Source organism: Rhamphochromis longiceps, linkage group LG7, assembly GCF_057381845.1.
Source record: "Rhamphochromis longiceps isolate RC_006_pf linkage group LG7, R_longiceps_female_GT1.1, whole genome shotgun sequence".
NCBI classification, from domain to species: domain Eukaryota; kingdom Metazoa; phylum Chordata; class Actinopteri; order Cichliformes; family Cichlidae; genus Rhamphochromis; species Rhamphochromis longiceps.
This window is the reverse complement of record NC_140563.1, coordinates 47,489,140-47,715,544: the sequence shown is the minus strand read 5'-3', so window position 1 is coordinate 47,715,544 and position 226,405 is coordinate 47,489,140. Positions and strand designations below refer to the sequence as shown.

At 39.7% G+C, this 226,405-nt stretch overlaps 5 protein-coding genes across 14 annotated transcripts in view; 2 read left to right on the top strand and 3 right to left on the bottom strand.

Annotated features, from left to right (window-relative positions):
• Positions 1–25,485: 25,485 nt before the first annotated feature.
• rgs3a (regulator of G protein signaling 3a) lies at positions 25,486–181,048 on the bottom strand. 5 transcript variants are annotated; one of them, XM_085413984.1, is made up of 23 exons: positions 180,931–181,048; positions 164,352–164,402; positions 161,401–161,459; positions 161,218–161,312; positions 156,740–156,808; positions 152,713–152,773; positions 149,811–149,892; positions 130,982–131,049; positions 117,145–117,226; positions 115,694–115,799; positions 114,603–115,035; positions 112,042–112,081; positions 111,262–111,593; positions 109,705–109,782; positions 106,845–106,956; positions 101,307–101,350; positions 86,223–86,357; positions 59,318–60,310; positions 41,598–41,668; positions 29,981–30,082; positions 28,934–28,995; positions 27,752–27,918; positions 25,486–27,650 (listed from the first exon to the last, which is right to left on the bottom strand). In XM_085413984.1, the coding sequence occupies exons 1-23, from the start codon at positions 181,007–181,009 to the stop codon at positions 27,450–27,452; spliced, it is 3,522 nt and encodes a 1,173-aa protein (XP_085270110.1). In that variant the 5' UTR covers positions 181,010–181,048; the 3' UTR covers positions 25,486–27,449. The 5 variants fall into 5 exon arrangements, with proteins under 5 accessions (XP_085270110.1, XP_085270113.1, XP_085270114.1 ...); XM_085413987.1 differs by lacking the exons at positions 149,811–149,892; positions 152,713–152,773; positions 156,740–156,808; ... (2 more) ...; positions 164,352–164,402; positions 180,931–181,048 and adding an exon at positions 148,668–148,780; XM_085413988.1 differs by lacking the exons at positions 149,811–149,892; positions 152,713–152,773; positions 156,740–156,808; ... (2 more) ...; positions 164,352–164,402; positions 180,931–181,048 and adding an exon at positions 131,459–131,476.
• A 7,581-nt stretch (positions 181,049–188,629) lies between these two features.
• Positions 188,630–193,705, top strand: rabepk (Rab9 effector protein with kelch motifs). 2 transcript variants are annotated; one of them, XM_085413983.1, is made up of 8 exons: positions 188,630–188,992; positions 189,164–189,218; positions 189,314–189,468; positions 189,758–189,913; positions 190,115–190,279; positions 192,914–193,063; positions 193,195–193,344; positions 193,454–193,705. In XM_085413983.1, the coding sequence occupies exons 2-8, from the start codon at positions 189,166–189,168 to the stop codon at positions 193,675–193,677; spliced, it is 1,053 nt and encodes a 350-aa protein (XP_085270109.1). In that variant the 5' UTR covers positions 188,630–188,992; positions 189,164–189,165; the 3' UTR covers positions 193,678–193,705. The 2 variants fall into 2 exon arrangements, with proteins under 2 accessions (XP_085270109.1, XP_085270108.1); XM_085413982.1 differs by having other exon boundaries at positions 188,630–188,996.
• Positions 193,706–193,886: 181 nt separating this feature from the next.
• On the bottom strand, positions 193,887–196,934 carry LOC146666141 (endoplasmic reticulum chaperone BiP). The gene is made up of 8 exons (XM_085413980.1): positions 196,791–196,934; positions 196,467–196,698; positions 196,227–196,364; positions 196,024–196,136; positions 195,543–195,933; positions 195,207–195,444; positions 194,950–195,117; positions 193,887–194,816 (listed from the first exon to the last, which is right to left on the bottom strand). The coding sequence occupies exons 1-8, from the start codon at positions 196,910–196,912 to the stop codon at positions 194,254–194,256; spliced, it is 1,965 nt and encodes a 654-aa protein (XP_085270106.1). The 5' UTR covers positions 196,913–196,934; the 3' UTR covers positions 193,887–194,253.
• Positions 196,935–202,236: 5,302 nt separating this feature from the next.
• Positions 202,237–205,857, bottom strand: LOC146666140 (endoplasmic reticulum chaperone BiP). Its single transcript, XM_085413981.1, has 9 exons — positions 205,697–205,857; positions 205,049–205,201; positions 204,725–204,956; positions 204,485–204,622; positions 204,282–204,394; positions 203,801–204,191; positions 203,465–203,702; positions 203,208–203,375; positions 202,237–203,073 (listed from the first exon to the last, which is right to left on the bottom strand). The coding sequence occupies exons 2-9, from the start codon at positions 205,165–205,167 to the stop codon at positions 202,511–202,513; spliced, it is 1,962 nt and encodes a 653-aa protein (XP_085270107.1). The 5' UTR covers positions 205,168–205,201; positions 205,697–205,857; the 3' UTR covers positions 202,237–202,510.
• Positions 205,858–208,348: 2,491 nt separating this feature from the next.
• golga2 (golgin A2) overlaps positions 208,349–226,405 on the top strand; it is an 18,128-nt gene continuing 71 nt past the window's right edge. Inside the window, exons 1-28 of one of the 5 annotated variants that reach the window (XM_085413975.1) lie at positions 208,349–208,433; positions 209,636–209,770; positions 211,819–211,887; positions 212,747–212,896; positions 213,228–213,274; positions 213,644–213,707; positions 214,232–214,291; positions 214,865–214,945; positions 215,561–215,599; positions 215,717–215,779; positions 216,127–216,220; positions 216,364–216,470; positions 216,652–216,710; positions 216,876–217,017; positions 217,183–217,272; positions 217,436–217,543; positions 217,731–217,818; positions 218,165–218,307; positions 218,495–218,713; positions 219,973–220,086; positions 220,201–220,425; positions 221,027–221,126; positions 221,476–221,567; positions 221,768–221,990; positions 222,145–222,306; positions 222,394–222,500; positions 222,761–222,953; positions 223,600–226,405. The exon at positions 223,600–226,405 is cut by the window's right edge and continues 71 nt beyond it. In XM_085413975.1, coding sequence (XP_085270101.1) covers positions 208,386–208,433; positions 209,636–209,770; positions 211,819–211,887; positions 212,747–212,896; positions 213,228–213,274; positions 213,644–213,707; positions 214,232–214,291; positions 214,865–214,945; positions 215,561–215,599; positions 215,717–215,779; positions 216,127–216,220; positions 216,364–216,470; positions 216,652–216,710; positions 216,876–217,017; positions 217,183–217,272; positions 217,436–217,543; positions 217,731–217,818; positions 218,165–218,307; positions 218,495–218,713; positions 219,973–220,086; positions 220,201–220,425; positions 221,027–221,126; positions 221,476–221,567; positions 221,768–221,990; positions 222,145–222,306; positions 222,394–222,500; positions 222,761–222,953; positions 223,600–223,865 — 3,288 coding nt within the window. In that variant the 5' untranslated portion in view covers positions 208,349–208,385 and the 3' untranslated portion in view covers positions 223,866–226,405. The remainder of the gene's footprint in view (positions 208,434–209,635; positions 209,771–211,818; positions 211,888–212,746; positions 212,897–213,227; positions 213,275–213,643; positions 213,708–214,231; positions 214,292–214,864; positions 214,946–215,560; positions 215,600–215,716; positions 215,780–216,126; positions 216,221–216,363; positions 216,471–216,651; positions 216,711–216,875; positions 217,018–217,182; positions 217,273–217,435; positions 217,544–217,730; positions 217,819–218,164; positions 218,308–218,494; positions 218,714–219,972; positions 220,087–220,200; positions 220,426–221,026; positions 221,127–221,475; positions 221,568–221,767; positions 221,991–222,144; positions 222,307–222,393; positions 222,501–222,760; positions 222,954–223,599) is intronic. The other 4 variants (XM_085413976.1, XM_085413978.1, XM_085413977.1 and 1 more) reach the window with 4 other exon arrangements.

The window sequence follows — 226,405 nt, the reverse complement described above, 5'->3', positions numbered from 1 at the left end:
TTACTCAAAACAATACACTAGTTTATTTAATTATTTATATATAACTTCTATTGCTAAATAATGTATGCTCTTACAAGCACACACGGGTGTGACTGACTGAACAGTCAGGCCGGTGCCTGTGCTGTCATTCAAGAGTGAGTCATGACACTGCCAAATCACACTTAGCATCAGCTAAAGTGTGGATGTCCCACAAAGGGTCTTCCTATGTTAATATATAAAATACAACTTTCATAATAAAGTCATGTTATCCAAGTACTGTAAGGAAAAAAAACTGCATAATGTGGGAAACGCTGCAGTTCCTGTATTTTCAGCATGTGCGTGAGCAGCAACAGGAGTGATATAATGTGGCAAAGCAACAGAACAGGTGCTCGGGCTGAGCATTCACGAGGCAGCCTTTTGTAAAATAAACAAAATCATTCTCCCTGAAAAGGCTCATTGATGGTTTTTATCTATTTGTGAAAGAGAAGTCTTTTTGTCATAAACACAAAGGGGAATTTTAAATGATGCTCATAGAAACATTTGGCATCTGGTGGATAAGAACGTGCAGAGAGCAGAGCAGAGGGAGGAAAAAGTGACACAAGATGGCAGTGGCAGAACTGACTCTAAGACACAGCAGATAAAGCCTTATTTAAATATACTTCACTTTTACTCATAGTGATAGAGTTTCAATAAAAGGCATTTAAGCAACCAGCAACAATTCACTTAACAGAAGCACAGTTTACATCTACATATCCAATCCACAAGTGCAAGGGGCTGGAGAGTGCCAGTCTGTCGGGACTAACACAGAAGGACAGTCGTCCATTAACCAATTTAGAATATCCAGTCAACCTAGCATGCATGTTAGTGTTTCCCACACTAGGCAACATGTGACAGGAAGCCCCAGGCAGGCACAAGGGCAACACATAAACTCCACCCATGCAAACTCCTTCAGGAGGTTTGAACCCCGGACCCTCTTGCTATGAGGTAACAACGCTAAGGTTTCAGTAAGAAAACATAAATTATGTGCAGTTTAGACAATTGGCATTCAACATTTAACAAGAGTTGTTTTATGTCTTGGTTCAGCAGTTGCACTAATTTTCAATATAGGTGCTGATGAAAGAGAGCACAAGATGTGAAACACACCTACAGACTGCAACAAACAAGGCCAGAGATTTTGTGTTTGTGTGGGTGCAGTTGTCTAAATTTATTCCTCTTGAAAGCTATTTCAAAAACATGTGGTGTGCAAATGTTACACAATCCTGGTGGAGAAAATTATATATCCCATGCACCGCCCTTTCTAATGTCCTTCCTTCCTTTTGGGGATTGTATCAGTCCCTTTTCTGTCATTACATCGTTTAGAAACGGAGCCACTCAAGCACATGTTCTAATTGTGCGAAATTACATAACTGACCTACAGGTATAACCGACTTGGAGAGCAGGGGAATAGACTGTTCTTTGCCTTTATTTTGTCATTGTACAGGAGATGGGTTTTCATGCACATTACAGCTCTCATGTATTTCATGTCCTTAAAAGCTCCACACTTTCACTACTAGAACTAGTGGTATAACATAGAGTACAGTGAGAAAATACAGATATTTCTTCTTTTTCCTATTTATTTGCTTCTTTAAATTTCAGCTATCAGAAAGTTTGAAATCAAACATTTAAAAGACCACGCGATGCTCATAATGTCACATCCTAATAACACAGGTGAGTTCCTCGACAGACCTTTCATTTCCTATAATAATAATAACCATCACAACATGAGCCACATGTTTATTACAGTGTACTTGGGAGTATTAACGTGATGTCATCCACCCATGTGTTTTGTTTTGGTGCACGTGGCTAAAAATAGACATCAAATAATCTTAATGGATGAATCCTCTTCATGTGATGTTGAGAGGTACAAATCCAGTTATGTACACACGCTCGTGCAAATGTGAGCTTTCATTTGTGCATCGACCCTTATCATAGCGCTTGCTGATGATGCCAGAGTAGAGGATTTTGTGAAACCAAACGTGATCTCTAATCTGGATGACTTTCCAGCAGCTTCTATCTCTCTGTTTTTTTTAAGGTATGAATGACCTAGATGCTTTATTTCAGCCTACAAGTTGTGGCTTTGCTCATGAATGAATGAGGTCCAATTAGGACTATTTTTAGACAGCTCCCACCTTTTGTTTCATAAGCCAGTGACTTACAGTGCATTCATATGATTTGAACAAAAACAAAGTATTTATCTCCTTAACTACATACATTGGTGTACACAGTATTTCACTGTTTAGTTAAAATGAAATATCCCTTTTTACAGTTTTTAAGGGGATATTAATTATCGCATTCAGAATCGAGATGTGGTGCACCCCTCCTCCTATCCATCCTTCACAGATCCTTGAGATGCTTGGGAGTGCCTAATTGAATTCAGCATTGCTGCAAGAATCAATATTGTCTGGAGACTAGATTGTATCAAGCACGTATCTAGGGAAGGATACAAAAGAACCTGTGGAGTATTCAAAGCACCCAACAGCATCGTAGCTTCAATCATTACCAAGTGAAAAAAAGCTTGTAAACTCCAGCAGTTTACCTTGATCTCTGTAATCAGGATGGAAAGGCCTTGCTCAAACAGGTAACAAAGAGGCAGGGGTTCTCAAATAAATAGAGAAAAGCCAATACTCACTAAAAGCCATATATAAAATACCCCTTTCATAATAATGTCATCCAAGTGCTATGAAAAACAAACTACATAGTGTCAGAAATGCTGCATCAATTTTACAATACTTTCAAGATGTGTTTGAGCAGTGATACAAAGAGCCAAAGCAACAGAACAGATCTTCAGTCACTGATGGTTTCATCTATTTGTCAAAGAGATAGCTTTTTATCATTTAGACAAAGGGGGCTTTTATATCAGTGTTTGCTCAAAAGAAAAAAAAAAGAAATGGAATCTGTTTGGATGAGAAGGGAAGGAGTAAATAAAGAAAAATGGGTAGGAAAGAAAAATTGTTGTGAGTTAAAAGGTTATTTTGGGAGCGGAACTGATTGTTAAACCTTGCAGCTGGAGCCGTATTTCACGCCGGCTGTCACGAGGACGTGGGCCGCCTCCATCTCTCGGTTAATCTACCGACACATTTTTGCATCACTTCAGCGCTTGTACACGATTTGAAAACTAAGCCGGAGAACGTAACGGCACCGAACAACAGGAGGTTAAGATCTGGCACATTTCATTTCACTTGGCACGAAGGAACATTGAAATAAAGAAATGGAGTATTGGGCTGATCATTACTGGGAGTGGTACGACCCTGCTTTTGGTTTTGTGAATGGAAAATTGTTTTGTTTTTTTAATAGAATTTGATCTTTCAGATTTTATTTAAGTATAGGGCTGTTATTTTCTTTTTTCCTACGAGATAAGAGTTGAGACATTTCAGTGACGCCAGGAAGTGGTGTAAAACACGAATTTCACTCTCAGCATGCTTAACCTTTGCAACTGCAACAATAATCTGTTGACATTTAGTTTCAGCGTGTTCTGTGGTGGAAATGAAAATTATATTAGCTGTTATTAGGCAAGAGCAGCATCATGACTTTTACATAAAAGATGATCTGGTCCTTTCTCAAACATGAGACCGAAATGTTGATTTACCATCGGAATAATTGAGACAAGCAATAAATGTTTTGGTAAATCGACTGGTGGTGATATAGTGTCTTCTACTCTACTGAAGTACTCAAAGCACCTATACCAATATACATATACTGATACTTTTAACCTATAAAGGCAGCTTATGCAAGGGAGAGCAGTGTGTCATGATTTATGAGATGAATCGTAATCAATTTACAAATTCCGGATGCATTTTAATGACCACTAAATCCCTGTGATTTTCCATAATAATTAGTTAATAGAACAGCAAAAGACTCATTTGAGCTTTTTTGAAATATTTGCATTTGAAATAATGACTGAAACCAGTCATTATGCAAATGTACTGTTTATAAGATTGGGGAAACCTGCAGTCAGCTGAGACTGAAGAAGTCACTTGGATGAGTGACGAAACGTTTCTCCCACAAAACGCTACGTCCAGATGAACAGAATCAACTTTTGGAGAGCTACAGGAGGCTATTTATGGCCAGCGTCACTGTCCCTTCACCGCAAGTTTGTCAACTTACCTGTGTTGGTAACAGGCTTATTCTTCTCGCTCTGTGACCAAGTTTTATGTGCGATTACCTTGATCTCTTTTTGCTACAGTTTACTCGTCATGCCACAGCTCCACTCTACAGCTGAACTTGACTTTCCGATACTGGTCAAGCTCTCACTGGACTCACGCCACGCTCCAACCCCCTGGAAGGAAACCCTCACCACACTCACCTGCCTGCCCTTCTGCCATTGTTGTTCACAAGGAATTCTGGAATTCAGGTCAGCCCTTCATCTTTGCACCCGACTTGCCACTCGGACCTTCACCTCCCCCTCCAATTCTAAATATTTTACCTGCCAAGTAAGCCACACGGTGTCTCTTCTCCCCAGACAAGTTTCCTGAACTTGCTAACTCCCTTCTGCTGTTCTCAGTGTGCCTCAATAGGTCACCGAACCACCAGCCATGCCCTGAACTCGCCACTCTTAGCCCACGCAACGTTAGGTGTAAAATGTAAAATTTGAGAATTTTACTCTGCTGTCTCCACATCTGGTTCTGCACTTGACTCCAGTTCTGTACGGGCATTTGACACTAACTGCCACCTTGAATGCTGAAATCTCCTCATACCTCATCATATTCCAGCTTACCGTGCTGCCACATTTTTCAGATCTTTAAAAAACCCCAAGCAATAAAAGATTTTTGCAGAAATAGTTCAATAATTTACAATATGAAAATCATATTGTTTTACTGGTTTTTGTTTTATGGGGGTACACTTTTTATTCAGCACATTATGATTTTACTTAAAATTACAAGGGCACTAGAATGCCAAAAAGCACCATACTAGCCTTTTTACAGGGAAATAAGCTTTTTAAATTGGTACTCTTGCCAGTAAATATGCAGAGTTATCTACCATAACAAAAACGATATGTATGTGTGTGCGTGTTCTTTTCCTGTGTCTCATTTCTCTTCCGACCAGCAAGAGTAGCGTCATTCTGATGTTTGGTTACACTCCCTTGAAGCATTTCCCGTAGGGGTAGAGGACGCAATAAACAGTTTAACATTTTACCTTCCCTCCAGAAGCATATCTTTTTTATTCCCAAAGCTTCATGCAAACACTTAAGCCTGTTAGTCACAATGTGATGTAAAGCATGCGTCATTAGTGAGTTGACAGCGTTATGGGCATTCACTTGGTATAAATACTGAAATGTGGTGCCTCTGTTTACGTGAGCACTGAACTCAACAAGACTAACTTCCTATGTTGATTCCATCATTTCCATGCTGACTGAATCTCTGCTTAATTTTATACTCCGGTGAATTATCTGTTTATTTATGCTCTGCTGATCTACTCATCCACACCACCCATCCAGTTGTCCAATGCTTGTAAGTGGGAGTTGATTCAAGTGTCACACTCGAAGTCAACGAGCAACACAGGGGAAAAAAAATCTCCAAAGATATGTGAAGTTTTTCATAGTAGTTTTTCTGTCCTGACAAACCCGTCTGGTATACTGTTTATAAAGAAAAAACAACACAAAGTGTGTGCGTATAAGATGTAAGTAGAATAACTTGGCTGCCTGTGACGTGAGTTTCTGTAGGAAGATTACGCACTTTAAGTCAATACATATTTTGCATTTTGGAAGTAAAAACACGAATGAGTAATGGGTGGATCAAAGTTACTGTGTTAAGAAATTACAGCCTTGTTCGAAGAATAATGGCCTTCCTGGTAAAAGATAAAAAACAAAAAACCTCCACTTTAATTTTGTTTGGTTTATTTTTGGTCTCAGAAAGTTCAGCAAAATGTGTTTTATCATCCAGCCCATCCTGAGGAGGAAAAGGAAGCAAGCCAGTTAAAATATTGTTGTTGTCATGATGAGGGGAGGAATAATAATTTATAGCTCTAACTGGAAAACTGGTTACGTTAAAAATCAGCATGTGGCATGTTACTGAAATGAAACTGATGATATTAGAACCATCCCACGTCCTAGGGTGCAGGCACTGACAAGCAGTGGCTTGTGTTTTTACTGCTTTAAAACTAGGATATTAGAGAAGGTATTTGATTTGAAAGGCATCTTGGATAGCAGATGTTTCTGTTCTTAAACATGTGGTTTCCATTAAAAATCTTTTGCCACTAAGAAGGTTTTGAAATTCCTCAGTCCTTGGATGTTTTTCCTCATTCCAGAAATGTCTCTGAACTTCCAATTATGATAACATCTTTTGCTTTAAGTCTATAAATGATGAATTAGATTCATTTTAAATAACTTGCCCTTTTTCCTCTTTTTAAATAGCATCACCATGTTGTCTCTTCGTTACCATTTGGCAGCTTTTATTTGCACAGTTTTACAATCTGTTGACACATGCTAGCTGTTGAGTCAGTAGGGAAAACAATAAGGGTTTTTTTTTTCCTTTTCTTTCTCCAGGCTCTGGTTCCTGTTTGCTAATTTTACATCAGACAAAAAAAGAGATGAAGAATTTCCTGACTGCTTCCTGAGGGATCAATCCTTGGTTGCTAAGAGACTAATGGAAAGTCTCGGGCTTAAGGAATGGCAGGAGTGAGTCACCGACCAAGGAAACCTGAGGGTATGAGTTAATGAAAGAGCGAATAAAATAGAAGAAAGGATCGTTGGGGTGGAAAAAACAATAGCTGCAATCATTACTCCTTTGGTCTCATATTTTATCCAAACATTTTAGTGTCTCTGTGTGTATGGATGTAACACATTACTCCATTATTCCATTTATTTTGTCTGTTTTTGTTGAGTAACATTTGACATTTGACTGACCGCTATTCTGCCATAAAATAGCAAAATTCCACAAAATTAAAAAAAAATAACTCCAGCTTGTGGACAACCATGAAACAAGGCGTTCCACCTATGAGCACCAGTTAAGGAACCTTTTTTGAATTGCATTACGCAGTTCTTCCACCACATCTGTGCACCATATCTTCAGTCTAAGCACAATAATGTGATGTGGGATACACAGGTTAGCAGTGTTTGGCCCTCCCAGTGCTATTAATGACCTATCAATACCGCAAATTGATAGCATGAAGAAAGATAAAACAAAGATACTGCAGCGCTATGAGGTTTTAGTACTTATTTGGTTTAGTTTATTAGTAATCTCATGTTGGCATGCTAACGATGTCCTGCTGTAGTAGGCGTCATCCTCTGGGGACTGTCAATGTACCTTTATGGTTCAAACATGGTTCTTATCATGGTGCATCAGCTGACACACCGATACTGAAATCTGTGTAGCGAGGTGTCAGAGAAACCCCTGGTTTTACAAGATTTTCTGACGTGTTACCATTACTACTGGTGGAATAGTTTCAAATATACACTCTGCAGCCACTTAATTAGGTACCTTCCTAGGACTGGGTTTGACTCCCTTTTGCCTTCAGAACTGCCGTAATTCTTCATGGCATAGATTAAACAAGGTGCTGGAAACATTCCTCAGAGATTTCGGTCCATGTTGACATGACAGCATCACAGTCACACAATCTCCTGTTCCACCACATGCTAAAGGTGCTCCACTGGCCTGGGATCTGGTAACTATGGAGCTCATTTGAATACAGTGAACTCACTGTCATGTTCATCGACCCAGTTTAAAATGATCTGAGCTTTGTGACATGGTGTGCTATCCATGTTGTGTGGAAGCAGCCATCCAAAGGTGGGTACACTGTGGTTTTGGACATGGTCAGCAACAATACTCAGGTAGTCTCCAAAAGTTGATTCTGTTCATCTGGACGTAGCTTTGGTGGGAGAAACGTTTTGTCACTCATCCAAGTGACTTCTTCAGTCTCAGCTGACTGCAGGTTTCCCAGATCTAAAATACTCAGGTAGGCTTTGGCATTTAAACAACACTGAGCTGGTGTAAAAAAGCCATCAGTGTTCCAAGTTCCAAATATCCAACATACCATTGCACCACCAACAGCCAGAAACACTGATATTCTGACTCTACCTCCCTAACGTCACAGCAGAAAGCAAGAGTCATCACACCAAGCAGCATTTTTCCAATCTTCTATTGTACAATTTTGGTGAGCCTATGCAAATGGTAGCCTTCTGGCTCTCCTCTCTCCTATCTTGTCTCTTTTTGTCTCTATCACCTTTTCTATCCCTTTGAAGAAGTGAGGCTCCTTAAATATTAAAGAGGTAAGTATTAATTCGCAGATCTCTAAACCTAACCAAGCAAGGTAAAAAGAAACTAAAAAATGGTAGAGTAGCTTGTGATAAAAGACCGAAACACCCTGTGAAGTTGAGGCAAACAACGATGTGTCCCACTGGTAACGATTCTAGGCTGCCTTTCCTCATAGCAGCAATTCCTCAAGACTTTCTCCATTTGAAGCAATGCATTACCAGGCATTGTAACATCTAGTCCTTTTACTCTACCATCCTAATGTCACAGCAGAAAGCAAGAGTCATCACACCAAGCAGCATTTTTTCCAATCTTCTATTGTGCAATTTTGGTGAGCTTATGCAAATTGTAGCCTCAGTTTCCTGTTAGCAGCTGACAGGAGTGGACCCAGTGTGGTCTTGCTGGTCTGTTGTTCCTGGCATGACACAAAAGTGTAAAGACTGTTCTTGTTACATGGTTGCTATGTGAAAAAAATAAGATAAATAATCATTTCACTTATTTGTGTCACAAATACTATATGTTACAACTTTATTCTTTACCTTACCTCAGTGCTGATTAACCTTTACTTATTGCTTTTATTTCCTTCCAGAGTTGCTCAGTTTGGGTGACAAATTTAAAACACAGCCAGTACACACTGACATTGTCCACTGTGTTACTGGATAACAAAGGCACGAAGAGGACGCGTTACTGTCACTGAGCGAGGTCTTTCCTTAACATTTTCATTGCAGGAGAATGAGGGAGATATTGTGTTACGGATGAACAGTTTGTGAAATAACAGTTTATGTAGCTGGCGCCTAATATATCAGTGCTGCAGATCAATAAAATATGTCTGTGCAGTGGCACAAAAAAAGACAAAGACAAAAGATGATGATATGATTACATACTGTTGAGGGGATTCAGTCAGCAAACAATGAAATGTATTAACTGCCAAAAGGTTTTGATAGAAGATATTTATAAACCTTTGTACGAGGTGGAGGAGCTGTGGCAGGCCGATTTATGTGTATGCTGTATATACACCAGCTTTTAATGAGGCGTTTCAGCAAACACGCCAGTACTGTGCTAGCTGCAGAACAGTTTCACTGTGCAGCTGCAACAGAAGCAAACCGTCCTTAAACATATGACATGTACGTGAATGGTTCAGCGAAATGTTTACATCATTCAAATTTTAACTCAATTTAAGATGATATTTTTCACACAAAAGCACATAGATACTCGTGCCCCCACCATATGTGGGACACAATGTCTTAGACAGGAATAGATCCAAAAGTAAGTGAAAGCAGTCACACGGTGGAAAATGCTAATTTGTCATCAGCAAGGTTGTTGCTAAGCCTTTGTGGTTACTACGGCAGACCCAAATCCAGTTATTCTATCCTTGTCTAACCGCCAGCCGAATAAACTATTTAAAGTCCTTTTAACAAGACTTACTTTTAAAGACAAGACAACCTCAGTGTGGAAAGAAAAACTGCACCACCATCCAAAATCACAGCACAGCCTCACCCTCCACATGTGTTTGCTTCCAGTAAATAAAATACAGCAAATACAGCATTATAGATTTCACCCCGAAGGAGCCGTAATTCATTCATTTTCATTCATTCATTTATTTATTCATTTTCAGGCACAACAAATACCTATATTGAACATAAAATACACAAAACAAAAAACAAAACTTGCCTGAAAAAGGAGTGGGACGAAGAAAACTTATTAAATCAACCAAGAATACACAAACGGATCAAAAAAATAAACAATCAGAGATTTTCTGTGTATGCGCGAGTGAATAAGTATCAGGTGTGCTCTATAACAGATTAGATAATCCTCACATGAGTATGATAATGACTACCAAATTGAATGTCATTGGATGCAGGTGACTTGCAGGCCTTTGGATGTGCTGAGGGTAGTCCTGGAACCAAGGCATGGAAATACTTCCTTCTGGAAATTACTGCCTCTGACAGTTGTCTTCCTTCTTGCGTTAATTTCCTGTAACGATGATTTGCTTTGTTTACTGAGTTGCATTTTCCAAAACAACATAATAAGGAACTGCAGGGCAGGGATAACCCCACCACCCTCAGTATATTCCTGCACAGGCTAAGGCTTGTCTGCTTGTTTACATATAGCCAAAATGTGACACTTTCTTTGTTATTAGGCATGGAAGTGTTGGTACTAGGAAAAGCTCTTCCTCCTCTTTATTCACTTCCTTGTAAACGCAACATTTGGTTAAAATATCAGCGAATGGCATCTACTGTAACCAGCTGCTCCCACAAGGAAACGAGGCTGTTGTGTAAGTGTTGCGTTGATAGTCACCCACATGATCACACTGAACAGATGCAGAGTAATTGATTTATTAGAGTTTTGGTAGTGACAAGCAGAAAATTAAGATCTTTCACTGAGTTCTGAAATGTTGTCTTCATTGGCAATAAACTCCAGCACCATCACAACCATTTACAGGCATGAGAAAAAGAAGGTTTTCACATGGTTGTATGGAGTACTGAGTACACCTTTAAGCATCCATAGGAATTAGGCGCCAGGTGCTAATAAAATGCACTTGATTATTGATTATTAGTGACTGAGAGCACTTCTATAGCACCAGTTTTGGCACTTTACAGGTATGTGTGTTGCCACAATCTTAAGAGGAGAAAATTCATCCCAAGAAACAAGAGCTACCCGTATACTCTCAGTTAGATTGTGTTAAAGTTAACAACAAATTATAAAAAGACTAAACTACTGTGGCTTTGGAAGGGTTGCTAGGATAAAGTTTTTTAAATCTATGTCATGGCATGTCTCAGGTTTCCAAAGCTGAAAAACCTTGAGATGAGATCAAAATGGAGATGCTTTGACCTAATGCACAGTATCACATTTGGTGGAAACCCAACACAGCATATCAGGACAAAAATCTCATACTGATTGTTAAGCACGGTAGTGGAGGGGTGATGATTTGGGCCCCATTAAGTCATCGAGTCAACCATGAGCTTCTCTGTATACCAAAATATTCTAGAGTCAAATGTGAGGCCATTTGTCCAGGAGTTAAAACTTTGTTCAAACAGATCCCAAGCCGGGCAGCAAATCTACAACAGAATAGCTCAAATAGAAAAGAATTGAGGTGTTTAAGTGATTGAAATCCTGCGACAGGATTAAGAGGGCTGTGCATGAATGAATGTCCACAAACCTCAATGAACTGAATCATGTTATAAAGAAAAATGGGACAAAATTCCTCCACAACAGTCTCAGATGCTGATGAAGTCATACAGGAAATGATTACATCAAGTTACTGCTGCTAAAGGATCTATAAGCTACTGAATCATGGGGTCTACTCGCTTTTTCACAGGAGTCTATTCAGTCTTTTCACATGACTGCAGGGAAAAAGACAAGCAGCAACAGGCATCTCAGTGAGCACAGTAGGCCCAAGTTTAAAGTGTTTTAGCAGATCAGCCATAGGCACAGTGAAGCTCCGTAATACAGAACAGCAGATAATGCTGCTCATTATGTTGCACTAGCAACTTTACTTGCAAATCACCTCATTTTATTCTGATTTTTTTGTATTTAAAATGTTGAGTTTCACTCTTCGATGTGAGCCATTTGCTACTTGTGATGAATGGACTATTGCTACCATCAGGTTATTGCTATACGCATCATTTGGAATGGTAAACTGTAGATTATACAGTCCAACATGAGAGTTTATCATGAGAACAAGCTCATTAATGCAATATCATGTTTATGTTACTTCCTTGCACGCTGAACAGTTACATATGCTACACTGTGATTGTCCGACCCTCGACCTTGAGCTCTTATTTTCTATTTCATAATTTGCACCGTCCCTCCTTTCATGTCCCCAGCCCCTCCTCTGTTATATTTTTACCCCATGTTTACAATCCACTTTTATAGGGGGCTATAAATGTACAGCCATCAAAGAATTAATGGTCTGCAATCACCGAATGCGGCCTGAAGCCAACAGAGAACAGCTGTTGACGTGTCAGCCTGTATGACAGTGCCACTCCCCAAAACTGACACCCCCTTTTACTTCACACTAAGTAATCAGACTTTGACAGACAGGAGAGGAAGCTAGTCACTCTAATGTCAGACAGTAACCTGCCCCAACAAATCCAGGGCTGCTCTAAATGGATGTTATCACTCAGAGGTTTGACTTCTCCCTCTTGTTTTTGGCTCTTGAAGATATGGAGGCGTCTGATGGAAATACTTGCTAATACCTAAGCTGTTGTTGAGGGTTGCACAAACCTAAAACTGTGATCGACTATTTTTACTGTGATGGGTTTTTTTTGATCCAATCTGTAAAAAATTACTTGGAGAGCATTGAGCTGTGGTTAAGCTCATAGTTAATGTTTTCCATTCTGCAGCCATACACACACACACACACACACACACACACACACACACACACACACACACACACACACACACACGGTATAATGACTTTTCAATAGATTTTTGTCCTTCTAGGAAATATGTAAGTGCATTCGACTGTGAGCACAGCATGAAATTTGTAAACAAGCATTTGCATCAATGCATAACAGTTAAATATGTGGATGTAGAAATGCAGAGAAACAGAACATTGTAAAGAGAACTTAATTAGAGGGGAAAGAGTTCATCGTCATTCAGATCCCTAATCCTCTTAATGCCTGTTTGCTTATTTATTCTTATCACCATGCCTTTTCTTACTTTTCTATTAATATAATTTTAAAAATACAATGTAAACTTTTATTCGTTATGTTTTTATTATCATAAATATTCTGATTTGTTCTGAAAACCCGGCAATCATATCTCTGTTCATCTGCCATTATGATTATACTTACTCATTCTGCGCTCTCTTTGTGGCTTTCCTGCATTAACTTGCACAGACTTGGCTGACATAAATCTCAAGGAGATCCAGTTTGCAGATGTATGACTCACAGCCAAGATGGAAACTACTGTAAACCCCCTTTAGCTCATCATTCTTGCTGATGGAGGACAAACTTTATACAACTGAGCTCAGAGTCATACGTGCTGCCAACATATTTCTATTTCTGCAAATGGGGCCTTATAAGTAGGGGAGATCTTTTCCAAATGTATCTTGGATGCTTGTTACTGTATGTTATAGCTGATTGCAATCAGGTATCCTCCATACAGGCAGTGGTCACGATTTTGTTTTGCTTCCCACATGCCCACCCAGGCCATTTTCTGTTATTTCTGAAATCTGTTATTTGTGTTGTTTCTATAAGGAGGAGCAAAAATGCTTCTTGGCTGCAGCTGAGATTTGCCTTAATACTGCATTGTATGAACAAACACAGCAAACTGGAAACATAAAATAAGGTAGGACAGAGAAGATAAGTCAAGAACTGGAAAGCAAGAAAAGCTGAAAGGCTGTCTGGTTAGTGTTAAATTGTTGCATAACCAAGGGTCTGTGACAGAGAAGTGGAAAGTGGATAAATCATTCAGCTGTGGCAACCACCTGCAGATACAGCTCAGTACACTTAATCCATGTGTAAACTTTGTATTGATTGGTACGTGTGGGCCAGGTTTATATGTGTGCCAAGGAGTTTCTAATGTGTGTCTTTGTGTTTTGGTTTGTTAGGCAGGAAATGTAGGGGATCAAATTTGTGTCATCACTAGGGCTGCCACAAACGATTATTTTGATAGTCGACTAGTCACCGATTATTTATGCGATTAGTCGACTAATCAGATCATCATCCACTGGACGTAAAACTACAGCTTATTGCACCAGCAGCATCTGCTCTTATATAACTATCATTAGCTTACAGCTTTAAGCTTTTAAGGTGCTAACTAAAAATAAAGACAAGATGATAGTTTATTAAATTTTAATGAAATTTGCAGATTGTTTTGGTAAAGTTTAATAAACTCCTTGCTATCTAAAATATAACAGGACACCGGAGTATATTCTCCAGCATCTCACACTTCTGATAATCAGCTGTCTGCTTGACGTTTATTCAGCTGTGTAAAAACTATAACTTTAATCTCAGCCAAACCGATTTACTCAGGAACAAATAAAATACTAAAAAAAAAAAGCCAAACAATAACATTTTTAATTTATCTAAGTGACTCATATATATTTAACCTGAGTCGCGAAAGACGGCGGTGGGTTTGAAAACAATTTGCCGGGAGTCCGGTGTTCTCACGGCGCTAGTGACCTAGCCCCCGGCTAGCTATCGAGCTAGTGGGTAACAGACGTCTCCGAAAACGTCAGAGCGCTTTTGAAAATATGCGGTGTCTTGATAAACTGAGCCGATATTTGAGGTTTACACAGCTACATTCTCGCCTGAAAATATGTTAAACGTTTATTTTGTGACCCAGAAAGAATAATAAGAGTAATATTAAAACTAACTAGCTACCGCCATTGTTGGAAACTAAGCTGGGCCGCGCTATGAATTCTGGGACACAGCTGCTTCTTCTTCTTCGGGGTTTAACGGCAGCTGGCATCCTTGTACATGCAGTGCTGCCATCTTCTGTTTCAGTCCGTTATTACACTCTTAAATCCTGCTATTATTCCTGTGTCTTTTGCGATCTTACAAAGCTTCAAACGACGCGTCGACTATTAAATCAGTCGTCGACGATTTTGATAGTCGACGTAATCGTGACTAGTCGACAAATCGTGGCAGCCCTAGTCATCACACACAATCGCCAAGGAAACAAACAAGAAAAAAACCCTGAAAATGAATAAGAAATCAATTTGAATAAAAGAAGGTTAAATGAAGTGCTATGATTGATAATGATATGTTTTCTTTTACTGATTTCATTTCTTTGTTTTTCTTAGGTTGCATTAAGACTTTTTTTCAAAGTTCCATAAAACATTTGAAAAAATAACAACTTTGAAGCTGGATTTAAACCTTTTGTGATCAATCTGAAGGTATAGTAGACACATCTCACTGGAAACCTTTCTTTTTTGGAACATCTTGCCAGTACCAGGTTGGGCATCCATGTGTTACTGCAGAGGCCATTTGAGTACACTGACATCATTGTCATGTCAACAAATTACTCTGAGATGATTTCAGCTTTGTGACATAGTGTGTTATCCTGTGAGAGGCAGTCATGAGAAGATGGGTGCACTGTGGTCATAAAGGGTTGGACAGCAACAATACTTGAGTAGACTGAGATGTTTAAACAACTCTTAGGTGGTACTAAGGGACCTAAAGTGTGCCGAGGAAATATCACCAATGGCATTATACCTGAACTGTCAATACAAGGAAGGATGGCTCCATGATTTCAAGTTGTTTAGACCAAATTCTCTCTCTACCATCCTATCGTATCAGGCTAACGCTTGTCTGCTTGTTTACATATAGCCAAATTATAACACTTTCCTTCTTAGGTGTGGAAGTGTTGATACTAGGAAAAGCTCTTCTTCCTTGTTATACACTACACTGTAAACACAACATTTGGTTAAGAGATTAGTGGAGATGGGTCTTTGCTCAGTAGTCCTAGATGGCACCTACTGAAAGCAGCTGCTCTCATTTTCTCCTATCGTGTCATGGCAGAAGTCGAGACTCATCAGATCAGGCAACATTTTCTGATCTTTTCTGTGTTGCAGTTAGAGTGCAGTCGCTTTACCAGACAGTTTGATAAATACTAATAACCAGTCTAAATCGACATTCTGAAATTCATCAGTTAACTTTGTGAATGTTGTCTGTGATCAAATCAGATTACATGAGTTGTATTATGTGAGTGAATGCAGAATGTTAAATGGTTTGACTTCTGCTCGCTATAAATAGCAGCTACAAATCAAATAATATGATTTCCAAAATACCCCTCTAAAGTGAATCTGTCTATTCAGAGAAGTCAGCTGATGATCAGCTGATACAAGCTGGCTAAATGAATTCACATTATGCCTGAAAATGCACTTTGATCTCCATTTAAGGGGAACTATTTTACAGGGCTACTAAACGGACTTTTGTTACCCATAGTAACAGTGCAGTGTTAGTTTCCATGTCCTCAATTTCCACCTCTGTCGGATCATAAATTAAATCAGCAGTTAAATATACTCCACATTTAGAAAAATTACTGGAAACCTCATTCATTGAGTCTGTGTATTAGTGCACACTGCCACAGCCCCAATCCTTTTGCTTCCAGCTTCCCTCAATTCTGTCCCAGCTTCTCCTTATGTTCCAAGCCGTGGCCTTAAGATAATCCAAAACCACATGGCAGCAGCGGACAGATGAGTAGTTCGACCTTATCTGGCAAGGTCAGGAGGAGTGGAGGATCTGAGTGTACTATACAGTGGTAAACAAAGCTGGGTGAAAAGTACAGCACTAAAAGCGATGACAAGCGATTGAATTGTGTGTCTGGTGAAAAGAGAGGTACAGTTCGGATTGTTGCCCAAGACTGAGTTGTTATGGGTATTTCATCAATGCATGAAACATGTTTTCGGTCATTTTCTGAGCTGAGGTCCTCAAATATGGAAGACAGATAGCAATCAGCTCAAAGAAAGTTTATGATCCCATGCTACCATTTCCCCATTATGGGTCATCATTCAGTTTTCGCTAGTTTTTCAGTTTTTTAAATGCCTGCTAAACTTCAAGTATCACGTTCTTTTCAGATTAAAAGTGAAGCTGTCTCAAAAGCTTTCAGTCCACTTTTTGTTTTTTTATGTATAGTATTTTCTTGTCACATGAATAGCACAAGTTTTGCAGCTACAGCAACTATGTAAATCCCCATTTTTATGAAGACCCGCGATTAAAACCTCGCTCCCTCTAGAAATCTGCTTCTTCTTAGAGTGTAGTCAAGTGGAGTCAATTTCTTTTATACAGCACATTTTAAAAACAACAGAAGTTGACCTACATTGCTTTACAGGTACAATCCAGATCTTCGAGAACCCACAGAACTCACATAAAAGACAGCGTGACAAAGCTAATAACCAAGATCTAATGACGGGGGAAAAATGCATCCCCCATGCAGATTTACTCCAACAGTAATTGGTGATGAAACATTTTAATCTACCCATGAGTCAAACTAGATTTAGGGGCAGTGAGTTCGGCGTGACGCGCCCCCGGTGATTTCACAAGCTTGATGCATTTCCCCTGTATCACATAACGACTTTGGATGACACACACAGACTAATGCCAGCTCCACACAGTAGGCTCATTAATCTGAATTAAGGTGCACAGGGGAAGGAAATAAGTTGTGTAACTGTTGGTGAGGTTGCCACCAGCAGTCTAGTAAGTAGGATATGCAGAGATGGGGGGGAATCAAAGAGGTGACCAGATTTGATAAGAATAAAAGAACACAAAAAAAGAATTTGAGGAGCTCTGATACACTGCTCAACACCAGTTGGCTTATAAAGATGCTTTAAAAGCAACTGTGATTGTGATTAGATTTTTTCTTAAATTTAATCTAGATTGGGCTTTTGTTTTATTTAAACATTAGGGGTGCAACAATACACAAAATTCACGGTTCGGTTCGGTTCGATACTTTGGTGTCACGGTTCGATATTTTTTCGATACAAAAAAATGTTCATGCCTTTTTAATTTGTCATTCATTAAAATTATAAATATATATTTTAACTCAAAAGTACAGTTTTTAAATTTAATGTTGCTGAAACAACAAAGTAATAAAAAAAATAAATCTATCTGATTGAGGAATCACTCATCTTTGGAAAAGAGAGTTTATTACAGAGAAATGGCTCTTTCCAAAATAAAAGCTATACTATACGCTTCTTCTGGGCTATATTCTCAGCAGCATATTAAACATATCAGGTCCCCATAATGAGAATCATGTGCTAACGGCTGTCTAAATGACTCGGGTAAAGTTTGTAGCATGCGTGCTTGTTGTTTTTGACTGCTTCCACTGGTCTTTGCACTAGGATGATGTCCGGGTAAATGTGCAGTCATATTCATTGTGTTCACACTAGTGCTGTCAGCGTTCATCTGAAATGACGTTAACGCCACAACATGGTAAATCTCCGTTAACGAGCTACCGCGGATCACCCCATGCGTGGGGCTGGACGGCCAACACGTTAACGAGCTAACTGCGCTAACGCACTAGTTCCCACCCATGTAATTGAGCATTGCATGGCACATCCAACATAGTGTTTTACTTTTGTCCATGACGCGCTTACCTTCAGGGTCATACGTCACATGAAGACCAAAATAGTTCCAAAGGCCAGATCTGAATGAGGGTGGGGGAGGTTCAATTTGCCATGTTGCAAGGAGAGCTTAACTTCTGTCTGACTAGCTTGCCCTGTGCTCAGTGAATCTGCGTTCGACTACTCCGCCTAGGCTGCACTGTCGAGCGCAGATCCACTGAGCGCTCAACACAGACAGCATCGTCAGAAGGAAAGTTGATAAAATAAATAAAAAAATTTTTATTGTTCGATACATATGCATACCGAACCGAAAGCACTGTATCGAACGGTTCAATATCGATACGAATATCGTTGCACCCCTAATAAACATACACTTTTACTTTTCCTCCAGTGACTCAACATTTTTGCTGGTGAAGGACCTGCGTATGGGATTTTTTGTTGTTGTTGCATTTCCTCGTGATCCACGCACTCACTGTGACCTTTATGAAGAACAGCATGCCCAAATAAGGCAGGCCCTTCTTTCCTTCTAACAGGTATCAGTCCATGGTGTTTGAAATGTGGGGAAACCTCTCTAATCCGTGCTTTGACCGCTGCGCATTCGTGCTATTCAACCACAACCCAAAGGTGTTACGTCAGACTCAGAGCTAGTGATTATGCCGCTCAAAGTATTCCAAGCATCAGCAATTTGAGAAATAGCCTGTTGACGTAATAGCTTATTTTTTTCTGATTTTTGGATGTGAACATTAACTGAAGCATCCACGGTACTTACAGTGCAGAGCTAAAGTCGTAAGCTACTCCTCATTTCTTTATCTTTTGCTTCCAAGGAGCCAGACTTCCTTGTAATTTTTTAAAAGGTGTTCTTGAACAGTGGTTCTCCAGAGTTTTTCTTTGGACCTCGGCTGCTTTTTCACTGATTGTCAGTCCAGTCTTTGTACCTAAACATTTTCAAAGAAATTATTTTTGTTTGTTAGGCCACTTGACACCGACCTATGAATCATTCAAGCATAAAAAAGGCACAAAGCTCAGCAGGGAAACAACTTAGCAAAGAACTAGCTTTAAATTGTATCTCTGGGAACTTTGTTATTAACAGACTGTTTGCAAAAAGTTCAAGAATTTTTGGACTTTGATTCCCAAAGGGTTCTCCAAAAATTTGCATATCCTCAGCAATGGTGTGGAGTTGTTCCTTACAAAGTTAAGGAAACTGGATAACTGGTAAGATGGTAAAGACTTGTTCATGGTTTGGTGTTGGAATTCAGCCAGCACTGTTGGGGATCTGGTCAAAACTGATGGAAATATACCCTCTGAATCTGATTCACTATGCAATACCGTCAGAGAGAATCTAACTGTACCGAGCTTCATTTTTCAGCATGATATTGATCTCACGCTGCCAATGCAGAAATAATCATACCTGGATAGAAGAGCACATAGATCGTGCCGGCATAGTATACAGAAACATCTGTGCCGAATATGGCTTGGAAGTCCCGAGGTCAAAATGGGAGATGCCCCCTAGGGTGGTGGAAAATGACCGAGCTAAGATTCTGAGGGACTTTCAGATACAGATGGACAAAATCGTGGTGGCTAACCAACCGGACATAGTGGTGGTAGACAAACAGAAGAAGACGGCCGTAGTGATCGATGTAGTGGGTTCCCAATGACAGCAACATCAGAAAGAAGGAACATGAGAAGCTCGAGAAATAGCAAGGGCTCAGAGAAGAGCTTGGAGGACAGACCGCCCGCGGGGGCGAGCGGGGAATTTTTTTTAAATATATATGTGTATATATATATCAAAGAAAATTTGTATTTGCATAAATACAAGGTAATGTCACTACAGACTATCGCTACAGTGATGCTAAGCAGGTAGCAACCCTCTGCATGCTTGTAAAAGCCACAAACTTTAAATAGCAGCACACATTAGCTCCACTGCTATAGTTCTTATCTAAGATTCAAATACCCACACTGTTTTCATCCTGCTTCCACCAAACAAATATCGACATTAGAAAGTGCACTGCTAACTTTAGTTTGCCGGCTCTTTTGCCAATGACATAATCCACTGCATCACATTAACCAGATGCTAGTATGGTGTCTTCTCTCGTCAATAGAGCTTGCAAAGAAAAGCGTCTGGACTTCTTTAAGTTGCTTGAAGACGTTTCACCTCTCATCCGAGAAGCTTCTTCAGTTCTAAGGTCAAATGGTGGAGAGTCCCAGATATAAACCTAGTGGGAGTGACCCCCCACAGAGGGACAAAAGGACCCCTGATTATCCTCTAATCGCCTGAGCCAAGGTGTGAAACTGGGCGTGGGCTCCAATCAGCCAGAGTTTCGGGTGTGTTCATTGTGAAACCTGGCCCCACCTTATCATGCGAATTCCTGAGGTCAGATGGCCCAGGATGTGAGTGGGCGTTAAGGCGTCTGGGGAGGGATCTCAAAACTGGATTATAGATGGCAGAGAGTTGGTGTCGTAAACCCCCGCCTCTGTTCAAAGATGGTCGCTCACAGTGGACATAGATGGCTTCTTTCACTCCTCTTTCAAACCATCTGTCCTGTCTGTCCAAAATGTGAACATTGGCATCCTCGAAAGAGTGTCCTTTATCCTTAAGATGCAGATCGACTGCTGAGTCTTGTCCTGTGGAGGTGGCTCTTCTGTGTTGTGCCATGCGCTTGTGAAGTGGCTGTTTGGTCTCTCCAATGTAGAGGTCCCTCTGTCTCAATCTGTGTTTATGTAAAGGTCCCTTTGTGTTTCGTTGTTCTCTCTATTTTGCCAAATGGAAGTATTAAAATTAATTTTAGTTTGACTATCTCTGTTTGTTGCTCCTGTGTTTATTTTTATTTATTTATTTATATATATTTTTTTTTGGAGGGGGGGGGGGGGTTGTGTGTGTTTTTTGTTTTTAATTATTGTTATCTGTAAAGATTAAAGCCCCACCTTACTGAAAACAGCCCACACAGGCAGACACCAGCTGGCAGAATCAAATCTGGGACCAGAAACGTTTTTCTAAACGTAATTTTTTCCTCTTCCATTTATAAAAAAGGGACTTCATCAATATTTTAGTCATGATAATGCTGAGCAGGAAAAGAGGGGAATGGGATTTTTTTCCCTGTTGGTTTAAGCAGTTTTTGGGGAGACAGAAATCCATCCGTGTTTTTCCACTTAGTTCAACTTAGCAGGGGACAAGGAGCCTATCCCAGATGAGCAAATTAATAAAACCAACAGAACAAAGCATTTCATGGCACTGACGTAATTACGGATGTATCTAAATGTAGACATCTTATGTTCTATTCAAGAAGCAGGTTCAGGTAACAACACTGACTGTATGGTTTTCCTGGCTTGTAATCTGATGAAGTCAGTGGGTTTTCAGTTGATTACAATCCTATTAGTGAAGTGTATTTAGGATTAGCGTTACTTCACTCACAGCATTCATCATTTAAAGTGTTTTGTTGTGGAACACCTGCCTTTTCTCCTCTTTACCTCCAGGGGTTACCTTAAATCTTTGTTTTTGTCAGGTTCACTTGTGGACATCGCTGCTCTCCATCTCATTAGCTTTTTTAGGACAATGAATCGGGTTCACGTGAAAACAGCTCGATAAGGATAAAATCTCAGAAGATAATTGTATATCTTTCTGAGGAAATTAAATAAGACACAAGGGAAAATGCACTGACACTTTTTTTTATGTAGTTTAATGATATAAAAGACAAAAAGAAAGTTTATTCTCTTTCTACTCCCATCCACATGTGCAAAGGGGTTCCAGAGTCATTGACTCTCATGAATTTGGTCAGGAAATGCAGTGAATGTAGCAGGATGAATACCTCTTTTGTATCTGCATCATTGTTCTAAAATAACTGCTGGGACTTGGGCTAATAGCGTTAACATAACAGGCTTGTTTATTGAAGTATGCACACATTGGAGTAAGGAACAAATAAACGCATATTAAAGTCCCTCAACAGCATCCAGGATTGAGGGGTTTGCTGAGTCATCGAGTGCAGAAGGGAAGATATGATGTTTCTTTTGCAAACGTGCCAGAGCTGAAAGGATAGGCTGATCTGAGAATTAAGGATTAAGTGAGGCTTAAGCCCCTGTGACTGCTGCACAGATACATGGGATACAAGCAGGGAACCGCCGCTGAATCCAGCAAGACAGTGTGTCATGATTCTGTTTAGTTCACATGCTTTCTCTTCACTATGCAAAATATCCAACATATATTATATATATCACCCAGTGATTGCCCAGTGATGATGTTAAACATATGTTTTAATATTTCTGACATAAATTGTATGAACTTGAAACACTCTTGGAAATGCTGTTATGAATGGTGTATAAAGCTATTTGAAGCGGCATTGGCAATCCAAGTTTAAACCAAGTCACATAAACTTCCTTGAGTGGCTGAAGCAACCAAATTAAACAGAGATTCCCAACTTTTTCCAGCAGCAATATGCAGTACTGTGCAAAACTAGCTAGAATGTGTCATGCTTCTATGGAATAAGCAACAGAAAGCTAGCTGTGTGTCTTATCTGAACTAGCCTCACTCTAGATTAGCTTGACACAAATTTACTTGCTGGATAGCTAGAAAGTCATTTGGGTTGTCATTGCATAGGTAGTTAGAGCTTGCTATAGTCTTTTTCTGTGTGGAGGGTGAATTATACAGAGTGTCCTCCTCTTGCTCGCCTCTCAGTTGGTGTGAGATCCCCCTGTAGCTGCGAGGTCAGCCCCAGAAAAACCAAAAGTAGAACCTGTGAGTACTCAAATCATAAATGGATACGTCTGATGTGCTTCACGTCTTTTGTCACTTACTGTGTGATGCTGTGCTGTGAACAAGTATTGAGTCACCCCTCATTTCTTAGTATTTTGTTTACAAGAATACAGGCTAAAAATTTCATAAAGTAATCTTGAGCAATAATTCTCAAGGTTGTTTTTTTTTTAAGAAAGTCTTTCAAAACTTTTTCTTGGACAGTGGCTGCTTTTTCACTTAGTGTCAGTCTGGTCTTGTACTTGACTATTTTCAGGTTCAAGGGCTGGACTGGTGGAGGCTCTGTCATGGTTTGGGATGTTGCCAAAACAGATGGAACTATGAAGGCAGGAAAGCACCATGTGATTTGGATCCACCATCCCAGCAATTGATTGGGAGTGGCTGCATCCATGGTAGCAATATAGTAAAAGCATATTTAGATAGAAAAACACACAATATAACACTATCAGCCTCCCAGGAGTCCAATCCATCATTCATTATTGACGCAGTGGGGGATCATCTGACAGAGAATGGAACAAATGGCAGCCAGCATCCAAAGAAGAGCTTTAAATAGCCATCAACAAATTCTTTGTTAGTTTTACACCAGATGTAACAAAAAAGTCTAATTGTTGTCTTGTCAGTCCACAGAATATTTTCCCCAAAGTCTTGTGGATCATTAAGATGTTTTTTGTTTATGTGAGACAAGCCTTTTGTGAGTCATGAACACTGACCTTAACTGAGGGAAGTGAGACCTGCAGTTCTTAAAATTAGTTTGATGATCTGAAATATGCAAGTATGACAAATATATGCAAAAAACTAAGAAATCAAGAAGCGGGAAAGTTAAAGTCAGAAACTGGAATTTTATATATCATTCTTTTTCTAGTTTTTTTTATGTGTGCCTGTGAATGCTGGTAAATTGAAAAGCAAAGTACAGTAAAAAATGATATAAAAAAATGAAACTAACTGTACTAGCTGTCATGCAATATCCTGGTAGCAAGTTATCACTTGACGGGAATGGTGCGATAAGAGGCTGTCGCAGAGGAGGAAAGACTGAGAGACATGGTTGCGGGACATGAGGGATCTGGGCAGGAAATGTGAGATGGATGTGTTTTGGAGTTGACAGCTGAATTTAAAAACAGTGACACAAATGACATTAAGGAAGGAAAAAGAATTGGCAAAGTAGCTCATGCGTATGAACTTTGTTTGGTAGAAAGGATGAGCAAAAAAAAAAGAAAATGAACAAAAGTATATGTTTTCAATACATAGAGACGGCCAAGGGGAAGCACTTCAGAGAGGAAGCACTTTTGGAAAAAAGAAGCTGTGTCTGTCAAAACAGATGGCAACTGGTAAAGAGGATTAGGTGCTGTTACTACTGTCTCCAACGCCTCTTCAGACTGATCAACCCCCCTCCAAAAAACACAGACAAACACACACACACGACTCTCATAGACCTCCAACTGTTTCTCTCATCCCAACCCAAAAACCCAGCCAGCCATCGACCCTGTGTCACATTTACACCGTCCTTTATTAAGAAAACAAGACAGCTGGGATCAGGGCAAGTCTCAATGTTCACAATCATTGTTCCAAATTGTTTTCTAAAGCCACACTTTTTGAGCGTTTGCAAGGTTTGAAAACAACTGTCTATTTTAATTGTTTTATATTTGGCAGTTTAAATATTTATTATAAAACTAAAAAATTAATAAAAAGGATCTTTTTTTAAAGGCGTTAAACAAGGTGTGGGTCATTATGGCCACAGTGGCCGAGGAGTGAATTCTTTCCCACCCTGCCGTCATGTGAGTTATTAAGGTCACACGGGTCGAGGGGTGAGTGGGGGTTGAATCGCCTGAGAAGTCTGAGTTGTAGGTAGCTGACAGCTGGTGTCAAAAGCCACCACCTCTGTTCAACAATGGTCGTTCACAATGGACGTAGATGACCTCTTTCACTCCTCTCCAGATAGTTTGATCTTCTCAGTCCATAATGTTCACATCGGAAATTTCCCACCTCTTTTTTCACAGTTCAGTCACGTTTTTAATAGTGACTGAACCCTCAGGACCACCAAGTGGACAGCCCCACTCTGGGTTAAATACTTCCATCAGTAGCATCGCCTCTTGGATGAGCCTTCAGTTCAAACACTCAAGACTTGTTACATATCAAAAACTGAAGTTGCGACTTGATAGGTGTGTGGAAAGAAATTAATGTAACTCAAAAAACTGCCCAAAATTACAACTTCCTTTCAAAAGACGTCTGGTGTGTGCTTGGACTAAGCCAGACTAAATGTCATCCAGTTTTTATGCTCACCTAATATAATTATGTGCCGAGGCTAGCTTCAAAAAGGCAAATGAATGCATTTTCCAAAATGTCAACACTTCCTTCGAGAAACTTCAGGCTTAATGCATGTGTTTTGTTTCTCTGGGAGTGCGCGGGAGCTCACGGACCACCTGAAGAGCACATCACATTACATCTCAGCATGTTTGTGACCAACACAGATAGGCATTAAAAACAAAATAACATAAAAAAGAAAAAGAATGCACAGACAAGAGACATCTTATGTCATCGGTTGGTTGGTTTATTTATCATTAGCAATGACACCACATGTACTCTACTGTTTTCACTTGCTATTACCGGAGATGCATTTTGAATTGTAAACAGTGATAATGATACTCCTTACAAGCAGTGTATGACCAGGGAAAAGAGCAGACTGTACCTGCTCTCGCTCACCTAATGTTTTATTTTTATTTTTTAAACAATACATGTCATCTTATAGTTTTGAGTCTCTCATATTTACATAGATACAGCCGGGTCCCACGTTCATCACCAGCAGGGACTTGTTTGGCTTTTTTGGGGTTTTTTTGTTTCGTTTTTTTTTTTTTAATGTGCTATCACATATTTTTCTTAAAGAATTATATTTACAACCATATTGCCCCCTTCCCCCAGCTGCCTGCTGCCGGGGGGGAGGGGAGAGTTAACACAGTTAGAATCACTTGCTTAAACTACTTATGCTTCTTGAAAGTTTACGCTGTAAGTCAACCTTATAGCTCTAAGTATTTTTTTTTCTCTTAACAAATAAAGTTAATACAGAGCTCAAACTGTTCCGTCTTCCCCATTAAAAAAAACGACCAAAGAAACAAACCAAATATCATATTAAAATAAAATAAAAAATAAAAAGAAACAATAAAATATTGCACTTAAAAGTTCAGGACAGCACTGGACCTGTTTGGTGGTTAAATTGAACAGTGAGAGCTTTCAGCTGAGTGCCTTGGAGGACGTGAGGAAGTCTGCAGAAGCATCCAGCAAGTTAATCTAAATAAATAGCAAACCTTTGTACATGTGAAGCTTTTTTTTTTTCTCTGTGAAACGAGCAACCTCTCGTGTATTGCTCAGTAAGAGCGGGGAGTGCATGTTGGAACCCTAAAGCATGTAAAAAAAACAACTGTGTATAAAAACAGAAACAGAAAAGCACATAAACTAAGCAGTAACCTGTCATAGCAATGTCCTGAGAATGGTTCCTTGATTAGTCCATGAGCTACAATGTTAAAGGAGATGTTTTTAATCTTCTTCCTCTTGGATTTTCCTTCCTTGTCGTAAACAGTCTATGGAGACGGGAAGCAAGTCGTCTTGGTTTTTTTTGTGTGTTTGTAGATTTTAATGTCTTTTAATGTGAGACACATATTTGCGTTTTGTCACAGCTCCAGTCCATCTACTACTTATACGTCTGTGTTCTTTGCCCGTCTTTGTCTTTGTGCTGAACACTCACGTCGTCTTTCCACAGTCTTATGAACAAACTAAGGTGAAAGCCATTTATAGAAGCTTCGAGCGGAAGCAGGGTTTAAACGGATGCGCGTGAAACCAGAGCCACGCCGGTGGCTTTTCATTCAGACATCAGCTTGATTTTTCCTCCTCTGTCACAGAGTCTGATGAGAGAACGTGAAGGAAGAGGACGTCGCGTCGTACCGACAGCTTTGAAGTTGCTTCGCAGAGAGAGACGTGATGGAGCAAAGCAGGGAATTCTCAAAAGAAATAAAGGAAGGGGGCGGAAAAGTGATAAAACAGTACCGGACTGTCTTCGTGTCGCAGGGATTTCTTTTTTTTTTTATGATGCAACTCCTCCTTTACTCCAGTACAACTGGACAAAAACAAAAACAAATTGATATTTTTTTTGCTGACAATATGAATGAAAAAAGGAGAACAAAAATCAGTGATGAGACAAGCGTCCAGCTCCTGCTCCAGCCCTTGCTCATGGGCGTCTGCATCCATCCATCCATCCACTCATCAGTCGAGCCATTCACCCATAACTATGTAAACTACATTCCTTTGCAGTGCCATATGTTTGCCGTGACCTCTCACACCACAACAGAAAATAATGAACAGACTGAAAGACAAAAATAAAAAATAAAGGCAGACAAAGAAGCGCACATCCCACCCACTCTACGTATAACTTTTCAAGTCTGGCCTCTTTTTTACTCTCATCATCTTTCTCTTCTCTTCATCTTCTTTTTTTTCTAGTCTCTTATGACGAAGATGAAGTTGAAGTGGAGCTAGGCTTTTTTTGGTTGATTAAGTCCAAGTAGAGTTCAGAGCGCAGGAATCGGGGGTATGAGTCCTTCTCCATCAGCCCGTATATCCGCCTCTGAGCTAGGTCAAAGCAGGAGCGTGTCACATTCTGCAGGTTGTCCTTAGTGTGATCTCTAGTGTATGAATCCAGATTTACCTGCAGAACCAAAATAAGTGAGAATAAGTCCAGGAATAAATGCATATTTCCTTTACCATTTTCAAGCCCTTTTTTTACAGGCTGCGTTTATTCGCACTCACCTCTTTACAAGACTGGATAGCGATGTATTCTGCAAATATTTTCTTGGCTTTTGAGGCCATCTTGGACTGTGACTTGATCTTCTTGTATTCCTCGCATGCTAGCCAGAATTCCAGATTCTCCTCGCTGAACTCTGTGCGCAGGAAAGCTCTGAATGCTGCCAGACCATCTGAGGGGAAAGCAGAGGGGTGGGAGGGGAAGGAGGAGAATAAACAAGGAGAGAGTTGACTAAAGTGCCATGGCAACCTCAAAGCTGAAGCCCTCCTCAGAGTTTCAGTGTCTAAAAATAACTCGGTGACGGCCTTTTGAGTCATGTGGTTGGAATAAAGTGAATCGTGAAAAAAAAAAAAGAGAACCTGAATACAGCAGCGCACATTCAACTGTTCAACAGCCTTTTAAGTGACATCACCCCTGTGACTCTGTAATTCCTTAATATTTGGGGCATGATGGCAATGCTGCTCCTGTGCACAAGCTGCGAATGAACAAAGAAGTGACTGTTTCAGTGTAAAAGGGGGGGGGGGGGGGGGGGGGGGGGGGCTATGAGGCACTTTGGTCTGATTTTTTTTTAAAGTTTTGGTCCTGTTAATGATTTAAGGAAGAAGGCATCCAGGAGAGAGAATAGCAGGAAACCTTGTCCTCCCACAGCTCCTGTCTGCACCTTTCCGTTCCCATGAATCACCCGCGCTGATAAGCAGAGGCAATGCACGCAGTCATCTCTTACCTCATTCTGGTAAGCAGGAATGAGGTAAGGAAATTAAAAGAGAGCAAATAAAGAGGCCAGCAAAACCGAATGACTAGCAGATGTAGCGCTGGCGTCGTGTCAGCTTTTGTAAAAGAATCGGGAGCAGATTGTGGGTGATGAATTGTGGAAAACCTCAGAATAGCAGCACAAGAGAGAGATGCCTGTGTTGGTCTCACTTTGTCATTCTGTCTCAATTATGAATAGTGTCTTTTAGGTTATGGAAACTTGCTGAAAGCTGCACATTTACATAAACAACGTGTATGTGTGTGCATGTATATGTCAGTAAGTGCATAGTTTCGGTGCTCATCTACTTCCTTCTCTACCTTAAGCATGCACTCTGAGTCTAAAACCATGCTGCACTAAACAGCAATGTAAAACACAAGAATGTAAAACACATGAGGCAAAAGTCGAGAGAAGAAAGGAAAAGAATCCAGCCACTTACATTTGTGAGACAGCAGCTTATCAAGCGAGTCCCCCCATTTGAGCGCTTCCTCTGGGGTGGGCCTGCAGATGAAAGCAGAGCGATTCTTTAACAAGCCCATTTCAGCCAGGTTTCTCATTGTGTGACCCATCCGCAGAACTTTGCTGGGCAGGTGAGAGGAAATGCAGATGCAGACACGTCCTCTATCTCTCTATCTCTCACTGCTTCCTTCCACTCTGTGTCTAGTCTCTCACATTCGGTTCTACCTTATGAATGGTCACAACAGCGAGAGCCATGAGTCTGCTCCACTGTAGTGGTGGGGGGAGGCTTTTATAGTTGCATTCAATGCAACTTGGAAGGCAGTGGAGAGGGGGAGTGGCTTCAGACAGCCAATGAGGATGCGCAGCCTGGTTTAAGACCTCCTACTCATATGGGTATCTGTCTGCCCCCTGCTGCCTCTTTTTTTGTATCCTGCAATGAAGTATGCCTTTTTAACGGCCAATCTTAGCCCGCTGCAATCCACGTGTCAGGCCTTATTTGGGACAATATTTTAGTTTCATAGTATATTCTATTACCTCACCTGACTCGCCAACAAACGTTGTTGCATATTACACTTTTTCCTTGTTCTTACATCTTCTAAGTAATGACATAAAGACAGATTAACTTCCTTTTTAAATCGAGCAGACCAGATAAGATGCACTGCCACAAAAACTATGATTATTATGGTTATATTAGCTATACCTTGAATACATTGGGGATGGATATTTACTCTGCCTACTTGATGCCAAATGATCCACACAAATAAATATGAATCTACTCAACCGATGAATATAGTTCACAGAGAAGTTAAAGGGCTGCATCCAAGCATTATGCCTTCCTTCCTTCTGGCATGCCAGCCTTACTCACACACTCTCCCATTCATTTAATTGATGCCAAACTGCAAGCACACTCCCATCTCTGCCCACATATCTGTCTTCCAAGAGCCAGGTCATCACCAGTTGTGGTGAGATCCAGAAAACCGTCTGACACGCACCCACAAGCACACGCTGTCAGGAAGTGGCCACTTACTTGACTGACTTCATAGATTTGTCTAACTTCCCGGCTGGGTTGCTTCCTGGGGACTCATTCCTCCTCCGCAGGAAAGCCAGCCGATTCTTCATGTCTTTGGCCCTGAGTGAAAGAAAGGTAGAAGAGAGGAGGAAGTGATGTGAAGGAAGGAAGGGTAAGAAAATGAAATAAAGTGGATAGAGAAGGAAGACAAAAAAAAGGAGACATGGGAAGAAAGTTTGTTGAGTTTCCAAGTCCAAAATCCATAACTGAAACAATCCAACGCATGGAATCAGCAATTAAGCTCCACGGTGCTGTAAATCCAATCCATACAAAAGCAAACCAATCAAAAGCCAGAAAAACAAGGAGATAAGCATTATGTACATTCTAGTTGTCAGCCGGATATGTTGGTGTGATGGCACAGAATTCTCCAGCAGCAGATGTCAATTTCCTTTTTTCGCCGCTTCTTGTCAGCGCCTCTCGTGTCAATCTAATTTCTCTAACAGCCTTTCCTGTAGATGTGTCCCTGGCAGGTTCCTCGGCAGGGACTAAACGAATGTGGCAGAGAAGGAGGAGAGAGACTCAGTCCTCACTCCTCTGTTTCATCACGCCATTCTCCGTGTGCCTTGAGGGGTTTCTGAGAGAAAACTGACCTAGGCCAAAGGCGCACGGTGACATCCCCAAGTGCTCTGCTGCTTTCATCCAGAAGCAGCACCCAACACCCTCCTGACCGCCCACCTCACCTGTTTCACCTTTCTCCAACCATCTTACACACAGAGACGCCCTGCTGCGCATGCGCCACATCGAGTCTCAGATAAGGTAGCACACCAGTCCTCTGTACCCATGGGCCCCCCCAGCAGGATTCTGCGTATTCCCATAATCCCATGGTGCGTGTCCTGGCTTTTCCTGACCTGGAGCACGTGCTGCCTCATTGGGATGTGACCTCACTCAACACCCATTTCCTGAGTCCCTGCTTTTGATTTCCACTGTGGATTGACTGGCCTGCTAATAATGCAGCACAACGTTGTGCGCTGGGCTGGCTCTAATCACTGCAAACTGTCCCCCTGCCAACTGACAACCCCCCCCCCAGGAGAGCATGCACACCCCAAATTAAGAAACAGGGCTTCCAGTTATAGACAGCTATCATTCAAACATGCACACACAGGAGGACGGAAGAGCCCGGCACTTGCGGATTAGCACAAATATAGCACGTGAATATTCATGGAGAGTAATAAAAGAACAGACATACAACCATTTCAAAGAACCCCTCTGCACCTGTGCCAGCTCGTGCCCACTTCACTGGAGCTTTCATGCCAGACAGGTGTTGGAAAACTCAAAGTCTCTACCAGTGTGTTTGCGTATATTTTTGCAATTTTTGCAATGCTTAAAAGTAGCGTCGCAGCTACAGAGAACAAAGTTCGCTGCTGATTTGCGTTTTTCCAAAGGCTGCAGGACAGGTGAAGTAGAAACATGCCTGTACACATGTAACCACACAAGTGCACGAACGGTTGGCAAAATGCTAATCGCTCCTTTAAAATCAGGATCGTGTGACCACAAAAAAGGAGTATTTGCACTTTTCAGACTTATGGTTTCACATGGGGTGCTTGTGGGATAGTCCAGAAAGAAGGAAACTGTAAAGAGCTGTAACCTGAAAAAGAAAGTGCTGATGAGATCTTTTATCTATTTATGTTTTTCTTTCTTTCATTATCTTTCTGGAAGATGTTTAGAGATAGTAATATTCCTGTTTTAGATTTTTTTAAATTTTATTTTAGTTTGCAGCTGGGATGGTCTCTAGTCTCCCATGACCCAGGACTGGATCAGCAGAAGGAAATAAATGGATCACAAGCTGCTTCAAATCACACGGCATGCTGATTTCATGCAAACAAGCAGCAGCAGAGAATTTCTTGTGGAAAAACTGGCTTCCTTGTTAGAAAAACTAATAGCATTAGTATACCGGTACCCTATATTTTTTGAAAATATAAGCACCTGCCCTTCTTGTCTAAAATCAGATGCAAATTAAAATTCTGGCTGCTTTGTTACATTCCCTCCCATTAATTTAGAACTACACAATAAGTGCCCTGATGGAGAAATGCAGCCAGTCTTTGGTACAGTGAAATTAACAGGAACTAAAAGGGCCTGTGTTTATCACTCTTGTGCTCCTTTGTACTTCCTTTAATGCTAAAATGGTGAAAAATGCAAATTTTCTATGAAAAAAGCCCTGTAGCTGAGATATAGATCTAGAAAAATCCATGTAAGAGCCTTTTTTTCAGGCCAGGTAACCGGGGAAATGGAAATATCTTTAAGAGAAGATGACTCATCCATTGATTGCTATAGCACAAGCGCTCTGCGTGAAACAGACTCAAATCCAGATGTTTAACTGCTGTACAGGGCTCTTACACGGCATCCTCGTGAACCGCTCGAGTCTGAAGGATATTACTGCTGGGAAAGAAAAAGAAAAACCTTGTGCTGTTAAATAAACTCGTAACATCAGGGCTGGGTTTATTAGACGGTTCTATATTTAGTTTGTACCCGAGGCAATTTACGTTTAAGCTGGGCATGTGTTAACATAAAGGAAAGCTCTGTCTTGCAAGTGCATGTGAGTTTAAAAAAAAAAGAAAGGAGCGTTTTATAAGAGCTGAAAAGTTCACTCTTCCCATCACAAAGCTGCTTTATGTATTTCTGTCTGGTTTTATACAAGCTGAGCCCATGTGTCAATAATGTGACAATGATGTCACAACAGCTAAAGGAAATGTATGTTTCTCTTCTGCCACCAAGTGGATGCCACTGGATACTGCACACCCAAGCAGCTTACATCATCTTCTTAAATCATCTTTCCATCCATTTAAAAACAACAACAAACAAACTCAAACACAATGCCAGCTGTGGAATAAGTGACACATGTTACCATTCTCTATTTAAATCAACACAGCCTGGAGTGCATTAACGCTTTGTTTCTGTGTATGCCTTTCAGTAATTGCAGGAACTCTGCTGCTGCAGCCATGAAATAAATTGCCTGTGTGATTATTTGGTCAACGGAAGTAAACACCACTTCCACCAATTCAAGAAAGGCTTTCATAGTCCTGGTTTTCACTATCTTACAGAGCTAGATTAAGTGATTTGTGCGGACGACTCTTCACAATCACATTAATGTAAATAATCACCCAAACAAAGGAAGAACATCCTGGTTAAAGCCCCTTTGAACCATTAGCACACATATAAAAATAATAAAAGAGCAACATAAAAACATGAAGCAGTTGTAATACTGGCAAAGCCTGCTGCTTCTCACATAAAAAGGCAGAAGAAAGTGCAGTTACATAATTTTACGTATCATTTTGTTCAGTCCTGGAGATGGAAAGTCTTCTTGTACTTGACAAAAGTCACTTAACCATAATACTGTGCTGAACAGTTATCTATCCGGTGCTCTTTGTACCTCTGCTCTTTATGTGTTAATGGTACATACACAGTCGCAGTCCTCACAGCCTCTGACCTTGAGTACCTCTCTATTTAAAGTTCCTCTTTACTGCCTCTCTTGAGCTCTAAATCGGCCCCTAGTCCTTTTCCATATCTATGCTGCTGTTTTTGCTTTATTAAACACAGTGACCACTGCAAAAAGTGAGGCGCAGGTATAATGTGTACGCACGTTATGCGCCTGCTTGCTTCTCTGCGAGAGAGAACACTTTTACGTGCTTGAGTGAAGGAGCAAGAGGTCTTTTGCGCTGCAATTATCTGCAGGTTTCCATGCTCTTTATTCCCTCTTTGCTTGGCTCACATTAGTCGTACTAATAGCACCCCCCTGGCTATTCCTGGTGTTCTTGAAAGTAGGCCGCACTCTCTGGGAAAGGCTCTTGTAGCACATGGGGAGACAGCTGTAGACAGACATATTGCAGAGCACAGTGTACCATATAAGCACAAGACAAATCCAATCCTCCACTTCATTGCAGTATACCGCTCACTACATTTATCATAATAACTGTGCTTAAACTTTTGTTAAGCCCATATTTGCACAGTCTTGTGTCCAGCAGATCTTGTTTACTCAAGGCCGTTTGCCTGTGAACTAGATGCTGGACATGACACACAAATAACGCTGTGCTGGCACATGTGCCTGTTTGTGTATTTGTGTGTGTGTCGCTATAACGGGTCAAGGGTTGTGTCAAAATAACTGTGAGATTTATGTGGGGAAATTGTAAGCACTTGCATTGTAGATTCTTCACTCACGAAACAGTGGTGTCCAGAAACACAAGCCACATTCATCAAGATAATAATCATGGGAATCGTAACCAACAGGAAGTAGCCCTTGAATATTCCTGGAAGAACAATGAAAAAGGGAATTGTCCTAAATTTTGTCTATAAATATAACACCATCACGTCCACCATCTCCCTCAATCAAGGCTAAAAAAAGAGCTCTATTTCAGAGAAACTCACCTTCCTAGCCACAAAGACCACATGAGCAATCCTATTCCTGAAATCCAGGCTGCGTATATTAAGAAAAAGGGACAGCCTCAAGTTAGAAGTAAAAGCTGTTTCCTCCAAAATAGTCTCAGTCCTTCAGCCTCGTGGGGGACTCTTTTCCCTCATTGTGACTGTCAAATGAGATCCATGTAGAGGTCAGATAGCTTCCTACCAGCCTAAGAGCAATAATCCATGTGGGACTCAAACCAGCCCCTGCTCACACTTTTCTCAATTTCCCTGCTGATGTTTCTAATTCTCGTTAACAACATTCAAACCGCAGTTAAATCCACACACGCCCAACACAGTTGCTCTTACCTTTCCAGGTATTTCTCTGAGAAATCAACCATCGTGTGAAGCATGGGTGCCAGCATGAAGGCAGTATGTACTGCATGTGAGTGTGTGTCAAAAGTCCAGGGCTCTGTTTGGCAATCACATTCCTCTAACCCCTGAGAGGCTCTGGTGGAGCTTTATATAGCCCTGAGGGTCTGGAGAAGGCGGACCCTGGGCTCACTCAATCCACATGGACTGTTTAAAGGCAGATTCCCTCAATTGGGGTTTGAGAGGCTTGGACTACAATGGGAGAGGGTCTTCTGTCCAAGGTGACGAGCTGCATCAGAACAATTTGCTTAAAGACCTTTTTTCTCTTAGCATGGAGCTACAGTGGCCTCTGAGACTGTGTCGCTTGGACCTAAAAACCGTGATAGTAGAAAACAGTTGCACACTAGCTGTCCTATGTACTGGCTAATATAGAATAAATGTGGACAAGAAAGAAGAATTTGTGTAATCCCACAATGCTGTATGGAGCGCTATAACAGTAGCAGGACTCATACAGCATAGCACTGACTGATCATGTAGAACTAACAAGTATTCAGCATTGCAGTAGAGCTATCACTGCATGAACCTATAAACTGTAAATAGTTTCAAGGGCAATGGAAAATTGAGGTTTCATCACTTTAATGTACGATGAAAGAGCCCCAGACATCTAAATGCCTTTTTTTGTGGTTTTTAGTGTGATTTATTAAGCTGAAATATATAGTTTAGTGTAATAATATATATCATCTGCATAACTTGGACTTTTCTTCAAAAATAGGAACTTTAAGTAGTTAATCTCAGCAGTAAATTTGCAAGCATTTCAGTGGACACTTGGCCAATTCTCACACCACAAAAAATGACTTAGTTCTTGTACCTTGGCACCAATTACAGGGATACTAATCATTTTGCAGGAAACCGCTTTATCTGTATTATATTTCAATGACGGCCAATCTCTATCCAGCAATACTAATGAGAACACTGCATATATTCAGTGTAAAATCTATACATGAGTCAGACAGAATGGCAGAAATGAACAGATGCTCATTTGCGTTGTGTTTCCAATAACAGTTGTTGAGTATCTTTCTTCATTTTTGTGCCTTTTCCATGTGTGTGCATTTAGCATCTCTTTGAAGTGAAGTTGGATTACCAATTTAACGCTTTAGTATTCTGATCCTGAACCTATCAACATGTATCAGATTTATAGATTTTATTGCTGCTGGTTTGAAAGTGCTGTCACCATGCAGTGATCCATTGTCTGTGGAATAAAGATGCTAGAAAGAATGCTTATTTGAAGAAAGACCATATTTGTGTCTTTTTTGCTATAAATGATGATCAAGATAAAGTTGTATAGATACATAAGCCATATGTAGACATAAGTATTAGGAACACCTTTACCTAATATGCTTTGGTATTGCTGCAAAAACAGCACTGACCAGCCAGGCATGGACTCTGTAAGACCTCTAAAGGTCCCCTGTGGTATCTGGCACCTAGATGTTAGTAGCAGAAGTCCTGTGAATTGCGAGGCAGAGTCGCTGCAAGACCTCTTGCTGCACATCACTCCCAACTGTCTCTCCTCTGGTTCCTTGCCCAAAGAGACCCTTCTTAAAGTTTTAAATGGCTAATTCTTGGCATGATTTGGCCATGTCAGATGTAATTTTTCCGCTTTACACTAATCTACATCTACTCGCTCAAGCGGCTCCCATGTTATTAATCAGTCTCCTACTTTCATTTTTTTTTTTTTTTTTTTTTTTTCTAAATGACATCAGAAACAGCAGTATGCGACATTACGTGATGGCAGAGCTTCAGTTCATCCTTTGTCATTTTTTTTTTTTTTTTTTTTTTTTTTTTTAATAAATAGGACAGGGGGAATGAATGAGAGAAAGAGGGGGAGAGAAAGAAAGAAAACCAAAGGGGAGAAGAGACGGTGAGAAGGGGGGGGAAGAGAGAGAAAAAAAAAAAAAGAACTCCTGGGTCACCTGTATGGAGAAAAAAAAAAAAACAAACAACAAAAAAAACAAACAGAGGAGACAGCAAACAACAAAGAGCAACATAATAATAGAGAAAACAAAGCACCATCACAATAAACTAGCTAGTCATAGATATCAATATTTACTAAATAATAAACGATATTGTGCAGCACGCAAGATAGACAGCGCACAGTGTGCTTTGAGGCAGCAGCCAAGAAAGCTTTAGTCCGCGTCTGTGAATACCCATGTGTGCATACCTGTGTGGATCAGCATGCTTGCATTCCAAAGGTTTCTCCATGTAATGATCTGCTAGGGAGTGTGGGGGGGCCACAGCCCCGTCCTCCAGGGTGTGAAGCGGGTATGGAGGAGATCAAAACTCCAGACATCCAGAGGCCCCCAGAACACAAGAGACCATGGAAGACCAACAGAGGGGCAGCCGCGCCACTGTCCCAGTAAGAGCTGAGGAGAGTCCCAGATGAGGGCTCGCCCAGCAGCCGCGGAGCAGAAGTCAGGGGGAGTTGCAGTGACGCGCCCGTGAGCTCCGCCGGCCCCCAGCTGTGCCTGAGTGACCGAGCCCCAGGCCGAGAGGCCGGGGGCACCCCACCTCCAAAGGGGCCCGAGCGAGCCCCAGGCCCCAGGCCCCGACAAGCGGCCGCCAAGGAGTGAGCCGGTGTGTACCCGGACGCCCACCCCCAGACACAAAGAACCACCAACACACCGACACCTGAGGGAGTCCGCCACCGGCAGGGGAAGTGGTGGTGGGTGGAGATAGGCCTCCAAACCTTGGAGGGCCTGAGGTGTCCCCAGAGAGGTGGCGTCTGATACCCAACCTGACATATAGACACAGACATACAGGCACACACAGACACAAACATCCATTCCCACCCTCATGCTCTCATATGCACTCACTCCACACTCAACCAACGTGGAGACAGACATAAAGAGATGCTGTACACACAATCACACTCCCCAAGCGTACTCTACAAACCGGGTCTAGGTACCCTTGCCCCTGGAGGGGGGAATTGCACCCAGACCCAGGTGGTGTTACCCTTTTCCCTGCGGTGGGGAGAGGCAGACCACCCCGACTCCGCAGCAGCAGGGAGGCCCCACACCCCAGACCGCAGTCGGACGGCCAACTCCTCCTACTAGCCCTCCCGCTCCAGCAGGCCGCAGAGAATGGGGGTGGGAGAAGACTCCAAACCTCCCTCCACCCGCTCATTGTAGTGTTGATGCATATGTGTTCTAAGGTGCAATTAAAACCCAGGAGGGCATGGAGCTACCTGCCAAGGAGCAGCAGGTAAGCGCATAGTCCCTCCTGCTAGCCCTCAATGACTAAGTGTATTTAAAATTGAGAGGTGGGCAACGACGTCAGGGGTGAGGTATACACCCCGATGGTAATTTGGACTCCGTGATTGTGCCCACCCCCAAGATCCTATATGTATGTGTAATGTCTCCTACTTTCAAGCGAAGTAATTTGATATTTAATTTCTTTCGAGCATGCTTGTGCATCATATTTTAATCTATAGCACAGAGAATTTTGGTGAATTCTTCTTAATGAGTAGATATTTCCCTTGCTACTGGTCTGCAGTGTGGCATATTGGTAAATGACTGGAAGTGGGTGAAAACTGTATATTCAAAAAGAGGCTCGCATCACTGAACATTTAGAGTCATCCTTATTTTACTGACTGATGGTGACAGAAGAGAGTTTCATGACTGACTGACATACAGTTTAAGAACAAAAAACTCTTTTGTTTTCATGCAACCTTCAACAGTGTCAGAACCATGTAGTAGAAATGCTACTTGCTTAGCCTCTAACACACACAGCATGAACCCACTTAAGCTGAAGGCCATGGCACCCAAGAAGCACAACATCCTTTTATTAGAGCAAGGACAAAAGCAGAGACTGGTGCAAGATTAATCTCCGCATTTTGACAATTTGACTAATGTTGTTTACTTCATGTGGCCCTAACGTCCCACCTTACAGCTGAGAAAAATCAAGTACAAATCTTATGGTTCAATAGCAGCAGTTTGAGAATTAGTATTTTTTTTACCTGTAATCTTTTTTTCTTTTCTTTTTTTTTAACTTTCCTTATATACTTTCCTTGACGCTCTAATATGTCAGTGTGATTGTTGGCCAGTGTAGAAGAGTTCAAACTTAAGAGAAATGCTGCATGGATGTAGTCCTATGTGTCGTTGCAATATTGCAGTATAATATGAACTGCAAATAAATGAAGAGCGCTGCATTACATATTGATTAAAAAAAATTACAGTACTTTATCACTGGCCTGTAGACCATGCTTCAAGCTTGCACTTGCCTTGGCTGTGCCAGAAGACAGCATGTGTAGTATTAGATGACAAAGGTTTTTTCTACCTACTGCAGTCAATCAAGCTGTCACATTTTTTTCTAACCAATCTATTTAGGTACACATTGCTCAGTATTATCAGTTTGCTCTGTGTTTGGGGTCTTGAATTGTAAAATAGGCACACCCGATATATTCACATTAAAAGTATATTGTATTCCATATTGTATTCTTTTTATGCCTGTTTTATTCAAACATTGAAGACAAGCTGAATAGGTTTGCAACAGCTGACAAACAGGCTACATACTCCAGACCACTGGGAAAAAAATAGCTGAGGAATTTTAATCACTTAATCTGCTCTTTAACTAAACACTGCAAAAAAGTAACAGGCTCAAGGACAGCTACTGTTTTATTGTATGCAATGTAAGAAATGTGCTTTCATCTTTTCAAAGAAGAGAACGAGCAGCCGATGAATTGCTGAGCCCATGTGCATCCCCAACATGTACACCTTACTTCTCACCTCAAAGAGAATATGAAACGCGCATATGGTTCCATACACCTCATTTACCGCTTCATTAAGCAGTTGATGAGCAGCATTACACTATGAGCTTTAACTTTCACATTTGTCTTTCAAAGTCTATAGCACATCTCTGCATTTGCAGGTCCGTGAACATGTAGATATTATGCGTGCAACATTAATTAGTCACATTTACACCCGAGAAGCACATCCACAGTTTTCCTATCTGCCTTAATTCATCTAAATTAAATTTTAAAATGACACTCGACATCTACTGGGTATTTGTCCTAACACTCTCAGTCGTCAATCCATCAATCCAGCCACACGAAGGGTGTGACTGGATTGATGGATTGTTTAATACATTCCACGCTACAGAGGGGTGTGAAATTGTACACTCTGTTGATTACATTAGCATTAAAAGGCTGGTGAATGAACAGGAGGGCTGCCATACTTGCTGTTTTTCTGCTGAGTTGGGAAACGTGTCGCCATGTGCTGATTTTTTTTTTTATTCTTGGCAAAAGAAAAACATACATGGAAGTACAATATATTAGGTAAAAACAGAGTTATACAATTCTACTGAGCTTGAGCTCAATTATTCTTCAACGTAGCATAAACTCTTCTGCAAGCTTTCTTGTCATTTCTTTAAGCAGTCTTTAGGAAAAGTTCTCCAGGCTTCTTCAAAAACATTCAAAGCTCTTCTTTGTATGTTGGCTGCCTTTGGTTCAATTCTCTCACAAGATTATCCCACACTGCTTCAGTAATGTTGAAGTCTGGGCTCTGGGGAGACCAATCCATGACTCATATCTGTTTTTTCCAGGTACATTTTTACTCCATTAGCAATACGTTTGAGATGATTTCCATGCTGAAAAACTAAGCTGTTGGCATCCAAATTTTTTCCATAAGGTATTGCATGGCAGATAAAAATCTGACTTTCCTTTTGTGGATTCATTATTCCATCAGTTTTGACAAGATCTCCAGCACCACTGGGTGAAATGCAGCCCCAAACCAAACCATGACAGAGCTTCCACCGTGTTTCCCAGATGGCTTTAGACACCTACTCTCCTGACCTCCTTTGTATACAATGATGACAATTTGAATTAAAAATGATCAATGTGGGTTCATCATTCCATAAAACCTATTGTCACTGATTTTTCAGCCCAGTTCTTAAAAGTTGGCAGCCTTTTCTCCCTGTTTTGCTTCCTTAAGAATGGCTTCTTGATGGCCAACTTCTGATGAGTTCTGATGAGGCTTTAATGCTAAGATATGCCAAGATTTTGGCTAGTAGCTATTTGAAAATCACCTTGTTGCTGAAAAAATATGAATTTATGCCTGTCAGTCTTTGGCATTTTCTATAACTTCAACTAAAGAATTGGAAACAATTCAAGTGTCTTTGCAACAGGTTACTTTGGTTCTTTCTAAAGATGTCTTTTGTGAGTAGATGCAACACTGGTTCATCCCTTGAATTAGGTGCCTTGTTTATCCTGATCGTTCATAAGTCAACATTAGGTGGTTTAATAAACAGAAAAACATTCCTCTGAAAATATGTCACGTTATTGAAAGGACTGGACTGAAGGTGAGTGAAAATGCAGCCGACATCTAAGGAAAAACCTCAAAAGACCTTCAGAAAGCCTGAAGAACTAATGCTCAAGATTATTTTAAAAAATAACAAGAAGGTCTGGCTCCTTGGAAGAAAAATATAAAGAAATAAAGGTTGGCTCAAGCCTTTAATCTTGATTATGTACCAAAATGTCCACTGCATCCTACCAACTTTGAGTACTGGGTAAGCTTTAGAGCTACTATTGATTGGACATTTCTTTTGACACATCCAAGTGGAAACTCTGAATTTAATATAATTGTCAGATCTGTGTTGTCATGTCATTTAATTACCACTCAAATCGCTTCTCCTTCTCATACACAAATAAAGTCTGCATTTAAAATCTAAATAGCAATGCTCTGTTTTTCGTGTATTGTCTTAATGTTGCACCAGGGTAATTGATAAGAAAATCCTTACAAATTCCTAAATGAGCAAACACACAAAGGGACAAAATAAATGGAACACGATAGACATATCCATATATGATTTGAATACTCACAGGTTCTTGGATTTCTTCTTCTTGGTTCCTCCGGGGCCGACCTCGCAGCTACAGGGGGATCCGGCACTCAACTGAGGGAAGAGGAAGGAGAGGACACACTGCATCATCCACCCTCCACACAGAAAGAGGGCCCTGCAGGCTCCTGCAAAGACTGTAGCAAGCTCTGACTACCTCCAATTGGCTATGACTACCCAATTGGCTAGGAAGCAAGTAAGTCCGTGGAGTGTCCTTATCAAAAGCAAGGCTAGTCCAGGTAACACATACAGCCAGCCTCCAAAATGGTTATTCCATAGCAGCAGTCCACATTGTAAATCCCACAGTGCTCTCTGAGGTGTGTGCCTGTATCTCACGGGTACACTTGGTGTTTGTCTGGGCATAACAAAGTAAGGAAATCTGTGAGAGTGGGAGAGTGTAAAAGACTACAGCTGTTGTTTCTGTTGGCCTCCAACTGTGCCCTAGGTTTGAAGTGTTGAGCCAAGACTCCGGGTTTCACATGACACATTCTGCCAACCCACCATTTTGATTGGTTAAGGGAAAAGGGAAGTTGCTTCAGGGTGGAGAAGGGGTCAATCTCCACTAATCTGATGGTCTGAAACTGCCCCCATTGTATGTGTGAGTGAGGCTCTAAATAATGAGCCATTGTATTACAGCAATACACATCCGAGCTAGATACTGGCCAGCTGGTAACAGATGGCGTGTGTTTTCTATCTTTGAAGACCCCCAGCTTGCGTTTCAACCTTGAGAGTGAGGGCTTTTTTCTCTTTTCCTTTGTTTTTTCTTTACAAATGTTGGCAGTGCCACAGTTCTTAAAGGTCTTGTGAAGCTTTTACTTTGGTGAAATAAAGAAATTCTTCTAGAAATGCAGCAACAAAACTAAAGACATACCATTTGTATTTTTTCTTTTCCTACCATGAATTCTTTTGAGCCCTTATAAGCTGTCAGACCTCAAGCCTACCACAGCAGCTGTTTCCTATCAATCAAGGAAGCTACACATTTTTTTGTCTCCTTCAAGCCTGTGCTAAATCAAAGTTGCAATTTAAACGAAATAGCTTTCCATATCCGTAAACACTTCTGTCAAGGTTACTTAAAGGTTAAAAATGTAATAAACCAGTTGGGTTCCTCGGTGGTATGACAGAAACATACTGGTGGTAGTGTTATTAAATGATTAGTTTCAAACTGTCTGTCCAGTTGCGTGCATACAGCTAGAATGGCTACATTGTGCTTGTACCGTTATTATTGTATTTAACAATAATGCATAGTCTCAAGGGCAAACACTTCCTGCTTTATGCATCCTTCCACACTGAACCACCCTACATATACCAGCTGCCAAACTATATCCTGTCGTGCTTTTGCATTATTGTTTCTGCTCAAAGTGGAATAATCTATTGATCTACTGAAGTGACTGACAACTCTAAACACTGCCAAAAAAAGGCGGAGAAATACGCTCAATTTAACTTAACTGCGTTTGTACATCATTTTTCTAGCTGGTAGCTTATTCTGACAACCTCAGCTTTCAGCAGGACAACGCAGAAACTGCTGAAGCTGATGTGAGTGAGCACAACGTGTCAGTGCCTCCTTCCCTCAGAGCAGATTTGATACTACAGATTGCATAGCTTTTTTTTAAATCACCTTTAGTACCTGTGAGTGGATTTGTCTCCTCAAAGCTCCAGTTACAGATGGAACATGTCTCCTACACTCTTTTAATAACTCCTTCCTTTAACAAAGATTAAGGTTGTCACTGTGTGCAGTGCAGAGTGATGCACTCCAAGCATTCAGATTAAAGTCATAGTCGAATGTGAAAGGTGAGTGAGAATATGTTGTAGGAGATATCTAAAAATAAGCACAATCCAAGAGCACAGACAAAATTGTGATGTGCGTCTGTTTAAGGCTTCATTTTATGGGCAAAATAAGAATATTGTATTTGGTTATGTAGACTGGGGCACTGATCGATTTCAACATCACGCAAACATGTTTTTACATATTAAACTGACACTTAGTCAGTGTCTGTCTTGATTGTTACTTCATGTCCATTTTGTTCAATGTCATTCAACATCTAATACCAGTAAACACCCGTGATGTTTACTCTGTGATAAGCAAAACTTACACAACAGAATCAAACTACAAACATAGTCCATGTATTATGTATTTATTTATTTAGTCTGGAAAGAGACTATGTCACTGAGGTTCATGGGAGAAACCAGAATCTAATCATTAATCTCAGAGTAAGAGAACAACAGGGCAGCCCCAGTCTCCACAGAGCCATCAATGATGCTTCCCCCTGAAAGTACAGGACACAACTGGAAAAAGACTTTGCCCTCTTCAAAGAAACTTGTCCTCATGCCAGGTGATGTTTAACTAGACTACTGTTTCACCTAAATGAGTGCAGAGGGGTGTATATGTGAGCTTTTGCTACAATCTGGATGTTTCATCCAAATACATGCCAACCCTTTAAATTAATTAGCACCTGCTGCTGAACATATCTGGAGAGGTAGTCTGCCTTAAACATTAATGTGGATGGCATCCAAGCTCAAACAGGGAAAAAAGGCCATGAGCACAGATAGATCATAAAATAAAATATATTCTGACACCTGAAAATGATAAGTATTTTTCACCTCTTACCTCCCCTCTACACACACACACACACACAAACACACACACGGAGTGCCAAACCTCCTGTCTACACCCAACAGCAGCACTGCAAATCAAGAAATATGGCTCTGTGATGTCAGTGGAAAGTTAGTCAAAAGGGAGGAGTGTCTTCAGTTGCAACACCATAATTTCACACAGGATAAAAATGCCCTTCTACCTTCCACTTAATTTCTATTCATGAGGGTGAGGGTGCAATCTACAGGAACACACTGATTAAACTCTACATAAGAGGAAGTCATTATGGGTTTCAACAAATTACCACTTGTCTACCTGAATATAAGCCTTTCATAGGAAACAGCGTCAGAGCAACAGGGACGTTTATGACACCTATGTTTTAAATAAATGAAACGGAAATATTTTTTATGAGGCCATGGTCCTGTCGTCCAGTGAAAAATATTATTACAGTTTGTTGATATAAGCTACTTGCAAACCTGTGGAATATTAGCACCAAACACCATCTGACTTTATGTGTAACTCCCAAAGAGCCTCAAAACTTGAGTTTCAGCAAACTGTATAGCACTGTTAATACAAAGAATTTAGTTTTGAGTAGTAAAAAATATAATATAAAAGCATTAAAAATGTATTCTTAGGTATTAGTTCTACTTTTCTTCTGTTTTGCTCCTTTTCCTCTTTGTTCCTTCTGATAGCGAAAACCCAGCTTCACGCCCGCACACGGTACACACACACATGTACACACAACTGTGTGCCTGGCAATGGTCAGTAGAGGATAACAAAAGTATGAGGCTTTTCTAAAATTAGCCTTGGTGCACGAGTCTCTGTGAGAACAAACTTAACTGAAGACAGCAAGAAAACACAGCATTAGCCAAAGACCACACGGCGACATAGCCCCCTGACGCACGGGATGCACATGTTGGCACGCTGTTACGGATTGCGGGACAGCTGTGTAGATACAAAGTTTAACAGACTTCGTGACACATGTGCCTTTGGAGGCCATTGTGTGTACTTATATATGTATGCATGTGTGAATAACATAGGCAAACGTGTTCTGGAGAGTTCTACATAAAGTTTCAAATGTTTATAAAAAGACACCCATGCTCGTGGCATGTCTGTTCAGTAAACATCAAAGGAGAATATGTGTGTGCCACACTGGGATAGGACACAAACTATTTGCCTTCAGTTCAATAAATTGTTCATTCTTTAACTCCACACCACCGACAAACACACTGTAAGAACAATATTATGAACACAGCTCAGAAGGATTCCTGACCCAGACTCAGGTCAGACTCCAAATCCGCCCCCAACCTAAAACCGTAGAGGTGAATAAATGTATTTTGCTCTTTGTGTATTCAAACTACTTTTTGGCTTTTCATGCCCTGCTGCCTTTTCGTCATCAGGCCTCCTTCAGACTGCTTCCATCCATTTCAGCCCCCTGTTTCTTTGTCTGTTTGACCACAAACTCACAAGCCAGTGTCTGAGCAATCCACTCCAACTAGTAAAGCATTAGATTGGTGCTGCGTGTCAGAGCCCCGCTTCCTGGCATTGTGTGGCAGTGTTTATGTGGCATACCCCATTCACAGTGATCTAATGATGCTGTTAAAACCTTGCATCACTGCCCTGCTCTGAACCTGGTTTTCCAGAAGCTCTGATGCGAGCCAGCTTTGATAAGTAAACACAGTTTTACCGATACTAAAATATTAACGGTTTAGATAGCTGGGCTGGTGTAGGCTTTAGGCTATAACAGCAACAACAAAAAGATTCCCTGAAGATTAAAGTGTTATTTTTAAGCACACGAAAGCCACAGAATTCAGAAAAAAGAGGACTTTTTTTCACATGACTGCCTGCCTGATTTCAGACCAGTCTGCACAGTTTTCAATCTGGGTTGACTTTTATTGGTATAATCCTACTTGTGCATTCAAAAGTTGTTATCTGAACACCAAAATGCAATCATGCAATGAATATAACATAAAGCTCAGAATGTATTTCTATCTTCAAGCCCTCACCTAAAATCACTCTATAAGCTGTTTTTGATTTCACTGTGATAACGTAGCAATGAGCACAAAGCAGACAAAAGGAAAGGGTCAGACATCAATAGCGTGAGCTGCAAAATGCAAAATTACAGCATGCTTCTTTATATTACAAATTCATTCATTCATTAGCCTTCCTCATCTGGCAAGCAAAACGCTTGCTTCAGGGAACTGGAAAACTGGAAAAACGGTTTATGTAGTTCATGCAACTGGATAAAATTGGTTTTTGGTCTCCTGTTTCTTTGTTAAATGTGAGCTTTTGCCTTTTTCCCTTTGTATACTGTTGTATTTTCTGGCTGATATAAACAATCCATTGTTCCTTCAGTGGTCCTTGGAGAGAGCAGAGTTTGCTGTTTTTTGTCTCTAGTCACCTATGTTTTTTCCAAGTCTCTGGCATAAATCTGTGCAGATACTTTCAAGGGCAAGAAAAATGGCCAAGATAATCATCAAACAAGCAGCCTGTGTCTGGTGATTTTCCTGGGTTATGAAAGCCTGTTATGCAAATGGCCTATTATTACTTTTCAAAATAGAACGAGTGACGCACAGTTATATTCATGCAAGTATATAAAAAAAACATGTATTGAAGATAGTTTCACATAAAGGTCCCTACTTTGCGTAAAGATGTATTTTCTAACTCCAGGACCTCCACAGGAAAGTACTACTCGACAATTAGCTTTGCTTAATTTGAGGCAGATGACCGCATTTTATCACTCCGAATCGTAATTATTTTTTTTAATTATCTCTCGTAGGTTTTCTCAGTAATTGTAGTGTAATATCAACACACACTGAAAACAAATAATCTAAAACTAATCTAAATTCAATTAAAGAAATCATACTTGATAATTAGAGGTCAAAAATTATAATGAACACGCTTTGATTAAAATAATCATTTGGAATGTGCTCTGGCACTGCTGTTAGACTGTTTTTATCATTCCTTCATGTGCAACACAGGCTATTTGGCGAAAAGATATTATAAGGTAATCGTACGTGTTCAATTTTATTTTACTTTTTTTTTCATCTCTGGAAAGGAAATCAGTGATTAGACGCTGCATTAGACTTAAGGTATAATAAAAGACAACTGGTTATGCTCCAAAACAATTATCGCTGTTGAAGGTGTATTTTTGTTGTTTCTGCAAAAATTGTTGAAAAGTGTTTAAGTGGAAGAACTCAAAGTGACAACAGAGATGACATTGTATAGAGGGATGATTCAGATCGTGTTCCGTGTCAACGTTTCATTACGTGAACATCCACTGCCTTTTCAGAGTGAAAACTACCCTAAACTAAATAAAAGAGAAATGAACTGAATTCAGAGCATAAGGAAAATAGAGATCATTTCAGATTAAACACTAAAGTTAAATGTTACAACTGACAACATAGTGCTAAAAAAGATGGAGTCTTTAATTCTGGCATGTTAAACCATTTATATAGTTAAGTTTGATTGGGTGACCTGTGTCTGAAGAGAAAAACAAGATAGGGAGAATATTGTAAACAATTATTCATATTCATACACACGATGCTTTCAGTGCTTCTTTTGGTATGACATTTTCTTTCCACAGTTCTTTTATGGCTTTGTATTAAAAGCTCTGAGAAAACATTTTTAGATGCCTCTATAATTCTTTATGCGTTATTATATAACTGCTTCAGTTATTGTTTTTCCAGCTTCCTTTATAAATGATAGGAAATAATCTTGTGGTCTTCCCAGTGGCTGCATGATGTTTATCTGCATTCATCGGTCAGAATGTGTACAGTTGTTGGTGTAACCGAACGGTAACATACACTCTAACACACACGCACCCAAACAGTACAATGGGACAACTACAATTATCAGAAATATCTCTGAACAAACTCAGTGACCAGCAGCCAGGATACTGACTCATTCCTACTCTAACTACATTATGAAAGTGGTTACAATAGGTGCATTGTCTGAGTGTGTGCTTGTGCTTGTGTGTGTGTGTGTGAGGATGTCTGGGTATATTGAATGCTTGATCTGATTCTTCCCTGCCTCCTGTTATTCAGCACCTCTCCGGAGATGGCTGCTTTCCTGCATTAGTACTTCCCATGTCATGGTATGTTAATGAACAATGCTAGGACAACGTCACTCTTTTGAACTGCTCTGACAAGATGTCAGGTTACTAAGACATTTTCTGACCAGCAGATGACCTTTCTGCATGTAATTCTAAATGGCTGCAGCTACAGAGTTCTCCCCAAAACTGGCTGTTATACACAGACTGAAAAAGTAGGTCACTGATTCCTAATCAGAAGCAGCTACATTAGGAAGATGTCAAAAAAACAAACACATACTGAGCTAATTTTAAATAAGTATATAAGATATATATGTATATATACAGTAACCAAAGAGCTTCTCAGGTCAGAGTAATGGGATATTGTTCAACGCTAAAGTCAGTCAACAATTCAATTATTAATTACAAAATTGAATTGAGAATTCAGACCTACAAGCAAGCAGCAACTAAAGGGGGCTGCAGTAATGGCCTAGCAGTCATTGACTCGAAAGGCTTTTCATCCAAGTATTTAAAAAAATCCTTATATTTAAAATTATGTTAGTTTGTCCAAATAACTTTAACCCTCTGAATGTATGTTTAAAATGGTCTATAATTCCTAAATACTTAAAGCATTGTTTTTGTTAAGTCCATTGACGTAAAGTTGAAAGTCTTAAAAACCCACTGTGGTGGTATACAGAGGCAAAACTACAAAACTGTGTCTTTACTGAAGTGTATATTTTGTAAAATAATAAGCCTTTAGCCTTCAAGGCTACTGCAGCTGCAGATAAAATCCACATTCGTCCATCTAGATTTTTCAACATATTATTTCAGGATATCTAATGAACAACGTGTCTCATAAAATCTCAGCTTCTCTTGTAATTACTTTAATAGCCAAAGCAAGGAAAACTAAAAAGTCATCATGCTGACCTTGTTCAGTCTGATGACTTTTTTTCATGTTCCATGTTTGATGAACATCCTGACATCTTTATTACTACTGCTACTAAAGCTTCACAGCTAGGATTCAATATAGCAGTTACAGTCCTCAGCAATACAGACTGTTCAGATCATACTAAAGTGCGTTTGCACAGATAAGCTGCACTTTTTATAACTAGAACGTTACATCCCTGATAAAGGGAGGTTATTTAAATCCTAAATAATTACCACTGTCTTGGTGCAAATAAATTCTTTGCCTTTAGTTTCAGTATAATGTTTCCACATCAATATGAGGGAGCCAGATAACACTGTCCTATTGGCTTTATGTTGCATCACCAGTCATCAACGAGTGGTCAGTCTCGTTGATCATTACGGTCCTGAGGTCAGAGTGGTAACACATAGAGCAAGAGTGTTAGTGCTGTGAGTAGCAGGTGCTGCCTTGAATCTGTTATTAGCATTTTGTATTTTTATCACAGCCAAGCAGAAGGGCTGGTTGCCACCAACTAAAGTGATTACTAGGAAAGTAGCAGGTCAGGAAGAGACGTATGGCATTCAAGAGGGAAGGAAGGAATGCTGCAAATGAGATTCCAAACACAGAAGCAGGGGAATGATGTGGGTCACACATCCATTTGTGTAAATGTCATGCTTCCTCCGTCCCAAGGGAAGTAAACAACACACAACAGTCATGGAATATCTGGCATTACCATTGGTCTCAATGTGTAGAGTGACTGAGAACTTAAAGCATCTGCTCCCAGTCATTTTTAAGTCGCCATGTCCAAACTCTTTTACTTTGATGTGTTCTGAAAATCAGCAGCTTTAAAAAAGTATGTTTTATTTTTATTTATTATTTATTATTATTTTCTGTGCAAATAGTCCCTTAAAAAGTAACCTGTCCACAAAAAAGAAAACTGAAAGCAAAAGTAGAACATCAGTGCTTCTTGTGCGTCGGCTGTTTTAAAGCTATAAAATGCCTGCTAAAGACAAATGTCATTCTCCAATCTGGACTAAAAGAAATGGTTGGCTTTGTAAAAAAAAAGGTTTTATCAACTAAAAATAAACAAAAGCTATAGCAGTGTATTTAATACATTTTGTGAAATTAATAATTGTTCTCTCTCTATAGCAAACTAAATGTACTTTACGTTAAAAAAAAAAAGGATAAACATTATTTATACTGTGTCCAAGCTGAGTCAACTTTACGTTAATTAGTACCACTGCTGCACGATTAAATGTGAGGCATTCAACAGATTATTGTAGTCATAACAGAAAATAGCAAGCAAAAGAACTCCATGGAAAATACATAAAAGGGTTAGGAATAAAAAGATTATTCATTAGCTAAATTACATCTTTTATTCCATAATGAACAAGCAAAGAGTGAACTGTGATTTTCCTGTCTTTACCCTTCAGGGCTGATTGCTCCATTGACTCTGTTCCCATCCTGTGAGGACAGCATGTGTGTTCCTATCCTCCCACCAGCATTGTTCTCCCTGACTTCTGCTGCCCAGGGAGTACAACAGAGTGTACGACTTTGTCCTGTTTCTGTGCGTGCTGGGACACACTTACATGCTTCTACAATGCAAAGCAAGGCAGATTTATGTGCTGATAGCACAAATTGCACATGTACGTCTGTCTCCATGTATGTCCCTCTTTTACTTCAGTCAGAACACACAGTTCATTCAAAGTCTATCCAAGACAACCGACTGTGCAGATGAATGCTCAGATTTGGTATTAACAGTATTACCAACTGCAATAATAGCGACCTTGAAGAGTATTGACAGAGTACAGTCTGTTAGCACTACACAGCAAGTTTCATGTACTGAATGATTTGCCATTTATAATCTGTGAAATAATTTGCAAAGGACTTAGATGAAAATTTTGAAGTATTTGGAAGTATTTTACTGAGTGGAGATCATCCAGCAAAATGTGAATGTGACTGATATTGCGGCCAAAATTCAACTGAGCTCATAGAGAGATGGAGGATGAAAATCACCACTGAGCACACTGTCTTGAGACTAATGCTAGCTAATGCTAGCTTGCCAGCTAATCTACAAGCTATCTAGGCAAAATACTGTCTTGAGTGGATAAGATCAGCTAATTCATCCAAATTTCTGAGGCTGATATGGCAACTTAGCTTGCTATTTTCCAATGATTTGTTGGTTTTTATCCAGCAAAATGAAATATGTATAACTGATGTTTGCGCTTCACAGCACTAGCTAAAAGAAAAACCAAAGTTAGCTAAAGGACAGAAAGAAGTTACACGTGTCCTGCACTGGTGGCCAAAATCTGTTTTGTTGCTATTATATTTATACCCAGCTACAAGGTATATATGCTGGTCTCTCAGTCAGTTTACAACATAGGGTATGATAGAGGGTAGAGGAGGATTTCCCCTCTCTCTGGTCTACATATCTCCCCCCTGCTAATTTTTTTTAATATCCCCAGTGGGGATATAAAAATGCACCCTACCCCCTCTGATTCTTACTGCTTCATTTCAGAACGATCTACAGCATGAACAACAACACAGCGAGAAAGTGAGTTTTCCTTTCAGCACTTCAACACAGATGACACTGCCTGTTAAGTGGGGCTATAATCTAATTCTTTCCACTACAACCTCTTATTAAGCCACTAAATAAATATGCTTTAGAGTACAAACCTAACCAAATAAATGAGAAATGAACCAAATTCACCCCCCCCCCAAAAGAAAAAAAGCCTAGATGTATTCCTGGACATCATTGGCATCAGAATTCCTTACACAGATGAGTTATCCAGCTTCTTATCACTTTTTACAGCTATGCAACAGGGCTGCTGTCATCATGCAGTTCTAAAGGGAATCTTCAAATAAATTATGTGCAGGGTTTGTTGGCTTTGCAACTGATGGTGCCTCTGCTGTGATGCACTAATAGAGAGGAAAAGCCACAAAAGAGCAAAACGATCAGTCATACACTTTATAATGAACCTGATCGTCATTTACTGCATATTGAATACGGTCCATGATGCTGCAAAACACTTTAAGGAGCCAAGTCATTTTCACATATTCATTAACTCTCAAACTCAGAAAGTCTACTATTGATCTCAATAAATATAACATAGTTAGAGTTGCCTCCTTTGCCTCTTTAGAGATTTGAATGTGTGGTTAAAAGAGGAGCAGTGTGCTGCAGATGATGCTCTGCAGGATAGTAGAATATATGCCAACATGCAAGCAAGCTATTAAATATAGAGGAATATTTGTTTTATTAAATATTTTATTAAATACCCAGTCGGCCAAACATTGCTAGGTGGAAGAAGGATCTGATTTAGTTTTGGTATGTTTAACCATTTGTATTGTTTCACTGAGCCAAATGCATTTGGAGACAAAAACAGGAGATGGAGAAAATTGCTCTTTTTAAGTGAATTTGATTAATTAAAAAAAAAAACTTCACTACATTACTTTAAATGCTGAGATTAGATGTATACGTTCAGAGCTTTTTTTTCTGAAGCTCATAATTATTTTAATAAGACAAACAGTACCAACTAGAGCAATGTCCCGTAAGCTTCACTGTGCAAAACTGGTGGGTGACGCACACATATGTGAACAACAGTTCCGTTAAAGGCCACAGGTATCATTAATAACAACAGCTGTACACGGGTTACTTATGGAACCATCTATAAACATTTATTTATCTAAATATTTTGCCATAGCAGTATTTTTTGGCTGACTCACCCAAAACACTTCTATGGCAACGAGCGCTGTAAACACCTCAGTTCAAACACACAGAGGACACAACTATGAAACAGGAGGCCTTCTGGAGTCTGTCTTGTCTTGAGTCATCTGAATGTCAGGAGAATGCCAGTGATAGCATCCAAAGTCCCAACATTTACTGACCAAAGAGAATACACTATAGGAGACAGTGCGGGTCTGCTGAACTGAGCTCTTCTAGTAAGTGCTCTGACATCAGGGCAACGTGTCTGACGAAAGAAAAGCATCATCAAACACTGCGCAGTAATTAGTTTATAGGTCACTGAGCAAATGCTGATGGTCATTCCTGTATACTGCTCAAAGTCTTGCATATTCCTGAGATGCAAGTGATAACGCGATATTGTATTAGTCATCAAGCTGATGACAACTGAAACAATACTCTCCAGTGATTTCCTAGCTCTCAGTCAGTTAGGTCTGTTAGGTCTCCCGTGTTGGTTCTTCATACTGTAGAAAGTCACTAACTTTGTTAAGTGTTGGTACTGGAAGCAGGTGTCAGGCAGTCTGTTACAATTACTGAGACAGGGTCCTCTACAGTCATTGGTATTGACATGTGTAGAGCACTCCTTCATGCACAGTTCAGAAGAGTAACTATTCACGAACCCCATTAAAATTCAGGCACAGTCACAAACAGGCAAACAACTGATAACAAATAAACAAGGATAATGCAAGCATAATTACTCAGGATTAGCTAGCCTTTGTTGTGGGGGTTTTGTAAAAATGCACAACTCCATGAATGAGTGGTTAAGTAGTAGCACTGGAGTATGAACGTTGAGATCTTTAACAAAGATTACATTTTTAAATCAGACACACTTTTTATGTGTCTGTATTCTACTACTTTACTTTTGTATGAATTAGTTAAAGTACACTTATCAAGCCTGGAATTTCTCCACATGTTAAAATGGTGTTCGTAGAGCTACGAGAAACAGCTTCTAACAAACGTTTAAGGAGTGGATGTAAGCAATAACATCATTCTCAAAGCCAATAAGAATATTATGAACTTCTACTGAACTTAGTTTAACTTAGTTAAAATGCACATTGCAACAGGAAAGCCTCTACTCAGCACTGAAACATCCACAGCATACATGTTTGGTTCTGGATGCTCTAAGCTGGCCTAGCACAAGTTTAATCAAGTTTATCTATACTGTGCTTTTAGAGAGGATTATGTTAGACAGATACATTTTTACATATTACAACATTTAATCATATGTCAGTAATCTACAATTATTAATATCTGTCAGCTCTTTTGAGATGCCAGCACAGAACACTGCATGCCTCATTCACTAAGCATGAAAAGCCAGTGCTGAAGGGAAAGTGGTTTGCAAAGTGGCTTGCAGATGTGAAGTCATTTTAGGCAGGCTAACTTGGATAAGTAGATAGCATTATATTATCTGGGCTAATGGACTCTGCACGACAACATAAACTTAATTTTCATCTCTCCAAAGCACTTTATCTGCTGGTGTGGATAGAGACATTTTGTATGGGACCTGCAGCTTCAACCTGAATATTTTATTCTTCATTAGGCAATTAAGTTACCACATGGTTTCTTGCTTTATAAGATGTTAAAAGTCAGTTGAGAAAGTGACTCCATGAAAATCACAGCATTAAAACAGTGCGCCGTAGGAAAACCACTGGCACTGTGTGTGGGTGCATGTGTGTGTGTGATTTACAAGTGCCATAACTTCTCGTGATATGCCAAAACAGTTCAGGCCAATGTTGTAAATAAAACGAATGGAAACTGTTATGTGGAAAAATTGAAGGAGAATGCAAGAGGACCTCTTGGCTGTGTGTTGTTCTGTAATGTAGCTACAATATGGCTGGGAGTGAAGATGAATCATTAAAAAAGAATAAGAAAGAATGAAATAAAGCTCTCTGTTTGCATACAGAGTGACTAAGGGATTGTTTGATGCAGAAATATGTATATAGACTTAGACGTATATATGTGCCACCTCGGGTTTGTGGGTATGTGCGGTTACTTTCTCCCCAACTGTGCATTCCTCTTCCTGCTTAAGTCAAAATTTAAAAAACAAATGAACAATCAAACATACAGAGACAGGGATAGGGGAGAATGACATAACATCTCTCTGGAACTTTCCAGACAGCACAGAAGACTTCACCGAAAGACAAAGGGAGATGTCCCTGATTTCACAACAAGAGATAATAAATTGTTCCCAAATTTAAAAAAAAAAAGAAAAAGTCCTGTTCAGACTTACATAACTCCTTTTTCCCTTTATTGGAAACGTACATGGACACTCACATTACATTTACATTATGGACTCTCCACCATTAAAGTTTGCTGTAAACTGTGGAGTAACACAGCACAACCTAAAAAAAACATTGCATTCAGTTCATTCACATTTTTTTTGTCAATAAGTAGGAGGTGACAGGATGCTGTGTTGACTGCTCTGAAAGTTTGCTCAGTCTCAGTAAATATTTACATGTTACTCATTTAGCATTGCAGTGGACTGGCTGTGCCCTGCGTGCATTTGAACTGTGGCCTTTTGTCCCATCCAGGCCAACTACTGTACAACAAAATCAAGAAAACCCACGCTTTTGTCCACAACGCCATCTGTGTTCAGTGGGTCGTAGTGCTCACAGACGATACGTGCCGATTGTGATGTGCGCCTTGGCACCTGGCAAATTACCTGTGGCGCCTGTTTTGTCTTATGCTGAAACAAAACACTTGAGATGAGCCTGGTACTCATCAATACATTATATTTTTAAACAGTTTCCGTGAATAACTTATTTAGTTCATTCAGTAAAAAAAAACAAACAACCAACCCTATTCTTAGGCCCGGTCATGCGCTGAGCCATATGAGATAAACACAAAAATCTTGATATGGAGTCCTATAACCTTTGAGCTAAAATTAACAAATATGCAACTTAGGGCCTGAGGAATAATGAGAGACAAGGATTAATAGAATAGTTTTTCTAGTGGAAAATTGCTGGGGCTTTACTCATATTTTTCTGTGTCACCCTAAAATAGAATATTTAAGTTCCTGTAAATGTTTTTCTTGCTTATTATTACAGCACAGAAAGTATTATGTAAAGGCGAGAAAAACAGAAGCCAATCTTTTCTCTGAAGGTACGTCACTCCAAACACACAGCTGTGTGTTCTATTGTTTTAACCTCTTTAATGTGTGCTTAACCCTAACTATCTTTTCTACTCAATGAGTGTTTTTCTAGCGTTCAACCTGTTTAACATAATACATATGCTTTACTCTCCCAATTATATTTTAGACATTAGTTATAAAAATATATATATTTTTATAACATTAAATTAGTTGTGCGGGAGCCAACACAACAGAACTGGACGGCCTGATTATGTGCACAGTGCACAAACATTACTGGAAAACATCTGCATACGTACTGAATTTTTAAGTTATGTTCAAGCCAACAATATGTTTTTTTCTCTCTTTAAATAATGCTAAATAATGTTAAACAACTGTTTTTATTATTTCATGTAAAAGTAAGAGGGGGGGGGAGTTAATGTTATATAATGCTGGACAGCTACAGAAACTGCCTTGCATGAGAGAAAACTGCAAGTCGGCCTCAGTGATTGGGCTGGAAGTACGCTGAGACCATTTTTACGACTGTCAGAGGTGTCCATAACATCATGCCAAACTACACCGATGTTAAATGTTAAATACATACTAATTTGTTTTCATCAGTGTTCATTTTATACTATCTGCCTGGGGCCATCCTTATGTCAACGCAAGAATGTAAGCATCACACACATTCAGTAAACACACTGAAATAGTTTCCCCACCCAACATCTGTAAAGAGAGGCGATATTTATTCAAAATCCAAACAAACATTTAAGCCCCGTAAACAGATTTTTTCTTTCTTTCTTTGGGTTGCTTGGGTTAGATCCTCACATGTCAGCGACATCTGCGAGGGGGTGGGTGTCTGTGCAGCGAGAGGAGAGTCAATGTAATGACCTCACTGGAAATACAATTTATTGGTTTTAGCTCCTTCTGTAAAAACTATTGTAAAAAAAAAAGGATAATTTGATCATCTCTGGTTTCCATTTGTTTTGGTTGTTTACATAGAACAATTTTAGCTTTTTTAAATTAAACTTTAAAAAAACTAATTAAAAATATTGTTTACCACATTCATGGTAAAAAAAATAAATAAAATTATTTTACATAGATGACTAACAATTATTTGAAATCAAATTTGACTTTCTGTCTCATAAAGTATTTTGTTCGTGCGGTGACATAAAACAAGCACCAAGCACCTTGAAAGAGCACTACTACTGGCTACTTGGTTAAGACACAAATTTAAGTATTACTGGTTTAAACTTTTTAAAATGTTTATTGCTATAATTTTGCTTTCTGTTGTCTTTGATTGAAATGCCTTATAAAGTTTATGTAATACCATAAAATACCACAGGAACTACTGGAATGTGAAAAGACACCAAAGAACTTTTACATTTATAAACAGTTGAGCTAGATCAGGTTCATTGCATGGATAAAACATGAACAGTTGAAAAGTCGAGAGGCAAAAATGCGAGGATTAAAAAGAAACAGACAAAAGTATATTCAAATTTTTCACCGGTCCGGTCCTTGCTTACCGTTTCACTGAAGCAGTAAGCAAGAAAAATCTCACAGTCAAACAAACTGACATTATTTTTCTTGACCTGCTCTCTGTCCGTCCCTGGCTCTCTTTGCACTGATGATAGGCCACTAAAAACATCAAGTGAGAAGAAAAGGTGCAGAACGGAAAGAAAGACAGGAGGACGCCTGGTGCTTGTTAAAGGCCAGACACGTCTGTCACACTTTCTAACGCGCACACACCAACCTGCAGCGCACTGAGTTGTGTGCAAAGTATCTTATAGTGTATGATAACTGATGTGGCACGTCAAATATTCAAATAGTAATAAAACAATGTAATCAGTGAAGCTAAGGTTTCACTGCAAGTTTAAAACAAACACGATCAGACAACATTGTATACACTGTTTCTGTTTGTTTCTTTGTTTTACCTCCAAAAACAATGTCAAGGTTAATGATTCTAAATTAATTAAAGTCCCCACCACGTGTGGCTAAATGGTTCTGATAAGTGGTTCTGATTTCATCCTACTGTAACAGCATAACACTGCAAACCAAATAGAGATAGCTTTAACTAAAACACACACACACACACACACACACACACACACACACACACACACACACACACACACACACACACACACACTGTGCCTGAAGATGTCATTTTAAATAATGGAAACAAAAGCCTCAAAGGAACTGTATCCATGACGGCAAGAGGTAGTAAAATTACCCTTGAATCTGCCAAGACCAATAGCCTGCAGCTCCGTCTGCTGCATTCCTTCCCTGCGCAGTGTACACACCTTGCCATTTAAGGCTGCCGAGTGTGCTGACAGACTTGTGGAGGGAGAGGCAGATAAAGAGGAGAAGTATTTTTGATAAAGCAAGCACTTAATCAGCTCTGTTAGAGCCTACTGAGTTCTGCTATCACTGACTTATTTTCCTTCCATTTAATACATTTTTCTGATCCTTCTTTTCTTTCTTTCTCATTTTTTCCAAACTATTTCTTCTGAAACATGTGTACAGGTGTGCAGACCAGCACTATAAATAGTTTTGGAAGAAACGGTGGCACAGATGATTAATCGTCCGTGTGCACCGTCAGTGTGATAATTCTAAGGACAAATAAAAAACCTATTACTTCATAGTGAACAGGAACATGAGACAGAATAATTTCTCAGTTAGCACTACTCAACACTGGCATGAGCAAAGTGAGAAAAAGCACAACTGTTTCTGTTACTGAGTGTGAGCTGCATAAGGCAAGACAATACGATGCATGCTACCCTCTGCTGGACAAGTGAAACAACATTTACCGGCACTTAATCTCAAACTGCAGAAATCCTTCTCAAATAGGAGCCCATAAATTATTTCATTATTGCACTATTCTATTTTTGTTTGTTACCTTTACAATTTTCTACAATTCTTGACTCTTAAAACTTACACAGATTGGTATGAGATGTGGGAAACACACTGCTATTATAGATAATGCTATAATTTCACAGTATTCTTGGATCTTTTACAGATTTTTACATAACAACATTAGAGAGCCAATGAGACAGTCATTTGAAATTTATGAAAATTTAACAATCAGCATTAAAGTGTTTTGTATGTAAATGTGAGCAATCTGTGAATAATTATAAGTGTTAATTACAAGCTGATGTAATTATAACACCAGGTAGAGCATGCATTTGCTCTGCTTTACCACTTGATGTCACCCTTTTCACTAAAACCACTGGAAAGTAACTGGGCTATTCAGGAGGAGTAGCTGAAACACCACTGGTCAATATCGCAGTGCTTGTTTGTGTGTGTTTCTTGTTGCTTGTACTTCGTGACCTGTTCTCTCTGTGCCTCACTGGTATTTCACAGTGACGTTGCTTACCTTCCTCCCAGAAAATAGCATACACAGCTGATGCATGGAGCCTCCATTCTTGGTCAGCTCTTTCTTCAAGGTTTTAGGTGACGGGAGTGTCCAGCCGCCCTTGTGGGATCCCCCTCCAGTTTCTAGGCAGTTGATGGCGTTGTCAGAAGTGAAGCAAGGTGTGCGGGGGTCCTGCAGGAGGCTGCCCTCGCTGTGTGTGCGCCTGCGGAGGGAATTTTGCACACTCAGCCCCCCTCCTCCGTGTTTCTCACACGTGGCACCCTCTACCATGCTTCGGCGCTTGCTGTCACTGCGTTGCAGGTAGGCATCGTCGCTGTCGTCTTCATCATCTTCTTCTTCAGACTCCTCGTCTTCATCTTCATCGTACTCTTCTTCGTCAGTGTTGGGTGAAGAAAGGGCATCGGCGCTAAAGGAGCGGTCAAGGCGGAGCTCCGGGATAACAAACGAAGATGAGGAGGAGGAAGGGGGAGCGTTGGTGTCAGGCGGCTCTGAGACATTGTCCTCATCTGTGTTTGACACCACCAGGTTTAAGTTCACCTCCTCCTCGTTCCTCTCTCCTTCCTCGTCTCCTTCATCTTCTTTCTCGCAGCCTTCGCTCCCAACACTCTTTCTGCCGGCCTCCTCTTCCTCTTCATCCTCCTCTTCCTCTGGCTTGTTCTCCTCATCCTTCCTGTCCTTCCAGAGTTCCATCTCATGCCCCTCTATGCTCTTGGAATCCTCACCCTCAGTGGAAGGCGGTGGTGTTGGAGGTACCTTAAGTCCCTCGTCAGATCCCACCAGACTTCTAAGGGGCATGTAGACCTCATCCAGAGGGGTGAGTGGCTCTGAGGGGTGAGGACTACCCAGCGTTGGGGGCTCAGAGGGACTGGAGGGATACAGGCTGCTTTCCTCCCCTTCTGAGCTACGTGTCGGCAGATGGAGGCATACACCTCCTCGATCTCCTCCTACTCCACCCAGTTCACATGAAGGGGCATCCACCTTAGGCTCCAACATCTGGAAAGAGAGGAAAAGACAAAAAGAAAGACACAGAGAATGAATAGTCAGCCTCAGGCTGTTTGGATAAACCCACTTAACACTTTCATTCAGTTTGGTTTGAAATACTCCTATAATGATGTTGAGTTATACTGGCAGGACGAGACAAGACAAAACAGTGTCTTTTGGGATGATCACAGTGCCATTTAAAGCAATAATGCTCCTGCAAATTCTTGCATAGAGACTATCATGACCTGGCTGCGCCACCTGGAGGAGACGGAGGAACGCATCCCACATCTGGAATGCTTACAACCATGTCATGAGAGAGAGCACACCGTGGACCAAGGTAAAGCAAAGGAAATCTCAGATACTCCTCTGGGGCTTCCAAGGTATGAAAAGAGACATACAAAACAACTTCACTGGTAATTTTTGTCCCCAACATTGCATCAAATGATAAAATGCCAGACACTATACTGTAATATTAGTGCAAGTGAGTTCATATTGTGATATACTACTATTCAGTTCACCAGTGCTGCTGGCTGCTGCACTACACTCGAGCTTGCTGCAGTGACTCAGTCAAATTAAACTGGTACTGTGCCCTCGAGGCAGTGGAATAGAAAACAAACCAAACCTCTTGCAGAAACTAATGAGATTACATTTACAGATTACATTTTATAAAAAGGTCACAGAGTAGTCGGTGATGCTGAACATATCAGTCTGAGTATAGGAAACATTTACAAAGTTGAAACTTTTTAGTGGGATGTGTTGATGCTGCATTTTAATTCTGTTTTCTGTTCTTCTTATCAGGAACACCTAACATGTGTTAGGTGTTCACCACTAAATATGGTTCAGAGACACCTTCCTGAAACCAGAAGACTTTATACAGAGGGGCCCTTGACCCAAGATAGAATAATTTACCATAGGACAATGACAGTGGTCCAAGAAAAAGTACCAAAAATAAAATCTACCTGTTAAATCCCAGATCTCCAAGTTTACAGAATCACTTTTAACTTGTTTAAGTCTCCATCAAGTCTTGTGAAGGGCCTCATTGTACTGGCCAAGTTAAACTAAGCTGCAGTCACAAGATGCAGTGCTCTAACTGGAGATAATATTGCCTCCTCTCAGGCAGTTCTCATGATATTTCACAAGACGTTTGTGTACTTACACAGCTCAAATTAGTTTCTGCGGAAACAATTGGCCTGGTTGTATTTTTGTCTAAACTTTTGGCCCATATTTACAGAAAAAGGTGCTCTTTCATTCAGCACCAAACATAAACAAAATCCCAAAATGTTTTAACATTAACGGCTTCCATTGCTGCCCTTGTGCAGAAGATAAGATAAGAATATGGATACTAAGTACATAAATCAGCCATTATTGTTTTTTGTTTCTTAGTGGATGATGTGCCTGGCCTCTACAGTTATTTTAAAAAGAAAATAACCGCTCTTTTAATTTTAGCGTTTTTACATATCATGACATAATAAAAAATAATCTGAATATGAAACAAAAACTAATACAAAATACGCAGAAGCAGTGTTGAAAATTAAAGAGAGTCTTACTGCTTCTTTGGGAATTAACAGGGTAATTAGCAGCCAGGTGCTGTTAATCAAATGCACTTGATTAATTGATCATCAGCAAGTTCACTGCAAGCGCTTCAGTAAAGGCTGATGCTTTGGCACTTTGCCTATTTGAAGCATTCAGGCGTGTATTAACACAACGATTTATAGAGAAGGAACTATTGCTAATCATCAATCTGGGAAGGGTTATATGATCATTTCCAAGCAATTTGAAGTTCATAATAAGTAGAAATCATTCGAGACAGTAGCCATTATTCCCAAGACGTCTCAGGAAATTCACCCCAAGGTCAGATTACACTGCTCGGAGAAATTGAAGAAAAAAAAGAGCTACATCTCAGACTCTACAGCCCCCAGTTAGCATGGTAAATGTCAAACTCCATGACAGCATGATTAGAAAAAGACTGAACAAGTATCGCCTGTTTGGAACGGCTGCTAAGAGAAAGCACCTTCCCTCTAAAAAGAAAGTCGTGACACAGCTTAGGTTTGCAAAGATGCATCAAGTAAGCTACAAGACTTCTGGAACAATGTCCTCTGCACATATGAGACCAAAGTGAAGATGTTAGTGTTTAGCGCCCTCCAACGCAGCATATCAATGACAACACCTCATACCACCTGGGTATGAAACTTGGCTTTGTTTTGCAGCCACGGGATCTGGGCACCTTGCAGTCAGTGAGTTGAGCATAAACTACTCTGTATACCAAAGTGTGTTATGTGTGTGAAGCAATGAGGCTCAAATTGGGTCATGCAACAGGCCAATGATCCAGAGCACACTAGCCGAAAAAGAATGAATGAAAAGGAAAAGAATCAATGATCCAATCAAAATCCAGACCTCAACCTTATCGAAATGTTGTGGTAGGACTGAAGAGAGCTAAGAGAGCTGTGTGTAAATGAATACCTGTAAACATTCAATGAACTGAAGCGACGCTGTAAAGAAGGGCGGGCCAAAATCCTTTCAGAACAATGTGAAAGAATCATGAAATTACATGAAAACAATTACTTCAAGTTACTGGTGCTAAAGGCGATTCAAAACATACTGAATCACAGGACTTATTTAATTTCTCACACATGGCTTCTGCATTTTGGCTTCGTGTCTGCTGAATAAATATTGACACTGTATAATAAATCATGTTTTGTAGTTCCCTGAAGGTTGTATACACCCAAGTTTAGACCTACTAAAGATGATTTATGTCCTGATATGTAAAACCTTAAAACTGAAAGACTGTACTTTTTTGAGCATGCAACAATTAATGCTACTCTTTATACATTTTGACTTGTTCACCTTCCATTTCTAAATGGTCCACTGTAGCCTAGAGATAAAATCAAGACCCCATTACCTCCAATATAAGCTCTGGTGAGATAGAGGGTATATAGGAGGTATTTTTAGAATGAAATGCACTTTCATAAAAGCCAAAGAGGAAACTGGAAGTAAAGCTTATCACTTTATCCTTTCTTCTCCTTACTTTGCCTCTGTTCATTTATTCTTCATGTTGTGCAAGTCATAGCAGTGAGTCACTGACAGTAATGGATGACTTTTAATCATGTTACAAGGCTTGTCACAGGATAAACATGATGATTTCAAAGGAATCTAAGATGTTTGGGGATATATATAATTTTTTTCCTTCTGTGTTTCTTCACATATTTAGATCTGAGATTTATATGGAGTCTATTTTTGCACCTTGCCTACCCCATCTCTCTCTGTCTTATGCACACGAATCCCTGGCCATTGAAGATATGGCTAGAGACACAATGGAGCCACCTGTCCTGTCAGATACACTTGTTCCTTCTCACATTCTCCACAGCGAGCACACACATACACGCACAAAAATCATTAACCCCTTTTAAGCAACATGTCCTCGTGTCTTAAGCCGAAGACCAAGAACAAACATATCAATAAATTTTGAGATACCTTCCAAATATGACATTGACTTCACTGCAGACTTTTTAACATTGTCTGTTCCCTGAATCTGCCTTGAAAGATGAATGAAACACGCAGGCTAATGGGCCATGAGACATCTGCGGCGTGCAAGCCCTTTGTGTCTATGTTTGCGTCTGTGTGCGGTGTGTGCATATAGCGCATGTACACGTGTTCCAAAAGTGTTTCACAGTCATCAATGTTTCAACAGAATATAATCTCCACCATTGCTTCATTAAGGAAGGAAACAAAACCAGCCCTAAAAGGCAGAGAGAGTGAGATGCAGGGTGGGAGAGTGAATAGATGGAGGAGACAAAGTGGATAACAGAAACAGAAGGAGGAAAGGAGGAGGGGAGTCAGTGAATGGCAACAGCACAGAAAAGAGATAAGTGAGTGAAAAAGGGCTGAGGAGAGGAGTCTGAATCTTACATCTTATCTTTGTATGAAGCTTATAGTTGAGGCTAAATCACACGACCCTGTACCATCCCTTGGTTATGTTGAGATAGGCTCAGACTGCTTCATATGATGCTCTGTGATGCACTGAGCATTTTGTTTCCACACACCTCTTCTCAATCCCCATGTGTTTCTTTTCTCTCCCTTATTCCCAATTTATGCTTCAGTGGAAAATGTATGCTGTATCTTATGACGTCACCTGACATGCACCTCCCGAAAAATGTAACTACACGTTGGGGAGAATCAGCCCACATCTACTGTGATTGGCCTGTTCATTGCATCCTATAACATCCTGCAGCACTGAATTTATCCATGAGATGATAACAATCATTGCCTCAGTATAAAGAACAATAATCACAGCGTCAATATAAGGACTCACAAATGTCAGCAGATTCCTGGAGGAAATTTGCTGAAACTCCCGAAATGGATGTGAGCGAATGTACAAAGTAGAGAAAAAAACCTGAGGCAAACATATATCAGGAAAAAAAAAACGAAAAGCGAGGAGCCAGGACGAATAAAAAGGTCCCGGCAGTTTTTAAAAAAAAAAAAATCGTCTGGCACGACGTCACAGTAATTAACAAATAAGCATAAATGTGGGCAATGACATCAACTACTTACGTAGGTTACGTACAAAGGTTCCCCACAGGAATCTAAATCAGGCATAAGTCTGTGTTTTGTCCTGTTTCCCTACGGTCACTCCCCTCATCCCCCAGCAGCAGCAGCATTTGGCTGCCCCTCCCTGTTCCTGGTTCTGCTGGTGGTGTCTTCATGTTAAAAGGAAGTGGTTTTTCCTTCCCCTCACTGCAAAGTTCCTGCTGTGATTGTTGGCGTCTTCTCCCAGGTAGGGTCTGCAGGTTCTTTACCTTACAGTAAGGGTCCTTGAGGCGACTGTTATGATTTGTTGCTATATAAATAAGCCTGAATTGAATTGAACTGGATCTCATAAATCTCACTGGTGTCATGTGTATGGCCCTTCAAAGTAACGATTCATTCTGAAGAGAAATGGCATATTCAAATGAGTCGCCAACAGCAATACTGATCTGAATTTGTAAACAGCAAAAATCTGAACTTAGAAAAAATATGATTTAATGCTTTGATAACCAGACGAAGCCAGCAGGTGTTTTCATTCATTAATGAATAAAAAAAGAAATTTTACATGTTTTATACATTTTTTTCCTGCGTCTAAAATTAACAATGTAAAAATTTAATAAAACTAAATAAATAATTGACAGTCCCAACAGCTGATGAATGGATCTGAACACACTTTGAAGCAGACATCAACAGGTTTATATCTCTATTATTATTAAGACGAACTTTCAATTTATTTTCTAATTTGTCATTTGACCAGATAACTTCAAAATGAATGGCATTCCCATTAGAGCTAACTGTACTTGCTCGTCGCTTTTTTCCGCTGACAGAAAAGACAAACGTTGTTTAAACTGTTCAGCGTGATGACCACAACCGTGCTAATGGCTAAATGTCCAGGCAAATGAAAAACAGCATATCACCATCTCTAATTTTTCACATATTTGTTCCACCAATCATGCATGATTGGTGGAACAAATATGTGAACAAATATGCATTTTTATGCAAATATGTGAAAGAATATGCATTTTTTCAATTGGTTTACACCTCCTCCACAGAGTTAAACATCAAACTCAAGCACAGAGTTTGGGTTTCTCTAGAGCAGGGGTCTCCAACTCCAGTCCTCGGGAGCTACTGTCCTGCAGCTTTTAGATGCATCCTTGTTCCAACACACCTCAATCAAATGAATGGCTTGTTAGCAGGCCTTTGCCAAACTTGCTGAAGACGTAATTCAACCATTTGATTCAGCTGCGTTGGAGTAGGGATGCATCTAAAAGTTGCAGGACAGTAGCTCTCGAAGACTGCAGTTGGAGTGAACATTACAGCCTCCAGAGCAGCTAACTGAATTTAAGAACAGGCTTAAGGACTCTACGTGGGCCTTAAGCAAAGAGGGGGGAATGGACCAGCAGATGATGACATTTATAATGTAATATAATTTATAAAGTTTTTACTTCCATTTTCTAAGAATCCATTTTAATTTGGGAAATAGCCCATAATTTTCAGATTAAGAGAAGAAAAAGATATTAATCAATCATCAAATTCAAACTAAAAGAAATTTGGGATAAGGCTAGATTATCCTTAACTATAAAACCAAGCAGTTGAAAACTATAACAAAAAAACGGTATTTGGACTGATCTTCGCAATAGTGAAGACACAACAATTTCAGAGACTCTACTTTACCTGAGTAAATAAAGGCAACTCCCTTTGAATGAAAGAATGCTACCAAAGATATGCTTAACTGCAACCTTTACATTATTGTCTCTTACTGGATTGGTATGATGTGAGATTGATTCATTCATTTTTTTACCATGTTGATGCAGACATACAACATTGCCATACTTGTAATTTTTTGCTGAAATTTGGAAAAGCCTACAGCTACCAATTCTGCCAAATTTCCCCACCTTTACATATTGTGCCATAAATACTTACAGTCAGTACATGGATTGTATGTTCCACCAAACTGTCCAATGATGATCTAAATGTTGTGCTTTACAAAACTCTATCTGTGATCCACACCATCAGCTGAGTCTAACGCTGCAGACCAGGTGGGACAGTATGAACCAGGTGAGAGCAGTGAATACCGTGGTTCTATATTCACATTTCCATGATGGCAAATATGATCAGAGTAAATATTCTTGTGCTGATGGTCTGCATGTCTCGAGGTCATTATGTTCTCATACAGATACTACAGAAAACTGCACGCAATCGTGAATGGTCACCCGCAAACAATTATGTGACCTCTGTCCTACAGTTACCATAACAACAGGAGACCTATCCCAGGGGAGCAGCTGTGCTGTGCATTTTCCAAAAGCTTCCCCAAACCCCTCCCGCTTATCAATTACAAAGTGCCATCTTTCATCTTCATCGCTTTCCTTCCTTTTCCCCCTTTCCTTTAATTTCCTGTCTCCTGTTTATTTCTAAGTAAGGCATTACATTAAAGAGCATCACTTCACTCCACTTAGTGTGATACTGGTGGCTAATGGTCTAAAGCAGGGGTGCTCAATACGTCGATCGCGATCGACCAGTCGATCGCAAAGGTAGTATTGGTAGATCGCATGGCATTAAAAAAATAGATGCCAGCCTATCATCCATCCCGTCACTTGATTGATACAGGGAAGCCAGTCAGATGACAGCAGATTTTTTCTGACGCTTAGGTCGCTGCGCATGCGCAAACAGCGGCGCGAAGTGTAGTAAAACTGACAAGCTAGTCAGCGAGTTAACTCCAATTTTTAGCTCTCGGTTTTTTCTCTTAAACCTGGCCGTCAGCAGCTACTGTCCGGACTATGCATCCCTGGCTGATTCAATTCAGTGCAAGTCATCAGAGTAAACTCAGGTAATGACAAAAAATTTACATAGTTAATTGTGTTGTGAAATATTGGATATTGCGGTTATGCATGTATATACATTGTAGATATAAAGAATCCTCAATATATTTATAAATAAGTATATGTTTTGGATTTTTGTAGTGGGTAGATCATTTTGACTTGGTCATTTTATAAGTAGCTCACATGCGGAAAAAGTGTGAGCACCCCTGGTCTAAAGTGTCCAACATCACACTTGCCAAATCCAACTGCAGCCTCAATAAATCCAGCTAATCTCAATTAGCACTGCTGTTGGACATGTTTTGTACCATCCAATAACAGAACGTGACTTCTCCTCTCTTGCCTTCGTCTTTGCCACTCCCTCCATCTCTGTTAACTTATTCATACATACTCACTGCTGGATCACTATAACAGCAATTTGGGTGGCTGTCTAAGTGATGCAAGCCCACCCAACAAGCCTGCATGATGCTATTTATCTCTATTCAAAAGTCTCCTTTATTCACTGGCTTATCTGATATTGATTTCTTCAAAGGATGTGTAAGGTCTGAGGAGTCAAGAGAAGACATCCTGTTTATAGCCCGGAGGGAACACATCAAATGAATACGGTGATAACAGAGAATAACAACAAAGTTAACCTTATTCCAAACTGACTCGAAGCATCATCCTCGTCCAACTCTTTATTAAATCTGCATGGTGATCACGTTGAGACAACTACTCAGGCACAAGCTTGTGACTGAGCGCCACCTTTGTCCTCACTGATGACGATAATGACTTGTTTTTGAATTACAGTTTTGTAACTCATGACTACTTTCTTAATCAGGAATTCATAAGCATAATCGTGGTCTCATTGCATCACTCGTTAAAGGGAAATCAGCTCTGGGGTATTGACGTGTACTCTTGAGCAAGGAGTTCATTTGAAAGGTTAAACCTCACACAAAGGGCATCCCCAGGTCTTACCTTTGTCCACAGATTCAAACCAAATGCTCCCCACTTGTAAACACACTTGTGCTTGTGTGAGAACCAACCACAGCTCTTGAATTAACATTTGTTTGACTTGCATTTTTGGTATTTCCTGTTTTATTTAGAACACAGCCTTGCTTTTTATTGAGAATCTTTATATTCCTGCCCATTTGTGCTGCACCTATATTTAACTGTATTCACCTAAAAGCTGTGTGTTACCATCTTCCTCTCTCAGATCATCTTTTTCTTATGTGTCAAGCATTAAGCACTCTTCCTTGTGTAAGACGTCCCATATGTCCAGTCCTATTTAGTCTCCCTTTTTAGTTTGTTTGTCTCAACAGACAACAGACTGACACATTGTTTACTGAATATAAAATTCCACAACTGAAAAACTGAGCTTGTGAGTCTTTGCTTGGTCTCCAGAATGCTACCAAGTCCTCTTTCTGTAGCCTGTACTGTAGTTCTTTCCAATTCTTTTCCATATGGGGCGATTGCAAACCTCCTCGGGGATGTGATGCCATTAAAGCTTGCTCTCTCGCTCTCAAGAGTGATAGCAAACTTGTTTTTCTACCGTACTTGTAAACCACATTACTTTCCACTAAATTTAGCCGTATACACACACACACAGCCCAAACTGTTTACTTGCATGAAGTGAAAACATTTGCTCAAACCACGTCACAGGCTGTTGCATAAAAACACAAGTAAATCATAGCATGAGTCGAGACTTTTACAAGACTTATATGTACATTAATTATTAAGACTGTTTTTTCAATGTCTTTTCTATGTATGTCATCACAGCTCATACCTTACAAGAGACATGTCTCTGTCTCTATGTGTGAGAAGCTCATTCTCCATACAATTGGATAGCTATATTATGTTTGCTGCTGATCGGATGTTTGTGTCCATGTCTGCGCCAACCGAACGTATATTAAGCAAGCTTTGACATGCATTGTCCAGGACAAGCTGCGGTCGAAAGATTTAAGAGCCGTTATTGGATCATGTAATATGAATACCTCACTGAGGGGACCTAACCATATAGATGATCAATCTCTGAATGGCCTCATTACATGCACCACAATGCTCTGCCCTCTTTTGCTCTCGATTTCACTGAGAGAAGACAGATGAGACAGTAATAGTCGTTTGTCTGTCAGAGCCCTCTGCTGTAGTCAGGCCGAAAAGGGGACAGAAAACAGAGAACATACACAAAGGAACATGGAGCAAAGGAGCAAGAGAACCAGAGCCCGATCAATATAGGATTTTTTTGGACCAGTACCAATATGTCAGTGATTAAACATCCAATTTTTTTCAGACACACGAAACCTAACAGATTTCTCTAACATTTTATAAGGTAAAAAGAAAAAATGAAATTTTATTTTATTGTCAAAACAAGTTGTGGATTAACTCTGCTCGACTCTACTTGAGTCATCCGATTGTTGCTGTTTGTGGCTTTCCAAACACCTGTTGCTAACAGGAAAACTGCAGAGTGGCATGTGGTGGACAAATTATGCGGCATCAACCCTCACATCATAGCTGAAGAGTGTTTCTTCCGTGTCTTCGCTGCTTTCTTAATTTTCATTTATCAGCGATTGTGAATGCTGATACCAGCAGATTCATATGTAGACCGGCCTTTAAAGGGAACAACTGAAAAGTGTCTGTAGATCAAAGATGTGCCATACAACCTCCAACAAAACACAATACTACTACTACAACACAATAAATATACAAAAAAACTGTTCTTACTAAAGGTAGAATCTGTGTGTTTCACCACTTGAGGCAAAAAAAACACCATCGAGTGTAACCAGGCTATGAAGGAAGAGATGCTAGTAGGTAGAACATATTAAGTGACATTATTGGGCAGCTCCTAAAGTGTTACAAGGCTACCTACTATTACAACTATAGTGCTGCTACTGCTGCCTGCAACCATCAATAAAATGTTCCGAATTTTTATTTCCATATTTCTGCAAGGCTGCAGAAATATTGTGCACATTAACAACACACGAAGGAGGACGGCATAATAAAAGCAATCTCACAGGATTACTTGACAGCCAGTTCAACCTTGGAGATGCAGGTTGTGGGCATGTTTATGTTTAAGAAATGATATTCAGTCATTAGTAGAGATGGAAGTGCTTTAAATATTTTAGCACCAGAACTTATTGTTACAGTGAAATAACATATGGCAAAGGTTTCAACTCATTATTTTTTAAATGACTGCTCTGCTGAAGCATCTGCTGAAGGCATTCAGCACATATTTCGCCACTGCTTTCATGCATTATTTGCAGTTGCAGAGCTAATGTCAAAACAACACTGTCATGATTTTACTGACTTTACATCGTCATTCACCAAATTCATAATTTGTGCATATTTGTGCATGTTCACAATGCATCCTGTGTTAGTTGGAGGTGAACCTGAGTAATCACAGACTGTATATAAATGATGGATACCCACTATAACATCATCTAGTGTTTTGTGAAGCTTTGTCTTTAGTATTTTGTCGTTATGATTTCTGAAAACAAAGATTGAATAGAAGAAGCAAATGACTGAGAAATTCAAAAAGTAGCAAGAAGCGCACACTAGAAATCGACTTTAATAAACAGAACGTGCAGGTCAGGTTACTTTTTGGGGAATTTTGTAGCTACGACGTAGGTACAGCGTAGATTTCTTGATAAACCATAAATCCTCTGTAACACCAAACCCCAACCTTAACCCCAACCCTAATCCCATTGAAACTTATACAATAATTTAACTAACTTTGAAAATAAATAAATAAATAAATAAAAGTTTGAAGTGTTTCTTGTAAATGGTTAAGGCACTACTGCATTGCCTTGATTTGTCAGATCCAGAATCTACAGCTATCGTTAAAATACAGTCTTTGAGTCCAATGTGACAGGTCCCAGAATATGAAATCAGCAGTACACTGTGGCTGACGTGTGGTTTAAATATTCATACAAAGAACAGGTTTCTTTTAGAAATATTACAGTTTGCATTATTTCTGTGACTTCCACTTTCGTTTTGTTTGTTTTATTTTTCTTTTATTTATTTCTTATACATTGTTATTCTCCTTTTATTTGCTTTGACGGTGCCTGTGATATAAAGAAAAAGCAAAACAGTGTCAGCAGAGAACATGAACAAAACCTCTGAGGAGGGATAATTTCTTGGGTGTGAAAACTGAATGAATACAGTATTCCACCAACTTGGAAGCGGATAACAAAACCCAGCCCTATTACCCTCCAATCGAGTTAACTTAAAAATAGCACCGCACATAGCCGCTCCTGCACAACCTTTAGAAGAATCACACAAACCAGCCAGCGGGCAGAAATGTGAGGGTTTTTTTAAATTTTTTTGTAAAGACATTATTGTTAGAATCCAAGGGTTCAGAGAGAAAATGCCATTGACGTAACTTGCCCCATGACGCCAGGCAGCTGAAGACAATGTGACCAGTGAGAAAGACTGGAAAGGGCCTCGGCAGAAAGAAAGGCCAGAGATGTTTATGTCAGTGTGTGTGTGTATGCACAATTACTCATGCTGTAGGGACATAAATTAGTTTAAACAGTCACATTGTATGGCGCTGCCTCCCGTTTGGGGACAAAAACCAAGTGCCCAAAGAGTAAATCATTAAATATGACTAGACCTAAGTGCGAAGAAAGGCACGGTTTTGGTTTGGGTGAAAGTTACAGTTAAATTAAGCTAGCATTCCTTTAGAAAAGCTCATCCACAATTATGTATCAATTTCTATCAGTATCAAAGGATCCAGGCTTAAATCTAGTTAAATAAAGTTCAGCACAAGCGAGATTGTTTGTTCAGATTTCATATTCACTTAACCTAGTTCCACTCTATATTTGCCCCCTGGGTGTGACCGTAGGTGTATATGGTTGTGTGAAGGATTTACACGCATGTGTGCATAAATTTGGGGTTTGTCTTTCAGTTTCCTGCTCGCCTGTGTGACAAAATGTTGCAATGCATGTTCCCAGGTTATAACAACCATCTCATTTGTTCAAGCTGGGAGTGTAAGACCAGCTGATAAATCACATTCATCGTTTGTGTGTCTGTGTGTGTCTGCATGTGTACGCAGCGGAGGGATGCACCACTGACACTGTCTACTATTGATCAAAGACAAAGGAGAAATTGAGGACTGGTGGAGAGATTTTCTTCTCCTGGTGCTTAAAATTTTTAGAGTCAAAGCCTTAACACCACTGTAATGAAATCAATCATATCCCTGTTTATCAACAGGCACCAACAAAACCACACACCCACCATCTAATACTCTCTCTGTCTTTTTTTTTCCTCTAAGAAGAGTATAACCTCTCAATTCTCCTAATGAGGGAAAGAGGAAAGCAATTTTCCCCAGTGTGCTTCCTGTTGTTTTCCCCTGTGGTCCCTCGGTTTGCTCTCTCTCCTCTTGTTGCTATCACTTTCAGCTTTGCTCTAACATGATTTAGAGTATGTCTCCTTAATGGCCATCTTCCTAGCCTTCTTTTCTCTGTATCCCTCTGTTTCTCACCCTTCCACTCCCCAGCCATGTGACAGGTTAAAATATGTCACTGGCACATAACCGAAGCCAAAATCACTCACATTAAAGCACCAAATAGGGGACGTAAACAGGGTGTTACTCGTAAAACAGAGCCCACAACTCTTGCTTATTTAGGATGAGACGATATTTCAGAGACAATAATTTAAGGGAGCTATTAAAGCTGCCAAAGGAAAGGAGGATAAATGGATGCAGTGACAGTAGGGACAAATAACGCACAAGCATTAAAACAAAAAAGGAAGCAGGGAAAGAAAACGAAAACCTCAGCAAATCAAAGGTGGAGGTAAAAGTTAAGTGAATCAAAACAGCACACAGCAGTGGCAAACTCTCTTCATATATGCCTGTCATAAAGATGCCCGATGTGATGAATAGGCCTTTATTACTTTTACTATCTTTCCTCACATCTTTTCGTCTAGTTTCTTTTATATGACCAAACGCCTCCCAGCAGTGCTAACATCTCAGCTTTTCAAACACTGCATGAATACTCTCAAATCTCTTTTTGTCCCTCTGGAGCAAAAGAAAAGACCCATAAAATCCATTTGCATGAAACCACTCTGCTGATTGCTCAGAAAAGATGTACTCCTCATATGGAAAATAAAGTAACAGTGCGAGATATAAACCCTACCTGGCAAGAGGAAGCAGTTCCAGGTTATAATCCACTAAAGGCAGATGTAGGCACTCCACACATCCCCATTAAAGTGGCCTACTTCCTCTGTCAAGCTGGTGTGTGAGTGTTTGTGGCTGGCTAGCTGGGCTGGTGTGTGTGATGCTGTCAGTGTGGGCTAGGCCAACTGAACTGTGCAGAGATACAGAAGAAGAGAGAGAGAGAGAGCACGTGCAAGAGAGAGAGAGAGAAAAGAGAGAATGCCCAAGAGGCTAAGAAGGTAGACTCCCGAGCTGCACAAACAAGTGAGAAGGAAACGGGGGAGAGGGAATGAAGGAGAGGGAGGAGACAGCGATAATGAGAAGAGACGAATGAGCAGCGTGAGCTCAGACAGAAACACGCGGTGTGTATGTCCAACAATCACACTGACTCATCTCTACTGTCCTCCATAATTGGACATGTGTGTGACAGACATGAATGTACATATTGTGTCCATTTGTGGCTCCACCACACCCCCCGCCCAAACTCCATTTCTTGGTGAAGCCATTACAGCCAGGTCCCACAGGGTGCACAAAGGACACAATGGACACATAACCACTGTAAACACACACAAGCACAAGCAGCAGAAAACATATCCATCTATCTTACACACACGATGCGGCCACAAAGTCACAGAGCAACCATACATGAAATGGGAAAGATGTCATTTTGGAAAAGCTTCCTATCTCAGAGGGACAGATGGTGCTACAATATCTATAACGTTGTACGATAGCAGAAATAGCAGCTAAATTTGACTTTTAAAGCCAAAATCTGGAATTTCTTTGGACACTAAACAGATAATATTTACAACATGTGCACGGGATAGCAGGACATAATATCGCTCTAATAAATGGAGGGATTTCTGTATGTTTATGTGTGCTGACTGTTTTCTTTTCCTATTTCAGTCAACTTTCTTCCAACTCACTTGTAACTTCACAGGTATATTGCTGACAGCCAAACAAAGAGCACATTTAATCTATTGCTGTTTGGATTCATATTGCTAATTCTAAATAGAGGCAAAGAACACATAAACACACAGATACATTATTAGAAACAATAAATAAATAACCTTCTACTTTATATTTAAACAGATAAATTGAGGAGTTCTCAGCTGCTATGTACAGTACTATGTACTAACATACTGTGGCATACCCCTGGAAATAATATTTGCATACTATTAGGGTCATAGACATAAGCTTATGCTTAATCTGACTCCACAGATGATTCACACTCTTCTGTGACCTCATATTTGTGTCACCAATTCAGATAACATAACTTAAAAATAAACCTGCACTCGCTGAGACGTCTACCTTTGGTGACGCAAACACGTCTGACACATGCTCAGATCAGGATTAAGACCTTATACACATGTGAAGACCTCACCTTAACACAGTGTCTGTTGTACTTCCACAACGCATGTACGATGATGTGCAACCTGACTTGATCAATCAGCAATTATATTGACATCATTTTCTACACTTCTTGTCAAGGTCACTGTAGATATGTGCCGTGTGGCTATTTATAGATGTGTTTGCACTCCATAAACGCACTGAGTCACAGCTTGCCTCAACATCCTAGACTTGATGACATGAATGCACTTTTTTTTTTCTATTGAAACAAACCCTGAGTGAGCTTGAGGTTAGGAGGGATTTTACTGTACAAGCGTTGTAAGAGAGCTAAAACAGAATGTTAGTCTACTTTCACCTAAGACACGCTTATGTTGCAAATAAGACAATAAAATGAAACTGTGGTCAACCTGCAATAGTACACAAAGCATCACTGCTTGACTTAACTAGCTAATAATAAGAAACAAGCTAGTTATATCAATTATGCTAAAGTTCAAAAACTAAACTTAATCTTATATTTAAAAAAATTAAAATTAAAATTATTTTTTTTAAAAATAGACTGAACAAATATGACCAACCATTCAAAGACAACTTTGGCTGTTTGACAAATTTTAATACTGAGGTTGTATAATGAGTAACACAACAACCGTAATACAATGTGATAATGGTGCTAAGTGCCTCTGATAAAAGCTTTAAAACTGAATGGCAAACATGAGAAGTGTTAAAGGAACCTTTAATAATGAGACATAACGGATCCACATGACACTCTCTTTGCCCCTCGCACCAGTTCACACATTCCTTCCCTCTCTCTTTTCGCTCTTCTTCTGTCACTGTTATCACAAGAGCCTCTCTGCACTACCCAGGAGAAAGGTTGTGTTTTTTTCTTCTTTTGTCGCCTTAGTGGCAAGGAACATTTGACATTGGAAGGTAAGAGACACACCTGCTGTCTCTCTCCACATAAATGCTTGAGTCAATACTTATCCCTCACCAACAAAAGTCCAAGATGCTTGGCTTCATATGCTGAGGTAACAGTTCAACAGTGGTTAATGTGAGAAAAAGAACTCCAACAGATCACAATAACATTAAAGAAAAAACTGTTTAAAGTTTCTCCAGTCGCAGCAAATTTCATCGATTTCATGTGCAGAAGGTGAGAAGAAGGTCAAGTGTTTTCCACTCGGTAAACAAAAGAGGTAAATCACACCTGAGCCATTTGTCAGGTTCCACCCACACACTCATCTCAGGACTCGGCTTTTCCATTGTGAACGTGGCATCAAAAACTTTATAAAGGCCAAAATTTGAATACGGTACTTGGCAAGTAAGTTCATTTTTCATTCTCGCAGTAAAAAAAAACGGGGGGGGGGGGGGAGAAAAACAAAAGGGGGATTTCACAAGAAACAACCACAGTCTAAATAAAATGTTTATCAAAGTCCCTGCTTTCACCTAACATGGTATTTACAAAACTAAACACACTCCCGCAGTCAAATCACACACACTCAGGCATTGGGACCATATTTAACAAGCATGCAGACACAATATAGAGAGCAAAAAGAGTGTGACCTCTGCAGCAGTATTACATAAACATGACATACAGTACCTTAGACACCGGCATCGGGACACGCAGTGTGCTTGCTTGTTTCAATGAGTGTTAATATTGTTGTTGTGTGTCCTAGAGTACTCCGAAGAAGAGCACAGTTCATCCACACATACACACAGCACATGTGCAGTGCAAATACTAGATGCAGGCTGCTAATCCACAGTGACCATATGTCTTTTTTTCTCCTGTCTGTTATTCAGATATTGTGATAGTGCCTTTTTCTCCTAGTTGTGTTTCTTGTCTCTGCTCTTTCTGCAGCGGTCCCAGCTTCTACCCCAGCTCGGTGATAACGTGCGCGCCAACGTGTGTGCGAAAGACAGGGAAGAGAGGGAAGAGGGGGTGGGAGGGGTTGAGAGAAGAGAGGGGGTGGGTGGGGGTGGGGGGGGGGATTGGGTGAAGGAGGGGGACGATGCAAAAGAAAGACAGATGGAATCGGGGAGAGACAGAGGTGTGAGAGTGACAGCAGGAAATGTAAAAATGTGATGTGTTAAAAATCACGGAGGGAGCGCTGGTTAGGAAAAGATCAAATGCGGCGAAACTCTGGAGATCGAAGCAGCAAGAGTCCCTCATTCCTCACCCTCTCTCTCTTTTCCACTACGTGCTATTTTTAGAAGTTGATCTGCCGCAAATCAAAGCCCCGAATCAAAACCTATCAAAAGAGCAGAATGTTAAGGGCCATGACTTTCACAAGTAATGGGACGCACACACCAAACTGGTCCGTTACAATGACCATGCGTCTGCATCAGACCTGAAGAGTGGCATGTAAGCTATTCATCAGGCCTTATCTAATCATATCATGTGCTAATACATAATAGGCTTCACGAATAGCTATTTTAAACACTTGTCAATTACACTGCACAGACGCACAGCTGCCTCTCACAGTTTCTAGCCAAAATTATTCCTGAGAAAATGTATCCAGACGTAACGTTTAAAAAGCAGGATATAAACTAAATGGAAATTAGATTTCAGTGATTGTTTTTTTTTTCTTTGTTTTGTTTTTGTAAACCTGCTTCAAAGACTCTTTTTAGGCTGTGGCTAAAAGCATAAAGTTCTCAGTCTCTTAATTGTCGTATTAATCAGAAATGTCCTTGTGTCAAAACCATCCTTGTAATTTACACATTAGAATATTATCGCAGCTCCATTACATGCTCGGTGGAGCACACGTCATTTTTCAGAGTAAAGAATGTGCGTAATTAAAACCCAGAGTGGATGGATTTCATGCTCTGCATTACCTTCTTAGGTCTGAGTCTGCGAGGCTCTTATCTATACTTCCTTCTGTGCTGATGCATTACCATTACATAACACAGTTATGAATAGTTAAAGGTGAGCTAAAATAAAGCCAAACATCACTCCGTCAGAAGGAAATCATTAATTTTTAAAGAAAGCCAAGGGAATTAATCTAACACCACAGACCATAATCATTAACATCACTCAGCCATTTGTGTGTGTCTGCGTGTGTGTGAGCGACTGACAGAAAGACAGTTAGCGAGGTCAAGTGCAGGGAAAACAAATGTTTGTTTCTACACGTGCCAAATATGTTGCATTTTTGTGAAAAAACTAGCTCAAAAAAATGTAAACACTGTAAAAAGAACTGATAAAAGTAGACATCAGATGACAATGAGCTGGTCCTGATGTTTCTAAACAACAAAAGGAAGAATTTGAGAATCTGAGTTCATCCATTTCTCGCAAGAAGGAAGAATTTCATGCTTAATCCCGGAGTCGAAGCTGTATCACGATCAGTTGTTGGCAGAATTAGGACCACATCTGAAGAGCTGTACGCATAATTTCAGACAGTGTGAGATAAAATACAATTCATTTACTATTTCCATATCATTTTATATTCAGTATCGGCGCACATTTGTACTTGTTACAGGATGGAATGGTCCAAACTGTTTATTCACATGGTAGCTGAAAAAAAAAACAAATGCCACAAATTAAGCAAATGGCTACATTAAGAATAGCTGGGCCGGAAAAATATTTTTAGTGCGTGACATATTCATACAAATTTTATGCGTCCGGTGCATAATGGTGTTAAGAAGATTATATTTGAAGAGGGAACACACAACAAAACAAGCCCGAAAAACAGGGTTGAGTTAAAGTTGAACTTTTGTCAACCACTGAATGTATTCTTATTTTCCTAATATGAATACAGTAGCACATTACTGACATCTCACCTATGTCTTAATTTCTCACAGTCCAGCTTTGATGAAGAACTCTGCAAAACTAAGGAAAGTTTAAGATTGCGGCATTGCTTGCACACAAAGTGGATAGTCGTCCTGGTGATTATAAGACAATAAAATCTCTATAAATAATTTTTTTACAGTATTTAGTCCAAATCAGAATCAGAATACTTTATCAATCCCTGAGGAAATTATGTGGTAAAATCTAAAGGAAATAGCGCGAACCACTTATAGCCGGCGCAGCAAAGCATAGTGCATTCTAAGCCTCTTAAAAGATGACTACTGAGCAGCAGCAATGCCATTAATTTATTATGGAAAAATCTTTTTGGATGATGAAATCTAATTAAAAATTATGATCCACTATGACGTTCCTCACATCTGCACCATTTGGAGCTGTAAATCTGGATGTCATGACACCACATCCCAGAAATAGCATGCAATGTGCCTCGTGTGAGTGCGTGCATGTGTTCGATGGAGAGCAAGCAGCAACAAGAAGACAAATGGAATTCATCCATGTCTAATTAGAGACAGCGAGGGGGAAAGTATGCATCTGTTGCAGACAGAGAATAAGAGCAGGAGAAATGTCAATCATATTAACATGTGCTGGTGCAGATGTTTACCATAATTCACTTTCTGTTTGGATACTTTAAATTTTCTATCTGAAATTGTAAAGTCGGCAGTGATCTTGGAAGAAGCGCGCAGAGGTCCGCAAAAAAAGTGCCTTTTATCCGACGTGTAAATATTAGTATTTAAAGTGTTTAGAATGGCTCACTGAAATGACACATGCGCGGCCACCCCTCACGGCTAACTGCTATCCTCATTGTGTACCCAGTGAAAATAAACTGTCAAAAAAACTACACACTCCTTCAGCAACTTGTTAACTTTCCCCTCGCTCTCTCTGATGTCACTCCCGGCCTCCTGAAGATGACTATCTACTAAAACTCACTCTATGTCAGCTTGGAGACCTACTTCTCCACTTGGACTAGTGTCACTCATGTCTGCTAACATAATTGTCTCCCTGACAAGCTTCACTCCTTGTGAGAGTTCAACTGAGACAATGTTTTGTGCACAGTGATAAGCCGTTGTTGTGTGACAAAAACAAACTTCACTCAGGTCTAGGACAAATCTGCTCCATTAGCTCACTGGAGCAATAAGCGTTAAGATGAGGACTACTGATCTCCTTCCGAAAAGGCTACATATGCATGACTCTTAACTGTGAATAAATGTACCGGATGTTTAATAGTTTAATACTTAATCAGACTAATAAACAATCATCTAAAATATATGTTTAGTGCACTCATGCTGCATTCCATTTATCTCTGAATCTGGATGTTGGAGCTAGGCGTGGCGACATGCTGGAGTTGACCTAATTCCATAGTATTTTTCAGAAAAGCAAGGAAAAAAGAATTTGTTTTGCTACTCAGTAAGGCACTCAAAAACACCCTGCGTAACATTCACAGACAAAGCCTGGTCAATGCTTTGCCCATGGCTTATTTTGTGAGTCTCAAATACACAACAAGGGTAGTATAGATTACAAGTTTTACAGTTTTAATAACGTTTCTGTGGACAGCTGCTGTCCTGGATTGTGAGGTTGGAGTAAATAGAACGAGATATTTACCAGTGTGTGCTGTGTCAGAAAATTTTGAATGACTAAAGTGCTAAAAACAAAGCAAATATTTTGCTAAGCCACTGAATCCTAAACCAAACTGGAGCCATCAGCCTATTTTTACTTTGTGTTCCTGCTTAAAATGCAGTGTGTGAAATATGCTACTTAATAGCTGCAGATTCACCGACAGCTCTTATCTGTCCCTGAACTTCATGTTTCTTTGATAGCATGCATGACAGTGCGCCTGAGCTGGAGAGACATGGCAGATTAGGAAAACAATGAACAGGAAAGGATCGCCACATTTTTATAATTCATCATGAACAGCCTGACAAGTTGAGAGAAAGTGAGCAACAGAGGAAGAATTAGAGCGGGTCCTCGTCGCCCTACGTCACCGCTTCTCCCAACATGAATGCTGCATTATAACCCCTTCAGCGCTAAAACAGATTCTCATAAATGTGAAATGAGACAGGATGAGAACAGAACAAGCTGCCTCCAAACTTCAACACACACACACACATTTTGTTCATTAGCAGAAACCATCTTTTTTTTCCACTGTTCACGGTGCTGATGTAGAAAATTTGTGCAACTTTTACTGCAGATAGTTTCTGACTCAGAGAAGGAGCGCCAGTATTGCTCATCAAATGCAAACTGTGTGTGAGCTCGGTTGTCATTTTCAAAATGGGCAGCCCTATTTAAATTCCCATCATGTGTGTGTGTGTGTGTGTGTGTGTGTGTGTGTGTGTGTGTGTGTGTGTGTGTGTGTGTGTGTGTGTGTGTGTGTGTGTTTTTATGCAGCTGTGCAAATGTATTTTTTTCTTGAAGAATGAAGAATGTACCGGAAGCTCTCCAGTGAAGGAGATAACACACTTTTAATGGCTCTGGCTGAGTTTAATGTTTTTTGTGTGCATGAGGAAAAAAGAAAACCTACCTTTTTAACCTATACAGTAAATCATTAGTGTATACTGCTTAGGGATCATGATTACTTATATTAGTTATTCAAGACTGCACATTTAAAACCTAAAAAGCTCGCCAATTTAAGTTGTAACTGTGGCGTTTTTAAGTGCTTTTATTTTGAAGACCTAAAGCAAAGCAAAGTGCATTGCTTTCAATGAGCTTGCCATTCGCTGAGTCCCTTAAAATGACTTGATGTCACATTGTAACATGATGTAATGTGGAATAGATATGAAGGGATTTCAGACTGTAAACAAATTAGGAGAGCAAAGCTCTTGTGTGTCAGCAGGCTATCAAAACACATTAGTATCTAAGGGGCCCAGACCTCCAAGAATACCTTATAGGAGTTCTTTGAAACTACTTTTGAAATAAAAAGTGCACCAGAGTTGATGTTTAAGTCATGAGAAGCACTTGTTTGATTTGTCAGAATCAGAAAAGGCTTATTTCTGAATGAATTTAGAATTTAAATGAACTGAAACGAAAACCTAAAGCGAATCTAATGCAAAAAGATTATTCCTTTGAGCATTTAAATTATGAACCGACCATGTTTGGCCTCTAACTGGCACATTCTGGTATGTCAGGTTATTAAATTTCACCAGCCTTTGTGCAGGTTTCTGCCTGGGATCATCCTCTGTTGTTCCACCTTTTGACAACATCTGCTGTATGATATCATGTCATCCCGCTCTATGATTATTTTAACCTCCTCTCTAACCTCAATCTAACTCGTGGCCCACTTTCCTTGACATTTTCTTGATCTGCAATTTCGCGACAGATTCGACAGCAGAGGGCTGACAGAGTGAGCATGCATCATATTTGCAAGTTAATGATAAATGTTTGCTGTGAGCCGTCTGTTCAATATGCTGACAGCAAATGGAGCTCTGCACAAAACAGACATGAAAGTCATCATCGTGCCCCACTCTCATTAGGACTCGGAGATTAGAGACTCCTCAATAGAAAAGAGGCTTGTGTCCAAATTTTTCCAAAGGGAAGCATTGAAAAGTGTTAAGGGACTGAAGGAACTAGGGCAGCTGCTGACATCAACACTGTGACGAAATAATCCCATTTTACGGTTAAACATGAATGAAAAACCTAACGCGAGTAGATAGTGGCTTCTGAAGAACGCGTGTTCTCCCTCTGGAGAGGATTCTGCTCTCGCTGCACATTTGAACACAACTCTTGAGGAAGGTGCGTGCTTCAGCTAAGTGCAGATTTACTCGGCTTTGTGCATGAGAGGAGAAATACACTTTCTGACACAAAGAAAACGGTTGAATCAATGGATCATTTTCTAAAGCGCCTTTACTGCTCTTCCTGCTCACTGGCAGCAATACACACTGCGGATCAAATACATAGTCTATTCGCTTTTGAAAATAGGTTCTGGTGTTGATTCAACAGTAACAATAAAGCAGAAATGAAGTTACTGAAGTGTCACCAAAAGAAATACTATCTTACTCCCACATCCTGAAACATGAGAGGGTGTGTACTTGTGGTAATCAAGGAAAGCTTGTTGAAGCTGTGTGAAGTTTTCCTTTGAGCATATTTTTACACTGTGAAAAGAAAAGTAAAACGAAAATGTAAAACAAAAGAGGACAAGAATAGAACTTGTTTCTCCTGGTTGGAGGTTGTGTCTTTGTGCTGTCCACCACCCCACTTCCCTTCTAACATGGACTTTTATAGGTTTTTGGTTTCCTTTACATCCAAAATGACACTAAAAGGGTATCCCAGTGTGTCGGAAATTGAATCTAAAATATAATTTTCTGATGATTTGAAAGTGAAAGTGTGTTAAAATGTTCAATTATTCGGAGAAATTTGTAATTTTCTGAATAATTTTCTGCACGTTAGGTCTGATTGACATTTGAAACTACCTTTTGATACGCGTTCTCTCCTTTGTGGTAACGTGAAGCAACCCAAGAACACTTCCCAAGATACACAGTAAAGTGACCTGGATATATATCTTTTAAAAGCTTCCATGCAACACTGCTGATACTACTTTTCCTCATATATGCCATATTTGACAAAGCTAATTTGCATATTATTAAATACATTTGGAGGTGACTGAATACAAACTATTTGCCTCTAAGGGACTCTAGAGAAATGCAATCAAAAGTGAACTAATTTGGCTAGATGTACAATGTTATGATTAAGCATGTATTCCCTTGCCTTCGGGACTGCGTTTCCATTTAATAAGGGATTACAATAAAATGTTCTAATAAGTGTGCACGGAACAGGAATAACAGGAGTGATCGCACTGGGCAGCGCATGTACGAAACTGCACTATCAGGTTTTTCCAGGATTTGTGATGAATTTTAAAAACTTTGTTTTGGAAAGAACTGCCTCGAGCATTTTAGCATGTTTTGTAAATATGTTTTTCTTCAAAGAAATCTTCCTCTGCCTCCTGGTCTGAAAACACTGCAGGTTTAAAATGAGTGACCATAGAGTGTTAGAGGTCACTAAAAGTTGTTCTGTCTGTACTTCAGTTGCACCGCCACCGTGTCCGAGCTGCCTTACGCCACCTTATGTTTCTCAGATGTTTACTCTGTGATATGTGCAACATTTTCAGATCCATCTTTCCTGGAAAATGAGTTCACGCAGCTCATGTTTCAGCTGTGTACTGACTTAGTTTGGATGAAAGGCCAAATCTGAGGAAAACAATGAGTACAACTGAGCCTCTTTCGGGCATGGGGGAACTTAAAGACTTCACAATTGAAAAAGTGATAAACCTGGCAGGTTTCTGGGTCACATCTGCGCTAAGACACTGTTTTGTCAATAGAGTTTGCATAAACAGCATCGACTTACGTGACTTAGCATGCTCGCAAAGTTGTTTTGCCATTGAGCACATTGAACACTGTCGTGTGTGTAAATGTGTTCATTTACTCAGCAGGGAGCGCCTAATTGGCACTGACCCTGGGAGGACACAAGCAAGGAATCCAACTTTCCACGTAGTGTTGATGTAGAAAGATTCAATAGATCAGAACATTGTCCTGCAAGAAAAACACTGTAGCAGTGCAAATATTATTAGAAAGATATCTTAAGTTAAAAACAGCTTTTATATGTGCTGAAGTTGATAACACTCATGGGGAAATAGTAAAAAACAAAACAAAAAAACAGAGGATAGTCTGACTGAAACTTCTGAAAAAGGGGAAACACATATGTACATATGTACACGTGCAATGAATACACATGCATGCAGACAGAAGAGAATGAAAGATGAAAGATTGCCGGCTTGTCAGTCTTTCTTGCTCTCTTTCATGCACTGATGAAATGAACCCTTAATGTGCAACAGGTGTGCCATCCACACACAAGGCTATTTATCCCTTTTAATCACCTTTCAGCTAAACTCAAATGAACTGGGTAGCACTCCTTTTAAACTGATGAAGTGAATGAGCTGTCTCTTTTGTTTATCAAAAATGAAGGAGGAAAGGAGAAAAAAAGTGTTGGAAATTAAAGAGGAAGGAAATGTGAGTGGTGCTCACAGAAACGCTACATCAAATAATCAGTCCGAGAAAATCTAAACAAACGAATGCACATTACAGACAGATGTGCATTCATCTTTCTTAATAATAAAAAGTGCTTCGTATGATGTCATATTTATGTCAGACTAGACCTCTTTTTTCACACAAAAAAACCCCAAATAGCAATTAAGAAAACTGTTTGAGTAGATTTCCCTGGGTAGAAGCTTGAAATGACCAAACTGGGCCATGGTAATCTCAGTCACAGCATCCCCAGCAGCCACCCTGTTAATCAGGGCAGCAGAAGCCCCATGAGCTCTTAAAGATCAGTTCCAGTGCATCCTTAAGCGTGACGCATTGTGCTACATTAAGACAAGGATAGTTGACTAAGGTGCATTTAATTCATTTTTGAAATAGACCAGTGAAGACAAACAAGCACCTCTAATCAATTTTTGAACATTTTAATAACAAGAATGGTTAACTGAAACGTGAAAGAGAGGCCTTGACAAGCAGAATCAGTAGCTCACCGCAGCTGGGTGGATTTTAGCATCGTACAGTTTTCCTTCTTTTATTCCAGCCTACAAGTTTCCTGTTTTACTATCTGCCTAAAGTAACTAAGTAGTATGTAGCAACTGTTTCTTACAAAATTTTGTGGAAAAAACTGAAACAAATCTAAAAGGTTAATGCAGGTAGAAACAAAAGCTCAAATAATTTATGCACAAGCCTTTGCAGTGTATTATTATTATTAGTCCTTTATTTATCCAGGTAAAAAATCTCATTCCCAAGGTCATTATCTTTGATTATGCCATGGCATTGATTTTGAATAAAGTATGTCAGTGAGAAAACAAAGCACAGCCTCACACAGAAGGCAGAGTTTCTTCTCAAACTCTTTACCTCAATGAAAAAAGCACCTGATGCTAACAGCATTCAGTTAAACCTGCTGGTTACGGTTTATAATAATCATACTGGTTTATAAAAGAAACTACAGGAACAAACACTGGCTTTTGCTAGGAGGATGTGGCCTAAATTTCCTTGAGGACAGTCAAGGAACTTTTAAACTTTGAAATTTACGTCAGACAAAGGCAGCATTGAACTTCCCCAGAGAAATGTAAGAGTTTCTGTGAGTGGAAAATCAGAATTATGGCAATAAGAACTACAGACGAGGCTTTTACATGCGTGACGTTACTGTGCACAAAGTGTGTGCAATTCACGGGGCATCTGTGATGGGGGTTTGCACAAATATATGCATTCCCATGTGTTCATGTGTTTACTGATTCATCTCTGGCCTCAAATGAAATTGGAAATGCTCCTAGATATGTGTGTCCATGTGTCATACCTGTTCAAAATGCGGAACGGGAGGCTCCCTCCTGTGTAGTTGGAGCTGCTTGTCAATGTTGTCCTTCAGGCACTGACACACACGGCGCTTCTGGTCTCCTGAATAGGCTTCCAGGCTGAGCAGGCAGTCACACTTCTGGAGAGAGAGAGAGAGAGAGTGAGGGGAGAGAGGAGGAAAAGGGGTGGAGGAAAAGACAGCGGGCAGTTACGCATCTACTGTCAACTAAATGAAAAAGCAGTGTCTCCTGATGCTTGGATAGTGAAAGACTGTCACAGCACAAGAAAATAAACATAATATAATATATAAAACACAAAAGTATAATAAAAATGAAAAAAAAAGTGGCAAAAACAAGTTTTTCCCCATCTTACTGGCCCTTTTCAAGAAAACTAGAGAATACTAGAATGCTAGAGTTAACCGTGTGCCTGTTTGAGTGCCTCTTTCTGTGAGACCTTTAAGAGAGATAATGAATGACTATAGAATGACTATAGTATCTATATAGCATTTGACCTTGACTTAACATTCAGGTATTATGTGAGCCTTGTTTTTAGAACAGAGTTTAAGGTGGCACGCACCCACGCTGGGAAGCAAAATGCTTGCTTTAGTGAAATTGAATAAAGGCCAGCATCCACATTAGGCAGAATTTGATATGCTGACAAAATGATTATGTAGCCAGTGTCAAGCTGGTGCTCTTGAAAAAGTACCAATCAATGCATCCCCAAGAAATACATGAGAAAGAATCTGACGAGTGCTTAATTGGCTAAGAGTTGGCAAACAGCAGTCCAGTAACTTTTCACTCAAGAGGACATAAATACTCCTCGTACATCCAGAATCTGCAATCGAAGACCTGTGACCATTCTCAGTAATGAACACATTAAACACTTAATGGATTAATGGGCCCATTTGTTTGTTGGCCGTGATTCAAGGAATGCATTTTTGATCAAAGATGGACTGTATCAAAAATAAATAAAGGAAAGGAAGAAGAGTTTACATGATAAAATATTTATGGTGAGGTCAGCGTCTGCCTTTCATAATGTTTGGTTCTGGTTAGTCACTTCCTGCTTTATTTTGAAATCTCTGTTCCTGCCTTTTTTCCCTTCTGTGTCTGCTTTATCGGTCTTGAGTGAGCTAATCGTCCTTCTCAGTTTATATACCTCGTGCCTAGAACCCTCCAGCTGTCTGAATGTCTTTGTTTAAAGTAGCTTTTATGCCTTCAATTCATACTCTTGTGTTTTCCTAGTATGTCTTCATTTTCCTGTTTATTTATTCCTTGTGTGTTCTTGACTTGTGATGGACGTCTTGCCTATTTTTCGACCTTGTCCTTTTACCTTCCTCTGTTTGCCTTCACTGCCTGCCTATGATTAAAGAGTGGATTTGGATTTTACCCTGCCTCTGTGCGTGCCTCCTGCATTTGTTTTTCCTCCTGTGTAATTATCACATTGCCACATAGTGCTGTTTGAAGTGGAGGTCTTAAAATACCAACTTTTACTACTATATAGGAATTTCTTTTACTTATGTATTAATCACATTATGTTATTGTATAATGCCTTGGTGCCACTGGATTTTAACATGTCTCACACTCATACTGTAAGACAAATGGTGGGGGTCTAGTAAGGAAGTTGGGGGAAGCAGACAGCTCCACAGGAAGAGTCTTTTGTCTCTTCGAGGACTCTGGGAGGTAGCAACAGAGTGTGAACCTTAAGGTGTGAAACAGCTGTGTACTGCCTTTTGTTCCTGGAGAAGGTATTTAACTGAGAGCCATGCTAGGCTCAGAGAGACTCTGCTGACCGTCTGCCCCACGGTCATGCAGGCTCTCGACCAACTTGGTTGTCTGTTCTTTGTGTTTTGATTAAAGAATGTTAGCTACTGCTCACCACTCGTCTGCAGGCTTTATTTAAATGGAAAACTTCCACAACACTACACACGCTTTTGTTTTAAAATAATTTTTCTGGATCCAGCAAAATAAGGAATTCCTTTATGATCAAGTTCCCTCATATTATTGAGATTTCTCTGTTTCCTTTTAACCCCTTAAATGTAGGAAGTATGATACAAATTAAAACTCATATATGCCAATTTATATGTCTTTTTTTGTGGTCAGAAGATTCAATAAACATTCAATTTTTTCTAATTTTCTGGCAAGTTGCAACAGAACTTGGACTTGGTTTCTGGCCATTTGCAAGTTGAAATGGTCATGGTTCTCTTTGTGTTGGTCCTGTGATGGACCTGTCCAGGGTGGGGCAGGCTCGAGCCCCATTGTGACCCTGAACTGGATCAAAGGTTAAGAACAGGTGGATGGATGTCTGGAATCGTCTAAAATGCATTTTCTATGCAAAAACAGTCTGGTTTTCTACCATCTACCAAATCCCTGTTTGTGCACATGTGCTCAACCTTTGCTGATAAATCATTGAGTCACATTTTTAGAGAAGTAACAAAGTCAAATTCTTTTTTTTCTGATGAATATTAAAGGAACCTTTTGTTCTCAGACACACTGGTTTTCTATTTCTCCTCCTTTTTATTCTTTGATAAATTCCATTTATCTCGGCTGCTCCGTTTCCAGCAATGTCAGGGAAAAACATTTGTGTCCTGACATTTCTGAACACGACTCGGGCTATAAATAGGATTTTTTCCATTTTGTACAAGTCTTCAGAGATTGACTGAAGTCCTCGGGGTTTTTCTTGATGCTCACTGCCCTGGTCAGTGGTGAATGAAGATGCTAGCTTATTTGCTTCTCTACTGGTTGCATGGTTGTTGGGTTTATTGTGCATCCTCTACTGTGTTTCTGCCATTTGAACTGTTTGAATGTTACTCAGAGTCCTGCTGAAGATGAGGATAGTGCTGCTGAAAGGTCCAGTGGTGAAAAGTGCTTGATGTGGTTAAAATTTTCTCATTTTTGACATTACTAATGGCAGTTAAATGGTACTTATGGTGTCGCTGTCAAGGGAGGCCACTGTTAGTCTCTACTCCTGCTTATAACCCCTTCAGTCTTAAGGGTGGTCGGGTAAATATCTTTTGCGTGCAATTTTTTAAAGTGGTATTAAGAAAAAGTTCTCCAGACTTTATGACGGTATTTCAAAGTTTTTCTTTGGACATTGTCTGCTTTTTCACTCATTTTCATTCCAGTCCTTTTAACTCACCACTTAACCACGATTTCTTTTCTTGTTTGTTTTTTTTGCTAAACCATGTAACATTAGCCTGAATATTTTAAGCACAGATAACAATGCCTACTGCTGTGTTTTTAAATTGTCTCGTTCCAGCGGTGGGCCTGTGCTAGACAGACCCAACACCTACCTCAAGGGATAAACCACTGTTATGTCTACACATAAACCAAATTATAAGTTGTATCTTTAGGCACCTGGTTGTGTGTTTGAGACAAAAATCCCACACACACTGCCAATGCAGTAAAATCATATGTGGACAGAAAAACAGACATCAGTCATGGATTGGCCTCCCCAGAGCCTGAACCTAAACATTACAGTTATGTTCTCTAGAAAGAAAACACAAGTAAAAACAACCAATGTCTAAAGAAGAGCTTTGAGAAATTGAGCATCTAATATTAAGTTTTCATTTAAAAAACATAAAGTAAAATAAAAAAAACATAAGTCGCAGTAAGAGAAAAAATAGGTAGGTGGGATAGCAAAAGAATTTATGATATTGGGCCTGACGTTTTTCAGTTGCACCACAGCATGATGAAATAGGGGCTTATTCAGAGCAGACAGAAATCAATGTTAATGTTCTTTGATATCCATCATTTGGACTGAATCTGAGTCTATGAGGCTGCAACAAGAGCCACAAGGCTGGGAACACAAGCACACATGGACACACACACAGAGGGACAGACATACAATGAGTTAAATGTAAACAACTAGCCTCTGGGCAAACTAATACAGCTCCCAGTGAAAAAAAAACTGACATTTCTATTTAAGGTCTAAGGTTGAGCTCTCGTGCAAAGCATTGCATGATCTTCCTCATGCCAGGAAAGGTCAGAAAATGCTGTTCAACAACCTCTCTGAAGAGAAGCATGTACGGCATTCAAGCTGGAAATAATCCCGCATTCTCTGCTTCCTGAAAAGCAAACATTTAGGATATGGCTTATTTACGACAGATGCTGTCCCAGAGGCAGACATGCAACTGCATCCGCACACATCAACCACAGCTTTACACTCTGTATGTAGCACCAGTCTGAATTCATTTTATAAATATAATCTTACTGTAGGGACATATTTAGAAGACATAATGGTTCAAAAAAAAGAACAAAAAGGCTTCCAGCTGGGACAGTGAGTCATTGCGATGCACACATCTCAGAGCTGCAGGAAGGCTTACATCCGTAATCTGTCAAAGAGAGGAAGTGTGTATGTTTACACAGTTTTAGTTGTGTACATATTACACTGCAAGCCACTTATTGACACCATGCACATTTTGTTTTGGCCATAACATGAAGTCACTCTTACTGCGAGGAATAGAGCATGTAGGGAAGTGCATTTTCTTTCCCATCTTAAAAATGCACCATGCTCTGTTGGGCGACTACTAATGATGGTTTGTTTGTCTCCAGCTAACAATTTCTGCAATCCATTTCCATTTTTCCTGCTTATATTTGGTGTGCCATTATTACAGATATATGAGCTGTACTGTTAAACTGTGTATTATTACATCTATCTGGGTCTACTTTCCCTGACAGTGACTTGTGCATCATTGCATTACGTCAGCTGAAACGATCCGTCACGCCAGTAAACTGTTGACAGTTCACAGATTGCATGTTTTGGGCGGGAATCGTCAGGACCCTGCAGGGGGTTTCTGTACTGTTGCCACCACAATCTATTCGGCAGGGCAATCTTTTAAACACATTCAAGTGCCATTTCACTTTTCCAGTGCATACACTAGGCCTACATGTCTTTTGGGGATGCAAAGAACTAATTTAAGGCACAGCTAAACAAATTAGCTTCAAAATCGGGACCGTTTTCAACTTCAAGACCTTAAAGTCACGCTGACTATATGGAAGCAGCTTTTTATGGTCATTTTGTTTTTTAAACAGGATTCATCAGTGGCCCAGGCTGCAATGTTAGAAAGAACAAGCCACTCAATGCTAAGCCAACTGAACCCCTTATTGTAATAATTAGCATTAATTGAGTTACCGTCTATGATGATCATAGAATTATTTGCTAAAATAAGTAAATTCCCTTTACTTGGGTCTCTGCATTAGTTCACCCTGTTTATAAATCCACCCTTCCAAGAGATAAACATAAGAGCTAATGAAACAAAATTCAATGAATGGTCACTGGCCTGCCATGGAGTGGCTAAAAATACAGGCAGCATTTCCCCTTAATCAGATTGATTAAAGTGCTCCCTGGTTGAAGCCCTCCCCCTGAGCCATCTGGCAGATGAGTTTTCAGTGCACTGGACCGCTGTCAACACAGCTCACCTAAACTGCTTTGGCACAGGTTAGCATGGTTTCAATGACAGCTAATGCCCATGTTTTTTTTTCCTTCTTTCTGTTTTTCACATCACCTGCTAACGATGATTCTGCTGCCTTGTGTTAACGATCACAGACTAAATACGAGAGCTCGAAGGTACAGTTTGACATTTTGGCAACAATATTATTTTGTTGTCATTCTATAACTTGGATGAGACGAGCGACAGTAATATAGTGATTCTGAAAAATAAAAATGCTAGAGGCAGTAGTCAGTAAAGGTAGCAGGCAGGTTTTCCTTGTGCTTTCCAGTTGTTTTTTATCACCTAAGGAGAGCATGGCTTCCTTTTGAGCAGAGTTATGAAAGCTGAACCTTTATTGTCCTGAACAGTCATGTGAAAGATAAAGTTTTCAAAGGACTGAAACCCTGTACTTTCCATAGTAAGTAAGAGGGTAAGAAGCAACAAAGTGCATGATAATTAAATCTGCCTGATTGAGTAAGGGTCACACGAACCAAGGTGTGAATGCTTTGTAAGATACTGCTCCGCCATGCCAACCTATTTGTTATTAAGGTCACACGGAGGTGTGAGCGAGGCTTGAAATGCCTGGGAATGGGTCTCAAGATGACGTTACAGGTGGCACATAGTTGTTCACAGTGGAAATAGATGGCCTCCTTTTACACCATCTGTCTCAAACCATTTGTGTCCTCGATCTAAAAATCTGAAGATTAGTATCCTCAAAAGAGTGTCATTTTTCCTTTAAATATACTTATAGAAGAAAGGGAACTTTCTCCAGAGGACTGTTATCACTGAGCGTCAAATATTGCTGCAGCTTGTAAAAATCACTGGTAAAAATTAACATGGATCCTCCTTTATTGTTAATGACGTAATGTTTGCGGCGCTGGTCTGCGTATTGGCATGCCAAAGCCCAAGACCCATAACTGTAAGCCAACTAACGTTTGATTTGCTGCCCAAACAAAAGATCTGAACAGCAGTTGGATGGGGTTGCCGTGTTTAGAGCCAGAGAGGCGTGTATGAACTGATCATATAAAGGATGTCCCCTCAAGTACACAATAAAAAGTCTGAAACCTATTAAAACCTACTGCTTTCTCAGTAGTCTGAGGCCTGAGCATCTGCTCATCAGACTTTCTCATATAGACACTCACTGCAATATCATCATCCATCAACTAACATTCACTGGTAAGTAAGCATTTTCTAAATCCCAAAATATGACACAAAAATGGGAAATTCCGAGGTTATTTAGGCCATATGGAAACACGGTGTGACCTAAGATGTGTGCTCATGGAGATTTATAACATTCTCCACGCACTTACCTCCATTAAAATCATTAAAATCAGTACATATTTCTTCAGTAAGGCAAAGCTCTCTACAAGGCAGATAAACACATAATGCCACCAGCGGCACTTGCTGTAGCAGAATAATGATAATAAAAGCATAAATGCTGTTATGTATTTTCAGTTCATCTGTAACAGCCATAATAGAGGAATTGTTCCGGATATATCAAGTGTGACATCAAGCCAGTTTTTTTTTCCAGAGTAAATCTTTGTACATCATCACACGAGCAGCGTCATACCGTATTAGTCATGTCCAACGCACTTGTGCTGAACATGTGACTCACTGTGTCACAAATGAGTGAGTTACAGTGAGTTACGTCACTGTCCTTAAATCCTTTCTGGCTGGCTTTATGTCTTTCCTGGCATTACTCTCAATTACTCTGGGCTAAGGGATCTCGCTTGTGGACCACTGAGGCTTTGCAATCTTAGTATTTAATGCATTTATAGATACAGCATAGGTGACATGTGAACACGAGCTAATGATACTTAAGCAGCTAGCTGACTCTTGGTTCAGAATGCCCTCACTAATGTCACTGGATGTGGAAGGAGCATGGCTCTTGGGATAGTAACTTGATTATTTTGCTACCAGGTGGAAATATCTCAACATCTACCGCACTGATTGACACATAATTTTGTACAGACGTTGGTTCATCAGAGAACGAATCCAAGAATGAAATGACTTTGGTGATCTTGTGACTCTTTATAATCACTACCCTGACCTATGAATTTAATATCATCAAGTTAGCATCATATTTATACCAAAGCACATATACATGCGAGAGTCACTAATTTAACCAGTTTTCACTTATCACATTATAAATGTGCAAGAGAATGGTGCAGAAAAAATGATCTGTGTAGTGTCAGAAAGGGTTTTGGGTTTGTTTGTTTTTTTTGCCTCTTCATTGAGTTTCCTAAATGGGAAATGGGGAAATTAATGACTGCATTCTTCTTCTTTCTCTACAGCAATGCACTATTTTTAGTATGAAGCAGCAGATAGTATCTCATGCAATGAAAAGGTCAGGAAAAATAGTCAAGTCTCGGTTTCACGTATCACTGTCTCATGATGGCACTATTCTGAAAAAATATTTATAGTCTTCCCAGTTAAATCCATTGAGCCAATGTGTGTTTTTCAAGCTGAAAACCAGGTTCGTTGCATCTCTCATCTCTCTCTTTCACGGGCTAGCAGGTAATGGTGTGATTAACTGTCAATAAATTGCACAAAGAAATTCACAAATCAAGTTCCACATGAAATGTGCAGGATGTCATTTCCTCATGACTCCGTGTTTTTCCCACACTCTTTAATCTATTTCTCATTTGTTTGTCTGCTTTTGAGCTCAGGGCTCTTCTGTGGGTTGCATCGGCAGAGCTGCTACGAATAGAGCATGTAAATTGGAGTTCTTGGCCCGAGGCCCTTCCTAAAGCCACCAGGGAAGATGGTAAGCACATGACAGGACCCACAGATGTCAAGTACTGTTTCAAAAGTTTTTTCTCTCAGTTTGTGCCTTTTTTTAGCAGAAGTTTTGCATTCTTTCCATCACTATCCAGTGAGGGAGTTCATTGATAATTTAACTTATTTGCTCTTTTCATATGACTGTGTGCTGTGCTTTTATTGCATAAGCATAATTGTCCATAGACAAAGATGCTTTTTTTAATAAACTTTTCCAGTCGATAGCAAAGTGTCTGCAAGTTGTTGTGAAAGCCTGTTGTAGTTAATTACTCTAAGTATGTCATACAGGGGAAACATATATTATTGATTTGGAAATTACTTCATGATTCTTCACCCTTAAAGGTTTATGAATAATTTAGATGCTGAAGACGATTTGCTCTACACCTGATGAAATAGGGAGATAAACCACAGTTTAGTGCAGCTCAAGAGAGTACTTTGTCTTTGTCATAGATCTCAGTGCAATCATTTTATTAAGATGGACGTCTTTAAGTGATTAAATTTAGATGTATGCACAGCCCAATCTGCGCTGGCATATCAAATCAGACAAAAAGCCAAGCACACTTTAAGTTGTGACTCAGCTTGAGGGAAGAGGGTACATCTCAGTTCAATTAGACCCCTGAGAGACTGGACCCAACCTTGCCCTGTAATGGATAGCCATCATAAAGTAGGCATTTTGCTGACAAGAGCCCCTGGTTGCGTATCAGTCGTGCCCTGCCTTCAGACTGCAAGTGACAGCCAGTGTATCATGCAGCCAATGATGCAACTTAAAGCAAAGGGAAATTCGAATGTGTGTGGAACCTCAGACAAAGGCATACTGCAAAAACACAGAAGCACCTCTGAGACATCTTCTTAATCTTGGACTCAAACAGTGAGTCTTCAACTTTTATTTACTCCATGAAAAAACCACACACTGCATCGCCCTGTGCGTAATAAAATGAGAACACTTTACATTTATTCTACAGGCAGTTTGCATAAATTTCATCTGAGTTCAAAACACTGTCCTATGTTAGCCTGACGACAGCGCTCCCTTGCTGTTCTCCAGCCTCGAAATCACACTGTGATTTCACCTAGTTTGGCAGAGTCTCCGCTTATCTGATCTCTTCTTCGTTATTCTGTGGCATCTCCACAGAGCTACTTACTCTGTGGAGATGCCACAGAATAACTACCGATGTACAAAAGGCAATTATTTCTAAACCAACAACTGGAAGATACTTATTAACAGGATTTCTCTACTGTATGTTAAAGGTAAGCACTATTTTCAGCCAGGGCTTTGAGAAGATGGAAGTTATAATTTTATTGTTTTTTGGTGCTCCACTGCGCTGCAGTCAGACACTAATGGCAATTTCTTGGAAACGGTGGTAAATGAGAGACCATGCACTTCACTTAATGGAATTCTCATCTTTCATTTGTTGAATAATCCACACACTTTAGCAACTATTAGAAGAGCTATACTCAGACAGGAAGTTTTGGTACGCCATAAAGCACCAGATTATTACATTCCATTAAATACTCACAGGTAACCTCTAAATTTACACACATGCAGGTAACTTTTGTCCAAATGAATGTTTATATTCATGTTCAGACTATGATAAATTAACTTCCATGAGGAAAAAACAACCAGAAAATCTTTTTTTTTAACAGATAGAATAATTTTCCTCTGTTATCTATCACTCTAGAAAATGCCACTTTGAGTTCGGCTCTTGCTGTCCTGACACAGAAGTCAGTTAGCAGCAGAAGTCTCTGTTTTTAAGAGTGCTCTCGACACTTACATCTCCACTGTCAGATAGCAGGTGCTGCTGAAGAGAGCTCGCCTCCCTGACGAACCTTTTCTTAGGCCCAACTCGGTCAGCCAGGTTGCCCATGATCAGTCTACGATTTTAGCCCACCGGTAAATAATCTCATTCAACTGTCTCTCCTTTCTCTGTCTGTCTTTTTTTCTTTTCATTTACCTACTCAACTCTTCCTTACTTTCTCTCCTCTCCTGCGTCACTGACACACTTACAGACGCACACTCACACTTGAATTTCCAGTTGCACCCTCCTGTCCCTCTACACACACACACACACACACTTTTTTTCACGTATAAATCTGGGTTAGATCAGTCCTGTTTTGAGCGAGATCTAAAATAGGATGACCTCCAGTTACGGAGGAGAAGGGCAGGAGTAGACAAAAGGAAGGAAGAGGACTGTAACAGTGTCACAGGCAGACAGATTAAGAGAGAGGATTTTATAACTGTTTACAATTTCATGAGAAACGGGAGCTTTTCTCACATCTGCAGAACGAAAGTCTCTGCTGTTTCTCTTAAGGAGGTCCAGAAGAGAATCATAGTAAAAATAAACCTTATTAAATCTTACTTAAAAATGAAAATTAAGCGTGACGTGTCAGAAAATGGTAAATAAAATCAGATCTGACGCTGTATTTGCATTGACATTAATATTTTTGATTAAACCCGATAAGGGCGCCAGTTAAGAAATGCTAAAGGAGTCTTCATTTTTTGTGGATGTGTACAAATGCAGGTTTCTTTTCTTCTTTTAGTCCGATAACTGAATTACTAATATTTGTGCACAATGTATATCAAGCCAAAGGTAATGACGGTACATCAATGAACAGGGTCGCTTTAACATGTTAGTGCAATTCAATTAGGCATTCTGCTACATTCTCTATTGTGCTAACTGTTGCTACTCAACACATCGTTGCCCTCTGGTGGTCAGGAGGTACGATCCCCTATTACTACTCCTTTAATATCTTTTCCCTATCTGTGCTTTTATCTGTGTCTTTTACTCTTCACTTTACAAACCAATGCACCCTATTAAAGGGAACATAACCACTCAGTTGAGACTAATCAAGACTCTGATGTGTTAACACACAATGGAGGGCAGATAACTTTACTCCCACATACACACACGAGCCAACTGTTGTGTTGATAACACTACGGCCTCTCTGCATAAGACACTCAGTACAGATGCCTCTAATAAAGAAACAAAGAATCAGGGAAGATCATCTCGACACTGTGAATGCTGGGAAAGCAGTGGAATTCCACTCATTTCACTCTGATAAATTTCACATCTTAGAGTAAGTCGTGTATAAAAAGCCCTTTTTTTTAATACAATACAGCTGTTTTAAATGAGCACTTCTATTTTTTTCTAATCAACCTGTCCTTAATATCAAGCTAGGCTACTGCATTTAATCCAGCTAATATGTATCCAAATTGTAATTATATATTCACATACAATTAGCTACAACACCTGGGTTTCATCATTTATTTCTAACACGTCCAAATTTATAGGAAGGGTTTTGTTTAATGGCCAGAATTGCACAGAAACAGCGCTGGTGAAGTCTCCACCGATCCTGTCATAGTCTCGGACTGTCGACTTGTCTCCATTACTGTCATCCAAGGTCTCACTGCTGCATTTGTCATCCCTCATCACAACTTTTACAGACACAGAACAAGTCAGCATGCCTAAAAGGATCATCACAGAGGCTCTGTTCTTGGACTGATACATTTTCCCGGATAAATGCTCCCTTTAAGCAATATCAGGAAGCTTAGGGAACTGTATAAATTTCTTCTTTTTTTTTTTTTACAGAGATGACGAGTTCAAGGTGTTGGCTTGGCTTCAAATTCCCCACATGACCACCCCCACCTAACAAGTTGCAGGAATTAAGCTTTTCTGCCTACATCTCCATGCCTGATACCAGAGAATACCTTCAAAGATCGTATGGAGTCCATGACTGTATAAGCTACAGTTTTCTGGCAGCACAGTGAGGACCTACACTGTATTAGCCAGTTTGGATGGATGTGTCGGATAAACAGGAAGCTAAGCCAAGAAAATCTTGTCTGGAAACAACAACTCACTGGCTTCTTGTATGATACCTGCCATATATGCTGCATTAGATTTGGGAGGATTGTTGCAGCTGTCTTAGCTGACAAGCTGTATATATGTAACAAGAGCCCTGCAGATATACAGATATATCAGCAGCACAACACTGACAAATGACAATAAGAGTTATTTACAGCTGATATATAATCACTAAAACATGTTTTTTAATGTTTTGTACTGCACCCAAAACCTGCCATTAACTTATTCAAACTCTGTCTCTTTCTTTTCCATTCTGCTTTATGTAAGAGTTTCTATATGTGTGTTGTCTAATTGGACAGAGTGAATAATATGGGAGCCTTTTCCTTTTTCTTTTCCAACCAGTGGGGCAGATTTTAGGCCCTTCTCATTATGTCTGGAATGTCAGAAACAAAAAAAGACCCTTTTAAAGATTCATAAGCTGCTAATGAGGTTACGCAGCACATTTCAAAGCAAAAACAGTGTGACGAGGTGTGTGTGTCTGTGTGTGTGCACAGCTCACAAAAAGAAGATGGGGGTTATGCAATACTGTTGCTCAGTGAAAAGATTAACCAGATGAGCAGACACTGTCAGCTAAAACAAACGGCAGACGTCTGACTGGATTGTGAAAAAGGAAACTGGTTCATGTTTTCAGTTTATATTCTAAACCACTTCTGACAACTTCAGTCTGTAGTGTAAGAAAGGGGTCTTAAAAATTATCATGTGCATTTATATAATGCCAAATGACAACAACGGTTGCCTCAAGGTGATTTATATTGTAAGGTAAAGATAATAATGCCTAATACCTCCTATGTGTTTCCTTGCTTAACTAAAAGTAGCTTCCAAAACAGTAACTTTGTTTTATCTTTATGGGACACTAGTTGTACATCTCATATATTCAAATAGCATAAAGCCACTAGTGCTCACCTCAGTCTCCCAGTACATTCACCTATGAAATAAGTTTGAACATCCTAGGTGACTCCCGTCTTGAGTCATCCCATTCACAAGATTTTCCAAAAACTTGACCTCTGACCTTGAGGTTGAGGTCACTGAGACTGAAACTTATGTGAAATTCTTAACAGGTGCATTTATTATATCAATTGCAAAATCATAGATCACGTCTCTTTCACGTTATCATGTTCACAAGATTTTCAGAAAACTTGACCTTGATCGTGAGATCAAGATTTCAGCTGGTCTGAGATTTTTTTGGTAGATGCACCAATGGCATGAATTTGAAAATCCTACATCGTGTCATTTTCAAGTTGTTTTATTCACAAAGTTGGGTGTCCATCCCAACTGCTCCCCCTTTTTACACCTGAAAGGTAACACACAATAGTATTTTACACTAACAAAGACATCCCCAAAGCACTTGGGATGAGGAAACTGGACAAATGGAGGACAAAACAAGAAGCAGCAGGCTTAAAAAAACACCATCTACAATAGTAGAGGACAGGCCACAAATACTTGGTGGCCTGTCTACATTTTTGATGATGGCTTTCTTTTAATCTTCAGTAACCATACAGCATACAGGAATGTGTACAGACATGTCTGTGTTCCTGACTGCTGACCTGGTAATTGTCAGATATTTCTTACAGTATCCTGTATTTGACATCTAACAAACAACTCCACTAGGGTGTGGTTTCCTTTTGGAAGTAGTTTCTTATTAAATAAAACAGAAATGCACTTTTAAAGTGTTCTTTTTCTCTCATTATTGATTTCTAAACAATGTTAATAGCTTAAGCATTTTGAGGCATACTTTTATGCTCTGCCAGATGACTTGCTGAAAAATCTGGATTAATCTGCAGTAAGGTTTCCAACGCTGAACATGTTTTTATATAAGTCTTCGAAACATTTGCATAGTAATGGAGCTGCATCATATTATTACGCTTAAGGGCTTCTTACAGTTGAATGCAAACAACAGCATAAGAGATGTGTGCACGTTGTGGAAGGGGAGGAAGTGAAACGGCGGATGATAGCAATTTGTAAAAGGTGATGAAAATATAATGTATGGCAACATTAAAAGCATAATGAAACCTGCTTTTTCATTTCCTTTCCGTGCACCTTGCAGCGTTAAAAAAAATGCAATCAAGTTAGCAAGAAGTGCGAGCAGGAGGGGCAGCTCAAGAAGAGGAAAGCAAATGACTGGCTACTTATTGTTCTTATTGCCCCTTGGGGATAAAAACGTCTTCTGATTTTGATTCTGATGGTAAGGTCATGTATAATAAAACTGAAAATTTGACTAATTATTGCTGTTAATTAGCAGCACTGATTAAAAAGTTCTAATTTTAAGCTCAGTAAGAGAAAAAAACTGATTGTGATTCACTAAATGAAATCTCACACAGGTATTCATGAATGTGATTTACATTATAAATATATATGAGCTCATTTCAGACCTCTGGGATTTTGTTATGGCCATGTTTTGTTTGTTTTTTAAACACTGGAAAACATTTAGCCTTTAGAGAGCCATTTTCATTTCAATGATAATGGCACCTTTCCTTTTATCTCAAAATGCCAGCCTGAGAGGTCTCACAGCAGATGCATGAAGTTATTATTATTTTTCTTTATAAGCGCACCCACACGAAGCAACAAAACAAATCACGATGTAAACAGAGAGACGCATCACGTTTGACGCATTAACGTGTTCGATGACGATTATGTTTATTTCTTAATATCTCAATAAAAAGCTATTTTCTACTGCTAACTTATTCATGAGGGGTCACCACAGGGGTAGCTTCGCATATATGATTTGGCAGATTTTCATCTAAGTAAACAATTTCAGTGTTTCCAGTAAGGGAACATATGTGAAAAATCACGTGTGAAGGAGTGAGGCCTGTGATGGAGTCAGAACTAAGGAAAACACAGGGAGAAAAAACTCTTTCATTAAAGTTATCTGCTAATCCTTCTTGCCTGAAATGTGATTTCCAGCGGAGCCAATAGCCCCTTCTGGCTCACAGACCAAATGGGCCGCTCTAGTTAAACCCTCCTTGGCGCTCTGCGTCTTTGCTAATTTTTCTTTTTCAAACACGCACATAAACACACTTTCTCTTACCTCCGTCATGTGAATAAGGTAGAATCTCAGTTCTTCAGCGTAATCTGCAAGACAAATTAAGGAAGACGATGATGTTAACAAGACTTTTTTTTTTGCCAAGCCAACTCTAGTGCGCTCTTTTTTGCTCGCTCGTGTCCTTCTTGTACACAAAGCAGCATTCCTGATTTCCGATTACGATACTGACAAAATGCTTTTTACTAATGCTTTTTATTGATGGAAAGCTTTTACTGTACGTCAGCTTCATAGACATCCTCCCATATTTCACTGAGAAAGCCCTCTGTGAGACAGGCCTGTGTGTCTGGAGTCAAGATAAATGGTTGTAATCGAGTGAACGCACGCAGTCGAACTCAGACCCCCAGAATTTATACATCGTGGTTTAATGTTGTGTTTTGTTTCGCATAAGCAGACACACAGATCAACAAATCTATCCATCCACAGATCTATCTCTGTCTGTCTTACGAAGCCAAATAAGGTAATAAAGTCAAATTATTAAAAGATATTAATTGTTTATTAAGACATTAAAAATGAGTTTCACTTACTGGAATGTGTGTGTGATTTTATTTGATATGATTTTCATTTGATTGTTGTTGAGAATGACCAAATAACACTTTTATTCAAATGTCTCTGATGTTCACTGGTGCACTTTTTTTTATTAATTGAGCATGACCCATTGGAAATTAGTGGAAAATTGCTTGGATTAAAAAAAGAAAAAGAACCCAACCTTTCAGAGGAAATGTTCTAACTTCGACAGAAAGAAGATTAATACATAACAGTTTGTAACTGCACTGTCACAAACACTGATTTAAGTTTAACCCAACCAGCATATTTAATACTCCCCCGTGTCTGTTCATAAACTTACAAACAAGAGCAAGAAAGAGGAAAGAAATGTGTAATGCGCTGGTTGAAGACCAATCCCCTCTGGCTGCAGCAGTGTTAGAGTTGCCAGAATGTTCCATCATAATTGCTTTTTGGATGGTCAAATCACGCTTTGGGACTATGTGGGTTTGTGTCTGATGATTTCTGTTACTCTGTTTAACAAAACCAAATGAGACAGCTGTCAGCTGAGAAGAAGTGAGCAAGAAGCCAAAGTAGCAACCTCTCTTCACTTTCCGTTGAAAGAATTTACAATCAAAATGCTGTTTAAACGGGGATTTTCCTCCTCTTTATGATCATCTTTTCAGTTTTAACCCCCATTTAAGTTTAGTAGCTCAGATTACCTTTAAATACATTTAGAGGAGCACACCCTAACCAGAAAAACTGCAAAACACCGTAGGGCGATTGCTTGAGGAGGTAAAAGCCAATGTTTGTTTAGGCGACCCCTTGTGGCTTTAAAATCTCTAGTCATTTTTGGCTTTTTTTCAGGCAAACCACTATTCAAGCAGAAGATGTAACAAAGGACATACAGGAGAAGGTTTTAGCATGTGATCTGCATCTGTTATGCCCCAAGCCATAGTCTTTCCCCAAACCTAATCAAGTGGTTCTGAACTAAATCTCACCAGGACGTGACAACAACCAAAAATGATGAGTCAGCTACGGTCAAATATACACAGGAAGACACCCCTGCTTATGTGCAGTCCGGTAATCTAAGAAATACAAAATGCCAGGTCCATAACCTACAACCTTCCTAAATGCTCTGTAGCAGAAAAACGTCTTATCATCTGTGTGAAAGCCGTATTTGCCAACCTGAGAAGACTGTATGGTGTTTTATGGTGTCATTGTGATGCAACAGTTTCTGTGAGGAAGTGTCATTTTTCAGTCCAACAACACTGAGAAACAGTATTCAAAACTTTATCTCTTCTCTGAAGCACAAATTGACACATGTTTTCTATACTTACAAGGCCATGTGTGAATCCAGATTCTGAATAGTGACAGTAGGAAACAACAACGGAGGCCCAAAACTCTTCCTGCTGCTTTTTTGTGTGTGTTTTGTTCTGTTTTTGGCTCTAATTTTTCTCCACATTATAATGAACCACTACAGTGTATAACCAAAGCCCGTGTGATGTGCAGAAGCATCAGCAGAGGTCACTGTTGGATATATTTCTGATGTCAAAAAGCAGAGTGCTGTCATACTGCACAGGATTGTAAAAAGCTAATAATATGAGTAAGGTTTAAGTTTTAAATTAGAGAATAATACCGATGGAGACATCCTGTAACAATTTAAAGATTTCTTAAAAGATAGAATTTTTTTAATAAACTTGTACTTAATTTCCAAAAAGTTATCATTTGAAATGGAAGTGGATCAAGAAAACCATGATACAATGCTGTCTGAGGTATAATACTTGCAGTTCTTTACAGTCACTCAAGTTTTCTCGTTAATCGACTGAAGAAAAAGATGAGATTACCTGGTACCAAGAAAGTAAAAGATAAAGAATTTTGGTTCAAGAGTCAGAAGGTTTCACATTATGGTGAGCGTTAGTCTTGTTAGCTTGTTTAGTGTAATAACAATATTTAGACTGACACAGTGTAATTTTGGCTTTACATGTGTTTTTTACTCTCTCATTGTTTCCCACGCTCCTCTGCCTAGTATTGGGGTGGCAGGAACACAGGAAAGCCCCTTTACTGAACGTGTACTGTGTACTTACACGCACACACACACAAATGCATAAAACACACCCTCACTGAAACAAACACAATCCCCCGGCGCCTCTTTCCTGAGTGACGCTGCTGAAGCAAAATAACAATGACAGGGTTCAGGGTGGAGATTTGTGTGTGTGTGTGTGTGTGTGTGTGTGTGTCCTCTCATGAAGAACACACAGACACGCAAACTCAGTTGAATCCCCACCCTGCTGATCACTGATTGTTTGGGTGCAGGATGGAGGTCAGAACTGGACCAGAGGAGGAGCAGTGTCTACAGAGAAGAACAGCTCAGAAGTGCTACTAGTTTCAGTCAAATCCTATGACAATGCATTTCCAATGTAATGCTGCAATTAATAAAACTAGTTAATATGTCCTATTTCCGTTCATCCCTGTCAAAAAATGTGTCACAAATATTTCTGACTTAACAGCTTGTTAAAATGAAAGAATGATTTCAAAGTTTTTACCAAAACTTGTCAATAAAGGAGTGTAAAAGATGGAAGGACCTATATTAGTTCTAACAGTCAGAAATCCACAAATGCTCTGGCTTCAAAAAGAGATCTGGTTGTCCAGAAAACAATCCTGCTTCCCTCATAAATTATGACCTCAGTTAGCGCTTTTCTGAAGATTTGAGATATTTTTATAACAACGCATTGATCGAATTGATTGCAAAAAATACACAACAAAGCTGGCAAATGAATGTCAATGATGCTAAACTTCAAAACTATGGTCCACAAATCAGTGGATGACTTCATGAGCAAGTCCATTATTCAGTCCATTGTTACAACATGAAAAATAATTGACACAAACTCCATCGTAAAATCTCCTCCATAGTAGGCCTGATATCAGCCAATGACGAAACTGCCTACAAACTGCCAACAAAAACCAAGGAAACAATAGAGGCCGTCAGGAAACACACTCTGCATACACAGTGAGGACGTAGATTGTTGGTATTCACATGTCAGCTGACCTCACCTGGACCACGTGTATCTCCCATCAGGTGGGGACAGCCAAACAGAGGTTTTACTTCTAGAGGAAGTTAAAGCATGTTCGCCCCCCCCCCCCCCCCCCCCCCCCTAGCTGAACAGGAGAGAACAGAAAGGACCTACAACTGGTGGTGAAGGCAGCAGAGCACATCATCGGGATGACTCTCTACCCTCCCTCAGTGGCCAAAACCAAAAGACAGCCAGCTGTATCACATTGGACCACACCCACTCTAAACATCACCTATTCTTAACCCCGGCGTTCTGGGAAGAAAGTCAGATCAATCAAGTCCAAAACCAAAAGATTATAAAACATCTTTTTTCACTGGCAGTAAAAAGCACTGCCCCTCCTCCCCTCCTTACAGCTGTGGAGTAATAAATCTTTACCCAAAGAGCAGGAAGTGCAATTTTTAAAAACATGTCACTGTTATTCTGTATACACTACCTCACTGTGCTTACCTTTTGTCATGTTCACGCTATTGCATGTTTTTGTATTTTCATTGTTTTCATGAATAATGATGATAAAGACCTATTATATTTTAGATAACAAGTTTAAAAGGTTTTTAAATATTCGGTTAGATTTTACTCCATGTCCTATTATCTATTGTTATCTTTTTAATCTTCTTGTCTTAGGGGAATAAAACTCTAAAAATGAAAAAGTACAAGTAGTCCAAACTAAAAACTACAAAACTACAAAAACAAAGCAGTTAGGACTCAGAAATGATTAGATCCAATATACAGTTACTGTGAAAATACTGAAAGTGAGCTCTGATTTCTCTATAGAAAACAAAACTGTAAAAAATAATAAATAAATGAATAATTTAAAAAAGCTGGGTAGCCTTTTCAAGTTTATTCAACTAAAGGTCTTAAGATATGTATTGAAATCAACTCTTAGTGTGCTGTTTTACTAACATAAAACCATCTCTTTTGTCTTACTACAGCAGCCAAACAGATATGGCTTGTTGTGCCGGGAGAATTCAAACTTCAAATTCTGGAAGAAAGGAATCTGCTTCATTACTCTTTTATTAGTTTAGCTTTATTCTACTTAATTCTACTTAAGAAACAGCAACATTTCTTGTACTTTGTATACATGTACAATGCTGGTTCACACCTGCTTTAGTTACCGAGTGAAAACCAAGATTTTTGCACCCTGTTTTTACCTTCATGTTACTTTTCTTTTATTATAACTGTAATCATATTAGAAAGCGAGAACTCGTAATCCTCATTCTCTACATAATCATAGCAGTGCTTCTGTGGTTCTCTCAAGCCACCCTAAAACCTACATGGTGATTCCCCCACACTGATCTGGTACAGAACACACACTCTCCTTCTGACAGCCTTTCCCTTATTTTTTGTTATCACATTAACAGATCACAAAGCATAAAGCTTGCGTTTTGGTTTAAACCCACTTCCGGAGCAGTCAGCTTATCAGTACAGTTTCTTGCCCATGCACATGTCTAAGCAGCCCCCCCTCTCACCCGGCCCTGTCCCAGTAATGCCTCCTGACCCCATCCCTGTCCTCACCCGCTGCTCTAAACACAGATATTTACGCTGGGCCGTATTTATTTGATTTGTCTGTGCTCTGCGTGGCCATGCTGGCCAAACTATTCTCTCCATAACAGCAGAGGAGATGATTGTTTACACCAAGGTGAAATAAAAAGACAAAGCAACAGGAAATTGGACCGTCTTTCCCTAAATATCCTTTGGTTAAACTCAGCTGAAAGTATTACTGCAGTCATAGCTCCCCGTGTTTATTTCTGGTTGCACAGCCTCTGTGTGCTACACTTCCTTTCTTACTCTGTGGTGAATTGTAAAGGTTTAGCTTTATAACATACACACACAGATTGCACACAGATTTTGGCTGTTATGGGACTGTTGAGAAATCTGTTAGTGCACAAAAGAAGAATTTTTTTCATCTATATAACCACCTCAACGTCTCAGACATCTATGAATCACGGTTCCCGTGTTTAGGCTTACATACCCTCCTGGAGTCGCAGCTGACGGAGGTACAGAGGACTCTGAAGTACATTACATCGGCCTGGCTCGCTTTCTCTCGTCACCAGCATTAGGTCGTTGTAGACAAACACAGTAACCTAAAAGACATGGAGGGGGGATATTAAAAAGAGAAGAATAGGACGTTGAAAAGAAGGGGATGGAGGGCAGAAGGTGGTGAAGGGGAACAGGATGTGAGAACTGGGGGTGGGGGCGCATTACATCTCAGATGATCTCACTTTGGCTTTCCACCTTACAAAATCAGCCTGCAACCCAGTTAACTACACGTACAGCACTGAATATTTGGCAGGTTTCACCCCCTGCAGTTTCCCCCCGAATCATGTCCTAGCACAGGAAATGCAGTTCACACATACAGAGCCCTGGTCACATGTATACATCCTCCCACACGGTGGTTTGGTGTCTGAATATCAAACATGCGTCTACACTGACGTAGTCCTAAATGTATCTTTTATTAACTGAATGAGGCATTTAATGACTATAAGAAACAATGAACACCTCTGTAGTTGTTTAAAACACACATACAGTTTCAAAAAGTCAAACGAACAGAGAATGAAAGAATGAAACCGAGGAAGAAATCAAGATAAACAAGTAGAAGATAAAAGAAAAAGAAAGAGAACACCTAAATTAAGGTAAAAAGACCTCTTACGTAAGCAGGTGCAAACATGCAGCTCAACACACATAAGCTGTAATCCGTGCAGATGGGCAACATTTGAAGACAATGCTTTTGCTTTGGTGGCCTCCTCTGAGGGATAAGATAGCAGAGGGTATTTCAGATGTAGCCAGCATGTGGTTAATGTGTGTGTGTGCGTGCGTGCGTGTGTGTGTCTGTGTGTGTCTGTGTGTAAATCTGAGTGGGTGGAAGAGAATGCTAGTAAGAGTGAAAAGTAAAGGACAAAGTGCATGAAAGCAGCAGTTTTCACACAGAGAAGCACACATGTTTAGTATGTATAACATTTGCGCAAACTTGTGCACAAAATCAAATATCCACTTCAAATATTTACATTTTCCACACATACTTGCTGTCCCAAAAAGCTCAATAATTCATGCAACAATTTTGTCTGATTAAGACTTCCATCCATTTTCTTAATCTCTTATCCTTGAGCACTTATGCATTAATATCCCAGCCCACACAAACGGAGAAGCGGGCGCACCCTTTACACTTCTATGTTAAGCAGAGCGAAGCATAACGTGGAGAAAAGCCAAATGTAATGTACCTATACTGGAACGCAGGGTCTCAAACAAAAACATAACTCGCAATATACTCTTTACAGTTAAGTAAAGAATCTCATAAAACATAAATGTTCCATATAATGTTCAAGAATATACAGAACTAGCATGCTTTGTAAATCGAATAAGTTACATTTATTGATAATATATCTATCTATAATACAATACATCCTGAAAATCTGGTGATTTAATCAACTTGCATCTCTTATGTAAACGATTACAGTGAAATCCTGTTGTTTCACTTTGCACTAAATATAATGGTCCGCTTAGTCTTTGTGTTTGTCTATAGATGTTAAAGTGCTGCATGTTAGTTTGCCTCCCAGACTAAAAGAGCAAAAGCTGGAACAACACAGAGAGATCATTAAAAAAAAACAGCCTGTATAAAGTGGCAGAGTGGAGAGAAACTCCCTCTCGACAAACACTGCCTGCTAAATATTTGTTTTATCCATGACCCCAGAGAGAGTCCATTATTATACTTTGATGCCAGCAGTGGCTCCGCTTTACCGCGTATAGCTGAGATTATGTGACAGGGCCAAAGCTGAATTCAGCAGTGAAATAAGCTTTTCTTTTAGAGCCCACACAGACCTGTTTCACGTGCTTCTTTCAAATAAAACATTTGAAACACCAACTTAACACCTTAAATTTCCAAGGCATATCCACCTGTTTTTGGTGAACTAGTTTAAGGTTATTGCAGTGATGTCATCATCATCTCATCTGCGGAAACATTCAAAGCTTTTCCTTCCATGAATCTGCACTCTAATTGGGGTCATGCAAATGTGAGCCTTTTATAAGATTACATTACCAGATCAGCGATGAATATTTGGCATTTAATACGATCTTTACAGAATAACATTTCATACATATTACACAACAACATTTACAGACTATTTCTGAGACTTTACATACTTGTCACAGGGATAGGAATACTTTGAATTGATAGTATTTATAACATTTTTCAATAATGTACATTGAAAGCAACGTTTGATGCATAAAACACAATTTATCTGTCAGTCTGATCCTTGCTGCTCTCTTTCTTCATCTAGTATTGATTTTCTTGACTCATGTGGACAGCTCCAGTTCAGACAGCTCCTGCACTTCATTCCTCTCCTGAGATGTCGCTTTACACTTATACTTGCATGCTTTCACACACACATATATATATCTATATATAGATACATATACATATATAGCTATATATATATAAATATATACGAATATATATTTCGCTTAAATTCTGAATCAAGGCAGTGAGACGGCACTTTCACTTTGGCCAAATTAAAAAAACCACAAAGGAGGATGCACCAAACCAACTGAATGCTTGCCACTGGTCGGAGAGATCTTATTGTATCAGTGAAACGAAAGAGTTCTTTGAAATAGCGGCTTATGCATCTCAGAGACACCTTTAATGAAATCCTGCATAATGTTTTAGATGTTTTAATCAATAACTACATCCTTGGTCAGAACATTAAATTAAAATAAAAGCTTCAAGCGGGTGTTTTTAGGTTTGCAGACATAGACAGATTTTAATATGCATGAAAAATAATTAAATGCATTCATATGAGCACGGGCAAAAACAGACACTCTGTTTGATTGGCCCTTACCTTAAGAGAGTGGTGCTTGCTCTCATGTAGTATCATCTCTTCAGATATGATGAGTGTCCGGCTGCAGAGGTCAAGAGGCTGTAACAACAGAAAACAACAGGCTTCATGAAAAAATGAGGACGCAACATTACCGAATCGAGTTCTCATCCCGTTATTCATAACCAGCCGCTTTAGGAACATTAATGCTTGTAATATTGAGGTAAATAGTACTTGTAAAGTATTTTCCTTCTGCTTAGTATTACCCTAACCTCTTAAACATATGTTGAGCATTTTTCAACATAAAATCCAAAAATATAATATTGCATCTGTCATTTGTAAGCTGAAAAGCTGCAGTACCAAATCCATTTTGGCTCCCAAATCCAATCGATCTGCTTAAAAACAAAAGCAGGTCTTTTCTATGGAGGGAAACGCCGCTGAAACTGATTCTGTCGAGACAGAAAGCAAGTTGCAACTGAGAGGCGGTATGTGCGGTTGAGCACGACAAGACAGTGACACTTAAAATGAAATAGAATGGCAACGTGGGAGGAGGGGACTTCCTCTCAAGTCCAGGGTGTGACAGAGGCCCAATTCAACATGTGCAACATTTGAATACCGTGTGAAACAGGGTCAGGGCTGCACATTTGTATACATGACTCTATATGAAGAAAGTAACAGCACAGTCAGTGTTTTTCAGAGTGTGAAAGTTTATCGCAGCTCAAGCTAGCTAAGCCAGTTGACATGTCAGTGCAGGCGCAAGAGTTATCTCACTGCGGTCAACACACTATAACGCACATGTGAAAAACTAAGCAGTTATTAAGTGATGATGCTTCATTTGACAGAAGCTGCCTCTTTGGAGTAGCCCCACTTAGATTTGCCATTTTATTCTGAAGAAAGTGGATTTTGGAAGTAAGTGTTGAATTGGTTGCACAGAACTTTGACACTCTTTGATCCAAAATGTGTACAGAAAACATCTGCCTGACATCTCATACGGTAACACTACCGCTGTTAGTGCTATTGCCTAAAGACAGAAAAAAATATGTAGATCGAGTCTGTGTTACGTGTGAAAAGCTCACGGATGACTTGCAAAACACGAGAACCTCAGACATGAAGGTCAACATATTTCCTAACTGCAAACCTGAAATGTCTTGTTTCCTTTTGACACAAATGCGGAAGGGGAAATAAATCATATTCATCATACTTGGACAGCTTGTGAAAACTGTTTTTCAGAGTATCTCAGTGGCCTGTTTCGTTTGATACCACAGAACAGGTGCATCCACAGCTCAAGTCCAGACTGGGGCCTCTGCATATCATTCTCTGCCCAGTCCCTGCATATCTGGTCTTATACTCTCTACTGAAACAATGATAGCAGCAGATCATTCAAAAATTAGATCTATTCACTCTTTTGCCTTGGGTTCAAACGACTATAGATTGGTTCAGTAAAATCTCACTCTCGGCAGTAAGTATAAGTAGAACAGCAGGACTTCAGTGTATATAATACAGTGTCCAGTAAAACGTAGACAAAGAATAACAAACGATACGACCAAATCAAGATGTACAGGCACATAAAAAATGGTGTACCTGAACAAAGATGGGGAAGATAAGGATCTTGGGCGCCACTTTAACATATCCATAATTTGCGTGCGGAGCATGTGATCGGACAATGGTACAGTTCTGGTAGTTGGCGAAATTGGCATTCTGCTGTTGGTAGCTGGCTGCATTAGAGGAGGCAGGAGGCGCCTTTGATGTCTTCGAATTGTTAGATCGACGTAGGAAGCCGGTACGGCTGGAGAGACCAACACCGCCACCGCCGCCGCTGCCTCCGCCACCACCAACTCCACCCATACCTCCAGAAAAAGCACCACTCTGCGGCTGAGGAACAGGAGCCTGTCGGGTGGGGATTAACCTCGCAGCTGTGGGGCAAAAAAGAAAGTGAAGACACAGATTATGAACAGTACTTAAGATCGATACTGTTCCAAATATGATCCTATCTATGAAGGGTAAGATGGCGCTGGCAAGGCTGGCAGCCTTAATCCAATTTCACTCAGGATGAATAAAGTATTATCAATCAGTCAATCAATCCTCAATATGAAGATTGACAATGAAGGGAGTGCAAGAATGGAGACAGCAAGATTGTTCTGTTCGAAACAAACAAAATCCAACAAGAAGCACAAGAATATAATGCAAAGAAATAAGTAATGTAGAAAACATATTTTGGAGCAATTGTCCTTTAATACTTTAGTTTGAGGCTGTTAGGTTGCCTTCTACAATAGAAGCTGATCTACAAACTCAGTAGACCACTTAACAAAACAGTCATTTAATTTAAACAGGTATTAATATTATATACAGTACGCGACTTACCTAATGTACCCTGCTTGTCTGAGTAAACGGGCCTCAAGATCTGAAAGCAGAATAATATGAGATTAACATAAAATTACAATCTAAATAAAACAAAAATGAAAATGTTAACATTCTAAACATGAATCTAGACATGCAAGAGCAATGACAAAGGTTAATGTATTAAATCTGATCTTAACTTTCTACCGACACTGATACTGATGATGATGATGATGATGATGATGATGATGATGATGATGCAACAAGACATATTTATAAAAAGATCAACTGTCATTTTAAAAAAAAATTCTGTATACTTCACTATGAAATGCGGTTCTTTACCATATTTATTCCATACTCTTTGTCTTTGCTGTTTTGTGTGTGTGTGTGTGTGTGTGTGTGTGTGTGTGTGTGTGTGTGTGTGTGTGTGTGTGTGTGTGTGTGTGTGTGTGTGTGTGTGTGTGCGCGCCTTGGGTTTTCGTCTCTTTTTCTTTGACTATCCAGTCTCTGCATCTCTGCATTTTCATTTTTTTTGTTTGTTTCTTGCATGGCATTCGGTTTAGTTTCTAGGACACTTTTGAGCCCATTTGAATTTTAGGCTGGACCCACCGAGGCAGTAATGGTTTCTGCTTGTCATAACATATCACAATCTAGTGAGGGTGCAGGGCTAGGAATCTGCGGGTGGAGAGGGATTTGGAAAGTCCCAAAATGTTCATATAATATATATATATATATATATATATATATATATATATATATATATATATATATATATATATATGCCATTATTGCACTTTTCTGCCTGTTTATTTGGATAACTATTTCATTTTCTTTAGTGCTGGTTTTCAAAGCGCCTTCTTTGTATCTGTGTGGTATGCCACTAACATGACCCATTTCCACAGGGCTTTTAGTATATTTAGCAAGGCCAAAACAGAATCCCCTCAGTCTCTGCCTCCTTTGTTTGAGATACAAGTTGCAGCTATTTGTAAGGGAGGCCAGCTTCACTGTGCTGGCATGTTCCTGTTTTGCCTGAAGCTGAAGTCTCTTCCTTCAATATGCCTATAATTTTTCTGAATTTGCCTGCCTTCCCTCCCTTATAATTTGGTAATTTGGTACCACTGCCATTAACTGAACCTAGATCTGAAAAAGACAAAGGTGCATACCTCATGACGTAGCCACACACAGATTACTCACTCACACACACACACACACACACACACAGAGCTTTGTGTTGGCAGACTCACAAACAAGGACACACAGAGACTCTACGTGTTTGCACCAGTTGCATACAGTTAGTTAGTTTTGTGTAAGCTGAGCAACCATTAAGATACTTAGATTCATATCAGGAAAAGAAAGTCTCAAACCCATTCTGAATCTAGTTAGTGGGTTAGTATTGTACGGTTAGCTTAGGAATTCAGATCAGTCTTTTTGATTTGTTGACTTGCTTTATTTTGTTTTCATGATGAAAGCTTTTACCTCATATACAAGATCACTGAATGCAAAAAAAAGCATGCTTAACAAATGTATTAGACCACCTGTCATAAAAACAAGGAAACTTTCAACAAAATTTTGTTTGAAACTGTTATTTGTAATCAGATAACAAAATGCCAGCGCACTGGACTTCTCTCAGGAGTCAGAAATGAAGCATAACTTTTGACCACTAAAACTAATTTTTCTGCGCAGAAATCCAAGTAGATATCTATAATTTGACATCTTAATCAAAAAATAATCATGAGCTTTACAATTTTTTCTGTTCTTTGAAAAATGCTAATTTTGAAAATGTATGGATAACTATTGGATAAATATTGAACTGTTATTATAAACATTAAAAATGTACATTTTATATAAAGAGTTTGTGCATACTGGTGAATTAGCATTACAGAAATCAAAACAATTTTGGTCAATTTCAACACTGTTAACACAGCACAGCTGTGGCATAAATGTTATTATTGGGTGGTGGTCTAATAAATCTGTTAAGCACTATAAAGTGCATGCTGTATAAAATGTCATATACATGTCCTAATGTTCATGTACATGCATGTTATACAGACACTGGATATTATGTTGAAATATGTGTTTCCTTCTTCTTTCTTTCTCCTTCCTAAATGCAAGCACTATTTGATTTTAAAGAACTGCTTTGAAATTCTTGTGTCTAGAGAAAATCTGCTAGATAAATTAATTGAGGCATATATATGCATAGTTTCTCTAATATGAACCATGTCTGGCACAATGTAAGAAAGAAATACAGCAAAAGTTCCCCCATAATACAGGCATATAATGTTATTACCAGCTCTATTTTTATATGCTGTTTTATCCTCTTGGTTTTCAGTCTATTGCTCTATATTTACATGACAGTGAACTATATGCACAGTATGTAGTGTTCACGACATGTTATAAAGCACAAATCAGTGAGACAGCAGTAACCCAAATGGCCCAGACATACTGTACATACAGTCCATCTATCTATCAGCACCAGGGATGTAAGGTAAGGAGACATATCTAGGATGAGCCACCATATGACCATGGTGAGGATGAGGAGGACGGAGAAGATGATGAAGATGCAGCCCACCACCACTCTGCGGTACCTGGCTTCCAGGGTTGATGGGTGCCAGGATGATATAGTTATCCCCGTTGGATGCCTTCACTCTAGTTCCTTTCAGAGTGGCAGTGTGAGGATGGTGGAGGTGCCGCGGCTTCCCGTCCAGCTCCTCGGCCGACCCTCCCTGGGCCCCCCACGCCAGGGTCCCCATGCCTACACCGCCGCTATTTCCAGCTTCAGAGCCGTTCACCAGTAGCCTGCGTGCGGCAGTGGCACGGTGGTGGGCTGGGAGTGGCGGCACAGCTGGGGGGGTTTTACTTGTGCTGACATCTGGTACACGTCTACGGGTGGGCGGTGACGGGGCATCATAGTTTGAGGTGGAGGGTTTGTAGGAGGGTCGGTGGATGAGACCCTCAAAACTAGGTTTAGCTGAAGGACCAGTTCGCCACACTACCACTGTGATTTCATTGGCGCTGTTCCTGAAACAAAGCAAAGTAATGATGGTTAAGAAGAGCCAGACAAGTGGAATTTACATGCCTCAATTTGCACGGCAAAATGAATTATATCTATAATATACATTAAAAGTCAAAAACAAAAACATCTGGATGAAAAGCAACCCTGAAACCACACATTTAATACGCATTAAAACCAGACTCTTTGATACTTACTGCATGTCTGTAAAAAATAGATTCCAATACAGAAATAAACCTACTTTAATTCATTCTGTTTTTAAACTGCATCACTGTAGGAATGAGACAGCTCATCGAAAAGCAAACAGAGGATCAAACCCTTAAAAGTTTAACTAAGATTATGCTGTTGAGTGCTGATAAATCACTGACTTCATAACGTGTAATTGCAGAGCTATTCCCACATCGCTTCAGTGTAAATGGATTTCCTTTTGGTTTCTGACAATCTCAGCTTCTGAAATGAAAGCCCTGTAAACACCACAGGCTTAGCTTAGGGGGCCGCTTAAACTGATCTGTAACTCAATTTGGATACAACAATTATCTCTGAAAACCTCTAAACCTCTCTAATAACTTCCCTAATTTTCATCCTAGAGATGTGGATATGCACATGAAAAGTTATTCTGCAACATTTAGTTGCCAATAAGCCTGTTTTTGTTTGTGTTGTTTTTACCTTATAGCATGGGCTAAGTCCACACACTTCCACTGCTCCACTGGCTGACCATTTAGCTGCAGGAGAGTGTCCAGCTGCTGCAGACCAGCCTGATCTGCTGGACCCCCTGTCAAAGTAAAAAGATGGAAACAAAAAGTTTGCATCATTGCACACTCTCAAGAACCATTAACACACACCAGAGCTGTAGCTTGTATTTTATGTGCAAGTTTGTTTCTTTAGCCTTCGAGATTCATAATGGCAAATCCCTGCAGGGCATAAGCAATAAAATCATGACCACACGTCAAAATGCTTGTTTTGAAAACTTTTCACACATTATTAGCTTGGGACACAGCATCTTAATTAAAGACATGACAACTGGGAAGAGACTTCCCAACATGGGGGCTTAACTCAAAGGTATCTATCTGACAGACAGCCTTGCTCTCAACTGCCGCACTCTACCGACTGAGCTGAACATGTTATAAATCACAAATCAGTGAGACAGCAGTAACCCAAATGGCCCAGACATACTGTACATACAGTCCATCTATCTATCAGCACCAGGGATGTAAGGTAAGGAGACATATCTAGGATGAGCCACCATATGACCATGGTGAGGATGAGGAGGACGGAGAAGATGATGAAGATGCAGCCCACCACCACTCTGCGGTACCTGGCTTCCAGGGTTGATGGGTGCCAGGATGATATAGTTATCCCCGTTGGATGCCTTCACTCTAGTTCCTTTCAGAGTGGCAGTGTGAGGATGGTGGAAGTTTATCTACTGCCACACTCAACCGACTGAGCTGGTAATAGTGGTCATTTTACGAGCCCCCCCACCCCACACACTGATGATGTAACTTCAAATGCATCACGTAATTATGACATACCAAATTAAAAGGGCAATCTGATATCTTAAGGGGGCATACTAATAGAAAATGTCAATAGCAGTTGAGTCATCAGCTGACCAGACCTTTGCTTCCCTGCCCTCTTTCCCCACATTTCTCTTCTCTCTCCACGGCGCTATTGAATAAAGGCAACATGCCAGAAAAGGGGGAGAGATGTTAAACTCAGGTCAATCAATGGGACACAAAGGCAAACAGAGTATTTATACAGCAAATGTAAAATGGAACAGAGGAAAACACCAAGCCATTTCTGACTCAAGAAGGCCCCTGTCTTGACATATACAATTTATAGTATGTTGTTTAGCACTACACTGTTTTGGCATATCCTCATGTTATACAAATACTATTAAAAACAGAAATCTGTCATTGGCAGTCAGCGAGAAAAACATGGAAAAACCTCAGATTCTGATGTTGAATCAAACCCGTCCATCAAAAATATAAAAGGCAGGCTCAAAGAAAAGTGCAGCGCTGTTTTGTCATGTTTCCGAGTATTTAAAGACCCACAGTTTGAACAATGGATCCTTTAGGAACAGTTGGGTTTCATGTATCTAACAACGTGCGTGTAAAACTTGCCTGGATCAACAGCCTGTACCCTCACAGGAGAATCCGAGCAGATGGTGAATCCGTATCCATCCTTTCCTCGAAGGATGGTCACCTGCAGAAAACACGCACACACACCATGAGCATTTTGTGATACGGTGATAGGAAATCACTCTCTCCCCTGCTACCTGAGAAACGAAAAGTAGCACGTAAGCAAAATGATCAACTTCCTTCCTCGCTACGGGACAATTGGATTTATGATTTGTATTCTGCTTCTACTTCCTGCTAAAACTGTCTTGACAGCAGATTCCCATTGAAGCCAATTAGCTGAGTTAGTGGGAAAAACAACTGTTGAGATAAAAAGATTCTTTGTCCATTAGCTGAGGGAAAGGGGAAAAAACAGTCAGACTGCCAATTAACTTAACATTTAGCCAGATTTTATATACGCAGTGTACAGAGGCAGCTGATAAAGACTTTAATTTCCCCCCCATTAATGTAAAAAGTTAGTTTTATATTGCAAAAAATAGGTCCAAAAAAGTCAATACAACAGGAAGTTCATGAATAATCACTACAACCTATTTCATATCGAGTTCGATTTAACCTTTGATCCTTTGATGGTGCTGGTAAGAACTGTGTTGTGCTCTATAGCTATTTGTAGGGTTTTAATTCTGCAAATGAATAAATAAACATGAACATTTCAAATAATCGATACGAAGTGATTTTACTGGAATATGTTGTCCAATCAGGTTTGCAGAGTAGAGTAGAGAGGACCAATATTTGTCCATTGAAAAGTATCACATACGCACACAGGCACAAATGCTGATGGATCTTTCACATTGTCTGTCTGTCTCTTGTGTTGCCAAACATTCAAATACCTGCACCCGAAAGCCTGAGCCAAAGTCAACAAAGTTCCATCCAAAACATCTCACTTTCCATGTCATCTGCTGAAAACCGGGGGGCCCAAAACACACAGACATCCCCGCTCGCTCGCCCTTTCTTTCTTTTTTTTATTCCTACAGCAGAGCAAACATGTACATGCTCCTAAATTACAAAGTCTGCCCATGAGCGAGATGCAGCAACTTGTAGAAATACACTGATTATTCAGGGGCCCGAAGCTCGGCACGACCCTGAAATGTCGACTACCATTGCGGTTTCTTATAGTCCACCGATTTTATGCCTCGTGTCACCATATTCCTTTAACCTTGAGTCACTTTAATCTGTCCCCTCCAAAAATACACTGCTACAAAAAAGACTTTCATGCCACGGACAAATACGGCGGACTTTGTCGCTGCCCTAAAAAGAAAAAAAAGCAAATGTGACTGATGCACAGTTTTGTACACGTTTCACTAATGTGCCAAACATTCAATCTTTTAGTTGTTGTCCTTCCTCAGTAACTGAAAAATACAAAACACTCGCCTTTGGAGCATCCATAAACTATGTAATTGGGATTAGGAGAAGGAGAATATGTCAGTGCAACCTACAAAAAACACTGACACGTTTAAACTGGTAGACTAATGACTGCATATCTTCACTGGCGACTGTGACAACGGTTAAGATAAGTTCTTAAACTAAACTTAATTCAGTGCTTTGTGTGTGTAGGTCTATATTTTTGTAGGAAGACAGCAATCAAATTCAATCAAAATCAGTTAAAAACTGAAAAAGAAACCATCTCTCTTCACCTAAACCAGGATTTGTTTTGTTTTTTACAAAAACACTATGAAAGGGGATAAAACGGATCACAAACTAAGCGACAAAAAGAGGAACAGCTGGTCTGAAGTAAAGCATTTCCCTGGAATTTAAGACAAACAACAAACCACCAATAAACACTTTGAAAGAGCAGAAACCGAATACGTGACAGAAATCTGAGAAAAGCAAAGAATGGGACTGACAATGGAGAGAAGTGCGGCACAGACTGCCAGTCTGCTGTCTCATCTATCCCTTTCTATCTCTTCCTTGTTCAGATACTTGTCCTTTTTAAGCGAGCTCTCAGAGCTGCCTAATTTGGATTGATTCATCCAGAATCCATAGCCTTTACAGCGTTAATTAAATTTGTAAGCATAGCCGAGTCCAATCACTTGGACTACCTCTGGTCTGTTTTAGAAAGCCGTCTGATGTCCTTTTTTTTCCACTTCTAAATTAAATCAGGAGGATTATTTTTAGAAAAGAGGAGCCTGGAAATAATCCATCAATGATTTTTCATATTTTGCTCCATCAATCACGAGACGTATTAGTGAGATAAATGAAGAAAAATGAATGGGACATGCTGCCAGCATGCATTAAATATTTAAATTGTATAAGCAGGGCTTTACTGATGAATTAATAACAATCATAATGAGTAAGGACTAGAATAAAAAGTAAGATTTTAAGTTAGTTGTAACAAACTTAAATGAACCCAGCAGAAGAGTGCTCATGCATGTGCTTTTCTTTTTTTTCACTCATCCTTGCGTGACCCACAATCACCATCAATATAGATCTGATGATAGCACAACTTTTGTTTCTCATTTCATTATTTTTAATGAAAATGAATATCAACTTTGTCCTTTCAAAAGCCTTTTTTCCCAACTCCTTGTCTTTTTATTGTTTTCAAACAGGTGTGAATGATTCAAATCATTTGCAAAGTTTTATTACTAACGCCTTTATTTTACAGCCCTAACATTTAGTTGGAAACAGTTTTGTCTTGTTTACTTCCAACAGTGCAGGAGAAGAGTTAAGTAAATAAAACTTACCAATCACATACGGCTGGACACTGTTATCTGGGTCAGTATGTTCACTGACTAAAGAAAGCAAAACGCACCCACACCCTTATCTGACTAACGTCTCGCTGAATTTTCATCATGTAAGTTCGGACTCAAAATTAACTTCCAGTCGTTATTCTTTTAGTCTCGTTAGACACTAAATGCAGAAATCTGATTAATCTTTATTCGGAGTCATTAACATTATATTCTTATATTTTCACATCTGATTGACTAATTTTGATCTGTATGTTAAATGTGTACCAAAAGTGTCAGTTCATATCGTTCTAAATATGTGTCTCCTGGGTCTCTTACCTCAAGAAAAACACCCCCGCCCACCCCCACACCACCATACCACCTGCATTTGCTCGCAGGCAGTTATTCTTCTGCTGGCATGTAGCTGGAAGTGCATTTTCTTTTTTTATCAGCGTGCCAACAAGGATGTTTCCACTTCAATATTTTATATTCTGCTTCTGTGTTAGAAAGATCAAAAACTATCTACGCTGCTGGAGTGTTATAATTCTGGGAACTTTATTCATCTGTTGCAGATAAATTATGAAAGCGCTGTTCCAAGATCAGAACTATTAAAACTGTTAACTCGGGTTTCACTCACACACACAGGTTGCAACCGTGCAGCTAAAGCACTCCCCATTCCCACTCCCTCTTCCACCACCGCCTTCCCTTTCTCTCACTTCTGTAACTTGAACTCAGACACACCTGAGGCAGCCTACATCCGATGCACAGGTGACACAGCCCGTGGATGGTGTGTATTACACCACCTCCTCTTCCTCCTCCCTCTCCTGTGTTCAAGTCCGCAGCCAATACACACACACTACGACGGTGACTCTCCACCTGGCCAGCACTCCTGCAGCCCGAGTATCGCCAAAGTTTCCTTTGTGCCGCTGAGCTTGTTCTCCTGGGGCTTTGCTCCGATGGCTGGGTGGACTTTAGGGTGTTATGGATCATCTTGGTGGTGACAGCTGCCCAGGCAGAGGCTGTAGGGAATTTAGTATTGAAGTGTGCCCAGGTGACAGTCCAGTTGAGGTGGCTTTAGGTGGCAAGAGTGTCCCTCACCTCGCTGGGTAACAAACAGGAATCTGTGGAAGAGAAATGCTCCTTGGATACTTCGGGCGTTCACGCTGCACCAGCTTTTCCGTAAATGAGTCTCAGTTTCCCCGTCCTCTTTGCAAAAACACTGCCACTGACCTCCAAACTCAAAATGTATTATTATTCTGACTCCAGTCATCTGTGCAGAATCATCTTTTTTTGCCTCTCTTTGTACCTACAATTTCATGCCAACCTCAGCTTCATGTGTTTGACTTCCCTTTCTCACTCAAAACCTTCCTCTTTTCATCTCTCTTCTTTCTTCTTCCATCTGTTGTATCCTGCACCACGCGGCCCAGCTCCTCGCCCTGTGGCCTGAACAGCAGAAGTTGCAGCAGTGCCTGAGATCAGCTGTGTGAGTGTGTGACGGCGTCATGTAGGCGAGACTGGCGCTGGCTCAGCCCGCTCAGGCCACACTGTAGCTCCTGGCAGGGGCGCTCATGGGAACTCTTCAACAGCAGAAGAATAGGAGGAAGTGCCTCCCACCGCCACCCCCCTCCGCACACATACACACATGCACTTATGCATACCTCGCCACCCTGCTGCTTGAACAGCTTTGTGTGTCTGCCCCCGATAAGGCCAGTTTGTTTCCTGAGTCGACACTGTGAGGTTGTGAAAGGTGCTATAGAACTGTCCCTTGTAAATACTGTATATACTCTGCAGTGACTAATGCAGGCAGCGCGAGTGAGACATGTATGAATAAGACCGTGAAAGGCAGGACTTTTAATAGGCCGGGCCTGAGCCTGCAGTTGTCGCAGAGTTAAACTCGGACCACATGTGGACTGTAAACGGAAACGTGTCTGATTGCGCTCCACTTTTGCGTGTTACCAATTTTAATGACCTCATTTCCCGGCAAAACACACAAAATACAACGACAGCACTGTTGTTTAGGGACAAGCTTCACTCTCGCGCCTCAATCAAACTTCGCACCTCATCGGACTCTTTCCACCGTACTTTTTTTTCCCCATACTCCCCAACCTCCGTCCAGACATTCTGCTTGTTTGTTATGTTTTCGACTTCCACATTTCCTCTGCTTTTCCTTTCAGTCGCTCCCCACTCGGCTCCAAGCACACGGTACGGAAATTCGCAGGTCTGAGAATTCCGAACAATCTCCCCTCCTGCTCCAGCTATCCAAGCTTTGCTTCTGTTTTTGTTTTAAATATCTGTATATCTGAGAGAGAGGTGGTCAGCTGCAAAATAACAACAAAAAACACCTGAATAGCAGCGGAGGGAAAAAACCTGTTAAATCACGACTGCGACAAAGGCTGTCTAACCCTTTACAGCCCCTTTAATTCCCAGCTTGCTGCTTTTTCTTTTTAATCGTCTGAATATCTGGCTCGAGGAAAGAAACACGGACAGAAAACGAGCGGGGTGAAAGAGGAGTGCTGCTGCATTAGTCTGTACAGTGTTAATAAAGTGGCAGAAAAGGCCATTGTTTTAAGATCCCTTCATGCCAATAGTGATGGCAGCTTTTCCCTGTTTGCCTTTTGAAAAGGGCGAGGGTTACCCGTCAAGCACACAAAAACACTTTCTTTTTCTTTCACGCTGCGCTGTTCACCTCTAAATAGGCAGAAGGACGGATTAGAGGGACAGAAGAAAAGGAGAGAAGAAAGCCGGTCTTAGCGAGAAGAGTGAAAGAAAAGTTTGAAAAGCTTGTCTCGGAGCCAGACAAGGCCAATCTGTTTTTTTAGTAGTGTGGGATCTCTCTCCCTCCTTCTGCCTCTCTCTTTCTGACCTGAATAAACAGCTATCAAAGGAAGAGACGTCTTCTGAGCCAGTGAACACACGATGGGTCTAAGACCGAGTTCAAGGTCACAGCTCGAGTTGCATTTAAAATTCAAACAGTGGAAGTTTGGCATGCAGAGTCATAGGTGCAACTATAGTTACAACATTTTGAGGGTGACACTGTGCATAATATGAGAGATAAAGAGCAAGTCAACCCTGAATGCAGCAGGCCAATGAACTTCAAATTGTTTATTTACTGTATGTTTAGGGGAGAAACTACACAGGAACAAGGTAAAAACTTTCAAGTAGCTAGTGCAGATGCCATCATGAAACTTCCCCAGCAGATTATTTATGTTATGACAACGCATTTTTTAAAATAAAGCACATACAGTATATTTATGCAGTAAATGCGCAGTGCATTATGGATGTTTTCTTTCCACTAGTCTGAAAACCAGATCTCAAAACTAACAAAAACACGTTTTTCTCTGCAGTGCACCACCTTAAATCGATCAGTTACTCACATCATCTGTTTGAACTGTAAAGTCAAAGAACAAGTGGCGAATTGCAGATATATATGTCTCACACATTTAAGTGATGGGACTACATGAAATCTAAGGGGATCAGCAAAGTGATCACAGTTCTTACTTTTAATGTCACTACACTTGAATTGAAGTGGAAGACTGCTCTGCTCATCAGAAGCAATTTTAGGGGTTGAGGCACAGACAGTTTGCTCTTCCCCCTGAAACATAGCAGGACAGGGTTGCTTCTTTCAGATTAACAAAAGTTGGAAAGTATAGGAAAGAACAACGATAAGCTCAGCACCTTGCGGAGAAGAGAGGAAGGTTAAGAGCAGCCAAGTCCCAAAATACTCACAAAAGAATATTTCCTGGCAATGAATCCAGCCATTCTTCTTTTTTTTTTCAAAGACACAATCCAAAAGAAGAAAAAAATAAACTCTTTCTCATCTATTCAGCTCACCTCACCCTTCCTGTCCATCCTTTGCAACAGACAAAAGTGTCAGACCCATTTGCACAGAGATGGTTTAAAAGCTAATGGTAGCTGACAAGCAAATTGATGTGAGGGGACATGTTGTCCAGGGCTCAACTATTGTTAATATTCATGAACTGTGCTCACTGTCATTGCCATGAGCCGATAGCCTTTTTTTAAAAACCAGTAAACATAACTGGTAAATGCTGACATGGCATCTCTGTTTCATGTCAAGTCTTAAATCTGTGCTTCAGATGATCATTTTTAGAAAGTGAGAAAACAAAGAAAACTCCAGAAAGTTTGAGTTTGCAGCAGCTGCTTCACAGATCCAGCATTATAAGTCCAATCATGAACTCTACAACCTACAACCCAGGCTTAGCTCAGCACTGAGATTGTTCTCATCAAGATCACTAACAAATTCCTCAGTGCAAAAGATGCTGGCCTTTTCAACCCATCCACTGCCTTTGATATTGTATGCTGCAGTGTTCTGCTCACCCACTTTACCCAATGCATGTTTGTGGCACTGCCCTCTCCTGGTTCCAATCATACCTCTCAAAGGAAAGCAGTTAATTACTATCAGTAAGCCCCACTAGCTTCTCTGTCCCAAGGCGTTCTCCACTGCTCAGATCAACACATCAATCTGAATGCCTCCACCTCCACAACACCTCTTGTCTCTGGGTTTCATTTTCTAATCCTCTTGCTAAAAACGCTCAAGCATGCATTTCTCTTTCCACCCCTGAACTTCTGTAATAAAGTGCTGTTTCCTACTGAGTTCTTGAGAGGCACATGTCTATCACACTCCTCTACAAGACTCTCCACCTCACCTGCAAGCCCTTCTACCGTCTTGTGCCTCAGCATCGCTCTTGCCTCCTAACCCTCCTATCCTCAGACACAGGAGAGGTGCCCGTTTCTCTCCACAGACTGCAGCCTGTGAGAGACAAAGCCTTCTGTAGCCACACTCCAAAACTCTGCAAACTAACATCCAAAACATGAAATCCTGGACAATTTAAGACGTTACTCAAACCCCACCTTGCATCCTCAGTGGGTTTTGTTCTAGCTCATTAGGCTTGATTATTTTCCTGGTTTTTTTTTTCCACAAACCAGCACATTTGTTTCTAATGTGCTGGTTTGTGTTTTATATAACAGCTTTTACTCTACATTATTGTCAGTAAGTGCCCACAAAATCTTGAAAGGCATCTTTATAAAGGAACCATATAAAGGAACCATTACATTTATTATGTGACCATTATTATTATGGTGGCAGTCCTTGCTTTCTAACAAGCTATAGTTTAATTTTACTTCAGTACAATCTGACAGGTAAACTAATCCTTCACCCTAAATTGGTAACTCAAAATGTCAGATTTCAAAAGATCAATTGCTTTAGTTTTCCATTTAAGGCATTGCAAGAGAATTTTCTGATTTTGTTTTTAAGAGGACATCAACATTTTCTCTAAATATCACACAAATCAAATGCTGCAGTCACCACAACATGCCCTTCTTATGATTATTAATCCTAAATGCCAACAACACTTTCTTAAAAAGCAGCACCAGCATTTCGGAATAAATTACAGGGACATTCGGCTCGCACACTGCAACACACACTACGAAACACAGTTTATCTTCCAAACATGTTAACTAACTTAATTTATTAATTAACTAAATGCACAAGAACCACAATACGTGAGAAGAAGTTGTGAAAGCGTATTCAGTGGATGGAAAATAGCCATGTGCTTTTTCATTGCTGTGGTACATTCCTTTGTGTATATCAAGTATTATCTTCACCAACATCTCTATCAACATTGCCAAAGCCTTTTAATGAGTCCTGTGTGAATCGCTGAAGGCATTCATGTGCAAGGCCATTACCAAACACTGAAAAATGTTTGAGTTGGTGAAGAGAAGGCAGTTAATGATACCACAGACCTCTTTGTTTAGTAGGGGACAGGGGGGAAAGAGAGGAGAAGGATGCAGAGGAGGATACCACAGTGAGGGAGGAAATTAGCGGTGGTCTGGAACGGAGCAGGGACATGGCAACAGAAAGAGAGTACAAAAAAAATAAAAAAGGAGAAACTCTAAAAGGGTTTTCCATTCTCCCCTAATTTAGTCTGTGAATGTGCTTCCCCCCCTCCCTTAAGTCTCCCCTGAGACTGTCCCACACAAACCGCACAATCATATGTTACTCTGATTCACCCGGAGATAAAGAGGAAGAGGGAAAACAAGAATGAAGGAGGGAGGAGATGAGAAGGGAAGACGAAAGGACCTTTTACACATGCAGATGCCACAATGCCCTCAATGACCTTAAAAGCGACTCTTCCAGCAGTGTAGGAAATGTAATGTATTTGTAAGTTTTGTTTGCATATGTGGAAAACATGAAGATATAGAGAAGTACTTTTTAACCTAAACGATAGAAGGAAAGCATGTGAAAGGTGAAACTAAAGTTACCTCCTCTGTCTAATCCTGTGCAATCACTCTGATTCTCTACATAAGCGCCATATGACCACTGCTTTTCACAAAGCTGGCATCCCAGAGTGTTTCTAAAGCAACACGGATACATTTTAAGTGTCATACTGATCTGCTGAATAGGTCTGAGGGGCTTTGTCCACTAAAGCATTTTTTGCCAAGTGAAAACGCCAGACGTTCTTCTGAAAACATCCAGCTGGGAGCGCTTGAGAGCGCTTTAGGGGGACAGCGTTTTTTGTGGGGGTGGGGATTCAGGTTAGCGCTTTAGTTGCCACGAAACGGAATATTCACAGAAGTAATGTGAAGCAAGTACCTGACTCCAGCTGACTGTTGGTTAACTCATAGATCCCGGATCAACAAAACGTGACTCCAAGAACTGTTTCCCTCTGAGCAAGGTGTTCATTTGGGGATGTCAGGTAAAGACAGGGCGACCGTAAAAGTCCTCCAGTGTTTTTAAGTAGCCAGTGAGATATTAGTCCCGCACCTTCTCTACTGTGGCCTGATGGCTAAGTAAATAACAACTGAGCGTTTTACCCAAAGTTTAATTTGTGGCAAACTGAAAAAGCGTCCAGTTTGGAAGACGACGCTGTGGAATTTAGGGTCCTGTAAAAAAACACAGGCCTCAGCCATTGCAAAGTGCGGTGGGGGGAGAATTTGTTGGACGCAGCCTCAAACTGTTATTGATTATTTTTTATTCACTCCATGCAGTTTCTTGATACCATGAAGATCAACCAATAGGAGTCCGCTTTTACCTGATGTAATTTAATAAAGCTCAGAGAAATTAACTTTATAAAATGATTTGGTCTAAAAGATTGATTGTGGTTTGAGAAACTGTCTTAACAAGCACAGGGGGAACTTCCACTCAGGATATTCAGGGTGTCTGGAAAGTGGAAAAACATCCCACTTTTATGCCAAGTGTAGGGTTTAAAATCTGCATATTAACATGTAAAATCTGATTTTTGTTAGCAGCACATGGTTTCTGGTTGGGCTTTCAGTACAACTGGTCAATTGCATTTAAGCAGGCTTACAGGTTGTATGCAGACAAACAGTGTGTTTATAGAGCAAATGATGGAATGTATTTTGGGCCAGGGTTGAATGATAGCTTAGCTTTCTTCTTTTTTATCTGCATCCACACAATGACCCCTACAGAAAACCAGAAGTCTTGGCCTTTGAGTCGAAGCCAACGGCAGCTAAAGACAGAAGCAGACTCAAGTGAAAAATCTGAGATAAGATCAGGTGAACAAACAAAACAACAAAATATTGAATTTCAACTTGTCACGATCCTGGGTCTTATGACCCAGTGTTTTGAGTTTTAGTTCTTTTGATGTTTATAGTGTATGTTTAAGCTTATTAGGTTTCCTATGTTCATTTGCTTATTAGCTCCCCCTTGTGTTTTCAACCCCTGCGAAGTCTCCCTTGCCCTTCGTGTGTTTCATGTCTGTTGTCTTATGTTGTCATGTCTGCCTCTCATGTTTCCTGTTTTATTTTGAAGAGATCTCGTGTTTTTATATTATGGATTATGTTTTGAGTCCTTTGTTGTACTGTTTCTTGTTTCCCTAGATTTCAGTTATGGTTATCATAGGTTTAGTTCTTTGGCTTTGTAATATGGCTTCCCTGTGTTCAATGTTGTGTCTACTGTGACCTCTTTGTACCATGTTTCTGGTCCCTGTAGTCTGTCTTCTCAGTTGCTGTTAAGTTTGCATGTTTAGAGTTCAGTCAGTGTGTTTCCTGTTTTACTTTGAAGGTCCATGTCTCATGTGAGTGTTTCTAGTTTTGCTTCCCTTGTCTCGTCCAGCCTGATTACTCCTAGCTGTGCTCTCCTTCTGTGTCTCATTCCCTCGTTATCCCTCTGTGTATTTAAGCCCTGTGTTTCTCTTTGTCAGTGTTGTAGTCTCCCTCATGCTGTGTGTGATTCTCCCTGTGGCTTCTGGTGTGCATTTTAATTGGTTTGTCCCAGTTTAGTTTTGTATTGCTTGTGTTCTATTTTCCAGCAATAAAGCTGTGCTTTTGAGTTCAAGTTCTGTCCCTGTGAGTTTGCGTTTGGGTCCAATCCCTGCCTGCCACATAGCCGAAACATGACACAACTTAACAGTTTGTTTACTTTGTCCAACCACAAATTAACACTGACATTTATTAATCTTGACCAATTCTCCCTAAACCACGAACAAGCACTTTTTATTGTAGCCGAACAAAATAACTCATCTAACAACCGAAAATTATTTAACGCAAATCAGTGTTTCCCTAAAACTAACCTGCCTGCCTACTTAATTATTTACCGCAATCAATGAGTCATAAAAGTAATTAATACTATTTCTCATTCATTCCACTGCCAAAATAGTCACTATTAATTGTTTTATTTTTTCAAAGTTTGTCTGCTAAACAGTCTGTGACCAGCTAAGGACTTTCTTTCTTACAATAGGCTTCTGAGCCTCGTATGCATGTTTTGTTACTCTACTACTTAGACTGAGGTACTGTGGGGTTTTCTGATGACATGCAGCGTATTGTACATTTGTACTAAAAGACTGATAATATCCGTTCTTCAGTCTTGTTTTTTTTTTGTTTGTTTGTTTTTTTGTTTTGTTTTTCGTGTAATCTGCTCCATACATTGGAGGGGGGGAAAAAATACAAGTAACTATCTCGAACAAGCACCTGTTTTACCATTACAGGATGCATTCTGGAAGATGCTTGTAGCAAAGCAATTTTATGTCTTATTTATTTGCTGCATAATTGCTGTAATTTGGGATAAAACAACACCAGCACCATCTCTGATGTGACACAGGACGGTCAAATGAGTCACAGCATAAACGAAGAGCCAACCAGGGGCTTCCACTGGCAGCAGTAAAGTAAGATTATTTATATATTTATTTTTAAATATAATAACCACTTTTCACATTTATTGAGCAAATTTTAAAAGCAGACTTTTTGGGGGGGTCAGCATTGATTCATCAGAGATCTAAATTTTAATCTATAAGCTAATGTAAAAATTACACACTGGATGCAGTGTAAACCAGTTTTAACATGATAAATATGTTCCATTGCTTTCTGACATTGTGAGGATAAAAAATAAGCTTATTGTAATGGACTGTGATAGACATTGTTTGATCAAGATGCCTTTCAGAAAATGGACGGATGGAAACTTAACTTGTATTCAAAAAGCTCTTAGGTTTCAGTTTCTTAGGAGCAGAGTTCTTTCGGTGGCCGTGTGTCGGTGCTAGCTTAGGGTGTCCATTAACCACACGGTTGGAGGTTTAATACCTTGGCTGTCCATGTGTGAAAGTACCCATGGGCAAGACACTGAATGCTTCTAGTGGTAACCAAGATGCTTGTTGTGTAGCTCTACCACCAATCATGCATGTGAATGAGTAACTGAGGAACTTTTTACACATAGTTAGGTTTGCAGAATTTAACTAAGGTTTAAAACTGTAGCACTAAAAAGTGCTACATACAGTTAAGTGCTGACAGGTGTATTATTTTTCTTTGACAAACACCTGATAATGAGAGTTGCATTATCTGACAGCAGCTTTAAAGCCAAGGACTATGCATATGCCATGTCTTAATGACACTGATGTAATGATAGCTTAAATAAAAGCATCCCTTCTAATAGCTACAATGTTAGTAACTCTTTTGTGCTATCTTGCTCAGGTCAAGGAGCACGTAGCATAGGTTGCAGCCAAGCAGTGAAAATATTCATTCAAAGAAGTTCCCAGTAGAGCTGGCACGAGACCAGGAACATCTTACATTATTATACCTCCCTACTGAAGGTTACCACTGGACAGTGCAAAGAAGCTTCTGCCAAAACCACATGCTACATGCAAAACCATCAGGGAGGCAGCTCATGGAGCACAAGGCCAAGAACAAAGCAGTTAGCGTTCCAAATAGGGTAAAAACAGGAAATACTCAATAGATTGAAAATGCCATTTGTGTGTCCCTTAGGAGTCCCAACTGTGCTTTAATCAAATAAACCCCTCAGGTCTTAGCGTGTAGGTTTTTCTTTTCATGTTGCTTTTCTTCTTCCTTGTTGCCACTTCAAATGGATAAAAGCATCCTCACTCCCTCTCCAGCAACTTTGAGGACGCTTGAACTCATTCATTTTTAATACTACTTGGCAAGAATGTGGAAATAGAGAAAACTAACTACAAAAAAAAGACGTAGAACTGGAAATGCACAACGTGAAGGTCAAGAGAGGCAATGTAGAAAGGATTTGTGCTCTCCAAGAACAGTTAAGAAAAAGTGACTTCTCATCTGACTGCACGATTCCTTCTTTTGCCTTTGTAATGACAAACAATCGCACCGCTCCACAAGTGAGTCACATGGAAGCGAGCCTTTTGACAAACATTGTCTTTCAAGAAATGACATCTCGCTTCACTCACCCCTCAAAGCTTAAGCGAATGATTCAATTAGTTGCTATGGTTTCTCAGAATGTGCAACGTGGAATTTCATGCAGTAAATTTCCCTTACTGCAGGCATATTTATGCATGATGACTTCAGTGGATGTGGTGTAATGTCACGGGTCAACTACTTTGTGTACATTTAACAGGCCTATCCGTTCATTGCACACAGACGTGGAAAGCCAGTAAATAAAGCACACAAGGACACACGCAGCTGCTGAAAACGAAGGACCACAAAAGTTGTGCACCTGTATGGAGAAACTTCCAACATAAAGTGACAGCAACGGCATCATCAAACATGTATATGGACACACATGTATATGCACTGCAAATGCTATTAAAGTTCCAGAGTGTTTCTGATGCAGTTCACTCACACCCAAACACAGAGCAGAAACAAATGTAAGCACAAGTAAGCTTTACACACACACACACACACACAAAAAAAAAAAAAAGTGAGAAAGGTTTTATCACACTTACTGTTAAGCATTGCATATTCTCAGGCCGATTGGTCTCAGGGGCAGCACCATGGTTTGACAGCACAGCCTCTGAAATGTAGACAAAGGAATCACGGGCTGAGACAGTGCCTTTGGAGCACATTTCTCCCTGTGCCAATGCAAAATGCCCCGCTGGATGTACAAAAATAAAGTCCTCAAACAGTTCTGAGAGTCCATAAAAGTCGCTCACATAGATAACAAGCAATTATGGCAACAGTTGTCTGGAGCAGCCTTTGCTGGGCTGGGAAACTTCAGAGCGCACATAAAAGGCAAAAGAAAAAAAAAAGAGAGCAGAAGAAGAAGAAGACAGGGCAGCCGCGAGAAGGAAAATCCCGTAAGATGCGAGGATCCAACAAACTGCCCAAGAGAGGAATGGAAGTGAGAACAAGTGAGAGGGAGGGAAGAATAGAGGGAGGGAAGGAGGGAGGGGTGAAGAAGAGAAAAGCAACTCCTCTCTCACTCTATTATCCGTCTGTCACAGGGCTCCTGGGAAGTTGCTATGGTTACAGGGACTCACGCCTCAGTGTCCTTTTAACTATAGCTCATAAAGGCAGCATTCAGCTTTAGGCCATGATGCAGATCTCCCTCACTCGCTCTGTCTTTTTCTCTTTCTGTCTGTGCTTTTACTTCCGTTTACATCTCTCGCTTAATATGTACACCTTTCCTCACTCTCTTTCTTTGCCTCCCAAACTTCAGACAGAGCCACCCATTCGTCACCCTCCAACCACTACCATCATCCCTTTGTTTGATGTGTCAATCCCCCTCCCCTTACCCCTCTCTTTATACTCTTGAGTCACACCCCTACCTCTCGCACCGTAGGAGAGGCGCGATCCTGTCTCAGACTGAAATTTTCAAAGTTTCAGCAAGCTCAGTCCAAACAGTCCCAGCGTAAATCAAAGAAAATAGCTGAGTAACCACTGATTTGCATTTTCTCCCCACTTACACATTTCACTCTTGCTATAGTGGCATATTAGTAACTAAGCAAAGGTTTGTGTCACCCCTAATTTCTTTATGTTTTCCTATAAAATGGGAAATAGATGCAGTAAATTGTTGAAATATGTAACATACATGGAAGTGCAGTATGTAAGGCAAAAACAAAGTTTGTACAATTCTGACGAGTATGAAAGTCAATATTCTGTATGATCACCTTTATTCTTTAACACAGTCTGAACACTTTTAGTCAAACTAAGCAGTCTTCAGGAATAGTTCTCCAGGATTCTCTGAGGACAATCAAAGCGCTTCTGTGGATTCTGGCTGCCTTTTGTTATGTTCTTTGTCATGATGATCCCACACTACTTCAATAACGTTGCAGATCTGGGGAGGCCAATCCACAACTGACATTTTCATTGTGTATTTTTCTTTCCAGGTATGCTTTTAATGCATTGTAGTGATTTTTTTATGAACGTACTATATGATGCTGACGCCAATCAGAGACTTTCCACTTCTTGATGGTATTGCACAGTGGAGCAAAATTTAACTGTATTTCCCTGCATTCATAATTCAGTTAATTTTGACGAGATGACCAACACCACTGGCTGAAATCGACCTCCAAACCATGACAGAGCCTCCACTGTTATAAAGATGTATTATCAAGACAAAAATTTTGAATGCTACTATAAAGTGGGGGTTTTTTAAAGCCCACCCGCTACTTCTTCTTTTCAGACACACTGCACATTATCCCAACATATGCAACTAATTTTTAATATTAAAATATGAAAAATTCTGCTCTTTGGGAATCACCTTGTTGATGCAAAAATACTGTTTTATGCTGTCAGACTGTGTCATCTGTGGCATTTTTCACAGATTCAACAAAAGAAATGGTGCATGAAAACACAATTTAGTAGTTTAGTTCCTTTTTATGCTTGAATGGTTCATATGTCAGTGTTAGGTGGCTTAACAAAAAAACATTCCTCTAAAAATGGTTTAGTATAAAGACTGGAATGATAATGACTGAACTTCAGAAAACCAAGAGAACTGTAGCTTAAGACCACATTAAAAATTATCAGGAAATCTGCCTCCTTGGAAGCAAAATATAAAGTAATGAGAGGTGTCTAGGAATTTTTGCATGGTACTGTATTATTTATCTGTCATACAGGGTTATGAGTGAAACATTATTTTTCTTTTTTGACTTCATTTCATTTGTTTTTTGGGGGTAGGGGTTGTTTGTTTGTTTTTTAATGAAATGTAACTTTATTATACATGCATGAAAAACAAAATTAAGCACTTCTCAACATTCTGGACACCGTTTCCTGTGTAACCCTGTTGTAGTTTTTAAGTAAATCTATTAGCTGTGAGTCTGAAAGTTCCTGGGGAAGGCAAAAAAGAGGGGCTAACCTGGCTGGCTTTAAGCCCAGAAGAGAAGCCTTTTGTCTGGGTAAGACATAAGTAGCACAGGCCATATGAGGGTAGAGGCATGCGGCAGCTAGCAGTGAGAAATATCCAACATGATTGAAGGGAAAGAAAGTGGTGCAATGCCACATGGAAACAGTGGACAGTGGGAAAAGTACACACTAGACAAATTCAAGAAAATGTGGGGAAAGGTAGCAGAAGGGAGAAGTTGAATATTTGAGAAAGACAGGCAATGACAAGAGGGAGAAAAAACAGAAAGAAACAGAAGGCAAGAGTGAAAAAAGGAAAAAGAGAATTCAAAAGGTGCTGGCAGTGCATCACCGTTGAGTCAGCCAGTGTCAGATCTGCCAGAACACTGAAGCCTTTGACTTTGCTTAAGTCCCTCATTGCAACACTCAATCACTTGACATCCAGGCCCTTTTTATTCACCTGCTGTCACCCACAAACAAACACTTGATGAAGAGAGCAGAAAGGCCAAGAAAAGAGGCGAATGTCTCCACTTCACTTTGGAAGTATCTCGAGATCAACTCAAGCAGCAGCAAACACTGTGTAAAATGCATTCATTAGCACAGCTAACTGACAACAGAATAGGAGTAGCAAAAGTATGTTTTAAAGATATTTAAACACACATCAGGTTTTGTGAGCAGCAGGTTATGATTTTTGCTCACTATTCAAGATGTTTAAGTCTGATATCCTGAATAACTTTGTGGGAAATTTGATATGGTGAGTTTATGGACTAAATGAAAACAGTTATGTTCAATGCATATTTTTAAGGGTGTAATCATCTTTCAATATCAAATAGCTGAAAACAAATAATAAAACGTAAAATACATTTTTTGAAAAAGCACACCATTGAAAAAAAATTATTTAAAGTTAATTTGAGCTGAAATAATCATTGGTAAATAAAAACAAAAACAAAATCAGTTTTTGAATTTCACTAAAATAAAGAGCGATTTTTTTTAAAGGTAACATAAATTATGGTATAATTGAAAACAGTACAATTAAAGCTCTACTCATTTACAAAAACAAATCGAGGGAGTGTAATATATTCTGTAATTGTATTAGTTTAAAAACATCAATTTCAAGATGATTTTGACATTTCCGTCATAATACATTTGAAGGAAATACTGTGTATGTTGAGATTAGGCTAATCTCAGATTTTAAAAAAATAATCTAAATAAATGAAGGAGTTTAAATGCAGTCAGGATTATTTAAATGTTACTGACTTTGTAATCTTCTAAAATAAAAATGATCATTTTAGATGTGAGAATTGACAGTATTCCAACTCTCACTTTTATTGTTGTCAAAACCGATTTTATGTACACACTGCTTGATGTAGGAAGTGACTTTTGCCATGGCTGAACAAAGGTTTCAATTTATTGAACAACTAGAGTGGAATGTTTTAAAGCTGGGATCAGTGAACAAGCAGCCCTTATTCTGTGCTTGTCGTTATCTACACAACAAAGATTGAAGAGTAAAATAAATTTGCACGCACACACACGCACACGCACACACACACACACACACACACGCACACACACGCACACACACACACACACACGCACACACACACACACACACACACACAAACACCAGAGGTCTTTATAATGCAGTATGATTTACGTTTGATAGGATACCTTCTGGTACATAAAGCTGCACAGCTGTCGGGGAATGACAGTCTCAGTGATTCAAGATTCAAACATTTCTTAAGCGTGATGACATCAAGATGACCTCTACCACAGTCAGTGTAAAAAAAAAAAAAAATGAAACAAATCCCTCAGGCAGAGATGTTGTTTGTAGGTTAGATGAAATGTGCATGTCTGTCTGAGTAATGCTGCTTTAGTTTACCCAGTTTGGGGTTTTGTATTTTGCATTTGTTGTACAAACAGGATATTTTGGGTTTAAACTGGATGTCACTTCAATCTGAGTTTATGGGTGGTTCTGGTAAATAGTTGTGTGACTCACCACAGAGCTGAATGCAGTGTGGTGCTCAAGGGAGTCTTTATTGGTCAGTGGACAAATTGATTCTCAAGGAAAGACAAGACACAAAGAGGTAGGGCAGCAAAAGTTGGATCCGGCTTAGTTTTTCCGTATTATATAAATAACAGTATTATAGTTGCTGTCATAATTATTGTGTTGGGTAAACATATATAACATATCCATGATGCATATCTGTCTAACTACTTGACTGCATGCTGTTCTGTCGTCCTGTCATTGGTGTTTAACTGAAAGCACTTTCTGTGTCATTATTTCATCCATCCTTTCATCAGTCTACGTATAATTGCCACCAGACCTTTTCCAGGACATAAGTAACATCCAAGCAGCAAGCTCCAGATCTTAAAAATTAAGCTAATGTGAAAGTGTATTCAAATTAGTCCCATTAGACTTTGTTAAAATGCCAAGCTTTACATCAGAAATAAACAAAAACAGCCTGACACAACAACGGTTAGTATCTGTAACTAGTTTCCTACTTTTTAACCGTAAAAAGCTGTGAATTATTTCCATGACTTACTCACTTAAATTGTATTAAAGCTTAAAGTTATACATTATTAGGGTACCACATGTCACTTCGAGCGACAGGTGGGTGTTAACACAGGCAGCTGTACTGTTCGGTCAACTGAACTGGACTCAACCATGTTTGTACTTTTCTATTTTGTGCTCCTTCCTCCTGATGTTGCTGTCCACTGGGATTGCCACATCTATTACAACTGCAGGCTTCTGCTCCTTGTCAACAAGCACTATGTCTGTTTGGTTTGCCAGCAGCTGCTGGTCTGTCTGGAACTTTAAGTCCCACAGGACCTTAGCACTGTTGTTTTAAACGACCTTCAGTGGTGTCTCCCATTGGGAGTTGGGTACTTCTATGTTGTTCCTATACACTATCTCAGACAGGATATGCCTCTCCGAGTACAGCCTGCAGCCTGGGTCCTGTCGACTCTGGATCTGATGCTTAGGGCCTGTTCTTGTGTTGCCATGATCAGAGCTTCTGTCCTTTCCTTTATGTCAGCCTTTTCCTGATAGCCATCTACCTGTATTCGTGAACACTTCACATTTCTTCCTAGATTATTCCTGGATTGAGGTTCTGGCACTCACTAATGCTCATTCTTCCTATTTCCATAGTTTTTCGAGCCTAAGAATCCTGGATGTTGGGTGTAGACCTCCATGCATTGTGAGGAGTTTAGGGGTCTTGACATTGGTGGCATCTACTTCCTCTTATGGTCAGCTTATTATTCCAGCTGGGTACCAAATGGTCAATAGGGTGCATGCACTGATGGCTTGGAGTTTACTCCTCCTGCTGAACTCTCCTCCTGCTGAACTGGTTTCCCAGTACCTGTCATATCTTCTGGAGGTATTTGGCTTCTGTTGACCTTTGTGCTTCTTTATCCTGGTCCCCGTTAGCCTGTAGGATACCCAGGTACTTGTAGCTGTCCTGCATCTCCACTATTCTGGAGTAGGGGTGGCTGTAGCTCAGGTGGCAGAGCAGGTCAGCCACTAATCAGAAGGTCGGTGGTTCGATCCCAGGCTGCATCCTGGCTGCATGCCAAATATCCTTGGGCAAGATACTAACCCCGTGTTTGCCTACTGGTGGTGGTCAGAGGGCCCGGTGGCGCCTGTGTCCGGCAGCCTCGCCTCTGTCAGTGCGCCCCAGGGCAGCTGTGGCTACAATGTAGCTTGCCATCGCCTGTGTGTGAATGGGTGAATGACTGAATGTAGTGTAAAGCGCTTTGGGGTCCTATGGACTAGAAAAGCGCTATACAAATGCAGGCCATTTATATTCTGCCCTCTTAGTTTATTTCAAACATTTAAAAGAACAAAGTATTGCTATTGACATATATCAATATTCAGCAAGCCAATACAACCCAAAACTAAATACCTGATATATCAATTTTCTGTATATAAAGTAACTCATATATTATGCTAAGGGATACTAGTGTACTTGTGTGTCCAGATCTGGTCACTTCTGGCTCCAAAAAACAAAAACTCAAAACCTAAGGTTTGAAACTGTCCCTATGGCAGTTTTTCACTTTTCTGAGAAACTGGACATTGAGGGTCATTATCTATTCAGAGCCATTCCTGTCATCACACTGAAAGAAAGCACAGTGACATTTCTGCCACAGATTTCAACAGATAATAACATCTTTATTTTTAAGAATAATCTCTACAGACGGTGGATGAGATTTCTATATAACAAAACTTTCTGTTGAAAACGAAGGCTAACTTTATGATAGTGTCATTATAATAAGACAAATGTGCCATATATTATATTATGTATATATTTTGTTTACAAACCTAAAACCTTTGTTTCTGTTGAGCTGACATAAGCCTTGAGATGCAAAAAAAAAAAAACATTTCTACTCAATCAGAGTGAGAGGTTCAAAAACATCTACAACCACTAAATGAGAGGACTTTCAAAAGTCAGAAGATTATTACCTATTATAATGCACAATTTCACACCGTATTCATTTACTAACTGGTGCTTGAAGATGCTTTTCTTTCTCTATTATCTTGTAAAGGGGTAAAAGTGCACATAAGTAACTAGAGGTCAGCAAAATAATATGAAAAAATATAAACCATACAATTCAAACAACATCATCCTTGCTGTTAGACAGAGGTTATAAACACCTTGTACAGTGACTGTACTGTACAGCGACTACAGTGAGTGTACAGTCTTATCCACTTTTGTTCTTCACACCCTCCCTCTCCTGTTTCCTATATAAAGACGCTGCCTAGCTGTCACTCCTACTGAGGCTGGCCAACAAAGAAACGTTTCAGCTTAAGTCCTGCCCACAATATTGAGCTTAACAGAAAACAAAACTTTTTATTCATGTTTTAATCACATTTCCATTGCATTGGGGGCAATGTTAATGATCTATCACCATCTGTTTTAACTCTTTAGCTATTCTGTTTGATTGCATGACAAAATTACATTAAAAAGTAACATGAAGCCTTAGGTAGACTACAGCAATACATCTGTAAGAACATAAAGGCTATATTCCTTTTTGCAAATACACTTACTGGACACTTTATTAGTTACACAGTGATAGTACTATGTTGAACCTCTTTTTGTCTTCAGAACTGTTTTAACTATTTGTGCTTTAATTATTTGTGGCGCAGATTCAACAAGGTGCTGGAAATATTACACCACATACCACAGGCGCTCTACTGGACTGAGATCTGATGACTGTCATTTGAGTACAGTGTACATTGTAATTTTCAAGAAACCAGTTTTTGTGACATAGCATGTTGCCGTGCTCAATGCAGCCATCAGAAGATGGCTAAGGAAAGGCAACATCAATCTTGAAAGGCACATCCCATCCAGATGTTGTCTTTTTCAGTCTTTTGCATATTTCATCAAGACAATGTTAAACTACATACTGCATCTATTACAAGGCATGGTTGTCCAGATCTTTCACCAACTGGTGCGTCAATAAATGAAGAAAAGAGAGAACATCCTCGCCCAAAAGTCCAGCAGCTGGTCTCCTCCATTTCCAGACATTTATGCACTGTTGTTAAAAAAAGAGGGGATACTACACAACAGTAAACACTGGCCCAGCTTTTATGTGACATGTTGCCAAAATCAAAATCAATATGCGGCAATACTTTTCTTAAAATGACACATTTTGTCATTTTCACATTCTATTGTGAATAAAATATCAATTTATGGGATTTAGATTTTACACAGCATCCTAACTTTTTTAGAAATAGTCTTCTAAATAGATGTGCAGCAAATGAATTGTGTGTTTGCTCAGAAACGATAAATACCAGAAAAAACAGAAAAAGACACATTTTAAAAATCACACAAGAATAATACATATTTCTAAAACAGAAGGTGAGTGTTGACCTAATTCTTCTTGACCTCAGCAACAGCTGAGCAACCCACTCACGATTATTGCACGATGCCAGATTGAATAAGACAATATGATTACTTCTGGGCCCTCTGGTCAGCCGGACAGTAATGACAGACACATTTCATTTCCTGTTTCTGTCCTGAGCAAGGGAAGAAAGCCAGAAAGGATTATGTCAGATGGCTGTTGATTCAGTGTTGCCTGATTGTCCCTGATTCAGATTGGGGGGAGAAAGGATTTAAGGAGAAAAAACATAGAAATGTTTAGAGCTTGGGATTTTTAAAAAGTCCCTAGAAATCTCCAGTTTGAATAGTGCCTACAAATTCAAGAAATTCAACAGCATCTTCATCATCTTCAGCAGTAATAGTGTTACACTTTTTTACAGCACTGGATACTTTGATGATATTTGGAGTTATTTTATGTTTATTCTATACTGCATTTGGTGTATTAATTCCTGTTATTGGCTTTTTGGTTTAATGCACATTGCTGGCATAATACATTATTGCATTTTTTTTAAAGGTTTCCTTGCAATCGTCTACATCGATTTTATAATCTGTCTACATTTGTTTAACTTGACAAGCACTATAATGTGACTTTTAAAAACGACTGCTATAAATGAGCAATAATGTTATTATAAAGTAAAATAGTTAAACCAAAAAGATCATCAACAGTACTAATGAACACGTGAATCAGAAAAGTCTTTCTGTGACAGATCTACTTCGCCTGTCACCTCCTGTGCACAAGCTGCTTCCTCCATATAAACTAAAATGGGAATTGGTGGAGAGGAATTTAGTTAATATGTGTTTAAAGTAGTTTTATTGTTAAGATGAAACAAAAAGTTCAAATTCACAACTCTGACCCAACTACAGCGTCTGTGTACACTAGGGTGACCAGGTGTCCCACTTTATAGAGGGAGTGCACATCATTTTTATTCCTTGTCCCCCCGTTCCACATATTGAGACAGTGGCCCACATTCTGATTGGCTGTAGCCTGCAATACACTTTTCCAAAGTCAGGCTTTTAGCCAATGTACGTAAAGAAAGCAGGGAAAGCTTTCATCATAGTCAAGAGCAGGTTATCCTGTGTTTTGCTGCCAGTAGGGAAAACTTAACAAAGTCACAAGTGATGTGCATTTTGGCCGAACATGATGGAAACAGAATGAAAATAAAAGAACAAAAAATCCCTGAAAACTACATATAATTGGGTGAAGCTGTTGGAAGGCACTTCCTTTGCTTTTTTGCCAGGGTTATTTTTCAACTTTGTGTGAGGGGAAACATGGTATAAAGTGACATGGAAGGTGTGAGTCATAAATGGCTCAGAATCTTTTAAAGAAGTCAGGTGTGCCCATAAGAGACGTACAGATATGTAGCTGCAGTCCTACTGAACCCCAAAGACAATTACAAGACAATTACAGTATTGCTTAGAACCAGCTTAAGCTTCCTTTTACGCCTGTTATACTTAGTTGGTGAGAGAGCTGGAAAATTGGCTACCTCTTAGCACTACTGTGTTTTAACACTGTGCCCCCAAAACACTACTACTCCCTTTTCCTTTTTTTGGGATGTGCTTGTCTTAGTACAAGTTTGAAAAGGTTTCCTTTCTTATTTTGTTTTTTCTTTATTTGATTCCAGAATGTGTGTACCCATCAGCTCTCCTAGAGTAACCGCCTGTCTCCTGGAATCTCCCCCATGCTCTTGAGACTGTGCAGGGAGACACAGCAAACCTTCTGGCGATGGCATGTGTTGATGTGCCATCCCGGAGGAGTTCCGCATATCGCCTCATGCCACCAATAGTGACACTGACCTGAGTCTAATGCAAAACTGGTGAAAATGAGGAGGGAGAAAGTGTCAAAAATGTCTTCCAACTCTAAACCCATTGTCTCATTGTCTCCCCTCTAGTGCACATGTTGTTAATTTTATTACCACCAACACAGCTGATACTGATCAACAACCCCCTCTGCTACTTAACTGGCTGGATCAATATCCCAGACGTTTAACTGACTTTTGACCAGGACATGTCCTTCAATGCACATATTAAACAAATATGTAAGACTGCGTTCTTCCATTTGCGCAACATCTCTAAAATTAGAAATATCCTGTCTCAGAGTGACGCTGAAAAACTAGTTCATGCATTTATTACTTCCAGGCTGGACTACTGTAATTCATTATTATCAGGATGTCCAAAAAACTCACTGAAAAGCCTTCAGCTAATCCAAAATGCTGCAGCAAGAGTCCTGACAGGGACTAGAAAGAGAGAGCATATTTCTCCTGTTTTGGCTTCCCTTCATTGGCTTCCTGTTAAATCCAGAATTGAATTCAAAATCCTGCTACTCACATACAAGGTCTTAAATAATCAGGCCCCATCTTATCTTAATGACCTTGTAGTACTGTCACACAGCGGAAATTTGTGTTTTTATGTTTTATCAATCTGTGTATTGGTACATAGTGTTGATTTTATTTGCATGATTTTATAGTGATATTTATATTGCATGTTTGTTTATTGATATTTATACTGCATGGTTTTATCCTCATATTTATATTTGTGTTAATGTTGTACCATGTTCCTTTAACCCACTGTGGACTAAACAGATAATTGTAGGCACCTGTGAGGTGGGGGCGTTCCCCAAGGTGGCCTATCAGCCGCCAGGTTGACCTGTTAAAGGGGATGGTGAGTGCAGAGACAAAAGGAGAGAGGAGTGACGCACGAAGGGTGAGGAGGCGAAAAAGGAACGCGTGCAACCCCGCACGTGTGTGGAACGAACTGCTGCCTGACTGTGGGGCGCCGCGAGTTGTTCGGCGATCCAGTCCTAACGGCAGGAACGGCAACAGTGGGTGGCGATGGCTGCAATGCACGACAGGGCAGGGATGCCCCTCTGCCTGCATCTGACGGTGAGACGAGGGAGGCCGTGTTCAGGTGTGGAGTGGGGCAGGACTGTGCGGCGACGCGCTGTCAGAAGGAGACAGGTCTGCGATAGGAGCCCCCTCCCTGGTCTGTTGCTGACGAGTTTTACCATACTGGACGAGAAGTTCCTCTCCTGTCTCCTTCATATAAGGACCATTCGCCCGTGTGTGGCTGGACTGTGGGATTATGGGACTATGGGAGAGTAATTTTAGTATATGGAAAACATGTTTTAGCCTTGTTTTAATATTGTATAGTTATTTCTGCCGGCAGGGTTTTTAGCGGGTTGCAACACTATTTTTATTGTATACGGGGAATTTTATCTTGTATTTGTGACTCTGGCTGTGTTTGTTTTATGGAAATAAATGGTGTTTGAAGCCAGCTTAGTTTCTGTGCCCTGTGCGCTGACCCACCCACTCCCCTTTTTCGCTTGTATGTATACCAGACATGGTGGTGGTGAAGATTTAGGTCCACCAGTCTTAGCGGCTACAGTACCATATCACCCTATTAGAGCACTTCGCTCTCACACTGCAGGCCTACTTGTTGTTCCTAGAGTATTTAAAAGTAGAATGGGAGGCAGAGCCTTCAGTTTTCAGGCCTCTCTTCTGTGGAACCAGCTTCCAGTTTGGATTCGGGAGACAGACACTATCTCTACTTTCAAGATTAGGCTTAAAACTTTCCTTTTTGCTAAAGCATATAGTTAGGGCTGGACCAGGTGACCCTGAATCCTCCCTTAGTTATGCTGCAATAGACGTAGGCTGCCGGGGGATTCCCATGATGCATTGAGTTTTTCCTTTCCAGTCACCTTTCTCACTCACTATGTATTAATAGACCTCTCTGCATTGAATCATATCTGTTATTAACCTCTGTCTCTCTTCCACAGCATGTCTTTTATCCTGTCTTCCTTCTCTCACCCCAACCGGTCGCAGCAGATGGCCGCCCCTCCCTGAGCCTGGTTCTGCCGGAGGTTTCTTCCTGTTAAAAGGGAGTTTTTCCTTCCCACTGTTGCCAAAGTGCTTGCTCATAGGGGGTCATATGATTGTTGGGTTTTTCTCTGTATCTATGAAGCACCTTGAGGCGACTTATGTTGTGATTTGGTGCTATATAAATAAAATTGAATTGAATTGAATTGAATTGAACTTGATGCTTTACTTTAAAAAGTGTTGCTTTCCTTTTTTTGAGCACTGTCAGACCTGTCAGTATGCTGATATGAGACAATCCACAGAGCTTGTCGGCTTCCTCCCATCTCGTTCACTTACTTCTGCCTACTTTCTGCAGACCCGACATGCCTGCCTATCAAATTAATTCAGATTTACTTCATGTACATGTGCCATCTCAGTTTCTTGCCTCTGACCCCAGCAGTGTCCGCCCACTTTAGATTGAACTCCATGCTATTAGTAGGCTGCAGAGATTCATGGTTGGGATGCAACTAAATGCCAAACACACCCACGGTCAGACTGTGCATGCATCTGTCTGCACCTCTTATTAGTGTCATTATGTGACAAGTTAGGTGGGAGAGACTACACTTTTATTACAGGCCTTTTCCCTCAGTGGATATATTGACTTGTGTGACATACTGTTAGTGATACCTCTGTTGTGCTCAAAGCTCTCAATACCAGGACCGCAAAACTAAATTAGCTCAGTGGAATTAATTTTATTCACGATAGCTTTGCTCTTTCACGTCAGGTCAGTCAGTTTTCTGAGAAACATTCTTGCAGTCAGGTCAAAAAGTTTGGTAACCTCACTTCATCCAATTCAAACCTGAGCAGGGATTTAAATAAGCAGTGATTTTATGATGGCAGCTTTCATCCATCAAATGTGGCTTTCATTTCACCTTTGTCTTATTGTGTGGGTTAAATAACAGCCAACAGTGTCAACACAGCACAATGTGTAGCGCCGATTGGAGCCTTTGGGGTCAAGTGCTTCATTCAAGCTCAAGCAGCTGTAAGCCTAGGGTCAGGTTCACCCTTCAAAGCGCGCGGCAGATGTATGGCCCGTCAAACATTCAGTACACAACCTTGCAAAGATCGTGCACACACGCAAACTCCTCGCCAGTGTTGACCAGAACAAATATACAGCAAACACACTTCCCCCTCCCCCACACTCATGCCCACCCCCCTCCAATATACGTTTATAATCACACAGTGTCCGTTTTAATCTGCTGATCTAAAGGCGCGGCGTGCCATCTGGGAAAGCTTGGCAGTGTTTATGTACGCTTGTGCACTTTGTCTGGGTCCCCGTTCGTCTATCCTAAAACAGTGAAACAAATGTGAGTATGATGCAGATGACACACTTATTAAGCACAAACCCAGAGGGTGCTCCGCTATTTTTTGCTTTCACGGACATACAGACCACCTGACCCACATCGTAAGCTTGTTGGAGGCAAGTGCATTACCCATGGTCAAAAGCACACACACATACATGTCACTCTGGGTCAGCTGTCTCTATTGACACACTGCGCTCAAGCTAAAAAAAAAAAAAAAGCAGAAGTATGAGATTTTTTTGCTTCTTTCTTAATATTAATCAATAAATGCAGAGGTATGGTTTAAAGCACCAAAGTAACACATTCCTTATTTTGTGTTTTTGTGTTTCATCTCACATAAATGTATCAACCACGTATTTAGAGGATAAGCTCTGGATACATCAGGTATCACGCCTCATCTCACAAAAAGTTGTTTAGCTGCCATTCATGCACAGCTTCTCAACTCATCTTAACCGAAGTTAAGATGGCAGCCTTTTTGTTGAAGCCCTACAGTGTAATTAGCTGTCAACGCAAAGCGATGGATAGATTTTGTTGTGGAAGCATTCATGAGAAAATTCTGTCCCTGCCAACAAAGTAAAGGAAGCAAAAATTCGGACAATCTGATACTTAGATTGTCAAACTATGATTCCAAATAGTCTCTCTACTGTGGCCGTTTTTTAATACCTTTTTGATTCGTGTAAATATGTTTTTAAAAAAAGTGAATGGATGGATGGACGGACGGACGGATGGATGTTTTTAAAAGCACCGTTATCATGTTTTGACCACATATCAGATTTTGAAAATGTCCATTAAAAGTATTTATTCATTGTTGGTTTTTATTTTTTGGTCTTCTGGTCAATAATTTATCTGAAGAAGCACATAAAGTTTTCTTCCTCATCAGGTCAGCTTGATGGTGCTTCATGCGCACATGGCTGCCAGTCTCATAAATGCAGTTTAGCATATTTCTGCATCCACGGATTTGGCCTGGCACAGCCAAGGCTCTGCGATGGCACAGGTCTCTGAGCGAGGGATTAGTCAGACACACTGATCCAAACTGTGCACCTCTGGTGAGAGTCTGTGGACATTAACATGGATTAACTTGCTGACCAGTAAAATGCTTGTTTCAACAGAAGAGGTTTGTTAATAAACTGCGACATTCTTTCAAAGTGAATTTGGTATTGTGGCATTATTGGAGCGTAGCTGTTAACATGCACTGCCTTTGAAGTCAAGAGCAGCTTCTGATCTCAGCTTCTGATCAGCTCAGTCTTCAAACTGTTTAGACTGGTTTGACAAAATTACCTAAAAAGGAAATTTTGCATTACTATGCAAATATACAACAAGTTTGTCAGACTAAGCACATTTTCCACAACACAAAAGTCAGATAAGAGACTTTTTCTTAAGTGGAGTTAAACAGCAAAGCAAGTAAGCATAGAGTTTGGGTGCTATTAACTTTTCTTTTGTAGCTAAAGTTGAATTCTTAAGTTTAACCAAAATATTTGCTTGGTTTTTGGGTTGTTGTTTTTTTTACATACAACAATGAATAACGTCATAAACCCTGAAAAAACCAACATCTGGATGCGAGCATACATTGCTCTACAGCATTTATATACTTTTCAGCATTGCTGGTGGGTTTCCAGATGTGTAAGCTGCCAATTTCATAGGCTCTAATTCACCCTCATACCATCAGAGGTGCAGCCTTTGAATTCAGCACTCAAAACAAGTCGGGTGTGCCCTCTCACTTTTATTCTAGAGGACACAGCGTTCACAGAACGGTTTTCCACTTTGCCTCAGTCCATATTAAATGAGCTATCAACAGAAGGCGCTGTGTTTCTGGATCACGTTCACATAAGGCTTCTTCTTTGCATGATGGAGCTTTAACCTGGATTTGTGGATGGCACGGTAAACTGTGTTCACAGAAGATTATTTCTGGAAGTGTTCCTGATCCCATGCAGTGATTTCCATAACAGCATCATGCCTGTTTTTGATGAAGTGCTAGCTGAGGGCCCAAAGATCACATGCATCCAACACTAATCTTTGGCCTTGTAACTTTCACTCTCTCCAGATTCTCTGAATCTGTTGATGACATTATCCACTGTACATAATGAAATTTTCAAGGTCTTCATAATTTTACATTGAACAACATTACACTTTTTGTACCACTTACATTTCCAGCCTTTTGTTGCCCCCCATCTCAAACTTTGCTGCATCGAAATCAAAATGAGTTCATATTTTTCAAAAAGTCGTGCAATTTCTCAGTTAAAACATTTGATCTTTCCTATTTTCTCTCTATTTTGTTTACCTTTTATACTGTATCAGTAGGAATAAAATATTTACACTGCACGGTTTGACTCACCCTTGTATAACGCCCACTGCCCTGCCTGTTGAAAGAGTGCACGCAGGCGGCCATAACATGATGACCGACTTCATCAACCAACGACAACTCACAAACAACTACAGCTGGCACCCAGTTACAACAAAAACATTACTCTGACTTTGAAATAAATATGCAAAAACAATCGTCAACCTCAAGGTTGTCTTTTAACTCAGCTTTCACTTTGAGAACGACAGAAACTTTTCAACACGAACAGACAGTAACAATCTGCTCCCGGAAAATAATCAAATACAGTGAAGGATGTTGTTTCTACATTGTTAGGCTTCTAAGACACCAGCAGACAGAGAGACTTAGAGAGTAAGAAAAGAAACATGATGACATGCAGTAAAATGACAAATTGGCCTTGAGTCCAAAGCTTTACAAGAATAGGGTGAGCCTGCCAAAACTCTCTGTATGCCCCACCCCAATCCTATTATTTCAGGGTCTTCATTAAGGATACGCTGTACTGTATAAAATTCAAAGCAGTGATACAAACAAGTTATTTAGTAAAAGCCTTATAATGATTTGCCTCCGAATGAGGTAAAAGACAAAACAGAAGACAAATGGCAGAGACGTCATAGTGAATAACAAACAGGGAAATCAGAGAAAACACGGGGACAAGTGTACAAAAATACAAGTGTGACAGAGATGTGTGAAATGAAACTGACAGAGAAAATGAGGCGAAAGGATATTCAAAAAACACATGAATAATCAGTGTGAAAGGCACAAAATAAAAATGGCCGAGAACAGAGGGGGGAGAGAAATAGGGAGAAGATGGAAGCACGCTGAGTGATATTGTAATGAATGAGGCTCGGGTCATTCCCATGTTAGTGTATGTCACGCTGCAGCAGTGCCTCCATGGCCTACATTCTGCCAGCTGGCAATGCACGAGTGCATTCATGAGTGTGCACTTCCACTCACACAAACACACAAACACAGATCAGTTGAGACAGGAGCGGGGCAATATTGCCAGTGGAAAAGACGAAAACGGTCTACACTCACTCATGCAAACATGCAGTTTTTACTTCGTTCTCTCTTTCTTTCTTTTTTCCTTTCTCGTTTTTGAAGTAATGTGCTGTGAAATAAAGATGTTGAAACTTCCTAAATAGCTCTTTCTCAACATCTATTTCTGGTTTGGCTAAATTTAAAAAAAAAACCTCCCAGTTTGCAAACCCCAAAAAGAACAATTTGCCTATGAGCACAAGTCAGGATTCCCTCATGCAAGGTTGGTAATGGTTTCCTGATGCCTGAGTATTACCCAATCTGATGCCCCAGTTCCATCTACAGCAGCATAAAACTAATTTTAAAGTTGCATGAGGCAGATTAGCCTAGTTCAGCCAAGTGGTATAAATTGCGATAGGTTAGCTAACGTCTCACGATATCACCGTCATTCTCATAACCCAGAACGTGAATATGAAAAAGGAAAGTTGGCAGCATCACTGAGAGAGGAGAAGGCGAGTGTTGTTGGGGGTGAACAAGAGTATGTGTAGCTCTGTGTGCTGATGTGAAAGGTTTGTGCAAGTGTGTACAAAAGAGATGGGGTCACAATGATACTGGGGACTCCATCCCAGTATTACTAATCCACTGAAAGGGAAAACTAAGCTCCTTAAAGGTTCCCCAGTGGAGCGACCACTTTAGCCCAGCACGAGAAAATTAGATGAGAATTGACAGATTATGATCACATGCACAGTAACAAAGAGAGATTAAAAGTAATATGAGCAACCAAAGAAGCACACAGAAGAGGAACAAGGGCACAAAAGAAGGTATAAAAGAAAAAAATGTCTAAAAATGTGGGAAGTATATTTAAGAAGGAGAAAGAAGTTAGGGGAGATCGCACACATCTCTGCAGCATCCTCAAAACAAGCCACGCTGGTCCACACAGCAAATGCAGTGCTGTTTCCAACATAACGTGCAACTTCAGAATACATGTAAAGTGAGTACAGTCAAGTATGACAACACGGACTACTCACCTATTCTAGGCTGCTCTCATGGCTGGCACAGAGAAGCATCACTCCAACATGCACACACCACCAGCAGCACCAACTACGAGTGAGTGCAAACATAAGTAGGAAGAGAAGGAGCACTCAAAGGTGGTGAGAAGAGAAAAAATAGATTTCCAAACAAATGTGTCTGTGAGCGGGGTGTGCGAGTGTCTGTGTGTATGTGTGTGTGTGTTGGATGTGTAAGGGGGGGATCCACTCCAGCAGCGAATGGTATCGGAGCGCCCTGTCTCTCTCCCCCTCTCTCTCTCTCTCTCACTCTGGCAACTGTGACACGTCAGGGTTTCATCCAGACCCCTCCCTCCTTCCCACTCTCTCCCTGTCTTTCCCTCGTTCGCTCTTCCAATCCCTCTCTTTGACTCTCTTAATCCCTCGCATCCCCAGCCTCCCAATCTGAAGACAGATAAAGACCCCGAGCTGTGAGACTAGCACACACGTACGTATAAGAATAAGTGGCCCTGTTTAACCTTCGCACACTGGCCATGAGAATAATTTTATTCTTATGTCACATTTATTTTCTATACTTTTACCAACTTTAATGGTGTTTTCACTGGTTGAGATTTAATAAGTCAGGGTTTAATTTTAACAAAAAACGTGTTACTTAGAGAAACTGAAACAATATGTACTTATATGTGAGAGGATTTCAAACATATTTTTGTTTTTCTGTTGGTTTAAAATTCTGATTTTGGAGTGAAAAAACTAGTTTTAATTCTAATATAATAATAATAATGCTTCTTAAAAGTCTAACCAAATTCTGAGTTCAGAATTCCAGCAATCAGTCAGGATGACATTAATCTCAGATGTTTGATTTGTTTGTTGTTCTCAAAAAAAAAATCATTTTTATTAAAGTCGTAATTTGGATTTTAATCTCAGAATTTGGGGGGAAAAAATCATTTTAAGTGGCCTTAATTAATCTTCTTCTCTATATTTATATCTGACAGCATGGCCTAAATTACTGAGGTCAACATTTGATTTCATGCACACAGGGCCTGTTTGCTGGATAATCAAGTAAAGAACTAAAGTAAACATAAAACAAACATAGGTTTGCTGACTGCCCACATATAAGTAATCACTGTACTCATCAGTGTCCTGACCTCATAAATGACAACTTACCAGTGTTGCGTTGTGTGGGTACTTTAAGATGCTGCTTCCTCCCCTGCTCCTCTCCGAGTAGGTAGTACCAACCTTGAACTTCCTAGAGCACACACACGCAATGATTGACTGTGTGTACATATGTTTGTGAGTGCATGTCTCATCATCAATGTGACAACATCAAAATGTTGTACATAAAATCAAAAACAGACAAAAACCAAAACGAGTGCAAACCAGTTTGGTTGTTCCTCCAGGGCTAAATGTGCATAAACTCACCACTTGTAATGTTTACACTAACAGCTGATGCCCCTACGTCTTCACTAGTGCCCTGTGAACCAGATGGCATGGGAGTGTACGCATGTGTGTGTGTGCTCATATGTGTTACATATTTTCTACTGCTGCATGCACGTTAAATAAAACCTGTTTTGTAATCCCGATGATGTGGGCGCTGTCTTACAAACAAAGCAACACTACTGTAGTCTATAATCATTTTACTGTGTCGCACATATATTACAACACACACACACTCACATACACTGCCAGCCTTCTCTTTTTGTACAAAATAATGTGACGCAATGAACAGTGACAATAATCTCCATTTTGAAAGCATCTTATCTGAGTGGACAGATTTCTGCAGGCTGCGGGACGAGGGGGAGGACGGGCAGGGACTCGTATGAAAGAAGGGGGAGGGCATATGTCCTCAAAGTCAGAGAGGGATTTGTGCCGTCGCTCAATATTCCCCTGTACATGTGAGAAAGGCGAAAGAGTGGGAGCAACAGAGCTGTTAGTCAAGAGGGAGATGAAAAGAGAAGGTAGGAAACGTAAGAGATGTAAAAAAAGCACGATGTGGCAAAAGGGTGCAAACAAATGACAAGATGTGACAGGCAAGTTAAGCAGCCAACGCTCGTAAGGCCCCAAACACTTCTGAAATAAACCAAGAGGAGAGAAACGGAAAGGCTTGTAGGAGAGGATGAATGAAAAACAACTGATGAGAATAACGGATGTGTCAGGGAGGATGAAGAGACATAACTCCCTATGATTCAAAGCTAAATCTCCCTCATTAGCATATTAAGCCAATTAAATATTCATTGGGATAAATGTTAGAGGAAGGAAGATGTTCGCTTGACTAAAGCACAATTTCTTTCTGTTGTTTCATTCGTCAAACTACAAAAAAAGACTTGCTGGGGTTCTAATGCTTGTTCTCCTAATCTTATTTCTCAGCTAGCTTCTTTTAAAAGTTTGAATTTAACAGTCTGAAGTAAAGACGCAAGATGGTTTTTAGCCTCAAGTTGGTGCTGAACTGCTTCCTCATTGTCACCTTATGCACCTTATGCATATGTACCTTTAAGCAAAGCTATAATAAATACACATCTGCCTTAAACAATTAAGGAGGCTTAATTAAGGAGGCTTAATTGTGTAATAACATACAAGTAAAGAAGTATTACATAACAACTGTTTGTTACTGTACTACCCGCTAAAGCATGGCTTTTTATGTAAATATGTGGTTTGCTTCAAGAAAAAAAAGGCACATCTACAAAGGCAGAGGAGAGACAGAAGGATAAATTGGGGCTGAATAATTGAACAGTGAAGCAAAGAGCTAAGAAAAGCAGTTATAGGGATATGCTGCTCGGTGGAGGAAAACCAACTTAGCCAAAGAACACCACTGAACTTTTGGACCTCACATTTATCTGCTAACACTTGGGACAGCTCTGGGAGAAAGACTGAGGCCCAGTGCTTTTCTCTGTTAGCATGTAGGTGTGTGGATGAAGTGTCATACTTTGTCTGTACAGTACAGTGTCCTTGGGTGCTTTGAAAGGCGCTATTTAAATAAAATGTATTTGCTGTGCATTTGTGACCATTTGTTTTCTCCCTTTCGCCTGGCAAGTAGTAGTTAGTTAGCATCTGAAATCTGAAACACTTAATCCCACCAAGAATAACGGTGGTACAGATATTAACAGTACGTCAGCAGAACAGATCGCACTGAGGTTGGTGATTCCCCGACTTTGCCTCAAGGGCTAGGAGGCCTGTTATTTTTGGGCTTATGATTAAATGCTTGCCGAACTAATGGCGTCACAGCAGCCTTAGAATTATTATACTTAATCCATTATCAAAGCACAGCTTCAGCAATTTAGCTTTGCCATTCTGAGCGTGCTAGCACAGCCCAACTGCACCACCGGAATATACGCTTAATCATGTTTTAGTATCTGTGAGACTGCGCAGTCCTCACACCAGCAAAGCTCAGCACACAGGGAAGAGCAGCAGCAGCTGAGCAGCGTATGTGCGATGAGAACAGGATGTGCCGTTTTTGACAGCTCAGACACAAACCAATGAGAGAATCCAACTTTGTCCCTTTTTATCTTGTGGCTGAAAAGTCACAGACTTCTTGTCATCAAAGCCAGTGAGTCTAAAGGTCACCTAAGACACACTGCTTGTTTATATTTGCCCGTATGGGTCGCTGTCTTTAAAAAAAGAAGAAGTTCCATTACAGAAATCTCAACATGCAACATCATATTTTGTTTGGCCATACTCTACTATGTCCTCTTGGAATTTGCAGGTGGATGTGGGTTTGTTTGGGGAGGGGGTTTAAAACTCTGATTCACTGAATGACAGACATTAATTTTCATGAGACTTAAATAAGCAGTGCATGTGTGCTTGTTTGAGTATGACCCATAAAATTCAGAAGAGAGAAGGACTCAAACTGTGTTTCACTCGAGTATCTGCAGGCTAGTCTGCTGTGCTTTAACACTGGTAACCCTAAAGTGTTTCCTCATAAATTATTGAGGTCACTGGAATTCGTTCACACTGAATTAAACTCTTAAATTCATGGTCTAATAGACAGACACACAGAGATGCAGAGTGAAAGTTGAACAGGAAACCATTTACAGAATGTCTGTATATCTGTTACTTTAGTGTTTAAGCCTACCTTGTCTGGATCCATAAGTGAGCGCACACCGAAGCTCATGCAGCCAAGCAGCGTGCTTATCCTGCTGATACAGACAGAATGATTGAATAGAAAAAAATCTATTATTACACCCCAATGAAGCCCATGTATCATCTAACTCAGGTCAGACACCTGAAATGTGCTTTTTATTCTACATAACCATTAAATAATAGAGGCATAAGAAATGAGCGTCTTTAAATGTTTATACTGTTTCTTCATCTTGATATCAGATTTTGTAGAGCCTAACGCTGTCCACAGTACCACATCCACACATTTATAATGAGACAGGAAGCAAAAGAGGAAACGGCGATGTTGGAAGCAGACGAAACAATAACTGACATTTGATGTATATAATTTAGTTATAGCAGTGTGTGTATGGTAGTGGTGGAAGGAAATATGGATGTTTAATTATGCATACAGCAGAAAAATAGCTCTTGACAGCCTCACAGCTGGACAGCAGTAATGCAGCTGCTCGTATTTTGGATGGCCAAACCGCTCGTCAGCACAAATGAAAACCTGAAACAATTCTTGGCTACACTCAGTAAAACAAGCTAGTGTCCAAAACCACCACAACTTCCAGTGAATCCAGAGGCAGCTCTGTGAGACATTTTCACCAGTATAGTCGCCCACTGGTACAAATCTGTCACTTCAACCACAGATTCAATTTTTTGTTATGTAACATAAAACCACCAAAAACTCCAAAACCAACGAGTAGTTTGCAATAACTTGTATCGTCCGTGCTATGGAAATACGTTGTTATCTAAACACCTTTGAGCTGTTCTGTGTCTCAAATCCTGTATTTACACTTGGGCGCATACGTTCATTTACACTGACAGGAGCACCTTGATAGTATAGCGGCAGTACTGTGAGAATGTATTTTGCTTCCAAGGAGACAGACTTTGTTGTAAATCTTTAACACTGAACATTGTAGAGGTTTGCTAAAGGTCTGAAAGGACCTTTAAAAATCCCGCCTCAGAACAAAAGCTCACAGTCTATCAGTCATGGATTGGCCTCCCCACTACCTTAACCTCAACATTATTGAAGCAGTGTGGGATCATCTTGAGAGATAACAAAACAAAGAAGATATCTGAATATCTGAATATCAAGAAGCCTAAAGAACAATCCTAGAAGACAACTTAAAGAAATTAGAAGACATCTTGCCTAGCAGAGATCAGGCTGTGTTGAAGAATAAAGGTGGGCGTACTAAATATTGGCTTTCAGGCTCATTAGAATTGTAAAAACTCTGTACTTAATGTATGTTTGCATATCTGTCAGTAACTCACTGCTCCTATTTCCCTTATCCCTAGCAAACTACAAAGAAATGAAGGGTGACTCAAGACTTTTGCACAGTATTGCATAACTGAATACTGTCGAAAAACAAACAGGACATGACGTACACCTCTGATCTTCAGTGGTTACCATTGTGAGTATTTAACAAAGAAAGAAAAAAAAACACTGACCACTTTTAAACCATTTGGAGGAAGACACGTGGTGAGCGATGTTGGTTTCATGGTTTCTGCCACTGAAAGATACTTAACTAACACTGGCATATTATTTTTTACCACATTATATGAGCTGTATCGTTATTTGGTCTTTATCAATATCAACATCAAATTTAGCTCTATAGCACATTTATTTAAAAGAAATAAAGTTGACCAAAGTGCTTTACAACTAGTTTAGAACAAGAGAAAACAATAGAAAAACAAATACAGATAAATGAGATGAGGTCTTTATGTATGTTAAACGGTTGCCTTTGGTAAAGAAGAATTTTGTAGTTTGTGACATCAGAAAACGTTGTAATTGTTCCAATGTTGTTTCAGTGTTGTAATTGTGATTGCTTAAACTTATCAAGATCTTTGATTTGAGACACCTTGATAAGAGACAATTGCTTCTAAAAGTGTCTGAATGGAGACTCAGTGTAAGCACATGAGAGATATTCCTCTAAAGTCTATTAGGGTGCGTGCAAAATGGTATAGAACAGATCAAATTGCTTCACCACTCTAGTTGTGGCACCTTCCTTTATTATGATAAACATATTTAAATATTCATTAGTGCACCAAATGCATCACTGGAAATTGTTTTCCAATCTGTATCTCGTGATAGATGTTAAACAAGAGTACTAAGCTGTTTTGTTTGTTGGACATTTAATAATGTAAATGTACGGTATATAAGTGGGTTTTTATTGTTGTCACAAATCCCTTTGAAATGAGTGCTAAAGACTTGGTGCTAAAGGAGAGAGCGATGGTCTTTTCACATCAACACCTAATATACACAATATTGTATTGCCAGCCACCTGTCATAATGAGAAATTGGTACTTTGTAGATTCATCACAACTAACTCTGCAAAACAAATTACTTAAGAAAATAAAAGATGCTTATAGCACATCCAAAGGAGTCTTTGTTACAGTATTTTTATCTCTTTTCTTCTGTTTTGTTTTCAAAATTATACAGTCAAGCACTGATGAAACACTGTGAAGCTTAGAGCATGCCACAGCTGCGAATAAACATTTCTGCTGTGCTGGCAGCAGGCCACCCGAGGCAGATTTGGTACAATGTAGACTTTCTTTAGATACAATAGAATAATTTGAACAGAGAAAATAAAGAAGCAGGATTATAATATGTACATGCGCAAACAGTCCAAACCAAGAGTGATTCAAGCACTTGTCTGAATTTCTGTCTGTCCCTTGTATCGTTTTGTGTATGTTTATATCACACATGAGAGGCAGCTGGAAGCCATACATATGATTGCTAATAACAACCAGAACCATGTCTGCAGATGCACTGACAAGATCTAAACCAATCTTTTTAATGTGCAAAAATATGAATATTACTTTGAATGAAATAAATACATGAAATACCCTTGAGTGCATGAGACTGGACTCAACAGATCCTTGAACTACTGTAGAAAACGGTCAGATGATTGTTGTTCATCTGAAGTGACAGACTGCATTCACTGAACAGATGCTGCCCTGGGTTATTACAGGGGACTGTAACATTGTCCTTGCTTTACAGAGCATCTGAAGAATCCACAGCTCTGTATGAGATGTCTTTCTGTTTACATGTGTTAAGAAAGCCTGCTAAACGCAAGTAAATCTTCAATAACCCGGGCTCTGTTCTGCACAATGAAAATCAGAACATCTAATCTTTAACTTAATGGATATACCTGGCCAGAAGGAGGGCTTAGTGCCTACCGGTTGAGGAAAATTACACTTGGAATCTGAGAAATAACTAAAAGATAAAAAAGATATCAAAGCAATCAGGCAGAGATTTTATCCGGCCTCATACCATATAGACATTTGGTGTGAATGAGGCTTAATTGCTTACCAAAGATGCGAAAATCGCTCTTAATCTGTGTCCCAGAAACTGTTCCCAAAAGGTCTTTATCTTTATAATCATTCCATGATCTGAACTTGACCACTAATGTAAGTCTGCCCCTTGCATATAAAACAACTGCATCTTTTGGAATACTTGCTAAATATATATTGGGCTGTTTTTTGTTTTGTTTTTAATGCAGAAAACAGGACATTTAAGGAAAATGCTGTGAAGACTGGCGTGAAGATTTTTACTGTTTTCTTCAGCAGAGGCTTGAAGGAGCCATGAAGTGTTTTCTTCAGCATTTCCAAAATAACAGAAACACTTTTCTTCTTTCCTCTCAATACAACATTGCACAACGAAATTTGTGACTCACTCAACCATGTGTCCTCCATCCCCAGCAATGACACTGTTTCAGCTTAAGTCTGCTAAGGCAGGCAGGCGAGAGTAACACATTCCCTCTGCCAGACTCAGATACGAAAAACACTACACACACTGCAGGCAGCAGCATTAATTATAAAATAATACATGAAGTGTTGTGCCTTTGCAAAGATGTAGAAACACCAATGTGCAACATTTCAACACAAGTATAAAAAGGCATTATTATATTATTATTATTATTACTATATTATTATATAATTTTTACTGTCACGTTATCGTCAGCAACATCACCTTCGTTAACTTTCCCAGCAGTTACCTTGTTTTGGAGTTGGAGTTCCACATTGTAAAAAGAAGTCTCTTATGAAGGCCCCTCTCACTGACAACACTGAAAACAAAGAAAGGAAACTAGGTCAAGTACTTTCTAAATTGAGACAGTGTGTTTATGCAGACAAATGGTAGGAAAGGTAATGTTGAGACACAATTTACACATCAGTCTTTTAAATATTTCAACTTGAGCCAAAAATGTGCCGCTTATCCTGGGGCCTGATCTTGCTTCAACACAGCAAAGAGACAAACGGGAAAAGGAGAGCGAGCGGATTGAACTGAAAAAAAGAAATCGGGGGGTCCACTGTGACTTCAGATGCACTCCTGATTAGTGTGTGTGTTGCTAGCTGCATTCTGAAAATGTCTATACAGTTGCTGTTAGGCAATATAGCCTTGACGTTATATTACAATAATTTTTCAAGAAACTCCGCATTAGTGATATTTCTGACAATAAAGATAAAAAACTGTACATTTTACCAGCGATTGCAGCTGGCAGGCAGCAGTATTTATTAGTGCAACAAAAATGAAAGGGCATTTTTCATTCTTCTTTCCCAATGAGGTTCTGCCATTGATGATAGACTGCCTAATTCAAAATGTGAATCGACTGCCACAAGGTGCCAGAAGCTTTAGCATTGTAGTGCAAAAGTAGGTACACAGCAAAGTCAAATGTAAGCACAAAAGTAGCCTAGGCTGTATTTTCCCTGGAAATCTTAAGTGAAATTATAAAATACCTGCTTAAGTCTCTGTTTAAGAAACACTGAAAATTAGGTTCACGTTGCAACTCGTTATGAGCTGCACAATATTTTCATATAATAAAACAAATTTTTCTGCCTGCCAAGTTTGACTTTTTTAACCAGTTGCTTGATGCTCTTCTTTCCCACAGTGTAACAAGAGTAGTAATTTCCATCCACCGTTTGCTCTTCATATGTCATGCAACTAGCAAGCACTCCAGTGATGCTTCACTGAGTCATTTGTTTAATTTTGGATCACACATCACCAGCTGCTAGCATTTCTTCTTTGTGTATCTCCACTGCACAATGGTGTGAATTTGCCTCGTGTGGTTTCCACCTCTAGTGCCAACAGTTTCCTTGCATATTTTGCAAAGCACTGCGCTTTGTTACAGGTCCCTTTTTAGCTGTGGTCACGGGGGTGCTGACTGCTTTGGCTCTCAGACATGTCTTGGGTTGTCTAGCTGTTGTGCATCCGAAAGAGTAAGCATTAGTGCTGCGCAACACTGCAAATTTTGCTCGATTTCACTGATTCCAATACTTTCAACCTATAATAGAAGTTCATGTAGGGGCGAGCAGTTTGTCATGATCTGTACATTCGGAACACCTTTTAATGACCAGCAATTCACCATGATTTTTACATCCACAATACTAAGTTTCTTCCTTTTATTTCTCAGGTTTTCTTATGTTCTTAAATTCTGTCATCTTGTCCTATGTTTTTATCTCATTATATTATCTGATTATTTTATATGTAAAGCAGCCCAGCCTTACAACAGTTTATTATATCTCATATGTATCTCGACGTGTTGCTCAACACAAGTTTCAAAACAGTATTTTGTTTCCCTTTTTTCTCATGTGCTCTTAATAAAAAGCAAGAGAAAGTCCACCTCTGAAAACTGGGTGGTGCAGACTTTTCAAACCAGCAACATAAGTCCCAACAGTCCCAACATTTTTAAATACATTGGTAATTACAAATGCTGTTTACTTAGGGTTATGCATTAAAATATATATTTAAAAAGTAATGGGTTGTCATTAGGCAATTAGGTTTATCCATTAAACACTACTTGATTAATCCCAAAAAGTTGATTCTGTTCATCTGGATTTAGTGTTTTCAGTGGGAGAAACGTTTGGAAATAAGAGAATCAGCTTTTGGGGATTTCCTTACCAGGATGACTGAGCAGTCATCAAGAAACTACTTGAATAACTTTTACAAAAAATATAACGTCTGTCACATATTTTAAATGATTTTTGTCTTTGTTGCCATGGTGACACCGCAAAAAATACCAGCTCCTGACATATAGTCAGTGTTGGGACTAACGCGTTATTAAGTAACGCGTTACAGTAACTACGTTATTATTGTGGTAACGAGCACGGTAACTAGTTATTATGCCAAAACCAGGAACGCGTTACTCGTTACTGGGATTTAGATAGGCTCGTTACTCGTTACTTCGTGTGGTGGCTATCACGGAGCTTCCACAGATTCAATAACATTAGCAAGTGGTGGAGGCCAGCAGGTGGATGAAGGAAAAGGGAGGCAAGAGGAGAGACCCGAAGCGGCCGCTGGTCCGAGAGTGTCAGGTGAACAGGTAAGAAGTTATAACCTGCAGTCCATCTGGGTCAGATATGAACCAAGTTTAGGTGGAGTTTATTTTCATTATGCTGACTTTTTCGTACTGCGTGCTAGCTAGCATGACGGAGTTTCTATACAGCTGGGTGGGTGCTATGTTACTGATGTTGAACTTTATTTTGTTCATAAGGTTAATTATTAGAGTTGGGGGCGATCGTGGCTCAAGAGTTGGGGGTTCGCCTTGTAATCGGAAGGTTGCCGGTCCGAGCCCCGGCTTGGACAGTCTCGGTCATTGTGTCCTTGGGCAAGACACTTCACCCGTTGCCTACTGGTGGTGGTCAGAGGGCCTGGTGGCGCCAGTGTCCGGCAGCCTCGCCTCTGTCAGTGCGCCCCAGGGTGGCTGTGGCTACAATGTAGCTTGCCATCACCAGTGTGTGAATGTGTGTGTGAATGGGTGGATGACTGGATATGTAAAGCGCTTTGGGGTCCTTAGGGACTAGTAAAGCGCTATATAAATACAGGCCATTTACCATTTGCCAACCGTCCTGTAAAAAAAAGAATTTCTCGTATTCAGAGAAAATATTACGCGTTTCGTGTTGAGGTGAAAAGGAACAGTTTGTCCTGGACTTCAGCTACAATGAAAAAGACACAAAGCTGGAGTTATTCTGTGTTTACGCTGCACAGCAGCCTCTTCTTCTCTCATCCTCTCACCCTCCCTCTCCTGTTTCTACTTCAATCATGAAACTGATCAATGATCAGCTGATCAGCTTTTCTCTCTTGTTTGTTTATCGCCCACTTTGCGCCAGAAAGAGGAAACCAGCGGATGTCGCGGTAAACAACAGCAGCACTTTTAAGCTTGATCAGCTGTTGTTAGAATTTATTTAATATTAATTTCTAGTATCAGCTGATGTTTGCTGGAGCCACAGCTGTAAAGCTGCTGGTCATGATATGGTTTGGTTATCTGGTGAGAGGGAAACATGAAGATGAAACCAGGAGATGTCCTTACTGGATCATCAGACCTGTGATGGAGAAACAGGTTTACCTTTTAGGTGACATGAATGAGTTGAAGAGAAGTTATGAACTGTTTCTGAGAGACAAATAACACCAGGATCCTTTTTTAGGTACCTGACAGCTGGTAACTGTGCAGGGGCGGGTCTAGCAAAGTATTGCCTGGGGTCCATGTAGGGCATTAAAAGGGAAAGGGGGGTCACAAGGAAATAATTTCTTATTCTCATTTAAAATGTCTCACTTTTAAAAAAATAATTATCTGAGTCTTACAACAAACAATTGATAGATTGATGCATATATACCATCAGAACAGTGTACATCACTGTCACAACAGTGTTTGTTTTCATTCAAAGGCTTTATGATTTTTCCTATAATGGTGGGCCGGTCTCTAGTCAAAATGCCCGGGACGATTTTTTTGTCCCAGTCCAGCTCTGTATGCAGCTCAGCTGCAGTCTGGTGTTACCTACATCTTCCCATTCAGAAGGTCGAATTTCCGAGTTCTGAGTACAATCGAAAGCACCACGACTGCAGTTTTTGTGTTGGATGTAAAAAGCAGGCTAGGATAGAATCAGGCGTGGGATTTCTCTCGTGGAAATGTGCACATTATTTTTTCCTTTCTATTGGTAGGTGGCACAGTGCACTTGTGGCAAGTAAGCAAGCTAGAATACTGGCAATCTTGCTGGGTATCCAGTTATGGAAGCAACACATTAACAAGAGAATTCTGAGTAAAACCAAAGTTACTTTCCCTAGTAACTAGTTACTCTGAAAGTAACGAGTAACTTGAAGTAACTGAGTTACGTTTGATAGAACTAGTAATGTAACTGAGTTACTAATTTAAAGTAACTTACCCAACACTGCATATAGTATATGTCTCAGTGAAATGCATTACTTGTAAATTTGCGCACAATGACATGAAACACCAATAACATGAAACACCAATAACATGAAACACCAATAACATGAAACAACAATAACATATGCTACATTTTTTGTAAATATTTCGATTACAGTATGACACTTAATACCGGCATGAATGTTTATAACAGTATTAATACAAACAGTATGATATGGCACAGCCCTAGTCACTGTCAGGGCAACATCAACAGAGACTGCAGCTTATCACATTAATGCAAATGATGCAAGATGAGCAACTGGATAAAGTCTTACAAGTAAAAGGTTCGTAAGAAGATGGGGTTCCTACAGCGGGGGACCATCTGAGTCTTCTGTCTTTCTAAGGGATCAGAATCTGGAAACAAGCCAACCTGAGGAGAAGAGGAAAAAAACAGTACTAACTACTGTCTTAGAGTTTCCACAATGGCTTTTTTCATCATTCTGTTCTGTAGCACATACCTTAACATAAGAGTCACATGGCTCCTGGCTCTCATTCAGCACGTCTCTCGCCTTCAAAACTGTGAATAAGTACAAATACCACATAATACATTTTAATGACTTTCTGGTCACATTAATAAAGAACATCAATGCTCTGTTCATGTTCCAAAAATGTACAAAAAAAAGGTTTGTTCACATTTAGCACGTGTGTGCGTGTACTTCTGCACCACAGGGTAGAAAATATAAAAGCATATGTACCAGGCAAGCTCTTTTTTTCTTTCTAAATAACAAAGGGCTGCCATGTTTAGCTTGTCGGATTCCTATTAACTCACCCCCGAGTTTTTGCTTCTCATTGGAGCATGTGAAAAACGAATAAGAGGCTGTCTGACGTGTGAAATAACAAGCTGTGAAAATGATTTGCAGGAAACCATAAAGTATTTCCAGTGGCTGAGAACTGAAAAAGGAAATCAGCATGCTTTCTAGAAACAGCTGCAATTCCTGTGAGTAAATCAGACTTTAATGAACTGTTCTCAGACCTTACCATTTCCAGTAAAGGCATTTTATTGTCGTGGTACAACACTAAATCAGAATTCATTCTTGTGTGTTTGCCTGGCTAAAAAAAGTAGCTTCTCTGTGGCTCAAACTCAGGATTTACCTGCAGTCATCATATAATCTAAAAGTGTACACTTTTTGCTAGTTATATTACTAGTCATATCAAGTAATATCATATCATGGCGTGTGAAGAACAGGTTAAAACTTCCAACAAAGAAATGTTAAATGAGCAGCCATTGTGTTGTAAATGAATGGGTATTTTGTTGATAAGAACAATGACTTGTACTAAAGTAAACATTATGAGTCAATGACTTAAAAATTTAAGACAGTACATCTTTCCATCCATTTTCTAAACCTTGCACAGGTTCAGGTTGCAGAGGCAGCAGCTTGAGCAGAGAAGCCCAGACTTCCCTCATCCTGGTCACCTCTTCCAGCTCATCAAGGTCCTGGGTCTGCCCTGGGGCTTTCTCCTGGTAGGACATGCCCAGAATATATTACCTGGGAGCCGTCCAAGGGGCACAGTCAGATGCCCGAAACACCCCAACCAGCTCCTTTTAATGTTGAGGAGCAACATTAAAGCTCCCTCTCGAATGACCAAGCTCCTCACCTTAGAGATAGAGTGAGGAACCCTATCTCTAAGGGAGAGCCCAGCAAGCCTTCGAAGGAATCGTATTTCTGCTGCTTGTATCCACAACCTTGTTCTTTCGGTCACTACCCACAGCTTGTGACCATGGGTAAGGGTAGGAATGTAGACTGACGGTAAATTCAGCTCAACTCTCTCTTCATCACAACAGATCTCGAATCGCCACCTTATCAAGGTTGAGGTGTTTGTGCGCTCCAGTGATCCTGGGAACTAAGTTGTCAGGAGTAATCTGCCTCACCCATGCAAATCCTGGGTGAGGGGCCAGACAAAAAGTGATTCAGGCAACCTCTATGCAACATAATAAATCACAGGTCCAGCATACCACGCCTGGGGCATGGTTAATTGGGTCCGACTCTGGAGTCAGGCTGGGTAGTACAGTTGGTGGCTGAACCTTAACCCATGGGGTCTATATTGTTCAGTGGTCTGTGGATCAGGTACCAGTCAGAGCTGGCGGTCCTGGTGCTCCGATCTAAAACTGGTTAAGTAATATAATAATAATAAAAATAAGACAAATCTATAAAACACTAAATATATTTAGTATAAATCTAATAAATCTAAAGTGGCCTGCATCTGGGTGCATGTAGTAACATTTTTTGGTGACCTTCAACTCTTCTTAAGCAACACTTTATTCGTGCAGTGCAAAACCAAAAGATCATATCAAGTCTCAATCCTATACTGCATGACCAAATATAGATGACATAGAGACATAACAGGGATGCAAAATATGTCTGGAAGGCTGCTTGCGGTTTGGTTGGTATGACTCCAAAATAAACAACTTCCCTTCTGTGGATTAATGTACCCACCAACCCAGGCACAGACTGTCGCCCATCGTAATTTGAGTGGTGCACGGTGCCATTTAACATTTATGTGATGCAAATTCAAGGCAGTGTCACAGTTCCTGAAACAGCCACTATCTCTGATCTACTAACACAAATACTATTTCGGTGTCCTTGAACACAATTTTTTGTCCATCTCATTATCACTTCCCACTTTTAAAGGGTGCAAAAATACACATTTGGACAGCTACAAAGAGTCATTTAGCTACTCACATCAGAGACCCAAGCTCAACTCATGCATGTCATAGACTTTATAATTATATTATTATTAACATTTGCAATTTAAAATAAGTTTAATAAATTTACACATTAAAAGCTATGCGGTATTTCCTGTTGAAATATTTATAAAGTCGTGTTGACTGTCACAAAAAACATGACCATTCATGTCCATGTGCATGTTGACAGATCGTGCATAATGATTATCCGGTCGCAGCAGATGGCCCCGCCCCTCCCTGAGCCTGGTTCTGCCGGAGGTTTCTTCCTGTTAAAAGGGAGTTTTTCCTTCCCACTGTCGCCAAAGTGCTCGCTCATAGGGGGTCATATGATTGTTGGGTTTTTCTCTGTACCTATAAGGCGCATTGAGGTGACTTTTGTTGTGATTTGGCGCTATATATAAATAAAATTGAATTGAATTGAAAATTGAATTATGTTTTATATTAAGAAACAATTTAAATAGATTGTTCTGCTATCAGACTAAGGTTGCCTTTCAATATTTTCAATATCATTTTATCAATATTTGACCATTCCCAAGCAGGAATGCATTGTTTTACAGCTCTATAGCAAAATGAAAACAATAAAAATGAAATGTTGAAACCAGGGCACTGATTGAGCATTCTGCTATTCTGTTTTCTTGACAAAGTTTATTTGTTTATTTTCACATTGAGGTTCTGCTTTCACAGAAATAAACAAAGGGAACATGAACGACCTATAACAGGACTCACCACTGACAACAAGCACTTCATTCTGTGGGATGACTGAAAGCTTGAGCTGACCTATGGAAAATAGGAGAAAGAATATTATAAAAAGCTGACAGATCACCCTCAGGTATTATATTTTATATTAAGGAACAGTTCAGCAACTTGCTATATTTTAAAGCATAGCTTAGCATTATATGATGGACCACTTTTGGCAGCAGTCTTGCTGCAGTTGTTAAACAGACTTGTACCATAACTGCTGACTGCCATACAGCCTTACAAAACTCACTATTCAACATTTTGAGCTATTTTTCATTTTTATTAGTTTTAATCTGTAGTTCTCACCGTCTATCAGTAGCTCCCATAATGAGATATTAATCCGAGGAATTGGATGCTCAGCGCATATGCAAATGCTTGTACCTTCACACCTCTTATTATGCCAAAAAAAATGGTCTACCACTGAATATAAGACGTCAGGCAGTAAGTTAAGAATTTCCTGGGTGTGGATCGATGTGTCACAGATGTGAGAACAGTATCAGCTTTTTCATTTAGCGCTCAGAAAAACTGATAAGTATATTTTCATATTTTTAACTGCTTTGTATCTGATATATAACTTTGACAGACATCTAAAGTTTGTTTTAAGGATCTCATCAGTCTGTTGAAATCGTCATAATGAAATACCACACTGACCTTTTTTTGTTTGTTTGTTAAACTTTGCAAGTATAATACCTGGTAAAGATTAAACAGCCTCTAGGGTCTGATAGCATTTGTGAGTGTGTGTTTGTGCAATTTCTGGCTGCAACTTGTGACTTTTTCTCACTTCAGTTTTTAGCATCAAGTCAAAGTCGCCAAAACTTTGTGTGTACGGCTGTCATCGTCCGCTATGACCTGTCACTTTTTCTCCTTCTTGCTCACACTTTCTGTCTACAGGTTTTTCTCTCTCTCTTCTTTCCTGTACGTTTCCACAACTTTAGGAGGTTTGCTAACCATGTTGACATGGCCACTGCTAACATCTCCTTTGTGCTATTTTTAATTAATCCTCCTCATAAAAGCACAGTCTGAAGCTAAAATGAGGGTGCCTCATTGTGTGATAACGCCACTGGCACTTCTGTAGCTGGGGTGCAAGAGATGTTTGTCGTTCCCACACTAAACTTGGCATGGTTTCGTGCTAGTGGCCGCAGTGGAAGAACAAAGTGAAAACACTGTGAGAAATATCTTCCTGGTCTGAACAGGACTCATATAAAATCGGTCATGAAGTAGCCCCAAAGTACCAAACTTCGCCTGCTGTATTTGGCAATGTTGATAAAAGCTCAACCAAAGAGATATGCAAAAAATCCAGATGAGCAAGAAAAAAAATAAGACCAAAGAAAGACAGTCTGAACACTGACAGCTGGGAGTCAGAGGTTATAGAAAAATAACATAGAATTATGTAATAAAGTATGGGTCATTTTCCAGAAAACATTTCAGTAAAGAACGATCTAATTATATGTAAACAGATAACTAAGGAATAGTGAGGTTTCATTGGTTTTACATTTGGTAAATGTCACTTTGTTGTTTCTAGTAAAAAAAAAAACATAGCTCATAAATAAAACACAGATGCAAGTGTTTTCCTTTTTTAAAGTCCCTGAACAATATATTTGTCCTATTTGACACAGATTAAATGAATGAAATGAGTTTAGTAAAGATAATATATTACATAGAATATACACAGTATAAGAAGTTATAAATATATATATATATAATAGCCATCTGGTTGGTAAGGTCCCATTATAAAGCCTATGAGCATTTTCACTGTTTATATTTGGTTGCTTTAACCTCCTAGGACCTGGCGTCCACATATGTGGACATCACATTTTCGGTTATTTAGACTAAAATACTCAATTTTGCTCTACATGGGCTTGATATCCACTTACAAGGACATTATACTGCTACTGTTCTATCAAAATTTTAAACCAATATCCTCATATGTGGCTCTTATTTTTCTTAAAAACAAAATAAGGTAAAAAAATAAAATAAAATAAAATCTGGTCATTCTTTGTTTTTACATTCATCGGGCTCCAATATGCCCAAATATCAAAGAGAAATTAAAAATGCATGCCGTGGAAGAGTTCGGGTCTTAGGAGGTTAAAGCTGTTGTTGACACCTGTTTGTCATGATACCACCCACCCAATAATCAGGTTACTAAGATGTGAAAGGAGTGGGATTGAAAGGGCTACAGGTGTAATAAATTGCCTTTCAGGAGGTGATGAGGGTGGATGCCAGGGTTAGTGATTGACTGGCGGGGATTTTGAAAGACTACTAAACATTGAGCTCTAAGTGCAGTGAGGAACCGTGACCCAAGACCGAGCACTGCACGAGCTGGCCCAAACATCACTGAAGTGAGTGAAGATGGGGACAGCCAAATGAACTTTGTGTTGGAAATCCACCAAGACTTGAAACAAGTGAATGAGGTTGTAGGGTAAGGGTGCCAAAGACTTCAATGCAAGGCTTAGCTTTTCAAACCCAGAAGCCAGATCCATCTTTAACAAATGTATATACAATTATGTTAACAGAACATAGGTTGCAAAGATTTAAGTTCCTGTTTCTTTATATAGATATTCAGTCTCCTCTTTTCCCACTTTGTACATCCTCAATGTCCTTGCCTCCATCTCTTGTGTTGGAGAGAGAGTGGTCGAGAAACAGCCATTTAACAAAAATGAGACATCCTTGCAACAAAGCTAACATTTAAAGTTGATGTCAGTTCAATATAAAATGTGACACAAGCACATTGTGTCACACTCTGTCACATTGTGTCAAGAGGACAATCTGTCCTCTGTTTGTTGTAGCCAGCTGCTGCAGTATTTTATCATATCAGATGGCATTGAACACAAACAGTGTTCATGACAACATATGGACTGTCATGGCCACTTTGATAGATACATATGGTTCAAATGTTTCTTAATGGAGATATCTAATCAGCCAATCACATGGCAGCAATTTAATATGTGAATATGATCAAGACCACATGCTGAAGTTCAAACTGCACAACAGAATGATGAGGAAAGGGGATTTAAGTGATTCTGATGTAGTATGGCTGTTGGTGCCAGATACTGTAGATTGGTGTGAATATTTCACAAGCTTCTGATTGACTGGAATTTTCTCACACAGCCATCTCTAGGGTTTACAGAGAACGAAAAAAAGAGAGAAAAAAGTGAGCAGTTCAAAATATCTTTTTGATTTTAGAGGTCAGAGGAGAATGGCCAGACTGCTTCACGTTGATAGGAAGGAAAAAGTAACTCAATTAACCACTATTTACAACCAGCGTATGCAAAAGAGCATCTCTTTTCGAACCTGGGATGTGCCAATATGGGAGATTCACATGACAGATGTGCAGCAGATGAGTGATGCTATCAAGTCGATATGGAGCAAAATCTCAGAGGAATGTTTCCAGCAACTCGTTGAATCTATGCCACAGAGAATTTAGAAAGTTCTTAAGGAAAAAGGGATCCAACCCAGTACTAGAAAGGTGTACCTAATAAAGTGACTGGTGAGTGTATTTAGGGCTACTTTTAACAAAATATGACAAGATATACCTGATCTTTAATCACACACATAGACTGTGAAGGGCAGAAAGTGTCTTAAATAATAAAATGTCCTATAAATGCAAAGATGTTTTTATTTCTAGAGTCCTCCTCCTGGCATTGTATATTCAAGCTGTACGTCACCCCTCTTTCATGCATCACAGGCAAAAACATTTCCTCAAAGGATACATCTGCACATCCTCTATTACTTCTCCAGCAAGCCTCCTCACTCCTGTCTCCTCCAAATGAATTTAAGGAACTGAGACATCTTTCAACACTGCATGCTAAAACTAACTCCAGATTGCAAGTAGGACAGAATAGACAAAAAAGTACACACCCTATCTATCAAAAACATCCACCAGAAAAAAAGAAAAAATCAAGAAATAACTGAATGTCATTTTTCTCTTTGAGCATCTTAACTCTTAACACAATCTGATTTCAAAGAGGCAGGTGTACTGCTTCTACAGGAGTCATAACAGTGTACTTCCTTTCTGTGATTAGTAAAATTTGTGTGGATGCAGTTTAAGACAAGAGGCACAACATATATGACATTGTCAACCCATTTTCACCCACAGCGCCTTCTAAAAACAGTGGAAAGAAGCTGTCCCCTCACTATAAGGCTTTTCTGGGAAGCTGATGACAGCAGAGACGGCCTGCAGCAAAGGACTGTAAAACCATTGGTAGATTATAGTAAGTGCCAATAAACAGAATTTATTAAGATGAACAAGCGAGACTTGAGTTAATGTCTTTAAAGCTGTAGGGCTTAAAGCATGATACAAAACAGGTCTTTTAACATAGAATTAATAAAGACTCTAACAGTAGGCATGCATCACGTTCAATGTCATTTTTTCTTTCTACATAACGTTACATCTAGTCACCATAACAAGTTTCTACTTTTGTTATTATTATGTAGTTACATACAAAAACATCATATGTGGAGTGGCTGTATGAACATAAACATAACTATGAATGCTGTGATGATTAAAATTATGTTTTTCACCTCTATACTCAACTATTTCCCTCCTGCAGCAGTTGTAGTAATATTACCATGAACCTTTTTCACACATTGGGGTGAGAAAAAGTGGTTTATTATAAGAGCCCAAACTAAATCCATTTAAAGATGTCCAGTAGTGTTTTGGCAAATATCTTGCTTAAAAGCTTTTGGTAACACTTTAAAATACTAATACAAACAAATTTCTTCCAGTCAGAGAATGTTGCATATAATTTAATGTTTGCTTGATGCATAAAGTTAAAAGATTAAAACTAATAAAACAACTTTTAAAAAGGGACTGTTCCATTTGATTACATTTTATTTGATGGATTATGCAGAAAAAGTAGAATTGGGCTGAAAGATCTCTCGCTTTATTACCTATTTAGGGGATAAATCATGTTTTAAAAAGTAACTAATTACTTTTGAAAATAAGTAATCAGGTTGTGTAATGGGATTACTTTTTTGGGAAGTAATCAGTAATTAGTTACTGATTACTTTTTTCAAGTAACTTGACCAACACTCTTCCTGTGTAATAGAATTTCAAAATATTTTATTTAAAATTACAATCAGTGTCGGTCAAATTACTTGAAAATAGTAATTAGTTACTAATTACTGATTATCTGAGCAGCGTGCTCAGTGCTTGCTCAGATTTTAAGTTTATGTTTTCGCTGTAGAAAGATTTCTTCTCACGCAGAGTGTAGTAGAAAGTGCAGTAACGCAGCGTGCTTACGGGAAAGTAACAGTAATCTAATAATTGTTTTGCAATAATAATCCCTATATTCGTTACCTGAAAAAGTAATCGGATTACACATTACTGCCCAATTCAGAATTGAATTGAATTGAATTGAATCTTTATTTTGAACATGTTAAAAAAAATCAATTACAATGTAATTATTTTTACTAATCAACACATAAAGGTAGGCACACTAGATAGAGACTGGACATACTGTAATTTAAGTAGTCTGGTAGGTGGGTAAGTAGGTCATTTTAAGTAATGTGTAACTTTAGTTATTTCACAGGAAAAGGGACACTCCTTTCCTGTGAACTTCTTTTCAAAGTCATGTTTGAGCAGTAAGTGTGAAAGAAAAAAAATTGTTAGACTTGGCTCCATCATTATAAGATCAGATACCGTAGTTACTTATCAGTACTTAAAATTACTAACAGTATAATCTTTTTTTGTAAAAAAACTGATTTCTTACCCCCTAACTGTAGTGTGTATTCCTTAAAGAATTTGTATGTAAATATAATTACACTGTAATTTCAAAATAAAATATAAGAATAAGAATTGCACCCTTAGTCGTGGGCTTTATTTTAAAGCGTTACAAAAATGTTGCACTTAATAAACACCAGAAACATATCGCTTCTGCTGTATTTTAATTTGCATAACACAGCAGGTGATACCATGGAAAATAGTTAATACTATCAAAATACAGTCACTGCCATATCACCTAACACAGAGAAAGAAAAAATTAAACCAAAAAGAGGCACTAAGTAGAAGAACAGAGCTGTCCTTACAGAAAGCACAATGACTGTCAGGGCAGGATGTCGACATTTTAGAAGCAGAGGTTACAGCCTGTGAGATGAGAACTGACTTAATCGAGCATAGCAGATGAGACAGCACACGGTGAGTCAGTATGTGCACAAGTGAAAACTCTCGACACATAAGCATGCACGCAATTCCACTCCAATGCCCTCATGGACAGAGAGCTACTATGTGCTGTAGCCATCAAACTAACCCTGTCATCCAAAAATAATCTCCATGCACAAGTGTTCTCTGTTTGGAGGCTATCCAGGTTGCGGTCAAGAAAAGATCACAGTCTTGAGCTTAATCATTACACAAGACAAGCTCAGAGCCACGCAAACAATACTGTGAAGCCGCACCTGAAAGATTAAAAGCTCATCAGGCAAAAAAAAAATGAAATGATAGAGTTTCTATTTTTCAGCAAAGCACAATGATGGATCAAATACCAAATTTGGCGTGCCAGACTACACACAGTACTGTGTTTTCTGCCACTCCTTTCTTAAGGTTTTGTAAGGAAAATGAGATCTTGACTTAAAAGTCAACAACCTTCAGTATGAACACCTTTATTTTTTCACACAGTGCGAACTCTCACTTTTATGCAATGTCTTTAAGTAGTCTTCAGGAACAGTTCTCCAGGCTTCTTGAAGGACATTCAAAGCTCTTCTTTGGATGTCAGCTGCCTTTAGATCAGCAGTCCCCAACCCCCGGGCCTCGGACCAGTACCGGTCCGTGAGTCGTTTGGTACCGGGCCGCGAGAGTTGAGGCTCAGGTGTGAAATGTATGGTTTTCAGGGTTTTTATCGGTTTTCAGCGTTATTTTGTTAACGTTTTTAACGTTAACTCGGTTTTCCTGGGTCTTTTCATGTGTGTTATGAATAAATCTTCTTTTTTTCGGTACCGGTACTAGTTTTATTTTGTTGCATTTATCCGCGACACCTTAAAGGCCGGTCCGTGAAAATATTGTCGGGCATAAACTGGTCCGTGGCGCAAAAAAGGTTGGGGACCGCTGCTTTAGATGATCCCATTCTACTTTAATAATGTTGAGGTCCAGGCTCTGAGGGGGCTAATCCATGACTGATAGTATTATACTTAGTGCTTTTCTATACAGTTATGCTTTTATTGCACTGGCCATGAGATCATTATGATCACTTTTACATGTTCATAATTCATCAATCTTTACAAAATCCAATAAAAGCAAAAATGCACCCAAAAATGAAACAAAACTTTGGATTCACCACTCCATCAGACCTGTTGCCACTGATTTTCAGTCCAGTTCTTGTGTAATTTGGCACACCTCTGCTTTTTCTGTTTCTCTTCCTTAAGTACTGACTTCTTGACTTCCCTTCCACTGAGACCCTTTCTGATGTGGCTTCAACAAACAGTACATGGATCAGCTGAACAGCCAGGTCCTGTGTCAGGTCTTTGCTGTATTCTCTTCTGTTTCTTAAGGACAACACTTTCAAATGCTGTTCATATGCTACAGATCGTTGTTTAGGCCTGCCGTTTGTTCCTTTGAAATGAGGGCTTGCTCAAGACCTTTGCTCAGCACTGTAAATTCAGTGAACTTCAATTGAATATATTGCTGTGATACCTTTAAAGATCCGAAGAAATGCACTCTACCTTTTTCTTCATCACTGCTTTGGCTTTTTAGATATGCAATGAATGTACCCTTGGGTGGCAAAGATGCTCTGCTGTCCTGCGTATTGAAGGATTCAGAGCAGGAATTTAAAATGCCAGGCTTATTCAGGTGAAGGTTAGGGGAAAACAAGCTCTCTTTGTTATAGAGATGCCAACCTGACAAGCTTTACAGAAAGGGAAAAAATTCTTTAATTAAAATAATACAGCACAATAAAAGGTCTAGAATGAGGCTTTTTGTAGCGACAGTAAAAACTAATGAGTCTCCTTAACAATAAAAGTATTCAGCAGGTTGCAGCAGCAGAGACGGTTACACTAAAAGAAATTAGACAGGAAAGAATAAAACACAAAACCCTGAAAATATTTATTAAATTGACTACACAGAAGAAGACGTGTGCGCTAGTGCGTGTGTGTGTGTGTGTGTGTGTGTGTGTGTGTGTGTGTGTGTGTGTGTGTGTGTGTGTGTGTGTGTGTGTGTGTGTGTGTGCATGTACATCTGTGTATGTGTGATGTGTGTGAGACACAGCCACAGTGTTGTAAAAATCCAAACTATTACCAACTACTAGACTCTGTTCATTTAAATGGAAATTAACACATAACTTCACTTCAATCCTTATTTAACTTCAATTTTTGCTCCATTCGTTTTTACACTAGAGATGTACCAACACACTCATGTATTATCAATTCACAAACTGGCATCAACTTTGGGAAAAGGCAAACTTACAGCAAGTAAAAAAACCTACCTAAGGTTTTACACAGTGAGCAAAGATATGTTATGTAAACTATGGCAATACTCCATATTAAATATTAAGTAGTGTTCTGTTTTATTTGCATCAAGCTATTTCCCTGAATGTGTTTTGTATCTATTTCTTCAAGCTGCACAACAAGTTACATAAATAGTGAAATCAGCTTGTCAGTGTTTTCTGATGTCATTCATTTGAATATCATAACTCATACAGCAGTGGTAAAATACTACAAGACAAATGCAATTCGAGCAAAGACATTTAAGGAGAGAGGCAGAGAGTGACAGCTTTAAAAAAAGAGACAAGATGAGAGAAACTTATACTGATGTGCTAGCTGTAGAATATGAGTACAGCAAAGTCAGAATACAGATTTACTGAATTTAAATCCACCAAAACACTTTCTAAGCTACACTATCTGCAGTACATTTAGGATGTCTTACATGTGCTGCATAAATGGCCCTAACCATAAAGACTTGCTTCATGTTCAAATGAGGGGACAGAGACAGCATACGTTTGAGTGACATCTGCATAAAGAATTGGCTGTTAGTCAGCGCAGTCCATTCTTCTCCCTCTCTCTTTAGTTTCTGCACAACCTCAAAGTAATTTCTTTCTATTTTCCATCACTATGCTGAAAAGCTGGCAAGGTAATCTTTTCATGAAATTCTGCTCTTTTTGTCCTTTAGTCTTACTCGTGGTGATTGTGACCAGTAAACTGAATTTTAACTTTATCTTTTCTCAGAAGGGCAGCGGGCTTATCCGCGTGCTGCTTTGATAAGGTCACATGTATGGGCTCCTTCTGGCGACGCATCGTATTTGAGCATCAACACCACCACTTCTGTGTCAGGGAGACCACACTACTGTTGTGTACTGATACTTTTTTTTGCTTTTCTCTCCTGCAAACAAGCATTTTTATCTTGGTCCTCCAGATCTTTGCTTGACTTCCACAGTCACGCTTAAATGCCATTTCCTGATGAAACTTTGGACATGGGATTTTTCAAGGTTCTTTATATTTTTACGGACTGCTGCTGCTTTGAAGGAATCGATTAGCCTCATTTAAAGTTGCCTGCACGGCTTACGTAACTCCATGGCTGTTAAGTGCTGCTACATTCACATTTAATGAATATAAAAAGCAACAATATTTGATAAAGGCCATATTTTGATGCATGTTTGTTGTCCAATTTCAATTGAGTTCACTTAAAAATTTGAAAAATGTGAAATATGCTACTAACACTTTCTTTTTTATTATTTTTCTTAAAATGCCCTTGCTATTTTCCACTCACTCAATTTAGGAATGAGCAGAGAAAAGGCCTCATGGAAGGGTTATGCCTTGTATTTGTATGTGTGTGTGTTTGTGTATGTGTAGGTCCTTGTTACTTTTTAGCTCGCCCTTATTCCTGTTGCCTTAATAGGCTTTGCTGCTTATTTGTTACATTTACATATGAAAACCTGCACCCCGAGATCATCCGGTCAGGCCATGCCAAGAGACACTGACAGTTAAAGCTGCCATTATCAGCATTAAGGAGCAAGAGAACAGAACAGCGGTAATCCCTGTTCGGTAACATCTTCTGTGAGAAAAGGAACCATTTTGAAAAGTTTGGAAACTGCTGTGTATGGGATTTAAAGTTTTCATCTGGGGAGAGTGCCAAATCATCCCATTTGATCCAAGGGAGGAACAAAGAGCAGATTTGATGAGAGGTGTCCTCTCGTCTCTTCACTGAATTTCTTTTAACAGGCTTGTTATATAACATCCAAAAAGCTCTTCTTCCGGGTTAGTTGCCAAAATCTCTGAAATGGAGCTCCTGCTGCATTATCTAATCAGGGCTTTAGATCAATTTTATTGTGTCCATTGACTCTACAGAGAGAGGCACCATATAATGTGAATATCTCCTGAAAGACAGAACTGCATTCTTCACTAGGTCAACAGGTCTCCAGAAATTTAGCAACTGGAAGACAGAACATATCATATTTCTAACAGATCTTGTCACATATTTGATGCTCTGTGCACTTCATAACAAAGAAACTTCAATTTACTGGCTGTTCTGAGGAAGGGATAAGAGATAAACGCTGCACGGGGTGAGACCATTAAGGAACACCCAAGTGTGTGTGCAGGGGGAAAAGCTGCCAAATGGAAAGCTGTTGTAATTTAGGGAATAATCTTTGTTCAAGTGCATGAACACATAAGTATTTTCCAAGTATTCAGCTTAGTGCATCCTCAATTGTTGCACTTACGTTATTCTAGGTTTCTTGCTTTTTTTTGCTTAGCTAAAAACAGTAGAGATATGATAGACAGCTCCCAGAAATAACAGTTCCTACAAAAACATGGAAGTCAGAGTTAGAGTATCCACAGAGAGCATTTAATCACAACTAGCAAGCACCTGTAGGTGATACAACTTTAAGAAAAAGTTTGAAAAAAATTAGTGGTTGCCCAGTGACTGCAGAGAATTTTTCGCATTGCGCAACTGACTAGGTAGTTGCAGTGACTAACTCTCAAGCGATTGCAAGGTGATGGTCTGGATCGCTTGGTGGGAGGCAACCTGTCTCCAAACTGTCACAGGCTGACTCAAACTGACTGCAATCACACTCAAACATACTGGTAAAGTTTTGCAAATAAATGTCACCTAAATAAGTGCCTAAATAATAAATGCAGACAGACTGCCAGCACCTTGCTATCCATCTGAGTCATGACTATGACTGTGTCATTTTGTAGTTACTGCAGCATCTATTTGGGAATTTTTGAATTTCTGTTTCAAGTCTATGAGATTCTGAATGTAGTTAGTTAATGAGAATTTCCACTGTATCCAGACAGTAACAGATTTACAACAGATCTGAACAGATTTGTCCTTTATGCTGATTTATGACAGTTAATTCCTGTTTTTTCACTTACAGATTTCATATAATTTGCAAATTCAAATTACAAGCCCAGCTGGCAACTGACTGCCAGTCTGTACAGACCTGGTCTGTGTCTCTGAAGCAGGCATTTTAAAAGACATCAAGATTGCAGGTTCATTGCACATGATCGCATAAGTTCATGGCAAAGCCTGAAAATGGACATGGACACGAGTTGCCTAGTCTCTTTTGATAGACCTCACAGGAAGTGAAACTTCAACTTGAGTGTAAAAATGACCAAATAAAGTATAAATAGCTGGTCCAGTGTGAGATTCAAACTCTAGTCTCTAGTGAGAAAGAAGTGACTCATGGCTTTGCCACCACCCCCTGCCTCCTAAGATCCACTTCAATGCACTTTCAAAGTGATAGCACTACAATTTGTGTTACAAATAAATACTACCTTTAACTCAACCCTTAAAATGTTACCTCAAAATGGCCAGATTTGCCATGAAGCCTTTGTTATTTTCTGTCGGACCAGCACCTATACACGACGTTGCAAATCTGAGATGGTCTTTAAATAAAATTTATTTTAAAACACAGTTTATTTTAAATCCACATAAAACACTTCATTTGGATTTCTTCTATGCTTCGTTTGCTGTTCCTCTATTCTCTCCCTTTCCAAGTCAGTTACACATCAAAATCTTTAAAATTTCAGATTAGGCACCAAAAAACCCCTGAAAAAAACATTTGCATTGCAGCTGGCAATAGGTTGTGTAAAGTTGTTTCACTGGTTTGTTTTGTGTTCACGATCCCCCTGAACAGTCCTAAGGGGCAAGAATAATTGGCAAGGGAGTGGAAGTGGCCTCAGTCTGTTGCTGCAAAATGTCCAGCATTATCAGAGAAGGATATCATCGACTTCAATTTGGAAAGGAGAAAACTATACTGCAGATAGCAAACGCCCAAGGGGAAGAGAAAGCATTAGGTCCTCACATTGTCCGCAGATGAAGTTCAGTGGTTGGCAGCGAAAAATCTTTCTCTAAGGGGTCCACAGGCACACTCAAACAAACAATAGAAGCTTTCTGAAAGAACTCAAGCTCGTGGCCAAATTTGACCCACTTTTGAAAGGGCACATTGTCAGGATGAACTCAGTGAGAGCCCACATGAAAAGATCATGCATTCCATAACGCCAAACCACAAAAATCATAGTAATAATACTTTCTTTTAGTTAAAGTGTCTGATGTCGGGTGCACCAAGCATTTGGTTCATTTTTTGAAATCCTTCCAAGAACTAAATATCCCCTCTGAAGACTACACAGGTCAGGCATATGAGAGAGGGGGTATCCAACATAACTTGTACAGCAACAGACAGAAATAATGTAAAGTGTTAGTTCAAGGCATAATCAATTATAATATGTTACTGCAAGTGTAAGATATTAGATGGCTTATTCAGGTTATTCAGGCCTGAGAGGGAGAATTTTGATTGTTTTATATGTTCGAGACGGTCAAAATGTTTAATCGTGCAACAAGGTGGGATGATTTATGCATTTTCTTAAAAAGTAACTGAAGACAATTTTTAAGGACACGTGTCTCAAAGTACAAACAAAAGCCCAACTATGAACAAATGTCAGCAAAATGTTTACACTAGTATGACTATAAATGCTCATCACACCCTGATACAATTAAAAGTTGTATACAGACCATGCTTCTCTCCATCTAGAATACACAAATTATTTAAAGGCACTTCACCTATATATGTGATATGTTCAACAGATCAAGGAACCCTTACTCATCAGTTTATTCAGACTAACAGATTACTGACTTTTTGGGGTCCTCTATTTGACTTTTTCACTGCTGCTTTTAATAGGTAGCTCCCTTTTCCCTCTTTCACAGTGTTATTTTTGATGGTTGATTTGAGCAGATCATTATGAGGCTCAGTCCATTTCCTTATCAATGCTATTAGCAAGAAAAATTCTGCTGGAAGTCCAGACCGATTCAGCTTTATTTATACAACACTTTAAAACAACAGTAGGTGGCTGAGGACATTAGGAAGTGTGTTACACCTACAGAAAATTAGATACACTAAGTCAAACAAAGCAGATCTCTTTCAGGAAAAAAATGCTTTATAGTCCCAGGTCTGATTGAATAGTTTAATGAATCTTCATTGGGCTCATGGACAAACAATGCAGTATTGTACTATGAAAATTCAAAACATGTTTTGTTTGTTGTTCATTTTGTTTTGTATACCTGCAACTTCTAAGTCTTAAAAACTAATAATCAGAAAAAGTTACTTAAAAAAGTAATCCTGACTAAAAATAGAACTACAGCTTCTTATATTAATACTAACATCAGCAATATAAATTGGATATTTAAAAAAAAAAAAAGCACTGTAAGTGCCTATTTTTTAAAACTTGAGGGAATAAAAATCACTTTTAAGTTACCACTGTTGCAACGTTTTCAGCTATTTCATCTTGAGTTGGGCAAAACTGTTGGTGTCTGTTAGGCAGTTGTGCCTAAAGGGAGGGTGTTTGTTATAAAGAGACTCACTTTCTGTGATCAGCTGTTGGAGATAAGTGGGTGGATCAGTTTTATGTTTTATGATAAAACAGCATCCGATGACACTAATTTGTGAGATTAGCGTCCACCCAGATAATCCAGTCCTCCTCTACATTTTTATCCAACTCAAATTCATGTTCAAACATGTAAACATGGCCCATAATTACCGGCTCACACACATCCTGCTAGGGTGTATTTGAGTGGCTGTCACTGTTTTAATTGGAGAACACTTAACGCATATGAATTGATGAGCTGTCTGAGCTGTCAGACTGTCAGGTTCCTCTGGGTCAAGGCTGTTTGTTTGCTTTCAGAGTGGATGGATGACTGCTGAGCAGGAGAGCATCTAATAATTTATGTCTTATATTAATAAAACAGTTTTCACTTGTATTTTGGGGCATTTTTCAGCATTTTGTGTGAGAAAGTTGTAGCTATAGTGTCTAGTTTTAGAGACTGCTTATAATAAAGTTCATTTGTGAACTCTTTTTAGTCAAATACATTGGGAGGAAAGTAGAAAGAGTATAATCTTGGGTCTTTTTTTTCTTTGTCCACAAGTATTTCACTTTCTCTTTCTTATCAACAGGAAAACAGTTGTCACTGATTGGATTTTTTTAAAGCAGTGCAGTGTGTCCATTTTTTCATGCTTTCATAGTCCTGTTCATTAGGAATACCCTGCCTGCAATTATAAGTCCAAAGTACAGTCAACTAATTTTCACAAAGTGAAATGTTGAAAGGATCATATAATATACACTATATTGCCAAAAGTATTCACTCATCCATCAAAATCATTGAATTCAGATGTTTCAGTTATGGCCACAGGTATATAAAATCAACAATCTAGGCATGCAGGCTGCTTATACAAACATTTGTGAAAGGGCTCTCAGGGGCTCAGTGAAATCCAGCAACTGGGAACAATAGCAACTCAGCCACGAAGTACTGGGTGTAAAATCAAAGAGCAGGATCAGTGGGTGTTGAGGCACATAGTGCACAGAGGTCATCAACTTTCTGCAGAGTCAATTGATACAGACCTACAAACCTCATGTGGCCTTCAGATCAGCTCAAGAACAGTAAGTAGAGAGCTTCGTGGAATGGATCTCCCTGGCTGAGCAGCTGCATCTAAGCCTTACATCACCAAATGCAAAGCGTCAGGTGCAGTGGAGTAAAGCGCACTGCCACTGGACTCCAGAGCAGAGCAGACGTGCTCTCTCAAATCACGCTTCTCTGTCTGGCAATCGGATGGACGAGTCTGTGTTTGGCAGTTGCCAGGAGAACTGTATTTTTCGGCCAAGTGTAAAGGTGGTGGTGGTGGTAGTTGGGGGGTGGGGTTGACATCTTAGACAATTTCGTGCTCCCAGCTTTGTGGGAACAGTTTTGGGATGATCTCTTTCTGTTTCTGTTTCAACATGGCTGCACACCAGTGCATAAAGCTAGGTCCATAAAGACATGGATGAGTGAGTTTGGTTAGAACTTGACCTAAACCCAGCAGTACACCTTTGGGATGAATTAGAGCAGAGACTGGGAGCTTTCTCGCTTAACATCAGTGTGTGAACTCACAAATTCACTTCTGGAAAAATTGGTAGAAAATTCCCATAAACACTCCTAAACCTGTAGAAAGCCTTCACAGAAGAGTTCAAGCTCTTATAGCTGCAAAGGCTGAGCTGACATCATATAAAGCCTCTGGATTAAGAATGGGGTGTTACTCAAGTTCATATGCATGTGAAGACAGATGAATTAATACTTTATATTATCTAACAGAGACACAATATAGTGTATCTCTGTTGTTAATTTCCACAAAGTTAATTTCCACAAAGTTAATTTCCACAAAGTGAATGTTGAAATATGTTGTAAAAATATAGGTATAAAAGTTAAAAGTTATGAGCAGAAACTGGAGGGATTGTGGGATAAAATTAATTCATTAATGGTCCACATTAAACACTGAAGTCAATAATTGGCTTGCGTAATGATCCCTTCTCCAGAGTTAGCCTGGAACTCTCTCTTAAAAAGAAAATTGACAGACAGGCATAACCTGTTTTCCTCCTTTTATCTGAAATATCAGCAGTTCTCTGGTACAGTAAAGCAATTTTTATTTGTGCTGTAACTACATGGGAATTTCACAATAAAATATAAAATGCTTTGATGTTTCACTACAAAGATAGGTGCTAATCTTCTGCTTAGGTCTTTAAAGTCAGCCACAGTTGGAACTTGCCTCTGGCTTCCTGCTTGCACACCCACACATGCATCACAGGCATAAAATACAAAAGTCCCCCCCACAACTTTAACCACACCCCTGTAATACCTTATCCATATTAATTTACTCTATACTGACTGATAAATACTGGATAATGGATGAGGCTTTCGTCTCGGTAAACAGTGCAGGTCGACCTCCTCCAGTTTGGATAATACCCTCCATAAATGATTCAATGTGTCATCGGATAAAGAGGAGAAGCCTCATTACCAGACTAAAGGACATGTTACTACATCTGAGCCCACTTGTTGCTGGGAGTAATATGCTTGTCAACTTAGATGCACTGCTGGATTGAATGCCTCTGGTGTCACAAACAGTGACACACGTTTTTATAAAATTAACACAATCCTTTACCAATGTGCCAATGTGGTCAGTAAATAACACATCCGGATAAGTGCCATTGCTAGCTCTTCTATACTCTCATAGTCATTGGTATTGGTGGGTTTATGCCAACCATATTTTACCAAAAATAGCACAGTGTCAGTCTAGCCCTACAGTATTCAGATGGTATTTCAAATAAAAGAAATTTACCTCACCATAGGTACTGACTACGAAGGATGATGTCTCTGAGGGATTGGCAGGGGGTTTCCGCAAGAAAACTCTGAGACACGTCATCTTGGAGAGAGCATGCTAGCTGCTACTGCAGACAGGGTGGTTTCAGTAGCTAAAAAGAAGACAGAGAAACCTGATCCTGCTTTGTTCATGAGCGTGTGTGTGTGTGTGTGTGTGTGTGTGTGTGTGTGTGTGTGTGTGTGTGTGTGTGTGTGTGTGTGTGTGTGTGTGTGTGTGTGTGTGTGTGTGCAGGCAGTCAGACAGAATAACAAACATATCTGACCCAGACCCTTTTTTATATATTTTGCTCCCAAGGAGCCGGAAATTTTTGTAACTTTTTACAATGGACTTGCTCAACAGCCCTCCATGGTTTTTGAAGGTCTTTCACAGTTGTCTTTCAGACATTGGCTGCTTTTTCATTCTTTTTCAGTCGTGACAGAGGAAGGTTTTTCTTTTTTGTTAAACCACGTAACACTGACTTATTTATCATTCACTAACAACTCAAACAACTGAAAAAGAGAAGCAATTTTAAATTTAGGCTCTTTCCAGGCTGTCACAAAAGCAGATAATTTGTTCCTAATCCTTTAGCTCAATCTGTGAAAAATGCCAGCAAGGTGATTCTCAAAGTGCTATTAGCTGAAAACCTGGCATATCTCAGCATGCCTTGCAGTGTATTCTTAAAAAATTAAGGAAACTGGCAAAAAGGGAGGGCAAAAGACGAGGTGGCAAACGTGAAAAACTGTCCATAGAAGAGCTTCAAGAGTCCTGGAGCTGTGTGTGAAAGCTGTGTAAGAGAGTTCCGGCTGTATTAAAGAATAAAGCAATGAGAAGAGAAGAAAAGATTGACTTTCAAGCTCATTAGAGTTGTTCGTGCTCTGTTTCTGCCTTTTTTGCTGCATTTCCATTTACTTGAATTACATGCATTTCAATATATCTGTGCCCCTATTTCCAATTTTTATGGCAAAATTATACATTTTACATGCTCAATGTATTATGATTTGCCTTGTATGCCTTTAACAGCACATTTTTACTGATTAACCTGAATTTTATGATTGTGTACTTTACCTATTTCTTACTATTCCTAATGAGCTACCAAGTAGCAGCGACAGCTTTCCATATGAAGTTAAACAATACGACTGCTGCCTGATAGTGAAAAAGCATCCATTGGATGTATGAGCTGGTTGGTTTAGCACCATTTGCAGATTTGGAGACATATGGGTGACATTCACTGTACTAGACAGCTGTCAGATGGATTTGGCAAATGTTGACATACAAGAGTGTTATTGAAAAGTGAGAGCCAAGGTTAAGATATGAAAAGACTGCCCAGATTCGATCTCTTCATTCCCCGAGGTTAAAGTATTTTGCTTATATAGTTTTTAAAAGGTCAGAACTTATTTTTTTGACGTAAAATATATCTTTTCTTAAATATATTTTTCACACTAAGGTTAAAATTAACTACATGGCAGATTTATTTTGTTTCTTTGAGAAATGTGGTGATCAATTCGAGCTAACAGGAAACAGAACAGAAACGACAGCCGCCTCTAGAGCAAACAACAGAAAGACAAAAAACATGTTTTAATACCCTGATTGAATAATCACCAGGGGAGCACTGTCAAACAGATAAAACTAATCCAGTGTTGTGTTTGCATGTCAAAAATCCAGATTACTTTTGCAGCATGACTTAACACACCTTTGGGTGAAATGTGACACAAGAGCAATGGCTCTAGCACATTGTTTTGACGTCTTTCCCAGTGGCAGTGTACCAGTAACCGAGAGATGAACTTTCCAAATTAATCCCGATTACCAAGCAGACCACCCACCAAGAAGGCACCCAAATCGAGCTCTATTTAAAGGCGACGAAAAAACGGAATCTGGTTAATGGATTTCCCCTCGCCTAGAGCACAAATCAGCAAGTATTGTGCACACAGCATGCTCAGAAAGATAGCGTGCACTCAGAAGCTAATGTAGGCTGACAAAAATGATATCAGTTATCTCTTTCTCCTGCCTCTTGTCCCTTCCCCGGGACTTTAAAAAGTCACGATCATTTTCCCTTTCCTCTTATTCTGTCCACCCAGAAAAAGCCCCCTTTTTCCCTTTTTTTGGGTCCTTATCAGTTACAGTGAAAGGAAAACAAAGGACTTCTCTGAAACCCATACTGCGTTTCCCTGAAAGGAAAGATGGTCAGATAATGCTACTGTGGAATGGCCTGTTTAGGGGTGGGGGGAATGGGTATCCATATGTCAGTCTCTCACACCGAAAATATACACACTGTGTTTGCAGCTTTCAACAGAAATAATAGACTATTCAAACTCCCAAAAGTCCACTCTACCCTGTCTATGTTTAAACAGACAAGTTATACAAGTCCTCTCCGGTATATCCTGCTTTATTCCACAATATGTGCTCCAAAATAGCACACTGGAGAACAGTTGTACCAACGTGTCATATTTTATTGTCTCATAATTTTACTGCTTTTTCTCGCCCATTGCTGGGTTTGTTTGTTTTTTTTAGGATTTTACTTCCATCTAATACAGTCTAATTTGCACATTTTCACTGATGCACTTTGGTTTTGCACAAACTTTTGGATTTTAACTAGTTTTAAAGTTAAATATTAGTACTTTCCATGGGGTTTCAACTAGAGTAACCGAGAAATAATTTATATTTTTTACAGTCTGTCAAGCTAACATTGTGTGGCAAGCCCTAACGTACCATGACCTGAGTGCAGCAGTAGTTTTAGTCCCTAGATGGCCAATATCACATGCCTCAAGTTGTGTTCCAAAGCCACAGTGACCCAATGATTAGATCTAGCAAATAATCCTATGTCCCCATAGGGCTGACACTCAGGAAGTGCAGGAAGTGCAACAGAAAGCTACAAAGCAGAGAAATGTGAAGAAGAGGCAATATTAGGTACTAGTGGAAGAAGAAGGTAAAGGCGAGAGAGACTTAATTAAGATCGGAGTGATAAGCAGGCAAGAATGGGACAAGTTCCCTGAAGAGAAGAATTTTCAATTTGCCCTGGAAGACAGCAGATGACTGTGCAGTTTTTTGACTGCAGGTGAATTCTATCATTGTTGAATCATAAAGGGAGAAGACTACATCCTCAGATGGCCACAGGGACTGCTAAGCACCTGTTGGAGGCGGACTGAAGAGCATGTCTTCTAACTTGTTTCACTGAGTAACAGTCTATTAAGCCTATCAAAAAAAACAAAAGCAATAATGACACAAAAGATCATCATGTGAAGCGAAAAAAGCCTTAATTACAGAAACATTAAAAAAAGAGTACAGACACAAACTTACCATTTATGTTAAAATGCACCCAGTGCAACCAATGCAATGTGTTAGTTAGCAAGGTGCATCCATAGCACACAGACACCAGCTAATTACAGCTTAGTAGGTACTTTCAATTGTTCCCTTATTTTCCATGGGGTCACCACAGCATATGGATCCATATGTCTGATTTGGTAAAGATTTTAAGCTGGATGCCTTTCCTGATCTAAGATTTTTGCTGGGTTTGGGACTGGCACTGGGCAAGGTGTGTGTGCGTGTGTGTGTGTGTGTGTGTGTGTGTGTGTGTGTGTGTGTGTGTGTGTGTGTGTGTGTGTGTGTGTGTGTGTGTGTGTGTGTGTGTCATCCAAGACTGAGAGGACACACAGACACGCGCGCACACACACAAGTCCCTCCCACACCATGGACCACACTAGAGCACAGGTTAAACTCTTGAATAAGCTACACCACACAGCGATCCATATTGTTATTCGGCACATAACTCCATTAAAGAAAAAGGCAATAATATGACGAACATGTTCAATAGGATCGGTTCAGTGATTTCACTGCAAAGGCTAAGCAGTGTCAATTCAAATATCAAGTTTGAAACCATTTGTAGTATAATCTAAATATTATTATGATGGAAATACTTTACTCATTCACTTATTTATGATTGAACAGGTATTCTGAAGATCAACACTGATCAAGACTGCTTGAAAAAACAAACTGTAGATAAGCATCAGCCAGCAGCAGTATCTGAACTGTGTTTGGATGATAGGTCTCACAGTACTACACACAGACTATACTCTGTTAACTGTAGTCTAGGTTCCTGTCTTGCATCTGGTCTTGTTTTTCCTAGAAACCATGGGAACCCTTTTTTTCATTTCAGGTGCTTTTATGAGCTTGGTACTTATGGTATCTTGTGGTATGTTATGATTTTGTAGGTAGTTACCATTTTCTTGTACTTGTTCTGTCAAACTCTGCAGATTTCCACGTAACTTTTTACATTTCACTTTGCTACTTTACATGTTTTTACGCTGTCCGTCTCACAGACACATTACTGAACTGTATGGTGGACTATCATTAAACACGCAACACAGCAGTCTAACCTTGTGCCTGAATGGCTTTTTTTCCTACTTAATTATTAATAGGAAAGGCCAACAACAGAGACATGGCCTACACTCTTTTTAACTAGAGGCTCTTTGAGATTATGATTAATAACCAATAAAGTGGGCTTCAAAGAGTACACGTAGTTCTGGGCTACAAACAAACCCAGAAGGACATATAATCAATCTCCCATTATGTCCCTAAACTTGAAAGAAGCAGTCCTTTTAAAAGACTTTCCTTCCTTTTTCAGTGAATTAAAAAAAGGCTACGCTGAATGACAATATCTGCTGTACCCTTTCTAAGTGTGGGATAAATGTTCAGAAAGGTTCGACTAATGTGTCTTTGTATAGGGCACACATATGTTTGAGGAGTTTTAGATGCCAAAGCTTTCAAGCGTTTGAGTCTCTACTTTTAGATTTTTGAATGTTCTTGCGTTCATACTTCTGCTCATTCATTCATTCATTCATTCAGTTATTAAGGTAATAAGAAAGTATCAAGAGTGGACCTATTATCTTAACTTTTTCTCATGGCTTCTATTGTAACCGTAACACTACAAACTAAGTCAGGGCAAGTACAATAAAATTCACTCACATTGATTTTAACTGAAAGAAACCTCAATATAGGCATATGAAAATGATTTTAATACTTTTACTATATTTATCTTAATCTATTCTAAACTATTTAGAAATGTTGTCCAAAAGTATGTGTGTGGAATAACATGAATCTTTGTTGCTTTTTATGCTGTTCCCACTGAATTCATGGAACATTAGAGCAAACAAAATGCAATAGCACAACCTACTGAGCAAAATATGAAATGCACTGTGGATGTTTTGCTCTATATGAACATACTAGAAGAAACATCACTGATGGAAAAACAAGAAAAGAAAAAAAGAATAAGTTAAATATTACCATGCTGAAAATACACCCATTTTATCTTAATTGTTTGCTTAATTCAGATATGGTAATATAAATTCACTGGCCAGTTCATAAGGTACACCTTGCTAGTGTTGGGCTCAATTTGCCTTCAGAGCTACCTTAATTTTTTGTATCTCTTTCTGGATTGGTGACTGTGGAGGCCATTTGAGTACATCATTGTCATGATCAAGGAACCAATTAAATGATCTAAGCTCTGTGACACAGCATGTTAACCTCCTAGAAGCAGCCTTTGGTCATGAAGGGATGAACCTGGATGACAGCAATGGTATTTAAATAATGCTTGGTATATCCCCCAACACAATTGCAGCAGCCGGAACTGTTGATATAAGGCAGGATGGATCCATGCTTTCATGTTCTTTATGCCAAATTCTGACCTTAACATCTGAATGTTACAGTAGAAATTAAGACTCAGTGGATCATGCAATATTTATCTTCTATTGGTGGCCAAACATCCTGCATCCTGCAGCTTAAATTTAGGTTAAAATTGTGTGAAAGAGGTCAAATCAAATTCATTGCTGAAATTTCAAATTGTAGTTAAAACTGGTGCTCAAAATGAGAACCATAAAAAATAAACACTGGGACTTGTTACACATACACATCCACATTCACTCACATGCACACAGTCGTACCAAACTTGAGCATCGCCCATCTTTACCTTTTGATACTTTCTTTCAAACTCTTAAAAAAGCACATATGTCAGCTCATTAAAATTAAGAGAAAATTAATTATAGTGAAGACTTCAGACTGGTTTGTGAACTGCAGCATCATGCAGGAGAGCCAGAGTTATAATTTTAAGGTACCATCCCAACAAGAATTCTTTATTGAGGTTTTAAAATACCTGGTTGCTAAAACATAATTGCATTTTCTGTCTAGGTCCCATCAGGTGAACTGAAACAATTGAGAAGTGATCTTTGAACTGGCCTCAAAAGTCACTATCACATGCCTGTATGATTTGTCAAAAGAGTCATTTATTTTGAAGGACAGTGAAATCCTTTGCAAAACGTCAAACAGCTCTGACCGCTTCACCTCCTCCGTAACAATTTAAATACTGGAGATTTTCAGTGGAGTTGACACCGCAAGATAACACAATTCTCATTGTTTCCTGGTACACTTGTGGCTCTAATTGCTGAACATCTCCAATATTGAATAAGGACTTTAATTGGGTAGTTGCACATGTGGGAGAGATGACTGCAGGAGAATTGTGTTTCACTCCCCCAAAACCTCTTATATCTCAAGTTTCAAACACAGTAAAATCGGCAAATACAAAAAAAGATCAATACCCCCAGGTATGAAGAAAAAACAGGCAGTGGCATCAGGAAGAGGTTGTCCTTCACGACTATTGCTTTGACTGACAGAATTGCCAGTTAATGCCAGTATACAGAGTTAATCTTCTTATTCTTGTTCATACTCATGTCCAAATAACAATGAGCTTTTCGGAAACAGGGTTGTGAGAAAGGCACTACAGTGGTACAGTCTGGTCTCACTGGAGGAAGGGTGAGGGTCTGCTTTGCATCCTCAGGACTTCCTGTTTGTGCTCCAGTTTGTAGATATCTGACTTATTGACTTTATTCTAAAGATCCATTCAACAGAACCACAATTCTGTCTTTCAGCAGCACATTTAGCAAGTGCTTTGCAGTAAATGTAATCTCCCACCAGATGGCGACAAAATGTGACACACTGTGAACTGAGGCGCGCGTGCACACACACAAGCACATACATGAACCCAGAGCACTCATTTTGTAACTTAAGATTAACCTTAATAATGAATTATTTACTGGATACCCGACACTCAGCAACATTGGACCTTTTAAACAGCGTAGTTTTGAGTGAAAAAATCGGATGATGTAGCAATTCCGTGTTCGTGAAGTTGATGTAAAACTAAACGTATAGGAGGAAATTATTTAATAATAATTAATAATAATTGTTAAAAAAACGCTACTATGACTCCCAGTAACTCTATGCCTAGACTTTATAGAAAGTGAGATGGACCTTTTATGTTCCAGCCAGATAAGACATATTGGTATCCTGAGAATATTTGCACAGCCACATTACTATGTCAAATATACCATTAAACATTTTATGCTTTTACTTGTATTTAAGTTTGAAAATGCTCTTAGCCTGCCTACCTTATTTGCTTGAAGTGAGAAGTAGAACTCTTTGGGTTAAATAAATAAATAAATAAATAAATAAACAATTTGCAGTTTGTATTTAAAATCATTTTTCTACGTTAACCATGCCAGGAATTAACATTAATGTTTTAGGTATGATAAAATATGCACTTAGGAGTAGCTAATTGAGATTGGTAAACTGAGCATGCGCCTCGGCAATCCCATGGCAACCACGTTTGGAACGAAGGCATGACATAACGTAACCTACGTAAAACAAATGCGTACAGACTTCAACGTAGAGCCCCATTCTGGCTAGTAGTTAAGTATTTACGTTAACTAATTACGAGTTTTTTATTTAACTTTATTAACATAATTCACGTATGTGCACTACAAAATGGGACCAAGGGGAAATTACTTCACGTAATATATACGGAAAGCCACGGTAGTCTCCTCTTTTCACCCGGAAGGACAGGTTAGCGGAGAGGAAGCTCTTCTCGTGCTCAAAATGCGGACTGGGGACGCTGATTGTGTTTCCAACTCAGTCGCTTACAAGAAGTTCTTCTCTAAGTGTTTAGAACAATAAAAAGGGACCTGTTTGGATTGCTTACATTGTGGATACATTTCGTAAGAAAATGTAGGTATGTATGCTTTTTCAGAGGCTCTCAAGTACAGTCAGTCAGTGTTAGTCATTATTTTAATCCCAGCTCGTAGTGTATTATTCGTATCTTATAACTTTGATTGTAGCATCATCACTGAGGATACAAAACACGAGGAAACAATCTTTATATTAATGTATCTCTGACAGACATGGAGTTTCTCCCAGTCCTTGATCCTCAACATAAACCCGAAGAAGGAATATGGTTAGTGAGTTGAAGTACTTTCAGTGCACTTGTGATTTTAAAAAGAGTATAACATTGGATGTAGCCTCTGGTTAAAATTTTTCTGTTGCTAATAGGTATTCTTTGAGACCCAGGGGAAGTGCTCCAGGTGTTAGTGTTGGTCACACCTGTATATTCACTCCATCTGAAGATGGAGGAAAAGGGAGACTCCTTATTATTGGAGGAGCCAATCCCAGTGGCAGTTTCTCAGATTCGCACATCATAAATCTAGGTAAAAATTATATATATATATATATATATATATATATATATATATATATATACACACACACACACTGTAAAAGCTGGCTCTGAATATATACATATATATATCCAGAGCCAGCTTTTACAGTATTATGACCTCAGTATACCTCTGTATTTTATAATATAGTTATCAGGCTTGTGTTTTACAGGCTTTAATGGGACGTCTTTTTTAATTATGACAAGAAGCTAAAGTTATCATCAGCCATCAGACTGATATTATATAACTTTCTTTGCATTTTTGTTTTTGTATGGACCAGACAATCATGGCTGGGACATTGCTGAGTGGGAGGGTTTGGAGGCAAGGTATGAACACTGCAGTTTTGTACCAGAGAGCTGCCCCCAGAGCCTGTGGGTGTTTGGGGGTGCGCAGCAGACTGGAAATCGCAACTGTATCCAAAATGTACAGGTGGCAGGTAAATCCTATTTTAACCTAACCTAGTAATCTGATGGATTTTCACAGATGAGAAAGGTTTCACTCAGATTTCTTGTTGACCTGTGAAACCATGGCTGTGAAAACCTTGAAAACTTGTAGTCTGTAACCATACATGATCATATAAATAGATTACACGATATATTGAATACCCACAAATCTTTTCCATTCTGTGTGTGTCTAGACAGTAACCCTCGCTGGAATACTGTAGAAACAAATGGGACACCCGCGAGTCCCAGGACATACCACACCACCTCAGCCTGCCTTGGAGACAGGCTTTTTGTGTTCTCTGGTGGGGAAATAGGATCTGCACCTGTCTCTGACTCCAAACTTCATGTGTTTGATACAGGTTTGTGTCAGATAAACCTGCTGCTTATCGCAGTGCATTACAATAACACCACCTGACAGTATTTCAGAAGAAATCTGCTTCAGAGATGAAATTTTGTTATTTCTTCCGAGTTTTGATGTGAAAACTGAAATAGCTGATTGGGTGCCATGTCTAAGATATTGATTGATCTATTTGTATTGGACATCTATGTAAATTGCTGAGTTGAATTTTCATCATAAATAGTAATCTTATGCTTTCTCAATCGTCAATGGTTGCTTTATATAATAATGTTTTAAAAATAAGGACAAAAAATCTATAAAGAGAGGATATTAGAAAACATATCAATTCACTGGGCTACATATCTATCTGTGGATGTCTCCACAATCAAACCTGTTAAATTATTTAACAGAGTAGGGCACCAATAAATGAAATGCAAAGGTTGTATTCATTTCACTGACAGCAGTTTAAAATAATGTGTAAAATAATTGATAGTGTAAAAGACAATGAAAAAATAAAGTGGGATTTTTTTTATCATATGCTTCAAAAATATGTACGTTTAATTTACAGCATTACAAAGTATTTGCTACTCTAGGAAGATCAGATGTGAAATCAGAGTAAAAGTCACGAGATCAAATAGAGATAATGTCATTAAATTTGAACTTTCATAGTTGAATTTCATATATTTTACATTTCTCATTCATGCGAGCGCAGTTTCGCCAGAATGGATTAAGAACGGTGGCCGTCTGAAAATAATTCCAGGGGTCAAAATGTATTTTAGTTATTTTCAGTAAAGACATTTTGATGCAGTAGAGGTTCATTAACACTAGAGCCAAGCAACAATTTTAAGCGTCAGCTTTTTAGATTCAGTGATTTGAAGTTTAGTAAATTTTGTTTCTTTATTTATTTTGGGAGCATTTTGGCTGTAGACCTTTTTAATTAGCTGAAACTTAGCCTTGACTCCATATGGTCAAATAGCATTTCTATTCCACAGCTTAGAATGGCTTTTAGGTCAAATTTCATTTTTACTGAATCATGTGAGAAAATTATGGAAAACCTGGTACTGAATTGTTTTAAAAATGTCTTATTATTATAATTCTTTGGTTTTCATCACTTTTGGTGTCTTAGATGCTCTCATGACTAAACCTCTATATCAGGGGTCCCCAATCCCAGTCCACGAGGGCCGGTGTCCCTGCAGGTTTTAGATCTCACCCTGGGTCAACACACCTGAATCACATGATCAGTTCATTACCAGGCCTCTGGAGAACTTCAAGACATGTTGAGAAGGTCATTTATCCATTTAAATCAGCTGTGTTGGATCAAGGAAACATCTAAAACCTGCAGGGACACCGGCCCTCGTGGACTGGGATTGGGGACCCCTGCTCTATATGTATATTATAAACAGTGTTGGGGAGTAACGGAATACATGTACCGGCGTTATGTATGTAAAATACAAAATATGAGTAATTGTATTCCATTACAGTTACCCTTTAAAAGGGTGGTATTCAGAATACAGTTACTTTGTTGAAACAAATGGATTACACGGTGGTCTTTTCCTGTTTCATATGTTAGGCTATGCCCTCTCTATTTTTGGTAATTCCACGCCAGTGGAAACCCAAACAAAACACGCATTAAGAGGCTCTAATGCCTGTGTGTCAATCTCGCGGACTATGTAACCCCTACTTGCGACCCGCATAATGACGTGAAGAAATATTTTTAAAAATTGGTCAAGAAATTATTTAATATGAAGGCAATAGGCAGTGATAGAGGCATCGCCCTAAAGAATGTAGCCTCATGGGCAGTGTAGTCCGTGCTGCAGGGAGAATGGACTGCCATACCCGTTATGTGTCTGTGAGCGAGGGAGGGAGAAAAAGGAGAGTGGAAAAGTACGAGTTGTCCCTGAGCAGAAACTGGAGATGGAAGCATGTAAATATAGTATAGCTAGATTTCAGGCTACGAGCCCGACACAGAACCCGACGTATTAGCCAGAGTTCCCTTTACTATGGTTCGGAGCCGGGGACCTGTTTTATATACACATGAAATAGTTTTCTATACGAGATCGCTGCAAAAACTGCAGCCTTACCTAATGTCCACCCTACTGTTACTCATTTTATATTAAGATTCTAAAATGTAGTTGGTATTGGTATGGCGAGTAGCCTTCAGTAATAAATCACACAGCAAGAGTACATTCATGTAGTTGTAAAAACCATAATAATATATTAAGTAATCCAAAGTATTCAAAAATATGTTACTCTCATTGAGTAACGTAATGGAATATGTTACAAAAATACATTTTGGGGCATGTACTCTGTAATCTGTAGTGGAATACATTTTAGAAGTAACCTTCCCAATGCTGATTATAAAAACAGAAAAAAAAAAACACACACATAACAGACATAATTGATATATGATGCAAACAATTAAGAGAATGTATACACTCATTCATTCACTGGTAGATACAAAAAGATCAAGTGCTGAGGAAATATGATATGTCACTGTTTGAGGCATTTCCTGTCTGTGATTGAGATTTTCAAAAAGAAAATCCATATTCTCCTGTTTCTTTCATGTTTCACTATTGACAATTGCTATGAAAAGCGTATATGCTTATATAAAAATAATCTTTTTTCCGTCCATCTCTTCTGTGTAAATCTGTTGCAGTTTCTTCTACTTGGTCCCAACCTGAAACACAAGGCAGGCACCCTCCAGCCAGACATGGTCACATCATTGTAGCGGTGGATTCAAAGATCTACATTCATGGGGGCATGGCTGGAGACAAATTCCACAACGATATGTATTCTCTTGATTCAAGTAAGACTGTCCACATCTGTGATTCACAAAGGAAGCACTTTGTATTTCAACACACATGCAGCATAATTGTTCAGAGTATCACTGCATTGCACTGGGATGATATAAAAATATCTGTTAAATTATCTTTAAAGGGAACGTGAAGTGGGAGAAAGTGCAGGCCAAAGGAGATATTCCACCAGGAGTAGCTGCCCACTCAGCTGTTGTGCTGGGCAAAAATATCTACATCTTTGGAGGGATGACAGCAGATGGAGCAAGCAACTCCATGTACAGATTTAACACTGGTACACTGTCTTTAAGCCAATTTTTTTTTTTTTTAACCCTATATAAATACGGTATTTTAGTTGTTTACAAACATCCAAGTATGATTGTTTTTATATTTTCTGCTTGCAGACAAATGTAGATGGCTCCTAATGAAATTCAAAGGAGCTCTGCCACCAAAACGTCTTGACCACTCCATGTGTATATTTCCCTGGACGGTGTGTGATGATGGGAATCCAGAGGAGGAAGCCAACGGACCAGCACCCCCTGAGCCAATAAACCTGTTATTTGTATTTGGAGGCATGAATACTCTGGGTACCATATATAATGACTGTATTGTGACTGTTGTCAAATAAAAAAATAAAAAAAACTAAAAAAAAAAAAGCTTGAAAGGAAAAAAAATGATATTGCAATAAAATATTTCGACATGAAATTAGTTTTGGAATTTGCAGTTTTACATCTGAACAAGTTTCAAATTAAAATTATTTATATATATATATATATATATATATATATATATATATATATATATATATATATATATATATATATATATATATATATATATATATATATATATGAGAAAACTATAAACTTTTGCACTACCTGTGAATTTAAAGAGCCCTTCATCCCACAGACACTATATTCAGTGTACCCTCAAAAACCCACCTAACTACATCCCTCCCCATCAGGACTGCCTGAGAACAGCAGCAACAAGCCTCATATCCAGGCTGACAAATATCTCCGCCTTCCAGCGAAGAGAACACGTCTCACACACTGAAACTTGTTTTAAAGTCTTTCAGGAAATTCAGTATGGTCACTTGTTATTGTCAGCCCCTTCCCGACCACTCCTCTCACAATTTGAGTCCCATCAGTCCAATATGTACACCAACATGCCAGAGGGCCAAGGAGCGACAAGACTTCAGACCTGCCTACAACTCATCCTTCTCATCTTGCTCACTGCCCTCTGGTGGTGGACCACCTGCACTACCGTAGAGCTTGGTGATAATGGGCTGAACCACCTCCTCAAGCTCCTTCTTCTTGGCCTGGAACTCATCCAGGTCAGCATCTTGGTGGGATTCCAACCATTCAATCTTCTCCTCCACTGCTTTCCCAATGGACTCCTTATCGTCATCTGACAGCTTGCCACCAAGCTTCTCCTTGTCACCGATCTGGTTCTTCAGGGAGTATGCATAGCTCTCCAGCTCATTGCGAGCGTCGATCCTCTCCTTCAGCTTCTTATCTTCATCAGCAAAGCGTTCTGCGTCGTTCACCATGCGCTCGATGTCCTCGGGCGTTAGCCGGTTCTGGTCATTTGTGATTGTGATCTTGTTCTTGTTGCCTGTGCCCTTGTCCTCAGCAGTGACACGCAGAATGCCGTTGACATCAATCTCAAAGGTGACTTCAATCTGCGGTACACCGCGAGGAGCAGGGGGGATGCCAGTCAGGTCAAAGGTACCCAGGAGATGGTTGTCTTTGGTCAAAGGACGCTCACCTAAGAGAAATAAAAAAAGTCAACAATTAGACTTGTGGAACTTATTTATTTCACTGTCACGGGTTTCTTGTCATTGGAGTCTTTGTAAAAAACACTATTTGGGAAATTTAAAGAATAATATCCAAACTCTTACCTTCATAGACTTTGATGGTGACAGTAGGCTGGTTATCAGAGGCTGTAGAAAAGATCTGAGCTTTTTTGGTGGGCACCACAGTGTTTCTGGGGATCAGCTTGGTCATTACTCCTCCAACAGTCTCAATACCAAGGGTCAGGGGGCACACATCCAGAAGAACCACATCACCTGCAAGTGAAGGAAAATGTTTAGTAAACAGGACCACATTTGAAAGCTCACCCCTGTTTCAAAGAATATCTCTAAAAGTGATGAGTCACCAGTGTCCTCCTCTCCAGAAAGCACGCCAGCCTGCACAGCAGCTCCGTATGCCACAGCCTCATCAGGGTTAATGCCTCTAGATGGCTCTTTGCCATTGAAAAACTCCTTCACCAGCTGCTGGATTTTGGGGATACGGGTGGAGCCTCCAACCAGGACAATCTCATCAATGTCAGACTTCTTCAAGTCAGAATCTTCCAGCACCTTCTGTACAGGCTTCATGGTGGAACGGAACAGGTCCTGGGTTTTGAAGAACACACAGGTTAAAAAAGCTCGGTCAACAGTTTCTCCCATAATGTTTGATACGCAATATTTTCAGAACCAAATTAATATCTTACCATGTTCAGCTCCTCAAACTTGGCACGAGTCAGGGTCTCAGAGAAGTCCTCTCCCTCAAAGAAAGACTCGATCTCAATGCGGGCTTGGTGCTGGGCAGACAGCGCCCTCTTGGCCTTCTCGACCTCGCGACGCAGCTTCTGCACAGCACGGTTGTCTTTGCGCACATCTTTGCCAGTCTTTTTCTTGTACAGCTTGATGAAGTGCTCCATGACACGCTGGTCAAAGTCCTCTCCTCCCAGATGAGTGTCACCGTTGGTGGCCACCACTTCGAAAACACCGTTGTCAATGGTCAGAAGAGAGACATCAAAGGTGCCACCGCCCAGATCGAACACAAGAATGTTCTTCTCTCCGTCCTTCTTGTCCAGGCCATAAGCAATAGCAGCAGCAGTTCTAAAGAATACAATGAGAGTTTATTAGAAGGGAGTGCAGAGATATTCTTTGGAGTTTCAAATTGCAAATTCATTTTGACTGGATGCTTACGGCTCATTGATGATTCGCATAACATTCAGACCAGCAATGGTACCAGCATCCTTAGTGGCCTGGCGCTGGGCATCGTTGAAGTAGGCGGGGACAGTGACCACAGCATGTGTGACCTGAGGAAAAAGGATAAAGTTAGATTTGATGATACACCATTTAATTAAAATTAACATTTTCCCTGTTTTACAGTCTCTGACTTTTTGTACCTTCTTGCCCAGGTAAGCCTCAGCAGTCTCCTTCATCTTAGTCAGCACCATAGCAGAGACCTCCTCGGGAGCAAAGGTCTTCATCTGACCACCACCAATGTCAACCTGGATATGGGGCTTGCTCTTCTTCTCAGTAACCTTCAGAGGAAAACATATCAATATTAATTTAACAACAATTTAGCTCAAACATGACCCACAGAACAAGCAACTACAAGTTCTACTTTCAGTTTACAAGCTCACCTTGAAGGGGAAGTACTTGATGTCCTGCTGCACAGACGAATCACCCCATGTGCGACCAATGAGCCTCTTGGCATCAAAGATGGTGTTCTCAGGGTTAGAGGTCAGCTGATTCTTGGCAGCATCACCGATCAGACGCTCACCTTCACTGGTGAAGGCCACGTAGGAGGGGGTAATTCGGTTTCCCTGGTCATTGGCAATAATCTCCACGCGTCCATTCTTGAACACTCCAACACTGCAAGAAAACAGTTTGAATTTAGTCTGAATGCCATTTTATTCCACAGTGGCATCATGTCACTATTTAAAGATTTTAACGTGACTTGTTACCATGAGTATGTGGTCCCCAGATCAATCCCAACCACAGTCCCCACGTTGTCCTTCTTATCATCATCATCGTCGGCGGCAAACACTGTGCCGACTAACAGCATCACAACCCACAACAGCTTCATCTTTGTTTGTTTGCTCTCCAATCTACAAGGAAAATGCAGAAAATAAATACAACGTAAATCAACGTGGCTTTGAAATCAATAAGTGGACTAAGCCTCCCGAGTTCATGAAGGTAGCAGCTAATGGTACTGATGTGATTTGCTGAGCTCCAGAACCATAGCAGATTTGAAGTTGGTCTTAGATAATAAATACTATAAACATTTTTGACTACGTTATTGTACCTAGAGTATACAGTTTTTTCTGAATGCTTAAACCCTAACTGTGATTCCTGTAGCACAATCTCTAAAACTATTCAGACTTCTAGCAAAACCACTCACTGAGTTTGCAAAACTAAAAGCACAAAAACTGCTTTGCACTCAGTTTGCAATTTTGTAACACACACTTTGCAAAACTGTAGGCACAATTCACTGCACAACACTCAATTACCAAATTTCCAACACACTCCTAGCAAAAGTATGCACATGTATGGCTATCATTAACACTAATTTGCCAACTGTCTGGCACACTTTCACATGTGAAAATTTTTTTAGATAATTAGTTCACTTTGCAATCAGCCTAAGCACTATAAACAGGCCACAGGTAAGCTGTCTATGTGGAGTACAATGGAAGGAGCAGAAAGAGTGAGAAGTAGAAGAGGCCGAGGAAGAGGACGTGGAGGTGAAGAAGTAGGATGAAGAGGACGACAAGGACAAGGAGGAGCAAGAGGAAGACGAGGAGGGGGGAGAGGAAGATGAGGAGGGGGGAGAGGAAGGGTAGGAAGAGTAAGAAATAGAATTGCTGATGACATCAGAGCTACAATAGTGGACCATGTAATCAACCGTGGAATGACCCTGAGGGTAGCTGGCCAACGGGTCCAGCCTAACTCGAGCCGCTACACTGTAGCAAGTACCATAAGGACATCTTGAAATGAGAATCGGTTAGTACAGTCACTTCGCACAAAGATTTGTAGCACTGCCATTTGCCAATGAGAAACACACCAATACCATTGATGTAAAAATACTGAAATTGTTACTTTACAGAATTGCTAGATGACCAGATGCTGGGGGCAGAGGAAGCATGTTCACTGCAGACCAAGTAACCCATATAGTCATTATGGCGATTGCAAATAATCCTATACTTGGAAATAAACACTTGTGTTTGTTTTGATGTGTTTGAATAAACACCAGTACTTGAAGTTTGGATCCCTCTATGCTTATGGATCTATGACAGAAGTATGAGCTCAAACTGACATAGCCTACCTTGTGCACAGAGAAAGCAAAAGCCAGATGTGTTTTGTATTCATACCATCAGTGTGCAGTTGGTGCATTGTGTGCTTAGTAGATGATGGCTTGTGTGTACTGTTTGATACGGAAACACCATTTTTACGAAGGTGTGAAGAGTTAATCTAGCTGTGTTTGCTTTTGCAAGAGAACTACAATGTTTTGATTATTGGGTGACAGGTTTTCTTATTTGTGTGAAGAGTTTTGCAAAATTAGCCAATAGTTACAAAAAATGTGCTTAAGCAATCAGAAAAAACTGTAATAAGTCCAATCCGTTTTGGCAACTTAAAATATTTTGACAAAACTGTGATGTAACATTGGTTGCAATTCCTACCACCTTCTTGGCCAGCTCCTCTTAAAAAACAACAACAACCACATTTTATTCTTAGTGGCAATTTAAAAACAAAAAAATATTTTATTCTAAGTGGTAATTAAAAAATAATCAACAAATAAAACATATTTCAAAGTCACTCGGCATTTTTAAATATTATTCTTTCCTTTTTCTTAAACACTGACTACTTCGTGATAAAAAAAAAAGTATTGTTGAAAATGTAAAAAATGATCATGCTGATGATAGACGTTTTAACCTTCATATATAAATCTGTGATGCACTTGCCCCTGTTGTCAGTTTAGCTCACTCCGTTTAGACGCACCAACATGAATCCCAGTTTGAAACCGCCGGTTCGAGTCTTACCTTCGCCAATTTGTAGTTGAGGTCTTGATAGCGTCTTTTTTACAAAATAAAACAGTATAAGCAACGATAACCTCCAAAAGTTCCAATACTGTGAAGCAAACTGTGTCTATTTTGTCTATTTCACATAATTGCATCTGTGAAATCGTGTATATATAGAAGCCTTCATAAACAAGTCGTCACGCTTTCCCGGTTTTGAGGCTCGCTATTGGTTGAGCTGCTGTTTGGTGGAAGGCGCTGATTGGTTTCGTCTAGCGCGCTGGCTGCACCTGATTTGCACATATCAGGTTTAGGCGACGTCACCGTTTGTGCCGAAGTGTGAGTGTGTGAATGTAACGCCACAAGTATGTAAAAATAAGTGAATGTATGTATAAATGTATAATTACCTCCGCCAAGGCAGTTATATTTTTGTCAGTCTCCCACTTAAAACTTTTGATATAAATCTGATAAACCTTCGTAGGAGTGTAGTGTGAGTTCATGTTAACAACACATTAAAATCGGCCTTGCATACACTCAGGTCTTCATTGTAAACTTAATGACCTATTGGTCTATTGGTGGAAAATTGCCAAAAGCCTTATAACTTAGACTCTAAAGATTTTAAATGTCATACCAAATTTAACCTTTGACCTCTCTTTCAAGTTCAAAAGATTAATCTGAAAGTCAGAGGTATAATGCTACATGGAGATATTTAAAATGATAATAGGTTTTCAGACTGCCAAGAACATGTTGAGGTGGGACACTTTTTGAGTATAACTGATTCATTTTATCGTGACTTTCTTAAGTATGTTACAGTAACAAATGATAATCGTTTAAATATATAGCAATAGGCATACATGTACAATGTTTCTAAATAACTATTATGTTTTTACAAAAACTAACTTTTTTCACTTGATAAATTATCGCTAAACATTTAAACCATTTTTTCTAAACATTTCAACAAATAGAATACAAAATACAATACTATTCCCTTAAAAGTAAATACTGCCCTTTCTATCTATCTATCTATCTATCTATCTATCTATCTATCTATCTATCTATCTATCTATCTATCTATCTATCTATCTATCTATCTATCTATCTATCTATCTATCTATCTATCTATCTATCTGTCTGTTATGCCATACAACCATAAGATAATTCTATCTTTATGCTTTTTGTTGCTGGCAGCCTGTTGCAGAAACACAATTTTTGTTCCAATTTTTTTCAGTTCCTACTACAACTACCATAAATGCCAAATATATCACAGTTTGACAGACAAAATTTGTATTTTTGCACCGACAAGATGATTCCCAAAGAGCTATTAGGTGAAAACTTGGCATATGTCTGCATGGTTTGTAGATTGTTTATAAAATATCAGAAGAAGATGAACAAGTGGAGGACCAAAATAAAAAAAAATTTCAGGCCTAAAAATCTACCGCAGGTGAATATTGCCTGAAAGTCATGACCTTAAGAAACAGGAAAAAATCCAGCAAACACCTGACACAGGACCTGAGAAATGCATCTAGCTTTTCAACTGATCCATCTGCTGTTTATTGAAGCCTCATCAGAAATGGTCTAAGTTGAGGGGTGGCTCTCAAGAAGCCATTCTTAAAGAAGGGAAGCAGGGAGAAAAGGCTGAGGTATACCAAATAACACAGGTACTGGATTGAAAATCAGTGGCAACAGGTCTGTTGGAGTGATTAATGAAAAAATGAAATCTTTGATGTAAATCCTCATCGATATGTACAGAGAAGGACAGGACAGAGCTACAACAGAGAGAACCCACAGCCACCTGTAATACACAGTGGAGACTATGTTATGTTTTCGAGGAGCATTTCAGACAGTGGCATTGAAGCTTCTTTTTTTTTAAACTGGTGGAATTCTGAACGCAGAAAGGTACAGTCAGATTTTGATCCACCTTGTTGAAAGCATCTAATTGGCAACGGCTTTATTTTCAGCATGACAGTGATCCCAGTATACCCCCAGTGCAGTAAAAGCAGACCTGGATTTAAAGCACACAAACAATGGAACACAACCAGTCATTGATTGGCTTCCCCAGTGCCTGGACCTCAACATTATTCAAGCAGTGTGGGATCATCTTGACAGAGAATGAAAACAGCCAACATCCAAACACAGCTTTAAATGTCTTTCAAGAAGTTTAAGTTTTCAAAATAAGATACCTGATTCTTTAATATTTTTATTAAGGGGGACAAAAAGCACACATTTTAAATATCAAGGGGCATGTATTCTCTGCATTGCCCCTGAAATTATGTTTTTTTGCTGCTGTAAATTATGCCTTTCTGGTTTCAGTTTGAACAAATGATATGAAAAATATATGTTTATATGACAGTAGTTATTTTTTTCTCTGTCCATCACTTTCGTGTAAATCTGTTGCAGTGTCTTCTACTTGGTCCCAACCTGAAACACAAGACAGGCACCCTCCAGCCACACGTGATCACATCATTGTAGCGGTGGATTCAAAGATCTATATTCATTCACTATGTCAACACACATGCAGCATAATTGTTCAGAGTATCACTGCATTGCACTGGGATGATATAAAAATATCTGTTAAATTATCTTTAAAGGGAACGTGAAGTGGGAGAAAGTGCAGGCCAAAGGAGATATTCCACCAGGAGTAGCTGCCCACTCAGCTGTTGTGCTGGGCAAGAACATTTACATATTTGGAGGGATGACAGCAGATGGAGCAAGCAACTCCATGTACAGATTTAACACTGGTACACTGTCTTTAAGCCATTTTTTTTTTTAACCCTATATAAATACGGTATTTTAGTTGTTTACAAACATCCAAGTATGATTGTTTTTATATTTTCTGCTTGCAGACAAATGTAGATGGCTCCTAATGAAATTCAACGGAGCTCTGCCACAAAAACATCTTGACCACTCCATGTGTATATTTCCCTGGACAGTGTGTGATGATGGGAATCCAGAGGAGGTGCAAGCCAACAGACCAGCATCCCCTGAGGCAATAAACATGTTATTTGTATTTGGAGGCATGAATACTCTGGGTACCATATATATTGAATTTTGTAAAATAAAAAAAAATAAAAAAAGATGTAGGAATAAAATATTTGACATAATTACATTTAAAGCTACCATTAAATGCTGAAAGAAAAAAGGTTAAATGCTTCTCATTCATGTACAAAATTGAAATTTCATACACTGAAAGATGAAGTTTTCAGAGGGTTGACTTTACCAATGTGGAACCTGAAACTATAAAATAAGACCGGACAGAAAACAGTTTGTATCAAACATTTATTTCAATTGTCTTTCCAGAAGTACAATGACCAGATTCAATAAATAAACTTTTGCACTGCCTGTGAACATAAAGAGCCCTTCATCCCACAGACACCATATTCAGTGTACCCACAAAACCCACCCGCCCACCCAACTACATCCCTCCCCATCAGGACTGCCTGAGAACAGCAGCAACAAGCCTCATATCCAGGCTGACAAATATCTCCGCCTTCCAGCGAAGAGAACACGTCTCACACACTGAAACTTGTTTTAAAGTCTTTCAGGAAATTCAGTATGGTCACTTGTTATTGTCAGCCCCTTCCCGACCACTCCTCTCACAATTTGAGTCCCATCAGTCCAATATGTACACCAACATGCCAGAGGGCCAAGGAGCGACAAGACTTCAGACCTGCCTACAACTCATCCTTCTCATCTTGCTCACTGCCCTCTGGTGGTGGACCACCTGCACTACCGTAGAGCTTGGTGATAATGGGCTGAACCACCTCCTCAAGCTCCTTCTTCTTGGCCTGGAACTCATCCAGGTCAGCATCTTGGTGGGATTCCAACCATTCAATCTTCTCCTCCACTGCTTTCTCAATGGACTCCTTATCGTCATCTGACAGCTTGCCACCAAGCTTCTCCTTGTCACCGATCTGGTTCTTCAGGGAGTATGCGTAGCTCTCCAGCTCATTGCGAGCGTCGATCCTCTCCTTCAGCTTCTTATCTTCATCAGCAAAGCGTTCTGCGTCGTTCACCATGCGCTCGATGTCCTCGGGCGTTAGCCGGTTCTGGTCATTTGTGATTGTGATCTTGTTCTTGTTGCCTGTGCCCTTGTCCTCAGCAGTGACACGCAGAATGCCGTTGACATCAATCTCAAAGGTGACTTCAATCTGCGGTACACCGCGAGGAGCAGGGGGGATGCCAGTCAGGTCAAAGGTACCCAGGAGATGGTTGTCTTTGGTCAAAGGACGCTCACCTAAGAGAAATAAAAAAAGTCAACAATTAGACTTGTGGAACTTATTTATTTCACTGTCACGGGTTTCTTGTCATTGGAGTCTTTGTATAAAAACACTATTTGGGAAATTTAAAGAATAATATCCAAACTCTTACCTTCATAGACTTTGATGGTGACAGTAGGCTGGTTATCAGAGGCTGTAGAAAAGATCTGAGCTTTTTTGGTGGGCACCACAGTGTTTCTGGGGATCAGCTTGGTCATTACTCCTCCAACAGTCTCAATACCAAGGGTCAGGGGGCACACATCCAGAAGAACCACATCACCTGCAAGTGAAGGAAAATGTTTAGTAAACAGGACCACATTTGAAAGCTCACCCCTGTTTCAAAGAATATCTCTAAAAGTGATGAGTCACCAGTGTCCTCCTCTCCAGAAAGCACGCCAGCCTGCACAGCAGCTCCGTATGCCACAGCCTCATCAGGGTTAATGCCTCTAGATGGCTCTTTGCCATTGAAAAACTCCTTCACCAGCTGCTGGATTTTGGGGATACGGGTGGAGCCTCCAACCAGGACAATCTCATCAATGTCAGACTTCTTCAAGTCAGAATCTTCCAGCACCTTCTGTACAGGCTTCATGGTGGAACGGAACAGGTCCTGGGTTTTGAAGAACACACAGGTTAAAAAAGCTCGGTCAACAGTTTCTCCCATAATGTTTGATACGCAATATTTTCAGAACCAAATTAATATCTTACCATGTTCAGCTCCTCAAACTTGGCACGAGTCAGGGTCTCAGAGAAGTCCTCTCCCTCAAAGAAAGACTCGATCTCAATGCGGGCTTGGTGCTGGGCAGACAGCGCCCTCTTGGCCTTCTCGACCTCGCGACGCAGCTTCTGCACAGCACGGTTGTCTTTGCGCACATCTTTGCCAGTCTTTTTCTTGTACAGCTTGATGAAGTGCTCCATGACACGCTGGTCAAAGTCCTCTCCTCCCAGATGAGTGTCACCGTTGGTGGCCACCACTTCGAAAACACCGTTGTCAATGGTCAGAAGAGAGACATCAAAGGTGCCACCGCCCAGATCGAACACAAGAATGTTCTTCTCTCCGTCCTTCTTGTCCAGGCCATAAGCAATAGCAGCAGCAGTTCTAAAGAATACAATGAGAGTTTATTAGAAGGGAGTGCAGAGATATTCTTTGGAGTTTCAAATTGCAAATTCATTTTGACTGGATGCTTACGGCTCATTGATGATTCGCATAACATTCAGACCAGCAATGGTACCAGCATCCTTAGTGGCCTGGCGCTGGGCATCGTTGAAGTAGGCGGGGACAGTGACCACAGCATGTGTGACCTGAGGAAAAAGGATAAAGTTAGATTTGATGATACACCATTTAATTAAAATTAACATTTTCCCTGTTTTACAGTCTCTGACTTTTTGTACCTTCTTGCCCAGGTAAGCCTCAGCAGTCTCCTTCATCTTAGTCAGCACCATAGCAGAGACCTCCTCGGGAGCAAAGGTCTTCATCTGACCACCACCAATGTCAACCTGGATATGGGGCTTGCTCTTCTTCTCAGTAACCTTCAGAGGAAAACATATCAATATTAATTTAACAACAATTTAGCTCAAACATGACCCACAGAACAAGCAACTACAAGTTCTACTTTCAGTTTACAAGCTCACCTTGAAGGGGAAGTACTTGATGTCCTGCTGCACAGACGAGTCACCCCATGTGCGACCAATGAGCCTCTTGGCATCAAAGATGGTGTTCTCAGGGTTAGAGGTCAGCTGATTCTTGGCAGCATCACCGATCAGACGCTCACCTTCACTGGTGAAGGCCACGTAGGAGGGGGTAATTCGGTTTCCCTGGTCATTGGCAATAATCTCCACACGTCCATTCTTGAACACTCCAACACTGCAAGAAAACAGTTTGAATTTAGTCTGAATGCCATTTTATTCCACAGTGGCATCATGTCACTATTTAAAGATTTTAACGTGACTTGTTACCATGAGTATGTGGTCCCCAGATCAATCCCAACCACAGTCCCCACGTTGTCCTTCTTATCATCATCGTCGGCGGCAAACACTGTGCCGACCACCAGCATCACAACCCACAACAGCTTCATCTTTGTTTGTTTGTACTTAAATCTACAAGCAGATCTGCAGAAAAGAAATACAACGTAAGATATTAGGTGGGTTCAGCCTCCCGAGTTCCATTAGCCAGAAACTAACGGTACTGCGTAATGTCACTTGCTGAGCTTGCAGACCCACGGCAGACTAAAAGTTGGTCTTGGCAAAAAAATATAACAGGAAAAATGAATTCTCGATAAAATAAGATGGATCACCAGTCAATCATTCCATCATTACCACCACCCCACTGCCAATTCCCCGGTATCTTGCTAACTACGCTACCATGCCTAGCAGACATGCAGGGGGAAACCACCATGCTAGAACATTCCAAACTACATCCTGTTTATTATATTTAGGTTACCGAGTATGTACAGTTCATTCAGAGGACAGTAGTGTAGTTACATTTCAGCTGGTTTATTTGTCAATATTTAGCTTAACCGGTTTTATCTTAATAAAACATTTTGCAGAAAATGGAAAATACAGCTATGCTTCATTATCATATTCATATTAACGCTTTATACATACCTTAACAGAAGTACAACCAATGATTTAACGGCCTTTGCGTTTCCTCTACCGGTAAGAGTCGCTTAGAGCAAACTGTATCTCCTTCAAATCTTTACTTGTCTAGAATAATGCTGGACGAAATGTGGTCTCTCCATATATAAGCCGTCACTTCTTTCCCGTCGTGGAGGCTCGCGATTGGCTGAGCTGTTGCTCGTTGGAACACGCTGATTGGTTTCATTCAGCATGCTGGCCGCCGCTGATTTGCACACATCAGGTTGAAACGACGTCACCGTATGTGTCCACTGCGCCGACGCTGATTGGCTGTCTGTCAAGGGCAGTCCTGAACACAGTTGGTGCAGCTACATGCCACTCTCAAGGCCGGGGGGTGGGTGCATTTCTCGCACTTCAGACATTTACAAATTTTTGCTGCAATAATTTTTTTTTTTGCAATGGCCCACCAAGTGTTAGATTTGTAATCTTAATTTTGCGGTTTTAAGGCGTGTCATTACGAGGAGATAGTGATGCAATTGTGAGAAGTAATGACTAACTGCAATGAGTATGAAAATCCAAATCCTTTGTGTGATTGTGGTGAATCTGACAGGAAATCTTGTACCAGGTGAACTGGGTTGTCTGGGTGTTTCCTCAGTGAATGTACAAGTCTTAGCCAAAGACTTCAGATACATGTGATCACACTGATTTCAATTTGGTTGGAATCTTTTGCACACATAAGAAGGTAACATAAACTGGCGCATTCAGTTGGGTTTCAATTCAATCAACAAGACAAATATTTGATTAAAAGGTCAAGGAAGCTGACTGCCACTGTCAAGATATGATCCTTGGCAAGTGTCCCAATATATTTCAGCCAAAATATAAGGCTATGATTTGGATATTTTAAAAACACATCAACTAATTGCAAGAATTTTCTAGAATCCAAAATCATTACATGGATAGAATTGAACTGATCTGCTTTCTCCTACTGTGATTTATCCAAATTCTTGACACACTGATATATTTCCAGAAGGTTCCTGAACTAAACCGGTTGTACTGTCAGGAAGAATGTAGAAAAGTCATAAAATTATAAAATATCAGTGTAGCAGCTAAGTTTTGTCTATTTGTTTTATTTATTTATTTACAGTGTTTCCCATAAAAACCATAAACACTTCTGTGTTTAGATTTAAAACCTCTTACTTAGTGGCCTCCAATTCTGATAATGTTTTATGGGAGAAAAACAACTGAACATCAGATTACAGTGTTTCATCTTTTTCTTTATTGTTTTAAGGTAATGCAACATGTTTTATTAGCCCTTTTCAGACTTTGCAGGGATTTCTACAGAACATTTTAATATTCTAATCAAAGGATACCCTCATTTTAAAGCTAATGCTGATGCACTGAAAGGCATATTGTTACAGAGAAGCCTTCAGTTCCTGTTAGTAGAATTCATTATATTTTATTCAAGAAAATCTAAAAGATGCATTTATATTCTTTATAAGGTCCTTATACTGTCAGGCAGCTTACTATTTGTGTCATTCATATCCACTTTCTTTGTGTTACAAACAAAAGCAAAACTGACCTGTAGACTTGAAAGACAATGATGACTCATTAAGACTTAAACTACACAGGGCAGTGAAACAAACCAGATGGAAAATTCTGAGTTAAATGTGTCATTTTCTTTGAATACAATTAAACTTTTTACTTGGACTGTTAAATCTGGTAAAAAATAAAAATAAAAAATAAAAATAAAAATAAAAAGAGAGAGAGAGAGAGAGAGAGAGAGAGAGAGAGAGAGAGAGAGAGAGAGAGAGAGAGAGTTGGATATCATAATTAACACTAGGAGGAGCCATGTTGCTAAATCAAGGAGGAAGTGATCAGTATAGCCCTTCATACAGGTTATTACAATATAACGACTACTGGCATTGTTTTCGCCTTGTGTTTGTTGTATGGAAACCCCTTTCTGATATGCTTTCTATTAATATGAATTAATAGATTGACATTTTGTAGAGTTTTTTTCTCATATTTGTTTGTAAATAGTTTGAATGTCCCTTAAGGAGCCTGGAGAACTATTCTTTAAGACTATTTAAAGGAATGACAAGAAATCAGCCTAAGAGCGTTCTGACTGTGTGGAAGAATAAAGGTGGTCATTCCAAATAGAGACTTTCAAGCTTGTTTGTACAGAATTGTTAGAATTTTCCTTATATTCCATATTTTCTTTTATGTAAGGTAGGATCAAGACTTTTTCCACAGTACTACACTTCATTACACCCGTGGTAAATTTACATATAACAAAAAGAAATTGAAAGAAAAAAGTCATTTTTCAAAATATATAATAAGATACGGTACATTTCTCTTTTTGTAATGAATGTAACCTACAAAATAATAGACTATATTTATCTTAATTATAGAGAAACACAAATGTAAAGTAGCAACAACTACAGACAATGAGAGCAGCCGACAACCACATAACAAAAATGTTAATACATGTTGTCGTAAACTCTGTCGAAAATAATACTTTATATATTATATATAACAAAAGAAAAAAAACATGTTTCAGGCTAATTTATGTGAGGTTGTAGGCTCACGGCCATAAGCTGTATGAAGATGTTTTATGATATGATAAGGGCACAGCTTGAGCTCTGCGCCACCTACTGGCTGAGACGCGTATGAGCGCCAAGCTGATGACGTGGATCGCTCAGTTGACCACCAGAGCAGCAGGATGGCCGACCAGAGTAGGCAAATAAAACTCGCTGCAGCTAAGAAAAAGGTAAAGTATTTTACAATCAACGCAGTCACATATCGCGGAAAGTGTAGTTCCCACTTTGTGTACACAAGTCTGTGTTAACTCTGTTTTCTTGTCTTTTCGTTATGTATATTTTTACGGGGCAAGGGTGTTGTCATTACACGTCGCCCGAGTACTGCACTGTCGCTTGTCCGACATCCTCCGCTCCTCTCGCGGCTCTGTTGCGTAGGAGAGACCGATGTTTTATCGGGGCCTCTGGTGATAGCATTAACTTTCCCAGATTATGTAGACTATTTTTAGTTAGTAGAGACACGCATAGTATCCCACGCTGTTTATTTACTCGCAGATTAACTTGCACCACTTGCTTGGCCGCTTTACTTGACTTTCCATCTGACATTTAAATGTAGTTAAAGCCTAACGTGCTAACCCAGGTAAGTTAACGTTAGCAAGCTAGCTAACTAGCTGATGAATATATGGCTACGTGTGAGTCTAAGGAATGTCGCACAGCAGCCAGCCAGCTTTTTATGTTATCTGCAGGATTTAATTTCATAAGAAAATGTCTAACAAACGGTAGTTTTAAAACAAAGCACTCATCGAGCTTGTAAGCTACCCCTGCAGCACAGTTAGCTGGATGGACTGACGGGGGTGTTTTGACAGCTGACACCCCTCTTCCCTGTCCTGCTGTGTGCTTTGGCTTGGTGTCTTTTTCGGCTAGTCAGAAAGATGGCCTTATCAGATTCAAGAAGTCACTCCTCAGCATTTCTTGCTGGCCCACAAGCTTCACGAATAAGTGGCCATGGTGACATGTCATTTTGCTGCTATTTAGCTTTACTGTTAAAAAAAACAACAACCAGCAGTTCCCGTTACACAGCTGTTAGAGCCCGCATAGAGCTTTCTGGCATTCTTTAACCGTCATATGCATATCATACGCAGGTTATCATTGTTTAGCGCAACTTACTAACTTGATCCGTCTGAAGCCGGATCTTTCTGCTAGCTGGTGCATTGTTTTGGAATAGGAGCACTGAATTCGTATTTTATTGCCTCATTCATTCAGCTTGATACGACGCTCAAGGTGTTGAGTGTAATTTGTTTGAATTAATATGTATAGTTGGGGACAGTTGCAGAGTCCTGGTATTATCTGTGTAACACGTGACAAAATAAATATATATTAGTAGACATTGTTCATCTGCACACGTTTATGGGTTTCTTCTCCATTTCCTACTCAGCTGAAGGAATTTCAACAGAAGAGCTCCCCTGCTAGTGTAGGAGGAGAAAAAGGAGGTGGAGCCAAGAAGAAGAGAAAGGTGAAGGGATCCAGCCAACATGATGCACCTTCACCAGACAGAAACTCTCCAGACAATGTAAGCATAACAGTTTGCTTTATTGTTGTTGTTGTCGTCAAATGTCGTACTCTTTTTGTGCTTGATAGATGGTCATATGATGATTAGCTCTTTGAAGCTGCAGGGTGTTGTATTTGTGTGTTTGGCTGAAGAGCATATATTGCTTTTTGCCAATTATCAGATCAGGTGGCTGATTTTCCATCTAGTTGGCATTTGCTTTACTTACACCTGTCAAATACACACACAGGGCCAGCAGAGTAGAACTATTTAGACCCCTTTGCAGCGCTGATGACAGACATGTTTACCTAAGAAGAGTGTTGCACATGAGACAGTGTTTTTTAAGCCCCTGACCACAACTTTGGCTTTTACATATTGCAATATGTAGCATAAGGTAAGAATTTCAAGAACTAATATATAATTTTATGAGAAAGTATAAAGTAGTCCTTGTTCTGCTACACAGATGAGCAGCATTCCAGCTAGAACCTGGAGCAATCTGAGCATGATGAACTGGCTGACTACTATCACCAGCTGCAGTCCAAGCTGCTGGAGTTGTAGCCAGTTTGGCTAGATAGGCAGCTGAATATATTCTGTTATTTGTCTCAAAACACTTACTATTTCCAATATCTTCAATACCACAATGTATATGCTGATTTTTAATAACTTATCCAAAAAAGTACTGGTGTAGCAACTTGCGTGCATATCAGTAACTCACTGTCCTCTACCCCTGTCAGTTTACACTTTATGTCATCTGCTTGTTTCAGCATTCAGGTTCATCAGATTTTTGTTATAGAACATTTAATGGGAGTAATCATAAAATTACACTGATTAAAAAATGATAGGTTTTCAAGTCTCCTCTCCCGAGAATCCCTCTGTGAATATCAGCCAGTTCTCTACTCTATGCTGCTGCTTTAGGTTTATCCTGTGCTTTAGTAGCACTCTTTATACCTGATAAATAATAATTAATTCCTGATCTTCAAAGCGGTGACTCATTATTCAGCTGTTCATCCATCAGTTCATTTATTTCTTCTGTATATCTGTAGTTGAGCTGAGGTGGCTGCTGGGTATTCAAATTTCCTGTTTCCCTGGGATTTTCTTTTTCTGATTTTCATTACTCACTTGTTTTTCACCGTATTTGTACTTGTTTGAGTAAAAAACATAATTAATGTGCTAACAAGACCATTGCTTTGATATTTGTTCTGGTGATTTTTAAAAAGTACTGGCACAAATTGTGTTCAGCAAGTAACACAATCACATTCTTTGAGCTCACTTGACGGTCTACCAAGTTTTGGATTTTTTTAAGAACATTTTTTTGGTATTTACCGGTAATGTCATTTTGATTATTAATGTGGAACACCATCTTCTGCTGTGGCCTGTTTTCAAAGCTCTCTAATCAAATTAAAAGTACCCATGAGAATATGTGTAGTGCTTTCAGACAGCAGTTGCGCATGTGGCGAGAGTCTGCTCGACGACATTTGACCTGCATTTGGATACATTCGTGAGACAGCTGTCACCCTGCTTCTCGCTATTAGCAGAAACTCCAGTCTGCAGCATGCTTTCATACACTTCGCATATACAACTGAGAGTTGCACTCAATACATCCAGTTGTTACCAGACAAAAGTTGCGTTTTCCTTTTGCTTTTCTATCCTAAAGCATGTTTCCTGTCTTGACTGCCCTCACATGCAACTTTTCCGTCTCTGTTACACCCTCTCTTTTTTTCACCAGCCAGTCAGCTAAATCTTAAACTTTGAATTTTTAGTGCAGTTATTGCAGTCAGACTATTTTATGCTGCTACTACTACGTTTGAAAAAAAAAAAAAATGCTGTGCTTTCCCCAAGCTGTTATTGTAATTGTTATTTAGTTTAAATTACTTTTTTCTCTTGTTAGTTGTTGTGGTTTTTAACAGAATAAAAGAGTCTGTACAAGTCCAGTCTACATTTACTGCCCTCTTGCATACTTCTAGACCTCCTGCTTGTAGAAATGGTTTCCCTGTGCTTGTTTGTTTACCACTCTGTCACTTTCTGAATTTTTCTCTCCCTTTTCCAATCTCTTTCTCCTCCTTTTCCTGTAGTTTGACAGTTTTCTAAAAGCACTTAGTCAAAGCAATGGAATAGTCCTCCCTCATTATGGCAACTGTCAGGTGAGCTTCTGTCCCTGGCTTTTCTTTCTTTGTTTCCTCCTGATTGTTTTTAATCGTTCTCTGCTTCCTCCTGATTGTTTTTAATCGTTCTCTGCACCCCTCTGTTGTTGATGTTTGGTGTTTAATATTTTACCCTGCTTCTCTATTCTTACCTTCCTTCAACTGCAACGTTTTCTTTATGTCATGTTGAGCTGGAAGCATGAAAAAGAATTGTCTATAAATTCCTGCCTGTTATTGGTTTTAAATATATATCAGTTTATCGCAGCATTATTGGTGATCTTTAAATAATATTGCATTGCTTTGAATAAATAGTTTCCAGATTCTTGCTAGTTGCACGTTTCTGATGTCAATATCCATGTGTCATCTTGGTGTGTGTGTGTGTGTGTGTGTGTGTGTGTGTGTGTGTGTGTGTGTGTGTGTGTGTGTGTGTGTGTGTGTGTGTGTCTCTTTATGTGGCAGATTATTGCTTGTACTGGATCAAAGCCACTGAAAACTGAAGCTTTATTTTGCCAAAACTGCATATAGCGTTAATATAGACTAGACATGCTGCAGATATTTCAGAGAGTCTACAATGGGTGGGATCAGTGGCAATGGGGCACCAGTACAGGAACTTCATTTTCAGTGGGACACCTTAATTACTGCTAGAAAGGTGTTTCTATTCATTTTTTACAGTCTAATTTCTTCTTATCAGCTTCTGTACTCATCTAGATGTAGAAATGATAAAGTTAACAGTAAAAGTTTGGATAGAACACTAGTCTGGTGATTTTTATGCGTGTGTTGTGGTCTCTTTGCAGCTCAAACTGCTACTTCTCTGTACGTTTAAACCCGTGTGTGCATTTCTGTGTATGTGTCGCCTCAGACCTTCGCTGACGTGGAGGCCGTGAGGTCTTCAGCTCAGCTGCTGGAGGAGTCAAACAGCGAGCCTGATTACATCTCACCTTTGTCTAACCCCGCTAGCGCTAACACTGCTACTAACTCTGAGTCTGTCGATCACAACACTGACCTCCAGGTGTGTCTCTCCTATGTTTCTCTTTCCTTCTCAGTCTTGAAAATTATATTTTGTCCTGTCATTGTTGCACCACACGGCCATAAAACTGCATTGTCATTCTAAGCATCAGTGTGAACAGTTCCTTTTTCATTTGCTGCATTTGTATTAATTTATACATGTTATAATAGGAACAACAGTTTCAGCACAGGCCATTTATGTGACTTTTTTATTATTATTATTTTTTCTATTACACATATTCCTCTCTTTATCAAATGTGCTGACTGTCTCCCTTTTATCTATATTTGTCGCTTATGCTCTCTGTTTTCTGCTTTCAATTTTTGTCTCCCTGCAGGATTACTCTGATACCAACGGCAACGAGAATTCAATGGAGGAAAATAGGTGGGTTCTGTCATAGAATCGTGATTATATATCTATGTATCGGTAATTAAAGAGAAGGGTATTGAAGGGGGACTGTTCTGAACTATGACATGTTTACAGTTTGGAGACAATAGATTATTTTCAAGGGCAGGCACTTGCTGTAACATCCATGTTCTGAAAGCTTGGTATCCCACACATCATTACATAAAATATATGTGTGTTTTGAACTCATGGATTATTATAATATATGTATCTTATAGAATGAATACAGCAAGCAACACTTTTTCCAGTATACCTTTTTTTATGTAGCCGTATGCTAGCTTATAAAGTGAAGTGGTTCATGTAAGCTACTGAGTGTTTGTTGATGTGTGTGTCCATGTCATCCTGCAGGCCGCTGTCTTCCACAGAGAGCCTGCGACAGCTCTCGCAGCAACTGAACGGCCTGGTCTCTGAGGTACGCACACTTCTTTCATACAGAGTTTGGCTTTTAACAATAACACACCACCACTACCACCACCGATGTGGCGTTTTAATCAGGAAGCGTTGCGTCTATTCTGGGTAGGAATGCACTGAAAGCATTTTCAGTTTCGCCAGTCATTCCCAGTGGTCTGAAGCACGCTGACAGCATCAACTGGTGCACTAAAATAGTTTGATAGATCTTCTTTTAACTTTAATTTTGTTAGGTCAAACCACAAACATTGCTTTTTCTCAGGTTTCTAAGACCGTTTCAGGTGAATTCTTGTCATGTTTTTACTAAAGTGCTGTTTCCCATTGTGGTGAAGTAGATGTCCTACTGTGGATGACGAATCAGTTTTTTATCTGCAGTTCATCCACTATATTAAACACGTTTAAAGTTTCTCCTATGAATGGCAACAGAAACGGTGCCACAGATTCCCTGACAATGCTTATTTACCTTAAAACATCTGATATTTTTCTGTGTGGGAAGCACATTAATGTCTGCCTGGATGTCTCTTTTAGTCATCTGCTGCATATGTGAATGGAGATGGCGCACCTCCTCTGAGTGAGCGAGAACTGGAGGTAAGAAGAAGAAACTTTTTTTTTGTTGAGTTTTTGACATTCTAAAGCCTGAATTACAAGTCACTTAACTCATGCAGTAGTATCCAAAAGCCATGCAAGTGGAACAAATGAGTTTCCAAGATTAATGAAGGTATTCTAATATTACTCCCCCCATTGTTTATATAACTGGTAAGTCATCTTTATGGTGAGGAGTATAGTAGAAGTTCAGATATCCAGCAATATTGTTGCAGAGACTTTGTATGAAGGAGCAGGTCTTACAAGTGACACTTTAATAGGTTTGTATGAATGCTCCTCTCCTTCTCAACTGGCTCCATTTATCAGTTTAATAGCCATCACATGTTTTATTTAATTATTTGATCCACTTCTCATTATTAGTAGAACATATGCACTACTTGTCATGGTGCTATTTTTGCCTCCATGTTAATAATTCACATTTAAATTTTCTCCTCCTCCTCCCCCCATGTGTTCTTTGTTTGACTTTTGCCACTGCACTTTATTCCTCTCTTTTGTTTTCTTTTTTTTTTTTTTTTCCTTTTCCCTTTCCTTACCCGGATGCATGCGTGCACGTGATAGAGTCGAAACCAGGAGCTGGCAGCCGCCCTGGAATCCAGCAACCTAACAAACTCTCAGCTCACTACCAAGCTAGACCAGCTGGTAAGAAGCTGTGTGTATGCATAATCATGTGCACATCTTTGTGTGATTGCAGTAACACTCGTCTCCCTCTGCCCCTAATCACTCTTATCAGTGCATGCATTTTAATGCATTCTTCATGTCATCTTGAGTAACCATAACCTTTAAAAAGAATTATGGTTGGCATGGTTTTAGTGTTATTTATTTATTTATTTATTTATTTATTTATTTATTTATTTATTTATTTGTTTGTTTGTTTGTTTTTTTGTTAGCTTAACTAAAATTTCTTCAGAGAATTAACAACGGCAGCATGATTGATCCTTTCTGTGCACCTTGTGACCAGAGCAGTCATAACCTGATAGTAGATGCAGGATTGTATGGCATTTTGAGTTTAGCAATATAACCAGAGCTCCAAGCTTTAAAACCACATGAAAGATTAACAAAACATTAATAACAGAATAGGTTTACTATTTTAGTGCTCGGTGCTATTATTGTCCTGTCTGGCATGAACATGAGGTCTGTGCCAGAATTTTGGTTATGTTTTATAGGCTAACACTGTGTAGCACTGCTGTGATGATTAAAAGTGTGTATATACAAGACTTTTCCCCAACTTAAATATATATCCTGTTGGTCTGGCAGACACAGCAATCTCAGGAGCTTACAGATCAGCTACAAAAGGTATTTTTGTTCTCCTCTTTTTACCTTCTATTTGTATCTGTGTAATTCTTTATTTTCTTTGTTATTGTAATGTTTTGCTCTTTGTTATTAATCAACTTTATTTTTTTCTTTCTTCAGGAGCGAAAAGAATTTGAACAGAGATTTTCAAAAGAGCAGGGTGCCATGCGGGAGCAATTACAGGTACATTCACTTACCCAAATGCATAAATTTAATTTGTCCTATGGAGCAACTTTATTTGTCACTTAATAGTGTCGTTGTATTACAGTGTGATGTGGCAGTGCATAATGCCAGAGTGCACTGAGTTGCACTTGTATAAAATGTTATCCAACAACATACACTGCCCTTTTTAACACTTCCTATATTGTTAATTAACTCTAACAAGAATAAATAATCTACTGTGTGTAATTACTCTGAGAAATTAGAATTTTCTGTATGTTTCATTAATCAGGTCTTGTTAGTGAAGTCAGCTGACTTTATCTAGTCTTATATGAAGAATGGTGCTCTTTGTTCGTATGTCCTCTTCCAAGGTTCATATCCAGACCATTGGCATACTAGTAGCTGAGAAATCGGAGCTACAAACAGCACTACAATACACACAACAGGCTGCACGGCAGAAAACAGGTGTGTGTGTGTGTGTGTGTTTGGGGGGAGGGGATTTTATTTTTTTAAATAATAAACTTGGCAATGGTTTATCGCTGCAGCAGTTAACGGTGTGTATGTGTGTGCCTCTTTCTCCTTGTATGTGTGTGTGCATGCATGTTAAGCTGAGGCAGAGGAGCTGAATAACCGTCTGCAATCAACAAAGCAGAGAGTGTCAGAACTTGAAAGAACTCTCTCTTCTGTCTCATTGCAGCAGAAACAGTTTGAAAAGGTAACAGCCAATCCAGCAATCACTTGCATATGAGTAATGCAAATGCAAATAAATGAACTCGTAAGAAGGCAGTGTTACCTAATTTAGCTGATCGCACGTATTGTCTGTGTGGTTGTTTTTAATAGGTTTCTATGATGTTTTTGTCTTGCTGAGTCTTTATTTTTTTATTTTTTGTCCTCAGCACAACAAAGAGCTTGAAAAGGAAAGAGACAATCTGAGATTGGAGGTGTTTAGACTAAAGTAAGTCATTTTATCCTGACTTGCCTGAGGAGATTTTTTTTTATATGGTCTTTGTATTTTGAATGCTTTGGTTCTTTGTAATGGAAGAGTTGGCTTGAACAGGTTTCCCAAGTCTTGTCTGGATATGGCGAGTTTAAAATAAACACTGAATTTGTTTGTTCACAGCAATTTGAGTGAGGAGTCGAAGCAGCAGAGCTCGGAGCTGTCAGAGCAGATAAAACTGAGTACACAAGAAAATGCCGCAATGAAGTTGGAGGTAGAAGATCTTCGCAAGAGGCTCGAGATAACTGACCTCATGTTACAGCAGGTCTGTTGAATTCCAGGAAAACACAGTTCATTCACGTATGAATTCATCTTTCTCCTACCACATGCTGGAAGTAGTGGAACAACTCCAGAGTCAATGTCTAGGAGGCCAGTGTTTGAATATTGTATGGCCGACAGTAATTCTAGTTTTCCTACTAATTTCTTCCAGTGCTCAAGTCAGTCAGATCCTACCAGTGCCAGCCAGCAGGTTCAGTTACTGCTGGAAGAGAAGCAGCAGCTGGAGGCGCACAATCACCAGGTTTACATGGACCTTTGTCTTATCATTGGCTTCTGTGTTTGACTGCTGTCTGTGTTAATATTCAATATATTTTGTACCTATTCCATTACTGATTAAGCAATATAGAAAAGTTAAAAAAGAAGACTTAATTATTATTATTTTATTTACATTTGTGATGATGTAGCTTATGGAGTCCATTGCGCAGCTGAAGACAGAGAGGGATTGTTATGCAGTGCAGATCCAGGAAGAAGGTCGTGTGTGGAAGGACAAAACTGAACAACTGCTAACACAGGTACAGTAACATCAGCATGGCTTATGGTTTCACTATAGCTTTGAATAAAGAGCGAAAATGGTAGTGCTGCTTCTTTTGTGTGGGTTTTTTGTTTGTTTATTTTTTTGTATTTAAGCCTAATGTGTGTGTGTGTGTGTGTGTGTGTGTGTGTGTGTGTGTGTGTGTGTGTGTGTGTGTGTGTGTCAAGGTTTCTCTGGTGGCAGAAGAGAGGGATAGAAACATCAACCAGGTGCAAGAACTGGAGGCCAGCATTGCAGAGTTAAGAAATGCTGCAGGTGAGTAGTGCACACAACCCTCATCTAGTGCCTCTTCCTTTTCCTCATTAGTTTTCATGTCTTCTTAATGTGGCAAAGATCAAGAAACACAAAAGTCAGAAGGAGAGCAGATGGGGCTGCAGTAAGTGATCTGCAGTTTCGGGATTAACATTAGCCCCATTGTGTGTTTATTGTCAGGTCTTCCTGCTTATAACCTTGTAAAATATTATTTTAATGTTTAGTTTAGCATATATGTTAAAAACATATCAAATATAGCATTCAAAATACTGGCCATATGTGACACAGCTGCAGTATTTGTGTTTAGTAGAATTAGAAATCTTGATAATTGGTGTTTTTTCTCTTCTAGCGTTATTATCCCAGGAGAGAGAAGCTCAGCATGGCACAGAGCATCAGTCCTCAGGACCATCAGAAAATGAAGTGGCTTTGCAGGAGGCCCTTAATGCCCTACAACAAGAGAAAGATGCCATTACGTCACAGTATCAGGCACAGGTGTGCTTCACATTGTTTTCTCCAAACCCATTTTAATGGGTTAATGTGACTCATATATAGTTTCATATACACTTAAAAGGAGCACATATTGATTTTTCCCTTTCTGGATGTTTCAAAGAGAGTTGGTGCTTTCATTGCACCTCTTACATTTGAAGTGTGTTAATCATCCTCTGTAATACTCCCACAGCTGAGGGACAACGAGCAGCTGAGCCGTATGTGTGCAGAGCAGGAGTCGCGTCTGGGGGAGCTGGAGCGTCAGGTGGAGAGCCAAACCCAGGAGGCTGAGGACCGCCGACGCATGCTAGAGGATGTTCAGTCAGACAAGGCCACTATTAGCCGTGCTCTCACCCAGAACCGAACACTGAAGGACCAGCTGGCTGAGCTACAGAACGGTTTTGTCAAACTGGTGAGGCTGAAAATCTTACTATCTGTTTATTTTTAGAGGACACCCTTAGTTACCACTATAACTGCCTTATTTTTGCACCACAGTGCTCAGAATTCTACTTTTTCTGCTGGTCTTTAATTTCATAATTTCCTTTTTTCTCTTTGAATTTATGCTCTCATAATCTGTTTTGGGTTGTTTTTTTTTTGTTTGTTTGTTTGTTTGAAACCAGTGTTGGTCAAGTTACTTGAAAAAAGTAATCAGTAACTTTACTGATTACTTATTTTCAAAAGTAATTAATTACATAGTTACTTAGTTACTTTTTAAAAACACGATTTACAACCTGAATAGGTGATAAAGTGATAGATCTTTCAGCCCAATTCTACTTTTTCTACATAATCCATCATACAAAATGTAATCAAATGGAAAACTCTCTTTTTTTAACTTGTTTTATCAGTTTTAATCTTTTAACTTTATGCATCAAGCAAAAATTTAATTATATGCAACATTCTCTGACTTGAATAAATTAGTTTAAGATTTAAACCTATTTTCTGCACATTCCAGCACATAAAATAAAATATTTTTTGTGTTTACACTCACTCTTTCAAATAGATGCAAGTAAAACACAGCAGAAAATAAATAAAGTCAAAGACTCAGCGGTCCTGTTGCTCTATTTTCACCTGTAAAGCAGGAGTGGGGTAGGCGGAGGTTTACGCTGGTGCAGGTGTGCTGCGGTCAGTTGAAGAATCCGCGAGTTTCTCTGTGAATTTCCCATTACGTCGTTGCGCACTCGGTGCTTGCTTGGAAGTTTAGGGTTTTTTTTCGCTGTAAAAACAAGTTTTCTTCCCACGCACGATGGACGCTAATGTTTTTGTCACTTTTTATGGAATCAAACTCAAAGTAAGGTCAGTACTTCCACGCTTTAAACGCTGCACGCTCATACTCTCTCCCGCACATTGTTGATCTGCACACAGCTGTTGTCACTAACGGCGCACTCGCTTACGTCACTGTCATGAGACATTCTCGCAAAAAATCACGGTTTTAGTAACGCAGTAACGCAGCGTTCCTGCGGGAAAGTAACGGTAATCTAATTACCGTTTTTGCAATAGTAATCCCTTACTTTACTCGTTACTTGAAAAAGTAATCAGATTACAGTAACGCGTTACTGCCCATCTCTGTTTGAAACAGAGCTGTGTTTTGTTAGTAAGTATCTGATTGACCTCAGTGGTGCTTGACACGTCTGTCTTTAAACCGAAATTCCTGTTACTCCTTCAATCTAACAGACGAATGAGAACATGGAGTTGACTACAGCCATCCAATCAGAACAACATGTGAAAAAGGAGCTTGCACGCAGAATGGGTGAATTGCAAGAGGAGTTGCACAACGTCAAGGAGCAGGTGAGGTCACACACAGCACTCCCCTAAAGCAAACACAGATGAAAAGTCAGCTGAATATGCACTCACTTGCTGTTTGTCTTCATGCTTTGTCCTCTTCTATTTTCTTGCCTCCAGCTTGAGCTGAAATGTACAGAAGCTCAGGGTCTGATGGAGCAGAGGGATCAGGTAGCGGCACATCTCCAGCAGTACTGTGCTGGCTACCAGGCCCTGGTCTCAGAGAGGGAACAACTTCACCAACAGTATCTGCAGCAGAGTCAGCTAATGGACCGACTACAGCACGATGAAAGCAATGGCCGTGCACAGCTGGAGATGAGTCACAGTCAGCTTAAACAAGCCCATGTATGTATATAAGACCTTTTTAATATATACATCTGTGACCAGTCTGTGTAGATGGTGTTGTGATTCTAGAATTCAGTACAATAATACATTGCAATATAGAGCATAAAGTATGTTCATATTCATCCTGTCAGCTGAACTGCTGTGGTAAATCTGTCAGGCCTGATAGTTCTGAGGGGGATTAGTGCAGCTTTGAGCTGTACTAATGATTATTGGGACACTTTGCAGCAGTTCGCTTGGCCATCGTGTTTAATGCTTCAGGGTGTTGCTCCTTCTCGGGTTTCCTAACTTAATGGATTCAGCACTTAAGTTAGGCCCATTCTGTTGCCTCTGTACATGCCATTAGAGAGAAGGTGGAGTGGAAAGGCAGAGCTGGTATTAGTGTTTTTATACTGCAGAAAATACGTTTTGAAATGATTTCAGATTAAGGTATTTTTATGCATAGAAAAATTTATAATTTTGACATGACTGTTTTAATATGATCTAATCTATACTGGCCGTCTTCAAGGAAAACTGCAGTCTGTTTTTATTATTTATTTATGTTTTTCCTTAACACTCTCAAAAACACACTCTAATTGTTTTTCGTTACTGCCTCTTCCTGCAGGAGCATCTGGAACAATTAGTCAGAGACAATGAGCAGCTGAAAGCTGAGGTGAAAGAGCTGCTCAACAGCTCTGCTCTTATGACATCACCCAGAGACCAAGGTAATCTCTCTGTTACTGACATGTTTGCACTTTCTGCCTTGTTTTCCTTTGGTGAGAGATTTCCTGCAATTTAAAAATAATTATCTCTAAAGTTATAATAGTATAGTGGCTTTATCCTGTCTCTTTTTAAATAACAGTGTCACAATTTCTTAATTTGAAGCAGATAATATGTTGTTACAGCAGAAACTGCAGATTAAGGCTAATCTGTTCAAAATGAAGAAGTGCAGTTTTTTTTTTGTGTACTAGCAACAAAAATGGAAAGCATTAAGTGCTGCTGCACCATGTGTTTCATTAGTGTGATAGGTTTTTAAGGAATTAAAAAACAGTTGTACATGTCATATCATTTTAGGAGATGGAGTGGAAAGCCAGTCCCTGCAAGAAAGTCCAACAAAGTCTTCCCCCATAGTTATTCCAGAGGATTTTGAGAGCCAGAAAGAGATGGTAAAGAGATGTTTCCAGCTCATGCAAATGTTCTGTTTTTCTTTCGTTCACAGTCTTTTTATTTTTTTAATATCACATCTTAGTCTAAAGTTCATATTTTTATGTCCAGTGCCATTCTATGGTGAATTATATGGTTTAATTTTATGGCATGAAACAAAAGTATGACCTTACCCTCATTTCTATTTCGTGTTGCCTTGCAGGAGGATTTTATTCGTGGAGCTCTGGCTCAACTGGAGGCAGAGAGGGACGAGGCCAGAAGGCAACTGGAGGAGGAGCGCAGGCTTCACATAGCAGCCCGGCACCAGGCCAGCGTCACCCTAAGTCTGGAGCAGCAGCGCCACAGCCAAACACCTGTTAATGACCACGAGCACGGTCACAGTCACGGTCAACACAGTCACTGTGAACACAGCCATGAGCATTCAGGTCAGAAGCATTTGTGTTTGTGCAATTTTGCAGATCTTTCTACAACTAAAAGACTTAAATTCTCTGGAGAGTAACAAGTGTGTGTGCCAGTTTACTCTTTTACTCTCGTGCCATGTAAACAGTTTTCCCCCCCTTTCCGTTATTGCTTGAACAGAAGGAGGAGTGCCGGTGGAAGTTCATCAGGCCCTGCAAGCTGCAATGGAGAAGCTGCAGCAGCGTTTCACATCCCTAATGCAAGAGAAAGCAGACCTGAAGGAGAGGGTGGAGGAACTGGAGCACCGCTGCATCCAGCTGTCTGGAGAGACTGACACTATAGGTGAGTGTTTTATAGGTTGTTCTTAGTCCTGTTTCATATGTAATCATTTGTTCCTCATATTCATTTCTGTTATGTATATTTTTGCAGGCGAGTATATTGCTCTGTACCAGAGTCAGCGGGCTATTATGAAACAGAAGCATCAAGAGAAAGAGCAATACATCAGCATGCTGGCCCAAGACAAAGAGGAGATGAAGGTACTGATGTCTTTTAATGCAGAAGGAATGTCACAGTAATATCTTTTATGCAATATTAATGAAAACAAAAGACATGACATGACAAAATATGCAGGTGCCTAAGATTTTGAAGATTGTTTGCACAGACAAAAGTCTTTCTTCCTAAGAACACTTTTCTCTCTCACATCTTAAAGTTTTACCTGGTCATCGCTAAAAAAGTGTGCCATACTTAACATGATTGTTGTCCTTTGTGTCCACTATTTATCCCTTCTGCCCAATAGGCAAAGCTGGCTGAGCTGCAGGATCTTGTGATGAGGCTGGTAGCTGAGAGGAATGACTGGTACAACCGCTACACTGGAGCTGTAGCCGGCATGGGCACAGTAAACCCTGACCTGCTTCCTGTTGGACAGGAACACACTCACCCAGACCACCAAGCACACACGCACACAGAGCTTGATGCGGCCACTGGAGCAGGTAAGCAAAACCAGTTATGCTAATCATGATTGTTTTACAGCAGGTGGATTTTAAAGACCAAATATAAACATACCCACACTTCCACACAACCCCACAGGTAGGTGAGTTTGATCCTGTCTATTTTGTTGGGATATTTGTGTGTACAGTGAAGCTTATTTTAAACTCATAGTCCTGGGGCGATCGTGGCTCAAGAGTTGGGAGTTCGCCTTGTAATCGGAAGGTTGCCGGTTCGAGCCCCGGCTTGGACAGTCTCGGTCGTTGTGTCCTTGGGCAAGACACTTCACCCGTTGCCTACTGGTGGTGGTCAGAGGGCCCGGTGGCGCCAGTGTCCGGCAGCCTCGCCTCTGTCAGTGCGCCCCAGGGTGGCTGTGGCTACAATGTAGCTTGCCATCACCAGTGTGTGAATGTGTGCGTGAATGGGTGGATGACTGGATATGTAAAGCGCTTTGGGGTCCTTAGGGACTAGTAAAGCGCTATATAAATACAGGCCATTTACCATTTATCCACTGATGTGTGAGTCTGAAAGGCAGAAAGAGTGGTCCTTTAGCGCTTCAACTGTTCTGCCTCTTTTTTCAAAATAGATTTTAATTCATATTTCCAATAACATCACTGTTCTGTACCTTTTTTTTTTTCTCTGCTGCATAAGCTATGGAGGACATCCCTCTGTCAGAACCTGCCGCCGGTCTAGAAGCTTCCTCATCCCAGATGCTGTTGACTGGATCTGGCCAGACTGACTCCAAGCCCCTGGTGCCTAAAGAGGACGCCACAGCCCAGCAAATCATGCAGCTGCTTCAGGAGATCCAGAACCCTCAAGGAGCTCAAAGATCACCCCCTTTTCTGGGAGAAAACCCCTGCATCCCCTTCTTTTACCGGCCTGACGAACAGGACGAAGTAAAGATCCTGGTGGTGTGAGATGTGGGTGTGACTGCTTAGGTGTGTGTATGTGTGTGTGTGTGTAAACATGAGAAATGTTGGACTTGTGTTGAAGTGTGGGAAATATTAAATCCTACAGTTTACCACGTCTGTAGCTTACTGATGATCTTCTCAAACACTTCATAATATTGGAAACCTTACGTGACTGGTCGAAGATGCACGAATGTCGTTGACCCAGTTACATTAAAACACCCGCCCCCGTTCCGCGTGTCAGCACTACTGTGTGTGAGGCTTAATTGAGAGGATTTTGTATTTGCTGTTTGTTTTTATGTTCTTGTTTGTCCCTGATGCTTTTCCCAGCGAGGAAGTGGTCAGTATTCCTAAATGCAATCTGATTTTTTTTTCCACCTCAGTTTTGAATTCCCATCTCACACATATGTGCAATAAATGGGGCCGTATATCCTGTCCCCTCACTGATAGAGTGCTGAAAGAGCTGTCAAGTATTAACAGCCTGTTTGTGTGCAACTTTATTCAAGTGCAAATGTCAGTTTAAATCCACTGTACACATGCCAAAAAACAAAACAAAAAGAGAGAGAGAGAGAGCATCACATGTGAATGTAATAACCTCAATATTAACCTGTATGTGTGTTTAATGTGAAGTGAGGAGAGGAGATGCAGAAAGAGCATATCAGGTTGGGTAACTAATGAGTGTGGAGTGAGATGTAAGGTGAAGTTAAGTGAGTGAAAGGGGTTTAGTGCACATAAAAGCTTTTAAACTGTAGGCGGTGTTCAGTTTTGAAGTCAAGAGCTCGCTACGTTACATAATTCAGGAAGATGGATGTTGCTGATTGGTACTGTTCTTTTTTCCTCCAGACACTGAAAATAAGTCATGTTTGTACATTGTAAAATGTTAGTATTTGTGATTTTTTTTTTTCTTTTTCTGTTTTGTCCTGTTAGACTGAAAAGGCATCACCTTTATAGGGTATAGGGCATAGATGGAGCTTAGAGACCCATGAAGTTAAGCAGTTACTCAGTTATAAAGGCAGTGAAGTCATCTTCCCCTAACAGTCGTGTGGATAAAGTAAATGTAAACATAAATATTAGTGGTTGGGGTGCTGTGCTGCTGCTAACTGCTTTTCACATTATTTCATCTTTGCAGTTATTGCAATTTTTGGGGAAGTTGCTTATAGTTTAATGTCTATACCTGCAGCTACACATCATCTTTTTTCCTCAAATCAGGTAATCTGGTGCTCTGGGGTATTTGGCTGACCTCATCACAGACTCGGTCACTCGTCTCATTTCATCTTATCCCTAACCACGCCTTTGCTGTCTCGGGGTCTTTAAGTTTCCAAACAAATCGACACTAAAAACACGAGCCTGTTCTTCTCTGTTACATTTACGTGTAGTTCTACATATCAATGACGAATTGATGCACATCTTTAACAACTGGACTGTGTGAGCATGCGTATGTGGAGGCTGTACGTGTGAAATCCAAACTGTTTTCCTCCTCAGCCAAAATTGCGTCCGTTGTGCTTTGTTTGGTTTGTTTTGGGGGGTTTTTTGTGGGGGTTGTTTTCTTTTTGTTTGGGTTTTTCTTTTTTTCTTTTTCTTTTTTTTTGTAGAGTTCTATCAGATTATATAAGTATGATTGCACTAAAACTGTACATAGCTTCTCGTTTATCCCACCTCTGCTCCGGCTGCTGGTGGGACAGATGTGTTTCTAACATGGCTTCTTTGAAGAGAGAGGATCCTATGAAGCTTCATGCCGCACGCTGAGGATTCTGCTAAATTGAGTGTTGATGGAGGTGTGATGAGACACAGTCTAGCCAGATTAAACGAATGAGATAGTAAATTATTTCTACAGGTAAGGGACCATCTAGATTTTGAGAAAAGAAATTCCTCTTTTTAAAAATTAGGAATAAAGTAGGACTGATTTGTTATAGCTGGTAGTTGTATTGGCTACAAAACACTTGAATAAATCTCCTTTGGGCATTAAAAGTCAAGACATTGGGGAAAACTCCCAACATCAGGGCTGAAATTCAAGTTTCTCTGTCTAGCTTTAAGAGAGATTGGAGACTATATTGATTGAATTGTGAAATTGCATCCCTTTATAATTAATCATTCAAATTACCACAGCTGATTTTTTTTTTTTCCCTTTCTTTCACTTAGACTAAATTTAGGCAACTTCTGTTTTTTGTGTGTCCTTTTTTACTTTTAATGCGCAAGATAAGGGGTCACTGCAAGGTCATATCCAAAAAATGAATTCATTGAGACTACTTTTGCAAAAGTTTTTACACATACATGTTTGTCTCTGAATTTTGAGATCGTCTTTCTTGTGCTTTAAAGGGCATGTTCATTAAATTATTAGTCGCGCACTTGATTTATTGGGCAAATTTATTGGGTAGAAAGCAGTTTGGTATTTTAGGTATATTATACAACGTCAGATGGGACTGTGTCGTAGTTGTATGTACTCAGTGTTGGTTTCTTTACAGAGAAAGTAAACAGCACCTTCCCTAAACCTCTGCACTTTGCCATAAAAAGATGCTTTTGAATAAAATGACTCCCTCATTCTTCCCTGC

Coding starts and splice junctions, on each gene's coding strand:
- LOC146666140 (XM_085413981.1), bottom strand. CDS start 205,167: ATGAAGCTGTTGTGGGTTGTGATGCTGGTGGTCGGCACAGTGTTTGCC. Junction 204,395..204,484: donor AGGCTTACCTGGGCAAGAAG/GTACAAAAAGTC, acceptor CTTTTTCCTCAG/GTCACACATGCTGTGGTCAC. Junction 203,703..203,800: donor AGTTTGAGGAGCTGAACATG/GTAAGATATTAA, acceptor TTCAAAACCCAG/GACCTGTTCCGTTCCACCAT.
- rgs3a (XM_085413984.1), bottom strand. CDS start 181,009: ATGACGTGTCTCAGAGTTTTCTTGCGGAAACCCCCTGCCAATCCCTCA. Junction 115,036..115,693: donor GACTTAGCCCATGCTATAAG/GTAAAAACAACA, acceptor GCTTTGTTTCAG/GAACAGCGCCAATGAAATCA. Junction 109,783..111,261: donor TCTTCCCCATCTTTGTTCAG/GTACACCATTTT, acceptor CTGTTGTTACAG/CCTCTTGACCTCTGCAGCCG.
- rabepk (XM_085413983.1), top strand. CDS start 189,166: ATGGAGTTTCTCCCAGTCCTTGATCCTCAACATAAACCCGAAGAAGGA. Junction 189,219..189,313: donor AAACCCGAAGAAGGAATATG/GTTAGTGAGTTG, acceptor TGTTGCTAATAG/GTATTCTTTGAGACCCAGGG. Junction 190,280..192,913: donor ACTTCATGTGTTTGATACAG/GTTTGTGTCAGA, acceptor AATCTGTTGCAG/TTTCTTCTACTTGGTCCCAA.
- LOC146666141 (XM_085413980.1), bottom strand. CDS start 196,912: ATGAAGCTGTTGTGGGTTGTGATGCTGTTAGTCGGCACAGTGTTTGCC. Junction 196,365..196,466: donor TCAAGTACTTCCCCTTCAAG/GTGAGCTTGTAA, acceptor TTTCCTCTGAAG/GTTACTGAGAAGAAGAGCAA. Junction 195,118..195,206: donor TTCTGGAGAGGAGGACACTG/GTGACTCATCAC, acceptor CTTCACTTGCAG/GTGATGTGGTTCTTCTGGAT.